The sequence below is a fragment of the Netta rufina genome (assembly GCF_964035555.1).
Source record: "Netta rufina genome assembly, chromosome: 1".
Classification (NCBI taxonomy): domain Eukaryota; kingdom Metazoa; phylum Chordata; class Aves; order Anseriformes; family Anatidae; genus Netta; species Netta rufina.
In genome coordinates this window covers 55,737,352-55,942,925 of record NC_140123.1, presented here as the reverse complement: position 1 = coordinate 55,942,925, position 205,574 = coordinate 55,737,352, and the positions used below count along the sequence as shown (strand labels likewise).

The window sequence follows — 205,574 nt, the reverse complement described above, 5'->3', positions numbered from 1 at the left end:
CGTCGCGGGGAGGGAGAGCAGCGGAGCAGGGGGCTGCAGGCACAAACCCCCAATTTTGGGGAGAGCCACCTCAGGGGGAGGACTGGAGCGGCCCCAGGAGCAAGGAGGGACCCTTAGGAAGAGTTAAAGCTCAGTGTCGGGTTGCTTCTTGACAGCGCAGGGAACACACCGCTCCTGGAAGGGGGCTGTGGCTGGGAAATGCATCCCTTGCTAAAATACCGTTTGATGCTTGTGTTGAAGAGGAAACCAAAACAATCTTTTCCTTTCAAGCCCCGGTTTCAAAACAAAACCAAAAGAGAGAGAGAGAAAAAAAAAAAAAAAAAAAAAAAAAAGCCTCTAAATTTCCAACTGCAGCTTTGAACAGCTTTCCTGGCGATGTTTTCTTCAAAGCTCGCAGGCGGACTGCCCCTGTGCTCCCGGGGTCCCCCTGCCCTCCCTTCCCCCGGTAGGCTCAGAAGCTAATGCCCTGCTAAATAATTGCTAGAATTTGAAAAAAAAAAAAAAAAAAAAGACAAAATAAAAATAAAAAAAAAAAACAAAAACGAAGAAGAAGAAGAAGAAGAAGGGAAAATGCGCACCAGCATTCAGGTGCTAACCTACTTATTTGAAAGTAATTTATTTTCCATTTTGCCCGTTTTCCCCCTTTAAAACAGAACGCTGAAAGAAAGAATAAGTGCTTTAACATTTCAATGTTGTGCTCCGGTAATTACTTTTTCACTTTTCCCCTAAGTTCCAATGTGAAAACCTCACAGGGGGGTCTTTGCTGCAGCAGGGCTACAGTTCCCAATCCCAAGCGCAAGATCTGCAATTACAAACCCATTCGGTGCCCTTCCCTATCATTAATATGCACAAAATCCTGCTGCTAATCTTATAATCTGTTTTGTTTCATCAATTGCTTGCCTAGCACCGGGCGGGAAAGAAAGAGAGGGAAAGAGAAAGGAAGAAAGAGGGAAAGAATAAAGCCGGAAAACACGTAAAAGCTTCCTAAAGTAAACTGAAAAACAAATAAATCGGATTTTATTTCTTATAAAGCGCAGGTCGTTAGGACTGTTAAACGAGAGCGGGGTTTTCCACTGCAGGGGGATCTGAGAAATTCAGGGAGAAACCTGAAGGCAAACCCAACGCCGGGAGCCAACGCAGAGGTTTGCGACTCCCGCTCCTCCCGAATGAAGTTGCTGCAGCCGGGGGTTTTTTGGGACCCCCCCCCTTCCCGGTGCTGCCCCGTGCCCTGAAAAAGCTCCCATGAAACAATGGAGGCGCAGGATTTTTGGAAATCCGCTCCCCCCCTATAGTCCCCCCACCCCACCCCGGCGGGGTATTAAGGGAATAAAACAATCTCCGCCGCACGGGTCCTATTGAGATTAATGAAAAAATTATGCAAAAAAGGGGGGAAAAAGAAAAAGAAAAAAAAAGAAAAAAGAAAAAAAAGAAAACCCAACGCCATATCTCATTTTCCTCTCCCTGCGCCAGGCCTCGCCTCCGTCCTGCCTTGCACCTGATGATTTATTAACGCAATCTGCGGGGATAGCTACAAGCGCGCCCAGCTCCGGCTTGTCCCCCCAGCTCATCGTCTAAGTAATTGTTTCTCATTAGTCCCGATAATGTTTTAATAGCGTTACCCATAATTTAGCCGGCCGGGAATTAATAACGGGGGGTGCCCTGGGCCGCACGGGGGCCGTGGCCATGGGTTCACCGGCTCAGCCCCAGGTGCCAGCACCGGGGGGAGCGCTGCAGCCCCGACGGCACGGAGGGGGTTCTTTATTTTTTTTCCTTCCCCCCCTCCCCTCTTTTTTATTTTCCCCTCCTTCTCCCCTTAATTCAAGCAGAAATAAGCAAAATGTTTAAAAAGTGCTGCTCAAGAGACGGAGGGGAAACATAATACGCGAGCAGATGGGAGGAATAAGCCGCTGCGACTCCATACGTAAAATGGCCATGGAGGCGGTGAGAAATGAAACTAAAAAACAACTGTTTTCTATTTACAAATTTAAATAAACAGAACAGCCTTCCCCGCGGTGTTTGTCTAAGTGCAGCAGCATTGCTGCTGTGTAGGTCATGAAAAGGTTGGTGCATAGTTTAAAACTTCCCATTCTGTTAATTTCTTAAAGAACAGTCGTTCATAGTCTGAGCACAAAAGCTCATGATTTAATGAGGAACAGAAACAAAATCTCTGATTGTTGGTGTTTCAAACTTCATTGGAGTCCTCTGGCAACCACAAGTTGATCCTCTGCAGCTTCAATACCCTTTAGCCCTCCATATAAGAGTACATGCTGAATAGAGGACAATGCCTGGTTGTTATGTTTATTTACCCTTACTACAAGCTGGGTTAACCTCTTCAAAACAGCTTTACTAAGCCCGTTAACCACACGGCCCACATGACCTGTAGCCGTATCCCTAATGTGATGTAAATCTGACTCGAGACCATATGCACAAGTTCTGCTGCATTGTGCCTCCGAAAACTACAAGTTTATTGCCGGCCAGCCCTGCCCGGGCTCCGCGCTTCCAGGAGGCAGCGGTCTCAATAGCGACCACTCGAAAACCAGAGGAAAGTCAAGAGTCTCTCATTGTTGGGGCAATATTTTTAATGGCTGTTGCACATATACAGAAGGGGGGCGGCGAGAAGCCCGTACAGGGTAATGATTTTCATCGCAATTATTTCAGCTGGTGCATAATTATTCAGGGCTTTGCCCTTTCTGGCGGGACTTCTGCACAGGGACGGGAAGAAGCGAGGGCTGAAGAGGCGACTGACCCGGTTTCCACGTGTTATTTTAACGGAGCTCGCCGCTTATGGTGTGCTGTTATCCTTTCATGAAGTCATAATCCCAAATCTGCAGTAATTATCGTCATGTCGCTCGGTCCGTGATGTAACTTCATCGCAGGCTATGAGTACAGGAGCGAGCGGTGCTTCGAGTCGGGAACACTTTTCATAATTAGCAATTCTGGTGAGCAAATTATGACAGATCTGCAAAATGTAAATGAATTTCTGCTTAAGCGTGATGTATTTAACTTTTTTTTTTTTTTTTTCTTCCCCCCAAGTATTATAGTCATCTTTTAAAACAGCTACTGTGGCCCCATGGGGAGAGCTTCATTTACCAGATCATTTTTTCTTGATGGCTGTGGCAAGCGTAACAATGTTCTGTGCCTGCTTCAGTAATGGCATGTCTATCATGCTCCCGTGGAAAGTAAACGCTCCCTGGAAAAGAGAGAATATAAACTTCCTGGAGGGACCTTTGGAAATCATAGCTTGTCTTTTTCTTAAAAAACACATCCGCTAGGCCAGATGCTGAGATCCCCCAGGCAGCTGGAACAAGTTTTAGGAGAGAAACTAAACACGGCGAGGCAAACGCATTTAAAAAGAAATGCGGTGGGAGCCCAGTGCTGTAAAGATGAGGCAGAAAAAAGGGGAGAGAGAGAAGCAAAAGCAGGGGGTGCTTCAGCCCACACAGCCTCTCCAGACTCCAGCATCACCTCGTGAGCTGGGCTGCGCGCAGGGTGCCAAGGGGGGAAGGCACAAAATGCCCTGTGGATGGAGGGCACAGCCACATAATGAAGGGGAGAACCATCATCTTCCTCAGTAAAACAGACACAGGGCTCTGGAGGGAGGTGTGTGGGGGATTTCTGCATTTGGGGTGTGCAGAGGCAGTGCTGCTGTGCCTCCCTGTTAGGTGTCCCCTGCCTGTGCCCAGAGCAAGGGGCTGGGATGAAAGCTGGAAAAAAAAACACAACAACAACCAGCAATTGCAGTAATATCACAATGAGTGCCATAATACTGCCCACATCTCCTCTGGAAACAGCAGAAGGCCCACCCGAATGCTGCATGTAGGGAATTTCCCCAAACTGACCCCAAACTAGCCCATACACCTCAGCAGCGGTGATCGGAGAGCCAGAGCAGATCTGAGCTTCACTTCATATTTCCAGGGACTTTGTATCAGTACCGTGCTGACAACTTCAACATAATTAACTATAAATTGCAGTTAAACGGAAGAACACGTATTAAGTAGGGCCAAACCTGAGTTGTTACCTTGGATGCTTTAATCTACACTTGTGTTGAAGAGACAGGACCTTGAGGGTAAAACACTGTGCATCAGGATAAGCTGAAGTTCAGTGGGGAAAAAAAAATCTTATTTGTAATGCTGAAAGTACTTTGACACATTCTTGGAAAAACAAACCCAAAGTTATGATTCTGAAGAATTTAGGACTGAGGGCCCATCTCCAGCGTTGCATCCCTGTGATGTGCACAGGATGTGCAGCTCTTGGTTTGCTGCTGCTGCTGCCGACACGGGACCCCTGGCCAGTCCTAGATTTGACAGCGAGTGAGGCGAGGCAAGGAGAGGGAAGAAAGACAGCGGCGGGTGTGCATGTGCATGCCCAGGAAGAGCAATGCAGAGCGGAGTGAGCGGCTTATTGTTGTCTATTTTTCTTGGAAGGATTGATAATAATTAAATAGAGGAATCTAATAAGCAAAGTGAAAGTATTGCCCATTTACAGAAACATTTATGAAATGCGTTGCTCCAGTGGCATATTTAGTTTGACTGAAGCAGTATTAATTAAATACTAAATCACATTGCAGAACAACTAAAACAAAAATCCATCTTACACAGTAATCTAATACAAATCAGTATCATTGCATGTAAAGCCAGGCTGTATTAAACCCATTAACAAACTAATAGTTAAAACTCTCATTTTATTCTACATAGGATTTCATACTTCAGCTTGCAGTATTTTAGGGGGGGTTAGAGAATAATGAGACTGACAGACAGTCGGTCATAGATGTTTCAAATTGAATTTCTTGTTTACAGAGCAACCATTCAAACCTACATTAATAACAACAACAATATTAATATTAATAACAATAATAGTTATATTAATAGTAGTAATAATAATGAAAATAATCCACATCATGCCTTTTCAACAAAGGCAACACCTCAGCCATTTTCACTTACATTTTTAAACATTTGCAAAAAATGCAGCCTCGAATTTTTCCATTTATCAACTCTTGTGAAAACAAATTAGGATCTAAATAAATATTTTATGATATTATTCTCCAGAATAACTCAGGTTTGTGCCATGGTCTAAAACTACTGTTTGGTGCAAGATACATTTTTTCACTGCAAGAAAAATGCACTTTAATTGTGCCTATTTTTCTATGAGCATTCAGTCACATAATAGAGGTTTAAGAGCAAAATTCACACGTGGGGTGATGGTGACAAGAGGAGATACGCTAAGGTCTGGAAGTGTCCTTCCTAGCCTTGTGAAATGGCAGAGTTAGGAGCACAGCTGTCCGAAGTAGTGTTGCAAACAGTCTGCAGGAAGAGTTGGGCACCTAGCAGTGGCACTCCTGATGGCCGGAGGACTGAACCATGCTCTGGAGGTCCTGTACATCCCCCTGCCTGCATACAGGATGCCCCGAAGCTAGGCACCTTTGCAGGTGCCCAAGTTGAGCAAGATGAATCTAGGTCAGAGTTTTATTTTATTTTATTTTTTTTTTTTTTAAGGCAGAAATTAATTAAACAACATGCCTGTCCCCTGCTCATTACAATAACCTGTTTAGAAAGGAAAACGAGATAGCAGTGTGTGGACACGTGAACACTGAACCGCTTCAGATGCGTGGTGCATTCTCTTGTCAGCGTGCAGCTGCAGTTTCAGTTTGTTACCAATCTGAATTCGCAAAGGAAAAAAAAAATGTTTATTTTCTAACAGCAACGAGCAGCACAAAGAAGTTGGCTTCTCTGCCTGTTCACTCCGAGGCTTAATTTCTCCCTGCTAATTTACTGTGTTGAGCTGAAGTCCAGAAAAAGAAACCAATTTTAATGCCATTGAATATACCCTATTCACTGCCTCTCTTTCCACCCACAGGTTTCAACAGATAGGAAATACCAGTAATTACAGCTTTGTCCCCATGCTCTCTTTTCCAGCTCTGGTAGATGAAATTTGCCCGTAACATTCTTTTGATTTTCACCCACACTAATATAAAGAAAACGAGACTTTCTATAAACACCATTTACTTTGATAGTGCCAATCTGGGGATCGATTTAGTCATAGATCTAAATTTTCTTTTTGGCTAATTTTCTCAATGGCATCACGCTTCCAGCCGGCACCTGGACTTCCACTGGTTAAACTCTTTGTTGCACTGGGCGAGGAGCTGGCGGTGTGAAATGCAGGTGCAGGGTGCAGGACCAGGCTTCATATTGGTGTTTGCACGGCCTCAGCACCATCGCTGTGCGCATCCATCAGGGAGGGCAATTGGGAAAAAGCAAGGAAGGCAAAAGCGGGCAGTCCTGGGAGTCCTTCCCAGGTGAGGAGAAGATTGTCCCTGTGGACAGTCCTGGGATGTTGCCCAGAAATATGATGTAGTAAAGCCCATTCACTTCCCCCTGCCTGCTCATCCAAGAGGCCTGTTGGGGCCTCAGAGGCCTCCAAGGCCTCACTGCTCTGCCGCCATCTTTTGATGTGGCCGGTGCCATGTCACTTGCTGCATCCCATGGGGTCTGCACTCTATCTGAATGCAATACGTTCGCCGTAGCATCCAGCCCTCTGTTATTTCAGTAGTAACACTCTTAAAACCATTACAGCTATTTCTGCAAGGTGCCGGCAATGATAGCCTTGGAAAAAAAGTGGGCATGGTCAGCCCCCAGAGCCACAATAATCCAGCCCACAGATGGTAATGCAGGGTTGACAGACAACAGTCACGTTCACAGGCATGGGTTTATGAAAAGCTGATGGTGTAGGCTTATGAAAAGGGGTTAAGTTATGCATTAGGAACTAAATAATGAGATAAGTTTCCAGGTGACTGTGGAGAGGCTGAAGAGATTTGGAACCAAACCTTGCAACACATGGGTTTGGCAGAGTTTGTGCTTGCACCTGAAGAACCTCCTTTTAGGTTATTGTAGCCACTACCAAAACCAACTCAGGTCTAACAAAGCTCAGTGTATGACCGGGGAGCTCTTTACTGACAACTTAGAAGACAACACTGGCCATGCATTGCCATGAATCATGGACACGGCTCTTGAATGTGTCACATCTATACATCATTTCTAGAGATTTCCCTCACCTATTGGAAACAAGCATCATGTAGCAGAAAGAATTTCAGCATTGATTTGTTAAATGCCATGGCCCAGGGATGAACACATCACATCAATGCAGTGGTTCCTGAAACACAAAGACCTTCTTTTTGTGCGTGTATATGTGTGTGTAAAGGCATCCAGGGACTTCTGCCCTGTGAAACTTTTTGGGGTAGTTAAGAGCTTGATATATCTATACTGCCATCTTGTAAAAGTAGCATAAAGTTTATGGCAAGAAGCATTTTCTCTTCCTAGGAAATAAATGGCCAGAATTCAGAGTTAGTCATTTCTATATCTGCTAGGGATCAACACATCCAAGGGGGACCAGGAAAGCAGAAGAAACTACAGAGCCAACTCTCTTGCTAGCATTTATCATGCATGGAAGAATTGTGCTAACTTTGTGTGGACAGGATCTCCAGTGAGAAATCCTTTCATGTTTTTTTCAGGCCAGGGAAAGTAAAGTCTCATACTTCTTCACCTCTCCTGAAACCTTTTCATCTAATATGCAACGTTACGTGGCTCATGTTGTTTTGCTCCCTCCACCTTTTGCTTCCTTGGGTACCACCGGGTAAACTAGAGAAGCAAGCTGGCTAAAACTATCAGGGTACACAGCACTTCAGGGACCGCACAGCTATTTGGCACACTTGTCTCTGAGCAGTGGCTTGGATGAAAGACAATGAGTTAATTAAAGTGAAATAATAATTGTTCTGGGACATGTGGGACAGCGATCAGACAAGCAAGTCCCCCTTGGCTGACAAGATGGAAGAATTAGAGGTACTCCCACACCTGGGAATGCTTGTGGTGTTTTCCTCAGCATTTGTTCTTTCTGTGCCTCTATGCACGTCCATCTGGATGGCTGTGATGAGCTCTCTGTGAGGGCCACTGCAGACCCTCAGTTCTTACACCACTGGAAAATATTAATAACTTGCATCAGAGCCGAATGTTGGGATCAGCTTTCCTAAGGGGTAGCAAGTACAGAAATTTCAAAGTACCAAAGAAGTCCTAAAAGCTCCAGAAAGTCTACTGGCTTCCTGTTTGGTTACAGATGTGACTCCAAACGTGAGCGCTGGTTGTGAGGACTCTGTGCTCCATTTTGTGAACCACTTCCGTTGCTATTAATTACCTTGACCTTTGCTAATGAACCTTTGATTTGATGGACTGTTCTATCAGATCTCATTGTACATGTAGGTAAAGCTTTGGTATGGAGGGAACTCTGGTACTCTGGCCTGTGGAATAAAAAGGAGAAGAAAGCCAAGGCCACGTTCCATTAAATTGTACTACTGACAAGAAAGCACCAGCTGCTGAATTTTGAATTAATTGTAGGTCTAAGATGGGATTTTGAATGCCTGTGGAATTGCCAGCAGATCTCTGCATCTAGTTAGGTGACTTGCTCAGAAGACGAGCAGACCCTTGAGTGAGGGGAAGTCCTCACCCTACCTGAATGCTTCCTGAGATGATGTGCACCTAGGGCCTAGCAGAGGTGGGCGAAGGGGGACCAGGGAGCTCTGGTAACACCGGCCAGAGATTGTGTGTGAACACAGCCATTGTCCAAACAAATAATTGTGGAAGTCCCCTTCCCACCCCTGTGACCTGTGGGAGCACTTTCGGGCAGATGTCAGGCTCAGTGGAAAAGAGCAGAAAGGGCAATGCCAGGTGGCCAAACCTTGTGTGCCTCTGGCAAGGGGAGATGGAGAACTCGTACAGACAAACATCCTGAAGTCCACAGATGCAAGAAACATCTCTGAACCACAGTTATCTGACTAAGATTTGCTTTTTTCGTTGTAATTCAGTGGATCTTCCACTTATAAATCCCCAAAATCTAGCTATGTCTTTTTGGAGACCACAAAAATAAGTGGAATAAGCCCACTAAAATTTACCCAGCTCTGAGGCCATTATCTCTAATCCTGCGCAACGTTAAACTGTCCTAAGGAAATGAGAGTGTTGTGTTCTGGAAGAATGGCAGATTTGCTCTTCTGAGGAGGGAAGGAAGCAGGTGGATGGCAAAAGGTCCTCCTAAAAAGCATGGCATTCAGGAAGATAATTCCCCCAGGGATTAAATGAAAACACACATTCTTTAAGCGCCCCCCTGCAGAGGAAATGTGGAAATCTCTGCTTTGGGGCTTAAAAAGAAGGCTTGGGTTTGCTTACAGGTATATGAACAAAAGAAAAGGGAGCCCAGCTCGCAGCAAGTGGAGCTGGGTCTGTGCCTGGGGGAGGAGTGATTAGCCTAACCACAAAGGAATGACTTTCCCTTGAAACAGAAGGTTGAGACCATATTTTTGGGGAAGTCAGGAGTAGGAAATAAGCTAACAGCTGTGATGGTGCTGAATGCAGGTTTAATTAATTTTTTTTTTCTTCCGCAAGTTGTAGCCAAAGAGCCATCAGAGAGAGCTGGGTCATAATTCCACTTTTTTTTTTTTTTTTTTTTTTTTTTTTGTGAGCTTCCAAAGGTTAGTGAGCTGCTAGGAGATGTTCAGTGATATCTGGGTCAACTGAGAATGCTTTTTAGGCTATAGCAAGATAATGTCTCCCACTCCTCTCTGCTCTCTGCTGTCCTGCCTCCAAATCAGATCATCTCGCACCTTTTGGCCTTCTCCTAGCATTTTTGCAGTAGGTAGGAAATGACAAAATAACTAGTGAAGTCACACAGGACAAACTGAAGACTCCACACAAAGCAAGCTATATAAACAGAGCTGTTCTGGTTACGTATTTCCATATCCTCTCCTTTGCTCTCTTTGATGCTCACCCCTTTTCTGCCGCAACATTTTGTGAGGAAATGCACTTAGAAATAAAATATTTGGGAAAAATAAATTATCCTTGGAAAGGTTTGTCAAAAATTTCTTTTTGGCAAGAGGAAATGCTCAGGGAGTCTCTGTGACCTACTGAAGCAAGGGGTGGATGGGGAGGGAATTCTGCAATGTATGTATGTACACCAGCAAGTTTCTGCAGCCATCTTGTTGATGTGAAGAAAACTTTAAATATCACCACCTTTTGTTTCTTCTCACCTGTGCAAACTTCCACCAGAGTGGAAGCAGTTAGCTGGTTCAGAGGATGTGTTGCTTTGTAATGCCAGACACAGGCGGCAGCCTGTTTGTGTGAGATAGGATTCTGCCTCTTGGAGAGGATGAAAGGACACAAAGGGTCGAGAAAAAAAGAGCAACAGCAAGATGAAATAGAGATTAATTTTTACCTCAAATAAACCCCTAGCAGCAGTACAAGAACTCTGACAGAAAAGTCCTCTCTAGAGCTCAACAGGTAGGCAGGACTTTGTGATCCCTCCAGTCCACCGTGGGGCAGGAGAGATGAAGAACGGGGACCTACAAGGTCCTTTACTTCGGTCTTGAATCGTGTAATCTCCTCTGCCTGACATTATTGTTCCCAGCCCACTGACAAGGGTCTGCCTTGCCCTCTCTGTTTCCCCTTGTGTGAGCCAGGCAAGCTGTTTTTCCATTTTATGGCTCGCTCCAAACTGCCTGCACTGCTGAGGATGGCCATTTAGGCCAGGATGGGCCAGAGGATCCTGCTCTGTCCAGCCACAGAAACTACTACAAGGTCTCCACCTTGCACTGAGCAAACAGCCTGTTTAAGATCCCTGAACGAATGGCTGACACAAGGGTCATGTTTTCGCTAGGTTCCCTCTCGCTGTGGTTGTTGCCTTCCTGTGTGCTCCTGTAGAGTAGGAAAGAATAAAATTAAAGAAACAGAAGAGAGTCCTAGGAATATTCGTGCTTGGTTTCCATCCTCCACCTCTGAAATGGATAGGGAATGGAAGAAGCCTAGAGAGCACACTGATGGAGATGCTGCTGCCAAGGAAATCTTTATTTTATAGCACAAAAACAGCTTGCTGGACACACATCATATCCAGACAGTGAGCAACATGGTTATTACACAGAAAAATGAAAAGTAACTAATATTAAGACTTCAGTATCCTCAGATGCCCTTAATTAAGTCATTTAAAATTAACTTGTGGCTTACAGTCATTGAAGCAATTTGTTAAATACAGCCTAGAAAATCTAATCTGGAGCTAGCTGCCTACAGGACACATGAAAAGCATTTGATCCTGAAGGGGAAGGTGGCCATAAAATACAACGCAGGCAAGAAAAGTAATAACAGCGAAGCTCATCCTGTCAACAGGAACGGAATCACCATTATTTTTGTATTCTATATTTTTTCTAATTTCAGGTTCATTTGCTGAATAGGGTTGAACAGCCATCCCTCACTGCGATTCTCTATTTCAATTGCCTGAGCTCTTGCAGAAGGCTGCTCCAGCCCCGTGAGAGCGGCAGCCAGCACAGAGAGGAGTGGCAAGGCAGTGAGGCTGCTGCTGCTGAAATTAACCGAAACAACATTTTGGCTGCTTAGGCCTCTGAATTCCCTCAGTAAGCCTCAGAAAGTGCCATCTGGTCTGAACATGACACCCCGTGTCAGGCCCTGCTTTGGAAACTGAGAGGGGCGGCCTGTGGGCGCTTGCTTCACCTCATAAGCATGGCCGGGGAGGGTGCCTCGTGGCCTCTGTGCTCTGCTTAGTGTTCAGCAGATTTTGGCACCGTGACAAGCTTTTGGCACCGTGATTCTCAGCAGGGTCACGTCCTGGAGGACGGGACCTGCTCCTGGATGGACAGGGATGGAGGTGCACAGCCACCGTCCTCCTGTGCCCGGCTGACAGGGAAGCGACGTGGCCGAGAGCATTGCGGCCCCTCTGCCCCTGTGTGCTGAGCACAGGTCTCTGATGGGTGGAGGAAAGCAGATTTAAGATCCACCGAAGGCAAGGAAGTGTTTTGCATGAGTTTCTGCCCTGCTTAGGAGCTTTTGTGGCCCCGCACAGTTAAAAGCTGTCTCCCGCTCACCCCACCTGGCACAACTCCCTCAGGACTGATCGCGCCAGCGTAGGAACTGATAGAGCACAAGCAATTAGCTAATACGACCCCTTCTGCTCTGTGGGAAGGGCTCAAAACTTGCCCCCAGATTGGTCCTTCTGAGAGAGAAGCCTTCAGCCATGACACAAAACACACTTCTAACATCTTTTTCAAATAATAATGTTGTACAGAGAAACTTAAAGCATTAATATGGGCTCTATCACTATTTATTTATCGATTTATCTCTGCACTTAGGAAAGGTGGCAATATCACACAAATCACCAAATCCCCCCATGCTGCCTGCTTTATGCGGCCGACAGCAAACCTGGAGCCAGGGACATCCATCCCCGTGCCACCAGCATTTCCCCAGCTGGGATCCCGGCCTCCCCACCTCCAGCCTGCCCTGGCTGAGGGGAGCAGGGCTGGATCCACGCAGAGCCCAAAAACACAGAGAGTTGTGTATTGAGGCGACACACCACAACGTGCCACTGGTCCCCATGGGTTTCTGGGGTCCCTGACTGCCCTGCTGGCAAGAGGGGGATGCTGTGGGGAGACAGAGACCTCCCCGGGCCCCGGTGGGAGCTGGATGCGGCCCAAGCGCAAGGGCGCATCGTCTCCAAGATACAGTGGCTTGGGGTAGCTTGTCCCAGACAAAGAGCATTATAAGGGAGCCACTGCTGGAAATTTCCATTCCTTTGTTGGGTGGATGCTGTGTAAATAAATGCATTCCTAAGATTTTTCATAATCCCAGAAAGGTCTGTAAAAGAAGCTCTGCAGCCTGTCAAATCGCTAGTGTTCATATATATTATTCCTCAGCCGCCGAGCACACGATATACAATGGCAGAGAACATAATACAAGAAACGTATGCCAAAGGCTTTCTTAGAAGAAGTCTGTGCATTCGCATACGGCGCGTTCAGATATTTCTCCTGCTTTACTCGTTGGGATCTAAAATATTCAACCCATAATATGGCTTGGGTTTGTGAATTACTGACCTTAACTCTAAATAATCCTTACCCGACAGGCAACTTTGGTGGCAGCATTTAGCTCCCTATTCCCTGGTCTGATGTGCAGGTGCTTTGAAAGCATTTATAAATTAGTACACGGTGTAAATGTGTAAGCAACCTTTTACTTGACACTTCTGTTCTTCCTTCTGTCCAAATCTTATTTTAAAAAGGGATGATTCAGGAAGATCTGGTTACAGTAATGATACTGTGCCTGATGTATTTACAAATCAAATGGCTCAAGAATGCACTTCTAAAGTCCCACTTACTTGTCATATGCAAACAGATAGAGCAAATATATTACTGTATCTGGTGTATTGGTACTGTAAACACGGGGGCTACATACACAGTAAGGAGCAGCACTTTCACTGATAGAAGCAAGATCTTTTTCTTGAAATAAGCCAGCAGCTTCTCCCACTAACTCTGCCCCCTTGGACTCAGTTAATCTGGATTTATAAACTCAATTCTCATTTAGTGCATCTCAAATACTTCAGAAATTTAGTCTTTTAGTCTACCAAAACAATGTTTATTACCTTTCTTCTGCATTTTTGAACACACTCTGACATTTATGTTATACTTACATTTTCCCAACAGCTACCCCTGCTTTCTTTATGATAAAGTTTTTAGTCTTGGAAATCACATCCCCTAACAACACAATTTTACCAGAACAATACTGAAATGATACAGAAATAATACTTTTCATTTTCAGATCTCAAAGTTCCAGACAAAAAAAAGAACATTTAATAAGTAATTTTATAGAATACAAAATGTACTTTCTCAACTTTTGTCTTTTATTTGTCCAAAATACATCAGTACCATTCCCTTCCTGTATATGCTATTTTTCAGTTACAAAAAAAAAATCCAAACAAAAAAAAAATCCAAACAAAACAGTCTAGAAGCCAAACCAAAACAACCCCCCAGATAGGACTTTCTCTGTAATGTAAGCCCAAGTAATTTTGGCCAGCAAAGTCTCTAATTCCCTTCTGTTTGGACACTGTCACAGCATCTCCAATTCTGTCATGCTCATCTGAGAGGCAATTTTTTACTAACTTCAGTACTCACATTTGGGGGCTGCTCTGCCAAAGCATTTCAGCTTCCAGGATGAAGGAGCCTGCTTCAGCCTTCTCTCAAAGAAAGATTATTATGGTAATTGTCTCTCTCAAACTGGAACAGATTATAAAAGCTTATTACTACTGTACTTTAATATAAAATACTGTTGACCACGGGCAACAAACTTTTAAACCAATTAACAGCAAACTGTGATCCCAGAGACTGAAGACCAGTAACGTATCCACCATGCAAACAGCCACACAAACCCCTCACATTTATTTTTTCCAGGCTTTCAACTTTGATTAATAACATGGCAGAAGCACGCAAGCCTCGACCATATTAACCGCAGCTACATTTTCAGTCTCAACGACACGAACATTTTAATAAAATAAAAGGAAAAGGAAAACAGAAGAGGTGTTTCATTAGGACATGAGGATTACTAAAACCACTGCGTGGAGTATTTGTCAGGAGGTGGCATGGGAAGAGTTATTACTTACATTTTAGCATGTCTCTAGGATGCAGAGCCAGAGGCTCCCTCAGTGAGATGTGTTTGCTTTGGAAAAATATTAAGTAATCAGGCTGCCCAAGCTCTTCTTACTGACACATTTATAATACCAAAATGCAAGCCCAGCTAAGAAGTTTGCAGGGAACACCGCAAGGAAAACTATTTTTCCAAATTTATTATGAAGCCCAGCAATACTGAAGCAATGCAATATCCAGAAGTTCACAGAGTAGCCTGCCAGTCTTTTTTTCCTGACAGATGACTACATGTAAAAATATATGAAGCATTTAACCTGGTTGGTTAAGAAAATGCTCCAAGCCACTAACCCCCACAAATCTGTATTTGTGCCCGATTGTAGAGGCTTACAGCCTATTTAAAAAGAGCTTATTAAAAAATAAAAAATAAATAAATGGGTGATATAATCAAGAATTATGTTAATAAGATGACAGCTTCAAAATAAATCTAAATAGTACAGAATGCTTAAATTTTAAACATCTGTGGCTTCAAATGTGTGATACCGGGACTTGTTCAAACGACGGGGGTATTCCTTAGATGAGACTCTGGCATTAAATTCACAGTTCAGTGAAAAGTATTTAACAAATCATTGTGAAGTTGAATATTAAAGTTGAATTAAAAGTATTTTACGGGCAATAAAAAACAGCAATATTTGGCTGCTTATGTCACTTGGCTTTTTTCATTCTGCATCTACCTGCCTACACACTTGCTCTTTCAGTGCCTTTATAAGGATGCCTTTTGTAACAGATTCAAGCTTTGTAAAGCAGAATAACGTACAAAACTGGTTGTAGGTTTTCTATTTCCAAATAACCAACAGGAAGACCTTTCGGAATTGAGATACAGAACGAAGAGATACCGGCATATAACATAGTAACGGTGACCCTGAAATAACTGCTCAGGACGGCACCCAAATACGATAGTAATGGGTGTATTAGAAACACCTCGGTACCACAGACGGGCTCGCACAGAGAAGGGCAGACCCACAGCAAACACCTTGCCACACTTTTATCTCGAGATGAAAGCAACATTTCTGCTTTGACCATTTTAAGAATTTGTAGCACACAACATCTGGGGTAGCCGAGAAGCAGGGGAAGGGGGACAGGGCACGCTCCAGCCCACTGCTACCCACCAGCAAGCAAAGAAATGCGCAGAAGACCTCTAAGCAACACCGGAGAAAGCGAGAACCTGTGCACAGCTTTATGCATGAGCTTCGTTACGAAAGATAATTTTTCCCACTTGAATCACGGGCACGCACGTGTAAACCATTTCTGCTCGCCCGCGCTACCTGTTCTGACATCGGGACTTTGCTTTTTGGCTCTCCCGGGTTTGGCTGTCACTAAGACAAACATATTTCGCCGCAACTTTTTTTCGTTCAAAAAGAGGCAAACTGGATTACAGCAAATAACCTTTAAGATAATTAACTGACAATGCCGCAACTAGCATAAAATCTTCCTTCAGGCGACCCCTAATTTAAGTATTACTGGCACAAAGTGGAGACAGATTGTGCATCACCACCGCAATATTTACATAGCAGAAACCCACAGAGCAGGAAACGTGAGACTCAATGATGCACTAAATTAGGAACAATCATATTCTAGTGTTAATTTGCTTTCCACTCCATCCAAATTTCAGGTCCAGCAATTGGTACAAATGCACATAAAACATTCCCATTTTTAATGATTAAAACCTCCACAGTCTGCAAGCAGTTCTGCTCAGAAGTAAATCCACTCGCTGCTGGGGACGTTTGCAGGATCAACCCCCCCAAAAGTGAAGCAGTTTTACCAACGCAGAGATTTTCTGACAACCACGTCTTCCTCATCTGTTTCTCCCTTTCCATAAATGATGTCTGCACAAGCAGTTTGAGTCTTCTGCCAGGCTACCTGCCTCTTGCTTGCAAGTACTGTCCTTTGACTGTCAGACCGTGATTCTGCGACACATCTGAAGTAGTTTTAGCTCCCTGATGCTGTAGATATATGCATGTACTCAAAAGGCTCTGTACTAAAAGAATTAGAGTTAAAACATGGGGAAAAAAGGACAGCCAGGCTATTTGTAAACACGCCGGAAAGTGTCACATTTATAATAAATATGCACTCTGTAGTCTAGATCCGGATCCAGATTTCACGAACATGACTCGAACGCAGCACGCTTTGTAAGATAAATGCAAACAGCCATCACCGATCTCTCTAAATTATAGATATTATTCAAATTTGGTTTCCACGACATTATATTAACAAAATATTTACCTTTCCTAATCGCTGATGCTCTTCAAAAACAGAAATCAGTTCCTGCGCCCACTTTACTTTTTCAGGGCTGGGAGAGAACTGTTCCTGGACAACAGCAATTTGGTTAGGGTGAATCACCTGCTTACCTACAAAGAAGATTAATAACACCAGAATCATGCATCGACAAACAGATGTTCAAACAAAATGTTCCAACCACTTGAGGCTCTCCTATGCCTCACAGACTTTCTGCTACTTAACTAATTATTTCACTCCTTTTCTTTTATTATTTCACTGGACAACACGCAGATAGCCCTTTGCCAGATTTTTTAAGAAGAAAAATATCTTGAGCAATACTTGCATTCGCTAGCGTTTAAAGGAACCCAGAACTCTTTCTCCTTCCTCCCTATTTCAGTCCATGCATCTTCCATCGCTCGTCTCAGGTGGAATTGTTTGTCCGGGGCAGTCGGTAATGTCTGAGTATAACGCACCTCTGAATTTTAGCTACAGAAATAGCAGCTCCAGCCAATCGTAAATAAGTTGCGTTAAAATATGTTTGGAAAATGAGATTTGCAGAACTGAAAAGTTACCAGTCACATCAGGATCGTCCTTAGCATTGGCTTAGCATCATGAAATCCCCAACTCTGCTCACATTTTTGTTGTTGCAGCAGTTTGCAGGTGCAAGTAGGTCGGGATATTTGTTTAGTCACCGATATATTAAACAACTGCCAGAGGTACCCTGAAGTGTTACGAAGCACTTTTTTTTTTTTTTTTTTTAATCCTTTCTCGTATGAACACACATTAAGAAAATAAAAATAGGTGTTGCCTTTTTTTACTAGAGATTTTCAAATGTGAATAGACAGCCACATAATCCGTTCTAATCTGTTATTGTACTTAGCTACATTAAAACAAATACATATCTAATTTGTTTGACAGTTTTAAAAGTGTGGCACTTGACATTATTAGTCCATTGCTAAGGGAATTTCACAGACGGCGTGATTGCTGCACAATTACCCGCGCCGTGCCGTAAGAGTGTTTTAATAAAGCGAGGCTGCCGTAACTCCCAGCTCCTCAAAACCTCGCCGCCACACGAATTAATCCCCTCTACGCCACACAGCAGAACTAGTCCCACCGACGAGCCTGATCTCGTGAACCTCTCGTGCCTCTGAGCCCCACATCACTGGCCGCAGCGGTCCCACGGAGTCCGGGCACCACGGGCACGGGCGAGGGGCTGGCAGCTGCCCCTGCTCCTCCGCTGGCCCTAGCCTGGTGCCCAGGGACCCCAGGGGACCCAGGGGACCTTGCGTGGGCATGTAGTGGGTGATGGGCACTCGTGGGGTGACCCAGGGTGCCCACAAGTGCCCATGGGGTGCAGCAGAGCCCAGCGAGGCTTCCTGCATGGTACAGGAGCATTTGGGATTGTACTTGTTGGGAGTAAGCTAGAAACAGGCACACTGCTACGTGTAATAGGTCTCACGCCTCGCCACACATTTGCGCCTATTTTAAACGACAGAGTGACTGGGGGAAAAAAAAATCGGTCACTGGGATTACTTTTATCGGACTGCACCAGATCTCGGAGATAAATGTGCATTACAACGGAGTTTGTGAGCGTGGGAGCATGATCCACTTGGTTTTGGTAAACGAATAGTAACGTTTAATGCTGCTGCATTTCTTTAAAAAAGCCCCAGACAGTTCCATTTTTTTTTTTTTTTTAGTTCCCATTAAGCAATTGTTCGTTTATGATCTTCAGGGCACCCAGAAATTCTGCCTGAAATTTCAATGCGGAAACTACTTTAAAATAGTTTTAAAACAGCAAAAAACTTAAAACTCCGTAAGATCTGTAGTTTTTGAAAGCAATTACATTCAGACAAATTCCCTTAACTAATATGTTTTACATTAATTCCAATCAAAGCTATTTTAGTCAATTTTATTAAATGTCACCATTAATAAGCTTACGATGCTCCTAATTTTTAATATGACCTATTACAAACTAATTCTAAAACTGAAGTGTGCACAAGTAATTCCTGCAAAACCCTGTAAAGCCTGACCTTCTGGGAAAAATAAAGAATATTTTTAAAATTATACTTAAACTCAATCTCTAATTATGTCAAAAATAAAAATATGCATATGTGAGTTTTTAAAGTGTAAAACATTCCTGTAAAAAGATTTTCTTTTGATACAAGCATCTGTAGCTGGAAACTACACTTTGTATCGTTAAAACATTACCGAACAATTTACAGAGCATAAAATCGAACCTTTGATTTATGGCACTCAGTTGATTTTTGTCACAGATTATGTATCCAAATAACTGTATAATAGACGTAATGCCATGCAGGAATGAAGCAAATATTTTAAGCGGAATTGTTGTTATTGACAAGTTACTGAGAGAGTGCAAAATTGGAAGACATTAAAATTTATTACCATGAAATCCTTTTTACAGTACCACTTGATATATCGTGCTTTAAGTCAATACCTGTCAAGTCTTTTAGGTAACTGTATGACGGTGTCATTTTAGCCTTCTACAAAAGACTGCAACAAGAGAGGAAACCTATGCTGTTTCGTATTTATATCTGGCTTCTCAGCATGTAGCACAGGACTTTCTATAACGACAAAGTCAGCTGTTGAAGCTTATCACAAGGTTTCCTAAATTTTTTACATAAATTTTCCTAAATCTGATGACCATTTACACAGGCTGCACGCTGCCTTTTAAGTTCACAGTTTATGGCATTATAAAATATCTTGCCAGGTGTGTGCATGTGTACATATATATTAATATACATACAAAAGTTGAATTACTTTAGGTAAATTACATTTGAAAACATTCAATTTTATGCAAACACACTCACCAAAGAAAAAACAGACTGTTTGAAAGACAGCTGGAAAAGAAAACTCAACACTGACAGAGGAACCAAATAGATGGTAAATTCTGGGTTACATTATTTAGCTTGTTTCAGCATCAGCAAACAGACTCGATTACCTTACAGACGATTTTATTGGTCTAAGCCCAAATTCAAGAAAATCTAAGGACATGTAACTTTGCTGAATACTATGGAGTTTATTATTAGTTTTGAGGGTGGTGGATTTGTCCCTACGCATGCAAGTGTGTGTTTTGTCAGTTAGCAGGGCAATTGGCCAGCCTTAGCTCATTTTAGTCCTGTTGATTTCAGCAATTTTGATTAAATTTTGATTAAAAGTAGCAAGATGTGATCTTAGATATTTTAAAATAACAAGAATCGTGCATTTACAACTTGTTATTAAGGCAAAATTTCAGGATTTTAATATCACATTCTCAGACAACTGTCAGTGACAAATAGGATCTATTTTATAGAAGGACATGGATTAAACTAGGGGCCATTCATGAATTTCTGTGATGAATATTAAATTGTAAATATTAAAATGGTTCAATTATATAGTTTTTGAACTAAATGTTTTTCCTTTAAGTTTTGAAATGGCATTTTATTTTAACTAAACCAAGAAAAAAGGAAAGATTAAGTAAATTGAAAGAAAAAAAAAAAAAAAAAAAAAGAACAAGTGAAACGTTTTGAATTGTCCTTTGGATAGACTAATATGAAAAACTCTGTTTTGTTTTGACTTGAACAGATTTTTTTTTTGTAAATTTTTTTTTTTTGGCCACCAAATCAGAAAACTCGATGCTGACCCATCTCTAATTATGACTGGAGTGTTTGTCAGGCTGTTTGCTGCATTTCTGAGACGTGTTGATTACGGTTGCAGGGAGGCAGAAGGCAAAGAGCTGTGAGTTTGTGTTAATGCAGTCAGTAGATTTTACACATTTTTACTTCCCATACAGGCATACAGAAAGGCAAGACACCTTTATGGTCAAGTTAGAAATTAACTTGATGCCCTAAATTGCCACATGTGACCTTTTTATTTGTCTCCTACCTGGGCCCTATCCTGACGTGAAACAACTTCCTACAGAAAGTCAGTGGAGTCTGAAACACCACCGATGCTGTTTATGCTTTGCATTTCTGAATTTTCCAAACTGGCAGCCTGAGCAAAGTATCTCAACGCACATTAAGCATTCAAAAATTGTGCTCTCAAAGGTGCTGGGCATCTTCAACTCCATCTTCTGTCAACAGGAGGTTCAGATGCTTAAATTTTTCAAAAATCAAGCCCTTCCTTAAGCTGGAAAATATTGGTCTCGATTACGTAGCCATCAGCAGGTGCTACCATTCAGGAGCTCCATTATTTCCCCCACTTCAATAGCGGGCGAATCAAGGGTGGAAGTCCACACGGACAGAGATAATGTTCCGTAGCTGTGAGGAGCTCCCAGCTCTGCCTCTGAAACAAGATCTGCTTTTGCAACTGCTGAAGCTCAGCAGACGGGAAGGCAGAGTTTGTGCTGAGGAGAATCGATGGCTATTCTTTTACTGCCAGGTCCAGATCACGTAAAAGAACTCGTGCTGTATTTGATTACTTGACTGCTTTACAGTATCATATGGCATTAGCTGTAAAAATACAGGTTGCTAGACCACATCATCAGGACCTATTCCTTTGCTAACAAAAACCTGAGCAGCTATACCATTACCGTACATACATCCCGAACGACAGTCAGAGACAAATAATGTAAAACGTCAGTGCTGCATCCCAGAATTCTATAATGCATGTGTCAAATGGCTGATTTCTATTGCAAAAACACAATCTTTGGTGGCTGCACTATCCCACCAGGGTGTCCGAGTGATCTGGTACACCAATCACAGGGTAACAGTCCGCATTACAGGGCTCTGTTGCAAGGAGCCTGCTGGTCTTGCTGTCTGCCAATACCCGTAGGTGTCACCAGCACTTACTGGGAGGGGAGCCAGGAGATGAAAAACAAATCAAAGAAAATAATAAGAAAATAACTTTCCCGTAGCAATTAGTGTGCAAGGTTTGCTTAACAACTCCTTCACCTAAAAAGTACTTTTTAGCAACTGCTGTTTAAAAAATAGGCAAAACAGATCCAAATATTTTAAAAAGTGACTGAAGAGTGGCTGTTGCAAAGTACAGGATCACATCTCCCATGCTCAGTGATGGGAGAAATCATATCCTGCACATCCCCTGCCCCAACTTCTCTTCAAAACACAGCCACACGCTTCAGGGGATGTAAGCTTTAAAAAGCAGCCTGTGACTTGTCAGGCAAAATTTCCAGGCACAATGTTACAGCTGCTAATAAACGTAGGTGAGTTTGATTTTTTTTTTTTTTCAATAACTGGCCTGAAATAAAAAAAAATCAAGTTATTTGTCAAAGTAACAGTAAGAGTAGCGATCTGCTTAAATTGAAGAATATAGGCATTATTTTGCAACATCGGCAGAAGCCCATACCAGTGAAACCCATCGAGGCACCTTCTCTTGACTGCCTGCGGAGTCCGTCTTCATCTCGGAAATCGATGTAAACAAGGTCTATTGCTTGGAGGCCAAATGCCTTTGCTGTGACTATTATCTTTTGCCTGGCATAGAGAATATCATGAGTTTCCTTACTGCTAGTTGCACCTACGAAAAGAATGAAAACAAACAGAAAAAAAGGATGATGAGAATGCTTTAAACCTTTCTATCTTATATGTTTCCTAGTTAAAAAAATAAAAAAGAAAGAAAGAAAGAAAGAAAGAAAGAAAGAAAGAAAGAAAGAAAGAAAGAAAGAAAGAAAGAAAGAAAGAAAGAAAGAAAAAGAAAGAAAGAAAGAAAGAAAGAAGTTTGAGATTTCATTTAACTGATTTAGAAAACAAAGTGGGATGCAAGGCTGTATTGTTAGAATGATACTCTTGGGAAAAAAAAATAAGCTGCTTTAGCAAAAGAAATAAATCTCTCTATGCTAGCTTATAAAATTCAGATTTTGATTCATTTCAAATCAGAAGTTGTAAGTCAATGGAAGTTTTGGCTGGTAAGGACAGTTGAGTTGGGACTAACATGAAGTAATTATCTGATTGCATTATTATATGTACAGCGAGAAACATTACAGCACGAGAAGCCTTATACAAATCGACATACTGGCTCCAACTAAATGGTTAAAAAATTCACACTGAGAGCAGAATTGCACTTTCCTTGGTTGTGATTCTTGTCACAACGGATGTCCTAAGCTGAATATTTAAGCTTTAGTATTTGGATGAAAAATGATAGTAGACGACTTCTGAGAAGAACCAAAAGTATTCACAAGACTTCATGTGTTCACAGTGCACCAGCTAAGCAGCATTCTCACATGAAGGCTGGTGTGAAAAAATAATAATATGTTCCCTTTCCTTAGGGTCATTATTTAGACACAGATTTCCAATTTGTAAGGAATAATTTAACAAATCAATGCTAATTTTTTACATTAACATATTTATTTTTAATTTAAACGTCAATACCTCTGAACTATTATCTTTCAACTAAATCAGATTAATAAGGAGATAAATGGCTTTGAATAAAAATGATTCTGAAATACTTTTCATTTTTGAGGAAGATGAATAATGTTTTCACATGAATATATGATAGAGATTGCTGTATTGACATAAAACATATTTAAATTTATCATTGTAAAATCTGACAGGAGAGTATTTGTGGAAGATGTCAAAATCCTGAATGATAATTGATTGTAAAACAGAGATAAAGCAGACATCAGAATTTTATGAATTTATTACTTCTTAGTTCTTAGAAGTGTATTTCTTATGGGCACTACATTTTAAAATAATTTCAGTGACTTGTTTTTTTTTTTTTTTCCCATTAATTTTTGCTACTGCATGGCAAGAAGCATAAGAAAGTGCCAGTGCCCTGTAATACACAGGAATCACGTTTTAATTTCCCAGTCATACATCCCACGTTGAAAAATATAAGGAGAAAAGGGAACATGTACAATGCAGAATCAAGTGTTTTCAGCACTTTACTTATTGCTGTCAGTACAGCAATGGGGATAAATCACATCGGGCTTCTTCAATGCAAATGCCATTAAGCCTTATAGTAAGCAGACAGGTAACAACCTATGCTGGCACGGAAATCCTCTCCTCCAAAGACGACTGCGTCCAAATGAAAGCCAACCTGGGATCCTGCTTTCAATGCTTCTTCACAGACAGCCTTCAAATGAGAGCATATCATTAATTTCTACAGAAATGCAGGACGCAGAGAGACTAAGAGGATATTACATCAACTCAGTACTACCCAAATCTAGCAATCCTTCAGCTAAAATTGCTCCTATTAAGCAAAGCCATTGTAGGTACTCGGCTGTGCACAATGCTTTAAAATGACTCAGCAGAACAGCAAACGTTATCTTGCCCTGAGCACCGATATGCTTGCGCTGTGGAAACGCAGGACATCATAGCAGATTCCCTGCCTCTTGGCCAGAGCTTACCATAATGCCCTTGGTATTACAGCAATTGCTGTCTCAGATATGTATGCAACAATATGGGACAAAACACTCCTCAAATGCTGCTTAAAAGCAAACAAAAAAGTATTAGCTTTGAGTGGTTTGACATGTAGCATCCCTGCCCGAGGAAAAAAGAAAGAAGGATCAGAATCTCTGTTATTACAGTAATAATTTGAATGGTTTAAAATGATGGTGGGTACCTGACTGGATAAATTGCCAATTTAAAGCCCTCTGCAACAACTAACTAAAAAGTGGGTATGGAGGTTAAAAATGCAACAAGTACTGTAGAATGTAAAAGCAAGCAGAATTTTGGTACCGTAGCTTTATATAATGGTGTGCATTTCCAGAATATTACTATTTTATACTGATTTTTGTAATATTAATATTTGTTGAGGAAAAGGTATGCAGAAAGGGGCAGATGTAATTACAAACTCTGCTAGTGGGTGTTCTTACATGGCAGCCGGTGGGGCACAAAATTATTATTAAGCAGAACGCTTTAAAAGGCAACTCCGCTGCCAACATCAAGGACTGCAGCACTAAAAAAATTCCCCTATAAAATACTGCAAGCGAATAAAAACCCCAGCCAGTTGCAAAGGCGAGTTAATTCTGCGTATGCGCCCCGAACGGGAGCGTGCCTGTCTGGTGATGCTTTATTACGTGTGGGGAGGTACGTGGCTGCGCCAAACCAGCAGGCTGGGGCTGCCGGCAGCTCTCGAGCTGCTTCTGCCCCGCGTGTCCTCAGCTGGCCCCAAACCTTCCCCGTCAAGCTTTGGGGGGAGCCCCACGTCCCCCCGCGAGTGCAGGGGCTCTGCCACTTTGTCACCGTGCTGCCTGTCCTTGCTGAAAAGCCTGGGCTGGGTATGAAAGGCTGGCGGGTAATCTGTGTTAAAAAGCACCATAAAAATAAGGTTTGGTATAAAATTACTCTGCGGATATTTGATATTTTTAAAGTTAATTGTGCTTCTAACCTCGGCGCTAAACACCCCATCACACACACAAAAAGCCGTAACGTGAAATTTGCTTGAAGTGTTGTCGGTAGAAAACATTATAGAGATACCGCTTCAACAGTAGTGAAAGGAGGATCGTCCTTTTTTCTAATTAAACGTTATATCAAAGTGAAGTTCGACAGCTACTAAGTAGTCTTTTAGTGCAACAGTGTGAGTACTACAGTCCTTTAGGGAAGCAGATTTCCACTCTAAGTCTGTCAAAAATGCTGCTAGTAATGCGGAGGGGTTTCGTTAGTCGGCATGGACTATCTGGAACTGTTCTTCCACCGAAATATTTTGGATTTAGAAAGGCCTTTGCTGTACAAACATGAGAGTTAAGCATACAGATGTTTTAGGGGACTGAAAAATGTGTTCAGTATTTTTTTAATCTCTCTACCTTCAAGAAATTGTGCCAGGAGTATGGAGGGCTCAGCTTATCCCAGGTGGCTGAGGGGGGCAAAATACGAACACTTCAACCGCATCCAGACCTGCTTACCTTAAAATTGAGCAACCCCACTGCAGTTTCCACAAAAGGGATAAAATTCATTGGTTCTACAAGTGTTCGGCCTTTCAAGTGGTGCACGAATCTGTCTGCGAACTGAAACTAGACAGCATGAGGCACACGAGAAAAAAGTACACACACGCACACGCAGCTTTAAATCTTTCACCTGGCTTGCAACACTCCTCCCCCCCCAAAAAAAAAGAAAACCAAAAAACCAAAACCAAAACAAGACAGAATAAAAAAACAGACACACACAAAAAAAATCACAAAACTCGTAACTAAAAATAAGGCAGAAAACTCTGGTGCAGGCCTGCGGCTGCGCACCTCAAGGATTCAGGGCTCACTTGTGGATGGTGGGTGCGTGCCCCTGGCCCGGGCTGTGCTGGGTGCCCAACCTCTGCGCCCGCCTTGCCTTGGGTCGGGCACCAGTACCGGTACTGGAACCAGTACAGGCACCAGCACCAGCACCGCCACAGCGTGCCGCCGCCCAGGCATCCGCGTTACTCGTTACGGCACCGCTACCCTTTGTTCAGTAGGCTTTTCTTCATAATTTTTAGCTTACCTAGGAAGGCCTCAAAAAGGAAGTTTAATTCTTTGAAGACCAAAGCTTTCCAATTTTTTCCATGAGACCAGTTCACAGCTAGCTCTGAGCTGCCAGTGGGGTAGCCCAAATTCCAAAATCTATCATCTGGAAACATACAAAAGCTCTTGCACAGATTTTTCCCCTTTCAAAAGGGGGAAAAAAAAGGGGAAAAAAAAAACCCTCAGCCCTATATTGTAAATCTATTATGTCGGTCTAGATCTAGCAATTTGCGCGGATATAAACACATTGCAGGTATGGCAAAAATATTGTTGTAAATAAAGACAAAAATAACATATGCATATATTTTAAATTTAAGGAATATTCGACTATTAATGGATATCAAAGGAAAGGGAATTTTAATCATCTCTCCATTCAGTCTCAGTTGGGTAAATCATATCTAAGAGATTTGCATAAATATAAACCATCAAAGACTTTTCATCTTCAAAGGGGGTTTCAAGACCCTATAAGCTTTGTACTGTAATCATCGCAGGTCACAACCCTGCAGGAATAAGGCTGCTATGGCAACATAAAAAACTAATGCTTAAGGCTTAGCATAATATTCTGACTAATAGAAAGGAAACTCATTTTAAAAGCTGGCAGCCTATTTACCAGAAGCTGGATTAGAGGTGTTATTTCCCCTTTTAGCTTCCCCCCACCGCCCCTCCCCAAAAGAAGGAAAATCTAATCACTGAGATCTTTAAAAAGCTTTCGAACAATTTGCAGTAACTTTACAATTAGGCCAAAATAAATCACAGCTTTCTCCGACGAAGAATTCTGCCCTTCCCGTCCCTGCTTTGCATCACCACCGGGGCCCTCTCTGCAACTTTTCCTTGGAGAAGAGAATTCCACCCCAAAATGTGCTAGCAAGAAAAAAAAACAGTGCAATTCACACATGCAAGTATATGGTTGGGCAGGTACCGGGACAGCACAACACAGTAAACTTTATACAGGCAAACACAGAAAATGAGGTAATAAAATTACATCAGGGTATATCCTGAAGACTCCTATCTGTTTTTTATTTTTTTCAGTGAAACAAAAAGTAAAAAAGTGTTACTGTGTTTATATTTTAGGTGTAAGTTAAAGCAGTGGAGCTCTTCTTTTATTTTAAAAGATTTTAAAAGTCACACTCCTGAGATTTTTGATGACTTTTGCTTTTTTATTTTTCAGGTAAACAAAAAATAAAGAAAGTTTAATTAAACATTGCCTCCCTTCCTCTTCCTTTTAAAAATTTGCAATAAGCACCGCTACAAAAGGTAACTAGTGGAGAAGTTTCAATTAATTTTTTTCAAAAGGAGACGATTAAATGTTTCCGGCCTGGTAAAGTGTTCATTTCAGGGAGAAGGGGGGAAAGAAGAAGGCGGAGGGAAGAAAACAAAGCTCGGGGAGGGGATGAAGTAGCAGGCCCCCGCAATTCTTTCAGTTCCCGTGCACACCCAATAGTGTGTTGGGAAGAATGCACACTGTTCGGGATTTGTGGGAGAATTGTCCCGCCACAAAGGAGGGAGAGTTACGCTTGTTATAGTCCAATAAGCCATGCCAGTCAAACAAGTACCCACACTAGGGACAAAAGGAGAGCAAGAGATTCTCACACAAAAGAAAACAAGTAAGCCCATCTTTTAGTTGTGCATCAGCCTCCAGGTTTTATGCTCCGCATAAATAAAAATGAGGGGGGAAAAATAAACAGCTTCTCTTAGGCTGGGAGCCTGGAAAAAAAAAAAAAAAAAAAAAAAAAGCAGGCAGGAGCGAAGCCGCGGGATTTCTGAAACGAGCCAGCGTCATTAAGCGGAGCACGCTCTTTGTGCTCGAGGGCTCGGCCGGGCGGGAGGGGAGCATGGTGCCGACAGCAGGCATTGAGCCGGCGGCAACGACGGCCGGCCCTGAGCCCCAAGGAGGGCTGGAAGGGGCCAGGGGACCCAAGGGTCCCACCTTCACCTCAGCCCAGAGCCCACTTCATGGCAGCGAGCACCCTGCCATTTCGAGGGCCCTGCCGTTGCGAGGGCCCTGCCATTTTGGCAGCGTGAATTTTCACGCGTGACGAGCTACGCCCGAGGCTCGCAGGGCTGGTTGAGTCAAAAGTTGGGCCATGGGGACACGGCTGATGGCGGGGCTGACACGTTTGCCCGGGGTGCCATCGTGTATTGACTTCAGAATGAAACAGAGGCTCAGGATCGTGCCGTGAAGAAGCCCTGATGCATCTCGTGGCCTTCCGGCTGCTCGGCCAGCGCCTGGCAAAAACAGCGGGCCCAAGCACGCAATGCTGCTCCTTTACGGGCACTGTGCAGAAATAATGGCATAGCCAAACAAATGTCCCCCTTCTTGACAATTAAAACAATTACAGCGTAATTAGGCCTATTTCAAAGTTTTCTTAAGTAATTTGACATGCCAGCCATTTACATTTCAGGTTTTTATTGGCTGAAAAGTCAGTCATGAAACACAAACACACCTGTCAGCAATTAAAAAGGAAGAAATAGAGAACTGCTCAGGAAATAATATCTGTGCTAATTAAAAACACTAGTTAAAAGCTTCCTGTTTGTTCCTCCAGTTGCCCCAAGGAGTGACCTTCCCCCCCCAGCCCACTTTTTCACATGTTGCTAACATGTTTTCCCCATCTCCCGCTTACCAGGCATGTGGCTAAGGCACACGGCCGCAGACAAGCATTTCGCGTGGCAGAATATCTAGACAAGAGTCAAGAGACCGATGCATCCATTTTTGATAACATACTCTCTCATCAATATTGACTCTTCATTGACTGCAGGGGAAATAAACCCCATGTGCTTTGCGAAGGCAAGATGCTCCTCATACACTTCTTGTTATAGCACGTCTTACACACATTTAAACAGATCCACTTCCCAGTTACCTTACCCAAGCAACAACGTTACATGATATTTGAATCGCATAAGAGTCCTTCACCTCTACACCTGGCTGAACTCAGCCCAACAGCTTCAGTAAAAAGCTACTACATTGTTGGTACACAGATATTACTCACCCATCTTATTTCTTCGACATTTTCAACCTTTGGCAGCATCATGCTTGAAGGAAGGGTCTTGGACTGCAAAAGCGTCTCTAGATCTTCCTCTGCGAGGCCACTGGACACGGAGTTTATCCTAACACACTTCTCAGCATGGCCAAAGTCAAACTCTTCAAGTGTTTTCACAACTGTCAGTCTTGCTTCTCTCTGCAGTAAATATATATATATATATTTAAAGGCACCAAAAAAAAAAAAAAAAAAAGCATATTTTCTATCAAGAGAAAAGCATGCTGAGCAGAAAACTTGTAGAAGTGATGTGGAGAAAAAGCTAGACAGCCAGTATATTTCTGTCCCCAACATGTCTGTCACTTCTGGTCTTTTATTAAAGCAGTCATCACCAGCACCTCGCAATTCTGCCTTTCTCATTTCTTTATAACTAGCAAATAAAGTTTTCATGTCTAAATATTTCTCCACCACCACTTGTAGAAAACATGAGTTCTGTGTCCCCTGCTACTGACCATGTCTAACAAACACAAATCTGTATACTAACCATAATGTGTCGCGCTGTCTGTACTCACAAAAATGGAATGTTAATACATTTGCATAAAGCAATTCATTTTTGTAATTCATCTTCATATTGCCTGTGCTCAAATAGCATGGATGTCAGTCTGTATAGATGTACATCTACTTCTTTGGCTTTGTTACATCATTTTTCTTTTTCTCCATATAGACAGAGCATATTAAAGCTCATAATAGAGTTCACAACTTGTCTGTGAAAACAATGCCAAAATAGTTTGTAGACTTTCGTGAACCACCTAAAAAGATATTCTCCTGCTGGCACAAAATAAAATATCCAAAGATGCTTGCATGGCCTCTCACTATTTTTTGTGAATGTAGATTTGAAAGTCTGTTGAATATTTGATTTGCATTAAGAATACCTGGGTGCTTTTCTGAAATGCAACACTTTTATTGGCCTCAAGAAGAGGAGGGGCAGGGGCAGGAGAGCACTCGGGCTCCCCACTTCCTGCCCGTTTCAGTTTCAGCAACAAATTCCTCCCACTTGCCAACAGCCCCTAACAAATTCTCATTGTCAAAATGAACACTTATCAAAAGTAATTTCATTTGTGAAGAGCTTTTATGATCCTAATAAAACTTTAAAGCTCCTGAGTCGCAAATGTTAAGAAACAACTTTAACAATATGCAGTCGCTGGAGAGAGATACTTTGCAAGAAAACAGACAAACTCGGAGGGGAAAAAAATCATCAAAGTTAATATCCAGGCTAATACCAATCAGTGAGACAGCAGATGATGGTAGAGTTAAACCAGACGGCTACAGATCTGTGCCTGTGGAGGGGCCAAAGAGGTTTCCAGAGGTGGTGGAAGTGAGGCAGTGGGAGGAACGATGGTGTGTGGGTGTTGGGTCAGGGACCAGTGTCAGCCTGCCCCAAGCTCGAGGGGCTTGGGCTGTCCACAGCAAGGGTATGGAGAGTCAATGGCAAGCACTGCTCTAACTGGGTAAAGGGAAGGAATAAAGTCAATGAAATCTTCAGCTTGGGGCTTCTCTTCATGCTTCTCGGAAGGTTTGGCCCTCAATCGGAGAGATGCAAACAGCACAGGCATGTACGCATCCCTGTGCTGCCATAAAGGGTTGTGTTTGGAGGTAATTTCTGTAAAATACAGCCCAAAATGTCATAACTGCTGTGAGTGGGCCATCAGGAAATATGTGCAAAGATGCTTGCAGTTCACTGCAACCAGGTGCAGTTCATCCGAATGCCGTGAACCGGCATGATGCCATTGCTGCTTTGCACAAGTCCACCTCCTTGTCCTTCTCAGGTCAGCGGTGGCTGGTTCCTAGGCTGGGCCAAAAGTTTCTGGATGTGCTGCGGAGCAGTGGCTGAAGCACTCTCTCCAAACCAATTTATGCTTTTAATTAAAGCCAGATTATCACCGTTTCAGCACACACTGATCCAATTTGCAAAATAAAGATCTCCCAAAATTATCCACTAAGGCAGCATCCAATTCCAACTGAAGGCACATCTCTAGAAAACTTGCAGTCTAATTCATTATGATTTTTTCAGATTATAATAATGAGCAGTAGACCATCTCATTAGCTATTTTTCTCCTCAGGCTGCAAACTCCCTTCCCAAAAAAGACAGATCGTGTCTTTCTAGGTATATTTCCATACAAAGCACTTATTAACAGGCTGTTGCTGTTATCAATTTACATAAACTAAATGTGCAGCCCTCTGGTACGTATCCCAAAAATAACCAACAACTTCACTGAATTTATACCAACCAACAAACATGGGGAGGGGGTTGTTGTTTTTTCCCATATTTTAATAGAAAATATGTTGCTATGTTAGTTAACACACCCATGCCATCTGTTGGGTTGAGAATTGATGCGGCTTCTTAGAGCCACTACATTTTAGATCTGTCTGCCTAGATACCCCAGGAACAGAAACGTCTCCTTTCCACGATAAACTATTTCTAGTCGCTATAGTTTTTGAATCAGGATTCAATCGATATTTTCTAATTGTGGGACAGGCTGATAGGACCTGGTTGCCAAAGTCAGACCTCTCAAGGGACCTGACTCTGTGCCTGCCCTTCCTACAATATAGGGAATATCCAACAATATAACAAGGAATATTCCTACGATATTGGGAATATTCAACTGATGTTAGTGTGTTGTATCAGGTCCTTACCCAATCTTTCAGTAAAACACATCATGGGTTTAAAAAAAATTACTGAAACCTCTGACTAAATTAAATAAAATAAATACATTTTTCGTGGATGAAAAGGAGATACTCTTCTGCCTCATTATGCAATGAAACATAGATGCTATTGTAATTGTAGGATGCACATAAAAGCCAAGATTTTAAGGTAGTTAACCTAGTTAATAATAATAGTAGAGAAAAAAGCAGTAGTTGATAAAATAACATTTTTGTTGCCGTAGGTACGAGAATAAATGTATTTTCCAAACTGTGTGTAAGTTCCCTGATAAGACTGGTCAAATTTTTCAAGAACAGTAAAAGAAATAATTTACACCATCCTTCACCCTACAGCATGGGCAACACTCTGTCCTGAGTGGATAAAGAAATAAGCCTGACAAACAAATGGGTCCACCCTAGGACAGTTGGGAACTGTGGCACCCTATTAGGTGCTGCAGGGGTTGGGCTCTTTATCAAGCTGAACAAGGGAGGAAGACAACTGAACTTCTACGGGAAACAGTGATGCCATTAAATTACATTCCATTATTATATATCGTATGCTAACATCATTAAAAACTGCTAAATATGCTACTCATGCTGGAAAACCCATTGGAAACAAACATTGTTCATTGTGGCTCGTTTTGTATCTCATAGGAGGATGCAGGAAGATTTTCCTTCGCACGTGCAGCTACGCCAACTGGGGAAGACATAAGCCTTGGTGATGCAGCATTGCAGACGAATCAACCACCACTAGGACATACAGACACCAAAATTAAAGATGGGAATACGTGTGTAGCGGGCTCAATTGGCACCCATTAAACCTAATCACTACCCAACCTCACGAGTTGCTAGCTTTGAATTATCAAATCTGCAAAGAAAACAACATCCGTCCACTTTTACACTCCAGTGGAAGAGGTGGTCCCTCGTGGCGGGGCTGCGCAGTCTCGCCATCTGGAGAATAAATCGAGTGTGAAGTACAGTATAGTTTGGGACCAAGCTCCGTGGCGGCAGCCCAGCAGCGAGTTCATTAGTTCCAAACTTGCAGGGATTAGTGCAGTGTCGGGGCTAGTGTCGGGTGGGAGCAGGCAGGCAGAGCGCGAGACTCGGGGAAGGAGGCGGCGGTGGTGAAGGAGCCCCTCGGGCGTGCTAATGAAACAACGAGGTACAAGCACACCTAAATAGGTGCCTTAGGTTACAGCATCAGTATCTTCCCCTGGCGTTCAAATCAGTACCTTTCCTTCTTTTCTATTTTTCTTTCTTTAAGTTACAGTCAACACGCCGAAATTTCCGCTCTGAGACAGAAGGGATGGCACAGGAGTGGAAGCTCAGCCACCCACTCACCATGGACACGCTGTTAATAAAGAAATAATGAAACAAAGACATTCAGAATAATACAATTTTTGGTGCTGGAACAGCAGAGAAAAATTACATTTCCTTCTCTCTTTTCAAAGTGGTAAGACATCCCACAAACCAGTTTTTGAGCATGGTGATTCCCAGAACTGCCTGATTTTGGGGAGAGTGGGGAAGAGGCGTACGCACACAAATATCCCTTCTTCCCCCTTGAGCTGTATCTATATTTCACTTCATGTTTCTTGCATGTTCTTACCCTTTTCTTTCTCAAGACCTCCAGGTCTTAATGTAAAGATATTAGGTATACTTAAAGGTATGCATATGTATGGTCCTCATCCTGTTAACATCTTTTTGTAATAACTCTTCATATAGAAATGTAAATACATGATGCGCTACAATGGCAGTCCAGAATATATCACCCCCATGGCCATAATAAGTTTGCATGTCTCAAATGGCAGAGGAAAAATTAATTACTATAATCACAATTCAAGTTATTTTTTGTGACAGGTCTGACATGATAAAAACATACAATTATGTGTTAATGTTACTTCCCTGGAGTGGTTTGTTTACGGAGCATGACATGGCTGAATCTTTTGTCACTTATATTAGTGCATACACTACAAATGCATCTCTCAAACAAGCTTCTGCAAAAGTGCACATATATACCCACAAAGGATTTTAGGGCAAAATCGAGTTTTTGCAGAGGGAAAACCTGGCATATATTTACATTCTTGGTCTCCATCAGTGAAGTGATGCCATACAGAATGATATTTCATTTAGTTTCAAATTCACAAATCAGTTTGGCAAGAGAAAATAAAAATTGCATTTGTTTTTAAGGAAACAAAGAAAACTGTAAATGCAGAGCAGAATGTTGCTGAGAACAGGAGGTATTTGATTCATAGCTGTTTGCTACTTTATATGTATTAGCTACTTGTAAGAATAAATCTTTAAAATGGCAAATAGTTATTTCTAGCTAGTCTTGTGAGACTGGAAAAAAAAATGCTGTAAAAATATGTACATTGCAAATCCTCCAGGAAGCTGTTACTGAATCACTTCTTATGGTACCTTCCAGAATGGAGTATTAGTTGAGTTTTCAAAGACTTAAGAAGTTTTAAAACACATTTTATTTTGGTTCAACAGGGTACACTCCAAAACCAACATGTAACCCTAAAGGAAACAAGGGGCAGGAGTGTGGGGAGGAATAAGATCCCCATGGTGTGTTTTTCCCCTCTGCAGTTTAAGCATACATGCACTTTAGCACGCTGCAAGGGTCTGATTTTTCTGCTACTCTTTCCTGAAATCTTTGAGTTCTTTCTTTAAAAATTATTTGGTCTATTCAAGCCTTTTCTTTTTTGCACAATCCTTTTTCACTTTTCTGAAAGAGAGACTCTTCGTAACATAATGAGTCATCTAACTCGGTGCATCTCCAGCATCTGCTGCTTTTCTCTCTGCTCTGCTAATTGTCTTTACATGCGGTACATGGTCTATCAACACTGAAATGAAGCAAACTACTTCAGCAGCCAGTGTTAGAAACCAAGCTGCAATTTAATTATGCTCTGCTGAGGAATATTAACTCCTTTCCCCGTTTTCCTAGAAGTTTTATTTAAGATCTAGGAATGCATCACTGCTCCTATCACCAAAATTTTCCTATATTTTCTGGAGGACAAGATCTCTTTAAGCTGTTTATGAATATCTGGGAGCTGCTTGCTGCCACACAGCCTTAGCAAGCCTCTCCCCTCCTCCCTCTACCAGCGTGGACAATGTGGATCCTTAAGATCCATCATCTGGTGTCCAATGTCATCAGAGTTGGACAACTTCCACAGGCGATGACTGGGCGATGGCGTGGCTCCAGATGCCAGGAAGGTGGGAAACCAGAGGACCAGACCCTGAGCTCCCCCCAACCAGCAGCTCCGGACCCAGGGCTGGTGACTCCCCGTAGAGCTTTACAGATGCGAGCAGCGCATTTCTGCTGCGCCAGGGTATCCGGGATGCATACATTAGTGCAAGAGCAAGATATTTTTACAAGTTGTGGCTAAGATATTTTTGGAGTTGCATGTATCTCGCAGAAGTTTAACTAGAGGCTGCTAGAATGAATTGGCGCGTAGAAATACTCATGTAATCTGAGGGCTTAGCATAAATCTGTTTGTAGTAAAAATAATACAGCATGCTGTGTGTGTATACATAGATACAGAGACAGACTTATACCTTAAGACTATGTGTACAGAGAAGGTTTTTTTAATGACAGTACCATATACAACAGCTCCAATAAAAGAAAATTTTGTGCCTGTACGTAGGCAGCTATTCTTCTGTCTGCCAACTTTTATAAACACTTACAAAAGATATGTAAACAACCTTTCAATTAAGACAAATCAAGCTAACACTAATTTAAGCTGGCTGCAAGATGTAGTCTCTTTACTTTTTTTTCCCCTGGCTTTCTGAGGATTCTTTTTGTTTTGTGACAGATTAGCATCACAAACGAAAATTCTTTAGAAGCATTAGTGTTAATTAGTCTTCCTGGACCGTCCGAATGAGCTATTGCGTGATGAAATGAGACCACAAAATATTCAATCTGAAGTAATCAATGAAAAAAAAAAAAAGCCATGCGCTTCTTTCATCCAGCACATGATCTTAATTGTATGTTACAGCTATTTTTTATTGAAAAATATTTGAGTTTAAGATGCATTTTCTTGGTAATAAATAATTGTGAAAAAATGTTTACATGTAAGTGTCAATTTTTGTATTTTTATAAATGTATCGTTTTGCTGATGCTGATAATGAAACAGAAAACTGTCCACCAAAAGTATGTAACTGTAGCAAATTATCAATTCCTGTTCAGCTGCTGATTTCAGGAGAGGTGATTCTAAGTGAGATACGCATCAAACGTTTTGAAGATCAACAGATGTGCACCATCAGAAGTGTCATTTAATTATGGCTACAATTATTTAATAAATTATTCTGAAAAAAAATGTTAAGCCAAATAAGGCAAATATCAAAAAAGAAGAATGTTAAAGGCAAGCTAAGGGAAAATAAAAGCTTATCAGAAAGAAAACAACTGAGAGCTTGCACCCAGAGAAAGGTGGGGAAAAGTCTTCTAGATTAAAAGGTAGTCCTCAAACTGTAAGATTATTCTTGAGCAGAAAGAAAGAAAGGAAGGCCAAAGGCTTGGATAGAAAGAGCCAGCGTCCATCCCGAGGTGCTCAGAGCCCCCTAGGAACATAGAAGGCATTAAGAAAAAATCAGGTAAACTGCATTATGGCTTCTCCATCCTTCCTCTTTTCTTGAAGAGACTTTAACGATCTGTCCACAGTCTCAATAAAAGAAGGGGTTTTAGAGAGAAAATTTGGAACATTTTTTTTCTGATTTGTGCAAATACTGATTAACAGCTCTTATCTTACTTATCTGTATTAGTAAGCTAAAAAGTTAGTATTGTTCATGTGATCAGAATCCTACAGAGCTCCTGAAGTCCAAGAGTTTACAAGTCATGACCACAGTAAAATCATGCTTCTGCAAAAAAACTGTGATCATTTTCAAATTCCATCTTAAAGATGAAGGTTGTCACTTGGTAGATGTGTGTCCATGCAATGCATTTAGCACGGGATTTATGACACCAACTGCTCTGCAGGTGTCATACGCTATGCAACGCGCCCCCAGGAGGCCCTTCCACCAGGTGAGTTCTTGCACCATCTGAAAGAGAAGTCCTTAAACCACATTTCATGGGCACCTTTTTAAAGCAGAGGTTACCTCATGCAGTCCTGCACTCCCTTGTGAGATCATGTGAATTGATTCAACTTCTGTTTATGGACCCCCTGAGAAAATCAACACCATCAGGTAACTTAGCTCCCAACTCCACCTGAAGGTCTTGGGCCCCAGCTGTCTGAAAGACAGAGCTACTCATTTATATCCATCCTCTCCTTTGGAGCAGCAAACCATGTAGTTTCTCCAAACCAAAATGTGGTTTCACAGATGGGTCTCAGCAGGGATCGTGCCCCAAAAGAAGTGTGGGCAGGACTGCACCAAGTTCAGTTCTCTGCTCAGTCCTGAGACGGGGCTCCAGCAAGGCCTGCACACCTCCAACCACTCACATGTGCCACCTTATCATGCAAGACATATCCTCAGCTAAACAATAAAATAATACCATGCTGATATGGCTCACTGCTCCTGCTACTTCAGCTGCTGGAACTGAGGAAAAAACACAGAATAGTGATTACACTGTAGGTCCCTCAAAGTCAGCCTGCTCTAGAGGGTTGTCCCTACGCAAGGTGGCCCCTCAGCCCCACCAGGCGAGGGCACCGGGGATCGCTCCTCGGACCAGGTGCGTTTAGCATTGTAAAGTAGCCTGTAATTGCAGTAATTACTTCCATGGGAGAATAATGTTAGGAGAGCATGAACACAATTTTAGATGTCTTTAAGTTTAGAAGCTTGAAAGAAGTGGATGCCAGAAGCACTGAATAGATAGCTCTCCATGGGGTTGTTCAGCACAGGAAACTTTGATCTCACAAGCTTCGCACTAAATCGACACAACTCTTGCCTTCCCACAAAGCAAACCTGTTTTATACACATATTTCTCAGCCAGTACTTACCTTAACGAACACCCACCTCACTATCCTGGATTCTACCAGAGTTCCTTCCTCTTTCCCTACTAGAAGGGCTGCCTTCACTTGGACAGGTGTCCGCGGTGAGTCAAGGAGCCCCAAAAGCCCACTCCACCCCAAAGGCAGATTTTAGCACCTCCTGTAGGCAGCATTTTCTCAGATGCTCCTAATGACGTGAGGAAGCCAGTTACAGCTTGCTGTTCGCTCTTGGCAGCGTCCCCGAAGGATGGGCAGCAGTACAAAAGCAACTGCACCCCCTTCTTCTCACCCACACCCCCGAAGTGGGAGAGGGGAAGCAGCGCCAGAATGCCACATCCCGCACGTCCCTGACTCGGCAGCGACTAGCTGAGACAGAGACTGAGCCCTCGTATATAAAATCAGATTAATTCTATGACTCATGTATTCACGGCAAGGAGTGGGGACCTTTTGGAAATGACTTCAGTTGTTTTCTGTGGTCTGAACCCAATCTGAGGATGTGAATTTGTCCCTCCCTAGACCTATGATCAGTGTTAAGGAAACTGTGATTTTTTTTCTCCTGTTTAAAAGAGGCACCTGAGGAGGTGGTTATTTTCTAGGTCAAATCTCCCCTGTGCTAATCCTATGGTCACAGTATTTGTACATCACTAATAGATGAATTGTACATTACTGGTGCAATATAATACACATCTTCATAGGCACGTAGAGAAGAAACCTTAATTATTTATTGGTGTTCTTCGAAACCGTTTTAAGTTCCTCATTTAGATATTCCTGATTGCAGCGGAACAAATTACTGGAACTTGTGGCATTTCTTTTCCCTCACTGCATTTTTTTTTTCTCATGAAATCAATTATTTTTAATGCTGGGCTGGCTGAGAAGGTGCTCCGCAGTGGGGCTTCTGGAATATCTGCAAAATTTAAAGTAAGGTTGGTGCATATTTCCCAATCAAAGTATAAGATAAATCAATTTGTGTTTATTTCTGCAAGATCTGAGCAGTCCCTACTCTCTCCTGCTTATTCCTACCCCATGCCTCATTTGTCCCCCACACAAAAGCTTTCAATGCATCTGCTTCTAAAATCAGGAAGCAAACTGGATCACAGAGCAATCACATTCAAAAAACTTGTTTTTACTTTATTTCTGGGTAGGGAAGTAGGATTTTTTTTTTTTAAGACCAGACAATTTCAGCATTAGCCATACAAAAAATTGCATTGCTGCGAGCAAGGGGATTGCAAAGGATGACAATAAACAGCGAGGAGGGGAAACATGGAAAGAAGAACTTCTGCTGTTTTTATTTTATTTATTTATTTATTTATTTTCCTGCAGCACAGCTGTCCCTGGAGAACCAGAGCCAGCCAGCTCAGCACCCACGATTTCACTTCTTTCCTGCTAATGAGGAGGGTAGCAGGTAGGATTCAAGCAAGTGCCTGCACCCCATAGCAGTCATCACTAAGAGCCCCCGTTCTTATATCCACACTTAATTATCCATACCATTACCTCAGCAGAGCTGATGGGACCCTCTGGAAGCAGGGCACATTGATTACTTGGCTACCACAACTCTTCCCTTATGTTCGGTTGCTCCCTCCATAACCTCTTTTCCAGGCTTGAGCACGAGGGCTCCTTCACCTGTGTTTCCAACACCTACTGATAGATCCATCCAAGTCCAAGTCCCACACGGATTTAACCTACTTCAAGCGGTCTGTCAGGCTTGGAGCTCAAATCCTTTGTCTGGCTTATCACATATTTTTTTTCTCACTTTTTGGACAATGATTCTGTCAAATGCAATGCCAATACAAGACTAATAAAATAGGCTCAGACCATTTTAAATACACATAATAAATGTTGGGGCCAGCCCGGACCCTGCCTTGGTACCGATTTAGCTGTAAATTTACTTAGCACCAATAACATGAAGTTAATGCAAAACTTTGGTAGGTTTCTGCAGCATGGGCACACAAACGGGCTTGTTGTCCCTCTTGAGGCCACTGGACTACTATGGACTACTCCACCATACTAAGGGTGCTGTACTAGGTACATCAGTACCAGGAAAGTGTTGCAAAAGGTGTGTCTTACCAAAGTCTCTTTCTTTTCTGGTTCCTCATTTGAACTATCATCCTCCTACATGGGCTTCAGACCCCTAGCATTCTCTTCAAAATGATTCACAAGGTTTTAAAGTCCCCTGTGCAATTTGTCGTAAGTCTTCAGGTATATTAAAGCTTTCTACTTCCTTTTAATTTTCTTGAAAAATGTTAAGTTGCTCTATTTTAAAATTATTGGTGTTCATCACTTCATTATATTTATTAATATCATATTTTTTTTAAATCCTGTGTCACTTCATGCTCTCAGCATCACCTTTTCCAATATAATCCTCATTTCCAACTGAGTGATTTGATCTTTGCTTTAAGATAATTTTTCATCTGTTGCTTACTTGGCTTAATTTCTTCCTGACCAGGTTTCACAGCTTCAGATTCTGTGTTGGCAGTTTCTTGGCCAGTTTTCATTTCCTGTTGACCAGATAAAATCTCTGCCAGTATGGAAGCTAAGTCCTCTATCGCTGCCCAAGCAAGAATCAGGCGTGCTGAATCTACACTCAGTATACACTTAACATAAATCTACAGTTAATACAAAGCTAATCCTCTTTGGAATTATCATCCACCCCACCATAAGCTTTGCCACATTTTGTGAGTGCTTATGAATATTAATTAATTATTCTAGCCCACTTGCATGCATGTTTGTAAATAGACAGCTATTAGGATAATTAAAATAGCAAGACAACAGTATCAAAATGGCTTCAGTCCACTTGATCACCAGCAGCGATATAAATACGTATTTTTAAGAACACTGCTTCTGCCTGTGCTTCTCAGGACAGGTGACTGCTCACCCCCATCTGCAGGTGGACCTACTTTCTGGCTATTACAGCATAACACCTATAGGCAGAATTGCTGCAGAGCCCCAGGCAGGTTGAGCCCCATTGTTCTACACCCCATTCAGCTTAACACAACCCCCTGATCTATCCACAACGTTCAGCTCAGCATTTTTATCCTGAACAATGGGGAAGCAAGGAGGATAAACGGGTATTTTAACCTTTGTTCTGCCTACGTAGTCCTCGTCCACCAGTGGTTTGCAGCATTGGAGACAAACCTCTTGTATGCGATTGCTTTCCCAACACCGTTCCCCTGCTGACAAGGCTATGATGACGGGCACTGTTTGCTGGTATCCTAACCTGGGTTTTAAACAGAGCTTTCTCTTGGGAGATGCCCTTTCTATTATCCGTATAACTCCTTTTGCTCCATCTCTCCATGCCTTATGATGCTGTGGCATGCTCTCCGGGCTGACCATGGGACAAAATTTGTACAACGTCTTCTTCTGCAGTCCCATCTCCCAAGGATCTCCAGCTCCCGTCAAGCTGCGGTTGCACTTTTTGCACTGCTACTAGTCAAACAAGTTATTGAAATGTTTTTGTTTGTTTTTTTGCTGTTTCCCTCCCTCGCCTTCAGTCGATGTTTGTAAAGCATTTAACACTACACCAGGCGGGTTAATTTACTGCACTGGTAAAACAGGCTATTTGGAGTGTCTTGCAACACTGACATGTTTTCAGCTTGAAAATCAGATGTCTCCATCCCAAAGGAAAGAATTCCTGCCAAAGCTTTGTTTATATCGATGCCAGGTGCAATCTGGCCCAACAGTGGTAATGACATATGAACACTAAACAGTTTGTAAAAAGCATGCTTCAAAATGAAATCTGAATCCTATATATAAAGACCCAGGTAAGGGTCTTACTATGAATTTGCCTGGTGTAGGAAAGTATTTCTTTGTAGAAACATTAATTTGGCTTCTGGGCTCCCTTTAGTGTTATTAGTGGCTTCTGATTTCAATTTTTTCATTACAGATTGTTTTTCTTTTGCTTCTGGTAGAGTTCTCAAAGCCACAGGTTTATTGTGTGGAAATATTTTAACAAAAATTACTGTAATTACTGTGTTTAATACTTTATTTTGAACATGGCTCTTGCACGTATGATTAACAAAGGAAACCTTTCCTCTTTTTGCCTCTGTAGAGAGCAACCCTGATTTGGTGCAAATTAGAAAGACTGCAAAGCAACGTGCCCTGCAGCACCTCTTGAAACAGAGTTGCCAGAACTGAATCGCATGATTTTTTCAGACCTCTCCTTTTCAGGCAAAGTTCAAAATCGGCTTTCATCCCCAAAGGAGATTTTTCGGTTACTGCTGGCTCCACGGAGGGAAAAAAATTGTTAAACCTGTATGAGAGTCGCGACCCTTAGATTAAGCAACTCCCTGCCCATAACGTGAGAGCATCAGAAACCCTGGTAGGCTGTAACTTGCATATGCTCACCAGAGCTCTGTGATGGCGACATCCTCGTTGCCACTTTTAAACCTAAAAGTCAGACAAAACTGGGGAAAACAACAGCGTGGAAGGCAGCATTTCACATGGAGGGGTTTTAAGAACATGCCCAGATTTTGTTTGCAAGTATGTATAAAATCGACACTCCCACCAAATCAGCAGCCATTTACACAAAGATATAGCCCTTGAAATCAATGATATTTATACAGTGATCAGGTTCTTAATCCTTTCAGAGGGGCAACGCTAACCAAAACCCGTGGCTGCTGGTCAGTGCTCGTGCTGTAATGCTCATTGTGGGCTACGCTTCAGACAGACACCGAGCACGTCATTTGCCCACAGAGCATCCTGTAACATCACAGGCCATTTTAAAAATGCGTGGAGAACACCAACAATAAGGGACTACTTGACAAAAAGCTATTCATGTGCGCAACCCATTGCCTCACCACATACCTAAGCGGGAGCCACTGGGGTTGGGTTTTGTCTTCAGCAGAGGGAAATTTTCAGGATGCCTTTCCCATGTGTTTGGAGCAAAATCCTGAGACAAGTATGCCTTTAAAATGAGAGCTAAACCACTGAATACTGTAACTCAAACTTCAGAAATCATGATTCTTGAATCGGTGCCTCAGCAGAAAAGGAAGGACTCAGATTTGCAGATGGCAAGTCGCTTGCTGCAATCTGAAAGGGTCTATACTATAATGGCAAAAAATATGACTATATACACTTTCTTCCTCTGTCCATCTGCCACTGTTATAGTCTAGTGTGGGGGTGATTTTATTTAAATTTGGACTGTTTGCAGGCTGATTTCTCATTTCTGCAATCATTAGGTTTGTTACAAAAAGAGTAAATAGATTTAAAAAAAAAAATAAAAACAACTGCTGCCTTGGTGCTGTGTGACTTAAATAGTGAAATCATTGCAATAGACTCCCACTGAAGAAATCCACATACATCTGCTGCTGGTCTGCACGGCATCTCATCCTGTGATTGTGTATGTGCATCTATGTATGGAGTGCTTGGAAATCTTCACAATGCTTGTAGCTGTTTTCTGAAATGGGAGACGCAGAAGAGCAGTAATGACCAGAAAGACCAAGGAGAAAAGAATTAATAATAGAAAAGGAATAATGAAAATGGATATTTAATTTGTTAATATTTAAAGGTCATATGAAGAGTCATCTTGTTTTACTCTCTTATTATTCACCTTCACCCAGGCAAACTGCATGGTAGCTTGCCACGGTTTCCCCCGCACTCATTTTGCAAGAAAAAAATGTCAGTGGGCAGAGGTGTACGTTTATCAAGATGCAGAGGCATTGGAAAGTCATCAGGAACTGTGACTGCACTTCTCCCCTTACTCAAGACTTGCCAAGAACAGGACTTGTAGATGGAGATTTGGTTTTGCAGAGGGATGAGAAGCCCTTGTGCCTTCCCCTTGCATGTCCCGGGTCCTGCGTGGCGAAGCCTCTGCTGGGAGCAGTGCTTCTCACAGACAAACTCCCCAGGTCCAGGCTGGTCCTGCATGCTGTCACTGCACCTTTGGGCTCTCAGCGGCACTGAGGCACCACAGAGATGTCCCCACCACCCCGCAGGGTCACCCCCTGTTGTGCCCCCTCCCCGAGGCAAGCTAGCGGCTGCAGGGAACAGCAGCAGCTGGCGAAAACAGCCAGCTCTGCCAGGCTGGCGGCAAAGGAATAAAACAGATTACAACAAATGATGGAAATTGCCTCCTTAATATTTTACATTTTTTAAAACGGCCTGTGATGTTACAGGAGGCACAGTGGTTTTAGGGCCTGTGGGCTGCTGGCTCAGGGGCTCTGAAAAATTAATAATCCGAAGGCAGACTTTTAAAGGGTTCGTTTTCAATAGCTTGTTCTGTGAAAATTAGAAGGTATCAAATAAAATTATTAGCAAACATGGATTCCTCTCTCTTTTGCTTTGTAGAGAGAGTGGCAGCGTTCATGCTGGAAACTCAGGCTCACCAGGACAACAAAGATTTTTGATCTCTGTTTTCTGCACCCTGGAAAAAAAACTGAGGCAACCACCAAGCAGGTTTAATTCTGCTTTTAATTGCACAGTAACTACACTAGTGAAGGGCGAAGAAGAGTCTGGCTCATTGTTTGGCAGCAGCTTGCAAGGCATATATCTGGGTGTAAGTTATCTGCCCAGCCTAAATACTAAGCCCTAGTCACCTTCTGGATGGCCCATCTTATATATACATCTTTTTCCTTTAAAATTTAAAAGGAACTTTGATTGGTTTTTAGTTTGCATTCAGTATTTTCTCTCCTTCAAAATGTAATTGATGTAACACAGCATTCATGTTGTTCTGAAGTCAATGAAAACAGTGCTAAGGAGGGATGAAGAGCATTATTTGCTGTGGATCTGTAAATATGTAAACATTTATGCATTTCTTTAATTGAGAAAATGAATAGGCAGGTGATATTATGTTACATAACTCTAGAATTAGAATCTGAGCCTAGAACTTATGTAAAAAATAAACGTGTTTTAAGCAAGATTTAAACAATCCAGCACCTTTGTCACTTTTTCCTGTGTCAAGTGGGCACAGACTGCAGCGATCCCAAGAAGGAGGCTTTTCACATTCATTTCTACCAGTAGCAACCCAAGACGCGAGAGGGTGAAGAACAAGGGTCATATTTATAATCTGGAATGCTGTAAAATATCTCTCTTCAAGTTTTCAGCTGAACTGAGATATTTATCTTAACGAGATCTAATTAGACCTTATTTCCATAGCATATCAATTATTTTCCTCATTAGAGTAGCTAATGCCATGTTCAGATATCATGGCAATCAAGCTTGTGATTTCTGGAAAAACTGGTTAGAAGGCTTAGTATTAAGCGCGTTTCCAACTGTGAAATTTATCCTTCCGAGCAATGCCTCCCAGTTTACTCACTTTGTTCCAGGATTCTCCGCAGCATATGGCCACTGGAACCCATTAAATAACAAGAAGTAAGACAAAGTCAGCGATGAGTCAAAAATAGCTGCACTAGTGAATCGCCTTTCAAAATTCTGTCTTTAACAAGAAAAATAATGAAGAGTAAGACATGCAATTAGAAGAAATTAAGGTCAATTTTCAAGCCGGGTTGCCTACACGGTGGTTTCTAAATCCACGTTGGGCACCTCAAATAAAAGCAGTCTGATTGAACACCTGCAGCTCCTGGCAATGCACTCAGGCATACAAGGCAGCCAGGCAATTCTTGTACACAAAGTCTCTACTTCTCATTTTTATTTTCCCGATTACCTAAAACTCCTAAAACTCCAGGCCCTAATCACCAGATCGACATGTTCCTTTCTCCTCCTAAGGAAGACACCCAGTGCATGGCCATGTGCGTGCCATATACTTGTTGGACAAGTACCATTTCCTCAGCATGGGGTGAAAACACTTTCTTAGTACAATATATTTGGGCAAAACCCTCCTCTCTGCTTTTTACCACTGCAGACTTCCCTAGCCAAGAGGTGGGATTCCTCTCACCCAGCCTGAGTCATCTAAAAGTCAGGTGTCCACTCCACGTTTTTTCTAGGGTCTTGCTACAGTCAACAGGGATGGGTTGGTCTGTCTGGAAGGAGATTTACCTTGCTCTAGAAAATAATTTGTTCTTTGGAGGCATCCAGCTCCCTTGGGTGCCTCAGCAGCTGGTTCAGATGAAGTGCCTTCTTCCTAGAGAGCTCCAACAGGTGAGGTGAACCTCAGCCCAGTGTGGTGCCACCTCCTGGATGAGACACATGACATTTTGCTGCTATGAAAGGTCCAATGTGTTGCTAGAAGACTACCACACTAACAGTGGACCTGCAGGACAAGCTGAATCTGTAGATGTATGCTGCAAGAGTGAGAGGAGGAGGAAGCTTTCATTTACACCCATGCCTTAATCAAACACAAGGCAACCACATTTACCTACTCTCCTTTAAAACACACCCAAGTGCACCAAACGGGTGTATTTCAAATGAGGTAGAGCAAACAAGCAAGCTTCTGAATAAACTGAATTTTTTATATAATGCATTTCGGAGTTTTGTTGTCATTACTTTTCTTTTCTTTTTTTTTTTTTTTTTTTTTTTACTCTTGTACCCAGCTCCCTTCATTTGCGAGTGAAAAGATGCTTCATCTGGTCATCTGAATAGTATATTCAAACAAAATGTCCCAGGAAATAAACAGTTATGCTCTTCTGACCTGTGTTACAAAAAATGTTACGTAGATTCCACAAGCCACAAATACTGCGATCATTTCTGTCCCTACACAGTTACCTTATACATAAAAAAATCTTTAATTTTTCTGGGCATATTCAGGTATAACACAGCTCGGAATTTGGCCACACAACTCCTAATTGCTTTAAAACTATATGGATGGTAACGGTGCCAGAAGACAATTTAGTTTGCTCTCGTTCATACTGAGCTGAAGTTGTTTGGTTTTCTTAAAAGAAATAAAACTGATAATTGTCACTACAGTAAGTAAATATGTCTGAATACACGCAGAAAGCAGATCTATTGGGTAAGAAGGTTACAGAATCTCATTTTGTGGTCCATCTGCTCCCTCTTTGCTTCCCAAGCCAACAGACACTAATCTGGGATGAAGAAACTGACAGGACATGGGGGAGGAGTAGACGGTCACGATTACGAATAATTTCAGGCTTTTTGATACACATTCTCATGCCATTATGATATTACAAAATGAAATTAATGCAATGGAGTCAGGAGGACAATTCAAACAATTACGCATTATGACAGAATTGTATTGTTCAAGATTTCCCCTTAATTTCAGTGCAATTCATATATTTTACCTCTGATCCCAATTCAATTGAAATTGATGTTGAAGGGGAGAAAGGTACATTGCTGTAAAAGACTGTTAAGCAGACTGTGAGCAGAAATAAAAGGTAAAATAATCAGATTGAGCTAAGAGAAGTATCCAGGTTACTCCCTCCTTTTTTTTTTTTTTTTTTTCCTTTTTGTTCTAATTTGCATCTGCGCTGATGGTCTTGAGGAAAATGTGAGCATCACCCCAATGAAAATTTTCTAGCAACCCTAGTGTGAAAAAAAAAATCAAAAGCTGTGCAGGACTATGAGAAGTAATACAAAAGAGCTAAAGATAAAAACAAAATTCAAAGCCACGGCTCATCAGCGAGAAAGACAAAGCAGAAGCGGCAGTGTGGCTAACCGGGGATGGCAAATGGGAAAGGGATGCACGGTGTGACATAGCGCGGGTGAAGAGACAGCCAACGGAGCTCCCTGTGCGGCCCTGCCACAATGGTACTGCCAGTATCTGGTTATTTTTAATTCTGGGCTCTTTCTCATTAAAAGGACCGTAATAAAGAGAAATATGTTTGTGTGGAAGCAAGAAAGACCAAGGTTAAAAAAAAAAAAAAAGGAGAGGAAAAGAGATAAATACGTATTGTTTGGCTGAACTGTGATTAAGATGTGAGGCATCTACAAATAATTTAAGCATGTTAACACTGCATTGGAAGTGGCAAATTACTGGATGCAGTAAAAAAGAAGCACCACTAGCATTTTGGATAAGTACCAGAAAGAAGTTACAAGAAGTAAAGCCATTGCCAGTGGGAAAGTGCGTCCCACGGTTAAAGCACCTAATCCCAGGCTAAAATCATTTTGTCCACAGACACAGTGTAAGGTCTCTTTATCAAGGGAAAGCTGTCTGTACCTTCTGGAAGGATAACTTTAGCCTAGATCAAAGGCTGGGAACAGGCACAGAAACAACTGGACTTCCCCCACAAGCTTTTTCTTGGGTCTCTTCTCACCCCCTTTCCACACCCAGTGCTCCAAAGCTATGGTCCCTGGACGTCCTTTGGTCCTCGTGTACAGGCCTATGGTGATTCATGAGGAAATTTGCTTAGGTTTGACCCTTCCTTGCCCACCACAGAAAACCTGATCTGCCTCAGTATCTCCTCAGATGCTACAGCACAGGCTGCCCACACCAAATGTTAATATGGTGCCGTGGATCACTGAGCCAGCAGCTCCAGCTGAACATGAGGGACAAGGCCTGGCAGCAGCCAGGTTCCTGGGGAACACCAGCATTTGTCCAGGGCACTGAATGCCCTTGGCTTGTGGAGGCAGTATCTACACAGGGATGACTGGGAGCAGTTCAAGACATTGCTGTGCACATTTCTCGGGGCTACTTTGGGACACTGGAGCAGCAGACAGTCAAGAGAAAGCTCTGAGCTAAGCCTACCAAAGGGTCAAGGGCAATGGTGGCATCTGAGGGATTTAAAGGAGCTTCCCTGTGTCCAGACAGGGACACAGACACAGCTGTGAATGTGACAGGAGGCTCCCTGGAGAAGCAGCCTTCCTTTCACTGAGGACACCTCAGTTCTTTCCAGAAGATGTCAGTGACAGAGAGGAGATGACTGGAAGGAACTGCTTTGAATGGTTATTTACCCGAGATGTCCAACTGGCCTGGACTCCCACATCCCTCAGTGTGGAAGCACTATTTGGTGACCCCCTTGCCTCACGGTTGTTGGTTTTTGTTTGTTTATTTGTTTTTCTTTCTGGAGGAAAAGGCATCTTTTTGCAGCTCTGTTCACTCCCCCACCCATGTTAGCAGTCTCAGCCTCGCAGGCTCCCAGACAGCCCTGGTGCAGGGTCTGAGCTTTCCTTTCCTGCTCCTGCTCCATGGTGGGCCTTTCTCCTCACTGATTTGCCCTCCCTGGGGTTAATGGTGATGAATCATGGTGTTGATTTTGTGAGACCCAAGACTTCCATACCGCAAAGCACATACGTTCCCTTCTACCTATAACTGGAAGGAGTGGCAGTATCTGTGTTTAACAGCCCTTGACTGGAACCTGTCACAAATACCACGAAGCTCTACTGCTTTTTGGACTGCTGTACATTTCCACAACAGTGAGAGGGAAAAGAACCTAGCTATGCACTGGGTGAAACAGCGCTGCTTCTGACTTGCTTGGAAGATGCCACTTGATAATTTTTCTTATTTGAAGCATCTTGGCATCTGCGGCCAAAGCCAGACAACTCAAGGACACAGCTGGTCCTACAGGCTCTAGAGAAAGCCTGGGAACAAAAACAGGGCTGCAGTGGTGAGAGAAGACTCAGCAGAGTGGACGTGCAAAATCAGACTTGGCAGAGAGAGCCACCGCAAGCATGGAGCACAGCCAGGCTTCAGTGGGCGCCTCAGTGGAAAACCTAAGTGCCTTTGTCCAGGACATGATCACCAGAGGTCAGCAGACGGATAACACAGGAACAACTTTCTCCTCCACAAAACCCCATGTCCAGCTTTTAGAGCCCACCTCGGTGCAGGAAAGCCCAACACAAGCAAAGACAGCTTTGACAACCCTTGTGCCCATCACCCATGGGATGCTTTGCTGGCTTTCACGTTGCAGCCCTGCGTGGTGGCCATGGCATTCGCAGCCCCAATCTCACTTGTAGGGTCTTTGCTTTGACCAGACGTGTGCCCCACGTGGCATAAACACTGCATCATGAGTCCTGCCCAGCTTTGCAGATGTACCTGGCCCAGACCTGCTCCTGTCAAATCAGTAGCACACTGCATCAGGCAGTGCTGGCCTAGGACCAAATGGCTTGGGGAGAGCTTGCTACCCAGAGTGGTGAGACCTGGCATGCAGCACACAGATGGAAAGGGTTAAACCTCTGTCATTTGCTGTTTGCTTTCATTGACTACAAATCCCTTTCTGGGGAAAATAAAAAAACATCATGTCTTGTGCTAGATCAGAGAATTGGAAGATTGTGAGAAATACTTTACACTATAAGTCCCTATAAGTACTAAACAAAAATAAAAGTTCTGGAAAAATTCAGATTCTACTTCTCTGCACTTTCATCTCAGGACCCACTTTTTGATACAGCCAAGCATTACAACTAAATATTGGGTGACTTCTAACTTGTGGCAATTCCTTTCCTTTCACGTTTATGCAGCTACTTGTGTATCGTTGTTTAGATGCAGGCATCTATGCCAAACACGAGATGCGTGGCTTCTAAAATCCAGGCAGGTTAACACACGAGAAGGAATTGCTTCTCATGGTAAATTAACACATGCAGCGACTTCTCGGGAAGGACACAATGCCAGCCAAAATAGCATAGGTGGCTGGGCTGAAGGAGCTAAGCAATCCACTGGACAGGCCTAGAAGAAACCGCTGCCAACCATACATGTAAGAGAAAATATTCACTGTTGTGAAACACTCACTGAATATGGTAATGAGCAGAAGTAGCATGCAAATACGGCTGTTCGGATTAATGAATTAAAGGCAACAACAATTTCTATTGGTTCATAAGGAAGGCAAGCTGAAAAGGGGTTTTCTGCAGATAGATCAAAATACGTTTTGTAAAGGAGAAAACAGATAATATATACTTTATCGTGTCCAATGTATTTAGGGACAGTCTGATTTAGGAGATTTAATGGCACTATTCCTGCTTTGCACAAGTGTCAGAGAAGCACCAGCCCCCCTTGGTTCCAGCCCCTATGAGGCAAGTGTCATGCCCTGCACAGCGCCAGACCTGCACCCTTCCCACCAAACCAGCACTTGCTTCCCGATGGCTCCATCTCCAAAAGGTGTAAACAGGCCTTCATTTGAGCTCGTCACAGATTCAGATTTATTCTTTTATCTTCGGTAATTTGGAGATTTTTTTTTTTTCCCCCACAGATAGTTTATGTGTTCCACTCGCTGCTATTCGATAGAGAAAGTCTCTTGGGCTTTTTGCCCTTTGTATTTCCTCTCTTCTTTCATGTGGAGAAGACTGCCAACGTGGGATTTGCAAACTGCTGCCAATATGGGATTTGTGCTGCTGCGGCTGCCAATCTTTAATTTAGCATATGTATAAAGCTAATTTTTGGACACGATGCTAGTGCCTGGCATCTCTGCAGGAATCAGCCAGGTTGTAATGTTTGTATTGTACTGCACTATAAAAAACAATAAAAAGAAAATATAAAAGAGAAAGCCTTTTATCTCTAGCTTTATAGATACAGATATGGTCTAAATACTTGTATTCTCCCTCTGCATCTAAAATTCGCTTCCCCCGCTCGGTGCTGCAGTCCTTTCTTTTAGATTTGCTGTGTGTGTTGCCTGCAGTAAGAGCCAATGATAGGCTTCTGCTCCCTACTGAGCATATCTTCATATTAAAATGTATAAATGCAACTCTTTAGCAAGAGAAAAAAAAAAAAAAAAAGACTAGTTTTCCTTTAATTATATTTAAACTGCACAGCCACATGTGCGAAGTAATACTTTCTCCTCATTTTTTTTTTTTTTTTAATTTTAATGCAGAGAGTCAGAGCGAGAAATCTAATCGTTCAGGAAGCATTTTTCTTACAGAAAGCATAAGCTCGAATACCCTCCTTTGGCAAGGACATCTGCTGTTCAGGAGGAGGTTCCTGCAGTGAATCCTCTAAGATGCAGCGGGGCCCTTCTGGCCCCCGGTCAGGACTGGGAGTGAGCCGGACCCTGGCTCCGGGAGCACCCCATGCAGAGGACCCCGTGCCCAAATGGGGGAGCCCCTCGGGTGAGCCCCAGAAGAAGGGGACAGGGTGGGTGGAGGAGATGAGCTTCACGCTGTAGCAGGACAAAGGCCGCACCACCAGGAGGTCCCAGTGGTCCTAAACATAACTGGGGTTTAGGGGAGAGTCCCTGGGGCCAGCTCGCGGCTCTTCCTTACAGAGGGGATTTACCCAAGGTGGTATCTGAACCATTGCACTTGAAGGATGGACATTCACCCGAAGAAGCACAGGCGTGAGGGGAACAGTGGTTTGGAAGAGGATGGCAGGCCACAATAATGATGAACCGAACTAGTGGCTTAAAGCTGGGCCTGCTGAGTGCACCGAGTCTGAGCATCTGTCCCCAGATACCAGGGAAAAAGTCACCACAGGCACAGAGAAATACCAGAACGGCACATTTGCTTTTTTCCAGATATTTAATCTTCTGCCAGGCTGTGGAAACTATTTTGATTTTATTATTCTATCAATAATTTATCGGATTATTCATTTTCTTAATTTCTTTTTCCATGGTACCTATTAGGGAAAGGAAAACAGCACTGCGCTGTCCTGGCATCACTTATTTGTTTTAATTATGGCAGTGCCAAGTGCCATAAGGAGACGGGGTTATTGTCACCACTGCTCCCGAAGGCCTCTCTCCCCAGGTGGATGAAGAATGAGCGAGGCACGCAGGTGATGTGTTCGCTGTAACGAGAGGGACAAAACCACGAGAGGGACAAAACCACGAGAGAGACAAAACCACTGCTGGGCAAAAAACAAATCGAGAGTATTTATATGTATACATTAAAAACAAATAAATAGAAAAAACAAGGGCCTAATGCTAACAGACAGCCATGCAGGAAACCCAGGGGTTGGTTTCTAACCCTACCCCCCAGCCCCGGGCAGGATCATCACTCAGCAGCAGCCCCGGCTGCCTCGTGAAAGGCAGGGGCTGCCAGGCTCTGGCAGGAGACCCCTCCGGCCCGCCTTGGCTTGGAGGGATGACGGGCTTGGCACAGAGCATCACGCCACAGGAGGGGACCTCTTCCCAGCTTTATACCCTCCATCCTCGAGGCCCTGAGCCGCTGCCAAGTTCTCCTGCCCACGGAGGGCTGTCTCGGGCTCCCCCCGGGGCTCATCCGCCGGGCGGAGGGGCTGTTGTTGAGAAACACAGGATGCGCTTTCGCAGAGCGCGCCGAGCCCGGACCACCCTCGCTGAGCTTCCCGCACCTGCTGGCCCAGAGACTGAGCGCCGGGGCTGGGAACGGGCTCAAGAATAGCACCATTGACGAGAGGCAGGAGCACAAAATGTATTTATCTTGCCCGAGGAGTTCATGAGTGGGGTATCGTGCAAAGCCCTCTGGAAATGAAAAATGTGCTGGCAGGCACCTTGGCAAGCTCCTCTCTTGGGAAGTGCTGAATGAAGGCTGGTGATGGCACCAGGGAGCAGCTCTTGACAGCTAAGGTCCCATTTCCACCATGAGCAGCCACCGTGCTTGGGATCAGCCGTCTGACTTGACAGCACACAGGACTGCCCTCTGCTATGAGCCAGTGGCACCTGAGGCTATTGCAGAAGCAGAGAATGCAGCTAAGGACACTTCAGACCCATCTACCAGGGTAAAACCCACTACAGGTTTTGTTTCACCCACATTTGGCCCTACCCTTCTGATTAAACCCCACAATTCATTACTTCTTCCTGAGACAGCCAGCGCCCACGCGCCGTGTCTGCCCAAAGGAGGTACCACACAAGCTCGTGCAGGCTTCTCCATCATGCACTTTCCATCCCTAAAACAAAGGCATTACCCCTGGGCTGGAAGCCCAGGCCACTGTCCCTGTGCGACCAGCCAAGGACTGCCACCGAGTATCGCTGCTACCACATAGTTAAAATACTTGACAGCCCCAACCGGGAATAAATCTGAACCTCGGGACAAGCTCTGAAACCGTCCGCCACGCTACAAAACCTATTCAGCAGCCTACACAAAACCCAACCCCACCAAAACAACAACAAAGAGCTTTTCGGGAGGTCTCGGTATGACCTCATCATTGACCTGCTGATTCACCATTCAGTTCGGCAAAGGATTCATACGACACTAGTCTTTCCCAATCATGTGAGAAGGGTACCAAATAAAATGGAGTCACTGGTGTGAAACATGAAATTATCCTCTCACATTTCATCTGTCAATTATTTCACATCAGCAGTCAAGGAAAACAGATGTAATGAACAGCTCATCATTCAAAACAATCACCCACTAAACCCAATTCCCTCGCTAAACACATTCAGGGAGACCTCCAAAATGGTTGGATTTACACGCAGGGAAGCTAGCTCGCTGGCCTATTTTCTATTCCGAGCTCCACCAGCCTGACCACATCCCAGCACAGTATGTCCTTGAGCCGCACGCCTCTCCCCACCTCGCTCTCAGAACAAGGCACCTTGCTATTTAAGGCTCCACGTCTGTGTAGTCTTTCCCTTGGAAGAAACAGCTCCTGGCAAGGATGTCTGCCCAGAAAGGTTTGTGCTCGCTGAAGCTGCTCACCTCTGAGAGTCTACTACAGGGCTGCACCAGGAGGCAGCCGCCTGCTGTCCCCATACAGCAGCACATCCCAATTCCCCCTGCTTGCCATGGGCATCTACCTCTCCTGGTATGCCAGTCCTCAACGAGAAGTGTGCAGGGCAAGGAAACAGCCAGGGGAGGAGACCATCACAGCACCATGGCTGCATCAAGGTAGATTCAGACCAACAGGGAAACTGAGGGCACACCAGACTTGAATAATACAGCTTTGTTTCAAAAAAGACTGGGATTGCTAAAAAAAAAATCCATACTTAAGAGGCAGAAGGACACCCTATTTTTTTTTTCCCGTTCATTATTTTTAAGCCTTACCTCTTCACAACCTTTGCCATCCTCCCCATGTCTGACTTTAGGACTCCTACACTGCTGCTGCTGCCTGTGTCTCAGCATAAGAAACACCACAGAAATGGACACGGATGAGATAATTATCACCGAAGGCCGCTATTTAAAAATGTGTTGCTGTCACTAACGGGGGAAGAAAAAAGGGCATTTATTATTTTGCAGAATCCGGCACACTTCTCTATAAAAGGCATCGGAGAATTAAACGCAGAGTTTTTTTTTCTCTCTAGCCCTTCTCCAGTGCGAATATCAGCAGCCACATGCTCCACCGTACACGGAGGACTGCTTGGGAATGGGCAGTCACACAATGGTGACGTTTCCCATCTAATTACACAAACATGCCAACAAACTGAGGAGCCGCGGTGGTCTGATTCCTCGCTGATACTTCAGTTGTTCAGCTGCCGCAGCCAGAGCCACGGCGAATCCTGAATTAAACACCGCTTCTCAGTGATTCTGACGACCGCAGTCAAGCATATCTTGATGAAATTAGAGATGCAGAAAATATTTTCTGACAAGAGTGCACGAACAGCGCAGCCAGAAGTGCATCCAGGTCTGTGAGAACGGCTCGTGCAGCGAGAGGGAGACTGGGGAGATGTTGAAAGTTGGACTCTCCGATTTTGGCAGGAAGAGGCGAGTTTTATTAGCAATCCATGCCACAAACAGAACTTTCCAACTATTAACAGTTTTTAGTTGCCAAAAGAAAATCACCATTTCTAATTGCTTCTCAGCTTTTACATTTTATAAGGGGAAAAAAAAAATAGGGAAGCAAGCAAATTTACATCTCCATTATGTAAAATATTACTTAGTGGAGAACCCAGTAGCGTTCCAGTTTAACAAAATCTTCACAAATGTAAACACTTTACAGCATTCTGCCAACACCATACTAGAAACGTGCAGGGAAATTTTGCAAAACATGGATAGCTAAATAAGAATTTGTTAAAAAAAAAGGCTGGTTATTCGTACTGTAGATGTGTATTATCTGGCATGTGGGGTATTAAAAGTCTAAGGGCAGGTCATTTCCTTACAGAAACACATTGTGTTCTGGTTTTGCTTTGAATTCAACAGAGTGTGGATTTGAAATTAACAGTGCGGGAGACAGGAGGATTAGTCCCAATCTGTCAAGCACAGAACACACCTGATTTACTACGAGACAAGTCACACATACACTGGTTTCACTGGTTTTACTGTATTTCCTCCTATAGTAGAAGGAGAGTACAGCCTTTCAAAGCAAAATCTGGCTCTGTGAGTGACCACAGTCACTGAGATGAGGAAATTTCTATAAAGTGGTACTTGGAGTGTCTCAGACTTAGAGGTTTAGATAGGCCAAATGAGACTTTTAAAGCAGTGTGTCTAAACCCCGCTGAAAATACCCTCGGCTTTTTAGAAGATGCTCAAAGGCTCGCTATGACACAGCATTTAAAAACAAGCAGCTTGCTGCTTTGCAGGGAAATGCCCATTAGCCATAGCACGGAGACCGGCCCCTGCGGAAGGGCCCAGATGGGGACTTAGGTCCCATGACCAGCAATGTCACACAGCCAGAGATGCCGTGCTTGTCACTAAAACCAAGCCAGCTGTTCCCAGCCACGAGGTTATATGTCTATCCGGTGCAAAGGAGTCTTCACCCAGTGCTCTAAGAAGACCACACATTTCAGCGTTTCAGTTTCATTACAAAAGCATTGAGGAGGTGCTCCAGAGGTGAGCAGGGACGTTTCCTACCCTGGCTTGTCAGAACATGGCTAGTACATGGACCAGCCTGCAGGGTCTGGAAAATGACATAAAATAAATTGATATAAATATCCCTCACTGGAGCCATGGATGTTGGAGAGAAGACAACAGAGAGCTGACCAGTACCAGGTGTGTAATGGTTTGAAGCTCACACTGATGACAAAGCTAAGGGGCAACGCTACATATGATGAGCACAAGGAGGGAAGGAAAAGCAAGGCTACAAACTCCCAGAACTACAAACCACGAGTTGAAGCACACGACTGCAGACAGCCAAGCTTTCTTGGTTGTCTCTGTGGCTGTGCAGAGAGACGTGTCAGTGAGGGCTACGCCACAGACCTTTTGGGGTACTGGAAGATGCCTGCAGCGTTACTACGTGGTAGCCACTGGTCTCTGTGCTCTTCCCTCTCCACAAAAGAGACCAGAAGTGAAACATGGTTCAGGTGAAACAGATGAGGGGGAAGCATACTATCCTTGTGTGAGGAGCACCAGGCCCTGGGCCAAGCAAAGGACCTCAGGGGCAGGCCCCCTTTCCTCAGGTCCAGCACAGCTCCTGCCCGCAGCCCGGGTCCCTGGAGGAGCAGGGAGGGGATGAAAACCAGCCTTTGTCTCTTCCTCCTGCGAGATGGTGGAGCTGGCCCTGCACGTGCATGAGAGCATCCTGAAGCCAGCCCCCGGGAGGTGCAGCAACCATGACAGCCTTTGCACGACGTGCACCGCCGGGCGCCCGCTGGGCCGGCGTGGCTCTGCACCCACCCCTACTGCTAGCCCCCTCGCAGTGCAACAATTTACCCTTGAATAAATTAGCAATAATTGGAAATCCACTTCACTGGACCTTACGCAGCATGACTAATGTGACTCACTTTTTAGCTCTGTTCCTTTTGTGTAGCTACTCAGCAAAGAGGGTGCCTGAAAAAAGAGAAGGACCAGTAAACTTTATGCTGTGGAAAAAGAAATGACAGTCTCTGAAGAGTGATATAAAGGTTTAATGGGTGCTTTGGATGCACAAGAAGCAACTGTTTTAAAAGTAGCATGGGGCACAATGCTTCAATTGATGGCTTTTTTGCCTTTGCATCCTTGTCTTTTTACCTTTAGCTGGTGCATGTTAATTTTGGTGGCCCAGGGATAAGGCTCAGAAAAGTACATCACTGCAACAAAGGGAACACAAATCTGCAGAGCACAAATAATTTGGAAAAAACAACACACTTGTGCTATTTACTGGAAACAGGGGATTGGATGGTCTGAGAGTCATCCGGATATCAGCCTTTGTCTTCGACTAGATCTCTTATGAAAATGTAGTTAAGCCATTTAAATCCATCCTTTGTGGAAAAAAAATACTAGTATTAATGGATATTTAGAATGTAAACACTTACAGTGAATTTAAAAATAAAAAGCTAACATGACAGAAATGCAATTTTTAAAAAGTGAGAGTGTAAACAGTGGTAATTCTGGAGCATCACATATATATATATTTTTTTTATGACCCCATTCAAGCTCGCTGTATTGAGCTAATTGCCAGGCTATTTTTTTTTCATAAAATAAAAGGAATACTCAGTACATAAATCCCTGTGTAAGCTCTGTAATGCAGCACAGCTACAACATTTAGACAAACTGTGCACTTACAGTAACTTGCAAACTGATAGATGAAGCAAGCCCTGTGAATTACCACGCCGAACCATGATGCAATCAGTGTGGGTGTATTAATGCCCCATGCAAACGCTATATTTAAATATTCATCTCTTGGTACCTGCCAACAGGTATTTTCCATTCTAGGGGGAGTATTTTTCTCTTGATTTATGCACATAAATCCTATAACATGAAGCCCGGATACGTATGCAGAGGGAGGGAAAAGATGTAACTGATTTCTTCTAAGTCAATAGTAACACGAGTGTTTCATCATTTCTGTGCAGGATTCTTAAGCAGAAGTCATGGTGCATGAAACAATCCCAATTTCCAAGGAAAAAAAAATTATAGCCTTTCATTCTCGTAGCAGCATGTAACTAAGGTTTAGATGAGTGAACAGATGCATGCAAAAATCAGCCATGAGAATGGAAAACATTCATTTTCACAATCTGCTAAATCTGCTAGGTATGCATGAACCAGAGCCAAAGAGATCTCCAGCAGAACGCAATGTCACAGTCTTGGCACAACAGGGAACTTTCTCAGTTGCTCTTCGTGCCAATACTGGCACTTGCATTGTACAGCTGTGTTTAGAGATCACTGAAATATACTGGAATACCAAAGAGTTAATAATATGACTTCTAGTAAAATGTATTCTCTCCATTTCCCACTTTTCCAGGAAATTAGATATGATTTTTTCTCATTATTGCAACCACTGCTTTCCGTGAGCTAACAAGTTCAATGGAGAGATTTTCAGAGTGCATTTACCCCTGCTACAATGTAAGTCCCTTATCAAACCCTTTCAGTGAAAACTCCATGGTGTTGCCTTCACAGCACTTACATGACCCAAGCTCAGTGACCTCATGCAATGCTGAAAAAGATCCCAAATTTGGTATGATTTTTTAGATTACTGTTCTTCTAAACTCGAGAAGAAATGAGCACATAATTAGACTGGGTAGATTAGATTGAATTAAAGAGTATAGTCAAATCTTCTCTTAAGTAGTAGTTTGTCGGAAATAGGGCTTCTGACTTTTCAAGGGTGAATTATATGTCTTATTCTGTTGAAATGTAGATCTTATCAATTTAACTTCACAGCTGGTGCCCGGTCTCCAAAAGCCTGGCTCTCTAAAGCCCAAAGAAAGCGACTGGATTGAGCACCACCCTGCCTCATTTTAGCACTTTGAATACAAGGGAGGTGGGTCAGAAAAAGATATACCAAAAAGCAGGAAGGGAGGAAACCGTTCCCTTGCACAGCAGGCTTCGTGTGGCAGCTCCTTTGTGCCTGCTCTTGGTGTGGGAGGCTCGGACCCTCCCGTTCCCCCGGGCACTGGGGAGCTCATGAGACAGGCGCTCCTCAAGCCAAAACCCAGTGCAGCAAACGAGCTCCCAGCTTTAACGTGCTGGATGGCATGCTCACTTCTCACATTTTGTGTACTGCCACGCTGCCCTGTGCCCAAGTTAGCACTTATTTCTGATGAGAAGGCACCTTTAATCTCCTTCCCCAGATTACTTGGGAGCACTGTTTGGTTTTAGCAGCACCTTCAGGCTGGAGACTTTTTTCCTAAGCGACAGGAGAGGTTTTCTGCAGAGGTAGCACGGCTTTCTGGTCTCCCGACCGGATTCTTTTGCAAAAATCTGGCAGCTTCATAAGGGGAATTTCATAGCCTTTTGGGATCTTGGATCAATTTTAATGGGAAAAAGCATTAATGGGACTGGTCACATGGCTCCTGGAACCACATGGAGAGTCAAGGAAGTCTCTGTGCTCCAAGGCTGCCGCTCAAGCACTTGCATTTATATTTCTTGGCAAAAACCACATTTATGCACTCAGTTGATTTCCAGAACAGGGTGAATACCAGATGCCCTTCTTTGCACCATGCAGCTTACTCACTGGGATGTCTACATGAAAGACACTGTGATGATGGGGTTTATTTTAAGGAGGTGGTTGATTGGTAGCCCACAGTGTTGCCCTTTTCATGCCACACTCTGGAAGGAAGAAAAAATAACTATTAAAGGAGATGTGGAAGCGCCAAGGCGCTCTATGAAGTATACCTTCGCTGTGATCTATGACCTGGAATCGGTCCCCAGAGGCAGGGAGGTAGATGCTGCCAGGACGGCCCTCGGACTGCTTACAAACTCTGCTGGAGTCCTGACATGAGGAGGAGGGAAATGAAAGGAGTAGTTTAGAAAAAAATACTTTTGTTTAGGCCAGATCTATGACCTGTAAAGCTGTCTCAAAAGGGGTACACAGCCTCTATCCTTCCTTCAGAGGCTCCATCAAAAGGAATGCCTGGAATCTGCAGCTCCTTGCAGCGTAATGTTTCACTGCATCCTCTTTCCTCTTTGTTAAGCTCCAAAAATGTGTGTTACAATTTTATCTTTCTCAATGATAAATTTGCCCTTTACTGGATTCTCTCTCTCTTCCCTTTTAAGAAATTTCCTGGGTACTTACTCAGCGCCAGAAGAATGGAGGATTTATGTGTAATAGGTCAGATCCAACACTAGCATCTTCTTTTTTGGCTTGCCCTATAGTTGACAATAATGATTTTTAACAGTGCTTTGGGGAACAAGTACTCTGCATGTAGAGAATCCTAGTGATTTCTGCAAGTTTCAATATTGTAATGAAAGCACAGTGCCTTATCTGGTTTTCCTTCCATGGTGAATAGGATGAAAAAACACAAAAAAACAATCCTGCTACATCATGGGTTACAGAAAGCCCTCCTGTAAGTGAAAAACATGTAATTCACATTCTGCGATAGCTTACTCTGAAAAAAAAAAAAAAAGCAAAAATTTGAACTAGTTCACTGAATTACTGCAAAGCAGGCTCTTTACTGTCCATGCTGTGATGCTACCTTGGCATGCCTATTGGTTGCAAGCACAAGACTGACAAATGCTGGGCAGACAGTTTGCACGGTTCAGTGGTTCCGCAGGAGAGAATGTGGTGAGCAACTTGGGTAAGCTTTGAGAGCGCGAGTCAAAGAAACGTGTAAAGTGCCAAAAGGGAACCAGCAGAACATTACACTTGTGTGAAATGGGAGTAATCTCATTACCAGAGGTGATAACCATTGCACCCCTGATGGAAATGCGTAATTACTGAAAACAGCTAATCAACTGCAAGAGCAGCAGGGTAGCCAGAAGCTCCTATCTGTACCATCTACTGTGCTTAACCCAGTTGAGCTGCTCCTCCTCCTCCACCTTCTACAAAAGGATCAGTAAAACACACTGCATATACAGACCCTCATATGTGGGTCAGTACAGCTAAGAAAGTTACACAATGCTTTGAAACTACAATCCCAAATAAAGGATGTATCACTTCTGGGTCTTTTCCTTCCTAATTCTATAGGATGCTCAAGCATGCCATACCTACAGCTGTTCATTTCACAGCTACATCTGTAGATAAACAAGGGTTTGGAGTAACAGTTTGACACCCAACTCCTCATGAAAAAAAAAACACACAACAGTGACAGCAAGTCCTTACCATTAAACCCTGACTTTTAGAAACATAGCCTTTGATTTACTAACTATACGTGGCTATGGGGTACAAGTTGTAAATTCCAGGCTAACAGTAAAATAAGTTGAATTGTTTATAGGATCTGGAGCAGCTGCTGGATGAGCTACTCGAGTATGTGCGTGTGTAGGTGGCTGGCCACAAGTGTATGTATATATATGCATATGTAACTATGCATATACACATGCCTATGGGGAATACTTGCTCAGCTTCACCAACAGTGGAAGCTGCAGATGTGGAGCCACAGCATCCTGGCTTCAATGGGCTATTGGATTTGGCAATGAACACAGGGTTTTTTCTTGTCCCATTCTTTGCAATCTCTGAAATATCCAGGCACTTCAAATTAAAGGATGAATTCTGTTTTTTTTTTTTTTTTTTTAAACTTCAACAGGTAAGGAAAGAGCATAGAGGAAAAAAAAAAAGCAGCTGTCATCAGTATAAGTAGAATATATAACTTTATATTTAAAACTAGAAAAAAAGTAAAAAAAAAAAAAAAAAAAGAAGAAGAAAAAAAAAAGGATTAAAGGATTGTTTTAAGGTTTTTAAATAGGCTGAGCTGGTAACAGAGGTTTCAGGTGGTTAAGAAAAGGCACAAATGCAAATTTCCCTAGTAGTGTAGCAGTACCTTCAATGGCACCAACTTCAAGCCTGTTGAGGATGTGATTTCTTGATTAGATTAGTAAACTAGGACTAGAACCACAAAGGGACACAAGCATTGTGATGTATGGGGAAAAAAAAGAAAAAAGAAAAAAGAAAAAAGAAAAAAGAAAAAAGAAAAAAGAAAAAAAAAAGCCATAGGCTAAAATGTATAAGCTCTCCTTGGAGCACAGACAGAAATCTAGGTCTCTCTTCTCCTAGTTTCATGCACTAATCACTGAGCTAGAAAGTCAGCTTCAGGCCTAGATTGGCTCTCTGGCCCAGTTTATGTCTATTTATTTAAAGCAAAGTGGAATAATTTCCATAAGCAGGGTGAAGATGTCTCCACCACAGAGATACGTGCACATAGATGGCACATCACTGTTCTGTTGAGCAAGCAAGGACCATGTAGACCTCTGCTTCATGCTTCCTGGACACATTTTCTAACCTTTAGGCAAACCATGCCATCACACAGACTAATTCAGGTTGGACAACCTCATCCAGCCACCTGCTCAAAGCAGGGCTAACTTCAGCTCTACACCATGCTGCTTAAGGCCTCATCCAGCCAATGTGTGAAAACCCACGTGGAGGGAGGAGGCAACACTGCTGTGGAAAAACTGTCCCAGCCCAACACAGGGACTTTGACTTTACTTTGGTTCTTGCCTGCTCCTTTTTCCAGATGGCTGAAGACCCTCTAAGGGGCAGTCCTACTACTTGCTTAAAGTTAAATTAAAAGGCTTCCACTGGTCTCCCTTCATCCAAACTGCCAGTCATCTCTGCCAGTCATCTCAGTCTTGTTTCATTGCCTTCCTTATTTCCTTCAAGATTTTGAACTCCAGCATCCCACAGCTCCTTCAGTCAGGGCTGACATTGACTGACTGTTCTTTCTCGCTCTGGAGTCCAGCAAAACATCTCCCCTACTTAGCTTGTTCAGCACTTGCATCAAAAAATTGTTTTCCATGTGCTCCAGAAATGCATATTGCTTGTGCCCCTTGATGGTCCTCTCAGTGGCATGGTTAAAATCCTCCATGAGAATCAGAAATAATTTGAGAATTTCTTCTGTTGTTTAAAAAAATTTTTGTCCATGGCCTCTCTCCTTGACCAGGCACCACCATGACATTCCTCCATTCTGGATTCCTCTCTGACCCTGATCAATTAGCTCCCAGTGAGGCTGTTACCCACGGACATGACCATTATTTCTTCTTTCCTCCCCGAGCCATTTTTAAAATAAAAAGGTGATGGTTGCTGTGCTTTGCATGTGTCTCTTGTCAGAGTTTGCTAGGCAACTTTTGATCTCATCTACTCAGGGGCCTCAGACAGAAGGCATTTTTCTGATAGCCTTGGCATGAGAGAGGCAACAAGCTGCCAGAAGTGGAGAGAGGCATTTATGAGCATGCACAAAAGCAGACTTTTAAGCACTTAGAGCACATGCAGGGATTAGTACTGTGGCTGGGAATCACATTTTCAGACACAGGTATCTATGTTCAGCTTGAGGCAACTAAAATTTTAATGCTTGGAAAGTATAGTACACTCCTGTGCTAAGGACACTTCAGAACACCTGACACCGTGAAGCCGTATAATGAAACAAGAACAAAGTCTCTTGCTCATTAAGTCTATGGATTCTAGCTGGGTAAATAAGAAAAGAAGGCAGAACAGGCTGCACTCATGGTATCACGATAACTACAGACAAACAAATCGAAAGAAGATGGATACGTGTGTGGGTTGGAAATAGGATGAGGACACCTCTGCATGACCAATGTTATGACCTTCTACGACAAAATGACTGGCTACATGGACAAAGAGAGAAAATCAGGTATAACACACCATGACTTTAGAAGGCATGGCATTTTCATCTGGAAGCAGAGAAAATATGGACTATAAGAATGGAATATTAAATGGGTTGAAAACTGTCTGGACAGTTGAGCTTGAAGGATAGTTACCCATGGCTCAGTGCCCAGTTGGCAGCTGGTAGCAAGTAGAGAACCCCAGGATTTGATACTGTGGCCAATTTTATTCAGCATTTTCTTCATCAACCTCAGTGGTGACACAGAATGAACCCTCAGCGAATTTTCCAATGACACTGAACTAGAGGTACGTGACTGGTAGACCTTCAACCAGAGGCACCATGAGAAACCCAAAGACCGGGCCAACAGGCACTCCAGAAAGTTCAGCAAGAAAAAGTGAGAAGTTGTGCAGTGGGAGTAGGATAACTCCATATACCTGCCTGGCTAGGGAGTGACAGGCTGCAGAGCTTGGCTACTGAAACACGCCTGGGACTTGGGTGGGTAGCAGCATGAATGAGGGCCAGCAAGGGAAGAGTCTGCTCTCACTGAAAGCAAGGCTGCAAACTGAATGCTAGACTACATTAGGAGGACCATGACCAGAAAACTAAGGAGGTTTTTGTTCCTTTATGCTCAGCCCTGGTGGGGTCACACCTGGAGTAGCATGTTCAGCTTCAGCAAACTCCTTTCAGAGGGGTGTAGGGAAAGTGGAGAGGGCTCAGCCAAGTGCTTCAAAGATGTGAGAAGGCTTTTGACACTGCTGCACGTAAAATCCTCAAAGGAAATATGCTTCTGTGGAAACCTACCTTCAGCTACCAAGCAGCTGGCCTGGTAGGGAGAATGGGCATGGTTTCACTATTTTAAATTTGAATAGTGTAAGAGCAATTAGATTTACAGCATGTTCAGAGATCTGTAATTTGGAGGGAGATGCAAAGACATTCTCAAATTCAATAGATCATCAGACATGAAAATAAAAGAACAATATCACATATGAAACAGAGACATAGAGACAGAAACAGCTGAAAATGCACTAGTAGGAAGTTGAAGTGAACAGGTGCCACCAATGCAGTGTTACTACATAAAAGATAAAGCTTATTGTAGAAACATATCGGAAGAAGCATCATACAGTATAAAATAGGAAGTAATAGCTGAGTTCTATGTTGCATTTATAAGAATTCAGTTGAAATACTCAGTTTTGGGAAACAGAAATAAGAAAAGATTGGTCAGAGTACACAAACTTACAGCAAGATCAATAACACGTTCAGGCACTTCCCGCTAGAAAGATGAAGGATATCCCATCACTTTCACTAAAAAAATAAAATCTATAGGAGACATTACAAACATTTAAATACACAGAATGATGTTTTATAGGAGTGGGTTACAGGCTTCTTGTTATCTTCCTGTATGGGGTCACGGACAAGAAAATCCATCACATTTGCTGAAAACAGCATTAACGTTAAATTATTAGCAAATCTACAACAGACATTAGAGGGACCAGAGACATCTCTGGGCAGTCTCTACAACAGATTACAGAAGCTTCCAGTGTAGTCTTTTTGAAAGGTTTCATCCTGCTTCAGATCAGGGGACTGAAGTAGATGCCAAGAGCTTATTAGACTCCCCTGCCAGTTATGTTTACTAGTAGAAGAAAAGACACAGTTCAATAAATGCTCTGCCTCTCTCAAGGAATCAGGCTTGATACCACAGATTTACTACATGCCATGCCTGTAAATGCTAAGCATTTCCAGAATTCTGGGTCTTAAAGGGTCAGAGACTAACGAGTTAGGAACGTCATGTATGTAACTTGCCCATTTATGAAGCACCAGAAGTCCTCTTTTCTAGAGCATCAAGAGTCTAAAAAAGGCCCACAGCAACCCCTTGTGAAACCCCAGGTAAGACTTCTTTGAGCTGACCTCAGAAACCATTGCTTTGTGCCACTGTCCCTCAGCAGGGCCTTGTTTGCTTCACCAGCACTTCCTCAGAGCCCTTCCTTCACTTATCAGCTCCTGGAGTGCACTGAAAAAGTCTCCTTACCTCCAGCTCCAGCTACATCCAGCTTGCAGAGATGTCCTCTGCGACTACCTGGTCTTCAGCACTCAGAGAGATGTTTTAAATTTGCACAAATATGTTATTATTTTTTTTTTTACCCCAGTCAGTATGGCAGGAGGCTGCTTGCCAAGACCATATGGCCTGGAAAGGTGACCGTGTGGGTCTGCTCTCTCTTGGCAGCACTGTGAGAGCTCTGAGCTTCAACAGTGACAGGAAGGGAGGTCTCTCACAGTCCTCTTTGACCCACTGGGTGTGCTTATGGCAAAGCATCGTCACTCTTCCTACAGGGAACATCACCCTTGGGAGGGTGTGAGCCACGCAGTGCTCTGCCATTTGACACCAAGTACACTTGTATGAAAATGTGGACATAGGAAGAGGTGACACCTGCTGACCAGGGACTGAGATGGCCATTGCAGGCTAAAAGCCAGTCACTCTTTCTGCTAGTGTCTGTCAAGGCAAATCAAGTGCTTCTCAGAGGTTGCTCGGCATGTGAATTCCCACCAGCTACAAAATCAAGCATGTGTGTGAAGGGAATAGAAAAATACAGCATTTCAAAAGCACCAAATTAAGGATCAACTCCTAAAACCATGTATTAGGTTTGCAAAGCTACAGTTCAATCTCAGATATTAAAAGTCCAGTCTAACAGTGACAGGTCCAGTTCTGCTTTACTTGAGTCAAGACATTTGGAGGTTGGAAGGCAAAGTTAGAACAAATTGTTTCAGTTCAGCTCTCATTAGTAATTAATGATATTCTATATTTGCTAAGAAGGAAGAAATTTGTTAGACAAGATGGCAGCCAGCAGCTACTGTTACAGTAAAACCTGTACTGGATCAACAACACTGATTATGATGTATATCAAGTGGATTCCTCAATACCCCACTCAACAAAATACACTTTCATTATTTCTGTGCTGCAGTTGTGACTAGGGACTCAGATTCTAAACACACAGCTTCTAAAATAATGAAAAGTAGATGTGTGCTCTGTAATTTTAAGTAATTAAAAGTTTGCTCTTCTACCGTGATAGAGATTTTGAATTGAAATGTGATGTGGCATATACCATTTTCTTCAGCCTATCTAGTGCACCGATACCTAAAAAAAGATACTGCTAGACAGCAAGTTCAGTCACCCACTCATCTTCTGCACTACCACCTACAGCAGTTGTTCCATAACTGTCCTTCAAGGAGATCTTGTAAGGATGTAAGGAGAGCATCAGGATATCCGTGTAACAGCTTTATGGGCCTATTAAATAAAGGGATAAGTGTTTCTTCTGCATTACTGCTGGCTCTGGGCTCTTGCAGCATCCATCTGGAATGCAAAGACCTCAGGACAGGATAAAGCCTTCGTGGCTACATGTATTCCACGCTCATGTGGGATAACTGCAAGTTAGTCACAAGGCGTGTATGTATAGATCAACACGTGGGCTAACACGTGAGCTACCAATTGTAGAGCCTTTTCCTATCCAGTGTATCTCTTTGTATTTGAGGCAGAACATGGACACTCCCAGATTTCATTTCTCATGCATATTTCACTTCATTTTTTCCCTACTGCAGTATTTGTGCCATTTATCTTGTCCTATATTCACTTTCCTTTTTTTTTCCTACTTTTGGGGAAAGCATCTAATATCCCTGTAGCATTAGTTTTTCTTTGTTAATGTCAAAAAATGTTAATCCGTGAAGACTTGCTTCCTAGATAATGTTAATTCAGCTGCCAGTTTTATAATAGGATTATGCTTTCCAGGATTTAAAAATCCCACTTGTTAGCTACAAAACAGACTTCTACTAACAGCTATAAAATCTAATTTAATCCCTATTGGCATTAACTAAATAGCTGAGGTATAATTTCTGTCTAGCTACACTTAACACCCTGCTATTGCCATAAATATATAAAATTCCCTTTGAAGTTATAAAAGAAACTGTTCAGTAGGATAAACAGGGTCTCATGAGTCCAATCATATGCTATCTCCAAGGCATAACAAATGTTGTTTACATATTGTAAGGATTTTGCGGACAGTTTATTTAAATAGATTCACCCATGTTTACATGCATTAATTTGCCCTTTTTCTCAAGAAAATGCATACTAAATTACGATCTAAATTTATTCTATTAAAAAAAATAATTGGTTAATGAGTGGAAGATTGGGTCCCTGTGGAATCAAAGTTTTAAATGTAACCAAATAACCTGACTAAGCTGGAAGAAAATACCAATTTGTTCAACATAACCCTTCATAATGCACAATTGTATTGTGAAACCTTAGAAGATGAAGTTATCTCAAGCTTGGCATAGGAGCAGCTATTCTGAGGCAATCTCATTAGACACTGTAAAAAGTAAGGAGGGAAGAATGAGCTAGCAGTGTTTTATAATGATCCTAAAATAACAGCCATGCTCTTCTCAACCACTTGCTCCCAAATGAGGGACAACACCAGGATTTACGATCTTCTGGAGCCCAGTGATCAGAAATGAAGACAAATATTTGCAGTTCTTTTTGCCCAGACTTGAAGAGACAGTAACTGAGAAGTACATTGTTCTGGAGAGGGTAGTCCTAAGGCACTGCTGTGAAAAAAAGGCTGCAAAAAGTGCTATTACAATGATACACAGTAGATGTATCAAGTTATGCAGCCATTTAGGAGTTGAAACAGAAACCTCAGAGCAACCGAGCTCCTTTAAAGACAGAAATCGCCGTCAAACACAGAAAACAGTAGGATTTTACTTATCCTTTCAGAAATGGTGCAAAGTGCTAATCAGACTCCACAGTCAACTTATCGCTTTGTTTATTGATAAACAAGTGAATTCGTGGTTCTGGATGCTCTCCAGTTCCAGTAAGTCAGAGGTATGGCCTCGTAGCTATTTCACGTGCCAGCGCGTGCCATGGAAGTGCATTCTTTTGCAGTATAAAATCTTCTTTAATGCAAAGTCTATTCACAATTCAAAGAAAGTCATTCACACAATATTTAAAAACCAGGGCTTTAAGCAATTGTAATCTTGTGTCGTGTTCTGTTGAACAGAGATAAATTACCCCACTCTAAACCGAAGGGATGTCATGGCATATGCTTAGTACACGGTGGAAATAAAAGGCTGGTTCTCTGCTTATTTTGGGAGTAGACTGTCCTGCAATGAACAAAACCCAAGTGCATACCAGTGCAGCAGCCCCTGGCTTTGATTTCACAGAGCATTTGAGGAATCATCAACAGCTGAAAGAAAGGGGCTAACTTTCGAAAGTTGCTTAGGAAAAAAGAAATGTGACAAGGCTAACCAGAAGCACACAGGGATACTGGGGAAGCTTAGGAGGTGGGAAGACCTTCAGCTTGGTGTGTAGTGGTGTACACGAGGAAGAAGCTCAAACTCCTGAAGGGTTTAATCCTGAATTACTCATTTAGACTCAAAGGTCCTTATTCATTGAGTAATGTTATCTGAATAAAGACTGTCTTGACTCTGACTACATAGATACTTAGCAGAAAAATTTAAGAAAGAGGGCAGTACCTTTATGTTTTGCTTACCTCCAGTACCATTGCAGTCCTGTCAACATAACTTTATGTATACAAACAAAAGTCTGACCAAATTTCATCCAATGGATTTCCATGTTACACACGTATACACAACCTTTTGTACTGGCTTGATTTTCTGTAGCACACTTGAAAACCAGTGGCTCCCTTTGAACAGTGCTTAGATGCTCACTGGCTGTGCAGGCAGGTCCCTCCTCTTATGAATACACATGAAATACTGCAAAACCGTCCAGAAATGCTACAGAAATATGTAGCCATACATGAGCTCCAGCCCTGCAATTAGCTAGCCTTCAGTACCCAGGTGTGCTGCTGTGCCTGAAGACACAGTACAGTACACATGAAGACTTAAAGTGCCACGAATTCCAAGTCCATGCAAGCGCTGTGTACTCTAAAACATTTTCCCAAGTCTGTTAATAAATCCCTGCCTGAAATTCCTGTTAATCCTGAGCCAAGACATTTTCCCTACGTTTCTAGACACCACTGTGTCAGCAGTAATAGTTATATCAGAACGTGTCCAAGTCAGACTTAATTGGATACGTCTGAATCAGTGGAAAAGAAATAACTGGCAATTCAAAGGCTCAGCTCGAAGAGACACAGGCACCATTGAGCTCATTAAGAAGAAAATTGCTGAATATTGTGATCGTACTTATGAATCCTCATATCTTTATAGAAGGAAGATGATTGGCTTGTAGAATAAAACAATAGGAACAATAACTTTTATTGTCAAGCTACCACTCAGGAGTGGCAGTTCTTCCAGGACCATGGTGGGATTAATAAGGGCGTGAAAACACTTTACAACTTCCATAAAAATGTATATTCATCAGAACTCTTCAAGGATCAAAAAGGCCTTGCAGAGTTTGACTGTACAGTTCAGCTTCCCTACTATAAACCAGAGAGACTTCTGGACTCCCCAATTCCTCCAGCAGAAATTTCCCATGCTACTGAGACTTTTAATAATGGCAAGCCACCAGGGAAAGCAGCATTCCCATTTTAATTTTGAGCATCTTTTGAAGACAAGTCACCCTACTATGCGCCTGTGTACATTTAATCATTCTCTACACACTTTATCAGCAAGCCTTCTCCCTGTAGGAGGAATACAATTAGGTACAGTACTAATTTATTATAAATAAAGCAAAGACCTGGTAAAATAACCTAGTTATCAATGTTTCATGCAACTGTGCCTATGAAGTACTAGCTAACATTCTCACCATGAGCCTGGAGAAATACCTGCGGCATTGATAAATCCTAACCAACTTGGCTTTATTAAAAAAGGGGAAAAAAAAAAAAAGATTATCATTGCATAACACAGGAAAACTGTTGATTTTAATTGAAGTAGCTAGAGATTTATGGAAGCCAACCACAGCTTTTTTCCACTGATACTGCAAAAGCCTTCAATAAGATCAATAAGGAAACACATTTCGCTAAGGAAAGCCTAGGATTTTTTTTTTTTTTCGTGTACCATGCTGACCCACTTTATGTATTTATCTCCACCCTCAAATTTAGTTGAAGTGTTATTTTGCATGCAAGAGCCTCTTCTCATCAGTGATAAGGAATAAAAAGGTCAGAAGGCCTCAGATTAGGGGGAAAATGGTAGGCAAGGATGCTCTCTCTCCGGCGTGCTGTTTGTTCTGACCCCAGGATCAGATCTCTGGCGCGATGGAGGAGGCATTCTCATGGGGAGAAATCTCCATAAAATCAGCGTGCATGCGGATGATCTGCTCTTAACTGTAATGAACCCGGAGTCATCTCTTACATATGCGTTATTCATAACGGAACAGTCTGAAGAGTGGTCAGGCTTTAATCCTATTTTTAAAAACAGATGATTCAAAAGAATTAATTGTTTTTCTTTCCTTTTTTTTTTTTCTTTCTTTTTTTTTTCTTCCATGACAAAGCACAGCGATCATCTTTTAAGTGGCTGCTACAAGGTATTAACTAGGAGCAAATTTATGCTATGACCCTAAGAGGCCGTGCTGCTGATAAGCCAAAGTAGGTCCGTCCCTACACATCTTACCAGCCAAACTGAGCTTCCCCTCACTGCCGAGGGCTGCAGGGAGAGCAGAAAGGCTCAGGGACTGCTGCTTGCCCTCTGAAGGCAGGGATGAGAGGAAAGGACAGAGCTGAGGCTTCCTCTTCCCCAGCTTCTGATGCTCAAGCGCTGGAGGAGAGAGCAGCTTCCTTCAAAAAGAGACAAAGTGAAATGATTGTGACTCACAGCAGAAAGGGCTGGAGAGCTTAAACCCTCATCAGTCCTCCATCGTTTTACCGTGCAGCCCTGAATATTAATAACTTTTATTGGATGAAGACGAACTCTTCAGTTCCAGAGGAACAACAACTTCATAATTTTAACTGAAGTGCTTCGTGTTGGAGGGCTCCGCAGCAGCTTCCCAGCCATATGTATACTTCAAGGGCCTGCTTTTACACCTCTGATATAAAAAACTTGAGCAATTTAACTTTCTGAATGCCATGTTTTATTAGAGAAAAAGTGACAAATAAATGCTTGTTCATGGCTGGTAGGATTTAATTCCCTGGCATGAAGTTTAGGTGGGGCAATTAGGTCTAACACCACTACTGGGGTAGCATCCTGGCAAATATGAATGAAAACTAACATTGAGAGGAAAACTACTTATTAAATGATAAAGCCAGAGGCTGCTGAGCCATGACCCAGAGGCTGAAGGAAGGGAAGCCTTTGGGGAGCAGAAGATATCCACAGGCCAGGTTACAGAGAAAATGCTTTAACCAAAGGAGGGTATTTTCCTGATGGCTGCTCCCTAATCATTGAACTGCTCAGGATGCCACTGTCTCAATACGAGCAAAAACTCACATATGGCTTTACTTTCTGTGCAGATAATCAAGCTGCGATTTTGATACCCAACAGGGGTATCAGGTGTGGAGAAAGAACCTGAACCCAGCAACCCAGAAACAGAAAAAACGCCACAGCTCCCAGCGCTGCTGAAACCATTAGTTTTTCTTTCTCGCAACACCTTTCTACCTGATGATGTGGAATATGCTCTTGGCTAAATACACATTCTTGGGGCTCTGGGATGCCTCAGAGATGTATTTTCAGGGACCATGAGATCAAGACTGATGTTTAAACTGGTCTCATCACTTTGAGCAGAAGGACAGAGAGAGGTATTGCCTTGCTAAGGAAAAAACAGGTGTGATAGTACAGAAACATTGTAGTTCAACATATTCAGACAAGAACCCTTCAGTTCTCATTCAGAAATGACTTTTAGTTTTAAAACTTATTTGCTCTACAGTATTTTACAGAAGCCGAAATTGGAATGAAGTTTTCTGGATTTTACATAAAATAAGTATTTTGACAGACTTTAAGTAAGTATTTTGTAAGAACAATTCCCTCATAGTGAAAATCGGACATGGGGGGAAACATGGGGTTTTGTTTTGATTCCTAATCATAACACTGGCATTCCCCAGTGAATGAAAAGTGAATTGTAGCCCCTTAAAAATTTTCCTGAGATGATTTTCAAGGATCGTTTTTGGCAGAAGGGACTGTGCCTTGGCTGGCCTGAAGGAGCACAAGAAATAGAAAGAGTAAGCCTACGGAGTAAGGCTCTGTATATCTCAGTTATTCAATTGACTTCAGTGAAGATAATAGCATTGATCTAGAGGCATCAAAATGCTCCAAAACTTATCAACGGCCCAGGAAGAGCCAAAAACAGTCAAGTAGCAGCTCTGACTGGTCTCTTTTTAGGCTGACCCAGCAGCTGACATTCCCTGGATGCTCTGAAGAAGAGCAGCACCAAAGACAAGATCCTGCTGAAAAAAATGCTGCTCTAGAAAACATTTGCGTAAGGGTGGCAACCTGAACCCTGCAGAACTAACAAGGAAAGCTTGGCCCACTCTGCCTTTGGGAAATTAAAGCACTGGCACAGAAATCTTCCTTTCTGCACCAGGAGGAAACTTTTCCACTTGATAACAGGTTCACCTGGCATGGAAGCACTGTGAGTAAGGCAGCTCTGCAGAGAAAGCTACACCAGGGAGTGATCACTTGGCTGAGAGCCCTCAAGATATTTTCTCACAGCTCAGCTGCTACACAGAGACCTTTCAATGGCATAACATACAATTCAACCTACTGGCTTGTATGACATGGTCAAGTACCTGATACAGCCATCTATTCTGTCTTTTTCTTTTTTTCTTTTTTATTTTTTTTTATTGTAACTATAATAGAAGAATATTCAGGCCTTCTCCTGCAAAGAACTAAAATGGGTATCTACCGTTTGTACCATTTCGCCGTAAGTCTCTACAGTGTGATGCACTTGCAATATATCAATGCTGCAATCTGTATTATCTCTAATTTAATAGTTTTAGGATTTCTATTTGAACTGCTCAATAATATTGCCCACTGAGCCATTTCTTTAAAATGGACAGCAACACTGAAGAAACTTTATGCACACATTAGTGGGGATGAGCTCCTATATTCAGCTGTGAACAATAGCTCAGGGACAGTGATTTCCCTTTAGCAGTATTCAAGTCCTTCCCCCACCAAACTCTCAACCAAAAAACAACTATATCGTGTAGAAATTCCCAAAATCCTACAGAGCCAGACACCTGGGGAGGCAGCTGCCAGTCCACACCATGTGATGTTATACATCTGAACCTCTAAAACCATTGTATGGAGCACCATGCCAGGATTTGAAGTCAACATGGGCTAAGTTTAGCAAGGCTAAAGCTAACTTTGCAAAAGAAGGCCGAAATTTTCAGCAACACTGGGATATTTTCTTATCAAGTTTCTTATTCCAAAATTTTGAAGACCTCCTTACAGCCCTGTCTAGTCCAAAAGGCCTTGCAAACATCCCACACATTCTACTCACAGCAGATCAACTCTCACTCTCCTTCCAGGCTTAGAACTCTTCACACTATAACTTTGCGTTTTAGCCACTTCTTCACCTTGTTTACCTTTAAAAGTTGACATTTTTTCTCTTTGGGAGTTTCTTGTTGCAAGATGGAAGGGTTTCTGCTGCTTGGACTTGATGCAAGTGAAGGTCTGTGTAAGCAGATAAATTTGATGCAAGATACTGTGAATCTTCAACCAGGTTCTGATTTCCCAAAAACCCAACATTTCACCAGCAAGAAAATCCATAAGTAGAATTTTTATTGATATAAAACATGGCAATAAATAGCAACATTCATCAGTAGTATTTGTTGTAAGAATAACGAATTAAAGGACAAACTCAATGTTGCCGTGTTTCCTGGTGTTTTGTCCTCAGTTTCAGATGACCCATTTGCAATGGGCCAGTGAATACTGTATTTCAGTGCATATTCTTGACATATCTTTCACACGAAGTCTCCAAACACCTCAGAAACATTAATAAATTAAGCAGCAAGAGCAGTAATAATTTCAGCTTTACATTCACAGAACCTAATCCTCAAAGTCTTCCTGAGTATCTCTGGCAGATCTAAAAATGAAATTCGGTATTCCAATCAGTTTGAATTATACTTTGCTACTAGATCATACAATCACACAGACTAATTCAGGCTGGAAGGGACCTCAGGAGACCACCTTGTCCATCCTCCTGCTCAAAGCAGGGCTAACTTCAGCTCTATACCAGTCTGCTTAGGGCCTTTCAACGTGTGAATACCCACACATGTGGAGGGAGGAGGCAGCACTGTTCTGGAAACCCTCTTCAAGTGTTTGACTACCTGCAGAGGGAAGAACGTTTTCCTATATCTCCCCAGTTTGGTGTCATCATGAACGTGATGAGAGTGCACTCCCTCTCATCAATGAGGTTGTTAATGAAGAACATAGACAGTACTGGTCCCAGAGTGGGCAATGCAAAATACATGCAACATGCACCACCTATATACAGCCAAACTGCCACCCACCCTACAGTGTTTCCACCCAGTCCATTTCTCCTCAGGCTGACTACCAGGATATTATCATAAAACCCATCAAAGACCTTGCTAAAGTTAAGGTAGACATCCATTTCTCTCTAATACTCAAAGATGTTAAATCATTTATTCAGAGAAAGCAATTGGGTTTGTTAAGCCATTATTTGTTCCTGATCAGTCCATTCTGGCTATGGCCTTGGGCACTCTGAAATATCTTCCATGAAAACCAGTGCTATCACTTTCCCAGCCACGACTGTGAGGCTGATGGGCCTCTGGTTCCTCCTTCCTAACCTTTCTGAAGATGGCTGCAGCATTATTTGCCTTTCTCCAGGCACCAGGAACCTCCCCCAGTCACCATGGCCTTTCAAAGGTGAGAGACAGCAGCTTCAGGGTGACACGAGCCAGATCTCTCAGCAGCTTCCAGTGCGGCCTGTCTGGTCCCATGGACCATATTATTCAACTGGACACTGACTTCATCCTCCTCTACTGTGGCTCCTTCCCCAAACTTTGCTTTTTGGAAATGCCCTTTTAGCCTTGGGAGCAGACTGACAGTAAAGCCAAAGGTTTCATGGAGGAGTGGGTTCATACTACCCCAGTCTTTCTTCTCCTCTTCTCCTTTTTGCTACTTGACATAGTTGTGGTAGCCATTCTTGGTCAGGCCTCACCAGTTTAGATCTCAGCCAAGCTTTGACCTTCCTCCTTCTGTCCCTACGTGCCCATACAACACTTCTGTGTCGCTCGTTGGTAGCCTGCCTCCATTTCTACCTCCTGTCTGCTTCTTGTTTGCATTTAAGCTCAGTCAGGGGCTCATCTGTCATCTCCAGTTTGTATTACATAATTTTCTCCTAATTTTTTTGAAATCTTTTACCCAGTGGCACAACTCTCCTTCACTTCAACAGAGCTAGAATTTTAACACCCTTTACAAACTGCTACTATCAACTTTGTCACCTTGATCATAGAAATTTTGGTTTGCTGTCATCCTATGTAACAAATAGATGCTTCTGCTTTAAATGATTTTTTTATACAATTAAGCTGAACCTAAAAATGCAATATTTTAACACGCAATTGTGTCTTGTGTCATCTAACAGCAGCAGCCTCCCAGGTATGAACTAAACAATACTAATTCACTGTGACAGCAAATATAATTATAGTCTCCCACACAGAATTTTAGCAACTGGAAAATGTTTTCCAACTGTCTTCAACAGTATGCATGAACATTCAGCTATGCTATTTTCACTTTTCAGAACTAAAATAAATATACGAAAACCCCATAAACTTTTTCTTTCTGACATACATGTAAAGACCTGAAGGTTAACGAGAGCACTATTAAATAGAGTCCTTCTGGAAAGCATTAAATCCCCCCCAAAAAAACAGAAAACAATAAAATTTCATACACAGTTTTGAGATTACATGGGAAAATTTTCAAACCTATTTTCATAACTTCCTGGACAACACATTCATACTCAAACCCTAAACAGCACTTGCTGTTGTTTGAGGCACTGTAAAACGAACTGGAAAGCTTATAAATATGAAGATGATGTTATGGCCAACTGATGTTCCAGTTCAGAAATATTTTTCACTATGAAACATTCAAACCAGTTTCTGGTATACATGCTTTAAGATGTGAAACATTTTAAAAAGGAAATGGTTACTTTGAGATATTAAAAACAAAAATTGCTAGCAAGCATATCTGAACGCATATTTAGTTCTTTCTCTCTTTCAGAATTTAACATCAACAAAAACTTAGCACTGGTACATGTATACATCCATTTCTCACTCTGCTCTCTGACTGCTTTCTTGCGGCACCTTCAATCTAAAACGCCCTCCAAATGCTGGTGCACTTGGGTTCTAACTACTCCTTCCTTCAGAAACATCCCTACTGGCATTTCTTCTGAAAATCTCAACAAGTAAATCTTTCTAAACACCCACAGGCTCAAGCCCAAACCCATACTCTTTTGCTCACAATCTGAAGATGCTTTTGTTTCAACCACAAAATCCCAACTTGGTGACTGTGAACTAACTCCACAAAGCCTATCACTTTGACTTTACTTTGTGTATCTTAAGATTTATCTCTGTCTCTCTGGTTGCCACTTCCCCAAGGCAAAGGTGATGTTTTTCCACACATTCTGTTTAGCGCTGATTGTATTGCACAGATAATTTTTAATTACCTTTCTGTTCAGAGCCACGCCATCTTCACAGTCCAGCACCGCACAATCGACGTTTAGCGATGGGATTTTTCGTATCTTTTTTTCATCATCCGCAGGTACGTACAGCACAGCTCGCCTGGGAACATACTTGTGAGATGATGCTAAGTGGTAACTGAGCTTGGGAACACCAGCTGGCAGAGGAGAATTCAGCCTGTGAAGGATATGGTGAAATCAGACTCTTGACTACAATGCTTCAAGGAATAATTGACTATATTTTAAAAAGAGAAACTTTCCTACATTAATAGTGTCAGTTTGTTTTTATTTCTCAGGAAGATCTAAGGTAGGGAGATATCAGTATTTCAGTTAATTACAGTATAAAGCCCCCAAATGACTATGTTCAACAGAAGTTGCAAACTTTAACACCCAGAACTGAAGAAATGCCAGGTCTGAGATTATCCGTGTAGGCTTAATTACGCTGCCTGTTCTGTGCACTGTGACAAATACTAAATACAGAAAGGCTTTTGGTTTTTCTCCCCTTCTGTCACAACTCTTCTATAGGCTGGAGGCTATGCTGGGGAACAGATCAGGGCTGCTTTAGCAAGGAGGCTGCTATCTGCCACATGTGCTCCAGAAGCTAGATGGCATGCTGTGAATGAAGCAGGGGTGTTGGTTAAAACAAACACCGCTTTGCAAGGTTGGTTTTGCAACCTTAGCATTATTTCAACAACCGTATTTGCATGCAAATTTTAAATAAGCAAAATGGTTGGAGAGGGAAACAAGAGAACCGCCAGGAATGAAAACCCCACGTAATGTGCAACCTCACTAATCCCAATGTGTCCTCTGTGAAGCCTTCAGACCCACAGCACAGCCCTTGATTGACAGAGCTCCTGAGCTCACCAGCATCATCAGCAGGCTGTTGGCCATGGCAGCTTTTAGCATTTATAAATGCTTCATGCACTACACTTGGGTGCAAGTGTGAGGCCGTGGCACCACAGGGCTTGAGTGGGTTGCATCATTATGGTCTAGAGTCATCAGGTTTGCTGAGGTCTCCACCCTGCACTGGTGGCTCCTGGTGAGGGAGCAGCCAACCCACCTCAGATGCAGGGCTGATGGGCCGGGAGGCAGTGGGGCTGCCGGGGGAGGCTGCCCTCGAGTGCAGTAGGGAGCTAGCCTTGCTCCATAATTACAAGCACAGAGAAATAAATTACAGATGGTGCCATTGTGTTTCTTGGCCTTCCAAAAAAAGCCCTTGCCTGTTCCTGTTCCCACCCATTTCACGGTGTACCCCCCAGGCCTATTCTGCTGCATCAAAAACGAGGACAAAATAATACAATTTTCCTTCGTATCCAGAGCACAAGTCACTTCCACCACAAAATAATCCCACCACATAACACCATTACGCATTATCATGTATATTATTCAGCACTTTGAATAATGCAAAGCTTTTCTAGCACCGCACTGAATATGTCATTATCACATCATGTCAGGGACCCATGCATTCTCCCATGCCCCTCTTAATAATATTGCCCAAGTTGCTACATTTGGATGACACACGGCTACGTGCGCACATAGCTTTCCTTCACAGTGGGCACGACTAACCCTCTCTGACGCCTGGAAATGAGTTCAGTCAATCGAAATTGGAGCCAACGTGATGTGCTGCTGACAGACCACTTTGATACTTGCTTTTCTAAGCTAACCTCGCTGAAGCATCCGCTCTTCCCCTAGGCCTGGCACCCTGAAAGATGAGTATAGGTCTTGGGTTAAAAATTTGAAGGCATCTTTTATCACATTTTAACTCAGCAGAAAAGGACAACTATTCAACCATCTCCTGTGCCAGGTCCCTGCAATGTCCTGGGTGGACCCATTTTATGAGCCCACAAAAACCAAGCACCTTTGTAGTACGTCTGGTAATGCTTAATTCACCCTAAGCAATGGGGCAGCTTTGCTGTTAAAGAGAAACGATGCACTATTTATTACAAACAGCAGTGCTACCCTTGCTAATAAATCCTCATCTCCAACTGCAGCAGCTCCAAGACTTGGGCAGTGGAGGTCCTGACACTCAATACCAGGAGCCATGTGCTGAGTCTCTCCTAAGCAGCATCCTTGCCCCTCTCCCACAAAACACTTCACGTCCCCTGCCATGTATTGAAGTGGGGATGATAACACAACTTGAGGCAACTCAAGTGGCTGCTAGTTAAATCCACTTAATCCCATTTTCTTGTAGCAGTACTCTTTGGGAGAGCGAGGAGGAGGTGGAAGAGTGGTTTATCTCAAATGGAAAGAGGAGGGTCTTTCTTCAGTGTGACACAGAGGTCAGCAAAGAAGTCCACAGTCCTTCACTAAACATAGATGAGGGGACAAAAGTGATTAGTTTCCATTCTTTTTCTCTGATGGCTTCAACCCTGTAGTGCTGGAAGCACAAAGGAGCCAAAGAGCTCAGTCCATTAATAGTTAACTATGGCCTACAGACAAGCAGCCGCTGGAGCACTCTTACTGTCTGCCTCCCACCAACCCAAACTTGATGAAAGTGGCTGAAACCATCATCTCAGAGCACACCGAGGGGACATATCTCCTGTCACACACACATTTCCCAGGATTTCTCCAAGGGCTGTTGGAGAAGTTGGGCAGTTTCTCCTTCACTGCTGCAAGCCCCATGGAGGCCACTCTGCTCCGAGCACCATGCACAATGGCACAGAGCATCACGTAGGTGAAACCCTCAGTGTCCACAGAGCAGGTTCAGTCAGGTGTCACCTTTAAGGTCTGTGATCTTCTATTTAGATGGGGCAGCGGTGTGGCCTCCCCTCAAGAACTGGTAGATTTAATCCACGATGCTACCACCTGGTAACTGCTGGTATCTCCTTCTCAGCTTTGCAGCCCCATGGGCCCAAAATTCAGGATTCTCAGGACACAGATTATTATAAAAATATGTCAATTTGTCAAATTATTAGTCTTATGAAACATTTTAGCAAAGAAGTACTAATTTTTTCAAGAGGTGTGACCAAAAATGAAGAATACAGGAGGAATTGCTGTCAGCTGCCCAACACAGCATCTTCTCCTTTTGAAACAAAGAGCTCTAGAAATGCGAGTGTAAAACGAGGCTCTTCATCAAGGATACCTAGGTGTGGCTGCAACAAACATTTTCAGGTGCTATTATTTTCCCAAATATTATTTTAAAACCCTGTTCTCACTGCGCATTTTCCTTGCCTAGTCATATCTTGTGGTCTACAATGAATGAATTGTGGAGTAAGAAGCCCATTTTATTTATTAAGAAGTCCATTTGCCCATGGACCTTTTGGAAACTGAGAGTGGCAAAACTCAGCATACTAACAGTTAGCTATTCTGGTAGCAAACACTATCAGGATTATTCTGACTTCTTCTTTTATTTTGAAAGAGTTATTTTGAAAGAGTGAAAACATCCCCAGTGTGGTTACTATTTTTTTTTTTTTTTTTTTTGGGGGGGGAGTGTTAGGGAACAGCACTGCAATCTCAGTTATATCATTAACCCCATGCTGTAAAGAGGAAGAAAATCTTGCATATGTTTCCTGACTGCAAGTATTTTAATGATTCAAACTAGCTTGACTGTGCCTAAAACTAAACACATGGACATAAGCCAAGTGAATTTGCTAAGACAACGTTTCTTCCTTTAAGCACTGCACGTTAAAATGAGGACTAGGCTATTGGGTAATGCTCATTAAATTGTTTTACTGCAGCTTCTCATTCACAGCATCCAGCAGCATGCCGAATGTTTGTGGGCCTTGGAACTGAAAGTAAATTTCTTCAGCAAACAGAGCACTCTACTAAAGTCTTCATCAAATATGTAAAAGTCGCTAGCAAATTAAAGTTACTTTCGATCCTCTGAGAACAGTTTCACCTAAGAGCAAACAGCTCATCCTCAGGAAGGAGAAAACAAAACTGTTCCGATCCCTAAGAGGCGCTGCACTTTGCAATGGCAGCCCTACAGCGGGACAGCAACCAGTGAAACTACTGAAAATTACAGAGATTTCCCTGATGCATACTGCATTTTCATATTCCAGCATTGCTCGTGCTCACACATTTACTGAACTGTATGCACCTGTGCCGTCTCGTTGGAGCCAGCAACCTATAGCTCAGGAAGTAAAGTGCTCCCATCAGTTATTTTCAGGATCAGCACTTTAACTTGAGCCTCTGCTCTATGTTTGTTTGCTAGATCGAGTCATCCTAGAAGAGACCCTACACCATCACGTGCCCAACACATGGAAAAATATCCATCACTTGATAGGCCAAATCTCTACTTCTAAAACCCTTGGCACAGTGTTGCCAAAAAGTTTCTAAAGATCGTACTTAGGCATTTGAACGAAAACCATGAAAAAAGCAGGAAAATTTCCACACTGTGCATTTTTGAGCTGTAACTGGTAAATAACCGCAATCCCAGATATCCAGCAGGGTAGGGTGGCAGAAGGACAGAAGTGACCCAAGATCTAAGACCCCACTGAACACAACACAGCTAACATTTCAAAATCTCCTCCGAGCTAATTGTCTGATGTGTGAAAAAATAAAAATAAAAATAAGAAATTAAATATAACGGCTTTACTATGTCTGATTTACTAGGGAGTAGCTCCCAAACACGCACAAATAATTGACCAAAGACAAAGGCAAGTTGCGGGGAAATTACAAAGCACCCCAATTTGCATAGTAATTCTTTCTAATTAAGGAAAGAAGCTAGAAGTTGTTTGTTATAAACATCAGCAGGCCTTGTGCAAATACGACCAGCTCACAACCGAGCTAAGCATTCGTCAAATCAAAGCGACTTTCCCGAGAGTTTTATTGGTACAGCTGCAGCGCATGCATTTTATCACACATGCTAATAATCCTGGTTATGGCACTAACATTTTAATCATTTGTTCTGTGGGCTTGTTTCTCAAACAATTAGCACTAATGAATGGCCAAAATACCTCGGATCATATATGTCTAATTGCAGTCAAGAGCAGTTATTGTCTGCATGTACATTTCAATTCACCTCTGGGGATAATGTTTGTTAATTGTATTTCTTTATATAGCAAGTGAAAAAAGGCTGTTCACTCCAAAAGGGACTAAGTGTTCTCTTCTTTCCCTTTGTTCCCACAAGAAGCTAAAGTCACTTCAAGAGGCACTTAATCCCATCATCCATGGTTACAATTGCCTTACAGCATCAATCAAAAAGAATCTGAAGTAAAATGATGCAGCTATATTGTGTAATTAAAAGCAATTCAGGTAGTTATTGCTTGGGGCATTTTCCAGGTCCAAATACTTCAAATGGCACCGCGGGGATTCTAAATACTGTAGTGTTTTAAATTTGGTCAACGACAATATCTCACAGAGAAAGGGGAGGAATATGCAAAAAAAAAATCTCCTAGTGTGTATTGTAAAGCAGAAGAAAAGAGGAGGAACAGCTAACGTTTGAAGTGACAAAATCTACAAGTCTCCATATAAAAGGGAAATAAAAATATCAAGAAGAGAGAAAAGGGGAGGAAAAAGAAAAGGACCGCACTTTTAAAGAAAAACAAATTCCCCGCAATTGTTGAAAAGTTAACATGTGAAAAAATGCTAACGTTTTCTCGGGCGGAAAACAAAAGATGGTTTCACCAGCTTTGCGGCCAGAATACGGGGCTCCGAAAGCCTGGCGCTTTCCTAGGGGAAAGAAATTCAAGGTAAACTGGTAAGTTTTGCTTTTTTTGGAAAAAAAAAAAAAAAAAGGCTTATGTTAAAAGAGAAGACATATGATATTTACTTCTGAATAAAGCCAGAACTTCGCTAAGGTGCTTTACCCAACAACTGCTACTAGCAGTGATCCAATTATGCTAAAATAAAAACTGCGGCTTTTCAACATATCAAATGCTCTGCTTTACATTTTGATTTCTTCCTTTGTTCCCAAACCACTGAGGTCATTTCCCTGATGCTCCAAAGAAAAGAAAAAAAAATAAATAAAAAAATTGAGAAATCCTTCAAATCTAAAAATCCACTTTCTCCCTCCTTAGCGGCAAGGCAGCAGCCCCTTGCTCCGGCAAACAGGGGCGAGCAGGTCTCGTGGTTTAGGGCTTTTGAAAAGCAGCTTTGCTGATGAGTCAAAGCGCCTTGAAAGAGGCATTGTCTGCTTTTAAAGTCCCCAACAAGGCCGATATGATCTCACAGCGATGTACCGCCGAGATTAATGCCCTTGAAGCTGATGGAGTTATACAGGTGTGAGATGCCAGGAGCCACGACGGGAGCAGGATCCTCTCTCTCAGCTCTCCAGAAGGAGAAAAAAATAAACCTGGTCATTTGCACAAAGTCATGAGGGATCCAGTGATGGGGAAGGGGGGCAGAGAAGTGCTGAGAAACCCTCAGCAAAGGACAAGTCGTACCCTCTGCAATGCGTGCTCCAGCTCTCCGAAGGGGCCGACTGGGTCGGGGAGCAGCTGCTGCAGGAGAGCCCAGAGCAGGCAGAGGTGCAGAGGGGGATTGCCAAGGACCCTGGGCCAGCGCTTGCTCCAGCTGGCAGGACACAGCTTTATACCCCAAAAACAGAGATAAATAACACAGGGAAGGAGAACCCCACTGATAAAAAAAAAGAACACAACTGTGACATGGAGAAGAGTCAGTAGAGGAAAGCAGTGCAGTGCTTAAACATTGAGTATCACAGCAAAAGTTGCTGGCGAGTTGTTTTAGGGAAACGTGTGTCTTCAGCTGCTACTTATAATTTTTCCTATCTCCAGTAAACCAATGTAAGCCCTGTAACTGGAAACCAGAGCCTTTCTGGGGCACAGATCGAGAGCAAACCAGTAACTTACTGACAAAGGCTTAAAATCACGGACCCCTAAGCCATAAAATGATGAAAGGCTATCACAGGTTAAATAGTTAACCAAACTTTCTCCTCCCACCAGCACTAAACGTAAAAAAAAAAAATAAAAAAAAATGACCTTTTATTTACCCCACCGTGTTCTTTCAACCACGTTTGACCCCGTTGTTTTGGTTCACTCAGAGCTCCACCATGGCTTGAATTGCTGTGACTGGAGATGGGGCTTTTCTTCTCAGTTCAGAATGGCCAAATTGGGGGGGGGGGGGGAGGATGGGGAGGACCTTTATCGGCTTCTCCGATTACTAGTGTCTGGCATTTTCACAGCAGCAAACATAGTTTGGGCTTCAGGAAGATGCGAGTGTGACTGTTCTTCGATTTAATAGGGGAATTAAAAAAAAAAAGAGATTTAAATAATGGGCCAGGGCCACGAGGGCTGCTTGCTCCTCATGGCAACAGGCTGCTGATAGCAGAAAGCCCGTCTGTGCCTGCATGCGTTTGCCATCACCCAAGGTTAATTGGTGTCCTGTCTTGGGGAGCTCAAATGCACGTGATGATGCCCCGTGCACAGCCTGCTCCCTCCTCACGGCGCGGTGGCCTCGGGGCGGCCTGTCACACCAACATGGCACAGCTGGGCCGTGCCGCCGGCCCCGCTTCGACTGGGCATCAGATCTGGGCATCATCAGCCAAGTTCCCAGCCCCAGGGGACACCTAACGCTGTCCTTGCAGACCCAAACCTCGGACAGGCCATGGAAAAATTCTGTGTTTGTCCGCGACACATTCACCAGGCCTCGCTCACCGAAGGAAGGTGTAACCAAGATAACAATTCACTTCCCTGTTTTCCTACAGATAGCGACATTTTGAAGTTTTAATTTCTTTAGGTACACTTTAAAAGGTTTCATATATTTAATTAATGTTATTTCTCTCTCTTTTTTTTTTTTTTTACTCACATTTTTAGTAAACGACAACACTCTAAAGAGATTTTCAAAAATTTCGTTTAGCCATATGACGTCCTGACAGAATCTCTTGTATTACATTTTTTTAACAGAGTTGCAACTAGCAGCTGCAAAATAAAATTACAGCAATTCTTAAATAACAAAAAGATCCCACAATAAAACCGACGATTCAGTACCATATCAAGAGGCTCAGAAAAGACTGCACATAAAATTGCTCTTTTGAAGATGTGCGTTGCAAAGTAAAAAGAGATTACTTTGGATGCATGGCGTTGATTTATGATTTGTTTTGGTTTATCTCTGGTGTGTACAAACCAAAGTGCACCAAGTACGCTCAGGGCTGTGCAACATCAAGGAAAAAACACAGATTTTGAGGTTGAGCATTCTCCAGTTTAGGAGGATCACCAATAAGCTGTAAGAGCGCACACGAAGTAGAATTTTGCCTTAGGAAGTAAATACAAAAAAAGTGCAAATCAATAATGGTGGCACTTTTATATGAATCAGGTAACCACTGAAGAAAGGTTGAATTTTGAGGAGGTGCTCACTTTGGACAGTCACCACCAAAACACTTTTGCTTCTAAGGGAAACAATTTGAACTCTCCACTCCAGCCCATCCTGGGCCACTTTTTTTGTCACCAGTTCTGTCACAACGCTTCCACATGCACATGTTGTGCACCCAGCCACGTCCCTGTACACACACAAATTGATACAAACATTTGGACAGAATTCGTTTCTCCCTGGATATGCTTCTCCCCACTTTTCTCCACTGTTCCCCTCTCTTCCCCCGTGCCGCCGCTGACCCAACCGTGTGTACGTGTGGAAAGAGCTGCGCGGCCAAGAGCAAGATCAGGATTCAAGAATTAAGTGCTAATTACTCTGATTACTGTCTGAGGCCCAAACAGCTAAAGCTTCTGAACAGTAAAGGACTTGCTAACGAATTCCATGTAAAATAAGAAATATGTGCTTGACAAAATCAACCTCAACGAAGCCCAGCTCCTGCCTGGTGAGTGATGGTGCAGCTGCTCGCACCAAAGCCTGGGCAGGTCAGAAATGCATATATGCGGTGTGAGATACAAGGAAGATCAGACCAGCCCTAAAATTAGTTCTGATTCATGATGTACTTACGGTAAAACTACACTGAAGATGTGCCTGATATTATTTAAATGAAGCAAAGGAGTAGAGAAAAATGAGTACCGATATACTGGTGCAGAGGAAGCCATGGGAAGGAAGAAAATTTCCCCTCGCTTGGTGTCTTTCAGGATTTCTGATGTTTTATTACCAGTTTTATTCTAATTTCTGTTGTGGTGGGGAGATTTTGCAAAATGAGGTTTCCTTTGTACTTCTGAGAATTTTTTGCTAAATGGGCCATATTTTATGTTGGCTTGCAATTTACGGCATTCCACACTTGCCAAACACCAACAGCTCAGTGATTCCTGTACAGTTACTTAGAAGGGTATGCAAATTACGCTACTAAATAAAGCGCAGACATTTTTACTACTTAGGGAAAACAAAACAATATTGCGGTCTTCTCTGCACTTTGGGATCGCTCCTGAAAACCTGCTCAAGCATGTGCTTCACCCAGAGAAATCAAAAGGACTAGGCAAACACCTACAATTAACCATGTGCTTAAGTGCCTGCAGGACTGGGGATTAATTCTGAAACTCTTCCATTTCCCTGTGTTCTTAGGCTACACGTAGACCAGCCTCATAATTTCTTTTTTCTGTTTTTTCTTTTTTCTTTTTTTTTTTTGGCTCAGAGACTTTGCAAAATTGAGACTTGCACATGCAATCCAGCTGGTGAACATCTTTTTAACAACATAAAGGAACTTGTTTTCAAATGGGGAAATAAACTGCATATTATTTTCAGAGTACGATGAGAAGCAAAAGTATGATCTATGTTTAGCCAAGCATTTCAGATTGAAGAACTATTTTCTATTAAAGTGAACTTATTTAGTGTGATTCTGTGCCAAACAGCTGAGCAGTGAAGAAAAATTCCGCAAGCAATTAGTAAATATGAAATTGCTGAAGAACAGTCTGTGTAACCATAAATCTAAAATACATCGCAATTACATCCAAAAGAAAAAGTCAATTACATCAAAGCTGGTGTAGTATGACAGGAGAAAGAACGAACACACACTGCTGTTAGTTCAACAGCAAATGTGGCTATACTAATTGGAAAACAATCCCTGCCTGCTTTTGGATATCAGTGTGGTGCAAATTTTAAAATATTTCCAAAACAGACGATAAAGAAGAACACCTGCAAATATTGCGGTGTTCCAGGCAATACTTTAGAAATGTCTACAGGCAGAAATACTACACTGCAGTACGGCGCAGGATGGCACAAACAAGCATCTGTGTTTATTTTTTAACTAGTCAGATTTATAAGAGCAATGAAATCCCTACATAAGCATTTTATATTGACCTGATATGGACTTACTGTTTTAACCAGCTTTTTAACTAACTCCACAAGTTAATAAAGGCAACTACATGAATCCTTACGGCCTATACATTAAGATAAGAAAAACATTCATTAAGCAATATCCAGACTGTTTTAATTACAGAAATATCACTCTTATTTGTAGTATAATGTTCGTTAAGTACAGTATAACATTTTCTTAAAATGCCCCAGAGGCAGTTAAACTCTTGATTAGCTATAAAAAAAAAAAATCTCGCTTAACTTCAATCACGGGAGTTAATGTCTACTGCAATGAAATTCCAGTACTTTTAATCATACAAAAATGTCATATGTAAATCTTATTAACCATGAAAACATTATATAAGATCAAATGAATTTTCTATGCCTCTATCACTATTAAATTTAAAAAAAATGTGGGAATCTTTCTATGACAGTTATGGTAGCAATAATAAGCCCAACCCTATTGCCTTTGAGAATGAAACCAGCTGAAAAACAGATCCTATTTTATTAATTTCAAAAGATAGAAGGGGTGGCCCAAAAATTCTGACTTCCAGGTTTTCATGCCTTTAACTATGTCCCTGTTCAATTACCTAAAATTAAAACGTACAAAATTAGTAGCAGCAGTGGGACAAAGCACCCTTTCAGAGACCGCAAAACTTCTTCAATCTCCAGTAAATAAACGCCTGGCAAAGCCTTATTATCCAATGTCTTGTTCTTCTGTGTATGTTTGTACACTACAAGAATTAAAATCGTTACTGTTTTTGTACAGATTACAATGAAAAGTCAACACCTACATTTTCTTCAGTATTTATCCCACATCTGCCCATTAATCCGTATGCCTCTTGAAAAATCCATTCATTCTTTATTTGCTAACAACATCAAGAATTGAAAAAATCAAGAACAAAGTGATGTCACATTGTGAGACTGCGTTAAAAAACCCAACACCTTTAAAATGCACGATGAAGTATTATTTTCTGGTTCTTCTGTCCTTAGCTTTGTATTTTCAAGGTTTTCATTACCAAAGTCAAAGCCAGCTATTTTCTTTAAAAGTTAAAATAAATAAATAAATAAATAAATAAATAAATAAATAAATAAAGCAAGCTGGCATTTTAGGAAGTTGGGCTTGCAGGAAATATCAGGAAACTAATGATGAAAAAGTTGACTGTCATCAATTTAACTTGATCTTCCCCGTAGCCAGCTGAAGGATGTTTTATTACATGGAAATAGGTACAACAACCCCTAACTCAGAAGCACCCCTCCAAAGCTGTCTCCTTGGTAAGGTCAGGACACTGGAGATACTAAATTTAGTGCCCACCAGTCTCTTTGGGCTCAGTCCCCTCCAGCCACTGAGCCTTCTTTCGCAATGGCAAGGTTTTGCAGAGAGAGCACCAATGCCACCCAGAAAGGGACGAAGCCCCCTCACTCTACTGAGCTGGGGGGTTGGATCCTGCTGTCCCAAGGGATGTGTATTTGGGGTGTGTGCTCAGAGCCCTAGGTTCACCCTCTACAGGGGGATTCAGCCATAACCCCCTCCCCACCACATGTGGGTCACCAAGGGCCTTGGAGATGACTACACTGGCATGAGATGGTGGCATGAGATGGACCCACTGGGGGCTGCTCACAGCAGGGAACTGGTCTGAAATAACACTTTGGTCATATCATCACGGCCTGTCTTACCAAGGATGAACGTTGCTGTGTAGACAAGCTCAAAGGCTGTAAAAGTGCCAGACCTAACAGGGTGGATAACATGAATGTGCGAGGGAGGAAATAGGGACCAAAAAATTAAATGCAGAAAGAAGCCTGCTCTAGAAAAAAAAAAAATATATATATATATATATATATATATACATATATATTTCTAAGCTACTTTTATTTAATTATCTCAAAACATTTTCACAGAACTCTTCAGATAAGCTTTGCCACACCTTGGGAGACTTAAACCGGCCATAAAACCATGACCCCAGCCCCCACTGCAGATCCCCCACATGGAAGCCCCATCCCATCTGATGGTCAGTCAGTCGCTGGCCACAGGCCGGAGTTTAACAAATGATCATCATCAAGAGCAGAAGAGAGATGGGGTGAAAATCAAGTTTTCTGCAGAGCACTGTGGTTTTATTTTCACAAAAGAGAAGTCCAGGGAGAAGCTAGAAGCCCCTGCTGGGGCACTGGAAGCACCTGGTGGGCCTGGCTCTGTGTGAGTGCAAATGCAAGCACTGACATTATGGCTTCTTATCTGTATTTCACAGGTGACATTGTTTGTGAGGCCGCGGTTGCCACAGCATATATTTACAGGGGTCACTGAATGCACGAAAAAGCCAGCTGAAACTTTGGCAACACTCGGGAGTCAAAGCTGCTCTCCTCCCTGATGGCCTTGCTTCACCAGATGACCCTACAAAACACTGTGGCTTCATTCTGTGTGGATTCCCTACACATTACACACCACTATCATCAGCCCCCCTGTCTTAACCCCAAACTTCAGAGAACAGCCCTGTCCCAGGCTGCTGGCTGTCGGAGGCAGAGCAGGGCCTGGCTGCAAGGGAAGGGATGGGATGGAAAGGCAAAGGGGTCACCACCACAGCAGCTAGGATTTTGCTTCCTGAATTCATGACACAGGCTGATCAGTACTTATTTAGTAATAAGCAAAGAAGAAAACCATACTGCCTGCCTTGCAGCCTGCACAAATAAAGGAAATTGCTTTTGGTTCCTAACGTTGATATATAATGGAGAAACAAAAGTCCTGGATTAGATGGAAATAAAGCCTATAAGGAGAAACTGGATTAGGCCTACTTGCATTTAATAGTTTTTATGATGTTTTAAATGAGCAGCTCTGTTCCTCTAAGTAATATAGCACTGAACATCTGTATAAAAACTGAACAACATACAGACTCTTTGAACTCACTGATATATAACCTCATGGAAAAACTCCCCGTGAAAACATGTAGGGGCATCACGGTGTTTTCCTTTAGAGGTCCTCTTTAATGACCTCTGTCATGAATACAGCTCAGTCTTACGGAAATTAGATAATTATGTAACATATGCCTTCTATCCTGTACTGGAAAAAAAGGAAAAACTATTCCATTCCCAAATCTGTCAGCTTTTTTTGATTGGGTATCATCTGAGATATACTTTACTACAAACGTTTTTATATCGCAATTATATTGATATACAGTTTAATTCTGCAGATCACATCAGTTATCTGTAGTAATATTAAGAAACAAAGGAGGCAGAAAACAGTCCTACAGGTACTGAAATGTGCTGTGGATCACATTGAAATATTCTTGCTGAATAGGCTCTCAAAATTGATATTATATATATGCAATTTGGACTCTTTGAAACACCAGTTTTAGTCTCACATCACCCCTTGTTTGTCATCATCTGTTTCCTTGCTGATAGGAGGATTGTCACGGAGTTTCAATTTTTATCTTCCTGAATAACATTTTAGTAGCACTAATGTCTCAGTAACAGCAAGGTTTGTTGTCAGAGATTAGCATCTGATGCACTGCAAAAAAAATTGTGGCGTATCCACTCACTTCTACAGAACACTTCCAGAAAGCAAAGTATTTCCTCCTTTTGGGGTCACTTGAGTTTAAAGGAGAAAATGCAAAATAACAATCTCAGTTGCTCTGGGTGCAAGAAAAAAAAAAAAAACAAAAAACAAAAAACAAAAAACAACACGCTACTTCTTAAGAGTCTTTTTAAAAAAGTATAAAGATGTAATTAACAATAAACCTAGAAACTGCATTCCTGACAATATGAGAAAGTGGAAAGACAGTATGATATCCAGTCTTAAAGATAAGGTTGTCTTTGGCTTGTAACCACGACAGTCAGCGTGAATATTTATTTACATGTGTGCATGCCTATGCTTATATATATGTGTGCCTGTATATATATATATATATATATATATACACACACATATATACACATATACAATTTACTTATTTATGCACATATAAACCTGCACATAAATACACACACACATATATATACCAAATATGACACAGTAGAACAGTAGCAAGTATCAATGGAAAGTGGCAAAAAGAATTCATCTTCCATAAAGCGAAGACATAATAAAAGTGATCTTCCACAGATTTTAGCCTCAAATACTCCTCACACTTTGCTGGAATAAGCTGCTTTCCCCCGCATCTCAGGCGATGTCATTAGTCTGGGAATTCTCCAAGGAAATATTCAGTCCCACCAGGCCCCCACGCCCTAGGTGGAAGGCTGTCCCACCACTAGTTACTGATGGCAATAGCTTGTTTTCACCGTGCTTCTGCACACTGTGCATCCACACGCTGCAGGCATCCCACCTACCTTGCAAATACAGGTGTGGCCCTGCAGATCTACAGCTGCTGTGGGCTGAGGACGTGTATCAATCAGCTGAAGCAGCTCTGCCCTTAGTGTTGCTGCTTTCCATCTCTGCAAAATCCCCGCCAGAAGAAAGCAAGCAACCAGGTACTTCAAACGTGACCCTTTTTCATTTCCACCTCTCAGAGCTCAATGTTTTCAGACATAAAAAAGTAAGATGACCTCATATCCTCCCTTGTCCCTGCTCATATCCTTTTGGCAGGCACGGAAGAAATTCAGGGGCTGTTATAGGTGGGAAGAAAGATAACTTTTTGGCTAAAATAGCCAGATGATGGTGCTTGGGCCAAGGGAATGGGGAATTTTTGCTGGCTAAGCTCATGCTCAATGTTTGGGAAGCCCTGCTGGCAAGCTGTCCCACTCCCCATGGCGTTGGCATCTCCCTGTCCACCAGACAGAGTACTCTGTGGGACACCAAACCAGACCTGAGTCCCCTGAAGAAACAGCGAGGAGAGGCAGGGCCCTGGGAAGACTTCCACAGGAAGGTCTCACATACCCCTCTGAGTTACCTGAACCTGAAGAGATACGCATTTAGTGTGTGTTGTGTAGCTGAAAGGTAATTACCACCACTGCTGGTGCTAGTGCTGTATTTAAACCATTTATTTCACTACCTCCTACAGCCATTACTTCCTCAGAAGTAATATATGGCTATGTCTTTGGGTCTTTTAAAGATATGTTGCCTCTGTTCCTGCCCAAGGCAGTCATAATGTAAAGTGTTATTCCACCATGATAAGAGTCATGCTTGCTAACTTGAGTGTTTCAAGGATGCTGTTAGGTTTTGATCCACAAAAAGGATATTATAAATACTAGTTGTTAAATTTTATGCATTTATAGATGCACTAGTCTTAAAATATTCTGTTTTATTATTTTACAACCCCTGCAAAAATGCCATTTATTCAAAAAAAAAAAAAAAAAAAAAGTTAACAGAAGACAGGTTCTACACCAGGATGGACTGAATCATGAAGAGTGAAGATACGAGAGTATGTTGATTACTCTGTGGTTCAACTACACATGCGTATGTCCTGATTCAAAATATAATCTGCCTACTGTATACACTCTTCCTATTGCTTGCAAGCCAGCACCCAACAAACCAATGTTTAGTCCAGCACTAGGAGTATTAGGGCAGCTTTGGATGCAGGGAGGATGAAGGGCTTTTGTAAGACTGTCCATGTTTGAGGACTGGTAAGGAAGAAGATTAAAAAGCATCTACATGCTTTATTCTCTAAAAAGAGGATAAAAGGGCAATCAGAGGCTGCAGGAAGCTAGGTTTGGCAGAGGGCTGAGGTGAGGAAAACCTGGGATCTAAGTGGTGTAGACACAAAACCTGAATTTGGCAACATGCAGCAGGCAGCTCTAGAAGCGAGGCAAAGCAAGAGAGGTGACTCTGGAGAGCCAAACTCTGGCCCAAACAGTAAGGAGACAGGTGACAAATGTGTAGGCTCCCTGGGAGGTGGCCCCAAGGGTAGGGATGGGCTTTGTGAAAGAGGTGACGTCCTAACCAAGCCACCAGGGAAGAAGACCTGGGAGGAGTGCTGCAGGAGAGATGCAGCAGGACAGGAGGTGTGACTATAAAATGCAGAAACCAAACCATCAACCAGGGATGCAGAGAGGGAGCCAGGGTGGGCACACACTGAGAAAGCCAGAAGGAAATAAGGTCAAAAGCTTATTTAAAGGAGTAAGGTAAGGACAACATTAAAAAAAAAAAAAAAAAAAAAAAAAAAAAGACAACAAGGTCAGCAGGGATTTTGGTAAGGGGAGCATCAATGGGTCCTGAAGACCCATTGAAGACCTTCAAATCATGTCCTGAAGAACTTCTTAACAGCACCAGAGGTAAGAGAACATGTACAAAGTCAGGGCAGCCAGCTGCATCACTTAAGGAAGACGTGGGTAGCCTGGCATAAGTCTTTGAGGATGTAGCAGCAGAAGGGGGAGGCTAGGACGGAGACTATAGGGGAGGAGGCTGAAGCAGAAAGGAGACAGCATGATCTTGGTTCAGCCAAGTAGCAGAGCACAACATGAAGGGCCTGAGCACTCCGGTAACATCACTTGACCAAGCACGCTTCCAGTCAAAGCCCAGGGACGAAGCTGTTTAAACCAGGCAGAACAAATGGTGCTTCGGCACGCAGAGTGGAAACGAGACGGGGACTTCAGCGCCGAGCCCAGAGGAAGTTCTGAAATCCTCTAGCTGTGAGCTGTCACCTCACTTCACAGAGAAAGCAGAAAAACATTTTTACTTGCCATGCACGCTGATCTCCTGCAAACGAGAGATCATTTCAATTGAGGCCTCTGCGTTGTTCTGCCAGCACTTAACGTTGCATAGAAATGAAGTAACTTCATCTCCCCATGATGCAGCGCAAGTGACTGAACTTCCCTTCAGTAGCCAGAACTACATCCATTAAATGTGTGAAATGCTAAAGGTAACGGTGTCCAACAATAGACAATGAGGCAAAAGGAATTTAGACCGTCCTCAGGAACCGGTTTGCCAAAATTACGGGTGGATGATAGGGGAAAAGGACAATTAATACAGGGACAGATGGCTACGCAAAAACAAAAGCCATTATCTGAAAACCTGGCTAAGGAAAGCTTAGCAACTGATTGTTTAACAGAAGCAATTAAGGCACTCCATTAAATATTGTAATATCAATAGTTTTTGAATTCCAGTGAATAAGAAAACGGAGGGCTTGCCGCCATTTGTGGCAGCAGCAAGTACTCGCTCTGCTCATGTTAAATAGCGAGGGCCACTTATCCTACACATTATGGGCATTTACTACCCCTGCTGGGAACTGGGCTAAAAAAACGCAAGCCAACTCCAGACCAACAATAAAAGCTGTCATTGGCAGTGCTTTCTGGAGTGACCAAACCTGTGCCACTTCGGCCACAGAGCAGGACTTGGAAGCGGGAAGGAGCCCAAGAGGCACAAGGGAGATGTGTCTGCGTCCTCTGGTGGCTCGCGGTCCCATTGCCTGGTGGCCGAACTGAGGCACAGGCTTCAAAGAAAGGCCAATACCTCTGCCCCCGGCTCTCCCAAGGCAGAGTTTTGGGGAACAAAAAACCCAGCCAGCTGCGGGCAGCACGAAGCGATGTCTGGAAGTGCCTGCCGTCCCAGGATCTGAGGAGCAGCTGGATCCAACAAATCGGCTTTCCTCAAGAAACGCCGAGCTCTTCTTCCCTACGTTGCCGGTACCTCAATTATGTGAGCAAGTGGCACGCGTTGCCTCTACGCGTTGTGGCTCCGTGGTGGCACCATCGGTTTGCAATTAGGATTTCTTTAGGAATGGAAACAGCTTCTTAATTTTTTTATTAAAAAAAAAAAAAGTTAATAATTGCAGAAACACTGACAGTGTTGCTATAGTTACGACTATATCAGCCTTTCAGTTACAACTCCCTGTTTTCAAGGGTCAATAACTCAGTTGTCAAAAATCCCACTGGGCAGGAGCCTGACACGCATTTCAGACACACGTTAAACAAATGCACAAATAAAAACGGGCTGTTTCATACTTATGAGCGTTTTGATTTAGACCCATCGTTCCAGACGCTACGTTGGGCACCTAAGCCGGGCAGCGGGCTTTTTTCCTTTTCCCATCCTCTTTGGCAGGCCGATGGCCTTTGATGCGCCCCGTGTTTTTGGCTGCGTCCAGGGGGAAAGGCAGAAGAGCCACGGCTTCCTCCTCCAGCCACCTCGCCCCCCGTTAGGACGGCAGCGGTTCTGTCCGTGCCCACTGCGCTCCCAACAAAACTTCCCCGGGATTTTTTAGGCACAAAAGCTTCATGCGCATGTGCAGCAGCTGGATTACCACAATAGACCATAACGGCCCTAAGAGCCGTTACGGTATATCAAGTGAGTAAACCGAAAACTAAGAAGGATTTACACAATGACCATAGTGGCTCCCTGGGAGCCGTTACGGTCTATCAGGTCAAAAATCCACTTTTTAAAGAGCGCCTAAGTATGTGTATACCCAACAGGGCCTGGAGTCTCCGGAGCGACTATCAGACACGTTTTCAAAATGAGCCAGGAAAGAGAAAGGAGATTACACCAAACAACGTGAAGATAGAAAGTTTTACAATGAATAAGTGACACACCACGCAAATTCTAAAGACCTGTACTTCAAGGGAAAAAACGGCATGGTTAGTTGAGAAATTGGGCATAAGGCAATTTCTTAATTTTCAGAATAATCTTTTTTTTTTTTTTTAATGAGAATTAAACAAAAAAAAAGGAATTTTCCCACAACAACTAATCAGCGCTTTAAATAAAAGTCAGGTTTCACACAGTATAAAAATAAGAAAATCACAGCCGGCTTCTGAGTTGCAGCTCTGCCGCACTTCAAATCTCCAGCAACAACACAAGTTGGTAATACAGCTCGGCTTTTTGCATTTCTTTACCTCTATCCCATTGCGCCACAAAAGGAACGAGTTAGTCAAGCCAGCGATTTTCTACGTAAAAGCCAACTCTATTTCCCCAAAACAAATCTGCAATAAATCATCAGCCTACTTACTTTTTTATTCTTCCCCTTCCTTTACACGCAATATTTGTTCCTGCAGCAAACCTGTAAGAGAACACTTTCTCTCTATGACCTGAGATAACGGTAATGTTGAAAGAATGGCCTCACTTGTCAAAGATTAGAGGGCTGTCTGCAGCCTACACTCCTCTTTACTAGAGCCAAATAGGCCCAATAAATGCTAATACTCAGCATGACGCATCAAGAACGTTAAGCCTCAACACCGACTAAGAAGAAAGTATCACAAATTTACTGAAATTATCTATACCACAATAGAGAAGAGAAGGAATTAATCAAAGTCTCTCTCTTAATGCAATGCTTGATTGAACTATCCCAATCCCTTTTTAAATAGGATAACCTAGTGGCAAGTGACCCCGATGACACATCCTAGAGAGGTACACAAGTACCACTTGTTCGATTTTTTTTCTTTTATGACCTCATTAAGCAGGATTTTGAAGATTGTTCCTGAATATGAGAACAAAGTGTCTGGAGATATCTCTTAGCTTTTTAGGTCTTTAGCCTTTTGCTGGCTTTTGAATGGGTGTTTTTAAACTAAGTACATGCACAAGCAAAAAGAAAAAAAAAAAAAAAAAAAAAAAAACCAAGTTAAAAATCAAATCTACTAAAGCTACCTTCTCTTAAATGCGAAGACTTGCTGAGTCTCCAAGAAACGGGAAAGTTTTGCCAAGACCAACTCATGATCGCATCTCCCCCCTCCCCGTTCCCTCGCTCCTTCCCTGTTATAGACCCCATTAATTAGATTTGGCGGCAGTTTTCCCTTCCTTATCAGGGAAGACGCAGTCTGCCAAATCTGCTAGTGTGAAAATACTCCACCGCCAGTAACATTTTTCCCTAAGTGTTTGTTGATTCCACGCTTGGATTTAATATAGAGGATTATATTTTATAACCAGAAACAAACAAACAGATTTATAACTGAAGACTGAAAGGCAAACAGCAAAAAAAAGCAAGCCAAGTACTGAACCTAAATGTAGCATTTTTATTGACTTCTTAGAAACCAAATAACCTGGCATATTAGTGTGTGCATTCTGCAACAGACATTCAGCCCCATTGTACTACTTAGAAGAGAATAAAAAGAAACCCTACTGTTTGAAATCCAGCGGAACATCCCCACAACAGAGCACAACTGTTCCCTCATGCATGAATGGGAAGGAGATGAAAGAAAAGATGGACTTCTGAGGTACAGCAAAAAACAAAGACAACAAAAGTGCTGATCATGAGGGAATGACACAACTCATTGCTGCAAAGAGGATGAGAGAAAGGAGCTCAAACAATGGTGCAGACAGCTAAGTGACATGTAGAAGAATTGAAAAATCTACAGAAGTGTCTTTTCTTTCCACACTTGACGAGAAACAATTAAATGTTGGTACATCTGTCATAAAAAAGATAATTGAAACCTGTTACCATCATTATAGACGGTAACTTAACTACCCAAACTGTAACTGTCCAATTAAATGTTGCCCCCTCTGTTATCTACACCACTTGCTAAAATGAAAAAAAAAAAACAAAAAACAAAACACAAAACAACTTTAATTCCTGCGAGGGTTTACCACCGCTATATCTCTTACAAGCCTCACAGCTGAACGGGCGCATTTCCCAGGGCACCGACGTGAATTTGCATGCGCGCAGATGGGGGCAGGCATGGCCACGAGCGCGTACGCGGGCTCCCACGCGTGAGCGCCCGCATTCATGGACGCGCTCTCCAATTCACCCACGTGAATTTGGCGACCAGAAGAGGGTTTTGACAATGAATCCGAAAACCAGAGCGATTGCCAGGAGCCTCGTTAGGTGTTTGCTGCCCTGAACGTCCACCAGCCTGCAAAAATAACACGGTGCTGAAGCGCTGTGCCGACTGCTGCTCCTTGCTTGGTAACACGCAACATCCCACAAAACCGAAAAGCAGTTATTGACCCTGTCAGAATACCTGATTAATGGATAAACGCTGTAATTGATTAGCAGAGAAGTGTGAATTAAAACAGAATACAGCATCAATAACGAGCCGCTGACAAAAGGTAGCCGACATAAAATGTAAAACGATAGCCTGCGGCAATATCTCATCAAAGACATGCATTTCTTAAAAACAGAAGAAAACACCACCCCCGAAAAAAAAAGAACAAGCGCAGTGTCCTGTTCTCCGCATTCTTTAGCCTTTTCTCTTGGTAATGATTAAACCACCAGCAAAATGTTATGGGAACTACTCGTGAAGCCACCTTCATACATCAAGCCAGGCAAGGCAGTTAAATGGCTCCATTGTGCCCCCAGGGAAACCCGCTGCTCCCCGGTCTGCCCGGGAGCCGCGGCCGGTCCCAAGGCCCATGGGAGAGCCCTGTGAGGACGTGGGGCAGCCCCAGCAGAGGTGCCCATCGCTCTCCTCAACCCACCTTCCTTTCCCTGAAGGGCCTCGGGAGGCCGAATGGCCCTACTCCCGGTCATTCCTCATTCTGTTTTAATCTGGTGTTACATGGAATAGGCAAACGCACAGAGATGTGCACCCAGGCGACATTTCTCCACTGTAGGAAGACAAATTTAGCAAAGCAGGCTAGGAAGCAATAAAACACGACTTTTTGTGGCACCTGTGCTGGTCTCCCCGTTGTGTAGGCACCGCGCATTGCTCTGTGCATTAGGCAAATCGACACACCTGACGTGACACCATCAGACGTATCCGAGCTGCCCTGGTGCAAGCAGAAGGAAAGATTAGCTTGAGCAGAGCACTTAATGCAATTACGCTGCTCCTACTTCCTGAGCCAGCTCACTCAGAAGTAATTCAAGTATTTCTACATGACATCGCGTTGTATCCAGCCAGCACGGCCTCCGATGAAAGTGGTTGTTGCTACAGGGTAAGTCTCTTGCAAGTCTCCCTGTGTCCTTTTCCTCCTTTACTCTGAAAAACAAAAGCTGTTACACTGAAGATACCTGCTTGTCCCTTCCATATGGAAAATACAAATCAAGAAATGCAAGAATGGCATCGCCGCCAGCTTGTAGTAATTCTCTCCAGGTTGTCTTTTATTAGGTTTTGTCAATGTGATGCTTGATCTACATTCCTCTGCAAAACACCCTGTACTTTTATTACAGTTCTACATACTCATGGATATTCAGAGATACGGTCCCCTGGAAGTCCACATCTTCTGGGATCATTCAATCTTCTTTTCCGTCCGCTAACCATGAGATTTCTTTTGGCTGCAGATGATTTTTCTGCTTCGGGACAGCTGCCACTGGTAGGTACCGCTGCTTTTTCAGTCACCACTTTTTCATTTTAAGTAACTTCCAGGGTTATCTATTCAGAAGTAGATTACATCTCACCTCAAACTGGTAACCTAAAACATGACTTGTGCAGGTGATATCTAACAAGAGAAACAGATGCTTCCAAAGAACAAGTCATCTAGCAAGCAGGCTCGGTGTCTTTGGGTTAGAGGACCCGCCATCCAGATGCGTCCCTCCCATGGCTGATTCTATAAGTTACTTAAATAATATGAACTGTAAAAGATGAGAACTACAATGCAAGAACTATGCCCAACCAATTTAAGGTAACTGCAATTACCTTGCTTTTAACCCTTCCTATTGTATTGCAGGGGCCAAATTAAGAGATTCTACTTTTTTCCCCTTGCAAAAGCATCACAGACATCACTTGGTTCCTATGAAAGATCAACTGCACTGTAGTACTTGCTTTTCAGCAGAGATTCACCAAAATCTTTCCTTATAAACCCGCTTTCCCTTCCACCCCTGGGAAACCCTCTATCCTCACCAGCAACTTCTGTGGTCCCAGGGATGGAGAAACAAAGTGTGCTCTCATGGGCCCCCACCTCCTTGCAGAACACCTCAAGCACAGGATAACATCCTCATAGCCACCTCTTCCTCCTAAAACATGACAAAGGGAGGGGCAGGTCACTGTGTGTATGAGTGTGTCCTGGGGAAGTGAAGCCCGGATCTATTTCACACGCTGTATGAGAGATCCTGCTCACCAGGATCCCAGCTGTTTTGGGGAGGGCTGAAGCGTAGGTCTTTCAGTCTTACAAACAGCCATGGACATTCCTGTCTTGCTCAGCTTCATCAGGAGGAACAGGGGATCTCAGAGCAAATGGGAAATGCTGGGCAAATGGCTGGACAGCAAGGGCATTTTTGGAATTGTGCATTTGATCCTGCTCAGGCTGATGGTGGGACTCAGCCCAGCTCTTGCTGGACAGGTGGGGTACTAGAATATCAAAAAGTTGGTGGGCACCAAAGCACTCCCACTGCAAAAAATAAACAAGGGGAGATGCTGACAGCCCAGTTATTCCCTGTAAATAATAGTTTTACCTACCTGTCTTCAGACAGCCTGCTGGCTGGGGGAGACCTGCCAACAGCCCTGGTACAGAAGCTTGCAAACAAGAATGGGGGAGCCCACACCATCTGCAGCTGTGTAGAAAACAGCAACTTCCTACTGCTTATTATCAAGCCAGAACAGTTTTCAAATATGAAACCTCTTCTCCTTCCCTTAGATGTTTTTTATATTGTACTGTAAAATATGAAACCTGTTTTTAACCTGAAAGCATAAAACATACTTCCAGCAGCCCAAAAGAGAAGCCTACCAAAAAAATAAAAATTGAAAAGAGATAAAGTTGCATCAATTCCAATAGCAGCAGCAGGATTAGGCCATTTAGCTTTTTTTTTTTTTTTTTTTTTTTTTTTTTTTTTTGAGGGACCAGGAGAGCTGAAGCTGTAGCAGCTGAATGTTCAGCTTGATCCCCAGAACTTTTAAAGAAGACATTCTTCTCCACAGCTATTGTCTGAGTTGGAGACAAAACAAGTATCTGCCTTTTCAGCTGCTGAACTTAGCCAAAAAGCCATTTGTGACTCCTGCAGAGTGGTGGCTTTATAGGTCAGGGCAAACTCCATAAAGATTTCTCTCTTTTTCACTGCCTTTTGGAAGATCTGGTTTGAATCCAGAAACTTATCTCAGAAATAAGAAAAATTTACTTTGGTGTGTTACAAAACAGTCTGCAGGATCTCTCAGCCTCTTGTTTTAACCAAGTTTTGTGATTCAGAGTTATATTTTACTAGTCAGCATACACACCTACACTGGTCATTGCTTCCTCGGACATTGCTCTTCATGAATTTTTGGTTGTTCAGGTCCTCAGGTATCTCGATGTATGGGTCAAATACAAGTTTTGTTTTTCTTTCAGTCCCCTAGCATCATGGACCTGTAAGCTTTACCAAAAACATTAATACCAGTTAGGAGGTGCTAAATTCTTCTTCCTAATAAAATTCAGTCCAATTGGTCCAGATGAGAGGGGTGCAGGGAACTACAAAAGAAACAGCAATATAAGTACAGCCTTGCTCCCTTTGTGCATCCAGCTACTGGGGCAAATTCAGTCTCCTAGAATATACATTGTGGGGTTTAACTAAAATACGCAGAGTGAAGGGTGTGTGAATGGTGACCTCAGGATCTGGGGGACTGGATCCTAATCTCAGAATACTTGCCCTCCCCCAACAAACATAACTGGAACTATTTGCTAAAAGCAAGCAAACAAGAAAGGAATAAACCCTACATAATGAAACAGCATAAAAGGAAATGCAGTCAAATAGACACATACACACACAAAAAAAAGGATTTGAAAATACTTATGGAAGGATACCAGAGCCATACAGCTAGTACCACAGCAGAAAAATGAAGACTTTAAGAAAGCAGAACATTTTGGAAAGCCACATGCCAATCACTGCTGATAAAATTAAACTGCTCTCATAAAAACCTTATTTTCCTGCACTGAATAGCAAAATAAAGAAATGTATAAATGGCATCAGCTAACTTTTAGTACCCATTTAAAGAGAAGCATCTTATTTGAACAAATTTTCCTCCTATGATAATACATGGCAAAATCAGTGATAATTGCAAGGCTTTAAAGTAAGGTGTGCATGAGTCGATCAGCTATTTTGGCAAGCAGAGAGTCTGGCTGTCCTATCTCCAGTTAGAGTAGATTAGAAAGTTTTCTTGATTTCCTTTTTGCAAGGCAAAAATATATGCTTTATTTCACCCCAAGAAGCACTTTTGAGTGTATTATTTTCTGTCCAAATCTTAATAGGTTGCACTACATTTGATATATACTCTAATTTCTTTAAAACACTTTGAACATTACCTAAAGATGCTGTCTAACATTAATTCACACAGACAACTGATGACATGAAAGAATAGCTCCTGAGATAATGACAAGTCATCCATTTATATCTATTTACAGCCACTTCCAGCAGTAGGATGCTTCACAAACAATTTTATTTTATTTTATTTTATTTTTTAATTTGGGGTGGGTAAATTAGGGTAGGTAAATCCTGCAAAATGAGTTCTGCTTCTTTTGAAACATCCAAAGCTCTCCATTCACCAACTGAAGTCAAGCAGAAGTGAAGATGACCTTTTGGAAGCAGGATTTTCTGTTTCTACAAGATTGCTGTGGATGAAATCTTGCCCCTGCTGAAGTTGCCAACAAAACCTTCGCTGCACCAAGGAAACCATCAGCCAGTTTAAGAAATTGATAACATGTTTGTTAGTTAACCCAAAGTTATACAGGGATCTCTTCTATGTAATATTAAGAAAATACATTCTGAAGAAGTATATATAACCTGAATTTACGAAACTAAGCTAATAAGATTAGCTAATAAGTTTGGTAATAAACTAAACTGAGGTGCATGGCTACCCACAATGTTTATCCTTTGCAATTTAAATGTTTCAGGTAGCATGAGCCATAGCCACTGAGCTTACTGCAGCAGTTCTAGCTTACCAATCTACACAGCTCAGCAACACCGAACACTGCTAACACAGAAATCAGTCACTCACATAATGGTGAACACAATGAACGGTTTCTTAAGTAAAATCACTTTTTTTACAGATCTCAGTTTTTAGCATGTACCACGTAATCCTAATAACATCACTGACCTTATCAAGCATTGCTCTCGCACCCTCAGGCAAAGTGGCCCAGCTACAGCACAAATCTAGCTAATGAGACAAAATGAAGTTTTCTGAAACTAGTAAAACATTCCTTCTTTACCTTCAGCTCAACCACCAATTTCACACTATACAATTTGGTTCATGAAAAACTTTTCTCCAGTACATACACACACAAAGAATTAATACACCAGTTTCCAAAAACACTAGAAATTTGGACACAACCCAGAATAATGACCAGTATTTTTGTGGATTTTTTTTATTATACAGATAAGATGACGTTCTGCCCAGTGGAGTTTATAGCAAACTCAGATGTTATAATTTTATCCAGGCAAATCTCTTTAGTGTGTACTCAGTATCGACATGAGATGCACTAAGTTAAGAATCTTGTCCAGAGTTGTTTATGTTTGGTTTGTGGTTTGTTTGTTTTTAACACACTGTGGGCCTTTTACTTTTATACTACAACATTTATATCTGTATAAAGTTTATTCCCAAAACAAGCAAGTAGGAAACTTGATGACTTTGTTCTATCTCCCCCCAAAAAATGCTTTTAGGAGAGTTTTTCTCACTGTGTTACTTCATTCACTTTTGTCAAACTCAATTCACTTTTACTTATTTGCCTCTGAAGAAATGCCAAAGGTGAAAAAGAGTTCAAGAAGTCTTTATAATTTCCTGTTACGATTTGATTCTTCATTGGAGTTAAAACGATTCTCATATTTTGCTTGCAAATCAAAAATTCAAGCTTCCAGGGTGCAAGCCAACTGTTCAGTCCTCATTCAAACTCTGCTGCAGTCACAGGGTTGAGGTCGGATGGGTGTTAGTGAGAGCCATATACTCCTTAACTTCCACTCAGTGTTACCAGCTTTGAGACATACAGCAGATTGCTCTTACAGTCAATTGCAAGTTAATAGTATTTTTTATCTTGTATCTTCAGGACAGCATGCTCACATTTTTTGATGACTTGTGGTCATCTATCTACTTGTCATAATATGGAAGAGCTAAGTGACTGGCACATGAGCAACAGAAACCTTTCTTATGTTTCTGTACAGAAAGCAAACTACATGGCACTCCAAATAAAACTGTGCTTTTTAAATTCTTCTGCCTTTTTGGATCAGACATAAAAATATCAAGTTGAAAAGAAATGCAAAGATTTTAGTAAAAAGCAGAGGGGTTGCGGACTGTTTCCTCTAAAAAAATGTGAAATCAGGGACTCTTCACCCCTCTGAATATGTCATATACAACCTTGTGGTTCAGGAGTGATAATTTTTTTCCTACCGTTTCTAACTTTTTTTACCTCAAACGTACCAGATTATGACCTTATACCCTCATTTGTACCGGGTGCTTCCTAACAATTTCCAAGCAGTTTGGGGCAGGCACTCTCCGAGCCCTGTGCAGCATGGCCGGCCCAGGCCCTGAGGCCTGCAGCCACGCTGTGCCACTGTGGGCTGCGAGAGGCTGGCAAGGAGCCTCCCCTCCACACATCACCCCCGATCCTGGCACCGCCAGACCCCAGAGACCCTCGCCAGCATCTCCCCCGTGCCAGTGCCGGGGACCCACGGACAGCAGAGCCGGGATCTGCCGCCCCGGCAGGGATGTGGGACGCCCGCCCCGGCGCTCCGGCACGCTTATTTTCTTCCGCGTGCGTGCCTAGATGCCAGCTCCAGGATACATAAAACCGGGTTACATCAAACAGACCAACCGCCGTCGTCTCCCTGCTATTACCCCGGCACAAGTTCCTACAAAAGGCTGCTGCCGAGGGCTCGGCTGACAGGCGGAACAATAGCGGCCACAAAGGCCTTTTCTGTCCCCGCCGATGACATAAATCTGGTGCCGTGGTGCCGGCGCTGCTTCAGCTCGCTTTTTTTTTATTATTATTATTATTTATTTATTTAATAAGCCACTGTCATCCATCTCTGGAAGGTGGCTTCCAAACTCCAAATTAATCAAGCCACTGAATGCGAATTTCCATATTGCTCTGCCAAAGGTCTTCTCCACATCAATTGCTATGAGAAGGCCCCCGTTGTGCTTTGGTGTATTGTGTGCGGTGCTACTGCTGCCGCTAAAAGCCACTCTGTTTTTAATAAACATGCATTGTTCTTTTTGTAGTAAATCCAGAAAATAATGCCCAACTGGGAGTTTTGGTGAAGGCTTTTTTGTAGTTTAAGTGGAGCAGTGGATGAATTTTCATGTCTGTTAGCACCGTGATGGCTCCATTTGTTACTGCTCGGAATGTGCTACATTTTTCAAAAATACAAATTAAAAAGATGCTGAGAGGATGTTTCCTTGTTTATCTTGGAAAACCCTACCCTCAGGCCACCGATGCAGGGTGCCTGCACTCTCGCTGTCGGCGTTGCTCCACCAGAGGTTGAGCTCCAGGTGCCCATGCTCGGCCATGTACCCGATGTTCACAGAGCCGTGTTTAACAGCACTTGGGGTGAATTACCTTGCCACGACTCCACTCAGTGAAAAAAAAATGTCACTTGCTTAACACAGACAGGATTTTACTGTCTGCCCCTATAAATTCTGCTCCCATTGAAGCCTATGGCAATGCTTCCACTGGATTTGGTTTCAACCAAGGCTGGGAGTTTTGTGCTGCAAAATACAACCTAGTATGTCCTCAGCTCTGACACCTTTCTTCGTGTTTCATGAAGGCTTATGCCAAACCACTGCTAGTGCAACATCTCTGACTATGTCCCTTGCCCAGGATAAATATGGGTATCTTTTAACAGGGTGGTATTTTCCATTCTTTAAGTATCATTGACAGAACATAGGGGCCATGTCTAACTTTTTTAAAATCTACACTCCATGATGGGTTTCACTTTTTTAAACTTGAGTTGCCTAAAATTCGAGTCTCAAGCCCATGCAAGTAACCCGTTTCCTTTAAGCAGTCAGTGGAGACAGAGGCAGCTCCCCACAGGACAGCTCATCACAGCTGTCTAGGATCCCTGTTTTAGGGATGGGCTGAACTATCTTGTCATGGAAAAAAAAAATTAAAAAATCTCTTTTTAATAAATAATTACCACCCTGTGTGAACTATATCACCTCTTCCACAGAAGAGGTTCCTGTCTCTTCCAGAGAGAGGGCAAACAGAAGAGTGGCAGTCCCAAGAGGGCAGGAGAAAAATGAGAAAGATGGCTCTTGGATGAGGTGGTGACCAGAAGGACCTTCTGCACCACATGTGGATGCATCCTGGCCCCAGGGATGGGCTTGTTTCACGCTCCAGCCACCCGAGGAAAGCTCTTCAGTGGTGTAACAGGACAGGAAAACCAGAGGTAGGTCAGCATCGCCACAGGAGCAGAAGGGAGATGCTACGCTTCTTTGATCTGCTCTACTTGAACATATATTCAGTGCTTCCCAAGTCTTACAGACATGGGAACTGATCTTATCTCCCCCACAACAAGCTATTTCAGTTCTTAAAGATGGGAGGAAGTCTCCTCTATTTTACTTTAATTTTTTGATTTAAAAGTGTTTATAGGAAGTTTTCACCAGAAACTGAAGAAAATGAAGAAACACCTTTTCTTCACAATGAGTGATCTTATGGAAGCAAAGCCTGTGAAAAACTCTAAGTAGTGCAATTAAAAATTCCCTCTACACTCAGCTAGTCAACCTCCTCTTTTACATAAAGTTTTAGTAGTTTTCCACAATAAAAAGAAATCCCTGAACAGCTGGGCTGCAAGACAAACAAACAGAAAACTCATAATATGAATAGAGTTTGATGGACAATAATAAGCACAATAAAAACCACTGGTGAACCAAGAGATGAGACAATTGCATGATCAGAACACAGAAAGGTGTTCTATGTTTTGTGTTCTATGCATTTCCACCACGGGAAGTATCAAGGGAATTTGTCAGCCAGATATTCTTTCTTGACTAAACTTTTCACTCCAAAAAGACTACAGCTCTGCTCAGAACAGAAACTACAAAGTGTCCTGCATTTGTGAACATGAGCAGGGCTTGGAGAGGAAACACCTGGGTCACACCCTGCACTTTCGGGACTGCTTTTGCTTTTTATCCTATGACTCCTTTTCAGGGAAGAAATGACCCTTCTGTGAAAGCAGAGGGAAAGGAAGCTGTCCAGCAGCCTGAGTGAATGGTCTGGAAGAAGATTCAGGACAAGCCCCAGGTGCAGGAGGCAACTCCAGGACAGAGCAAGTGTCAAAGCAGATCGCAGGACATGGAAGAAAACGATGAGTGAAGTCTTACTATGAGTGGCATCTCCAACTTGAACAACTGAAATTACACGGCTTGTACTTTTAACATCACCCAATGCTCTCAAGATGGACACATCAAAGTGTGAATAATGAGGAAAAAAAAAAAAAAAAAAAAAGCAAACATGAAAAATCCCTTGGCAAAATCTCACACGAGAAAGATTATTTTATTTTTACATTTCACTGCTTCAGTAGCTTTGTGAGGAATTATTTAGCGTTCAATTCTTAATCCATATTGAAGGCGACCATAAAAATATGTGCCTGAAAGCACATTATAAATAGTTCTGGTCTTAAAATAGTAAAGTACCAAAATTAAAAAATAAATAAATAAAATTGTTAATTACTACTGCTAACTGTGCTACAGCCTTACTGATGAAGAGAAATGCATTCCGGCTCCTAAAATGCCTGTCTCAAAGACCATCAGGGTTAGTTTCTGAGTGGCACGTTTTTAAAACATTTAATCAGTGATCTGAATATGTGTCAACACTTTCTGGTAGCGTGCTATAAAATGTGAACCTTGTCAACAGAAACATAAAAAGGCGACACACTTGGGACACGGAGCTTTTTATGCTGACACACTGTAATAATATCATTTTAAAATTTATCATCTGTTTAGCCACCAGCAACAATTAATCTTTTTGACTAATCGTACAATGTTTCAAATAACACCTCCGAGAGAAAAACATGTTCCATTTTTACTTTCATTGCCTTCCCGATCTCGCCGCTTTAAAATACTTACAAAGCAACACACAATAAATTTTGCCACGAGGCTAAAAACGTTAGCAAATAACATGTTTCCCCCTCCTCAGTTAATAAAATTACTTAACACCAAGGCTGCACGTGAAAAGAAAACCCCAGGAGTAATGCGAGCATCAGCAGGTTCATTTCTGTCACATTTCTGTCACGTTAAATGACATTTTATTCCCAAATCACTTAACCTTTGACTTTTATAACTAAACATGCAGACCCTGAATTGCTACCTTGGCGGGGACCGGAGAGCGACACAGCTCTGAGCGCTGACGCCAAGGCAGCAGCTGAGGGGAAGGAAAGCCTTTGGTTTGTGAGATCCAACATTTCTACACAAAACTTGTGTAGAATAAAAAAAAAAAAAAAAAAAAAAAAAGCGAAAGTGGCTGCCCTGCATTTCCTCACTGTTTCCACCCATGCCCCCCTGGTGCAAAGCACAGCCCCACAGCTGGCAAAGAAGTTAATTGTTGGGCAGAGGTGGGCCAAAGCACTTTGTAATTAAGGCTAAACTTGTATTAAGGCTAAACTTGTATCACTTCATAATTCAGGTTAAACCCTGTGAAGCCCTGCAATGAGATGGGGGAGCGAGGGGTGCAGCTGGTGGCCACCCGGCCTACTGCCATGCTGTACCAGGTGAGCCCTGTGAAGAGCCTTCTGCCAGGCTTTGGCACTCTGGGCTTCTCTTCAAAAATGCTGGGCAACATACTTACATGGAATTATGTTAAGCCATATAGGCAACTCAGGCTTTTTTGTGTCCTAAAATCATCACAGATGGTTCCACATGTGTGTCCGTGCTGGCAGTGATGACCAGCAAGGCGAAGACATCTCCTGCTTTACCTCAGAGCCTGATGCCTCTGGCTGGGCGTGGAGCAGCGGGGAGCACCAGGGGACAGCCCAGTGGTTACCAGGTGTAAATCACTCTCACCTTCCTTGCACGCTGGCTGAGGGCTTCGTCCTGCAAAGCTCTGGTCTACGTGCCCTGGTGTGAGGTGGGTGTCCACCTGAGGGCCAGGGGAGGCACCTGTCTGCCAGCTGTGGCTGGGTGTAGTCTCCAAACACACTGAAGTCATATCCTGAATTCATGCCTAGCATGGAAGTCTAGGAATGGGCTAAAAACAATTCTCAGGTGCACTCGTTATCAGAAAAGGTAATGATGGTCAGCCAAGGAAACCAACTCTTAAAATCCGTTTAATGAGAGGGAGCTTTTCACGGCATGGAGTGGGGACACAGGCTTCCTGCAAAGCAATGTTCAGTTTACAGCCTGCTTGTAATTATTTACAGCATCACTCCACATCATGGAAGTTGCAGTGTAAAAGGCAGAGGCACAGGTAAGGGCATCAAAAAATGGAAATAGAAGAAAAAGCACACAGAAATGGCAAGACGGATGAATGGATGGATGGAGAATGACATTTTGCCCCCTCGTTTCATGGCTGAAGCATCAAAATACTACCGCCATCTGTTGTACTCGCAGATACCCTCACGTCTCGCTGAATAGAAAAAGAGAGTGTTCAGCTGCAGTTGTGAAGAATACGCAGGGGAAGTTGACCATTTGCAACAAATACCTTCAGGAACGCTGGCCCTGGACCATAGGAAGTCATTTGTTCCCCACACTGGACTACCGTTTGCAGTTTACTTTACAAATTGCAGAAGCATGGCAAGACTTCTGCAGCGCGGTGACTAATGTTAAAACAAATATAATTCCACTATGACAAGGAAGGTGTTCACAAGCTGCAGGAAGCAGTTTAAAATAAATTGATGTAGGTTTTGAATTGTCCACAAGTTGGGTTTAGCTTCCTTCCATTTACCTTTTACTGCATTAACATTTCTTTTGTGATGGCTGCTGCTGGGAACCTATTGTAAGTTTGGGCAATTAGGATTTTTGTTCCATCTGTCCCTCCCCTCAGTCAATACTGTAGCATCAAAAGAGGCCAATTCAGTGTAGGCTGGCTCCGGCTCTAAAGCCAGCTAAAAGAGATGTTAGAATTCACTACTGCTCTGTGTGGAAAGGATGGGGGGAAAAAAAGCTATAATCATAAAAATGCTGTTTCAGGCTTGTTGAGTTCTTAAAATAATCTGACTTAAACCTCCTACACAATGCTCACAAGTCAGAGCATGGTAATATACTTCAATGTAGGTTGGCTCTCTCTCTAAATCCAAACTAAAATAGATGTTCAAAATCATTACTGCACGATGTCAAATACTGACTAGGACTGTAATCAGAGGGCTGAGGCTTCAGGTTTCAACAGTTCTTAAAATAATCAGCCTTAAACCTTCTGCATGAATCAAAGCCTGGGCATTTGTATTTTTGTAAGGCTGAGGATTCCACAGCCTCAGGCTTCTCTCTCGGATAAAAAAAAAAAGCAGCTTTTTTTTTTTTCCCCACTGGGATAACTTGTGCATGGCAGACATCGGCAGGTAGGAAGGCGGTGGAAGCGGAGTACCTCATTTTTGTCAGGAGGTTAACGCCACGCAGAGTGGGGGTATGGCCTCGGAGCACAACCAAAGTGCCTTGGCTTCACTGGGTTTTCACCTGAGCGCAGATGTGTATTAGCTACCTGAATTCAGACCTGCTCTGCCAAGTGAAGGCAGTCCTTATATCACACGATGGAGCACCGTGTTAATGCACGGAGGTGAGGTTTGCTCCTTGCCTGAAGTGTGAGCTGTTATTCCCCTACTTGCATGCGTGTAAACCACGGGCTAGCTGATAAAATACAAAACACACCGAAACAAGCAGAATGCAGGCTGCATGTGACAGGGAGTTTGCTCTTCTTCCATGCAGCCAAGAGCTCCTTCTGTGGGACCAATTAGTTCTTCCTCTCTCTAATCCCACCCTGCCTCCTTATTTAATATAGGTTTTCTGTGGGTGCAGGTTATCCAGAGACTTATTTTCAAGCAGAAGTACTTTGAACAGGGAACAAGTTATCTGGGATGCAGTATAGACATGAAAATAAAGTATTCTTCCTATTATTTTATAAATGTCCAGTAAATAATATGCTTAATATCATATAATACCATCCAGACAGGGGTGGGAAGAGACAGGGAGTGCTGCTGATGCTCCTGGCACGCCAACTCCTTCATTAAAGCTAAATCCATCCCATCAAAAGAAAATGGGCACCGATAACCGTACCCATAGGGGCATTTGCCTCCTCTAGTTTTGTCAACACTCAGTAAGCTAACTGTGCCCTCGGGGTTTATCAGATTTATAAAATGTGGTCGGCTGTCTGTCGTACGAGCTTCGTTTCTGAGAGTCCCGGAACTCCTTGCCAGCTTTTAAAAGAGTGTAAAACTCAAGGTGGACTTATTGCAGAGAAAAGTGTTGAAATCTGGGAAGCCCACAGTGCAAAAGCAGAATCCTATTAGCATTATTGTTATTATACACGTTAAAGCCCAGTGTTTTTTAATGTTTCAGGTGGGGATTCATTAACAGCTCCTCCAAAAAGCAGTTTACAGACCCAGATGCTCCAGCAGGCACAGGACTGGCACAGGACAACTAAGCACGGTTACAGCACCCATTAGGACTAGCAGTCAGTGCCACGCACAGCTCAGCCCCAAACAAACTTTGCTCAGCTTTTGCATGCTGAGATCAATGTATGTACGGAGCAGAAGGCAGCATGTGGTTAATGTTATCGGTGGGACTGAAATACAGCAGCTCTTGGGAAGCCACTGAAATTTTGAGCATGGCATTAGTGGGAGATTTGCACAGAAGCTCCAGAGATGTGTCTGAGATGCCCAAGTTTGTTGACATTTAAAAAGAGCTGCAGGTTTCCCCCCAGCTTGTTGTGCCCCTGTGATGACAGGGCAAGGCACCTGGACAGAGGTGCTGTGAAGCCTTGCGATGGCCCCAGGCTCGCAAGGCAATAAGCAGCCTGTGGCTACCGAGCAGGGATGGGGCTGTATTAGCACAGCTGGCAACTGGTGTAAAACCCCCGGACCATAAATTCAGCTTTGGAGAAAATATCAGAGGAAGCCCGGCTCAAGGCAAGCGTGGTCACAGGATAAAAGAGAAGAGATGGTCCTGAGCCAGTTTGCACTGGCAGCCTCTCCTGGATCAAGCCTTAGGCTGTGTCTGTTTGAAAGGGGAAAGAAAAAAAAAAAGCTATTAAAGAGTTAATCCTAAAGAAAAGGTTCCAAGTGCTAGGGGAAAGTGGCCACTGGTTACCCAAGTGATTTAAAGTACTTCAGGATATCTATGACGCGTTGATCTTTCATGTATACATGCCACCTACTTTCCAAGTAACTTCCTCAACAAAAAGCTTGGCTCAGTAAGATAAAAGGTTTTTAAACTTTCCAAAACCCGGAATTTTTCTGCGAGAAAGAAGCCCAGAAAGGAAACGTGCAAAGTTAAGTAGCATCCACCCACATAAAACAAGCAGGTCTGTGCAGAAGAAACCATGCCATAAACCTTGGAGTTTTACAAGCAAGTTTTATATTAATTCTTTAGAAACCCTTTGTGCTTATGGTTTCAGACAGAGTATAAAAGTACCACATAAATATCAGCACAATATAGGGGGCAGCTGTTAGGTACTTTAACCATTCCCAATCAATTATAATAAACAGGACTAGCACGCTCAATCGCATCAGAGCCCAGCGAAGTAGCCTTCCACCTCTGTCTTCTCCTTCATGCCATATAAACCTAAATGTAGAATAAATTATGTGTAAAATGGAAGAATATGAAGTATGGGATATTCGTTCTGGGTTATTTTAGATAGGCTGGGATGGATGGAGATACTAAAAACACTTTCTTTAAACAATGACATGAAGTGATTTTTCCTTTTTTGACTGTCTGCAGAAGAGCAGGGGAATAAACCAAAATGCTCCACTCAAAGCTGAGGGGAACCCAAAATATTTATCCCACATAAATTGTGGGAAGCTGCAGATTTGTGACTAGCAGGCAAGATCTGCTTGTTTGGCTTACAGCAGCTGGAACCACAAGAAATGCAGCCCTCAGAGCCTTCTGAGATTGCAGCAGGTGACAACAAAGCCTTCTCTCTGGGCAGGACGCGGGGCACAGACGGTGTGTGCCTAGGACAGGACAGATGGACATACAGGAATCTCCTGGCAGACACGTGCATGGCTCATCGAGCAGAAAGTTGCTTCTGAAACAGAGAAACAGGCAAGCAGCTTCTCACGTGCAGACATCCTCGTTGCTCTGGGGATACCAGTGCTCGTGCTTTTATCCAGACTCCCAGTGCTATTCCAAAATAACCTACGTGGTGTGAGGACCAGAGGCAATTCTCATGCTGATTGCTCATTCATATGACGGATCTGGCTGTGGACATCTGCACCCCAAGCACTCCTAGCTCTGGGGCCTTGCTGCAGTTCTTCTCCTTTGTGAATCCCACAGGCCTTGCTGCAGTTACAGTCCTGTCCCCAGGATATTCTGACTCGTGTCACAGCGTTCGAAGCCTTGTGAATGTTTCTACTTACTGCAATAAGTAATTTCTGGGCACAGAAGTGGTAACTCAATACAGACATCATTCCATGCATTGGAGTACTTCATACTTGGAAGAAAGAAAATCAAAAGAGATCATGGAAAAATTACTTTTCCTGTAGTTCACCTCTCTGTAGGTTAGCTTTCCCTTAGCACTGCTTTGTGGTTCCTCCTCAGAAGAGGATGCTCTACCAGAAGAGACACCAGCAGTGTCTTCTGGTATTTAACCATACAGGAACTTGACCTCTTGCTGATCCCAGCTAAACCAACGATAAGCTGAGGAAAAGGCATTTAGAAGGAGGGGACAAGATATAACACGAGGTAGAAGTTAACATGGCCTATGACAATCAGGGCATTTTTGGGCCCTGGCAATGCTGTGACCACTAAGCCCTGTATTTGCCTCTCAGTGTGTCAGGGTCAGAGTGTGGGAGAGAACCTGCTCTGGCACCACTTGCTACGTGACAGAATATGATACAGAACCACAAATTTTAGGGGACAAAAAAAAGTCCTTCTGGAAGACCTTCCCTATTTTGTCAGAGGGCCGATCCTCTCCCACAGCAGCAAAACAAAGTCTGCAAGATCTGGGTCTGTTTTGGAGAATTATTTCTGATACAGCACGTCGTGAGGGAAACAAGGCATCCCAACAGATTTTACTGCTAAATACTTGTTGCATGCTTGCAATTGGCACTTAAACTCAAGGTTAGATCTGACATCCAAAAAATTAACACTCGATAAGCGTTACCTGTTATTTGTATCTACCTTTATAGGTAACTACCCATTCTGTGAAATCAGTGTGTGTTAGAGTCACATCACTCCCAGGGACAGTTTACCAAACTCATAAAATCAATAGCAGCAGATTTACCGGTGAGTTTTCTTTTTTCCACACAATATCCTGCCAGAACCTAGCAATGTGGATGTCCTTTTCCCACCGGCATTTTTCTCACAACAAACACAGCAAATGCAATCAACATAAAACATCGTTTCATAAGGCAGCTGTGAAAGGAGAGCTACAATGGAAAGCCTTAAATGACCCATGGTACTATTTCATTAGCATCTGAGCTACAATATAAAGCAACAATATATTTCCAAATCACAGTGTTTTAATAAAGTTATAAAGTTAAATGGAGGAATAAAAGCCTGAGCTTTATGAAACCCCCCAAAAGCAATGAAACGCTTGAAACAGGGATGAATCGTTCCAGAAGCAAGCAAATCCTCATCTACTGGAGTTTACAGCTGACTTCTGGTAATGCACACGTTTTACAACATACCGATATCTATCTCCAGCACTCATTTTGCTACCATTTTGCAGCACAAGGATCCACACAACCTGAAATGCTGCCACAATGTTCACAGGCAGCCTGTCATTCGTGTTTTGAAGACAACGTGAGAGGAGAAGATTCCACAGATAATTTAAAACAGGGAGCAGCAGAACCAGTGGTTTCTGGTTTCCAGTTGCAAATAAAATTTTCTGGGAAAATTTACTTTAAAGCAGCCCTAAATGAAAATCTATATAATTAAGGAAAAGACCATTGCTTCAAACAGATTGACTGTCTTCAACAAATTTCTCTCTTTCTAGCTACTCAGATATGCTATATTTCCTCATTATCACCTTTTAAGGGCCATCTGGGCCCCATTCCTCACCATCAGGGGGCAATTCCATTTGCATTGTTCATAGGCTTAGTCATGATCAAGTAGTCTGGTGGTAAAGTTCATTAGAAATTAGAAGAAAAGCATTAAACCTCACACAGTAAACCAAGTATCTGATACCTACATACCCACAGGAGAGATAAGCATTTAATGCATATTCTCACACGACTTAACAAGTCTTCAATGAGCATTTTTTTCCAAACTGCTTAAAGAATCGTTTAGCTCGGTCCCTGAGCAGGTACATAATGAACATTCAATTCAGTCTCTGCACACTTCAAAATATTTCTCAGTTAAAGAGAAACAAATAATAAAATCATAACCGATTAAGCAAAATCGTAAGCCATTTACATCTTTAAATCTGAAAAAAAAGTGTAACAATAGTGATACTATTATTTCTTTGCTTGTTCAGACATGGTTCACTAGGTATCCCATACCAAGTACAGGAGTTTTCTAGTAATTGAATTAAATACACAAATACAGACAAATAGACATACACTGCGTTGTTAAAATGACAGAAGCATCATTGTGGATAGCCATATGAGAAAAGTTGCTCTATTGCTGTATGGCGATACAGATTGCTGTATGGCGATACAGATCCTGATCCATTTTCTGACAGGTCAGTACAAACACGCATGGGGGAGCTGAGGAGAACACTGAGCAAGTGCCTGGTGTTCTTTCAGTCAGTTTGAGAAAAATGGAAATGATCAAGCTAATAACTAAACACTTGATATGCTATTACTTGAACTCTAAATACGCTTGCCTAGCTGCATAAAGGTTGTGGCATTACTGAGGTAACATGGCACTTAAGTGCCTGCCAGGTTTCCTTTTGGTGAAAATATTTGATGTCTGCATATCACCAGCCATACCGAGAAGCTGTAGTCAGATCTTAATTGCTGGATTTATCTTCTGAGCATTGCAGGCTTCTTAGCGTGTCGTGTCAATTAGAGATGAGCTCAGGCCCCAAAATTCTGGAGTAATTCATTTTGTTTTTTTCAGTAATGCCCATGAAACAGATGGGATAGCTTTAAGTTTATTTCCTCAAGGACCTTTCGTGGCAGGGCTCCTCATCAGGTGTCCAGCCCACTTCTGCCCAAGGAGGACCTTGGTAGACAGCCCCGGTGGAGGCCGGCCAGTTCAGCAGGTGGCTCCGGGACGTCCTTGTGAAATGCAAGGCCTGGAAGCTTTAAATCCTCCTTTCTGATTTTAGGCAGGATGAATAGAACACCTGACTTCTTATTTTACATTGGTGTAAATAAAACTTCACAGACACTTTAACAACTTGATTTTGTCGTGACTTTTTCAGAGGATGTTTTGGTTTGGGGCAGAAGGATGCAAAGGAGACGTGCTGGCTCCAAAGGTACTTTGACTTGGACAAAGGCCAGGGTGGACAAAGCACAACTTGGAGGAGATGAATGGAGCTTTGGTTGCAAGCTCCTCTGAACACTTGCTCTTCTCGTTAAGTAGTGAACAAAGGAAAGACAACTTTGTCGGGAAAATCTGCAATTGAGTTTTGCTTAAAGATTATAATGGCATCGCTATCCAGTTTCTCAAACGTTGTCAATACTCCAGAATATTGGCAATGATTTCTAACTGGTTCCTGGTGTATGACAACCCTACAGGTTTCTGCACAGAGCTCACAGCCAAAAAGCATGGGCTTTTTGCATGCAAAAGGGTAATTATAGTTTAGGATCAAGCCTCTGTACAATTAAGTGAATCTTAGGACATGACTGGATGGAGATACCATTGCACTTTCTCCTCCCTCAGTATCATATAAATCAGACTTCCTGTATTCTTTCAGAAAACCCGACACACAAACATTTCTGTCACCCAGAAAGAAATTTATTAGATGTCTGCAGAAGATGCAATCTTTTCACATTCCAGGCTACTTATTTGGTATAAATTTGGCAGGACCAGAGGTTTTCTGTAAAAAACATCTGCCCCCACTCAGATGGGCGCTACAGCCACAAAGTATCACAGGCAACAAATCTAGAAGAGCTGAAAGGTTGTTAATGAGGATGACCAGTGTCTCTGATTTTATGGGCTGCCTTTGCTACAAAAGACAAAGGGCAGATTATCACGGTCCACACAAAAGAATGTGATACAGCTCTTGTGCAGGGCAAAACCTTCTGCAGCACGGTGTGGAGTACAGTCAGAAGCTCATACACAATATACAGACATTTTTGACAGCCAAAACTCAAAATCTTACTGTCCTGAACTGGAATTGGAGACGTGCTGCAGAAAACTGGTGATGATATTTGACTAAGATGTGGCGACAGGCTTCTTTGAGACCTACCCAGCACAAATCCTCAGGGAAATCCCCTAAATGCAAAGGGCTGGACTTCCCCTGGGAGGACTTGCCTTCTTGGCCCCTGGGTGCACCAACACCACCAGAGGCACTTTGCCCTCCTGGAGGTGCTCACAACCCCTCTGCCTTGGCTGGGGGAAGGTTCAAAGACTTCTTGCCCATTCTGTAGATCCAGTTGCCAAATGTCGAGGTATTTCAGACTGAAATAAACCGTATTCATCAGGTCAGGCATCTCTCCTTGATTGCCATAGGCTGTCAGTCTACCTAGAAAGTACTGGGATCTTTCTCTGCAGACGTGGGCATATCCCCATCCTCTGCCAGTGCTGGTGGTGACCCAGGGCTGATTTTGTCCCCAGACTGAGAGAGCATGCAAAGTGTCTTCAGGTGCCTCCAACAAACACCTGCAGCATGACCAACATGCAGGCAACGAGCTCGGGCTTCGCAAAAGCGGTTTTGCCATTTTCCATTAAAAATATATGCAAGGCACCAGGTTTCCCCAACAGCTGTGCCTGTTACTAGACCAGCCTACACCTGCTTTTAAATATTCCTTTACTATTTTCACTGAACAGTGAAACTCCAGTAAAAATACAAGCCCTGAATGGATCTATAAAGCCAGCAAATGCAGTAAAATGTCACTGCCATGTCACAGAATTGCTTTACTACTTAACACTGCACAAGGAGCGTGTTTTCATAGTTGTGTTGAGTTTTAGCTACCTGGCTCCTACTGACTTTAATGGGAATCACACAGCTAAAACTCCATGTACCACTTCGATACTTCAAAGTAATTTTTCAGTCCCCTGGAGAAGGTCATAGAAATATTAAAAACTAAAGCATTCTCCAAGGATCTCAGATTAAAGACTTGCATCAGACTTTATAAAAGTGATTGGTCAAATATATAATGTACTCTTAATGCTCTAGCTCCTGGTTTGTTTTCTTTATAAAAAACCTTTGTGATGCTTTCCACAAAAGGCAATATAAGCGTACAGAACAGCACAGCGAGGCATAGCATGAACAAGAGGACACACAGACAAGTTGCCTGATGTGTGTTCATAGCAGTAAAGAATTATTTATTTATTTATTTATTTATTTTTAATATTGTGAGCAAATTCAGGGCAATTCTTAGGACATTAAGACAACAACTCCAACTATACCATTTAATTACAAGCAATTCTGCGGCACAAATATTTCTACTCCTTTTGACATGTTCCCTGACCCCTTTGGTCCCCATAACATACAACCTGGCCTTAAAATTCTGTTTTCACATGATTTCCCTGAACTTGTTTGGCATAACTGCTCTCCCAGACGCAAGCAGCCATCTCCTTTCCTCTGTAGCTGGCTACCAGCAATGTGCAACCTTCGTGCCTCTCAGAGCTCTGACATCTTCATAACCCCACTAGTCTTGCCCCTGCGCTATCCACTATACACACTATGAGCAAAAGAGTTGAAAGAGATGATGAAGAGATGAATTAGTGAGAAACATGAATTCAGGAACTTTGTATTAAATTTGTATTTGGGTTGTTGAGGGCACAAGCAGCTGCCAGTGTTATAAACGAATTGTTCATTTGGTGGTATTACTCCCCAGAAATTGTATTTATACATAAAATAATCTAGTAATACAATAACCTTAATAAAAACAAAATGCTTAAAAGAATGCTTAAAAGAATGAGCATAATCTTGCAAGGAAACTTCATTTATGCTGACCTAGACGTCCTGTTTAAATGTTAAGTCTGCAAAAGCCAAATTAGAAAAAAGCAAATGCACATAAAAAAGGAACATTTTAAATTTGCAGCAAGTGCCTGCCATACTGCAAAGTAACACCTTCAGACTTCGCCTGTAAGCAAACTGTGAAGCTCACTAGCCACATCAACTCTCCCAAAATATTACATCCTACATAAAAGAACAGTCAAGGCATGTGGACTAAAACCATATTTTCTACCAGACAATCCCAGATAGTCTCACAGAAACTGTGAACCAAAATAAGTACTCTATAAGCAAGTGCAAATACACAAACACAACTAAAAATGGATGGGCATGCCCCTCCAACTCATACACACATTTAAGAAGCAGAAGAGGCATATAGATACATGCAGTAGTTTTCTGTAAACCCTGAATTTTTATTTGCCTTTCCATCATGCCTGCATACTCTTGCCAAGTTACTGAACAATTCGGCCTCTCACTAAAGGCCCAAGTGCCAATGATGCTAAGTAAGTGTTACCATCGTAGCCAAATCGCATGAAGAGTGACTGTGGCAATATCATCACACGATAGGTGTCCGAAAACAAAACAGGTCGCATTTTGCTTTTTTTTCCTTTTGACACAGGAAAGGCAAATTGATGCATAATTAACAATTGGCTGATGCAAATTCTTTTACATCTTTTAATTGGTGTTAATTAGATTAGAACTAAATTTTCTTTTATCTTGCCATTCTAATGCGAACTAATCTTCTCAGCAGCATGTCAAAGTTTCCCTTTTAATTAAACTTTTCAGCTGGGAACTTCAGCAGTGCTCAGAGAGCAAAACATATTATTTAAGGAGCACGAATTGTGCTGGATTTTATGAATGGCACATCAAAAATGTAAAGCTATGATTAAAAAGCATCGACGCAAGGTCAGAAATTTGATTTTTGTAAAGGCAACAGTAAGCTTTTGAGGCGGCGCTGAGCATCTGACTGTGGCAGTCTCCAGCCGCTGATCTCAACCCAAATACACACTTTTTTACAATGGAAAACTACCCCAAATGTGAAACATCTTCTGTGAATTAACCTCCCCCTTCCATACTGCTTCCCCCCAAATATTGCAGCTCCTCTAAAATTGTTAACGTGCAGAATAAACCACAAAATACATTTAATATCTTTTATGGGAAGTTGACCTGAAATAAAATTTTATGTAGTTAAGGACTTTTGATAGTTCTTTGGCCAACTTTTTTCTCTCTCTATGGGGCAACGGTGATTGAAACCTGATGTCTACTGCACAAAAAGGCTATAAAATGTTTTATGCAGAAGTAAAACAGTAGCCATTAAGTTTTGCTATGATGTTTGAGTAGATATGCAGCATGAAAACATGATAAAACAGCCATAAACTGATTGTGATCAAATGCAATTACAATGACTTGTCTCAAATGAACGACATGTACTAAATGCAGTTACAGTTTCTTGCAAAATTACTTTGGGCAAAGGCCCAAGAAAACACTATATCCTCTTTGCGAGAGGCAGTTTGCCAGAGAAATTGCAAACATGCAAGCTTTAATATCTCGGGCCAAACAGCACTTGGGAACTCATTATGAGGAGGTTAAAAAGGCTCCCTTGCGAAGGACAGCTTCTTTCTGATGGCAGCAACATCCCAAGGAGTCCAGCACTGGGGGGTGAAGAAGACGTGATCCGAGGGAATAGAAGATCCCACGATGGTCACCACCCAACTTTCCTTATTGAGTTTTGACTACGTGACAAAGGTAAGCTGCAGAAAAAAAAAAAGCAACTCCTTTGGCAGTCTTAAAGTTTCACATAACTCATTGGAGAGGGACGGTGAAAATGGGGACACTAGCCCAGTCACGTATATTTTTTTGCTAAGATGGTCCTTCTGTGCTAGAAACAATTAGGCTAAAAGCTGATGTATTTCAAATCATAGAACCACAGAATCATTTGGGTTGGAAAAGACCTCTAAGATCACCTAGTCCAACCTTTAACCTAGTACTGAAGTCCATCACCAAACCATGCTACCAAGTCCTACTTCTACGTGTTTCTTGAAGACCTCCAGGGATGGTGACTCAGATGAAGTGGGATCTTTTTCACAGGTGTGCCGGAACTGAGATTTTGGGAGTTTCACCCTTTTGATTACATGTTTTCTAATTTTTCATTAGGTAACCTGTTTTAACTTCTACTCACCAAAAAAATTTATGTGTTGTGCCCAGCCAGGCCAGACACCTGGATGCCATGAGACAAGACAGCCTCAGATGTCACAAGTGTGAAGAGCATCAGGTCGTCCTGCCTCTAACAAGATTTAAGGAAGATCGTATAGAGATATTCCAAGTAATCTAAGTGCCAACACCAAACACAGGATATCGAGGTGTCAATAGTGGTAATCTCCTCCTGGGTGAAACTGCCCTAAAGTCTTGTGAAAAGGAAAAACAGGGCAGTGTCATGTTCTGTGTCCACCTGGAAACCAAGGGACTCTGAACTGGGAGCTTCCAGTGGAATGAATACAAGGCATTTTGCTTTATATACGAAGGACAAAACCGAGTTGGAGATACAGATGTAAACTGTACTTTAATTAATATAAAAGAGAGTAAAAAAAAACAAGCTGTCACTTCCATCGTCTAAGAAACTCTCATTTTGGGGGGACCTTGGAGGTGCAGAAGTACCTCCTGAAGTTACTCATCAGTCCTCGAATGGGTTAGCAAAACGTAGGTGCTTGTGGACCCTGGAGCAAGGTGAGGAGAGAAGTGACCCTCCTCAGAGTAGGGACAGGCCCACCGTAACCTTGTGATCCGCTTAATGGAGGCGTATGGTGCCTGTTACTAACTGCTACCAAGCAGAATTAGTTACCAGAGGAAAAATAAAAATAAAAATTGAAATAGTAACCAGACAGAAATGCCCCTTCCAAAGACAGAAAGACCTTTCCTAACTACAGCTCTCTCAGCACATCCAAAAAATGTCACGAACAGACACAAACATCACCAGAAGGAGTGATGAAACAAACAGTAACTACCTCAAGCTCCCTGCCCCAGAAAGCCAACAAATCCCCCTCCTAAAAAACAGAACCTGCTCCTGCCTTACTAAATCATAAACCAAAATCAAACATAGAAGCAGTGCCATGACTTCCCTGAGAGGCTGTAGGACCTCGTTGGCTGTGTTACAAGCAGGGAGGGAAACGTGGAGGTGATGGTGGTCGCATCCACCGGGTGGTGGACAGAGGGACAGTAGGACGGTGCTGAGAACTCCTGCATATTAGCTGCTTAATATAAATTATCTGTTTGGCCACCACCAGCACCAGTCAGTAATTGCTAACAGCAATTAAGTGCAACTGAAATGTAACAAGGGAAATGCCTATACCAAGACGGAGCACCCTCAGAATAAATGCCTTTGACAGCGATGTGCTGCACTGAAAACTACACTATACAACAATATGGGATCATTTACCCAGGTAATACACACATTTTTTATAGGAATAGAATACATTCTCTTTATTTTAGACATAAATTTGCTTTATACGTGTCTGTCTAACCCAGTTTTTAATACCTATGTGCCTCAGCACCATCTCCAGGCGTGTGCTGTGCTGGAGCTAGCAAGACACTTACTTTTGAGGAAACGACAAAATCTCTGTAAGCCTTACCCCTGCAGCATGCATTCCTCTGAACCTTGTACTTCGACTGTTTGGTCCTTGAATACTGCCCGTGTTTCACAGTCAGGGCCCTTTCATTTTAGTCGAAGGTATCCCTTAAAACCTTACACCACGCATTTGGCCAGCGGTGTCCCATTATCTGATTAGTTATTACTTATCCGATTCCATGCAGATTCCGGGGAACTAGGGAGAAGAAAAATCTCCTTTTGCTTTTCCAGAGCTGAAGTTTCCTTTGAAGTGTGTTAACATGGTGAGGAATGGTTCTCGGGGTTTTTCAGTGTAACCGAAATTCAGCACTGCCAAACTTGTGCTCCTCAGGTAAGTGCAGATCAGTCCTGAACTGAACAACCCGGGTTGTTTATTTCCCATGAACTAATCCTCAGCGGTGGTGTGGATGGTGAATAAGGCAAAATATTCTAAGGCAAGCGTTCATGTCCATTGAAGGGCCCACAGAGAGGCAGGCTTGTCTGGTTAGATAAATATTATGCATCGCTTCATCACTTTGAGTCTCAGCAGCAGCAGCTACCACAATTCTCCAGTATTTAATGCTGGCTGAGCTCATTTGAAACCTCCCAGGACAAACACCTCCTCGCAAACTTTATGCGTAAAAGAGAGATTTCCTTTGCCACTAGAGACTCCTCAGCTTCCTACTGCATAGAAGGGAAGGCAATTTCAGCCTCGGATAGGAATAATATCTCCCTTGCAAACAGCAATATCCTTCCACTGAGACGGCATACGCTGCTACGTTTAACATAGTGGGTTTTTTTTATTTGTGGTGCTAACAGCTAGGGCTGTACAAGGCACCAGGACCACATGAAGAAGACACGGTGTTCTTCAGTAACAGAAAAAGGATTAGATGTTTGCTTTCCCAGTGTTTAACAGTGCATGAACATTACAATTCTTTCACAAAGTGGAAATAAAAAACTAGGAACCCTGTCTGACTTCAGGCTCCACAGGGGAAGCTCCCATTTGTTGGGAGTTTCTGCAAGCAGGGGCTCTACCTGCACAAAGCTGACGTGACCAAGCAGGCAGTATGTGGTGATGTCCAAAAATAACCCTTAGGAGGCTGGAAATCAGTGCTCAGCCGAAGGGAAGAGCAGCAGCAGTTCAAGGATTTTGTTGGGCTATACGATATCTGCAGTAAACCTGTGCTACAACATGGACCATGCAGCATCCCTTCTCCCCTGATTTCCAAAAAACGAGGAATTGGTAACAGCCTGCAGCCAACATGTAAATTAAGGCAAGTGTCAGACACATAGATGGACAATCATAGAATCACAGAATGACTTGGGTTGGAAGGGACCTTAAAGATCATCTAACTCCAACCCCACTGACACAGAAAAGGATGCCACCCACGAGGTCAGGTTAGCCAAAGCCCCATCCAGCCTGGCCTTGAACACCTCCAGGGATGGGGCATCCACAGCTTCTCTGGGCAAAATAATAATTATATTTAAACTCTTTGAGAGGAATGATCACTTGAAAATAAAAATTGAAAAGCAATCACCAGAGAAACATCTGAATCTAAGTATAGTAATTTGATCATTTCTTTCCCGAAACCTCTGGGACAAGCTCTGCTTCTTGAAGAAAACCTGTCATTTTTCTCTTCCTAAATAGCTGGCCATTACAATCTTGGACATGCCACTAAAGTCCAGATGTAAAATCTTTAAATGAAAATGTTGCCATTGTCAGGCATCAGAAACCTTCCTTGCTGTTACTCCCAGCAAATGGAAGATCTGGTGAGACTGAAACTTACAGGGCAATAGTGCAAATCCTGCGCAGAAGCTTTATAGTATCGGTGTGCACCACAATTCTGTTTTACAGAGAGAAACTTTTGCTAATCCTCTGCAGTCAGAGCAGGAAGGCACAGGCTGCTCTGCACGGACACCTCCACTACAAGGTATCTGCTGGGGAGCCTCTCAGCGCCTGCTTAGCCCTCACCAATCTAACTTCTCCAAACGAAATGATCTTTGGCACGTGCGAGTAAATTGCGGCAGCACAGACATATCTGGACAGTAATTAATCACTTAGAATGCTCAATGTGTTTGGATATAAAATTAAGAAAGTAGGGTTGTTAAAAAATGACAGATTTAAGCACCATCTGGGCTCTGTGGTCACAGTGGCGCGAATTCCAAAGGAAGGCTTAACAGTGCATGATCCGAGAATCCCATCTGTCTCAGCTGAAACGAAACAAATAAATAAATAAACCCGCATCCTCATTTACAAGGTTTTCCCAAGTTTCCCAATTTAAAAATCGACTTGCCACGGGAAAGCATACGTAATTAAATGTGCTACATCTTCAAAACACTTCTTGCGTCTTTCTTTCGGTTACATAAATTATTTCTGCACTATGCTCCTATGGAAAAAAAAATAATAAATGTATATAGATACATCTATATAGATAGAACACCTTGAGATGGCATTTCCTAGTAAGAGTGTGCATTCATGAAATACAGTGTTAGTATAGAATAGATGTGATACGACTCCGCACCTGCCTGGTCTGATTTGGGGAAGTCCAAACCCCTTTCTGGCACCCACAGTCTCCTTCAGTTCCTTCCCCAAACCACCACTCACCTGCGCCAGGGATGAAGGTCAGTCTCCTTGTGTTTGCACAGACCTCCACCCAGACACCTCACTTTGCCTCCCTCTGAGGTCAGAAGTCTGTCATAAAAAAAGTCACCTGCAACTAGTTAACCCTCAGGATATCTTCCGTAACACTTGTTTGGCACAGAATAGGTGAATAAATAAATCTTCCAAGATGAACGCCAAGTGGCATATGAACACAACTAAGGCCTCAGAAAAGGTCAGCCAAGTGAGTGTTGAGTTTAGGGGGGAACCTCAGGAATACTCCGGCCAAGTCCCCAGATCTCCCGCAGCCCAACCACGCCTCAGGTGGGCAGCAGGTTTGAGCACCCTGGTTGTGCAGAGGATGCCTGAAATGACCTCATGCCCCTTCAAGACGGTGCTTTCTGGGTCAAAGTGCCTTGTTTTGCTCTATGAGAAAGATGGATTTTCCATCCTCAGACACTTCTGCCCTCAGCATGTTAGTAAAAAACCCTCGCTCTGTGTGCAGCTCACCCAAAGGGGCAGAAGACCACAGCTCAGCTCCTGTCCAAGTCCCCTGCTCTCCCATCCTGCCCCAAAGCCATGCACTTGCTTCTCCTGCAGGTGAAGGCAATGGAAAGACTTCAATACATGCAACTATCACACTGCATCGTACCACAGTTTCTTTTGTGCTTCTGCTGAGGCCTAACACTGTGAAGATTTTTTGCAGTATCTTGATTTTACCTTCAGGAGACTTCTTTGCATTCACAGTATCAAACCTGTGTGTACATTTTATCTGTGTTCATAATATTTATATAATCTCTCACTTAAAATTGCTTTTAAACCGGTGTCTCCAAGCCTGCCTATATTCACCTTTTTTAAATCCTGTGTAGTTTGAGGGGCTCTCCCTTCAGAAAAGTCATGTAGCTCTTGCACATATTATTGAGAGCTCACCGAGAAGATGCATTTGATGAGCATCCACATAGCTCCACATACAAAACTGCCATTGGCTAAAGTAAGTGGACTGTGCTGTTTTCCATGAAATATAAATCTTACACAGGATTCTCCTTACATAGTATAAATGATAAGGGAAAAAAAGGGGGGAAAAGGTGATTATTCTTAAAGATTCTTTCAGTAGGGGTTTAGCAGGGATGTGGACTCTGTGTAATGATGGCAATCACAGTAGAGGTGCAGGAACCTGGAAAACTCACGTGTTAGAGCGAGTGTGTACAACATCAAACCACCTTCGGGCCAGATGCTGGCCTGGGAAGGTCTCAGCACCTCCAATGGTTGGGCTCTGGGGCCATGCAAAGCAAAGCTAGTGAGGACTGCCTACCGCTCTGCCCTCCTTATGGATGTATTTCCACCAACAAAAATATATTTTCTTAGCAAGAGCTACACCTATTTATGAAATCCGTAGCGATTAGGCTAAAGATCTCTTCATTCTCTCAGCAGATGTTGCATAAAAATGAACGCGCTTCCCCACACCGGGCATTTCATTTTTTATCTATAAATAAAACAGCACCTAGTTAACAATTTTTCTTTGTTCCTCACTTTCATGGACTTTAAAGTAAGATGAAAATATCTCTTTTTATGCATAGGATTTCTCAGTGGTGTAAAAACTCTGCACTGTAAAAATAGGCACAAAGCTTTTAAAACAAGCTGAATTGCGGAAAATTACTGGATAGCCTATTAAGCACAACATTTTCACAACACAGTAAAATGAGCTGTACTATAACTAACACACCGTTGATCCCTCTATAATTTAGTCTTTATCAACCTGCTTCTTTCATTATTAAGAAATGCAGACTAGATATTGAGTTTATAGTTGTAAAACCGGCACAGGTTTCCCTTCAAGAGGGCTTTTGTATCTGTTGGGTGAGAAAATAATATTTTCAACCTAATCCTACTCACTGCAGACCTTCTTCAGGACGTGATCCTTAGAAAGGTGAAATGTTTCCAACTTCTGTCACTGCAGTAAGGGCAAGCAGTGCTCAGCGGTCACCAGAAGGAAGCCAAATGGCCTACAGGCCTCCTTGATTAGCCTGCACTTCTTTTTTTTTTTTTTTAATTATTTTATTATGCATTTGGAATATTATCTTCTAGGTTTTCAGAATAGCTGTGTAAACTGAAGTTTAAAAACAATAACTAGTGGTTATTGAGACGTATTTCTGAAGACTAATGAAACACGGGAACTAAGTCTACAGATGACCCCGAATGCAAATGAGTGGAAGATGAGAACAAATGTCAGTGAATAAAAAAGTGCAGTGGAACGAAAGCTGTTCAGCAAGCAGCAAAAGCTGCCCATTTCTGAGCGCTGGGGGAGGCAGGTGGGTCTCCTCCAGCAGGTAGGTCCCCAGTGGGTGGGTCTCTTCCAACAGGTGGGTCTCCTCCAGCAGGTGGTGCCCCCCATCAGGTGCTTTTGGGGCACCCTGTTCCCCCCAGTTTCTGCTGCTGGCAGGGCACAGCCAGAGCAGGGTGGGATGCTGCAGTGGTGGGAAGCTCCCAGGGGCTCCCACATGTCTGAGAGATGCTGAAGGCATGCGGGAGGCAGCTTTGGGCACCGCAGGCGCTGCCCTTTCATCCACGTGCTCCTGCCTCCCACCCCACAAACACCTTCCTGCACGCCTTGCGGCATCACTCAGTTTCACTCAATATCTACCCCAATTTCACGGCACTGGCGGCAGGTAAAAATGAGCTTCCCGAATGCAGCACTGCTACCGATCGCATCAATGCCCAGGAAGAATTTGTTTTGTGCTTTCCCTGTGTGTCACCTCAACAAATCCGATGCGGTGGCTTGAGCACCGGCTACGAAAGGGACTCACTCCTTTCGCCATCCTTGGCTTGCCACTGTTTTGCAGTCCTTGGGCAAACTGCAGCCTGCCTGCGACTTGCAGTTTTTTGACTTACAAACGGGGATGAAATGCCTGCCTGCCTTGTGGTGTTATGCAGCTCTGGGAGGAATTGTAAATACTTTGAGACTGTCGGATGAAAGGAGTAAAAACACAATTAGCATAGCTAAAGCAAAGCACATAAACGTTTTTCTTATGGGGAATGCTTCCCATTTCACATAAATTTTATATGCAAATTAACCCAGGGTTACTCTAGCCACATGAAAAAAATCAGACCTCATTAAATGTTCCTTTTACATTTAACACTGAGATGTGATGGGTGACGTTTCTAAAGATTTCAGCAAGGCTGCAAGAAGTGAACTTGGGAGACGAGAACATGAAATAAAAGCCTTCCCTTTGCACGGGACCCCATTACGGTGAAATCGCATTAAAGAGCAGCACGTGCTGGTGCTCACTTCCCCTCTCAGGGGCAAATAATTTTGGAGATACCAAAACCTGGCTGCAGTGATCTGGCTGACGGTAGCTGTGTAAAATTCACCACGACGTCGTTCCGGAGGCGAACCTTCCCAGAAGCAGCGCGGCCACCGGCGGGACGAAGATGAAGAGAAACCTGACCAGAAATACATCTTAAGTAAACAAAAGCTTTTGTGGTGGCACTGAAAGGCCCATAAAAGTAAACTACAACATAGGAAAAGCCTTTTAAACCGCCAAAACAGCGAGGCAGAGGTCAGGGAGCCCGGCAGGTCAGCGGAGCCCTTCTTGCCGCTTTGGGGTCGCCCTCCCCTCGGGCCGGCCGGCCAGCCCGCCACAGCGGCCCCGCACAAACGCCCGGGCTGCCCTTCTGCCTCGACAAAACTTTGGTTTGCTGATTGGGCCCGAAACAAAAGAAAGACAGCGGGACACGATTTATAAGGGGGCAGGGTAGGCTGACATGCTATTGTGCTCCCGAGGTATCCACAAGCTGTTAATTCCATTTTAACATTGTTAATAAGACTGTTAACACATCTGACTTTGTTTCCAGACTTTGAAAACATCAACAAACTATTAAAAAAAAACAAAAAACAAACAAACAAAAAAAAACACAACAAGAACACAAATCCACAGCCACACGGCAGAAGCAAAACACGATCGAGTCAAACGGCATCCTACACCTTCGCGCTACGCCTCTGCCTGCTCGGAGCTGGCACCCAGGAGAGGCACGGACAGAGCGGCTGACCGACGGACGGACGGACGGACGCCTGCTGAATTCCTCACCCGGCACTGTCTGGAGAATGACATTTTCCAGGTTCAACCTGAAAGTGCTCGTTTCCAGCCCTGCCCGCCGCTTTTAGGAGGAAGCGGAGTGCAGCCGCCCCCCCGCCGCACACCTCTCCCTCTTGCCCGCTCGCCCCCGTGCACACGCACCGGCAAATGTGCAGATTTAATCAGTGAGGAATGTTTTAAATGAATAATTGGGTCTGACAGATTTATTGCAGTTAATTTCGCAATAGAATGGAAAAATGTTTGGATCCCAGCCTTTAAAGTATTAGGAAAACAATTAATCCATCACATAACGGAAATTCCTGTATTACACCCTCACGTCCAATTAAATAATGTCAAGTAATTTTACATGGTAAAATACTGAAAATTGAAGCTCAAAACGTTGGGGGAATATGCTTTAATTCTTCAGGAACCTCTAAAAAAATTACATCAAATTAAAATCAGATGCTTTGAGAAAAGCTCTTTTGCCTTGTTTTGTGTTAAGGAGGAGGGTTAGTAGAAAAAAAAAGAAAAAAAAAAAGCAATGACAAAAACTAGCTTCACTCCAAAACCTCGATTTCCCTTCTTCTCTCCAGCCTTCACATCCCGACCATCATCTTAGCAAGGCTATCCCAAAGAGAATCAAAAGTGCTACGATGAAGTGTGCAACTTCAGGAAATATTTCACGCTAGATAGCAAGTCCGTGTATTTTTCACCAGGCAGAGGCTCTCATCCCGGAGTACTTACTCAGGCACAATTGTCAGAGGCTTCAAGCCGTGTTTTGCTTGAATAACGTCCTGTAGGATCAAGTCCACAGTTTATGAACAAATGACAGCAAACTTCTGAGACTGAAAGTAATCACGATTCGTTTGTCTTTGTTTACAGCCAAAAGCTGCTAATGCTGTAAAATTGCTTAATGTCACACTCCATCTCCTTTTTATTAAAGGTAAGTTAAGAAAGCCTGCAAGTCAAATAACTTTTCCAGAATAACAAAAACACCAACTTACAAATGTACTGCCTTGCCCCTGAAATTTGAGACTTGGCAAATTCATCCAGTTCAGATGTGGGACAAAAGGTTCCCGAAGCGTGTTACAGTACAGCCCCGCGCACGCTACCAAATATTTCTGCTCTTTCTAAAACAGCGCGGGTTGGGAGTACAGTCTGCAGTTTAATGACCGAACTGAAAGCAGCGGCGAAATTTTACCATTGCAAAGAGTTAAGAGGAGCACACTCAGCTATTTTTGCTGCTGACAGTCCTGCAGGAGGGAAGGTGGAGAGTTCAGAGACAAAAAGGGATCTGAGCACGTGTCCATGCAGCAAAGAAGTTACAGGTTCCAAAAAAGGAGTAAATACAAAACAGTGCGAAACATCACCGTGGCAATGGCAAAACCCACAAACTTAAACCTCAGGTTGTGTGGAAGGGCAATTAATATTGCAGTGCCTTACTCACACCTTCATTATAGCACCATAGTCAGCACTGGACATACGAGAATGGGGACTGCTGTACTAATTGCAGGCAGTGCACGAGAAAAGTGGAATATGTGGCTAGCACTGCTCAGTTTGTTTTTCCAACTACAACACCATGCTTATTTTGCTGCTTTCTTACAATCTTACACTCTGGATACACACATCACAACCCGACTATTTCTGTTGCCATAACAACATCATAAATTTGGTCTTCGATGTCCTTTTTTAATAAAATCATTTTGGAACTGCGGCGCTTTCAAAGCTGGTACAGTTCCTCCATTTAGGCAGCTCACACCTTTCACAAGGACCCTATTTGTTTCTGTTTCCCTAAAAATCTCACAATTTGAAAACGGCGTGTCCCCCCCCACGCTCCTTCTTGGCATTGGAAATAGGCCTGTTGCTATAAACAGCTTTTTCCTGAGGATTTTGGAGAGGATTTTAAAGAAACAGGCAACCTAAAGCAGCCAGTGGACCACCTCCTAAGGCTTGCGAAAAGGAGCACAGCGCTGTGCGTGCAGCCCCCTGTGTGAAGGACGGCAAAGTTTGCTCCACGTATTCACTTGCAAAGCATCTGGGAGCAGCCGGCGTGCTTGAGGATGTTCCAAATTAAACGCAACCAAAAACTAGATGCTACCTAGCTGTCTGCAGCCGCTCTGGAGAGCCTCGTCCCTGACGAGCGGCTCGTGCAGCAATACGCGGTGGCTGCACGTCGGCATCTCTGCTATTTCTGTTTCCAGTGTGCTTTCTCAGATCATCTCACCATCACTGGAAAAGAAAAAAAAAAAAAAAAAAAAAAAAAGCAGTATCTGGCTCTTTACCATTAAATAAATTGGATTCGCCCCACAAACAGCAAAACAATGGACAACAGGATGTGACTAACGAATGCCGAGGGAAGAGTCAAGCCGCACTCCCTTTGCATATGCAGTGAAACAGAAGTCATTGGGTGTTTTTTTTTGTTGTTGTTGTTGTTTTTGTTTTTTTTTTCCTATTTAACATATCTGTGCATTTCAATAAGTTCAGAGAAACAATGAGTGGCTTTCAAAAGTTGCAAATTACTGCGAATACATCGCAAAAGGACAAAACGGGGACGGACAGCCCATAACATTGGAAGATGTAGAAAAGTATTTATCTTTTTTTTTTTTTTTTTTTTTTTCTTAAGGAAAAGATGGGTGAGAAATCACGACCCTAGGGGGCAAATGGTCCTGAGTGGGGAAGGCACCGAGCTGGTGACCCACTCAGGAAACTTCTCAAGAGAAGTGGTTGAAGTGTGTGTTTTTAGAGTGTGTTTTTAAAGTGTGTCTTTAAAGAAAATAAATCCACTCATAGCCAGGGACGTAATCCTGCCGTGGATGTTCACTGATGAGACTCGGCCAAACGCCATCCAGCCAAATGTAAATATCTATTTCTTCACGGCGGACACCACGAAGACGCCTATGTGCATACAATGATAGTGAAAACGGGGAAAAGAAGAAGAAAAAAATAAAACAAAAATCCTGCTTAATCCTGCTTTTTCCCTTTTACCGGCGGCATTTCGATCGCGAGGGGATCGCCGCCCTCGCCCCACGGCGCCAGTCCGGGGGCTTCTCCTCCCGCCGCATGGAAAAAAAAACACAACACAACCAAGCCAAACCCACCGAACCCAACCCAAAAGAACCCAAACCCACCCCAAATAAACCCGCTGTCCCCTCCCCGCGGCGAGGAGCCCCTGCAGCCCGCTCCCGTGCTCGACGCCCCCAGGCCCCGCCGAGCCCAGCGGCGGGCGGCAGCGACACCCGCCGGCGGGCAGGGACAGGCAGGGGACAGGCAGGGGGACAGGCAGGTACAGGCAAGGGTTTTGGGGCCAGCAGAGGCTTTGGGGCCGTCAGGGTGCGGGATGGGGCCTGTAGGGAGGCCGTGGTCCCCTCAGGCTCTGGGTCTCGTCCGTCACCCCGTTCCCTGCTGGTGGTGGCTGCCGTGAGGCAACGTCCCGCGTGAGGGAGGGCTGCAAGACGCTGTCCCTCTGGACCGGGGCTGTTATTAATATTTCAACGCTCTGCGTTGTGTTTTTTTTTCTCCCTTCCTTTTTTTTTTTTTTTTTTTTTTTTTTTGTCAGCCCGCTAATGAAGCTGTTGCTGCTGCTGGGGAAACGAGGAGGCGATGCGCGGCGAGGGAGGGTGCGCGCACCGGTAACTCCCTTCCCAATTTGTTTTCCCCCGAAGAAAACGGGAAAATATTCCTGGCGGAGAAATTGGGGAGCAGCTTTCCCCGTCCGTGCCCTCACCCCATGGGTTCCTGAGGCTGCTCAGCCCCGGGCCAGCCCGCAGCACCTTCTAGCACCTTCTGTCAGAGGATTTCAAAGGGCTGCACGAGCTCTAATTAATTACCCGTGCTCCACACGCGTGCAAACGGAGATGCGGGGATCCATTTTACAGATGGAGACCTGCTTGTACAAGGGGGCCGGGCAAGACACCCCCACCGGCGGGTGAGCCAGGAATTAAAAAATATTAATTTTCTGACTCTGGGTTCCCATGCTTTAAATACAAAACCCATCGATCACTTCCCCGTTCCATCATACCGACAGAGGCGGGCTGATCACGAAATTAATTCCCTATCGCCTCACATTGAGCCCAGAGACACGTACACCCACACAAAGGCACGTAACACGGTGCTCTCCTCGCATTCACGTGCATACCTGTTGGTACAGTCTCCTATCCCCAGATGCTTTACAGAGTCAAAACAAGACAAAGAAAGAATTAAACAACAGTAGAGAGGGAAACTAATTTGAAAAATATGGGCAGGCTCAGAGCTGCTCGACCGAGCCTTTGAACAGATGAAGAGCCAGTTTGGTAGACAGAAAGAAGAGGGATGTCCCTGGAGTTAGGAACTACAAAGGAGGAGGCTCCGGCATCAATGCAGGCCAGAGTGCAGGAGGCAGAGACGGGAGACAAATATTTATGTGAGAGCAGGGATCACGGCGATGGATGGGGACCAGATTTTCCAGGGCAACTGAAGATACAGACAGGCACCTGGCAGGATCTTCAGGAGCAAGATAGGTACCTAAATCCCTCCAATTTCAGTGGATGCTGGGATGTCTAACTTGCTTATGCTCTTTTGAAAATCCAATTAAGTGCCAGCTGCATGTTTAGGAACCTAAACACATTTGAAAATTTATTGTAAGGCTCCAGAACAAATAAATTTGAAGAGCAAAGCACTGTCATGCCAATGTCAGGAATTACAAAACGGAGTGCGGTTCCTTCCCTGCCCAAAAAGGAGTTGGTTACCCTGTGACGTTCAAAGAAACAATTTTGCATTTGCCTTCTGAGGTTTGCACATTGAGCCCTCCTTGTTTCCATCTCTTCTCCTTGTCTTTCGTAATAAAACAGTTCATGTAAAAAGTAAGTCCACAGCAGGACTCCTGACCCACCTGAGCGAGTCACTGTGCTGCCGGCGGACGGGTAGGTGCTGGAGCACGACACGAGCCAGCGGAGCTGTCTGGAGACGCTGCTGGGACGGCGATGGATGTGTGGCTGCATACGCTGGGAGGCAGGGGACAGCAGGCAGACACCTGGGAGCTGGTCTGCCATCCTGCTCAGGTGCTAAGCGATGTGGCCAGAGGCACCAGACAGCGGCCTCTTGCTTTCCAGCGGTGCTTTGGGACAACTTGGGAAAGACAGCGTCTTGTTATGAAATAGCTGTGTATTACACACACACCACTAAGAGTTACGTTAGAGAGCACTAATGACAGGGATTATTTTTTTCTCTGAATTGTCTGTTTTTTAAGGTTATTCTGCCAGCGTGGATTTGCCTGTACATTTTGATGCTTTCATTCATGTTTCTTAGAAAACTGTTAAAATAGGACTGCTGACGGAGTGCCAGACTTTCCCAGGAGTTCACTTTAAATATGTAGGTAGCAGATGTCTCTTGATCACTGATGAACTTTAAAGCCCACAGAATAAAATCTCAACAAACAACAGTGTAAAGAGAGCAAGCTTCTGAAAGGCTCTTCAGAAAATAGTATTTCTAAAGAATTTTAACGCTAACAGCTAAACTGACACAGCAAAACCATTGTGTTTCGCCAGTTTTGTTTTGCTATATACAGCTGTGTTTTCACAGATGCAAAACCATGTGTCTTCAGCAAAAGGTCTACTCTTCCCTTCAGATGTGAATGAAGATCAAAGGTTCAAACACAGAAATACAAGATCCTTTTCCCTTTGGAACATGTTTTTATTTTTTTCAGTGGCTCTAAACCAGAATTTCCATCTGTTGTCCTTATGCAACGTACAGGTTAACCTTAGCAGTAGGGTCTGCGATGCCGTTATCTCAGCTGAGAAGTGCGGAGATGAATCACCCTTGCATGTATGCTCTGAACATCTCACCAAGAAGCAAAAACGGAGCTGCATCAGACAACAAGCCGTCATTTCACGGAGACGAGGGCTGAAACAGACCCGTTTCTTCCTTCCTTTACAGCACAAAACACACGTTTCCTGAATGGTATGTGGCCACTGCCACGCTGCAAATTCACTCCCATTCTCCACTCCCATTCTCTGCTGTAACAAACTGGTGTAATTCCTTTGGAGTAAATGGCTCTGGTTCAATTTACAGCATGCTTAGGCCGGCAGCTTTTAGACAGCGTTCTTTTACATTTTGTCTCCCTGTTTCTCTCCTCATCAGGCAGACAGCAGACAGTCCGTGCATTCATGTTTTCACAGCTGGCTGCAAAAGTGCAGGTATCGTGGTGGAGGTAGCTGGTCACTGCTAGTTATACAACCGCGACCTGTGGGTGACTCGCCCGTGTTTCAAAGCTCTTTAAAAAAGCAAAGTAACCGAGGTGGCTATACCAAATGCCACCCGCCTCGTGTGCCTGGCAGAAGACCCACCGTGCCCGAGAGGGCCAAAGCAGGGGCAGGGCGAGGAGTTGGGCAGGACGCCGACCACATGGAGGGTCAGGAGCCCGGTAGGGCCCGCCGCGCAGGCCGGGCCGGGTTGACTAGGCGGCCGAGGGGCGGGTTGACCAGGCGGCCGGGGCCGCGTTGACAGGGCCACCCCGCGCCCTGCCTGCTCCGCCGGGGCAGCGCTGCCACCTGGCGGCCGGCACGGAGCCGGGCCCGCAGGGCAAGGGCCTGGCAAGGCGAGGCCTCGTCCTCCTGCAGGCCGCCCCGCATCTGCACTGCAGGCGTTATGGAGCCGCGCTCATGCCCCACAAGGCTTCGGATGCGGCTTGCGGGGTGTTACACGGGCTGCGGGGGCAGCTGCAAGCCCCCAAAGCTGCTCCGCTAACTGCAGGCTCCTTGAGGCAAACACACGGCGATGCTGCTGCTGGAGGAGCCGGCGGTGTCACGGAAGAATAGTGCCCCGGTTTGGGAGCTCTTCCGCTGGATAAAGTCTCCAGTGGGCATCGTTGGATTTAATTTCTACTTCTAATTGAAAAATAACCAACAGTTAACAGGCTAGCTTTGCCGAAGATAATTGCCGAGAACAGCTTTTGTCAAGTTCAGCCTCTCCTCTATTCTTCTCCTGCCTAAGTCCCTCTAAATGTGCAGGGCAAAGAGCGGAGAGAGGAAGAGAGCATGTGCTGGAGGATCAGATACACACCTGTGTTTTTGCAATGTTCAAGATTTTATACACCCTTTAAAAAGATTTTTTTAAAAAATCATCATTTAGCACCATTTGCCAATTCACTTAAAATCCTTGCAAGCCTAGCAGAAAAGAGATTGCAAAAATATAATCTTTCCTTGCTCCATACAGCTTCAGTTTCCATTGCTTTTGCTCCTTAGAGAAACAGCATAAGCGGGCAACACCAGCAATTGCACAGGGCACGGTTCAGCACCGTGTTCTCACACGACCTCTGCAAACCAGCAAGACGCAAGCCTTCGTTCTGCAGCTACAGAATGTCGCCGTGACTTACTGCTGCTGCTCACGAGCAACCACAAAGAGCACTGTGAAGATGGCACTCACTAGAGCTGGTTGATTTTCTGTATTAAAGAGTGAATAAACAAATCACAGTCAAAGCTTTGACATTTCATTATTCCAGTCAAAATTGGAAGGCGGGGAATATGACATAGCCTGGTCTACGGTTTTCATTTTACTGTCCCTGCAAAAGCAAAAAGAAAGGAGGAAGAGAAAGTGAGGAATGGAAGCAAAACAAAATAAAACATTGTTCATTTGTCTTTACACGAGAAATATCAAGTGTGAAAAAGTATTGTTTTCCAAAACTCTGGATATTTGCCTTTACATCTTGCAACCAGCTCTGTATTAACCTGAGCAGAAGCTTAGTAGAGATGTAGTCCATCAAGCAGTGGAGGAATTTACTCTTCACAGAGAAGATAAAAATATAAAAAAAATTAAAAGAACACAACACTTTTACTAAAATGATTAGGCATCTGTTGCCATTGACTGAGTACCAGTGTGGGAAGAAAGCTTTTGTAGTTTAGCGAGGGAGCACAGGAACATGAAATGCCTTCTAGGGAGCTGCGCTGAGCAGCAGCCGTGACGCCTGTGCCAGCAGGACACGCGCTGCTCCCAGTGATTTCAGGCTGCAGGCAGATGTCCTCTTCTGAAGGCAACCTGTGCTGGTACCAACCTGGGGTGCTGGGGATCACCCAGCAGCCAGATGCAATCGTCTCCGCAGCCCTGCCGGTGGGAAGGGGTTGCACGAGTGCCCCCAGCCCTGTTCCAGGCAAATTGAGCCCCATTAGCGCCTATCGAGCTTCTCGAAGGCAGGCCTCTAGGAGCAATCGCCTCTCCTGGAGCGGCAGTGAGACGGGAGCAGTGCCACTGTCAACCAGCACAGCTGGTTCCAAAATGCACATCTACGACCTTCCTCCAGCTACCCACAAGAGCTAGAGCACAGAGCCGTTTCGGGACGGCACTTCCAGCTAGCAGGCGGGAGCCACGCATCGCGGCCCCGTGCCATGCTTCTGCATTGCCCAACCACGGTTTTGTGCACTTCCTCTGTAATTAGAATTCAGCCGTGAATTCCCTTCCCTTGCACTGATTAATTTTCATTTCAGAACCAATTAGTGAAGGCTAAACTTTAGGGCTCGTCCAAGGGAAACTGTTGCGCAGCCTAGCACCAGAAGAAATGACTCCACTTATTCTATTTCAAACAGAAAGCTTTAATGCCTCTTTGTTGTGCGAGCAACCCCGATCAGAGAAGTGACAACTCATCTTCACAACGACAATAATGTGCGCGCCCACTAGCTGAACACAAGGTTGTAATGTAACATGATTAAACAGCATTTTTTTTTTTTTTTTTTTTTTTTTTGCCGTAGAAAGATGTAAACAATTGCTAGAATCATGAGACCTGAGTTTTTTTGCAATTGCAGATTTCCTCTGTGCTAATTTGTTAGTCCAACACTTCTGGTGTTCCAATAGCAGGGGGTCTGCATTAGCAACGTTGGTCTTTTTGTTAACAAAACCCTCAAACCTTCACATTTGGTTCGATCTGCACCCGAGCACCGGAGGGGGATGCCTGCGTTCCAGGTCTGCTTCAGGCTGAAGTCCTGGGAGCGTTCAGTAGTAAGAGGTGATTTCAGAGAACAAGGCTCTCCTCCAGACTAAAACTACCAGGGCCTTTAAGGATGTGCCTCTTGACATTTCTTTAAACTTAGCGGAGAAGACCGTGAGACTTTTGTATTATGTCTCTGCCATGCTCATTGAAGTCACCCAAATTTAGCCAAGTTCAAAAACTCTGCAAAGCTGCAGTGCAACATAGGCAGGGAAGATTTGTTTCATCTACGATGGCACTAATCTAGATGTTTTGCCGTGCTGCTCCCCCTCACAGCCCTTGTTCAGACCAGGCCATGCAGCATCCCAGCCCCTCGAGGGAGCTACAGGGGGGTTTCTTGTGTGTTCCCGCAAACACTCCCCCAAAACAGAGGGTAATGAGAAGCCCTTGGGGGATAATGGGGCTGGAACAAGGCAGTGAGGACAGGACAAAGCTGTTCTCCCATCTCTTCCGCTGTGAGGACAAGGCTCCCGCCTGCTGCAGCGACCCAGAAGATGCCGGTAGCGCCACGCACTACCCAAATGCTTCCAAATGCCCCAAAATGCTTCCAAAAGCCCCAAATGCTTTTGGAAGTATGAGCTTAACTATGTGACTGTAATAAAGGGCTACAAGCTCTGAATCTCAAGCACTTTCCTGAAACCCGAAGTAAGGTTCCTAAGTCTAAGCAAAGCCTGTGATTTAAGGCATGATATTTTTGCAGTATTACTCCTGGTCCGGGCTTAGCTGGCTCCCTGCATCTCCCAAGTATTTCCAGCTTTCCTCGAGTGGAGCTGCAGCCCCGATGCTCTGTGGGACTCTAGGAATTTATATTTGGCACAGAATTAAAATTACTTGGACATACAAAAGTAAAAGAGTGCAGGTGAAAATGACTTGTGTGCTCAAAGCTTCTGTTTTGGTTTGGTTTGGGTTTTGGTGGTGCTGTTTTTTTCCCCACATAAAAGCCGTAAGTGAAATAAATGGTATTATTATTCCTTATACTGTTCAACTCCCTAGCACTTCTAATAATAGCAGAGGAAGCCTATTTATCTAACCTAGCGTTGTTTTTCTGCTCTGATGGCCAGGTGCCTCACAGTTGAGTGCCGAAGCACAGATCTCTACTTCTTTGACCGTAAGCTGACAACTGAGCACCCGCATTTATGGGACATTCGTGATCCTCAGCTCGCTATGCCTCAGCTCCCTGTTCGTAAAACAGCAGCAATACCAGCCCTTTTCATCGTGAGGGCTTTCTGAAGATAAATTAATTAATGTTTGTTAAGCATTCAGATATTTATAGCAATAAGTGCCATAGAAAAGCTCATGAGGAAATTAACAATTCTGTCTTCACAGCAGGGTTTCAATAGTGTGCAGTAAATAAGGCCTAGGGCTACACATTGAAAAATTAGGAGAAAACAAAATATTGAATAACTGCTCATTAACTCAGCATCGTCCATCCTGTTCAGTAGCTGAGGCAGGGGTCCTGTGAAAAAAACTGCGTATGAGCCTGAAATTAAAGACGATGCCCTCATGTGAACACGTAAAGGGGCTGAACTTGGATTGCATCAGCTATCTTAATTCTGACACTTCCTAACCTGGGCATTTTGGCCTTAGTAAGGCTGCTTAGTAAGCAGCTGCCTGTCTGTGCAGTCTCCCATTATGAGAAAAGAATTATAAGAATGCAGCGTGGATGGAGATCTATAGGCTGAATGAATGTCGTTATCATAAAAGAAAACAAAGTTAATCATCAAAATAAATTAATTAAAAGAGAACTGGAGCCAAATTTTGCTCCAGTTCTTTACAGGGTAAGAAAATACCAGTGGATCTACATTAATAATATGCAATAATATGCAACTAATGGGAATTTTCAGGGGAAGAGGGGTCAAAGAGTGTATTTACCCACTTAAACGAGATGCAGTCATCAACACACGACAATACAGCCTTCAGCTCCATTGCTCTCTCCATCACAGCGTTTGGATGTGCAAGCTGGAAATCCAGTGCCTTGGGAACCACAAGGTGTTAAACTCGGTTTTAAACAAACACCCAGAGTACTCGGAGCTTAACGATTCCTCATCTGCAAAATTTCATGGAGAAGGAGAGTGGAATATCAAGGATGTGTTAGGAGCAGGGCAGGAGCATTTCGAGCCTTGGTGAGCATGGGAGGATGGCACGAAAGGGGCCGCCTGGCAGCACCCCTCCAGCAGCCTTCCTCAGAGAGGGCAACTCATGGGGAGACCCAGCAGCAAAGCTCCCTGCCTGCCAGCACAGACAGGCAGAGCCAAGCCTTTTGGGTGACCGTAGCAGCATCCAAAGTGGCCGTAGATTAATATGTGACACCTTCATAGTTAAAATAAAAAAAGAAGCATTTTTAAATAAATCAAGTATATAGCCTAAAAAAAAAAAAAAAAGAAATACAGCTACAAAAGTAATGTGTATTCAACTACTCGCAAAGTCCTGTATACTTTTCACCCAAAATTTAATATCATGATCATCTATTTTTAAAAAATTAAAAGGGATGGTTTAGGGGGAAAAAAAAATAAAATAAAAATCCATCAAAATGTTAGGCGCTGAGTTGCCTAAAAAAAGACTAGGGTAGATCACAACTCGTCTTGATACAAGAAAACAAACTCTAAAAATAAAGTTTGTAGTAACAAAGATATGAAAAGAAGGGACAACAGGAAACTTTTTCATTTCTCAGCCACCGAGGATCTGAATTCATTAATGGAGGTTTTATATTTTTAGTGTCTACTTCTTCCTTCCACTACAAAACAAAAGCAAATGGTGGTGGAACCAGAAGATACTTGGCATGACTATAAAATGTTGGATCTGCCTGAAACATGCACTTATTCTTTGAAGGGTAGCTTTCTAGCTTGAATAAATAAACCCGAGGGGAAAAATCTTGAGGCTATTTTAAAACTGTGCAGCAACATCCACGCTCGGACAACAAACAACACATCCACAACAGACGACAACATTTTCCTGGTGGGGAGGTTTTCACGGTGAGAAGTTTCTCTAGAGATTATTTACCGTACTAATTTAAGGTCCTGTTTTGTGGTTCTTCCTCCTCCTCAAAGAAAAATAGAAATCCCATTGACTTCAGAGCAAGCACATGGGTTGCTAATGATGAGCCGGCCGGGATGCAGATTCAAACGATACACTTTTTCCATCCATTGTGCTCCTATTAAACTACCTCTGCAGAATTACACTAATTGCGGACTTAATAAAATGCCTACTTTCAATTAATTAGCTCATATTCCTCGTTTCAGATTAGCCCTTAAAAATAATTAGGTATTAAATTCGAGACCACAAGCACCAGATTCAGAAGCCGGGCTGGAGCACGCGCTTCCTTGTGTACGCTGGCAGGCGCACGCTGGCTGCATGCGCAGTGCTGCCGTCCATGGCTTTTCAGGGGATTATTATTTTGGTGGTGTTGTCAGTAGGTTTTTTGTGGTGCGACCACAGGCTTAGCAGCCGTAACTGGGCTTTGAAAGCGAAGGGGAAGATCCCGGGGCAGCTGGAGGCAATGGGAATTCTGCATTGCCTTCAGCCAGCCCACGGTTTCCCTCCAAGGCTTTTTGCTTTACGCGGCTCCTGGTGGCACCAGCCACAGTTCACGACCACCAGACCGTCACAAAAGCCAAGACAGCGAAAACCATGTTCGAGATTTGTTCAACCAGGCTGCAGCCTTAACTGGTGTGACCGGCCAGCTTTTCTCTGCCCTTGCGCCCATTTGTAAGCTCGGCTCCGTGCTTTACAAACCCGCACCTGGAAGCCAGCGCTTGCAGCCGGCTGCTGGGACCGCGAAGCACGACTTTCAGAGGCACAGTCAGCACCGGCACACCACTGTCTGGAGCTGGTGGCGAACTGGCAGGAGTGTCACATAAAATGCTGCGAAGAGTACGGCGTGCAAGGGGAAAACTTGACTTAGGTTGCTTTGCGACACATGCACACGCGTGCGCGCACGCAGACACAGCCTGCTCTGCACTCAGAAAATGGACAGACTGAGGAGCATCTGTGCTGGGGGGGGCCGTGGAACAAATAAGTAATTGCTGTTTTTACTAAGTAAAGCAGAAAATTACAGCATATCAACAGCCAAGCCTGTTTGTTGCCTGGGAAGAACCATTTGTGTTCCAGTTCGGGCTTTTTACTCATTTGAAGTCAGTGCCTCCAAAGCACATTAAAAGCATTTTAATCGTTGTTATGAGTTTATGTCCTCGTATAGATTTAAAGTCTATAAACATTACAGGGGGGGCAAAATAAATAAATCCAAGCAAATTTTCCGTATTTTCAACAGCGAAATCTGGAGGAAGGAGCAGCTTTAAATCATCACCTTAGAAAACGTGTAATTCTTTTCAGAGAGCCCATCCTGTATTAAAAATCCGTCTTAGTCTACCAGAAAAGCGTGTGGCTATATGCATGTTTTCCTAGCTACATTCAGCTCTCTTCAAAAAGACATCCTCCAGAATAGCACTCTTTAGGGACAGTGTTTCAGGGTTGACAAGAACATTAAACCATATTATAATTATCTCTTCAATGAAAACACGGCTTTGTAGTGGAGGCAATGCACCGTTCTCAAGGCGAGTGTTATTAGGCTGGATGTGTTTTCTTGGAAGGAGATTCATGGAAAGAAAAAAGCTTTATAATTTACTGCAAGGAAAAAAAACACAGAGTACATGTCATGCATAGCAAAAGGGATTTTACAAAGAAGCTACTAAGTTGAGTGCCTCACTTATCTTCGAGAATGCTTGTCCATAGTAAGCGTGGGGATCGGTTTAACACAAGCTACAATATACATATAACATACATTCAATTTGCTGTGACCATTCAGAGGGATAACTGCAAAAAATTGTCTTTAAAGTACGGGAAACATAATGCAATCGCCTCCTATGCCATAAATGAGTCCTGTCTCATTCTTTCAGAGGTCACCACTGAACAGCACGCATTCTTATTGCACTACAGATAATAAAATCTTTTTCTTAACACGAACACAAAGATTTCCTAACCCTTTTTTCCACATTTTATATATACCATTATACTATTTTCTATGACGTTATTTATACTATTTTCTCAGTTGAATCTGCAAATTAGAGCGCACCAGTACTGAAACGGTGAGCAAAGTTGCAAACTCCACCAAGAAAATCCTAACACCTTCTTAAACGACCATATTTAACAGGCATATGTATACACACATTTTTCACACGTGCACATTTGATTTCTTCTTTTAAAAAAACGGTATTACGGATTTACAACAATACTTGTGCAACACCCTGCATTATTTTAAAATAGGAATTTTCTCCTTGCTTGCAAAAATGAGGCTGCAACTTTTTTCTTTATGTTAGGAAATAGATGAACATTTCTGATCTGAATCTTAAAAAGGAGTGAAATGCAGGAAAGAAACAAATGATGTTAGCCAACAGTTTAGGAACACTCTGGACGTGGCAAACGCTGACAATATTATGAAAAACACAGCGTGCTAATGGAGAACTGCAAAGCTGTGGCATTTCAGTTGTGCGCATGCAAGCACAGGCGCACGCAGGCGTAATCACAAAAGACAACAGCCCCAATAAACAGCTACCAAAAATATACCCCGTTGGCCTAATACTAGACACAACAGCTTGAGCATTCTTATAAAAAAAAAAAAAAAGTCAGAAACTCACCAAATCCTGGTTTTAAAAGCAATGATAGGTATCCAGAGAGAGCACATTCTGAACAGTCAATTACTTTCACATTTTGTCCCAGGACTTTAAAAGTTAAAGGCATAGTTCTGCCAATTGTGAGATGCCCCATCCAGCACAGACCACCCACAACTACTGATTTTCCATCTGGTGAACAAAACAGACATCTCCCTAATTATTTTTAAAAAGGTTTTTTTTCCTAACATACTTCCTTTATTTGTCTGTGACCTGGAACTTAATGGAAAACCTGGTAGATGCCAACCTCATTTCTTGTAATGAAGCATCTTATTTTCCCTACTTTAAGCATGCTTATTTAGAGGCTGTTTAATAGAAACTTATTGCCGAAGCTGATCTTTGATAGGACCTAAATTGCAAAATAGTTTGAAATTAGAACAACTTTATATCTAACCCTAAATAGTCTACTTAAACATTAACCATTCGAAGTTCTTCCCTTAAACCAGTATATTAAAACAGAATGCAACTGGGTTTACAGTCTCTTACGCTGGGTTCCCATATTGCCAGTGTCAAAATTTATGCCTTTTTTCAGCAATATGGTTGCCATTGCCAGCACCACACTTATAAATGCCAACTGTAATTAAAATCTGGCACCTTATACAAGCATTAAGCTCGCTTAAAGATTTGAAAAAAAAAAAAAAATCTTTATTTTAAAATATTCCTTGCAGTGTATGCAGGCGTTAAAAAAAAAAAAAAAAAAAAAAAAAAAGTTCTCTGCTCTCATGGTGAAAGACGAGGGAGGCAGACGACCACAGAGGGGAACGGAGGCCAGGCTGCACCCTGAGCATTTTCGTATTGATTGTGGTATTGAGGCAAGTGCCTGTCACTGGGCTTCTTCCTTCTTATGTGGCCTTTGCCCCGACATCGCTGTGCCTCCAGCAGTGGGCAGAGGCTCCCCGCTAGGAAAACCTTCTGCTGCGTACCCCAGCAGGGGAGGAGTGACCGGGGGGACGCTGAGGACATGCAGGAAGACATGGAGTTGTCTTGGGGAAGGACTGTGGGGTCAAAGGGGGAATGGGGAGGACTGAAAATTTCATTTTCCCCACTTCCCCGAGTCCACATCTCTGGCTGAATGTCCGGACCCTTATGTCAAGCATGCACTTACGTTCAATTTCAGTCATAGGTACCTCAGTTATCGATGATTTGCAGCAGGATGAACCCTTTTAGGCCCTTATTTCAAGATGACGAGTTAAACCACCAAGCAGGAAAGCTTGAGTTAAATAATTAATTTGAATCTTGTTTTCCCGTTTATACATTTTAGTTATTTTCTTGAAGAAAGGTTAATTCTCAGTTTGTAGCCACCAAAGTATGTTGCTTTGTAACTAAATATAGCTTTTACACTAAATTTGGCACTTCTTATTGCTAGCCAGAAGGACAGAGTAGCTCTACTGATATCTATTTAAGCTTTTCTATACCTCATTATACATTTTTTCAGATTTTGTTTTTGTTGTTTGTTAGAAAATCATGGATGGCATGATTCCTATTTACTAGCTGATCCCTTTGTGCCCACGTATGATTTACGTTTGAATGTACACTGGAATGCAGCTTAACGTGTAGAGACAAGGTTTATCAGTTGCATTGCACTGTTGTAAACAGGTTAGCCTTAATGAGGAAAAATATATATTGTGCTTTGATTTTGCAGTTGAGCTATTAAAATAATTCAGCGTTAGCTGGAATTAGCACCAATCTAGCAATTGGTCATAACATCCTTCCATACTGTAGTATTACAAAATCTAATCCTCTCATAATTACCTTTTATTCACAGATTGGTAGAGAAGAACAAGCTTTTCTGCTTCTTTCAACTCCCAGTTGGTCAAGTTTGAATGAATTAATCATTTAATTGAGCTAATTGAATATACCGAAGAAAATATTCTCTTGGTACTTGCCCAAGAGACAACGGATCCCAAAAACCACCTCAGTACTTCAAACATCTCAAGTATCCAGAGTTTAGGCAGTGACCTTTGGCAATTCAATGGCCTGACTTGCAACTTGGGAGCAAGAATGTACCATTTTCACTTTGATTTTTTTTTTTTTTAATTATTTAAGCAGATTATCATAAGCTTATGGCACCATTTTAATAGATACAGTGTTAAGAAGAATAATTTCAAAAACTGTTTTTGTTATTTATTTCTTGATCGTTAGGTTTCACCCATCTCGTTGACTCCAGGCTCAGCTCTTTGCTTATCATTTAGTTCCAGATATTTTAATGGAGAAAAGTGCCAGCATCACCCCTACTACCAGTAGAAAGCTGCAAAAACTCATCTCAAGTATTTCATATAAAACTGCCAGAAAATACATATTTTTATCAGTTGTGGAACTGGCAGAAAGTGGTCTGAAACAGCAACTGGCACTGTAGTTTTAAAAACCTTTGACGTCCTTCTCTTCTGACCTAACCTTCCTTCATGGCTGTAGAGTGAAGATGCTTCCCATGCTTTGCAATGGATACATCAGGAAGGTGGTGAATGTTTCAGCCCCTGAAGCCCAGGCCTCCAAACATCTTCGAGGCCTACACTACCACAGAGGCCCACACTGTTGCTAGCCTTCCCCAGAAGTTTGCATTTGGTTTGAAACTATTTAATTTTGCCATTAGTATTCCTTAATGAATAAGTGATTAAACCCCACAGCTGCCCCAAGAAATGCAGCCTATATGGTAGTGTGTTTGTTTTCTGGTTTATCTTGTTCAGAAGCATCAGTGCTGAGCTCCTGCAGGACGATCACCAGCTAATAGCATGCGTGTTATCAGCCACAATACTGACCTTAAAGACAAGTTGACTTTATTGAACTCTTTACCATTTCAGACATACTCAAGGGGAGTCTTTCTTGCCTGTGTAAATACAACAGTAACTTCAATTTTGGTTTTGGAATTCAAAATCTGGAAATGCCAAGTCACTCTCCCCACTCCTAGCATGCCTTTGTGCAAGCACTGTTTTTTTTCCTTTCTCTTTGATTTTTAGTATGTGGAACAGGCTTTTTTATCCATTCCAAATGTTTTAAATCACTCAATCTGGACAAGCTTTTCTCTGTTTTAAGATTCCATATCAAAATGAAGAAATTAGGAATTTCCGCACCATGTTTTGATACGTAATTTTCATTTCTTTCCAGCAGTCCTGTGAATATGGGTTATCATGAAGGATCTCCAGGAGCAGGAGCTCCAGGCTTGAGAACATTCAGATGGGAAGGAAGAAGCACTATGTATGCTCCTACGTATTTGTCAGAAGAAGTAAAATATGTGGGTGGAAAGGAATGCCTTTAATTTTTAGCTCTAGAAAGCTCTACAGTGTCAAAAGCTCTGTGCAGGGTTTTGTACTTTCAGACAGACGCGATCCATTGCAACCAAACTTCTAGAGAGCTGAATAGTTTATGTGGACTCTGTCTTGGTGGGAAGAAAGGAAGTCTTCCTCTGAAAATGAGTTTCTTCCTCTTTCAGTATGGAGATGGGGGAGGAACACCAATTCCAGTGGTTACTTTTCAGAGGAGAGCCACAGCCTTCACCTTGTGACGGGCACCGTTTAGTACCCCTGTGCTCCCAAGCAGAACTTGATGTGCTACAGAAGTGAGGAAAATAATTAGTGTAAACTGGCGAGCTGACAACAGAAAAGGCAAATTCTCATTGATGCTGAAACATCTTGATGTACTTAGGGCATGACATAAGTAAACAAACACATAGGATGAGAGGGGTTCTCAGATTAAACGAGTACCGCGGGTGAGAAAATGCAGTTAACCAGCAGCAAAAAACAAAGAGGAGGGGGAAAAAAAGCAAGAGCTGAGACCAACACGCTGCTGCAACACAGAGAAAGAGATGGTTGGAGATTTTTGCCATCAGTCTGACTTTTGCAGAGTGGTGACTGGCACCACCAAAATTTGGCTGACCAGCTTCTAAATGGCCCGTAAATGTGCCTGCACAACAGCCCCGATGGGATGATGGATATAGAAGTGGGCGAAAGAGCTTAAGGGAAGAGTCCTGAAAGAGATGATTATCCCCCTGAAGATGAGGTTTGCTGATCCAACACCATTAGCTTTCAGAAGAATTACAAGAAACAACTGCAGAAGTCCCTTGAAAAGACAAAACTGTACTCCTAGGAAAGGACCAACTCTGGAGGGAAACACAGAATGACGCTGACCAGGCTCAATTAGATGCAGTGCCCTTACTTCATCTTGGGATAACGTGTCCTGCAAGAGGCCACCACAGGAGATGATTCCTGTAGTACTAGAAACAGCAGAGCCACAAAACACAAGAAAACAAAACCTCTCGTCATAAATGTCATTGTATATTTTCACTATTTATGGGTACGATGAGATGTATCTACCTCAGCAATAAGTCAAAGCATGGCACAGAAGGAACAAGCGGTTATGGAAAATCTTGCCACATGGCCTCTTCAGGATGAAACCTCCAGTGAAGCACTGGGAAAGCCCAGCACCTTGGGTCCTGGAAAGATCTGGTTGATGAGGCAGAGAGTTCACAATCCAATACATGTAAAGTGTGATGCCATGTGTCTTTTCCTGTCAGTTAAGCTGGAGTAAGATTTACTTCATGTTCTGAAGTCTGTTGGAGAGAGGAGCTCCAGGTCACCAGCCCATACTCTGGGCTTCCTATTTCATTTGATTGTTGCAGGTAAGCAGCAACTGCGATTTCTTACCATTCAACAGATGTTTGCTGGTCACTGAAATCACCAAAAAGGTCAAAAACCTCAATGTGCTTACAAATTAAACTGCCTTCTTATACCCTTGTCTGGTTGAGACAGGGTTATGTGGAAAAACACTGAATTTCCATCGTCGCTGTAGCAGCTGTGCCACGAGCAGAAGACATCAGTCTTCGGGGTGCCCATCTGCAGCCTTTTACAAGCCCTAAAAACCTCACACTGTACATAAGCTTTAGAAAAAACGAAGATGAATTATATGTTTTACTTTGCCCAATGTCTGTTTGAGATATATTCTACTTCTAACACCACTTTAAAGCTGCATATATGAGCTTATTCCTCTTCTCTCGACACAGCACACCTAGAATGATTAGAATCTGAATACACCTTATTATGTTCCGTCATTTCCCTATTTATCTGAAATGATGTGTTCCTCTAGCAAGGAGAAATGCCAACATGTCAGAACCTTCCTGCCCAAGCAAAATACAAGGTATTACATCACATTATATCATAAACTTTGGGAACTAGTGTCTTCCTTTCAGGAAAACAAATGCACGTCGCCCTCCACCGTTAAAGGGAGCACATGGGTTCCAACTGGCTGCTATTAAACTTCACATCTTAAAACCTGCAAGCAGACATGTGGTAGAAGCTGAATTACACGGTACTTCTGGACTCGCTGTGTGTACTCCAGGAGGACGGGCTGAAAACGCAGTCTCAACAGTTCGACTTTGAAACGAAAGAAAACTAACAAAAGACAAAAAGGGGGCACCATTGTGAGAGTGAGTTTTTTGCCCGCTGTATTTCATTTCTCTGTGTTTAACGACCTGTCTATAGTTAAGAGCACTGAGACCAGCCAAGAATATAAGTGCATCATATTAGTGAGATAAATCTCGGGACACAAACCAACACGAGCCTTTCCTTTATGTTCCGAGCAATAAAGCTGCAGCGGGGTGAGGAGGGAGCAGGCAGCAAAGTGAGGGGGTGAGAAGGGAACCGGCCATTAACTTATCAATTCCAGGCCTTGGCTTTCTAATTGACAACCTCAGGGCTACTTTCATCACTTGTCGACTTCAAACCCACACTCAATTTTTCCTTTAGATAATGATGCAACTGTAGCATAACGGTGTTTCTGACATATTGCAGCATGTAGCACTAGGAAGATTTCCTCGGTAGCTTAGTTTAACAGGAAAGGAAAAAAAAAACAACACAAGAACAACTGGTAAATGTTTTTCACATCTATCAACTTCTCAAGGAATCGGTAAGAAGACAGATTTTATACTTCCAGTAGCTGAAGTGAGCATTTTGTATTGGCTCAACCCAAAGTGCCTCAGAGCGCTTCAGTGTGTTATAGATTCAACGAGAAATAAGCTGATGCTTAATACAATAAACCCACAAAGTGTTTGTATTTAAAGCCTGAATAAAAAAGAACCCACAAAAACTAGAAATACGCTACGGATCAGAGAGCTTAAATTAAAAATACCACAAAAATTATACCACCGTCGAAACGCCACCTAGAAATATGTTTTTCTCAAAGAAAATACAGAATTAACAGCGTTGCAGGAGTGCTCTTACAGGCACGTCCTTACAGACAGCTGGAAAACCCTGACTTGAGTCCTCCTGCAGGAATCAAAGCGGTCCGCTGAAGGCAGCCAGTCCCTTTGTGAAGGGTAAGGGCCGATCCTAAGTAGGTTTATCATATTTTGATGACAAAGAAAAAAAACAAACAACTAAATTTTGTCAAGTAACAGCATGTCCACAGCCAACAAAGCCCCTGGCTCTAACATAAACAGCCACATAACTGCCTTTTAATAGTGGATATAAAGGTTTGAGTCCTGCAATCAACTCTGCAAAGGCCCCGGGGTCATACTAAATTCCGCGCAGTATCTGGGGCCCCGAGCACGTCAATCGAGGCAACAAAAGCAGCGTAAGAAAACAGAATAATACAAACACACCTCCAAATATCAGCTGCTTCTCGGGATCCTAAAAACTAGGTACGGAGGGGTGGCAGCTCGGACACGATGCCATATCGCCCCTTGCTGCTGAAAGTAACACACACAAACACGTAGATGCCGAATGTGTGCCGATTAGCAAAACAAAGGTGCTGCCGGCAGACGTGACGTGACACGCAGTCAGCTCTTGTCTTCGTTGGAATTTAGGTTCTGATTGTGCAAATTGGCACCCACATAATTGCAGTCAAGGAACTTTAATGAGGCCGTGAGTAGTTCAGCTTGCATTGGCTGGAGGAGAAGCGTTCAGCCCCAGCAATTTAGGGTTATAGATATGGATGGCTAGTTCCATAGCATAGCACTTGGCAAGTTTTTAGCCTTGACCCTAACTGAGCGAACGACAAAACGAACCGACCAAAGTCCTCCGCCACCACAACCGACATCCCCAGGCATTAATTGCTCTGCTTTTGTCACACACACTTGAAGCATACCAGGGCAGCACATGGGGAAAACACAGCCTGTTGTGAGGACCAAGATTGGGCTTCATGGTTCCCTTGGGCTGCCGTGCTCGCGCCTCTCGGGGTTTCTAGATCCATACGACGTGTTCTTCATCCTGCACGAGGCATTCGTTGCCTCTTGGGCACTGGAGCGATTCATTTCGTGCAGATTTGATGTGCTGGTGTTATCAGCCACTTTGCTGAAGACCTCCTTGCGTTCCAAGTGTTGGGCACGCTGCCGCCGCTGCTCCTCGGATGATAAGGAGGTGAGAGCTCTTCCTACAAAGTGCCTGGCCCACATCATGGGCAAAGTTGACCGCCCTACAAAGTTGCAAAATATTATTAAAAAGTCAAGGGAAACATATTTTATGGCCAAATTAGCAGCTCAGCAAAGGGTTGGCTGTAGTGGGAATGCCAGTAAGCCCAAGAGCTGGGCACAACAACTGATGGGGTTTTTACTACAATCCTTCCCCATTATATTTGGGGGCAAAAGACGTACGAACCCAACAAGTCTGAAAATTCAGGTACCAACTCTTAGAGGCAGGTGTTTTTCAGTTTTTTAAAGCCAATACCAACCACCTTTGCAATTTTGACACTACAGCCAGCAGTACTAACGGGTTACCTTTCAGAGTGTGGAGTATAAGTTTTACAAGCCTGTTTTGCCTTCCCGCAGGCGCTTTGAGCTTATAAATGGCACCTTTCAGTGTCCTGAATTATGAAGGGCAGCTAGTCCTGAATTCTCCTGTCGCTTAATGATCTCACATAAAATGAGGTCCACAAAACTTTTATTACCACTGCAGTTCAAATTCGCAGGTGAAGAACCACCAGGGAAAGGATGCGGACGTGTCTCTTGCTGTTGCTCCCCTAATTTTCCAGGTGCAGGAAGGCTCCCCTCTCAGCCTTCAGCAGTCAGTTAACTCTCAAAGCGTAGCCTGACCGAAATAAAAAGCCTCGAGTCTGTTACCCCAAAAAGCACCGGAGAATATGAGGGGAAGGCACTCGAGAGTGAGACACACACTAGCATCAAGTTTAGGTTAAAGACATGGATGTAAAAACTAATCTGCCCCTCCAAAAACTATTTAAGCATTTACTTACGACCTTTTGCTTTCCACATAGTTTTATTCACTCGTTGCCATTTAGTGTATCTGACACTCAAGAACTGTAATGATATTTAATTAAAACTTGAATTGGTTCCTCCCCTGTTCTCGAATTAACACCCGACGTTTGGAAAACACGCTGGACCTCAGCAGTCAGACTGAAAATTCAAAAGAAAGCCTTTCCAAAAAAATAAAGGACTTTGTTTGCTACAAATTACTTCTGCATTTGTATAAAGATTTAACGATTCATGGCATGCCAAATTCAGTGCTAATGAGTTTTGGGTTGTGTTTTTCATTTTTGTTTGAATTTTTTTTTCTCCTGCTAAAAACAATTACTGGAGGCCATTCAAATGCCACTGCATAAACCAGGAAACCTAGTAAAACTGTAGGTAAAATTGGCATTTTGTTTCAAGCGTGGCTCAGGAGTCCAATTCGCTTGTTGGCGAGCTGCATCTTTCAAACAGCTCTGGCATCTCCTCCAAAAAAGAAGCAGGGTAAGATGCTTTTCAAAGAACACATCCGCAACACTCTTTAATTAGAAGCAAAAATTAAAGAGCGAAACCTCACCATTTAATTCCAGCATCCCAAGGATGAAGGATCTTAGCCCTTCTGCCTCCCTCTCCACTTCCCAGCGAAGAGTAGATAAATTAGCAGAAACGTAAGCTCTTCACTCTCAGTACCTCTTCAGAGAATAGACGTGCCCATGGGAGCTTAAAGGCCTTCCTGGAGAGCGTTATTAATCTTGCTCCCACCAGTGTTAGTATTTTTAAAGCCTATTACAACACTATCTAGTCAGACCAGCGCAAGCCTTGCTTTTTCGTGACCTGGTTTCAAGAAACAAAAAGTCAGTGGAAATTATACCCGATTGCGTTTCATCGTTCAGCATACAGACCCCTGTCCACCTGCGGTAGGAAATATATATCTGAGATGGGCATTCCCCACCAAACGGTGCCATCCACCACACGCTGGTGCTTCGGTCTAGCGGAGGTGCCGTCTTTAGCTGGCTTTGTTCAGCCCCTGTCTCTCTGCCCATGGGCCTAATCACCCCTTCAGAAACCTCCAAATAATTCAAACCTGATTTGGCACTGGGTGTACCATTCCTGCCCGGCTGCGGAGGAGCTGTTCCCTGTTGACACCACTGCAAGTGAAGCCACAATCAATCCCTTTGACTTCGGCCTTCCAAGTAACACATGCACTACTCCAAAGGCTTTCCGATGACTTTTTAAGTGAAAACATCCAGGATGCTGTGGGTTTGAACACATCAGCATAGCTATTTCCTAGCAGCTGATAAGACGGACGTTAATTATTATCGCCAGGAAATAGAAGGCTTTCTGTGATGAGCCAGTCTTGTTATTCATATATAGTCAATATTTCGTCTCCTTTCTCTGAATAGCATTCACCAACTTAAAAAAAAAATCAAAATAAATACAAAAAATAACACAGAAAACCCACCCCCACCCAACAGGGTGAGCAAACGGGAGATATTCACGCTACCCAACCCCGCTCTCCAGTTCACCCCCAAAATCCCGTTGACAATTTCAAGAGCGGGGAGCGAAACCCCTTTATTGCCGAGCCCGCAGCAGATAAAGCAGTAATTGTAGTTATACAGTATTGGAAGTGTAGCTACAACATAGCGTGACAGCTTGTTAGTGTTGAAAATATATAAGCTCTTTGTAATTGTGCCTTTGGAATGCCATCTGTCTTGAATTAACATCCACCTGGGATCATGTTTCGATGACCAATATGGACAGATTACTGGAACTTTAAAACCTCGCTTTCTTTGTAATTGACATTTAAACTGTTTGAAGTTTCTCATTAAGTCCTTTTTTACAAATTAGGTGCAGATGTATAAAGCTCAACGTACAGTACTAAGGGAAATTAGGTCACCTGAAAGCTCAATAATAAAATGTATCTATTAACTGTTTAAACGCAGCGAGTACATTAAAATTTAGAGATCAGCTTTATGCTCCAAATTCTTCAAAGTTGCATCATTTCCCTTTCATCGCTGCACAGCCCCTCATGCCAACCATTTTTAATTAAAATGGCAGAGCAGAAAGCGGGTCGGACAGCAGGTCAACCCGGGCCCGCGAAACGGGGAAGGCAAGGCCGGCAGCCCCAGCGGTGCCCGTTTCTCGGGGACAGGTGAATCCTATTGACACCAGGGAGCCTTAAAGGGCACCGGGAGAGGCGAGGGGCGATGGGGTGCGTATGGCCAAAGGCCTGTTAGACCCTCTCCTAGCCAGAGGTCTCTCGGGATTAATCAGGAGGCAGCCTACATGAAATGCACAGCTGGAAACCCTCCTGGCACCACAACCAGCGTGTCCTTTCCTGATGTCATGCCAAGTGGCGTAACCTAGCTCGGCCCCGCTCCTCAGGATGGAGATGTGAGGGAAGAAACCTTCTTCTTCTAAAAGCTGCTAAGCAAGGTGAGTACGCTGTGAACCAGACCCTTTATGCGTGCTTAGGCTAACTGATTTCCCCTCAGGCGTACTGTCCTCAGTAACACTAGCTATTACAAGGGTTTTAAGAGCTGTTCTTCTTGCGACCCTGCTCTGGGAAGCTACCAGAGCTCTCTGCAAAGGAAGCGTGAGCTTTCAGCTGGCTACGTTGCTGCTGCTCCCAACGAGCAGCCAAGCAACTTTCCTGTGACGCCGGCCGTGTACCTGCATGAGGTGGGCAAGCGTGTTGTGAGCGGTGCCAGAACAGCCCAGATCCCCGGTCCCTCATAAACAGGGTCTTTCTCCATGCTCAGCTGCACTTCTGTTCGAGGGGGGGATTCAGAGAGAAGCGATGTGCGTTTTTAAAAGGAAGCAAAATGAAACCTGCCTGTTTGCAAGCAGACTGCAACAGCTGGGAGAGAACAAACCAACCAACGCGTTACAGCCAGGTGTCGTCCTCCAGGAGGGGACAGCACAACTGGCTTGGAAAGGAGAACAAGACAGAGGAGTAACTCGTTTGCCACTCACACCTAAGGAGAGAGACAAAGAAGTGTCCCTGCAACTCATTCCGTTTTGCTCAGACGCTTCATGACTGATGGCTTCCGTCTCACCAACACATCCCAAAGGCAGGTAGAGGGCCAGGCAGGACCTCTGCGGGCTGCGCTCGCTTTGCACCGCCTCGTTGGGGTGCCAGTGGCGATTAGCTGGATATGCTTGGCTTTGCACCCTGCTTCTCATTAGCATTAATTAGCCAGCATCATACCTCTGCTGCTGCCAGGACGAGAACTGGCTCAGGCAGTAGTTTCACAGCCCTTAATGCTGGATAAGGAATTGCCAAGGTACACACCGGGTGTTCCCGTCAGCACCGTGTCTTTCTGCCACCTCAAGCCTTGATGTTAGAGAGCTCCATCGGGTCTGTCCCCAGGCAGAGGATCACAACGCCAGGGACTCAATTAGTGGTGTTGGAGGCGTCCCTCCCCTCCCCGATGTGAGCCACGATCGGGTTCTGCCCAAGCAGCAACAAGACAAGGCCGCTTTAGGTGAACCAAAGTGCCCTTGAGGTAAAGCAGATGCTGTGGATGTTTCCCAACAACTCTGCCTGACAAAGTGTTTTTACCACTAGAAAGTCATGCTTTCAAATAAAATTCACCTCAAGGCCATCCTCCTGAAAGACACACTTAAAAACGTGTAGAACATGAAGTGATTTTTTTTTTGGATAAAGGTTCAGGAGAGAAATCCCTCGCAGACTTAACACTTTATTGATATTCTTGGTTATAGCTCTACACACGCACAGTGCCACCAGCTGCCGGTAAGGGCCCTGACTCATGTCTTTCCATTTAAATGTTGCAACAAAGAATAAAATTATTTCACGAGTAACAAAGGGGAACCCTTTAATTTGCTACAACAATTTCAGCTCCCATTGCATTAGCACCCTCCAGTGTCCGATCCATGAAAAGCATCATCACTGCTAATCTGCCAGGGAGCCACAAACTCGTCTTGCGAAGCCCAGGATGAAGCAGCAGCAGGCTCCTGGGAGGGAAGGTGAGAAGACACTCCCAGTGCTGGAAATACTTTTTATTCCGAGGGTACACATGGTAGGTGATCAATGTACAACCCCAAAGTGATGTGGGCTTATTCCTAATGCTGCATTATCTCCATGTAGGTGTTCAGTAAGCCTCACCACTCCACAGAGATCCATCATGCCCACTTCAGTGACACAGCGACTCAAGCCGCGCTCCACGAGTGGCACTCCTGAGGCTTCTGTGTTCGTAACAGCCGTGCTCATGCCCGCACCCTCGTATGACATGCCGCACGTGTCCACGCAGGATACTCCACGCTCTGTGGCACTCCACCAAGACGTGAGCTCAGCAATGCCGCTTTCACTTGACCTCGCACAGGCACATGAACATAATTCTGCCTCAAATATGCCACGTAAAGAAATGCATGTAAAAACACCTCTGGTACGCAGGTGAAGGATGCAGTCGGGTAGCTGAGGGCAACCAGGTGATCGTGCTTACATGTGCAGTGCTCTTCTTCCACATCACAAGTATCAAGCACAGAGAGAACCCTTCACACGGGCCTGTGGTGAAGGAAGTTTTCATAGTCGATGCTTTACTGCAACACTGTCTGTAGAAGCACATTGAACGTCTTTAGGAAAAAGAGAACAGCTGCATTTTTTATTCCAAAACAGCTGGAAGGAGTTTTTATTGAAGTTTTCCCCAAGAAGAAATGGATCTTTCCAGGGCAGGCAAGCCCAACAGGCTCTGAAACATCATGGGTGAGCAAAGCCAGATCACACCAGGGTTTCATCTCCCTGACAGAGGCAGAAACTCTCCGACCGCATCCTCAGGCAACTCAGGCTGGTGGCTTCGCAGGGATGGTGACATCCTCGTGAAGGGAGGGAGGTGGCAGCTGGACAGGCAGCTGCACCACACCAGAGGTACCTGCTGCGGCGAGGGCCCTGGCCTGACGGTGTGGCAACAAGTGCAGCAGGACGCATGTGGCAGGGCCTGGGCCGTGATTTTATGGGCTAAGGCACGGCACAGCCCAGCCCTATTGCCCCTGAACTCCTCAGGAGGAGCAGCAGCAGCAGTGCGGGCTGCACCTCATGAGGCACACACCGCTCGCAGCCTGAACCTGCAGCCTGCCCGGCCGGTCAGCCCACAGCTCGGCCCATCTCCCACCCCCTGCCCTGGGCAGGGACACCTCCCCCCAGCCCAGGCTGCCCACAGCCCCATCCAGCCTGGCCTTGAGCACCTCCAGGGATGGGGCACCCACAGCTTCTCTGGGCAGCCTGTGCCAGGGCCTCACCGCCCTCACGGCCCCCCCGCCCCCTGCCCCTGCCCCTGCCCCGGCCCCGCCTCACTCACAGCCGCCGCCGCAGCGCCCGCCTCGCCGCAACCGCCGCAACCGCCGCAACCGCCGCCATCGCCGCCTCGCCCCGCCCCGCCGCCGCCCATTGGCCGCCCGCCGCCGCCGCGCCGCGCCGATTGGTCGGCGGGAGGGGAGGGTGGGAAGGAGGGGGCGTGTCCAGCGCCACGTGGGGGCGGGGGGGGACGCCCCCCACGTGGCGGGGACGGAGGGGCGGGGCGGGGGGCGGGCGGCACGGAGGGGGCGGGGCGCGCTGTGCGGCCGTTACTGGCCGTTAGTGGCCGTTAGTGGCCGTTGGAGGGGCGCCTCCGGCTGCTCCCGCCCCTCAGCGACCGGGGCAGTGACTGGGAGCAGGAGGGGGCTGAGCGGTGCTGAGCTTATTGGCTCAGCCAGTCAGTCACACGGTCAGTCAGTCGGTCACAGTCACCCCGTCAGTCTGTCAGTCAGTCAGTCTGTCAGTCAGTCACCCGGTCACCCAGTTGGTCATCTAGTCAGTCAGTCACTCCGTTTCCCAATCAGTCAGTCAGTCACCCAGTCTGTCACACAGTCAGTCAGTCGGTCAGTCAGTCACCCAGTCAATAAATCAGTCTGTCAGACTGTCACCCAGTCAGTCACCCAGTATGTCACCCAGTCAGTCAGTCAGTACAGTCAGTCATCGGTCAGTCACACAGTCATTTAGTCAGTTACCCAGTCTGTCACCCAGTCAGTCAGTCACACAGACACCCAGTACAGTAGGTCAGTCAGTCAGTCACCCAGTCAGTCACCCAGTCAGTCATTTAGTCAGTCACCCAATCTGTCACCCAGTCACACAGCCAGTCAGTCACACAGTCACCCAATATGTCACCCAGTACAGTAGGTCAGTCAGTCAGTCACCCAGTCAGTCTGTCACCCAGTCAGTCACCCAGTAGGTCACCCAGTCCCCCAGCCCGTCCCCCAGCCCACGGAGCAGCCTTTTTATTTTCCAGCATCATTCAGTTTCGCCATCCAGCTTGGTTCTCTCCCTGCCACCCAAATTACTTTATTTTTATTCTTTTTTTTTCATCTGTGCAGAGATTTTCCCACCTGGCTTAACACCACCTTGCTGGGGAAGCAGCGCCAGCAAGCGTGAATTTCCCCTCCCAGCCAAACGCAACGCGCTGTCTTCAAGGGCTGTGCTGAAGCATGAAAGCGACCTGCGCTCGGCTCCCACCCCTCTGTCACCTCCCGAGCTAGTCGGGGGTGACACCACTGGGACCTGGCACCAGGTGACAACAGCGAAGCATTTCTGGTGCCACGTGGGTTTGGCATAAACCAGCGTCAGAAGGCCTGGAGAAGCCTGGCCTGCTCATTCGAGAGCCTACCCACACCGACATCCTCCCGAGTTAGGCGTCCATGGGGATGTGGGCCGGACAGAAGCAGTACCCCTGGGGGCAAGCTTGGGAAAGATCCTGGGGCTGTAAGTATGTGAAGAGTACGTGAAGAAAAGTGTCCTTGAGTGCAGCTGAGGCTGGTGGTCAACATTCGCATCTTCTGACAAAAATAAATAATCTTTGATTGGAGCCTGTGCGGAGTCCAAGTAGAAAAAGACTGCATGAAGGCTGCTCCCTGCCTGCGTGGCTGGCTGGGACCTGTCCCCTCTTGGGGCCACAGCACCCGTGGATCCAAAATGTGTACGGGCACTGGCAGCTGGGGATCATCTTGCCATAGGGTACGTCTGTGCTCGTCACCATTTTGAAAGGCTGAGGGATGAAGAAGCTCTGGGAGATGCGAGGGATGGAATTGGTGCGTGACACCAACAGAGGGAAGGGGAAAGTTAAGAAAGGGAGAAGCATCTGGAAAGAAAGAAAGGCCAGTAGTTAAGGGGAAGCTGCAGGGAGGTGAAGCTACTAGAGCAGGCCCAGCGATAAGTCAAAGAAAACGCTAGATAAAAGCTGTCGAGGTATATTCAGAAAAGCCCAATGTTTTCATGCTGGGAAGCGGCACACACCCTATGTGCTTCGTGCACTATCTGGAGAAACTGGGGGGAAGGGAAGGAGAAACAAGTGGAAAACAGCTCGTAGGAGTTTGCGTGGGGAAGATGTGCTTGCCTTGCAAGAAGTGACGTGGTTTCAGCACCCATTTCCTTTTTCCTTCCTTGCACATCCCCGTGCTCTAGGACACGAGGAGGGAAGTGCGATGTGTGTATAGATGAGGAGGGGGACAAGAAAGCAGACTCTCCTTTTTAACGTTGTTATTTTGACACATTTCAAACCTCAAAACCTTCTGTGTATCTCGCAGCGGATTATATGTAAATGCCTGTTGGTATTTATATGCCCCACGGCTTTATTTCGAAGTCCATTTAATAGCGTTTTCACCTTGAAGGAGGTTCATTAAACTTGCTTTGCTGCAGTTTGCCATCCAGGAGATAATCTGCAGGCTGTTGACACCCTAATGCTATGATGGCTCGTATGCCATTAAAATGGCTCAGAAGTGCCCGTCTATAGATCCTCAGCGCAATACATTGTGGCAGCGTACAGTATAGACCCCTTAATCCATAGACTATTATTAAAATAGTGGATTAAGGAGGTGGTTGGGATCAGACCCTGCTGTATATGTAACAAAACAGTTGAGCTGAGATTAGTATTTATTACTGGACGGAAAAATTGATTGAAGGATGCGTAGACGCTGATAATATCACAGCCTGGGAGACACTGATGGATTTGATTGTTTTTTTGCCATACGAGTCCTTGTTAAGACCTGAGAATAAAATGTTCGCTTTTAGTGAAAATGTAAAAATTGAATAACAGGAGTAAATCTATTATTTATTAACATATTTTTACTTCATGCTAATATAAAATGTGTTGCTTAGATGCCTTAAAACACATCGTGTGAGAACGTGCACAGAAAGGGCATTCAGTTTCTTGTGAAGTAGTAACTTCAAAAACATTTTCTGAAGAGTTCACACGATGTTATGTGAATCACCATCAACTTCATCTAACCCAAAGCGAACTGGAAAGCATGTATTTTTCCGTGCAATTTTCTCCTGTCAGCAGTCTTTCCGAATTTGTCAGAAGGGGAAGTTTTACCCAGCCATGTGTTAAAGTTTAACCGACTACGACGGTCGCAGTGCTACAGACCTATCTGTAACGCAACAGAAGGCTGTCAACAAGCCTTTTCAGTGACATCTCCACATTAGGATGGCAAGCAGATGATTTGAGGATTACCAGGCTGCTGGACAGGTCAGCTGGGATCTTCAAAATCTCTTCTATAAAGGACCAAATCTGCAGCCAGAAGCTGTTTACTGGGGGAAGGGGGAGGGAAACGGGGTGGGTTTAAAAGGCAGAGCCCCTTGGTTTTGTTTACGTGTCTGCCACGGATCATTGTCTTTAAAGCTCCCTCTGCATAATGGAGAGCTGAACTCTGGCTGACACTTGTTTCAAGTGAACCACTAGGAAAAGTTAAATTTCAGTAGTCAAGTGTCGAGATGAAAAAAAACGTCTATAAAACATATGGTATTCACTGGCTGGTAGGTAGAACAGCACATTTTTTTTCTTCTGAGGTGGAAAGCATTAGCACCAAATTTCAGTTCTACTGAGTATCAGATTTAAAAAATTTGTTTCTAATTCCTGTTTTAGGATTTTTTTCAACATCCTGTTGTTGATGGTTCAGGTCCCTATTATACATAACAGCACAGTTTGGATATTTCTAAAGGCATGTGAAGACACTTCCACACCAAGCAAATAAGACTCTGTCTACAATTGTGCCTGTGCTGGAGATTTCTCCTCCACGGACAACTCAGTCATATCTGTTAGTTTTCAGGTCCAGTTCCTGCATCTTTGCAGCCCTTGGACATACGAGGAGATGGTTTGTAAGAAGCTTATGAAACCCCACGCAGAAGGGCACAGTGACTGGAGCTGGCACAAGGCATCACTTTGGGAGCAAGCACGAGTTGCACGTAAGGAAGACACAACGATAGTTGTGCCCAGAGGGGAACTGAAAGCCTTCGTGTTCCAGAAGGTGGCACCTGAAGCCACGTGGATGAAAGGACAGACCTTCGGCAGCCTTTCAGGGCAGCTCAGAGAGCAGCACTACTGCAGTCGTGTTTAAAGAACCAGGGAATCAGCCCTGGGAAACTGGAGGGGAAAATACCAGGAAAAAGCTGGTGTGCTTTGCTGAACCAACTTCCCCACGCTGCTCTCTGTGAGACAACGTTCGAGGAGCATCCAATGTTTACCTAACCCGAAACTGAAAGGTCTGTACAATGTAGCTGTTACTTCTCGTTAATTGTATTGAAGCCCTTTATAATTTAGCCCTGTGGTACTAGCAGTTTGGATTAATTTACTGCTAGTTTCAGAAGTTACACTCCACTTTGTCATCATAAAAGAAAGAAACACTCCCAGAAGGCTTAGAGAAGTTCAATCGAGCCTACCCGCAATTCTCAGACTTTCCATACTTTTTCACCATTCTGAGTCCTAACGTAAAAGGCTGCAGTAATTCATGCTTTCACGGCAAAAGGGAAAAACAAACAACAAAAAAAATCCACAAACAAACAAACAAACAAAAAAACCACAACATACACAACCCAAAGACCTGGAAATAGAGCTTTCCCTGATTTTTACTAAGATTTTCTCAGCCAGCAAATTTGCCAGGATCAAGAAGGTAGGAATACACATTGTGAGTATAGTTCATACCCTGAATATAATCTCTGAAACTTCACTGAGATGCTGTTGGCTTCCGTCATGTCAGAAAGCAGCGTATTTTAAAATAAATCAGATTTTTAGAGGTCATGAAATATCGAAAGGCTAACATCTCACTCTCATAAGGTCATTGTCTCATTTATTACATTGTCTCATTTATAAATTTATTATTTATTAAGAGAGGAAAAAGATTTGGCAAGTGTGATAAGATTTCGTGAACAGTTTTGGTGTGAAGGGAATCTGTTCACTGCAATTTGGGCTATTTTGGGTTGTTATCCAAGGATGGAAAAACATCCTACCTTAGAGCCCAGCCGTGGTGTGACCTGTGACTTAAATGCAAGTAGAGGAATGCTAGCAGGTGCAGAAACACGCCAGCTAGCCATCCTCCCATACCTCAGGGCTTCTTTACAGTGAAAACAGAGTTGTACTTTAACTAAAACAACGCAGAGACTCAGTTTCAGGTGGGTTCATGCCTCTAAATGACCTACTGCTAGCTGAGAACCTTCTGAGTTGCCCAGTGACTTGAGAAAAAGGATCACAGAATTGACCCCGTAGCTCTCCAGGGAAAATCAGCTGGTTTAAGCACGAGATCCTGGCTAACCCGGTATGTTTGAACTGCAGTGAGCTTGGGATGGCCTCGCAAACGTTTCAGTCTGCAGATCCACCAGGAAAATAACCTCTGAGATGCCATCCTTGGGAGTGCTGCTCCACAGCCTGCTGGTAACCTCCTCACAGCCAGAGCGGGAAGAGGATGCAGATTTCACCTTCCAGGTAAAGCGTTGGTTTTACCAACATGACAAATGGTTAAACATTCTCAAAGGGAGAATATTTACCAACTGGACTAAAAAAAAAAAAAAAAACAAAACAAAAAAAAAAAAACCAACAAAAAAAACAAAACACTGGATCACTGATCCATATTTCTGTCTGTGCTAAGACTCCAGCTACCAACATTCATTACACTTGCAGATTAAGCCCACAGACCAGTAACGCTTGACAAAAATACTTCTGACAAGGAGGTGTAATTCATTGTTTAAAATCACTGAAATGTGTTTTATAACTGTTAGTCCCTGGCATTCATCCTAGTGGCAGCTATTGCTGCCTATCCAGCTGCTGCCGAAGCCAGAGCGCCCACTGCAAACACAGAAAGGCTGAACGTAAGACACAAACACGTTTGTCAAATGTTTGATACAGCAAAATATCACTCAAAAGTTCCCTTTATACGTCACATTAGCCTGAAGTCCTATTTATATTTTTAGTTTCACTTTCCTAATTTCAATCCATTCAAGCAACTCTGCCTCAAACATTGTTTGTTTGTTTTTTTTTTTTCCTTTGAAAACTCACTGCCATATGGAGGAAACATTAAAATTATTGGATCCAAAGTAAAAACAAAAGCAGCTTAGTGTTAGTGCAAGAGGCTTAAATCGAGACAATTAAACCTAAGTTAAACTGAAAGTAAAAATTACAAATAATTTTGGCCAGCAGATAGACGTACACCACGCATCACGTGGCGAGCCATTCTCATCGATAGGGGCAGCAAGCACTCCTCAAAAAATCGGATAATCTGGAGAGCCACCCAAACAGGCTTCAGGAGAAACACCCAGCAGCAGCGTTTTTGGGCAGAGGCTGCCGTCCAGCGTCACCAGGGGGGTGTGCGCTGCTGCGCAGCCAGCGTGGCTTGCTTTGACTGCCACTTCGTGAAGGAGGGCATGCGGTGCAGTCAGCACGGACAGGGCTCTGGGTGATCCTTCAGCAGCACAACTTTCAATTTTTATTTATTTTTTAAATATATTTTCTAAAATTTTAACGCGGGTTTGTATTTAAAATAAAGTGAGTGAAGGCCGCTATGACGGCTACCCACATGAATCACAGCTGATGACACAAAAATTATAGTTCAGCCCCTGAACCAAAAACAGTGTCTCTACCTGGTAGGAGCATCAAGCCTGCTGTGGGGGAGTCCCTGAGTTTGAGTTTTAGTGGTGGTGGGGACGGTGAGAGCAGGAAGACAGGCACTGAAAGAGAAAGGGATCTCGAAAACCGGAGACATTATCAGATCACAGGCTCACAGAACAGCAGAGCTTGGCGAGGCCAAGGGGAAGCTTTCTGGCTCCCCACTGTCTGCTAGGATCCGTAATTCAAGGCAGCAATTGCTGTGTAACAGCACGCCTGCAACTGGAGGTGCTGCAGGGTCAGCTCTGCACTGGAAGGTGGCCTTGCCCAAATTGGGTTACGGCAGCAGTTTTCCTTTTCTTCTTATACTCTGCCCTGGTTTTGATCCCATTAACAAGAACAAGCTTCTTTAGTATCAGTTTCTGCATCGTGGCTCTTTGAAAACACCCAATTCCTTGATATTCCTAATATTTACCAACATCTTTCAATGAATTCTTTGCACCAAAATGATTTTAAATACAATTAAAGCTTTGTATTACCTTACACTTCCAATTTTTTTCCAATTTTTTTCCCAATTCTTTTTCTTTCCTTCCAGCCAGCTCAGACTTTCTGTTAGAGCTTGACTTCTGTAAATTAAGCTCTTCTGTAAGCTTTCTAAGAGCACATTTATTTGTTCTTCCCCAACTACCTTTCAGTGCCATGAATTCCTGCAACCAACCCAGTTGTGCCACAGCCCTCTTTGTATTTACTCAGGCTGCGAGATGCAAAGTTGACCAGGAGTTGACGAGGGAATATTTTTCTTTGCTATCACCTACTTGCAGCCTTTTAACTCTGCTGTTTTTAGTGCAATTTCCATTTTCTATTTCTCCCCTTTCCCTTTGGCAGTGTTTTCAAAGAGGAGTCCAGGGCTACAATTTCTACAATTTTCCCTCCCTAGCGATGGTCACACAGCCACGGTCGATGTCTGTCTGTAGGGGCTTCCGCTGGATATTTGTCTGAATGTAGAGCACTGGGACTCGCCTTTCACGCACAGAAGTATATTTCTGCATCAAATTACACAGTCAGTGGTTTACACAGGAGGAGTGCTGGTTAAAAAACAAACAAGCAAAAAACCACTTAAGTAGGAGGTATGGAAATGCCCAGGAAATGGCTTTCTGTCCAACAAAACTCTGAGATTCAAGTTCTACCCTATTCTGCACAGGAACTGTCTCTGAAAACCTCACTCTGCAAAGCCGTTTCAAAGACAGAAAGAAAGACACGTTAACCCCCAAATAATCCGGTGGTCAAGAAAATCTCTGGGGATTTAGGCTCACATTCCTAATCTGCCTAAATTTGTCTGTTCATCTTGCTCTCTTCAGAAATTCTGTTCTGGACGGAAGAAAACTCCTCCACCAAAAAAAATCCCTGCTTGAAACTGGTAGCAGTCTGACAGAAAAGCACTTGCCATCACGTGTATCTCAGCCCCGCTGCTGTCACTGCAGCCTGGGGACAGCAGGAAAAGGGTGACAGAAAACCTCCCTTTTTCTCTGCTGCCTTGCTAGCTTTGCTGCAGCGAGCAGAGACAAGCGGCTTCCAGCGGAAGAGTCTTTAGGACTCCTTGTGAGAACCTGCAGGAAAAAGAAGTAGAAAAACGTAGGAAACAGGTCTGACCTTTTGGGCACTACAGGCAGGAGCGGAGTGTGTCCCACCTCATAGCACGCCAGTGATGGGCAAGCTTCTCTCTCGCTTTGATGCTTCGGCTACAGCAGGGGTAGAGGCTGGGCTGTGCAAGTGCCTTGGGAGGACACCACATCTGCTTCCTCCCTCCCATCAGCTGCTCTGTGGTTGTAAGTACCTCAATTCCATGGTTAATTTCGAACGAATCAAAAGACAGTCATTGAAAGAGGAAAAATAGTGAAAATGTTTTCTCTAACATTTTTTTTTTTTTTCCAAAACTGGAGGAAATTAGATCATCCTGACCTGATTCTGTATGATCGGAGAAAGTGGAAAAAAAGAAAGTGAACCAGAGCGAACTTTTTGCCAGCAGCAGCAAAACTACTCATGCTGAACTGTTCAAAAACGATGACTTGACACTACTGAAAGCATGAAGCCAGGAAACGGCAATCAACCGGCCTCACAGCTGGTAACACCTGTGCGGGACCCCCCTCTGAAGCATCCCCTTTTTAGCGGGCTTAGAAGAATTGCTTGAAGATATCAAAGGTGTATCAGGGTGAGGAGGCCTCATCCTCACCCAGAAGTGCCCGGAAAGGTGCATGAGACATCTTCAGACACCTTATTTGAATGCTTACTGTTATTGCTCTTTATCCTTTCATCCAACAACTTGGAATTAGCATGCATAACTAAACGCATTGCAGCAAGGATAAGCCCCTATCATCCCCTTAACTCTGCTCCTACGCTGGAAAGTTGATGCGTGCAGCAGCCAGCAGGTGCTGCTAAAATACCTCGGAGGGAAGGGAGCTGAAGCTGCGTTTTCACGGGCAGCGCAGGAACCCGGTGAAGCTGCAGGAGCGCGCTGTCATCCAAACACGACGGGGCGCATTCGTAATCCCCTGGCACGTTTGATTTACGGGCAGTTCATGACTCCCATCGCGCCAACAGCGAGCTCCAGATGTTTCAGATAACGGGAAGGAAAACCTGTGGTGGCAGCTACGCGATAATCAACCGATAAAATTACGTTCTCCTGTAGACCCTGCAGATTTATGCTTTCAGTGCTGGAAAACCGAAGTGTCATGCACCTGGGTACACACATGTACCCGAAGACAACACACAAGGTAATTGGAAAAGAGTATTTCAAGAGTCGGCTTTACGTAGCTACGTAGCTGAGCAGTGCTACTAACCAGCCGGTGTAAGAAGAAACAGCAGGGCACTGAGAATAAAGGTGAAATTGGAGGTGAATTTTAGGAAACTATTGGGGTGAAGACTAGAACGCTTCTACACAAGTAACGTATCCTGTAGGAAAATACTTAGGGTTGGAAATAAAAGCAAAAGCCACTTTTGGAGGAGCAGTAACCAAAAGGTAACCTACTCCTTACCTGTAAAACTCAAGATACCGGCTAACAACAATTAGTTGAGCTCCAACACTCACTTTTCCTGAAGGAGATGCGGGAACCACCTATGACAGGCCTACAGTACCCACTGACAGCATTTTTCAAGCACACAGAGAACCTCCAGGGCCTCCCTTCTACCTCAATATCCAACAACCAGACAGCTCATCTGCCTCTAATCCCACATAGGCTAAGCTTTCTCCTCTATCCACAACTATTAATGTACATCTGTGCAAAACCATTGCTCTTCCCAAGTCCCGAAGGGGCAGTAAGGGGCATCACAGGAACATGGAAATGCACCTACAGCTCCCACAATGCTGCCTGCATGCCTCCTCTCTGTGCTGGTTGCTACATCTGCATCACACGTTCTGGGCAGTTTTATTTTCAAACACAAAAGCACCGTGCTATTTGCAAGAGCTAATTAGGGTAATCACTGCTCTTTGCTTTCATGGGAAGGACAGAGAGATGAAACACAGGGAAGCCTGGTTTGGAGCAACCCTGAGCAAAGCTGCTAAGTGGGAGAAAGGAAGAAGAAAACAGGAGACAGCAGCAGTGGCCACAGCCTTTCCCCTCACTGCCTTTTACCTGAACATGGCACAAAGGCTGCTAGCACGTTGCCCATGACTAGCTCACGCTCAACCAGTAGTTGTGGTTAGCCCATTTCAAAACCAGACTTGGACAATTACCTTAGGACTGAATTTGGCAATGATGACCAGTTTGTTCAAACTCCGAAGAACCAGCTTTTGAATAATTTACCAACCACCAAAAAATTGACACTGATCTGAAGCATTATTCTCTTTTCAAATTTTCAAAATTTTCAAATTTGCTGACTTCATGCAGCTCAGCAGTTTGCTCCTACCTCCTAATCTTCTTATTCATTCACATTTTCTTAGATATCTGTGCCATGAATGCACTTTCAGAAAGTGTTGGATAATAGAGAAGTGTTTTGGAAGAGGCTAGTATTTTTCAATGTTTAGAAAAAGCCCAGACCTCCCAAAAGATGTAAGGTACAGATACAGTGCCCAGCAGAATATATCGGTGCCCTAACATGCAGCAGAAGCCTGAATACTACAAGAACTTGTAACAAGGCACAGATGGATTTCAAGGGAGGTGACAACTTTAGAAAAGCCCTTCTGTTAAATCTTCCTGGACCTTCTCAACTACTGCACCTGAAACCCAACCATTCCAAGTCCCACACCAGCTACAATGATGAAAAGGCAAGGCTGCTTGGAAAAACTTGTTTGCAGCAGGTTTACATTCCAGAAGATAATGAAACACTATAGTCCATTTAAAGCTAAAAATTAGATACTTTAGAATCTGCCATGATTTGTCAACTAGTTTTGAGGGAAACAAAGGGAAAAATACCAATCAGTTTCAAACCCATTTACGTATCATAATGGCTACGTCTTACTTCTAGCGATCTGACTCTTAAACAGCAGTTGGAAGTCTCAAAAACCTGTTTTCTTACAACCACACTGAAACTCTTGAGCAATGAGTGTGTGTAGGGAGGGAGGGGCACGAAAACAATTCTGAATTCTGTCCACAGCTGGGGATGGGCAGAACATGAGAGAAGCGTGGTTCATCCAGGAGGGGTTGTGGAGCACAATAATTGAGGAAACATTACCTGAAGTACTTACATGCCAACTTCCAGGAGGTTAATAATGACAAGTTACCTTAACCAAAGATATTTTTATTGGGTTCAGTATCCAATCATCATTAGGTTAAGGTCTTTTAGAAAAGCAAACCGGTAAGGATGAAGAAAGCAACCTTATGAATGACAAGTGATACACGATGATTAATTTTAAATGAAATTGTATAAGGCTTGTGAAAAAATGCCAAAAGCCAAATTATGTTTTGAATCTAAATTACTGAACGAAGTACGAATAAAATACTCCATTTTCAAAAAAATGCAAATATAGGTTTAATGATAGTCACCTGAAATTGACATTAGTCTCTTAATATAAGGCAAAAATAGTAATTTGCTTTTATTTTTTTAACCTACATCAAGTACAATCGGCAATAGTTGCCATATAGAATATGCATCATCAAGACCCCTTGAAAGCACGACCAGCAGAGGATGCTGACTCGTGCATTAAGATCTTCTCAACATATTGACAATACCACAGCAGTCTCTGGACTGGGTGAAGTACCTGGGTCAAGGACCGAATTAATGCTGCAGAGGATTTTGGCAATGTGTGTGTATAGTTTTGTCCTCATGTGCCACAATCACATTGTAGCGTTCTAGCCACGTAACACAAATAACATGTCTTGCAGACCTAAAGTTGTGTCAATTTACATAAAACTGCAGAAAATGCCATAAAATACTCTATGCAATCTTTAAGCATCCCTCTTCAATATAATTGTATTTACAGATTTTTATGAATTTATAATAGGTAATGACCCACTGAAGACATTTTTACAATATTTATTAGATTATGAATTTATAAATTCAAGGACTCAGAGGCACATAGTTTAAAAGGCCAAGAACACTGAAACTAATGAAGTCACAGAAATCAGAATATTTATGGACATAATACCAGTAAAAAATAAAAATCACATCCAAACTAAAAGCAACACTTCTTAAGAGTCATCCTTCAAAGTTAGCATAATAAAAAGTTCTCATTTCCCTCAAAGAAAAATAATTCATCCCACCTACCAAGCTAGAAAATCCTATTTACAGTTGTACTTTGATCAGAAGTATCATTAAGTTGTGTAATACAGCCACTTCTACTCTGCCATTAGAATTTAACATTTCTTTTGAAGTATAGTTGTATTTACAAATGCATAAATATTGTAACTCTGATCTTCGTTAAGATCTGAATGAAAACAGGTTGTTAAGTCACAATACAAACGTGTTAGTGGAAAAAAGTGTTTGGGGTAGCTGCATATTCAGTATCATTCTCAAAAGAATAGGAAGCCAATACTTCTGATAAAGCTCAAGTTCATCGACTAGACCAGGTCTTTAAGTTACGTTAATGAAGATTAAACCTCTTCTGTGTTAATTCTTTACATTGGTTTCTTCAGTCAACTTTCACCACACTGTAGATTTTGGTTACAAACCAAAAGCAGGCAAAGAATCCAATTGTCCCTAGAAAACAAAAACAAAAAATGAGGATACATTTTAGGAAACCTTACACAACAGATGATTTTTTATCGACAGTTTATGAATCAGGACTTATACGCAATCTACTATCTGTAGTCTTCAGTACATCTATCAGATAAAGCGACAGACAGAACCTGGTCTTTATAGGCATCAACTACTATAATAAAGTATTTAATTTTCACGATCAGAAATGTATAATCTAAAAGACTCATTTTAGGTTGATTTTGGGTTGTGTCATTTCTCTTCCTACTTATTTGTTCTTTGTTGTTGCTCTCATTACTCCCCAGTCCAACCTCTGCATATTGCTCCATTTCACCCTTCTTCAGTGACTAATCACACTTTACCTGAAATCAGACTAAACCTGATCTGCTTAGCTGGTTGGAATAGCGTTGTTATATTTAATAAACCAACTAGACTGACAGCATCAAAAGAAGTTCACATATCTTAGGTGTATTTTAAGGTCTTGGAGAATTAGAGCACTACATTTATTTCTGCATAAATGAAGTTAATAAAAATTTCAGAACATGGAGCAGTTCCTAGGCAAGTTGTACTTTCTATTGGAAACACGTTACATACCTTAAAAACTTTGTGAAATACATTTTCACTGCCTAATGTATAAGCGAACCTGAACTGAAATTTACTGACCATTTCCCTGATAATTTTAGCTGAAGGAAAACTCCCTTTGAAGCTCCAACCGACAGAAGCTTTTTAAAAAAATACTTTTTTTGAATGCAGAATAAGTAATGCAGTTGGGCTTCGTTCATCTAACTGTATTGCTTCAAAATGTAGCCTCAGTCAGAATGATACTGGACTTAAAAGCAGCTCAGAACAGCTGTTACAGGAACCTTCACTTCCCACAAAAACTAGGGCAGGAAAAAAGCATTGGAGATTACAAGAGGTAGTCAGGCAAAAATCAGATAAAGCCATCTTCCAAAAAATCACCTCTATTTAAGATTTGCTAAGAGGCACAACCCAAGTTGTGTACTAACTTATTCAGCAAACCGGCTTGTAAGGAACCACGAATGATATCACAGTGATTTTTTTTTTTCCCTTTCACGCTCGCTAAACTACTGATGTTTAACTGACTCATTTACTATGATACGTAGTTGTGGTCCCAGCTGTGAATCAAAGATTTGTCATGTAGCTCCCGGTATTTTGCCTGCTGAGTCTGATCAATGACCTGGAATGCAGGATGGAAGCAAGTGCCTGAAGCATGTGTTACACTGACATAGCAGCAGGGCACCATCAAAACCCTTCCTGATACTGACGATTTTTAACAGATGAGTAAGCAGCAGCAGAATAGATTTGATACAACAATTATGATTTTCTCTTTTTAGCTTCTTTATCATCCTGACACAGGAAGTCAGTTGCCTTTAGGAGCAGTTTTTGCTAAATTGCTAGTATGGCCTTTCGTTTAAGAACCTGGAGAAGAACTGCCTACCCCTTTAACCTGCCTCTAACGCTTGCTATAAAACCTTATCTCAAGGCATATCAATGAATCTCAGAGAACTGAAAATATCCACCTTTGAACGCAATTAACACGCCACGCTAAATGGACAAAAATATTTTATATGTTAAGAAATAGGGCTCTTCCTTCAAATTATGGGGTAATCCGCTCTTAATCTCATGGGAGGTCGATAAAAAAAAATCATTAAGCATACAACGCTTCAGAGTTCTAACCCTATGGTTAACTTCACATACTCTCCCCCAACTTCAATACAAAAATCGAAGATTTCTAAGCGCTTAAACATACACAATATAGAAGTTTAGCTTGAGTTAGAAATCGTGACCTGCATCTCCACTGTCCCAATTACATACATATTGCTACTACAGGAATCATCTGAAGAGGTCGGAGAGCAAACCGCCTCTTCTTTGCATCCTTGTGAGCCTAGCCTGAAAAGGATTCCCCAAATTGACCGGCAGGCACTGCGCAGCCCATTGTTGAGAGTCAATTGAAAGTGAACGTGTGAGCAAAGGAAAAGGGAGCACACTGGACACATCTTAAAGCCTCTAGAAGATGTCATGCGACACGACCGGCTTGACAGAACAAGTGCAGGGAAACATGGAAATTACACATGTAGAAAAAATTACAGGTGCAGGAAAGCAGCTAAACTTAAACCAAGCCTCAGCACAGGAAATTCCCCTATTTTGTATGCACACACTCCACAATTACTGCACGCATCCAAAGTAGAGTAGACTGAACAAAGCACTCAGGGTAAATGCAATTCTCGTTTCAGCCCGAGCTGCTCACTATTATGGCAGACATACTGAGTATCTGCTAGAAAAGCTAGTGAAAAGGAATAACTGGTCTTACCCTTACATAAAGCCTGCTTATTTTTTCATGCTGCTTTGTGTTTGCATCACATTTAAAATCATCTACATAGAATAAAATCATTTAGGTCAGAAAAAACCTTCCAGATCGTCAGGTTCAACCATCAACCTGAGCTGCTGAGTCCCAGCGCTGAGCCACATCCCTTGGTGTCACATCCACACGTCTCTTAAATACATCCAGGGATGGGGACGCTACCAAATCCCTGGGCTGCCACTTCCACAATAGTTGAGGTGCAGCCTCACCAGTACTGCATACAAGGGGCAATCATTTCTCTAGTCCTGCTGGCCACTCCATTTCTGATGCGGGCCAGGAGCATCAGCATACAGCAGTACATATTTGTTCCTAATTGAACAACCTTACAGTCTTAAATTTTAAACACCAATAAGACTTTTAGAAAACCCAGGTCAGAAATAAAGGTTAAGAGAAAGTCAGAGCAAGAAATCAGAGTGAGAAAGGAAGGCAGAATCTCTGATCTATGTGATCAAAATAGCTTGCTGATCAACACACAAAACAAATAAAACTAGAGATGATGTGCAATTTGCAAAATTTATGCAAGCAAGGCCAAAATATGTTAGTCTAGCTTTTTAAAAAAGATGGATGGATGTAAAACCACATTTGGAACACAGCTGTTCAAAAGGGTTCTGGGTTTTATAATGTTGCATTCCCTACTTTTTAACAAGCAATTACCCAAAAAACACGTAATTTGTTCCCTTTTCATTATCAACGTTCAGTTGACTAGAAACTGCTTCAGTATTTCCTAAGTTGAAGTAGCAAGGTCTCTGAGATTCCTATTTGGTTACTCATAAAATTAGCATTATTCACAAGTGCCAGTTCTCTTTTCCTACTGGACTTCTTTTTCCTTCTCCTCTGTGCTATGTGGAACTGAACAGTCTACTTACAATTACAGTGAGATCTGTATCAAAAGCTCTGAAGGCAAGCCAACTGTGTTCCGAGAGGCCTCAAAACACAGCCTTTATAGCTATATATATAAATCCATATCAAAGCCTTTGGAATCATTAGAGTTCATAAATGTGGAGCTTGAAATCATTTAAAGCATAGCTCAGTTCAAAAATCTCAAAAATATTGTTCTGTAGGGTATGCTGGAACAGCATTCAGTATTTTAAAGTGCTTTCAGGAATTGTCAGGTGCCACCTTTTTGGATGACCTTGGAAGGAGACTTCTTGCATCCTCCAACCCCAAACAAGGGATAAGCCTACCTGACTGAAGATTCCCTTTTAGGACTGAAGATGACAAAGGGAAGATTTTGTCACCTCAGCTGACATACTGAAGAGGAAATTGAAGCACAACACTTCAGAAAGGTGCTTTTCCGGAAACTCACAGTAAAGACAGGGTTCTAATAAAAATGTATCAAAAAAATGGTTGAGATCTCCTTCCACTGCCATTTCTTAAATGCAGGGGAAAAAAGGTAAAAAGTTACAGAAGAGAGCAAATAGAAAAAAAATGTATTGTCAATCTTCATTCCTCTTTCTTCCTTCCTCCTACTCCACAAAAGCTGCATTTCTCACTTAAGTGCCACTGCAGCTTCAAACTCGATGTGTTTGAAGTGCTTCTCCAAAGACTTTAAAAAGTCAAAGTTTAATCACATAACTAACATAGAAATGAAAACTGGAGAAATATCTATCAACTTTAAAGCTTTCATAGTTCAAAATCTAAATGTAGGCCACACCTCAACTTAGCAGTCCAGTTTTGCCTCAATCTTATTTCATCTTTCATTAGAATTTGTGATGACAGAGTTGGAGAATGAAACAAAACTAGCTCAGCAAAAATCAAAGACTATATATAAATTTGATTCTGTATCAAGATAAGTTTTGCTAAGGTTTCTCCTACACAATGCTAAAGGCAGACTCAACATTTAAAGTCAAGGTTCAATATACTTACCTGTGAAGAGGAAGAAGATCAAAACCATAATCATGGTATAACCAAAATACAAAATGGTGCTTGCTGTTCCTGTGATTTGCAGTTTTGAGAAAAAATAATGTATTGCATATATTAGGAAGTAAACTGCAGTGAAACCACTCGTGAGAAATGAACGCCACTGCCAGTGATAGTCCTAGAAGTGGTGGGGAGAAGAAAAAAGTGAGTAATATTTCACATGCCTCTAGTACACTGACCCTGTTACTGAATGCAAAGCTACAAGTGAACTTGATTCTATTATCACTTTATCCAAAAGTGAGCAGTTTTTAATCTACAGAAAATACTACATTTAAAATCAACACTGCTTTTACTACATTCTGGTTGGGCACATGCAAAAACACTTTGATTAAGGAAAGTTAATGGATGGATGGATCTTCAGAGTACAGGAAGTTAGCCTCTGATGATATATCTGACTTAATGGTACTCAGTGCAGGGTTCTATTTATTTATTTTCAAGCTTTCCCCAAAGTAGCTTGCTTCACTTTCTGAAGTTGTGGTTTAAGGACATTTAGTAACTGTATTTATGCTGAATTCTGTAATACTTATTTCCAGATTACAAAAACCTTCAATTTTTTGTAGCATCCTTAAGGCAGTTTTAAGTATGAATACTGACAAATACTTCTTACCTCTGCACATAGATGGAAGTAACAGAGCAATATTGTGGCCTCAGAACATGTAATAACCAAAATAATGAATACCAGAAACAGGAAGCCAAACATGTAATACATCTGGTGAGACCTATAAAAGAGTTTTCAAAAAACAATAAAAAATTTGTAATCTACTCCGTGCTAATATTATTTCTTCCTATGCAGTAATACCACCTTCATCTTACGTTTTCCCTTTCTTATCAAGGTACTTAGTTGCGTGGCCCTACACAATTGACTAATTTGCTTTCTAGCTGAAGAACAAGAGCCATCAGCTCAGCCTGAAAACAGTGAGAAAGCAAGTCCAAAGCATCCTCCTGGTGTTTGGCATTTTAGGGAAAGAACTCACTGGACGTAATGAGTGAAATTACAATTCCAGTGAAGTCAAATTGACCTCTTCCGCTGACTTCAGCGGAACTTGGATTTCACCTCACATCTCAATCAAAGGGGCAGAGCTGCAAAATAACTAGAAATGTCAAATGCTTTAGCTGTGTGTGCTGGGTAGAGGCACCTGTGCAAGGTTCAGAAGCAGTTTAAAGATAGCCAATAACTAAATTGTGCCAGAAGGAAGACTAACTCCTCACAGCTATAAGCTCACTGCAAAATTCACTTACCCTGGACTAGTTCTTGGTGCTTTATTTTTAACATTTAATAGATTTACTCACTGATGCCTTTCGAATTTTGTGACACCTTTTCTCCCAGGAGTAATAATGCTTTCTACCCAAGAAAAATAAAAAAAGCACCCCACACCCTCAAGTCAATTTTAATATGCTTACTCCTCTCGAGTTATACGCCATACATCAGCTTCAAGCCACTTTCACATCAAGCCAGGGGAAAAGCATGAGAAACCTAGCTGTCTGAATACTGCAGGTCAGCTGTAATCTGCTAAGCATATCACAGCACCTTCTCTATGTCCGTCAAAAAACACAGGCACTGAACATCTTCTAAACCACAAAGTGCTAAAAATAAGTTAACATTTAATTTTTATTGAAACAGTATTCTGGTAAGTCTGTATGCCTCAAAATCAGTCAACACCTCTTGAAGAAAAGAAGCTTTCACAGAGAAATTACAACCTTTGGTGACTGAGAAGGTTCACGTAGGTTGTAGTTAACTTACCAAATACTGTTCAGAATGAAGAACAGCTGTATAAAGATACACCCAAAAGGCAGAATCCCTCCCATGATAATTCCAGGTAATGGTTTTGTATAGAATGACTGCTCAGGAATCTGACGAGGAATTTGATTCGTGCGAACGGGGTGTTCAATAGCCTTCAAATGAAAATACGAGATTGCTGAATAAGTAACAAGTCAAACCACAGCACCACCTTTTTGCTTGCTTCTGAAATGACTGCTGGCGGAAGTTTTTTTTTTTATTTTGAGTATGCACAGCCCCAACTACCACTACGTTTGCATTTTCTACCAGTCTAGCAAACAACATTTGCAAGGCAAAACAGCTAAAAGGCTTCTTACAGAGAACACTGCAACAGATGTTTTGGACTTCCCTTTTTATGATTTTCTGTGACCTGTGACATAGCTGGAGATCATTTCTCACTTTTCAACTTGGGAGCGGTGGCAGTGCCGACTCCTGGTTTCTCCTCCTGAAAATCTCTGTATGATGCTATTCAGGATTTGCTCCAAGAATCACATTAGGGTAAACTTACAAGCTAAGAGAATTCAATCTAGCAATTAAGTCTTAATTTAAGCTACTTGCATAAGTCAACATGGCAGGAAGAAAAAAAACCTGAAGGCAGACAGATGCACACTTTGCCATCTTTCCCTTTTCTTAAAGAGTACCATCAAAAGCATCAACAATTTTAGCTCAGTACTTGCTTTCTTGTTTTTATTTTAACAGACTTGTGACCCATTTCACGTTGCCTTACAGCTCATCAAATCCTCCTTTGTTCAAGGAACTGTCTCCGTACATGTACAATGCAGTTGTTTGTTTTTCCCCTGATAACCAGGTTAAAATTCCAGAGAAAAACAACACTGATTGTGGTTAAGAAAAACAGGCTAACTATAACTGACTTAAAAAGCCTCCTAGCATACTTAAATATTCTCTGAAGAACGACTGTAGTTCTCTGAGAACTACAGAGAGATGGAATTCTGGCTTCCTGCATAGGAAAAAACCCCACAGACATGGCTGAACTTTAAGATCTGCATGTTTGTGTGGCACAGCAAGCCACTTTTTAAGCAAAAAGGGAACCACCCATTTCAATGTTTAAAGTACCCTCATCTAAGTAAGAGAATTATTCAGTTGAGGAGGAAATCCAAATTAATTCAGTTAGTGTCTGCCAAGAAGTGATAATCATTTACAGAACTCTTAGATGAACAGAATTTCACAAGTCTAGCAACTTGATCAGAAAATATCCTTCTGAAGTCTCAGCGTTGACTGGGGACAGGAACAAAAAAAACACAGGGGAAAAAACCAAACCCACACAAGTTGCTTTTCTTTATGCTTGGCTGGGTCAACAAAATTTTCTGGTAATGAAAGAAATACTAATTAAAATCAAGAATGCACAGATCGTTTTATCTGGAGCAGTTGTTCACGATCAGTTACAATGATCACTCTAATCACTGCAGAGAAACACTCACCAGCTGAATATCAAAGTCTTGGAATCAGATTAAGTACATAACAGTTCTAAAGCAACGGACCAGAACTGGAGCTAACAATACCAACTAACTTAGGTTCTACCTTAGTTATATTAAAAAATAAAAATAAAAAAAATCACTGTATAGTCTATATGTACATCAAGAAAAACACTTACATTTTTCTTAAAGCCAAAATAGGCACCAATAAATGTCAATGGTACAGATATGCAAAACCAGAGCGCCAGAATAGCAACCAGAGTACCAAACGGAATAGCTGCTGAAGAGCCTTCTCCCCAGAGAATGAGGTTCATGATAAAGAAATCTGCAAATACAATTCTGAAAAATACATAACACACTTAAGGCACAGAAATACTCCTTAATATTTGCAGACATCAACAAAACAATAGCACCGTATTATGATTTTAGTGTAAATCTCTTAAAACTAGGAGACAAAAAGAAACAAAATGCAGAGGTCAAGCTAGCAATTCTTTCATGATCTAGAGGGACTGAACTCCAGCAGGAGCTGACGTTCCAACTAAGCGGTTTCAAATATATGCTTGTCTTAACTACACTTCAGGGTAAGACTGCTTGCTGTGCTTAAGTAGAAAAATTTAACACAGTGGTTATACAGTATATGACACTGTATAAGACCAACTACAGTGTGGTCAGGAAGATAGCCTACAGAGTAAAAGATAACAATGCCTGTCTAAAACTTAGTAGTATTACATTGCTCTTTTTTAAAATCAACCTTTTCACATGGTGAGAGTAAATAAAAAGCTGACGTTAAAAAAAATTAAGTATGATATGCCATTAATACAGTCATCTTTGTCAAATGTGCCTTGATATTGTTAAAACCTTCTGGAACAAAAGGGACAACATAATAAGATTTGCTTCTACAGCTGAAGCTTGAAAATTAGTTATGCATGTCACAGAAGCAATTTAATTCTTTTAATCGTGGTTATATTCTCAACTTACCCAGGACAAAGGAATGATGTCAGCAGGACATTTGTTTTCCATTTCTCACCTCCAAATGCTGTATTAAAACATTTGACAGTCATCAAAACATGCATTAAGCTCACAACTATTAATTTTCCAGTCCATTTAGATGTTATTTAACTTACAAGTACTCAAATAATGTGTTATCATGCTCAAATTTCAAATACTAAACTAAATCTTTACTAATAATAAAACTAAATTCCCTCATCTTACTTCTTAATCACAGAGCTTCAAAGCAAAGAAAACACTTAGACCAATGACAGGAGAAGTATCCAAGTAAATAAACTGGGCCTCTGAGCACTTTATCATAAAAGGAAGAAACAGATTTGCAGTATGTTTAAGTCTTTAAAAAAAATGTTCTTAATCATTTCAGGCTTAAGTTTTCTAGCTTTTGACTGCAGGTTTTATTAGAAAAAAAGTGAAAAGCAAGCTTTTTTTTTTTCTTGAAATAATTCTCATCTAAGAATCTTAAAAGAAAGTTAGGACTAATGCTTACAGGAAGCAGCGATGTTCTCTTAAGTCTTAACAGCATTAAGCACTGGTGATACCAGAAGACCAAGGACAGCTTTATTAAAAATCCTTGTGAGCTTGTAGTACACTGATAAAAATTCTAGTCAGAGTACTTTAAAATGAAAACATCCCACTGGAATTCAGTGAAGCTGACAATTTCATCTGAGCAGTGCCACAATGACACGCTTTTTTATTTCAGGAATCAGAAATGATTATAGCTAGAATGATTTTAATTAAGTTTCTATTTCTTCCTAAAATCTTGGTAGAACACGGCACTGGTAATTAATATTAACCAGTTATTTTCAGCTCAGGCTCCACTTTTTAAATGCAACGTTGAAAAAGTTTAAAACCAGATATCTATTTCAGCTGCATTTTTGCTTTACATGTCTTTCAGCATTTTATTTACATACTGTAAGGAAAAACATTTGTGTTGACATGCTCTATACAGGGCCAGAGAGTACGGCCCTCTGTACAGGCCACCATCTGTTGTAACAAGAGCATGTCTGGAGTAGTCACTTAATGTCTTAGTAGCTAAACTAAATAGTCAAGCTTCACCTAACCTCACACTAAATATAATAGGAGATAGAGCTATTGTTAACAACATCCTCAAAAAGAAACAGGACTCAGTTCACCATTAACGGACTTCAAAATATCCTTCAAAATACAAAATACCCAGCATGATATAAAGAATACCACTACTTTCAACAATGTTTTTGGTCTTAAAGTCTCCTCCCAATTAAGTCTAATTGGCTTGAAGAGAAGTTCACTACTACATCCCTACCACTGTTGAACAAGTTCCCTACAAAAACGAAAACCCTTTCCTCAGTGGTTGTTCACGCATGAGAATTGTAAAAGCACCAGAAAAAGTAAAGAGCTCCAATGCCTGCTGCCAGATTCAAATTCAGATATAAATTCTCTCTAGCACTATATGTTCAGTACTAAAATAGTCCAGAAGTTCCAGCTTGCTCAGTCATGAACAGTCTTGTACTTTGAGTAAGGTAATTAAGACAAGATACAGAATGGCATGTAAAGCCTAAAATAAACCAGTGGGTACAGGAACAATCTATTTAAGGTTAGTGGGCAGGCCCTGAAATGATAGCTAGCTAAAATGAGTTGAAGAAAACTGTATCAACCACCTACTGTCAGGTGCCCTACACCACTGGGTTGCCACAGCTACAGAATCCCTAATAATTCATCCCCACCTCCAGACCAATAAACACCCTTCTCCCAGAAATGGCACTAACTAAACAGAGGTGGCACAAAATCTAAGGCATGCAAGAACAGAGGTTCACCATTTGGAAAAAACAAGTGTTACAACATTCTGTATGCATTTCCTGTTAAAAGTACATTTCTCCATCTTCCCTGAAGGAAATTACAAACCATAGCATAAAACAAGCAAAAAAATCAGTTCTGTGATGATAATTTACTTTAATGAACTTCAGCCCTGTCATTTTAAATAACTTTTACTTACATTTGTAGAATCTGGCAGCAACGTAACCTGCTGGAGTTCCAAGCAGCACCCACAAAACTACAGCACAGGTCATAAGAGCTCCCCGGTTAGCAGGTGACAAAAATCCCAGGCAAGCAAAAACTACAAAGCAGAGATGCACAATTTCAGAAATTAATTACACATTTGACTTAAAGCCAGTATAACACTCAGTGTACATGGACTTTAAGATAAAAAGTTGTATAACCACTATCAGCTCGGCAATTTTTAATCTTTGACTTTTAAGATTTCTAGACAAAACCATACTGTTATTTTAATAGTAACATGTAACCAGCAGTGAAAAGCTCTCTACTAAGCTAATTCCCCCCAACTTTATTACTTACACAGTGTAACGAAAGTCATTATTAAGATCTGTGTGCCAGAGCCAAGAAAAACAGATAACAGCATTCCTTTTCTTGGGGGCCTGAAAATATCACCATGAACCAGCTTCCAGCCAAATTCTTCCTGAGCATCCTCCTGTTAAGGAAACACACCTATTTTAAGATGCTAGATTGCTAAAAAACACTACAAAAGACAGTTATAAAAATACTTTTAGCTGAAAACAACACATATTCCAAATGCATTTTAGGATGCACATTTCGGACTTACGGTGGAATCCATCTGATTGTATCTTGCAATGTCTTTATGCAGTGTCCTCAGCATAATCATAGCTACCATTCCAGACAGAAAAAGGACAATCACCAAGGAATTCATAATGCTGCATTGGTTGAAAAATAACAGTAAGTCACTATTCAAATTGCAACATAAAAACAGTTCATTAGAGTACAATTGAAGACAGACTTTCTTCTCACCTAAACCACTGGATGTGAGTGTGAGGCATGGATTCCAAAATATAATCCCATCTTGATGCCCACCTTATATTTTTTTCTTCCTTAAAGAAAAAGCACATCAGTTTTAGACCCAACCAGCACCCAACTAAAATTTAAAGTTGATTATCATACAAAGCAATCTTAAATATCATGATCAATTAAAAAAAATAAATGTTGCATAGATCAGAATATTTCAAAGTATTCTTTATTTTATTTTTTTCCCAGAGTAAAGATGAAAAAAATAGTGCCAATCAACCTGAAAATTACTATTAAATAAACCATAAACAGCAGTGTCAACAAATAAAGATGGCCGGCTGTTTTTCTGACAGGATGTTATTTCAATATTTTATAACATACAAGGGCAAAAGCACTTTCCAGTACATTTTTTTTCCAGACAACATAGACAGACATGGAAAGAGTGATTCTTTTCAAAACCACATGTATCTTTTACGGGGTTTGTGAGGAAGTATTGAAAATTGTAAGACTTATGCTTAGGTGCCACGACATTACCAAAATTCTAGTTCAAATAGATTCTAAAATACAAGTTGACTATTCTGAAATAATTTTAGCTGTCCAGCTTTGAAACTCTTATTATTAATACAAGTTTATCTTAATAGGTAACTACCACAAAAAAATTTACCACTCACTTGAAAAGAAACTGAGTACGTGTAAGCAATTTGGACTTCTCCATGTGCCTTATTACTTATATCCATAGGAACTCCTGAACAGTCAGGGTTGTCTGGATGAGTATGCTTGTAACTGTGGGAAGAAAAACCACAGGAAGAGCGCTGCTTCACTAACAACACTGTTAAAGACAGCATTCATTCATCTTACACACGTATCGGTTTCATACACAACTTTTCTCTTACTTAGCATAAGAACAATGATATATATTGCATATTAATGCCTCATAACTGTCAGTTCATAAGGAATGTGTCACAAGCAGAGAACGTTCTGACATCTGAACTTTTTAAAACAAACATTGCCTCTTCTGAAAAGGTAACTACAGAATAATACACTCTCTAAAACAGAATACCATTCGTTAAGGAAGTGTGAATACTGCCAAGAACCTCCAAAACACAAAAAGTTGCAACAGAATTGCTGACTTCTGCCAAATAGTTAGGTATCAGGAAAAAGTGCTTTCGTCATGAAGCTGGACCAACAATGCAACGAGCTCGGTTATATCAAGATGACAAGATGGTAAGAAATAATAATAAAAACAGGCATCAGTTGTGGAAAGGCCAGAGAACAACTGACTAGTATACTTGAGAAAACATCGCATTCAAATCCCAACTGCTGAGGACATCAAATGTTGCACTCTAATTACTCCTGCCTCAGGCACTGAAGGCTTATTCTTTCACAAGACAGAACATTCTCCAGTAGGGAAGGGAAAGCTGCTTTACTTAACGCACACTATTTCCAGCTTTCGTTTTATCTTTTTCCATCCAAATAGGAAATTGTGCACAAAGACCTATGGAACTCAGAACGAGATGACATTAGACTTCATCTATCAACAGGAAAGCTAACCCACACATCACATACCTGAAAGCATTTCTGACTAGCAACACAACTCCAAAACAAAGCAACTATCTTGGGACGGACCACTGTTTGAGGACAGCTTAGTTCTGAATACTAACCTTTTTGGTTCAAGTTTAGCAGCAACAAGTCTTGCTCCCAGAGCTTCATTTTCCACAACGTGGTAATATATTTTTATGTCAACATGATTGAAGATATAAAAAGTATCTTTTTCATGAAATTCTGACTGGAATGATTAAAAACATCAGTAAGAAATATGAAAGCTTTATGCAGAAACTTTCAAAAAGAAGTTTTAGATTGCATTCAGATTTCTTGTTATGAAATTCTTTTACAAGATGACTACACAATTCTGGGAAAACAGACAGAAAAATTAATGCTAAGAACTGCATTTTAAGAATAGAACTTCACTTTGGATGACTGAGGAACAGAGGATGTTACATTTTATTCAACTGAAGTAGCAAACTGAATAGAGAGCTGTGCAACAACTTTCATAACCAGAAGTGTTTCATAAACAAACAGCTATTTTAAAACAGCGTGCATTTTCCATAGATTAACCCAAACCTTCTAAGACAAACAATGCACATAATTGCTGTCTGTAACAGAACCGTTTCCATGTTTGAAAAATGTGCAAAGATGCACTGCAAGCTGCAGCCAAAAAGCTCTGAACAGACATTGCAGGTGATGGGACATCTCAGTTTGAAAACTAGCCCGTTAAACAAGCTGTTAAATCAAAAGCCTTACATCTACTGAAGCTCAGCTAGCACTTCTCCAAGGTTCTGTCCCCACCCCTTTCCACAAAAGGCCCTAACTAAAAGGCTGGTTTTACAGGTAGCGTTCTTCTACAGTCCTTCCATTACTCCCTCCTTCAGAGACTATTTTCCTTTTTACTAAAAACAAATGTTTAAACAAGGTGAAAAAATATTGCCAGATTACTTTTTAGATCATAATTGTGTTTCAAGAAATATATTTATAGAAAGTATTTGAAAACAATTCATTAAGCAGGAAAGGAAACAAAAACAGAAACTGCCAGGAACTCTCATCTTTGGTAAGTTCCATGAAGTGGCAGATAAAACCAAAAACCTGTTTCAGGTTCTCAGTTACCTCTCCATGGAAGAGGTCTGGGGTAATCTGAAGACAGCCTAGATTTCCTAAAGCATTCTTATTTCCATAATGCTTACATTCAGCATTTAGCTGAACCTCTACCACTAATCCAAAAGATCTGTCTCTCCCAAGAGAGGCTTAATTCACTCACGATTCTTGCATTCTGCCTTCTTTTATTAGCCCACGTGGTTTTGGCGAAAATGCTCCTTCAAGAAGTATTAATTTCCACTCACCATAGAAATAGGGCACAGAAGAAATGCCAGTTTTTAAATTAGCAAAGAGAGGATACTGAAAAAACAAACTGATGAACATACGTTAATAACACAGGCATCTTTTGGACGGCCATCCTCTGTAATGTAACAGCCAATGGGAAAACCAGGATTGCAGAACCGCTGGCCATCTTCAACATCATAGCACCAGGTCACAGGCATGTTGTCCACAATCCTGGAAATTATACAGTGACATTTCACAATATTTTAATGTGCACAGCATAATGCAAATAAAACCAGATTCATCTAACTTTGCAATATTCATTATCAGAAGACTAACGATAAGAATAACATTTCTTCCAGATTTTAAGCCACAGAATCTGGAATCATTGAGTTTCTTCAAGACAGAACACACATGCAAAATGTGCTCACACACTATTAATTCTCCATCTTTATCATTACTCTTCAATTACAAAACACATTTTTATTTAGACTGTTTAAAGTTTTATTTTGCATTAAAGTATAAGTTTTGGGGTTCTGTTACATATGAATTTCTGACCACTGACCTCAATTGCTGTTCCCCGAGAGCATGTAATATTTAAACTAGATGGTTTACAGAAGCAAAGAATTGTAAGCCACCACACCACTGTGTGGTGCACTGTTTATCTGCTGCATTTATCATTACCTCTTAAGATTTACACTCACATTATCTAAAAGTCCTGAGCCCAGTAGGTTTACAGTGCAGTTTCAATGGAAAGCTTGTAGAACTCCAAACCTCCACGAGGACTTGCAGAAATTCATGGAATAGTTTGGGTTGAAAGAAGCCTTAAAGATCTCCTAGTTCCAACCCCCATGCCATGGGCAGGGACACCTTCGTAGGAGAGGTGCTCCAGCCCTCTGATCGTCCTTGTGTCCCTTCTCTGGGCTTGTTCTAATAAGTCCATGCCCTTCTTATGGTGGTGGCCCCGGAGCTGAATGCAGTGCTCCTTATCCATGGAACAGTCCATCCATCAAATCCACGTCTCTCCAATTTAGAGACAAGGATGTTGCATGGGACCATTACACAATAAATTGTGAGACAGTAAGATACAAATACAATCCAACATGCTACGAATAATACAAATATATAAAAGCAAAGAATTCTTCTAACCAGAGAAAGACACTCATCACGCTTACATCTCCCTTTGTAGAAAATAAAATAGTAAAAATGTGTTTGTTATGAAGTGTTTTAACTAGCTGAAAGATAAACCCAAAAAGAAAATCAGAGAAGATTTAAAATTCAACAGCTGCCCTTACAGCATCATTAATTCCTCCAAGATATGTTTTTACAGGCCTATGAGCAAATGATGCACATGAAGGCATGGGACAACAGCTTTTTGTGCATTGCTAAACCAAAAAATGACATCCCACTGAAACTTAACACTACAAGTTTTTGTAAACTCTATCAAGCTGCTATTCTTTACAATTAAATATCTCACCATTACAACCACTAGGCTACCCATGTTAACAAATACCTGAGAAAGCCTCATAGGTACTTCTTAATACCTAATAAACCACAGAATTATTACTTCAGGCAACAACAAAGACCTACTTAAGGAACTACTTAACACAAAGAAGTCTCATCTCTACCGTTAGCCAACATACAGAAATAAGTAGCAATACTGACTCATATTGACCCAATGGAAAAAAGTTAAGAAAAGCCCTTCCAAAAACACAATTTGAAGGTTCTCAGACTCCAGTCTCTCGCAGAGCTATAAACAGCAGCAGCGACAACCAAATCTGACTTCACCATGCTACTACAGGGCACAATAAAGATGCTGATGAGGAGCTATTCCAGACGCAGATTCATTACATTTGGTTCTTATTTGGACCCTTACTTTCACAGTGTATGTCAGAGGTGGTTCTTGGTTTTGCTAGTACCTTCATTTCATAAATCAAAAACCAGGTAAAGCATTAACCTATGGCAAACAACTTTGGTTGGGATAAAGGTTTTCCCTTGCATCTTCTGCAAAGACATACTAAGCTGCCTTCAAGCTGCAGTGCTGGAACAAATTGATAATTTAAGAAGCAAATCATTTTTCACAGTTAATCTTCAAATTTAAAATGACGTGAAGAGATTATACACGAGGAGCAAATATGCTCTACAACAGTTCTTACACGTCTCTCAAGAACATCTGGTGATGAACACTGTCAGCCAAGACATCACTCGAGCTGTTGAGTCCAATTCAGCATGTCAATTACTAATCTTATTAAGCGGCCTTTAAAACCTTAGAAGTACTTTGCACCAGCTGTGTTCCCCAGGAATTTTATGACACACAGAAGCCAAGTTATAAAACCTCTACTAAATCCTCACTTATGCTACCTTGCCAATCCCCATACATCATAACCCTATACCACACTCCTGGACTGTGCCACCATTCATCACAAAATCCAGCCACTTCCACTCTGCAGAGCTGTGGTTGGGGGGAGGGGAATATCATTACCATAACAGACATAAACAGGGATTCTTCATGCCGCTGGTTCTGAAGTTCTAGGGCAGAGACCTAGCACTTCTTCCTTTTATTTTTTGCAATTAAAAGAACCAAGAATCTAAGAACACAGAGTACTCCAAATTTAAAGGCAAGTTTTCCCACTAAAAATGGAACTACATCTTGTTTGAATCAAATCAGCTAGCGTGTTTACATAGACCTTTTAGCCCGTACCACTACGTATATTTGTAAACCAATGTAATCAGCGGGGGAAGAAAACATTCTAAAATAATTTTGTGTGATTAGCTTTTACAGTTTTGTTAAAAAAAAAAAAAAAAAAAAAGTTTCAAAGAGTGAAAGGGTCACAGCCCTGGGAAATATTTCGTTTACATGAATTTTCATTTATACACTACAACATACACAAACTTTAAAGGTTAAGCCTTAGGCCACACCAACATACATCAGTGACATTCAAAGTGATGCAAATATTATAAGCACATGCAATATTTAAAAAGAATATAACCAAATGACACATCTTTGAAGCTTCACTGATTTCAGCACTAGACATATACACTCCAAATCAATGCAGAAGTAGCTGCACCTTTCAGAGCTTTTATTTACTCCCTGGTTCACTCACGTAAACACACTGGTATTATCTGCAAACCACTCACACCTAATCTATCAACTTCCAACTTCGATAATTTTCAACAAGTTTCCAAAAAGATTTAATTCAGTGAGCCATCATCTATCCCTCAACATGCCCACCTCAGCTTCCAATAACAGCAGGAAAAGCACTCACTGCCTAGCCAGTGTGGGGGCTGTATTAAACATGAAGAAACTGATTGTGGAGTTAGAGAAACATTTAATGATGGAGGCAACATTCAACATCCCACCTGCGTTTTTACTAATATAGCCAGAATGTTTTCATCTAACGTCTGGGCAATGTTAGGTACGTTCATGTACTACTTCCAAAGACTTGACAAAGGTAACAATTCTGACAATTTAATGCTTAAGTTGTTCCTTCTGCACTGGTACCCAAATGCTGCTCTTAGCACAGAACACCACTATACAAGTCCAGATAGCATGGATGGATGTTCCTAACATCAAGGCAGAAGCTGCAGATGAATGTTTCCCAGCTCTTGGATACCAGCGCAGAGCACAGGTAAATCCTGACTGGAAAAGAGCACCAGATTCATCATACACCATGAATGCCCTGCCCCACCCCGTAACACCCATTAGAAAAGAACCTCAACATCCAAGCAGGAACAGAGCCCCAGTGTGTTCCAAGGTAACACAGATCGTATAAAAACATTTGTTACAGAGGGACTGAGGGAACAGAAAAGGACCAAGTGTTTGTGTGTTCCTCGATTTTATCAGATCAACTTAACTGGCCACCATTCATTTGCATATCCTATAAGAAAGACACACTTTGCCTAAAAAACTTCCTCAGAACTGTTAATCCCATCTCCTGGACACAACACTCCAAGGAGAGTGCAAAGCTCTCGAGGAGAACAAGGGCAACATAGCAACAGAATGGAGGCCTCTCAAGAATTTTCTCAAACTCAGGCAGGATTAATTTCTGCATCTACAGGTACAAAGAAATAGCAGTATTTTACAGTAAGGAGACAGGCAGCACAAAAATCACACAGTCCGTTTGGGAACAGATTTGTTTCCACGAGATAAGCATTCTTTCCTGGTGCTTGCTCTCTTCAAGCAAAAAAGAAACTGATATGAAGGAAACAAACAAAATAACTTTGGCAAAAACAGAAGGGTAACGGGTTAAGTACAAACACCTACTGTTGAATCTGCATTAATATGCAATTACAAAGCAATAAACTAAATTAATTATCACCTACACAGACTAACCCATTTATGAATCGATATCAACTTACCAATGATGTTGATAATTCAGTAGCATACTTTTTTTCAAAAAGTCTAATTTCTGCTTATCTTCTGGCTTTCTGGTATCATATGTCTTTGTACAAACAGGTTTGCATGTCTCCTTCTTGTTGAATGTGAACTAAGAAAATTAAATACGTGTCAGCAAACGGATTATTAAAACGGTTGTGTAATTTCAGAATGTAACCAGTTTTCCCACATACATTTATAATTGCCTACACTAACATAAATAAAAACCACATTATCAAGACAACATACATTAGCATTCCAGAGGAGGGTTTCATATTGGCATGTACAAGATCAGAGGAGGGTTTTACAGAAGTACATTGTTAGATCCCTGCACTAAAAGTTACTTGTTATCAAATAAAATCTTTTTTTTTTCCTGCAACAGTTCAGCAGCCAAATCATTTGACCTTGCAGCAGCCACACTGTCCCAGGCAGATTCAATGGAGACCTTTCCCTCCTGCAACATGTGCTGGAGGAAGTGAGTTTCAGACAAACTATCGCCACTGCTGAGTCCTCTGCTACACAGCTGCAAAACATGCAGACCTCCACAACACATCTGGCCAAAGCAAATTGATCATGAATTTGCTTCATGATGCGAAGCATAAAGCTACAGTTTGGTTAAACTGACATATTTCATTATGTGGAATTTCAGATTTTGAAGTTCTTTGAGAACTTTGAGCCCTCACGAAGGGGATCTTCAAGTTTCTGATCTCCTCTGGTTACATTAGAACATAAGCATTACTAAACCCCCTTGTCAGAGAACAAACCCTGTAAGGAGACGGCTCTATCCTCTCTCCAAACAACACTTGACCAAGGTTTTCAGAGGGACGCTTCTTTCCTTCTGCTTGACAGAAATCAAACCTGAGTTAGAAAAAAAGATGAGGAAATAAAGTATTTGCAGATGCAAATGTTAAAGACCATACAGTGCCCCCAAATCAACACACTCATCGCAAGGAACTATACAGTTTTCCTTCCAGACAGCAGTTTCTTAATTGAATATACAAAGTGTAAAAACCACAGGCCCCTTTGGGGCATGGGGGATTGTTACAGGGCAGGACAACAAAACAATCACATCTCTGCATCAGCTATTTCAGAACTCTGTTTGTATGAACAGGGTAACACACAAAAGTTTCCTTGAGTTACAATTTTCCAATCTATCCAGGAATTTTAGCCAGGAATTAAGTCTTCACAGAGAGTTTCATGATAGTCGTGAAAGAAAAGCACACAAGCCAGATTCTTAGGGAAAAAAAAGAAAAAAGAAAAAAGAAGTAGACAGCTGCTTTATGGTAAGTGCCATTAAATAAGCAGGTCATTACATTCATCAAACCTTTTGATAGCTCATCCTCCAACTTTTTTTCCAATCTGATTGCAAATATACCACGTTTGTGTTCATTAAATCACAGATATAACCAGTGCTTGATCTCTTCAATGCTAACAATCAAAGTATTTTCCAAAGCAACAACTTTACATAGTTGTACCAGGCACTGACATGTTTTGTGCCCTCCTATGCCGTGTACAAGAAAGCATTTAACAGCTCATTAAGACAATTGATGGTATGGTCACACCTCGTTACCACTTCATTCGTTTGGCTATAGGCTACTACAGACAGCAGCAATACTTTGATCTATAAAGTGACAACTAATGCAGAAGAGTAAATAAGGATGCAAATAAGTACATAACGTTAAGTTACTCTAAGCAGCGATTTTCGACCTACATGAGGGCCTAGGAACCCATGCACTACTTCTAGAGAACCTGCAAAGAAAACTGGGTAAAAGCAAGAAAAAAAAACAAACACATTTATCCCCTTGTTGGAAATTCTAGAAAAGAAAAACAAAAATGGACATTCCTCACTGGGAAACTACCATATCAAGACACTAATAACACTTGAATTTGAAATAAATTTATCTTGCTGGAAGAACTGACACCTAAATTGGTCTAAAGAGCATAATATACTTACGCAGTATATTCATAGGGAAGGACAGACTCTACGGAGTCAAGCCTGTTCACAAACAGCTCGATGCCAGACTGCAAGAACCAAGATAACCAGTGGTTACATTTCAACAGTTCTGCCATACATACACAGATATCTGTGTTTATACACGACTTGTAAAAGTAAGGTAAACAAAAGCCTCCAGCTGAACACGTAAGATTTGTGTAACTGTACGTCTTGAGATACCGAATCTTGTATAACGAATAATATCTGCTGAGACTGTAAGTTAAACTACCTAAGCATCAAAAAAAAAAAACAACAACCATATGACAAAAACACTGTGAGGCTAACCTAAGAATTCAAATTACGAGACAGAAAGTTGATCACAGGTGCCAGTGTTTTAGTTTAGCATAGTACACTCAAGCTGTATTAGCCATCATCATAACCTCAGTGTAATAAAAGGACATGGACAGAAGTACGGGTGAGATCAGTACTTCCCAGTATGCAGAGTGGTGCACAATTTTCTTTATGTAGCAACTGAAAACTCAACTAGGGGGATTTAAACAACGTATCCAAATTGATGCACTCTCTCAAGTCTAAAAAGAAGTTCTTTCCAAAGAGAAAGCAAAGATATCCACATCTGCCTTCTCATAAAAGATTATCAGTAACTCCAACAAATGTTGAGCAAGAACCTGAAATTCAGTCTGCTGTGGTTTCAGACTACCGTTTGTTAGTCTGAAAGGGAGCAAGACCCCGCTCTTCCAACAGCGAGCCATCTCTTTCCTCACCTAAATCAACAGGAGAGCTTTTCCTCCTTATGAAACGTCACCCACATCTAGCCCAAACAAGACATTTTGGAGAAATAACGTGAAATTGACCACGTCTCTGTAGCTCAGACACTTCAGTCAGGTACGCTGCACCTGTCCACACACAAATCAGGAAGCAGTTCCAGGAGAGGTAGGAAGCTCAGAGCTGTTACGTTGACTCACTAAGTAAACACATGTTACTGCTCCTCTTTTCTCTAAGCCATGCCGACGTGCTGCTGACGGTCTCTTATCGTACCTCTGTAAGCTGCTGCAACTCACTAACGCTGCAGAAAACTAGCCTGGCAAAAAGCTGGATAGCCTCCTGCCACATTAATAAGCTCACACAAGGATTTAACAAGAAACACAACCAGAGCAATGCAGAGGAAAACACCACATTACACTGAGAAAGACAGAAATGAAATTTCACTTCCAGCAGCAAGGAATTAGACTGCCTCTGCTGCTCACAGAACCATGGCTTTAGATTGCCTACTTGAAATTGCCAGAGAAAATGTACTTGAATGCTACAATTTTCCATAAGAAGTTGTATTGGTTTTAAATGGAAAGGTTTTCATAGCAGACAGGCTGCATCCTCTGTGAGCAGAGGCCAGCAGCTGCCCCATGGCAGAGCCAGCTCCAGATGGCTCCAAGGGGAAACGCCGCTGGCCAGGAGCAGGTGGATGTGGCCTGGAGGAGGCTGCGGCCCATGGAGAGCCCCCGCAGGAGAAGGACCATTTGCAAGTCTGGTCTGGGGACCTAAATCCTCAAGTAGGGGAGAATGTCGTGTTATTACTGAAATGACAATCCTAAGAACTCAGCTAAAGCATGGAAAAAATAAGGCCACTCAAGGAAGCTTAATTTCACCCACTTATAGGAATATTATGCTATAGCAACGATCCAATCGCTTATTATCTTATCCTCACCAACCAAGCATTGGACTAAATGGAGAGAATTAGATTTGAGGAGCGATTTACACTTATCTGCATGCCTATGCCTCGCTCAGTGCATAAATTGTCAGGCACGAGGCTGAGGAATAACAAGAGGTGGCTTATCCCAAACACCTTCACAATAACACGCCTGGTGAGGTTATCCTAAAACACCCAGACACAAACACGTCTGAGAGAGACCATCGCATAAATCACAGAGTCACAGCATTTCTAGGTTGGCAGAGACCTCAAGATCACCGAGTCCAACCTCTGACCTAACGCTAGCAGTCCCCACTGAACCACGTCCCTAAGCTCCACATCTAAACGCCTCAGGTTTGCACACCCCCCCCTTTTCCCCCCCGCTCACCTTGCACTCCGCCGTCTCCCTGTCGGCCTCGCAGAAGTTGACGGGCGCCAGGCCCGGCAGGTAGAAGGCGGCGGCCAGGGGCGGCGGCGGCAGCGCGGCGGCCGACAGCGCCACGGCGACGAGGAGCGGCCGCAGGGCCATGGTGGGGCGGCCGTTGGGGACGGTTGGGGGGGGTGAGGCGGCCGTTAGGGGCCGTTAGGGGCCGGGGGGGGCGCGAGGCGGGGCGGGTCCCGCGGCACCAACGGGCGGCGGCGGCGGCTCCTCCAGCGTCGCCCCCCGCCCTCCGCGGCCGCCGGCTTCCGGCTTCCTCGCGCCCGCGACACGTCACCCCCACAGCGCCCCGCGGCTTCCGGGTAGCAGGCGGCCCCGCCCCCACCACCGTTGCCATGGCAACGCCAGGCCCGGGGCGGTGCTTCCGCCTGCCTTGGGCACTGGGGGGGGCACAGGGTGTCCCTTAGCTCAATTCTGTTCATTTTATTTTATTTTATTTTATTTTATTTTATTTTATTTTATTTTATTTTATTTTATTTTATTTTATTTTATTTTATTTTATTTTATTTTGTTTTGTTTTATTTTGTTTTATTTTATTTTATTTTATTTTATTTCTTTTTCTTCCTTTTTTATTTTATTTTTTATTTTTTATGTTATTCTTATTTTAATTTTTTATTTATGTTTCATTTTTATTTTTTTAAAATTCTTATTTTGCTTCTCGATTTTATCTTGATTTTATTTTATTTATCTTGATTTTTATTTTATTTTTTTTTTTATTTTGATTTAATTTTAATATAATCGTTATTTTTATTATTTTAATATAATTGTTATAATTGTTATTTTTCATTTCATTATTTTATTATTATTTATTTATATTTTATTTATATATTTTATATGTTATATTTATTTATATTTTATTTATTTATTTTTATTTTTATTATCTTTATCTTTATTTTATTTTTATTTTTTATTTTTATTTTAAATTTTAAATTTTAATTTTATTTTTTTTTGCAGTGGGTGAACCAGTTTCCCAACTGAAAGTGGGAAGCGGTGCTGGGGGCTGTGGGGTGCACAGGAGCCGTGCCTCCTTCCCACCCCAGTGCCCCTGCCTGCCTTTGTGTGGGACAAGCCACCAAAAATGCACAAGAAACACGCACAGAAACCCTATAGGAGGGGCAGGCATAGAAACACACACGGTCTGTATGCCCCCAAAACCGAGAGAAACACACACAGAAACCCTACAGAAGGGGCAGGCGTAGAAACACACAGCCTGTTTGCCCCTGAAGAAAAACAAGTGAAATACACGCAGTCTGTATGCCCCCTACAGAAGGGGCAGGTATAGAAACACACAGTCTGTTTGCCCCCAAAAACAAACAAGTGAAACACACACAGTCTGTGCCCCCTATAGCGGGCACATAGGCTATTTATACAAAACTATTATAGATATGCTTTGATAACAGAGAAGGGATCTGGCTCAGATCCCTGTTTGACCTTTCCTGCCGTCCTGCAGCGCTCCGCTAGTTTGGGTTATTTGTGCAGCTCTGGAAACCCCAATCAATGGCCTCTAGGGAAAAGCTTGCATTTGTAAATGTTGGGGTGTTTCTGCTCACTTCCTTGATTCTCAGGGTATATTTGAGCTCCTATTTCTTGAGGGGCTTGAGGGGAGGGGAGGATATCCCTGTGGTTTGCAACCCAGCCTTAGTCCTTAGGATTGCATGGACTGTAAGGGATTGTAAGGGATTGCAGTAGGGAAGGGACAGGGCTGTCTGAAGGGTGGCCTGATCTGCACTCTGCCATGAGATCCAAGGGTGCCTGGGGCAGCCATAAAGGATGGACACCCGGCAGGATGGTCCAGCAGGGGGGTGACTTCACCCAGCACCTACCATACTTAGCTGAGCACTTAGACCACATAATATAATCCTTAGGTAGGGCTGTTTTAATGTATTTATATATTTTTTCTACATTACATAAGACATTCATATCTTCATATAAATATATGTTAATGTATAACATAAATACTACATATTAGATACTTAAAATTTAAGTTGTTCATCCATCTTTCTCATTCCAAAGTCTAATTCCTACTTGTTTCATCCCGTAGATATCCTAAGAGCACAATTATAAGATCAAGGCTTGTGACAAGCACAGCTGGAGAAGAAATCCCAGTTCGCTCTTTTTATTTAAAATTACTCATGGTTAGGGTAATCAGGTTGTAAATGACCCGGGTTCAGTTTCTTTTCTGCCACAAGGGAGTTCAAACATATCTCCCATTTCCCAGGTTAATATTCCAAGCAAATTACTTTTGTGGGCCTAATTCCATTCCTTTGCATGAGAGAATATTTAAAAGCCTTTGCCCATTTAATCCTCATCTTCCCTGAGAACGCTCCAAACGCTACACGATGAGTAGGAGTCATGGTGTGCCTTGTGATCTGTGTAAATCCCTTGTCTTGCTTTGCCTTCATGACTACAAAACCTGCTGATTCAGAGGAGTTTTAGCAGGTGCTCTGCCTGCCACTTTGTCCCAAGAACATTGAGGTGTATATGATGCTGTATTCTGTGATGCTCCCTCTTTACAGGCTCAAAGGCGGCATGTAAAAACAGTTTGGAGGCTGCATAATTCACTCACTATGGTGGCACTTTTGGAGCAGCTATAACCAGCAGATTATAACCCAAGAATGGCCATGGTCAGTGAGATCCAATATTGGCCTGGGCGCAACCTGCCTTCACAAATTTAATGACAACTCTGGTGGGAATTTGGTTGAGAATTTCACTTCTTGTATTCCCTTGCTGCAGGTTTTGCAGCCATAGGAAACAAAGCATTGGGTGTGTTTATAGTACCAGAAGAACAAGTATCACAGGTTTTATCAGCAGAAATTCCAACATTATGCAAGACACCGGAAACATGACTGTTTCAGAGATTAGTGAATCGACAGAAGCTAAAGCAAAAGAACAGCCTGTGGCTTTTTTTTACTGAGAATTTATTCTGATAAGAAAACACGAAGAAAAGCATGCAGGGTTGTCACAAACTGCTGGCAAAATGTGTCACTCACTGAAAAATATTATCCCTTTTTTATCAGAAACTCTTCAGAATAACCCTTGTCATTGTTGTGGTTGTTCTCAACTTTTGCTGCTAATGTTTGGGCTGGGAGAATTGCCTCCTTTCAGGGCTTCACAACTCCTAGAGTTTAGTTGATAATTTTGGAAACAAACTTTTAAAAGGCTTTTTTATGCTACTTGTTAGTGGCTTATGCATTCTCCCACTATATTCCTTCCTTTGCTTGAGGGTGCTGAAACCTGCTTTTCTCACAGTAGTGCCTTAGATGCCAAGCTGTAGGGAGGCTATTCCCCTTTGTGTGGAACAGGTAAATATTACTTGCTGGGGGGAGTGCGAGCACACAGTTAAGGATTACTCTCCTGCGTAGTGTTCAGGGCACTAACTGGAAGTAACATACATTTTAGTGCTAATAATCGTTTTAACATTAAAAACAAACAAACAAACAAACAAACAAAACAACAACAACAACAACAACAACAACAAAACCACCTTAATATAGCATAGGCAAACAATAATTTCAGCGGAAACCCAAATCGACCTTCCTGCAGATGATCTCCCCTATACAGAAATACATGGCATGTAGGAAGTGTGTTGTAAATGAATGCTCTATTTATTTATTTATTTGTTTATTTTTCTCTTGATAGAATCTGCTCCAGTAATTTCATGATGAATTTCATTTTGGGGAAAAATGTCATGCTGATAAGTAGCCCGTAGACTGGTAGTGTGGTCTTTTTCCAGAACTGAGAGGTATGTGTGAGGACCTCATCAGATAGAGGCAGAAACTGATTAAAAGTTTTCCAGGCGAGCAGGACTAGGCAGGTGATCGTCCCCTTGTACTTTGCTCTGGTGAGGCCGCACCTTGAGTGCTGTGTTCAGCTTTGGGCTCCTCACTACGAGAAGGACATTGAGGCCCTGGAGTGTGTCCAGAGAAGGGCTACGAAGCTGATGAAGGGCACATGTCCTATGAGGAGTGGCTGAGGGAACTGGGGTTGTTTAGTCTGGGGAAGAGGAGGCTCAGGGGAGACCTCATTGCTCTCTGCAGCTACCTGAAAGGAAGGTGTGGGGAGCTGGGGGTCGGCCTCTTCTCACAGATAACTAGTGATGGGACTAGAGGGAACGGCCTCAGGTTGTGGCAGGGGAGGTTCAGGTTGGCAATGAGGAGCCATTTCTGCTCAGAAAGAGCAGTCAGGCACTGGGACAGGTTGCCCAGGGAGGTGGTGGAGTCACCGTCCCTGGGGGTGTTCAAGGAGAGGTTGGACGTGGTGCTTGGGGACATGGTCAGTGGGTGACACTGGTAGCATGATGGCTGGACCAGATGAGCTTGTAGGGCTTTTCCAACCCTTATGATTCTGTGATTCCATAATGACCACTGGTAACCATTTGCTCCCTGCTCCCAGCAGGTGTATTAACTGTGCCTGAGCACTTCATGGAGATAAAACAGGTCAGGGATTACAGTTTGTGAAGGCTGATGCTACCTTGCCTTGAGGAGATCTGAGCAGTACAGTACTGCTGAACATAAGGTACTTCTGCAAGTGATCGGAGGCCAGTTTTTAGGGAGCTCTGATCCCAGCGATGGAGGGGGCTGTGTGCCTCCTCGATAAGATGGCAGCAGAGCAGGATTACAGCAGAAGGGGAAGATGAGCACATTGAGTGCCTTTGTCCTTCTGTAGATCTAAAACTTCCTTGCCAACAGGGACATGTCATTGACCACGTTACCTATGGGACTGGCGGGAGTGGAGGCATGGCGTGCGCTTCCCTCAGCCCGTGGTGCCGTGGTGCTGCATGGCAGCAATGCCAGCAAGGTGCCAGGGCAGAGGTCCTGCTGGCTTTGTGCCCTCTTTCCTGAGGCACAGTTCTCTTGCGGGTAGATGTGGCTCAGGATCATTGCAACAGCTGCGCTGCAACCTGCAAATACACCGCGGGGCACGGTGGCATGTGACGTGTGCCTCTCCTCCAGGTCAAAGCATGGCAGCTGTTCCAGGAAGAGCCTATCCTCTTGAACAGGAGCCAATTCACCTCCTAAGCAAACAGTGCAGTATTTGGACTAACCACACAGCACGCAGAAACTTAGCTGGTTGTGCCATCGCCGTGCTTGCCTGGTTTTATTACTTGCACATCTGCTCGTTGCTTTTTTTATTATTATTATTTTTTGAATCTTTTCTCAGGAATTATCTTCAGTACCTGCTGTCACTTTATGAACAGCCTCAAGTTAACATTTGACACAGTTCCATTCGGGCTTTTGGTACACTACCAAGATACCTATGTGCTTTTTCACACTATTTCAGACGGTGCTAGAAACGTGCAAGAAGTCCGATAGCTGACTCACGAAATTAAAAGGGAGTGACTGAATGACATAAAGAGAGATCTGCCAGGTGAAGACTAATACTAAACCTACAAGGAAAATGCTGGAAAGATTATACAGCTGTCACTGTGTATACAAGGCTAAATTGAGCTTAAATTGACCACTTAGCCTAGGCAATAGGGCAGAGCCTTCAGAGAGGGAAGTGTGCGAAGGGAGAAGTGGCGATGCCTCTCAGCAAACATCAAACGGGCTCCTCTAGGAGGAAGAGTGGGCACGTGGCACCAGCTAGCACAGACCAAGCAGTAATGGCCTTGGGAGAAGCTGAATTTATGACCATTTTCAGCAGTTGCTATAGGTAAGGTTTCTGTGGGGTCCCTGGTGAGTTTTAAACCAGCACAAGAGAAAGCGTGGGAGGATTGCTGCCTGCCTGGCCCACGTCTGCCATGTTGGGAGCAGGCCTGGTTCGGGCCGCACCAATTAGTCTGCTCAGCCCTCGGGGCGTAATCATGCAATCGTTGCTACCATTAGTACCAATTACAGGAATTAGAAAGAAACAAACCTTTATATTAGGAAAAAGTGGAATATGTTTGTGGATAAAACAAAGGAGAGAGCTTTCTTTTTTTCATAGCTCTATGACCCCCAAATCAATTCAGCTCGTTACTCGTTCAGCAGTCACCATGGTTAGTAATTAGTAGCATCACTGTAGTTCCAAGCGTAAATGGCACTCTTGGTGGTCACTGTTTTTAGAGAGCTTTCAGATCAAGCTAATCTGGGTACTGACCCATTCTAGATGCATCCTGGAATAGACTTAAATCAGTCAGTAGAGCAAGTTTAGTTCTGTCCAGAGGGTATCTATAAGCTGGCCAAAGAATATGAATATCTATCTATCTATCTATCTATCTATCTATATTTTGTCCTGAACAGTCTTTACTTGGATCTTAGATAAGAGTTAAAGTAGAGTTTAAAATAATAATAATAATAATAATAATAATAAAAGCTGAAATATATGTGTATATATATATATTAATAATATATATTAAACCGATTCTATTCTGTAAGTGGAAACACACAGATAACTGGCACCATTTGGTTACTACCAGTTAATCTGTGGTCAAATTTCTCAAGTATTCTTGCCCAATATCCTGTGGCAACTCATGCAGAAATCTGCACTCATGGACAAAGATTTCCCCAAGTCTAATTCCTTATGGTGAATTTTGTGCTATTGTAAGACAAATAACGTTTATGAAATTCAGATTATGAGGAGCCTTCTGGAATGATGCTGTAAAAGCTGTAGAGCCAATTTGGGATGTGGCTGGTGGAAATCTAGACAAGATCTGTGAAGGAATTGAGGCAGTTAAATACTTTTGAGGCTTCCATTTTTCCATGGATTTAAATTGGGAATTATGTGCCAAATTAGGAGCAAAGCATTCAGATGTACTGAGCATGCATTATGTTTCTTAGGTCTTGATTTCAGTCCTTAAATTTTGTAAGAAATAATATTTATGATAACATTTCTCCCAGCTAGTTCATTTCTCCCTACTATAGGGATTGCTCTACCAGATGTCTGACACTGTCCAGTCTTCAGTCTCCGATCAAGCTCCATAGGAAGTGCTGCTTAGAAAGGGAGTTTCTCAGGAATCCCTTCACTTCTGGAATTTTGTGCCCTGCAGTATGAGATAACTTACCCGTGTTAGCAATGTGATCTAATTGCAACCGTGACTGTTTACCATAAAGGATTAAGCCTTCCTTGATTTCAAAATACTTTGATGTCGGGTATGAAATGTTGTATCTTAGCTTGATAAATACATTATGAATCGTTTGAAAAAAATATGATTATTTATTTTAAATATGGAGATTTTAATTTTCATCCCCTGCTTCCAGTATTGGAAACAGGAGATGTCAGAGTGCAGTTTCCCTGCTCTGCATTGCCATGTTTCTCTCATGACTACTTACACTAGCCAATCTGAGGGAAAAATCTCAGCCCCAGTGCCAATCAAGCTCACAGACCCCACTTCTGGGAAATATTCCCATCAAAATAAAGAAAATCCCAAGCTGGTGAAAAGCTGTTCTCTAATATGCTGGCTTTTCAAGCATCAGAGGAAGTGGGATTGTGCAAAGTGATGCCTGAGCATCTTGTGTTGCCCCTACTTACCCCTTGGGACCTAACCTGTGCTGAAATAGCACTTTGGGAGCCACCAGCTAAACTGATGCATAGGTTGTCTTAAATTACACCAGGCATCAGGCTGACACCCTCATCAGATGCTACAGAAACAGCTGCAAGTCATCTTTGTCCCATCAAAGTGCTCTGTGGCACTCTTGTAGCACCCAGAGAGGCTGTAGGACCGTGGGCGTCCTCCTCAGGATGACGATGGGAGGTGGCCTGCAGAGGGCTATGGCACGTGGCTGGTTCGTGCCTCTTGCTCTGGGGTGAGAACAACCAGGGCCCGGCAGGAAATGGGTGAAAAGATTGCGAAAGGAGGAGGTATCAGCTGGTGATTTGTGCTGGAAGGTGGCAAGCGAGTAACCTTGCCCCATTTTATGGCGGTGCTTCACCTGCAAGTGCCCGCTGTGAGTGAAATTGCCTGGGCTGGTGCTGCACTTTATCAATTTCACTCTCAGCAGGCTCCGCAGGTGAAGCATTTCATTGCGGGGGTCGGACTCTGCTCTCCCCTTGGCAGCCTGAAACGGAAAGTGGGGAAAGGAAAGAAGGCAATAAATAGCCGGAGAAAAGCAAAAGCGGGGCAGAGAGCGGCAAGAAGCAGAACGCGCGTTAAATGGTAGCGGCGATTCAGTGAGCCTCGCCCCCTAGTTCTGGGGGAACCCGACACCTGAAAGAGCTTTACTTGGCTGCTTTAAACTTTACACTTGGAAATAAAAGCAATAAAAGAGCTTTATGGCTTGAAGTGAAAATAAAGGTGAATGTTATATTGCCGTGTTTTAAATACCGTGTAAGATGTTGTTGGTAAAACTAGAAGATAATTCTTTCAGTATTCACCCTAACAGACAAATACGGTCCCTGTTTCTGAGAGAAATCCAAAAAATAATAATAATAAAAAAATCCTGTTTTTCTAAATTCTGCATTTTGGAATTTATATGCCTTGATTATTATTATTTTTTTTTAGATTGTTGTAGCCCTTTCTTAAGAAAACCTGTGTGTGACTTTCAGTGTTGGCTGGTTCCACTTCCCTTGCCTTCAGGGAGAAGTTCAGCATCCAAGATCAGAACCAAGCAAAATTGGTAACCACATCTGAACATTTGACTTCTGGTAACCGGGGAAATAGTCCCCGGACAGGGACGTCAGTGCAGCGTTGAAGTTCACAGACAAGTCTGTTTCCAGTCAGTTACATCCTACAGCTTACAGGAACGAGGGACAGCTCAGAGCTGAAGCCTTTGAGCTGGCTTCCAGCTCCTACGGGAGCTTTCTGCTTGGAGCTCATTGCAGAGCTGCAAGCCCAGCGCTTCAGCTGCAGTGAGCTGATTCCCTGAACCAGATCCCGGCACGCAGCAGATTTGCACTCTGTGGCTTGGGGAAGTGATGCACGTCACCTCCTGCAGGATCCATCTGACAGCATCGGAAATTCTGTCCTAATTATGTGTCCGGGGGGCAACTGCACCATGCAGCCTGTTCCTGAAGTTCTGGGGTTTAAGAGCGGCTTTTTGTTTCAGTGCCTGCCCGGTGGCAGGAGGCTGTACCTGCCTGCTTTAGCTTTGCTGCTGGCTAAGGTGGGAAAAGTGGCTGAAAGGAAGGCGACCTGGGTGGAAACGATCACAAATCAGCACAGCTCTCGAGCTTCAGGAGAGACGGGAGTGGAAGCAATGGAATAATGAACTTAAAACAGAAGACTTCAACCCACTCAAAGAATTGGTAAATGCAGTCTTGTGGAAAGGAATTTTAATGGGAAAGGGCACCCTGGAGGACTGTTGGTTCCTAAAAGGTTCCTAAAAGAGGCGCTGAAGATCCGATGAAGAACTGCGGTGATGCAGGAGACTCACAGCGAGGACGAGGACGGGGAAGAGACTGCTTCGGCCACAAAAGAAGGTCTTTAATGACCTGCCGATAAAAAAAGATGGTGCAAAAGGTGGCTTCGTTTTTTGCAGGCTGGCAACACAAGTAAAGCTTTAAGGCAGTCCCACGTGATGCCCTTATGGGCACATTGGGGAAACGCGTTCTTCATTAAACTGCTGTGAGGTCGGAAAGAGGAAGCAAGGGATCGGGCAAGCGTGTGGAAGACAGAAGAGGAAGAAAGAGGGGTGGAGAGGGAGGACAGCACGAAACAGAGTACCTTTTTTTTTTACTCTGAGAATATCAAAATGGTCCAAAATTAAAATAAATAAATAAATAAAAATGCAATTGCTCCAACAAAGAAGTTCTTTTGCTTTCTAAAGGGCATCTGAGTACCGAAATTTGAAGGATGAAAAAAATCACGAGGTGCAATGTTATAACGGGTAGACTGTAGGGACTCTGCAATATGTAGTTTTGTCAGCTCCCACCCACAGACTGGTTTAATAACGTTATTTGCCCTCGTTTGCAGCCAAAGCTCTTTCATAGGTGCCGCCGCTGCCCTTTGCAAAGCTGGGAGTGCTGAGATGACTCAGGGGAAGGGGAGCACCAGGAGTGGGTGGTCTTCCTATTCGCTTTTGTGTAAGATCTCCTTTCGGAACTTGGCGCAGGCATTATTTCACATGCTTTTAATATTTTTATCAATACGTCCCAATCGGTAACAAAATGGAGGTTACTCTAAAATTTACTTAAAATAACAATCCATGGGATTAGGACGTCAAAAATTGATGTGAAACATCAGCCAGGGGAGTTATCATCTCCGTTATTGTTTGTAACAAATATGTTATAAATCAGAGGAATCTGGAAATTTCAGATTACATCCTGATTCATATCTTCCATACCCACCAAAGCCAGTAAGGTTATGTGAATTACAGATAAACACAACATTGCTGCTTCGGTTTAAGACTGGTGGGAGGACGGTTGCTCAGATGTGAAAATATCAGTGCGTGTAATTTACATAGGGAAGAGACACAAATGCTCAGAAAGTTTGGGCGAAAAGATAAAGGTGTTCTCAGTGACCTTTTCTCTGGAAATCGCGGTACACTGCACACACACCATCAGCGTGCAGACGTGTAGGAGCTGAAAATAGCGGCTGTCGAGAAAAGAATCTCACTTGAGGTGTTAGTTTGCTAACAAGGCAAAACTCAGCCATGAGATTCTTACCATGAAAATCATCTGTAAACACTCCCACGTGGCGGGTGGGCCTGTAATGCTTGCTTTGGACTGCTCAGGAAGAGATCTTTTTGTTTTCCATGTTTAGATTTGAACATGAAGAAATACGGTGCAGTGCCACCATGACGAAGAAAGGTAGCACAACCCCAAATCTGCCAGGGCCAAGATTCTCACAAGTCAGCTTTTTTTTGCAGATGAAGCGGTCTCCTACTAGGGTGGCTTTGCAATGTGCAGAATACTTGAATTAAAAATAGAATTAAAACAGTAGAAAATTTAAGTGTGGAAGGGGTGGTTATTATTCTGACATTATACAATGCTGGCGCCTGCCGTGCTGTACTCAGAGATACCCAAACTGGATACGTATGGATACTGTATGGTATATTTGAGAATGCTTTTTCATCATGGATGAGTATTTTATACAGTTCCCTCTTCATGTAGATGAATGGGTGTAGAAGGGTAGTCTGGTAGGCTGACAGTGCACCCAGTCTGTGGGTTCACGTGGACCATAGTGCCTCTGAGTGCTGTGTTTGTGACTGGAGCACACTGTATGCTCCAGGAGCTTTGCAAGCCAAAAGAAGAGCAACCCCTTGTAGCTTGGCCTGCCAAGATTTGGGAATCTGGAAGCGATTACAGACAATCCACAGATGAGTCCGCTAGTGCCTCAGCACCTCTGATGCGGTGGGAAAGACTTAATAAAGGACATCTGTATGTTTGTGGGATCAGGCTGAATGAAAAATGAGTACGCAACCCATGCATTCATTGCTCTGAGTTGTGTGATAAATTTGGGTTGTAGCAAGTCCTGTATCTTGTGCTGGTGGCTGCCATTGTGTTGATTGTTTGCAGCTTCTCTCAGATTTCATCTGTGCTAGCAAAGTAGAACAGTACGTAAATTGTTAAGTTTTATGGAAAGAAATAAGATTACAGAATCACAGAAATGTTGTTTGGAAGGGACCCTGGAGATGACCCCACTCAAAGCAGGACTATCACAGAATGGTTTGGGTTGGAAGGGGCCTTAAAGCCCACCCAGCTCCAGCCCCCTGCCATGGGCAGGGACACCTCCCACCAGCCCAGGCTGCCCAAAGCCCCATCCAGCCTGGCCTTGAGCACCTCCAGGGATGGGGCACCCACAGCTTCTCTGGGCAGCCTGTGCCAGGGCCTCACCACCCTCACAGTGAAGAATTTCTTCCTTATATCATAAATCTCCCCTCTTTTAGTTCACAGCCATTCCCCCTTTTTCTATCCCTACACTCCCTGACAAAGGGTCCCTCCCCAGCTTTCCTGTAGCCTCCTTTGTGTACTGTAAGGCCACTATAAGGTCTCCCCAGAGCCTCCTCTTCTCCAGGCTGAACAACCCCAATGGGACTTTACCCAAGGACCTCCAAGGAAGGAGCCTCTGTCACCTCCCTGGGGCACCAGGTGGAGAAGGTTTCCCTAGTGTACAGCCTGACCCTCCCCACCCACCATGTGTGGCTGTTGCCCCTTGTTCCGTCCTCTGGCACCACCAAGAAGAGCGTGGCTCTGTCAGCTTTGATCAGGCTTGAATCCCCACGCCTGTATCTCTTGACAGTACGTGCCTTGATCTCCCAGGGACACCAGAAATCTCTATCCTTCTCCCTTGATTCCCCACACCCACCTTTGTTTTTCACAAGCCTCACGTATCCATCTTCCTCCATTTCTCTTCTATCCACACGTTCTTCCCTGAATGGCGCTCTCTTTATGCACCGCTGCTGGCAAGCCAGCCCTGGCCCTCTCCCTGTCACTAACACGGAGCATTAGGGCTGGAAGTTTCAGGAAAAAGCAGCTCCCGTGGGTGGAGAAACACCAACGAGAGGGCATGGCCATGGCCTACTGCCCTCTCCGCTGCTCTTTGCTACCGCACTGAGCCAAATAACGAAGCATTTGTTCCTGACAGCAGATGGGGAGGAATTGGCAAGGAGCCCGGATTTGTATATCTTAATCTCTGTCTACTCAGCTGTAAGGAAAGAGAATTTATCTCAAAAGAACATCATTCATTCGACTTTGCCACCAAATATTTGCTCACTGATAGCTTTTTTTTTTTTTTTTTTTTTCTCACACCGTTCTCCTAAGGGAACAAATGGAGTGTTATATTTCCAGCTACAGAGAAAAAAAAATTATCTGGGGGCAAATTATCTGAGTATGGAGGTAAGGCCATTCACTGAAAGGCAGATTA

At 42.9% G+C, this 205,574-nt stretch overlaps 2 protein-coding genes across 6 annotated transcripts; both read right to left on the bottom strand.

Moving 5' to 3' along the window:
• Positions 1-2,572: 2,572 nt before the first annotated feature.
• On the bottom strand, positions 2,573-157,615 carry CLYBL (citramalyl-CoA lyase). 5 transcript variants are annotated; one of them, XM_084305994.1, is made up of 9 exons: positions 157,548-157,615; positions 77,215-77,404; positions 29,090-29,278; positions 25,515-25,616; positions 23,650-23,743; positions 22,022-22,189; positions 16,727-16,851; positions 3,091-3,190; positions 2,823-2,959 (listed from the first exon to the last, which is right to left on the bottom strand). In XM_084305994.1, the coding sequence occupies exons 1-8, from the start codon at positions 157,604-157,606 to the stop codon at positions 3,095-3,097; spliced, it is 1,023 nt and encodes a 340-aa protein (XP_084162120.1). In that variant the 5' UTR covers positions 157,607-157,615; the 3' UTR covers positions 2,823-2,959; positions 3,091-3,094. The 5 variants fall into 5 exon arrangements, with proteins under 5 accessions (XP_084162118.1, XP_084162119.1, XP_084162120.1 ...); XM_084305995.1 differs by having other exon boundaries at positions 22,043-22,189; XM_084305992.1 differs by lacking the exon at positions 3,091-3,190 and having other exon boundaries at positions 2,573-2,959.
• Positions 157,616-169,543: 11,928 nt separating this feature from the next.
• On the bottom strand, positions 169,544-193,099 carry TM9SF2 (transmembrane 9 superfamily member 2). The gene is made up of 17 exons (XM_084306539.1): positions 192,803-193,099; positions 190,734-190,801; positions 189,544-189,637; positions 188,764-188,891; positions 184,509-184,638; positions 183,195-183,319; positions 182,205-182,316; positions 181,540-181,619; positions 181,337-181,445; positions 181,072-181,204; positions 180,713-180,832; positions 178,711-178,768; positions 177,912-178,071; positions 176,264-176,415; positions 175,130-175,241; positions 174,469-174,640; positions 169,544-170,222 (listed from the first exon to the last, which is right to left on the bottom strand). The coding sequence occupies exons 1-17, from the start codon at positions 192,941-192,943 to the stop codon at positions 170,155-170,157; spliced, it is 1,962 nt and encodes a 653-aa protein (XP_084162665.1). The 5' UTR covers positions 192,944-193,099; the 3' UTR covers positions 169,544-170,154.
• Between the last annotated feature and the right edge of the window lie 12,475 nt (positions 193,100-205,574).

What these genes read in the sequence shown, in the direction of transcription:
- TM9SF2 (XM_084306539.1), bottom strand. Translation starts at nt 192,943, where the DNA reads ATGGCCCTGCGGCCGCTCCTCGTCGCCGTGGCGCTGTCGGCCGCCGCG. An exon ending in CTTCCCTATGAATATACTGC is followed by an intron (nt 189,638 to 190,733) that starts GTAAGTATATTA and finishes TTTCTAACTCAG; the next exon opens with GTTTGATTTCTGTCAAGCAG. An exon ending in ACTCACATCCAGTGGTTTAG is followed by an intron (nt 181,446 to 181,539) that starts GTGAGAAGAAAG and finishes CAACCAATGCAG; the next exon opens with CATTATGAATTCCTTGGTGA.
- CLYBL (XM_084305992.1), bottom strand. Translation starts at nt 157,606, where the DNA reads ATGGCGGCGGTTGCGGCGGTTGCGGCGGTTGCGGCGAGGCGGGCGCTG. An exon ending in GCGTGGCTCTGAACAGAAAG is followed by an intron (nt 29,279 to 77,214) that starts GTAATTAAAAAT and finishes TATTTACTGCAG; the next exon opens with AGAGAAGCAAGACTGACAGT. An exon ending in AGCATCAGCGATTAGGAAAG is followed by an intron (nt 2,960 to 16,726) that starts GTAAATATTTTG and finishes TACATTTTGCAG; the next exon opens with ATCTGTCATAATTTGCTCAC.